Genomic DNA, 229,362 nt, shown 5'->3' with positions numbered 1-229,362 from the left:
CCCTCTACGTTATAGGGGGCAGAGCGGCCGCTGTTTAAATGAGCCCCCGCGTGTAATATCGCAGGGGCTCTTCAGCGGCACCTCCGTGTCAGAAGGCTGCCATGTTCACAGTGTGCCACAGTTCAGTCATAGACTACAAAGTTGAATTTTATTCTGTCACAATGAATCATCTTTGGTTTCTGATACAGCTGCTTAGATATTTTGTAATTTGATAAATTGAGTTTACACATGTAATCTATTGCATTTACCAGTAATTTTAATGTTTGTGTATGATTTATTATTTTTTGTCAGTTTTAATATTTTTATTGTTAGATTTTTAGTATCAGCATTAATTTCCCTTTCTGTTTGTTATCTATGTCTGGAAGTAAACTTTGTTTCTTTAAACATTCATAAAATAAATAAGTTGGTGAAAAATAAGTTTCTGATTGAAGAGACTAGAGAAGCGTCGATTGTTCTCTTTAGAGCAGAGAAGGTTAAGGGGAAATTTAATATATTTCAATTGACAGGAGGATTGGTAACCAGATAATTGACAAACGAAAGAGAAGTTAAGGACATTTTTTTAATTCATTGACTTGTTACATCTGAAATGCAGGGGTAAAAATAGTGGAAGCAGATTCAATCATAATTTTCAAAAGGGAATTGGATATATACTTGAGAAGGAAATGTTTTCAGGCCAGTGAGAAAAGAACAGGGAAGTGGGACAAATTAGATAGTGCTTTCAAAGTGCTGGCATAGGCACAAGGGGCTGAATGGCCTCCATCTGTATCATTTATGATTTACAATGTGGACGGAAGTGTGAAAGTGATAGAATACTGTATTACCTTGGTTTGCATATTTTTGTTGAGGTATGGTTGCTTCCATACTCAGGTGTTGAAACGTTTGTGATATGTGATGGGTGGCGCAGTGGTTAGCACCGCAGCCTCACAGCTCCAGTGACCCGGGTTCAGTTCTGGGTACTGCCTGTGTGGAGTTTGCAAGTTCTCCCTGTGACTGCGTGGGTTTCCACCGGGTGCTCCGGTTTCCTCCCACAGCCAAAGACTTGCAAGTTGAAAGGTAAATTGGCCATTGTAAATTGCCCTAGTGTAGGTAGGTGGTAGGAGGATGGTGGGGATCTAGTAGGGAATATGGGATTACTGTAGGATTAGTATAAATGGGTGGTTGTTGGTCGGCACAGACTCGGTGGGCAGAAGGGCCTATTTCAGTGCTGCATCTCTAAGTAAAAAAAAAATTAGTTGTTACACATGTCGTAAAATCTCATGGATGTTGGTTTTTATGGGTAGTGTTTATTTTGCTGAGGTTGCATATTCTGCAACAAGAACATGATTACATCTTACAGTAGTGAAAGTTCCACTGTTAATTTTTATCATTTGTTCAATTCACTATATCAGATGGAGCTTTAATTCACTGGTGATTTAAGGAATTATGTCATTACATTATTGAACAGCATGTAGATGGAGTTTTTAAATTAGTACAGCTCTTGATTCCCTGTGCACATTGCCACAAAAGATATGCTAGTATTAATTAAAATAAGTGTCTGCAATGGTAGCACTGATGGTCTTTGGGTACCTGATGCTTGTCATTCAGAAATTAAGTTAGGGATTTCTGGGGGTGTTTTAAAATTTATATGGCATCCTTTGGAGTGCATTAATATTTTTAGGAGGTCCTTCACACACAAATGTTAGATCACTGCCCTAAATGCTGAAATTCGGGATTTATATGATGAATGACTACGTGGGCAAATTACTGTACAGTTACAATCTTCAGGACAGGGAAAGTGGTAAATGGCTTACAATCATGAATTCATTCACCTATCATTTAGGAAGTGTGAAAATTTTGAATCACACAAAGCAACTGTTTCTGTTCTTCACCTTTCAAAAGACAAGACTAATAGTGTTGTAAAAATTGCTGCTGTGTCGTAATTTATTAGCTGAATTAATAGCATTGCTGCATAGAAACTTGATCAAAAAATTCACATCTGTGTCCGAATATATTAAAATCTGAGTTCATCACTTTATTCCCCTGTACTGAGGCAGCACAGTAAACCTGAGCATTTGCAACACTAATGCTCAGTGCTGTGGGACAGGAGGTTGCAGGTTTGTGAGCTGAGCTGGAGAGGGGATCTTGAACAAGGTCTGTGGCTTCCTCTGGAGAAAGGAGGGGAAATCATACAAATTAGTAACTGGCTAAAGAAGGCATTAATAGAAGCTCTGGACCCTGTCTATCATCTGTCTATTTTTTCAACTTTACAGAATTTCAAACAAATACTATTGCTGTTACATATATTTTCATCAAAGACATAAGGAGTCACTTCCTGCTTGAAATATTTCTGTGTACCTTTTTAAAATTTTGAATTGTCTTGAGTTTCTATGTTTGCTGAATTTCAAATTAATTGTAATAGTTGCTTCATTTAGGATCACATTCAAATTTTTTTGCACCTTACATTTACATGTGATGGCTGAATAAAACAAATGAGCTACCCACCATGGGTATTGTCTTATTAATTAATTAAGCATCCGCGATGGTGCCAGCCAGTTCAAATAACATCGACATGCCCAGGCAGCGACAGGAGCGTTTGGAGTTTCAAGCATTCCATTCACTCGCCTCACCAAACACCACCTGCCTCACCTGTAGCAGAGTGTGCGGTTCCAGAATTGGACTGTTCAGTCACCTAAGGACCCACAATCCTGGAGTTGAAGAAAGTCATTCTCATTCCCAAGGGACTGCCTAAGAAGAAGGTCGCATTAATTGTTGTTTGGCAAAAAGTTAAAACTCCATTTATAAAACTTCCTCCCAACTTACCTATCATTTCTGCTTCTCTCCCAAAACTCTGTTTCGTTGTAATATGTTTCTTCTTGGTGTTGCTGGAAGCTTTTGTTTCTATCTTCTCGAGACAAAGGGCTCAACCAGAACAAAACTTTAAGGGGTAGATTTTCAATTTGGCCTCTGGGTGTAAAACTGGTGTTGCGTATCAGCCAACCGTTATAGAAACCTCCCCTTTTACAGCTCCACAAGGGGGATTAATTTTAATTTAGCCATTGGAATGTGAAGGTATAACAGCCTTTTTTCTTGTTCTACAGTTTTAACTTTATTTTTTGTTTGACTTCTCTGCATTGCTTGATCATGTATTGCCATCTTGTGGATAAATGGTAGACTGCATTTGATTATTGGTTCTGGCCCGTAAGAAATCATAAACACAAGAGAACTGTAATTGTGCAAAAATAGCTGATGTTATGAAATATAAGCTATACATAAATTATTTGGTTCATATACTAATACTTGAAGTGTGGAAATTGCTTATATAAGCTACTGATGTTTGAGTTTAAAAAAACTGTGGAAGTTGAAGTTCTCACAGGTTGCCCAACAATCATAAAGTACACAACGCACTATAAGATGCAATGCCAACAAGTATGAGCAAAAATCTGTTGCTCAATATTACCATTCCTCTATTTATTATAAATGGACTGTTATTGATAAATTTATGGGATTCAATCACTGTTTTCTGATCAGGAAAATTGGGTAGTTAAAAAGCTTACACAGATAAATGTTCATACAGAAAAACATCTCTCCACTCAGAAACAATAATCTTTGCTCAGTACATTTCAGATTCTCTTTCCAATTCTAGAAAAATAAACAATCACGTTCAACAATTAACAAGATGCTTTGAATAACTATATACTTCCAGTCAGTGCATTGTCAGACCTACAAATTGTTATATGTTCAAGAGGGATCACAGAGATGAGATTATGATCACCACCATTCGACCCAGAGATTGTAAATTTATGCAGATAATTCCCAATATTTTTCTGCCATTTCTTGCTGGAGAGTAAGATAATGCAAAATAATGCTAAGATGCATGGTGTGCATTAAAATAGTGCATTATCACCCATATCCAATTAGACAAGCTTTGAAAAACTGCAAGAGAATAGTTTGATGCAGTACCTATCTTTGTCTCATTTATCCATTACCTTCTGGCTTCTGATATCTCCATATTGGTTACACCATGCAGTTTACAGTCAGACATTTCAGTTACAAACTTGGTGTACTGCATTGATCTAGCATGAAGTTCAAGCCTGCAGCTTTTCAATTATCTTACTTGTTTCTCAGTTGATGTACTGATAGTTCAGATGCAAACTTCAAATTTGTGCAAGTGCATCAGTGAGGTTCATGCTGAAGGTATTGCCACACTGAAGCTAATGTTGACTGTAAGCAGGTTGAAAGCACAGATAGGGAAAACACTTATCCTTTTGCTTACTTACATTTGGCTCTGGTATCATGACTTGCATGAGGATTTGCACCAAAGCCTGTAATTGGATGACAATCAATTTTAAATTGAAGAAAATTATTTACCATTCCAACTATCAGTTGATCTCTTTTTCCCTGACAATATATTGACTCATAAGATCCTATAGCTACCTCATATGGTCATAGTTATTACAGAAAGCTCATTGCTGAATCATTGATTTATGATGATTGAACAAACAAGTCAATTCAGTATTTAATATGCAGGATTCCAGGTTTTTTAAACCAGTCTTGTGCAAAACACATTCTTTGGTAGCATGTATTTAAGATTGGGGCCACTGTTTTGTGTTGACTGAATAAGTCAAATTTTGTGTTTAATTACCTGGGGTTGGATTTTCTGTGTTAAGCATGACCAGCATTTTAGGAATTAAATTCAATAATTCTGTTCATTTTTCAGAGAAAACCACAAGTAACAGCAAGTGATATTAGCTTTGCTGTTATTTTAACAGCAATTTTTTGGCCTATCCATTCATCTCACAAAGTATCAATGATATAAATAAGTAGAAATACACTTAGCTGATTTTAGAACATTGCTGTTATTTTCCTAATAGTTTATCTTGACGAGTGAATATTTAGTGCAGTTGCACAGACAAAAAACAATGCATCAACAGAAAAATCAGTGACTCATATTGTATTTTTATATCTGTAGGCCACATTTGTGTTTGACATTTTGCAATATAAAGTAGCTGGTGTGACTTATGCATCTTCTGCTGATACAGTTTTTCAATTGAACAAATGCCAACGTTATTGACTGAAAATAAAATTCATTGAACATTCATTTCCACGACAGTTGACTGCTTCAATTACCTTATAAATGTATAACAATTTACAGTCTCTAGCCAATGTATGGGATCTACCAAAACCCATGTACAAGAACCCAAGATTAACTATAAAGCTGGGAATAAAATTAAACCTCCAGAAAATGAGATGTGGCCTATGTGGGTGTGTGGCCTATGTGGCTTGTTTCCTAATCAAACACTGTGAATGGATGTGAGCAGTCTGTGGTTGTAAAAATACAGGAACTATTTGTAAACGCACATGTATTTCAGGAATTAACTTTATTAGTCAGTGTAGAAAGATTAATAAAAAATTTGTACTAAATAATGCTGGCCAATTGGAAATACCATGACTTTTTCAAAAGTCAATTACTAGTACAGTTCTGTACATATCCTATTTTTTATTACATAAGTGAAGAAGATTTTCCTTCAATAGTTTTCTCAGCTTCCTTTGGAACAAAATGGAACTAACTTGAGTACAATAAAATTAACATTTTGATTTATTTTTTAATCTGCCAGCAACTCCTGACATTCTTTTTAATTGCCATATTTTTTTAAAGGCCCAGATAGTTTATTTTGAGTGCTTTTTCAGGATTGCACATGCATTTGTACTTATAGGTATTTAAAAAATTTAAGTTGCATAAATAATAGCTCATATTACACTACACATGAACCTTGGAACAACTTGTGAATTTAGCAATAAAATACTGACACTGTACTTAGATAAAGAAAATGACATTTAGTATTCAAATACACATGTAATAATCAAATAAAAAATAAAATTGTACCAAGAGGCAAGTCACAATCACCGGGCCCTGAAACAACTGAAAAGCACAATTGAAATGATAACAGGAACACAAAATATAGTCACAATTTTAGGAAGTGCTGTAGAATTAACATTATAATATCTTAACTGATCATATAAATCAAAAACGAACGTTATAGCTTTAAAATAAATTCTAGGATTAGACATGAGATTTTTTTCCTACAGTTTGATCTGCATGCATATAAAACTTCAGCAATAACAAAATCATAATAGTTAAGAGAGAAAGGTAGCAATACAGTGCCTTATTCTAAATATATAGGGCAGGATTATAGATAATGTTTTTTTGGACTTAAAACTTGGTTATGTTTTTAGAAACAGGTCAAATTCACTTCTAAGTCTACTTTATAGATACACTATCAATGCTTCAGATATTAACACAGCAGCTGGTGACCCTACCTGCTTTTTCTCATTAACCATCATAAGACATATTTAATTATTCAGGTCGTTGGCGATGAACAACTATTTGCTCCACAACTACCACAATGTTGTCAAAACCATTTTGTTATATAGAATAGGAAATAAAGAAGCTTTTGTCTATGCTCTTCAGCTTTTAGAAGTGCCAAACTGAGGTGTTAAATTTTAATCATGAATACTTTTAGAGTTATCAAGGTTGGATGAATTGAAGACTTGTGGGACATATATTCACACAATTTAGTCCTTGGATCCATAATAATTCTTCCCAAGCAGTCCTTGTGGGACATGTGCTATTTGCCCAAGGTCAGAACCTGACCTGAGGCGTCCAAATTTTATTAAAGGTTCAAATCTATTTACTTAGTGCATAGATTTTATTGTTTGATCCAAATAAAGGTGGAAAGATATATTTGCATAAAGAACTAGAGATCTAATATGACTTTAGAAAATATTCATGAAGGCTCACAAAAACTATCGGCATTCTTAACAAAATAGACAATATGGACAGAATAGTGAACTTGACTCATGATCGTTTTGAATGACAGAGCAGGCTTGAAGAGCCAAATAGTCTACTCCTGCTTCTATTTTTTATGTTCTTGTTATCCAAAGTTAAAGAAAGAATTCTGGACATGAGGGTAGAGTCTTGAAGAGGCTACGATTTAGCCTGGTGAAGATGGCTGAGAGTGATAACTTATAAACACTCCACACAACCCATTGAATATCAAGAATATGTAATAAATGATGTTAAGATATTTGCTTTGACAACAGTTCAAGTTTGTTGTATGTTGCCATTATGATGCATGCACAGGTTTGAATCAGTATCTGTTTTGTAGCAGTGCAAGTGCATAGTTTACACATAAAAGACATGCGAGTAATCTGCTAATTTGCATCCTAATGACTGGCACTTTTTTAATTAGTTGGCTCTTTGCTAACATTAAAAACTTAAAGGCAGACCAGCCTGCCATGTTCAAAATGTTTGCTTCTGGTTATATTGCAGTTATAGTATAACTTACTCACAGGGGTGGTCTCCCATTTGATAGCCAAATGCAAATTGAGAATGGTTCAGCAGTTACAATGCACATTTTGTGAACTGTAAAGCCAAAACTGGTTCACAGGAAAACAAACTGTCTTACAAACTGGCTCATTGCTCTACATATATCTTGTCCTGTACATAGTAGTCTTTATCTTTTCCAATAAATTAGAGGATTTATTAAGTTTAAAAAGTTTAAATGTATTAAATGAAAAATATAAAATTGAGTTATGTTGTCTGATGCAGACAAAATCTGAAAATATTAGTTTTTAAATATGCAACTGACTTAAGTTTTCAGAACTTATTAAAATTGTAGATTAGAGGAGTAAAATGAGGTAGATTGGATGATAGTAACGGATACACAACTTTACTGCAAATGATTATGTAAAGATCATTGATTAGCTGATATTGTGGTCAGTGATTTAAAATCTGTTAAATCAGACAATCATATTTTCTTCAATCCACTGGATGTAGTTTGTAACTCTAGTGTAAACGCCTGGTTTATTTTTTCGGGCACACCCTTCTCCCCAGCTGATAATTCCATACAGATGCATTTGTCCATTGTTTTCACACACAAGCGGTCCACCAGAATCTCCCTGTCAATAAAACAAAGAATAAATGTTTCATCTTTAATTGAAGCTGTAATAATTTCATTTAGATTGCTATATTGTTATTGCTTAAATGCATATGAGAAAAGATCCAGAAGATTATTAATTAATTATAATCTGGTTCAGTATCTGAAAAAGAAAAATGCAGTGAATTGGCTTTGCAATATGAAGGAGCACTATTTTAATATGGCTAACACATTTAAATCAAAATCTTCTACAGAAATAACACATGCAGGTGTAGTTTTGACCATGGTTGGTTGTGTTAAATGGGTGGTGAGTCAGCAGCCCATTTTCCATGTTTCCATTTTTTTTTATTTCTATTGAAGTCAAAATGGTTTCATTGTTTACCTATGTAATAGTCACTGCAAAGGGTATGTGAAAGCTATTTCTAAAATGTGATAAAGCACCTAATGGCCCAGATTTTGTGTTATTGATAGCGCTCACCATTATGAAGCAGTAAATTGTATAGGAATCTCTGGAGGTCGTACATGCACAGCTAAACATGGAAATCTAGAGGTACTCTGCTCCTCTACAGGCTGCGTTACTGTTATAGTCATAGAGAGATACAGCACCGAAACAGGCCCTTTGGCCCACCGAGTCCATGCCAACCATCAACCAACCATTTAATCCTACATTAATCCCATTTTCCCTCTCACGTCCCCTCAATTCTCCTACCACCTACCTGCACTAGGGGCAATTTTTTTTTTTTACAATGGCCAATTTACCTATCAACCCGCAAGTCTTTGGCATGTGGGAGGAAACCAGAGCACCCGGAGGAAACCCACGCGGTCACAGGGAGAACTTGCAAACTCCGCACAGGCAGTACCCAGAAACAAACCCGGTGGCTGGAGCTGTGAGGCTGCGGTGCTAACCACTGCACCACTGTGCCGCCCACTCGGTTACATCCAAACCTCGCTGACAGACTCAGTATTAAAATACATGTGACAGTGTGAAGTTGGAGTACTGACCCATACTTACCCACTAAACGTGTGACAGTGTGAAGTTGGAGTATTGACCCATGAATTACCCACTAAACATGTGACAGTGTGAAGTTAGAGTACCGACCCACTAATTACCCACTAAACATGTGACAGTGTGAAGTTGGAGTACCGACCCACTAATTACCCACTAAACATGTGACAGTGTGAAGTTGGAGTATTGACCCATGAATTACCCACTAAACGTGTGACATTGTGAAGTTGGAGTACTGACCCACTAATTACCCACTAAACATGTGACAGTGTGAAGTTGGACTACTGACCCATGAGTTACCCACTAAACATGCCAGGAAAAGTTAGGCCTGGTGCAGTCAGGAGTAAATGCTGATTTAAAAAAAAATTATATTTTGTTTTACTTTTTCTGTCTGTTTTTTTATCACTTGTTCTCTCTCTTAATCCCATCTTTTACGCAATCTTTATTTTTCTCTTTCTGAACAGGATTTAAATCTAATTTATACTTCCTGCTTTAGACTCTGCATGGCTCAGCGAGGATTCTTTAGTCTGATTGGTTGAAGAACCTCTCTGTTTCTTGTCCTGCTGACAGATGCTCAATTAGAGCATGGGTTGAATTTACATGATGGAGACTGGAAATGAAGTTGGGACTGTTTCTGGGTCCCAAGTCCGCCTCCGGGGAGAAGTAGATTAAAGTTACAATTTTCGTGGAGGCAATCCCCGAATTGGATTGGAGTCAGATTTGGCAGCCAATTAGAGGCCGCAGAAGTGGGAACAGAAGCAGGCCAGATAAAGTGCGGGCTCAATTTAAATCCCCACAGCACCCATTACAGTGGATCCATTTAAAAGGAAGATGGTTGTGGTTGTTGAAGGTCAATCATCTCAGCTGCAGGACAACACTACAGGAGTTCCTCAGGGTAGTGTCCTAGGCCCAATCACCTTCAGCTGCTTCATCAATGACCTTCCGTCAATCATAAGGTCAGAAGTGGGGATGTTCGCTGATGATTGCATAATGTTCAGCATCATTTGTAACTCCTCAGATACTGAAGCAGATGTAGAAATGCAGCAAGACCTGGCCAATGTCCAGGCTTGGGCTGATGTGGCAAGTAACATTCATGCCACACAAGTGCCAGGCAATGACCATATCCAACAAGAGAGAATCTAACCATCTCTCCTTGACATTCAACGGCATTACAATCACTGAATCCCCCACTATCGACATCCTGGGGGTTACCATTGACCAGAAACTGAACTGGAGTAGCCCTATAAATACCGTGGCTACAAGAGCAGGTCAGAGACTAGGAATCCTGCAGTGAGTAACTCACCTCCTAACTCCCCAAAGCCTGTCCACATACTACAAGGCACAAGTCAGGAGTGTGATAAAATACACTACTTGCCTGGATGGGTGCAGCTCCAACAACATTCAAGAAGCTCGACACCATCTAGGACAAAACAGCCCACTTGATTGGCACCCCATCTACAAACATTCACTTCCTCCACCACTGATGCACAGTGGCAGCAGTGTGTACCATCTACAAGATGCACTGCAGCAATGCATCAAGACTACTCAGGCAGCACTTTCCAAACCTGTGACCTCTACCACCTTGAAGGACAAGGTCAGCAGATGCATGGGAACACCAAGTTCCCCTCCAAGCCACACACCATCCTGGCTTGGAACTAAATCGCCGTTCCTTCATTGTCGCTGGGTCAAAATCCTGGAACTCCCTTCCTAACAGCACTGTGGGTGTACCTACCCCACGTGGACTGCAGTGGTTCACCACCTTCTCAAGGGCATTTCGGGAAAGACAGTAAACGCTGGCCTGGCCAGCGACACACACATCCCATGAAACAAATAATTTTTTAAAAAATCTGCAGGGAGTAAGGAGAAAACCTGAGAAGATTGGATTGAGTTGAAGTGTGAAAATATGGCAGTAGAAGGCCGGAGCTCTGACACTTGGGGCAGGGCAGACCTCCAAATTTACGGATAGTGGCCTGGAGGTGGTGCTTGAGGCCATGAGGGAGAGGAGGCAGGTCATCTTCCTGGAGGGTGGAAGGAGGAGGCCACCCACCCAAACAAAACAGACTTTGATAGAAGTAACTGCCATCATCAGTGGCAGAAGCATTGATAAAAGAAAGTGGATGCAGCGCTATTGGAGGTTCAATGGCCTGATACGCTCTGGCAAGGTGAGTACAACCTCCATCCCTCAGTTTGGGTCTCAGGGCTTGCACTCTGCAGCAGACAGACCACCTGAGGATCCTGAGGGCATATGCTGCTCCTGAACATGGGAGGGGTGTGTGCCCAGGGCATTTATTCACTCCCTCCGAATGGCTGAGAGCCATAGTTCTGTTGAGGATGAATCACCATTACAATATACAGTTTCTAATGGATAGGGGCAGATGCCATTGGCCAAAGAGGCCACCAGTGCCTTATCTCATTCTTTTCTGTCATTGCAGGAGAAACAGTCTCAGAACGTCCAGGAAAGGGCAATGACGGGCGGTGGTGTTTCCTACTATCAAGTGATTACGCCAGTGGGGGAAAAAGCTATGGTGACTGCCAGGCTTCTGGAAGCCTGACAAAGGTCAGGCCTGGTGAAATGGGAAGCCGTGATGCAGACAGTGATTACAGAAGGCGAAGCGCTCAACAGGGGCTGCAGCGACCACCATCCCATCCGGTAGCATGCCAAGCACTGAGTTTCATTGGGTAGTTTCAGCACTGCAGTGGCTTCTGCACTCTTAGACTGGTTCTTGTGATATTTTCTTGTGTCTCCCACAGGTCCAATATTCACCTGAGGACACCCTCTCCCTCCGCAGCCTCAGAGGAACCTCCTGAAACCGAGGAAGCACCATTACACCGACAAGTGCACCATCGACCAGCGCAGATACTCTCACCTCGGTGGGTCCTGCTGTGCATTTGGATAGGGTTTCACTGGCTGAGGAGCATGGCACAAGTGTTCAGGAGGAGATGCCTGAGGCATAGGCGACTGTGGGCAGTTCCCCTTGGAGGAGGGAGTACAGACACAGCCCTGGGCACAAGGGGAGTATCACTTAGGAGTGGCTGAGCACAGAACAATGTGGATCACTGGAATGTCTTCATCGTATCTAGGTGCACCATTTCCCTTTGTTATCATTTTCTATATGACACTTTGAGACACATGTCTGAGCCTCCTTTTATTGTTGATGTGACAGCAAAAGTAGTAAGAGGTGGTGAAGGAGATCAAGGGTGCAGTCAAGGAGAGGACAAAGGCTCTGGGCATATGTGCATCCTTCATTGGAGGTAAGATTTCAGATGCTCTAGCCTTCAATGGATGCATTAGCACAGTCATCTGAGTCCATTGCATCCCACTCCCCTCATCCTGTGTCAGAGGGACTCAACTGAAATGTTCCTGAATCAAGTGATCCCTGACTTTCATAGAATCCTGAAGAGACCTTCTCACTTGTGCCATGCCCGGCCAACTCCTTGTGCAGCCGAAGCACCTCGGTGTTCTGCATCCTCCCACTCCCCCTCCACTCCCTCTTCCTCTCCTCATCTTCCTCCGATGAGCTATCTTGATCCAGGATCTCAATGTCCTCAAGGCCCACTCCTCTCTAGACAGCCACATTATCAAGTGTGCAACAGATCACCACAAGGGGCTGGATTTTATAGAGTCCTCGACACAGGATCCGTGGCGGGAGTGGCATGAAGATTTCCCTGAATGAAGCCTGCCATGGACCTTGCCCGAGCAGAGCCCGTGGCCCGATATTGCCGGTGGCAGCGAGGCCTCGTGGTGGCCCCCCCCCCACCATGTGGCGACGGGACCGCCATTCAAATATTTAAATAAATTAACACTCCTGAATAACTGAGTCTCCCGTTGCCTCCTGAAGTTGCACCGCGATCTTCACCCTGGCAGGAAGGGTTATAGTTTAAAGTTTGTGCAGTTTGGTGGGGGAAGGTCAGATTGTGAAGCTAAGTGTTTGTGGGGGAAGGGCAAATAATTAATCTAATTGATATTGGGGGGGGGTGGGAGAGGGGCAAAAAAAATGTATTCACTTATTTTAATTCTACATCACTTTAAATATTTAAATGTCCCAGTAGGGCTGACAGCTCTTTAAAAATGGCGTCAGCGCCTGCGCACAGACAGCTGACACCATAGACGGGGGCGGATAGCCCGCTCCCTCCATGTGGTCAGGGTGGGGGACGGGGGTGGGGGCAGCATGCCCAGGCTTTTTAAATGAGCCGCCACGCTTGAAATCACAGCGGCTCTTTGGTGTGCGGCCCGATCGGGCAGGCCGCCATCTTTTTTGCCCTCCGCCGATTTCAACAGCAGGTCTGTAGAATTCAGCCCAATGAGTGGGACCCTAGCAGGAGTGTATTGCAGTGTGTCACCTGACCAGTCCAGGCATCAGAACCTTGATAAGCCTGATGGCCTACTCAATGGTGGTCCTCGTTAGATGACTGAAGTTGTATCACCTCTGTGCCTCTGTCTCGGGCTCTCATAGAAGGGTCAGTTTTTTTTATTTGTTCATGGGTGTGGGCATCGCTGGCTAGGCCAGCATTTATTTCCTCTCCTTAATTGCCCTTGAGAAGGTGGTGGTGAGCACCTTGAGCCACTACAGTCCATTTGGTGTAGGTACACCCACGGTGCTGTTAGGGAGTTCCAGGATTTGACCCAGCGTCAGTGAAGGAAGGGCAATATAGTTCCAAGTCAGGATGGTGAATGACTTGGAGGGGAACTTGCAGGTGGTGATGTTCCCATGCATCTGCTGCCCTTGTCCATCTAGGTGGTGGAGGTCACAGGTTTGGAAGGTGCTGTCAAAGGTGCCTTGGCGAGTTGCTACAGTGCATCTTGTAGATGGTACACACTGCTGCCACTGTATGCCGGTGATGGAGGGAGTGAATGTTTAAGGTGGTGGATGAGATGGCAATCAAGTGGCTGCTTTGTCTTGGATGGTGTTGAGCTTCTTGAGTGTTGTTGAAGCTGTACTCATTCATGCAAATGAACAGTATTCCATCACACTCCTGATTTGTGCCTTGTAGATGGTGGACAGGCTTTGGGGAGTCAGGTGGTGAGTGACTCACTACAGAATTCCCAGTCTCTGACCCAGTCTTGTAGCTACAGTATTTATCTGGCTAGTCCAGTTCAGTTTCTGGTCAATGGTAGCTCCAAGGATGTTGATGGTGGGATTCAGTGATGGTAATGCCATTGAACATCAAGGGGAGATGGTTAGATCCTCTCTTGCTGGAGATGGTAATTGCCTGGCACTTGTGTGGCATGAATGTCACTTGTCACTTATCAGCCAAACTGGAATGTTGTCCATCTTGCTGCATGTGGACACAGACTGCTTCATTATGTGGAGTTGCAAATGATACTGAACACTGTGCAATTAGCGAACATCCCACTTCTGACCTTATGTTGGAGGGAAGGTCATTGATGAAGTGGCTGAAAATGGTGGGAGTTTTCCCTTGATTCCCATTGTCTATTTTGCTAGGGCTCTTTGATGCCACACTTGGTCAAATGCCGCCTTGATGTCAAGGTCAAGTAGCCATCTCTTCAAGGAATATCCCTTGTCCCCTAGAATCCATTCATGCACTTTGAGTGTTGGAGTGAAGATTTGCAGCAGCCTAGATTGGCAGAGGTTGAAGGAGTCATGGCAGCTGCCAGGAAAGTGAGTGCACACATAGGGGAAGCTCTTAGTGATTGCCGACCAGCTGCAAGTTGAGGGAGTGTAAACCCTTCCTGCTGATGAATCTGACTGGCCTGTCAGTAAGTGCTTTGATGGCCACATGGGTGAAAATCGATGATGCCCTGTGCCTGGGGAATTCCAGCAATGGTAATGAAACCCACTGCCCTCTGTCCCTGCAAGGCCTCATCTGTTGTGAAATGAATGCTCTGGCATATAGGGCATCAATGACCGGCAAGATGCAGTGCTCTGTAGCCGTTTGCAAGATGCCATCAGGGTCCGCAGCTGATCCTTGGAAAAAACCAGAGGCGAAGAAGTTCAAGGCCACAGTAACTTTGATGGCTACTGGCAGGGCATGGTGACCAGTGCTGCAAGGTTCGAGATTATCGGCCACAAGGGCACAGATGTCTGTGACCATCGACCTGGACAGTCGCAGTCTCTTGCGGCACTGGGTCTCAGTCATCTCCAGACAGCTTCTTCTTCAGCAGTGGATCCTATGCTGAGGGTACGGCTTCAGTGTCCTTCCTGCTCCTTGTCCCTCTCCTCTGCCCTCCTGATGCTCGGGGTTATATTCCTCCCGAGGAGCATGTTGCTCCTCATTGCCGCTGGGCCCAAAATCCAAGTCGTTCCCCATTGTCAGCTGCTGCCTTCCCTGTGCTCAGCTGATTGCCCAGCTTTCCTTAGCTGCCTTGCCCCCCTGCTCTTCTGCTCCCCCCCCACCTCACTGACAGGATGGAGAGGACCCCCGACATTGTTCAAGTATTGAGTACCCACTCTCCCTGCCACCTGTGCAGTGCTAAGGACATTCCCAATGTCCGAGTCCCCTCTACACCATTGAAACCTTTATGGTTCCAGAGTAATTCCCTGGGGCAGCAATGACTGACTTCTCACTCTGTACCCGTCTCCTTTCACCTGGCCTGCTCCAGACAGCGAATGTATTCCGTGCGCTCCCATGAAACTCTCAACTTCCCCCGTTAACAAGCTCTGAATGAGCTCTCCAAGTACCTTAATTGGCCTCAACATTGAGGAATGGAGGGGATCACAATCTTGCCCTCTCCCCACCCCCAACCCTGCCCTACTGAGCATGGCCAGCACCAGGAACACCGTCACAAAACTGGCATTCTAGCCGGCACCGGTATTTTCGGGCCCCATCCACCTCTGTTCCGACCCAGTGGCACCCGAAAATTCAGCCACAAGTCTCCACTTAAAAGCCCGCAACCATATTGTAGGTAGCTGTCAGCAGAGTATAAAATAACTGCTGTTCCTTCACCTATGACCGCAAAATGTTTTTTTGACAGATTGCTTGAAATTCTCCCAGTCTGAAGGGGTCAATATATGGACATTTACATTTTTAAAGCACAATCCTTTCTAAGTTAAAACTGGCTACAATAGTCAAACTCATTATATGGTACAGTTTGCTTTTAATACTTTGAATTCTATCTCCTCAGATTGAAAGAATTTCATGAGAAAATATCAATGAACTTTGATCTGTTTACATACTTTGCAGGAATCTGCTTTCCAGTCAGGGTGTGCGGCACACAACATGTTGTCTGTTAATTTGTTTCCATAATATTCAGGAGAGCCACATTCTTGCTGTGAAATCAAATGCACTCTTGCCTCCTTAAGGAATTTTGAAAAGAAAGGAGAAACTGAAACAAAACAAAAATACAAAATAAAAAATGTGCACTTTACATTTTTGCATCTGGCAATTTTTGAGCAAGTTATTTGACATAATGTTAGTTTGCAACACTGTTGAGGCAACCTGCTGGAAATATAGATATGTTTTACAAAGTGCAAGAAACTTTTGTAGAACAGCTAATTCAATTTAAATACATGTATTACTTAGCAGTCGTGGAGCAATGGAGAGCATTCAGGGAAGACTGAGTTCAGGTACAAACTAGACACATTCCTTTGAAGGGAAAAGGTAGAGCATCCAAAGCTAATGCACCTTGGATGATAGAGGAAATAAAAAGTAAAATAAAACAGCAAAAAGAGGCTTATGACAAATGTCAGGAGCAAGATACGATTAATAACAAGGAAGATCATGGTAAGTACAGGAGGGAATTGAAAAAAGTTCATATGAAAGGCAAAGAGAGGTTACAAGTAAAGATTAGAAAGCAACATTGAACCCTCAAACATTTTATTAACATATATAGCATAAGCAGTCAGCTAGGGAAAAGAAGAGCAGAACTTCTTCAAGGTAGGCATTGCTGGAAGAGAAGTGGCAGTGAATTAAACACTAAAATAAAAGCGAACTACTGTGGATGCTGGAAATCTGAAATAAAAACAGAAAGTGCTGGAAATACTCAGCAGGTCTGGCAACATCTGTGGAGAGAGAAACAGAGTTAACGTTTCAGGTCGATGACCTAAACCTGAAATGTTAACTCTGTTTCTCTCTCCACAGATGCTGCCAGACCTGCTTTACACAAATTCTTAAAGGTGGCATTACTAATTGATAAGATGGTTAAAAGAACATATGGGTTACTTGGGTTTTTACATAAAGGAATAGAATATAAAAGCAAAGAAATCACACTGGAACTTTACAAATCACTGGTTAGGTCTCAGTTGGAGTATTGTGAACAATTCTGGGCACCATACTTCAGGAAAGATGTAAAGGCCTTGGAAAGGGCGCAGAGGAGCTTTACCAGATGTTACCAGGGATGAAGGACATCAGTTGTGTGAGGTTGGAAAAATTAGGACTGTTGTTCTTGGAACAGCAAAGGTTAAGAGGTGACATAATAGAGCTTTTTAAGATGAATAGAAGTTTTGATAAAATCGATTCCCTTTTACGAGTGGATCAATACCACATGGCATAGATTCAAAATAACTGGCAAAAGATTGAGAGGGGAGATGAGAAGAAATTTTTTCACTGAGTTGTCGCAATCTAGAATGTTCTACTTGTAAATGTGGTGAAAGCTGATGCCATAAATAATTGTAAAAAGGAGTTGAACAGGTACTTGAAGGTGAGGAAGTTTACAGGGTCAGAACAAAAAGCGGGGATGTGGGACTAAGCATAACTATTCTTTCTAAGATTCAGCACAGGCATAATGGGCCAAATGGCCTCCTCCTTTGCTGTAAGTTTCTATGTTTCTACTTGTATTTTGTGATCTACAATGAAGGAAGTAGTAACAAAACTTCAGTTAACATATTACAAATAAATTGCATTAAGCAGTATTATCTCTGATGTACATGCATTATTTCAATCAGTTAACTTCAATGGGCTGTATTTTTTAACAATGGAGAAAACCATGAAAAGGTTTTTTTAAAGCAAGGGAGGATTGTCGTTTGAAGATAAAAATATTATAGCAAGACATATAAACCAGTGTTTCCAACTTACATTCAGCTTCCTTCCCATATCCAGAAACTTCACACTGGGTGTTTTCAGGAAATGTAAGGCGTTTAGAAGGCAGACAGATGGTTTGTACAAGTTTAGACTCTTTTGCACACATCCCTGATTGAGATTTTAACTTTAGCAGAGCTAAATAGAAAAAGAAACCCATTAGTCAAAACTTTTGATGTTTTCTTTGTTGAATTTCAGGAGCTATAATATACATTAAGGATCCAGCATGAGACTTCTGATCTGAATCTTGTCTACAGTTTATAGTAATCGAATACTGACAACGAATGCAATCTTACCTATGTCATTGTCATAGATATCTTCATCGAACTTTTCATGACTAATTATTTTTTCCACTGCAAATATTTGATCATTTTTAGTAGGTTCATTTATTGATCGTCTTCCCAGTAATACATGATACTTTGTGTGAGAAACTCTGAACAGAAAAAAAATATTTTTTTTTGAATATTTTATAGCTTTGCACAAAATTTACAAGCTTTTGGATCATAGTTAAATTATCATTTATTATTCAGTGAATGCTCTCCAATTCCTGGTTACAAAAGAAATCTAGGTTTGCATCAAGTTAACATAGTCACATTATCACTCATACTTGTCTCAATTTCTATTTATAATAAGCTCCTAAAATAAAATCTGCCATCAATAAACACCTTAGTTTATAAAAGTAAGTTTTAAAAAAATACACAGACAACCAAATGAACTTCCTGTGGCATTGTACATAGTGAGTCAACATCAAGTGTAATCATCGGATGAGATAGGTGTTTATAGGATGAAGGGTGATTGGACCAGGATGTGCAGACATGATTCATTCCACATTTTCAAGTCATACATTTTCCTTATTTTTATATTACCATTATAAATACCCACAAACAAATTTATAATGGTAATTGCCTATGCAAATTTTTTGTGTTATAATCACACTTTCATGACAGTGGTGGGCCTAGGAATCTATAATAGAAAAGGTTGAGAAGACTGGCCAACGGACTACCACAGGGCTCAGTGCTAGCTCCAATGCTGTTCAACATATATACAAATGACTTGCCAACAGCCACGTCGCAAGTTCATCTATGCTGATGACATCTGTTGTGCCACCCACACTCCATCCTTCTGCACCCTGGGCCAGATACTTAACCAAGACGTTACAAAGTTGACGGACTATTACAGCACATGGCATCTCACAGTGAATCCCTCTAAAACCATATCCAATGTATTCCACCTCCACAATGCCGGTGCCAAAAAAGAATTGTGTATCTACATGGATGGCCAGAGACTAAAGCATGATCCCAACCCAACATACTTGGGGTAAAAACAAAGTGCTGGAAATACTCAGCAGGTCTGGCAGCATCTGTAGAGACAGAGAGAAGTAGAATTAATGTTTCAGGTCAGTGACCTTTCATCAGAACTCTGCTTCTCTCTCCACAGATGTTGCCAGACCTGCTGAGTATTTCCAGCACTTTTTGTTTTTATTTCAAATTTCCAGCATTTTGCTTTTACCAACATACTTGGGAGTGACTCTGGTTAGGACTCTGTCCTTCCGGGAGCATCGGAAAAAAACAGCAGCAAAGGTCAAAACTAGAAACAACTATTAACCAAACTTGCTGGATCTATGTGGGGCACTGCCGCCACAGCACTGTGGACCTCAGCACTCGCTCTATCATACTTAGCAGCAGAGTACTGGGCACCGATCTGGCATAGATCATCACACACATCTTCTTAATATTTAATTGAATGCAACAATGGGCATCATAACTGAAACCCTCCACTCAACACCCCTCCCCTGGCTTCCTGTCCTCGCAAACATCATTCCCCCACACTTTGGCGACTGACAAAAACCCACAAGCTGGTTGAACTCATCATGCTGCACCTCACCTACCATTCCATAATGACATGTTCAATCCACCTACTGCCCACCTTCCATCTCGGCACCCCATATGGAGCAACCTTCCTGAGCAAGATCTACCAGCAGACATCCTTTAGTTCAAGGACTGGGAAGTTCCTTGTGACAAACCCCAACTGTCGAATGGCAGGCTTTGAACTACCACAGTAACAGTGGTTCTTGCTAAACATGTTAAGGACAAGCCAGCCAACCTCTACCACTGGGGCCTCAGTACAAACCCCTCATGCAATTGTGGAGAGACATACAAACAATGCTGCACATTACTGAGCAGTGTCCCCTCTACAGTCTAAGTGGCAGTCTAACCACGTTAAATTCAACAAATGAGGAGGCTATCACTTGGCTCCAGAGATTTGCATTCACTAAATAATAATAAAATGGAAAAGGTTAAAGAGAAGTGTGCACAGACATAAGATTTTTGATATTTCACTTCAAGCACAGTATTTTCGATCAATCATCTTGCTCAAAAAAGCCAACAGATGCGATTTGAAACTAGACTCCAATCACAAGCGAGGCTGAAAGCATACCACAAATCAGGGATAAAGTATCCCTTTCTAACTGAACCGCAAGTCTAGATAAGATGATAGACCTGCACTTAGGTCTCTCAGGGCTTGTCCAAGTACTTTGCATACAGTGAAGTGCAGTCACTTTGCAGATGAGGTGTAGAAAGGTTCTTTGGTCTCCTTGTCTCGAGAGGCAATGGGTAAGTGCCTGGAGGTGGTCAGTGGTTTGTGAAGCAGTGCCTGGAGTGGCTATAAAGACTAATTCTAGAGTGACATACTCTTCCACAGGTGCTGCAGATAAAATTGGTTGTCGGGGCTGTTACACAGTTGGCTCTCCCCTTGCGCTTCTGTCTTTTTTCCTGCCAACTGCTCAGTCTCTTCAACTCGCCACACTTTAGCCCCGTCTTTATGGCTGCCCGGCAGCTCTGGCGATCACTGGCAGCTGACTCCCATGACTTGTGATCAATGTCACAGGACTTCATGTCGCGTTTGCAGACGTCTTTAAAGCAGAGACATGGACGGCCGGTGGGTCTGATACCAGTGACAAACCCGCTGTACAATGTGTCCTTGGGGACCCTGCCATCTTCCATGTGGCTCACATGGCCAAGCCATCTCAAGTGCCGCTGGCTCAGTAGGGTGTATATGCTGGGGATGTTGGCCGCCTCGAGGACTTCTGTGTTGGAGATACGGTCCTGCCACCTGATGCCAAGGATTCTCCGGAGGCAGCGAAGATGGAATGAATTGAGACGTCACTCTTGGCCGACATACGTTGTCCACGCCTCGCTGCCGTAGAGCAAGGTACGGAGGACACAGGCTTGATACACTCGGACTTTTGTGTTCCGTGTCAGTGTGCCATTTTCCCACACTCTCTTGGCCAGTCTGGACATAGCAGTGGAAGCCTTTCCCATGCGCTTGTTGATTTCTGCATAGAGAGACAGGTTACTGGTGATAGTTGAGCCTACGTAGGTGAACTCTTGAACCACTTCCAGAGCGTGGTCACCGATATTGATGGATGGAGCATTTCTGACGTCCTGTCCCATGATGTTCCTTTTCTTGAGGCTGATGGTTAGGCCAAATTCGATGCAGGCAGCCGCAATCCTGTCGATGAGTCTCTGCAGACACTCTTCAGTGTGAGATGTTAATGCAGCATCGTCAGCAAAGAGGAGTTCCCTGATGTGGACTTTCCGTACTTTGGTCTTCGCTCTTAGACAGGCAAGGTTGAACAACCTGCCACCTGATCTTGTGTGGAGGAAAATTTCTTCTTCTGAAGACTTGAACGCATGTGAGAGCAGCAGGGAGAAGAAGATCCCAAACAGTGTAGGTGCGAGACCACAGCCCTGTTTCACGCCACTCAGGATAGGAAAGGGGGAAATCGGGAAAAGACTGTGGTTGGAGTTTTCACTTCTGTGTTCACCTTCCCACAATTTACACATTCAAATGAATGGGTGAGTTGTGAGGCACCTCACTTTCAGTATTGAAAGAAACCGATCTTTTATGCACTTTCTGAAATATCCACTATGAATTGTCTTAAAGAAAATTTATGAATGATGTATATTTTTGAAAAAATGAATGGGCGAGTATCACAGAAGCAGAAATCCCCTGTCTACAGAAAGATCTATAATGACTACCAAGTGGAAATTAAACACAAAAGCAGAGATTTGTATTTGTATTTTGATGCAGATCATGGCTGAAATTTTACAGTGGATGGATGGGAGCCGGACTCCGACATGAAAGTCGGTGGTGAATCGTCGGTGGTGATCCATCCCGCATTTTACAGGTCCCCAGGCTTTAATTGTCCCGAGGCGGGACTTCCACCTACTTGAGGGAGGAGGTCCCGCTTCAGGGACCTGCCGTCCAATCAGCGGGCCGGCAGCTCTTAGTCCCAGCAGCGCCACTGGCAGCGGTGGCCACTGCTGGGACTGCAACCCAGCCGCACCATGGATCGAGGAGGGAAGGTAAGTAGGGGCATGCCTCACCAGTGGGATTGGTCCTTCCCTGGTGAGGCTGGAATGGTCGTTTGGGGGAGAGGGGGGTTTCTTGGGTCCCAGGGGTGGGTTGGGAGGCGGGGGTGGCTCTCAATCGGGCATCCTGTACCCAACCATTAAGTGGCCACTTAAGGGTCTTGATTGACCTCGGGTGGACGGGCCGTTTCCCACTCCCCGCCCAACGCCGTAAACTTGTCCGGAGGCGGAAGTGGGGCAGGTATGCCTCCTGGAGCCTGCCGCTCAATTTTACGCTGCCCCCACGCCATCATCCGATCAGCTGGGGCCGCATAAAATTCCTCCCCATGTTTCAGATTCTGCTTCTACAGGGAGATCTTGATGTAAAACGCATTTAAATACTACCATTGAGATAAACTTAGTTTTCCCGGGATAATGTTCACAGGATAGGGAAGCCGATCCACTGTATATTAGTTTTCAGTCGAGCATCTGAACCAGTGAAAGAAAATTCCAATGACTGTTCAAATTCATTGCTGCTGTGACAGTCCTATTCATTTTAACCCAGTAGGGTAATATCCAAATCAAACTGGTGGTCTCTGCTATTTGGTGGGGGAGTAGTCACCTTTGACTAAAAGCTGACACTATAGTCAGGCTTAATTAAAAAAAGACACCAAAATTACAGGCAGATAGCAAAGTGCTGTGAGAAGTGTAAAAGACAATAGACTTCAGGGTATGAGATTTTGCCCTGGGTTATAAGACAGAATGTAGAAAAATCATTCTGTTAAAGTCAAGCTTAAAGGAGATAAGTTGTAGCAATTAAATGAACGTTGTTATAACTACAGTTTTGTATGTTCACATTACTGTAGAATAAGGCAATTTAACAATTCAAACCAAATTTCACCTCATCTCATTAAAACGGTATGTTTTTAGAGATTAAAGAAATATATCTGTAATAACACTGATGATCAGGTCACGAGGGGAGGTTCCATTGTTATAACCCTGGGTCTTGCTATTGTAAAGTTGATATGGAACAGTGTCAGTCAACTCCCAGAAGTTAAATTACATAGACGAACAACAGAAGTAACTGATATTGCAGAACCTGATAAATAATCTAATCGAGTAACTGAGCCCCAAATGCAAACTCTGTTATATAATTTTTCAATCAATTTCAAAGTTCAAGCATCTATTATTGTTTAATTAGCAAAGACTTTTAAGTGACAATTTGGAAAGAAATAGGATGTTCACTTCTTGAGTTGTAAAAGACTTAGCAGTTCTGTGTGCAATCTCTCTGTGATAGGCGATGATGACCAACTGAACGGATCAGACCCTCAGGAGAATAAATGGGTAATTTTGTTCACACAGCAGAAATCAGCCTCTGGAAGTATGAGTCAGAGATATGTCTACAGCATTGTATCCCTGATTTTCCAAACCATACTCCCCACTCAGTGTGGGATCACAGAAAGGACACTAATATTTTCATTTGTACATAGCAAAAATATGCTGAGCTGTGGGCATAAATGGGTGTTAATTTAATCTACCTTGTGTCAATACAGTGTGCAGCTGTCAGAACCCAGCAAGGGTGGATCAGACTTCCTCCACATATAAAATATGGATTTGTGGATCGTCTCTCAGTTACGAAAAGTGCTACTTGCCAGGGGTGAAATTCTATGGTGGCTTGATTTCCTCCAGCAATCTTGTTCATTTTATACTGTCTCTGGCCACACTTTGAATCTAGGGAGAGAAAATAATGAGTTAGCCCAATCATATTATTTATTGGAATGTTAAAAACCATATCCAAAGATACCTAAATTACCAAGAAGGGTAGTGCCTACAAACAAAAAGAAGTTCCGATTTGCTCAAATTATTGAAAAAAAATGTGGCTGAATATTTAGGAATATATTAATTATATACAATAGGCCACAAGTTCTGCCAAATTAATAGTGCAGGAAAACAGATGTTGTAGATAATACAGCCCGAGCATTTCACTAAGTATGTTGCTGTGCAGCAGAGGCAATTGGTCATGTTAAAAATTGAAACCTCTGCTAAACTTGTTTATCCTGAATAGCTGAGGAACATCCTAGTTTCAATACTTATTTGTGTCGTGTTAACTCACTTCAATCAAGTGGCAGCAGGTAGGCTACAATTGGTCACAGTATCCCTGAGTTCAGGAGTGGAAAGTTGGCTGGTATTCCCACTCCTCATCACTTTCCAGAGACCTCTATTGGAACTGCATATGCATGACTGTTGGGCAAGAACACATTGAATTTTGTGGTGGAGTAACCAATCAAATCTCAATTTCTGGGCTTATACTTGAAGATTGGACACTTGGGTGCAGTAGTGGAGGAGCTCCGGTGTCTTGGAATCATGTCTTTTAGAGTGGGGGAGGGGAGACAATATGGCAGAAATCAAATGAAATTTAACGTGCATGAACCCAACTAAGCTGTAATATTGTAAACTTTTTCTGAAACCATCGGGCACAAGTTTATACATTTACAGTGGCAGTATCTCGCATGATGGTGTGCTTTGCTGGTGAACAGTAATTTTTGTTCCTTATCACCAAAAACTAATGCTTTTATTTAAGGTTCATTAAAAAATTGTTCAATTAAATTAAAATTACTTTTCACTGTTTCATCAATGAAAGCCAATTAGATGAGGGGGTCAGAGGTGGGAGGATGGAGATGCTCTGGCTACAGTTGGATAGGGAAGATTGGAATTGAGCGTGGGCAGTCCCATTGACCTGAGCAACGGGAGTCAGGCATTGGAGGAAGGTGGTCTGGATAACCATGTCAAAGGCTGTAGTGAGGTTGAGAAAAATGAGGAAGGATAATGTAGTGCTATCACAGTAATAAAGTGTAGCATTTGTGAGTGGGTCCATTTCTATGCTGCAGCAGAGTGGAACCTGATTAGAGAGATTCAAGCATGGAGTTGAAGGAAAGATGAGCATGGATTTGGAAGGCGCCAACATGCTCAAGGACGCTGAAGAGGAAAGGAAGTTTGGAAATGGGCTGGTAGTTTGTCAATACAGAAGGATCAATGATTTTTTTTTTTGAAGAGGTATTGATGATGGCATTTTTGAAAAGTAGGGGGACAGTACCTGAGAAGAGGGGACCATTTACAATGTCAGCTAGCATGGGATTGAGGAAGGAAAGTTGGTTGGACAGCTATGTAGTGCAATGGGGTCAAGAGCGCAGGAAATGAGTCTCATGGACAATTGAGCGTGGAAAGGAAAATGAAGAGAGATAGGAGAGAAACTCATGGGTTCAATGTTACAGTGGGCGAGGGCAAGGGGAATGCTGATGTTTCAGCAGAAGCAGTCGAATGGATAGTCTCTGAATGGAGGGCTAAAGGTTAGACAGTTGGGAGTTTGAAAGTGCAATTATGTGACTTAGTGGAGACTTTATTTAAAATGAGAAGCTAGTGGGGTGGAACAGGTGACGTGCTCGAAGGAGAAGTTCCAGATGAGTAGTTGGAGAGACCAATATGTGATTGTCAAGTAAGGGATACTTGTGTCCATGTCAATATGACAAAAAGTGCAAACAAACATATTCCATCCATCCAAACTCAAATATACAACAGATCTAAGTATTTTGTTGCTCTCTTTTACAATAGCAATTCATGATAAAGATTTTCACTTACTGACTACTGTTTGACATTTTGGGATATCACAGAATTCCCAGTACATTGCACTCTGAACATAACACCAAGGCTTGCCATCACCATCTGGATTCCTTTATAGTAGAAATATTTAAAAAGCCAGAATAGGTTAGTAAACTTTCGGTCAAGCTATATTCGGAATAAAATTTATCAGACATTAAAAAAGCAGAAAGTACCGGAAGTGCTCAACAGATAAAGTCAGTGTCTGAAAGAGAAAATTAGATTAACGTTTCTGATTGCACCCTTCATCAGAAAAAAATGCAAATATATCATTTGTTTTCACATTTTGACTGAATGGTTGAGCATTTCCCGATCTTTCTGGTATTATTCTGGATTTCCAGTTTTCTTTCTATCTGCAAAGACATGATTAAAAATAATCTAGATGAAAAAGTTGTCAGGAATATTTCTGGGGATTACAGCTATCAATTTAACAAACTCTTGGATTTATATGTAAGATGTTGTAAATGTTGTATTTATTTATTTATCGAGGATTACTGACTCACAGGAATTCTCATACTTAAGAATTTTAACAACTTGATTTCTTCTTCCCCTACCTGGTGTCCAATCCCCCACCAAATAAATGGCAGGGGTAAAAACAAGAAGCAAATTAGGGGTCAGCAACATGTCCATACACAGACACCAGTGTCCGTGGTAAAAATTTTGAGGTCCATGACTGGTAATTTCAGGGATGGGAAATTTCCCATTGGCTTCTTCTTTCCAGACAAGTCCGACTTTAAATAAATTCACAGCCCTCAGTTTCAGTTTCACAGCCAACAGGTGCTGGGAGCAGGACCAGCGGTTTCCGAACTCAGGACAAGTTCAGATTTTTCTGGCGAGTTCCGATTTTTTTTCTTAAAGAGCCCACCGAGAAAACCCGAACTTGTCCTGAGTTCGGAAGCCGCTGTTCCTGCTCCCGGCACCTGTCAGCCTAGAAAGTGACGGCTGAATTTAAAATAAATTGACCAATCACAAAGCTGCTCTGGGAGAGTTCCTGCGCTCTGCAGCTGTCAGGGTGAAAGAGAGAGACAGAGAGAGAGAGAGATGGTGTGAGAGAGAGGGGGAGGGGTGTGTGAGAGAGAGGGGAGGTGAGAGAGAGGGGAAAGTGGGGGTGTGAGAGAAAAAGGCAAGAGGGGGTGAGAAAGAAAGGGGGAGAGAGTGGGGATGAGAGAGAAAGAGAGGTAGCGTGAGAGAGAGGTAGGGTGAGAGATGGGGTGGAGGGGGAGAGAGAGAGAGGGGAGGGGGGTGAGAGAGAGGGAGAATGAGTTTAGGGGTAGAGAGGGGGTTTGAGGTAGAGAGCGGGTTGGAGGGGGGGGAGAGAGAGGGTTTAAGGGGGAGAGAGAGAGGGGAGAGAGGGAGAGGGAGAGGAAGGGGAGAGGGAGAGGGAGAGGAAGGGGAGAGGGAGAGGGAGAGGAAGGGGAGAGGGAGAGGGAGAGGAAGGGGAGAGGGAGAGGGAGAGGAAGGGGAGAGGGAGAGGGAGTTGAAATAGTTGGTTGTTTCACGATACTGGACAACCCCAAACACTGCTTCCAGGGATAGGCACCAATATGTTGCACCATGGACATTTGACAAAATTATTGACACAGCCACAGACATGGAGGCAATTAATTTGTATATAAAGTATATAGCCAACCTAATGCCCTCAAAACAGAGTCTGGTTTAAAATGCATTTCTCCCTAGTTAGTGAGTATCTGGCATTGTTTCTGCTTGCACAAGTAGTCAATGCCTGCCCGCACACTTGATGTAGTGATGGGGAGAATCCGGATAGATGTCCATCTGTCAGGTGTGATCTTGATCTCTCTCCCCCTCCCTCCCATTCTGTGTCAATCCCTACCCCCTCTCTGTGTCCATCTCACACTCCTCTCTGTGGTGTCCCTGGTAAAAATTTTGAGAATGGGGGGAGAGAGAGAGAGAGGTGGAAGGTGGGGGGTGGGGGGGGGGGGGGGGGGGGGAGAAAGAGAGGGGGAGGGAGAGACAGGTGAGGTGGGAGAGGGAAGAGATAGGGGATAGAGATGCACACAGAGGGGAGAGAGAGGGGTGAGAGATGAACACAGAGAGGGGTAGGGATTAACACAGGATGGGAGGGAGAGAGAAAAAGAAAGAGATCAAGATCACACCTGACAGATGGACATCTATCTGGATTCTCCCCATCACTACATCTAGTAGCAGATATTGATTACTTGTGCAAGCAAAAACAATGCCAGGTACTCACTAAATAGGGAGAAATGCATTTTAAATCAGGTTGTGTTTTGATGGCATTAGGTTAGCTCACACTTTATATACAAATTCATTGCCCCCATGTCCCACATGAGAGATTAGCATGTAAAATTAAAGCGCATGGGATTGGGAGTAGTGGATAGAAAACTGGTTGGTGGACAGGAAACAAAGAGTAGGGATAAATGGGTCTTTTTCCGAATGGCAGGCTGTGACTAGTGGGGTACCGCAGGGATCGGTGCTAGGACCCCAACTATTCACAATATATATTAATGATTTATTTATTTAGAGATACAGCACTGAAACAGGCCCTTCGGCCCACCAAGTCTGTGCCAACGAACAACCACCCATTTATACTAATCCTACATTAATCTCATATTCCCTACCACATACCTAACTAGGGGCAATTTACAATGGCCAATTTACCTATCAACCTGCAAGTCTTTGGCTGTGGGAGGAAACTGGAGCACCCAGGAGAAACCCACGCGGTCACAGGGAGAACTTGCAAACTCCGCACGGGGAGTACCCAGAACTGAACCTGGGTTGCTGGAGCTGTGAGGCTGCGGTGCTTACCACTGTGCAGCCATTTAGATGAGGGAACTAAATGTAATATCTCCAAATTTGCAGATAACACAAAACTGGGTGGGAGGGTGAGTTGTGAAGAGGATGCAGAGAGGCTTCAGGGTGATTTGGACAAGTTGAGTGAGTGGGCTAATGCATGGCAGATGCAGTATAATGTGGATAAATGTGAGGTTATCCACTTTGGTAGCAAAAACAGGAAGGCAGATTATCTGAACGGCTATAAACTGAGAGAGGGGAATATGCAGCGAAACCTGGGTGTTCTCGTACACCAGTCGCTGAAGGTAAGCATGCAGGTGCAACAGGCGGTAAAAAAGGCAAATGGTATGTTGGTCTTCATAGCGAGAGGATTCGAGTACAGGAGCAGGGATGTCTTGCTGCAATTATACAGGGCCTTAGTGAGGCCACACCTGGAATATTGTGTGCAGTTTTGGTCCCCTTATCTGAGGAAGGATGCTCTTGCTATAGAGGGAGTGAAGCGAAGGTTTACCAGACGGATTCCTGGGATGGTGGGACTGACGTATGAGGAGAGATTGGGTCGGTTAGGATTATATTCGCTGGAGTTCAGAAAACTGAGGGGGGACCTCATAGAAACCTATAAAATTCTAACAGGACTTGACAGGGTAGATGAAGGAAGGATGTTCCCAATGGTGGGGGAGTCCAGAACCAGGGGTCATAGTCTAAGGATAGGGGGTAAACCTTTCAGGACTGAGATGAGGAGAAATTTCTTCACCCAGAGAGTGGTGAGCCTGTGGAATTCGCTAACACAGAAAGCAGTTGAGGCCAAAACATTGTATGTTTTCAAGAAGGAGTTAGATATAGCTCTTGGGTCTAAAGGGATCAAAGGGTATGGGGCGAAAGCGGGAACAAGCTACTGAGTTGGATGATCAGCCATGATCATAATGAATGGCGGAGCAGGCTCGAAGGGCCGAATGGCTTACTCCTGCTCCTATTTTCCATGTTTCTATGTTTCTATGTCTGTGGCTGAGTCAATAATTTTTGTCAAGTGTCCATGGTGGGAAACATATTGGTGCCTATCTCTAGAAGCAGTGCTTGGAGTTGTCCAGTATTGTGAAATAACGAACTATTCCAACGGTTTTAGAAACCTAGATTTAAAATTAACCCAAGGGCATGTTACCCTTTTTACTGTAATCCATTATCTTCCAAACGTGGAAGCTGAATTTTCACAACAACGTACAGAGATTTAATTGTTAGTAGTGACTTTAGGTTGGTTTTTTAAAACTGGGCCAGAAAACCATTGTGGTCCATCTGGCTAGTCCCATTTCCCTTATTTTATCTGCACAGAAATCTGTGATTAAGTCATTTCAGGAAAGAGCATTCATCAAAGCATTACAAACAGTCAAAATCTACCTGCAGTAGTTGTGACTCCCAAGACCCAATTCTGATGCATCATATCTCATTGCATTGTATTTTCTTCCAAGAACAGCAGACGAGTCCCACTTCAAGCATTCTGCACCCGACACTGTGTAGTCCCTTGTGCCTCGGTAATCTTTTCCACTGTCATTAATGCAATGGGATTTACTGTCTTAAAAAAAAACAAAGCTATCAATGTAATTGCATTTGGCAATTAATTTCTGCAATTGGACCCACTAATGGAAAATATCCCAGTGTGCTTTTGATAATTAGGCGCAGCAGCATTTAGAATGGTTTAAATGAAAACAAGAAAAGCTGCTTTAAAAACTTCCAACAGCCTCACATATACTTCTTGCATGTAAAATGATAAATGAAGAACTACAATCTTTTCCCTGATGAGAATCTTGCAACTATCCAGGAAATGGTTATATTCCATTTCAAAAGGGAATTGGATATATATTTGAAAAGGGACCTTTGCGAAGGAAACGAGCAGGGAAGTGGGTCTAATTGGATAGCTCTTTCAGGAGCCGTCACAGGCATGATAGGCTGAATGACCTTCAGTGCTGTAACATTATATGATAAATTCAACTACTTTATTTTCTAACCCATGTGTTGCTTTTTTCCTTTTTAATCTGAATTAAATAATCCCATCCCTGCAACAGCCCCCAAACCCCATATCTCTCTAGTAACCAATAGGGGACCTGCTCTTAGGCCCCACCAGTGCTGCTTTGAACCACTTGAAAGGTGTGCAAGGTTGATCTGGTGATAAACCCACCCTCAGATTTCTCTCTCACCCTACTAAGAAGGGCGTGGCCTCTGTATAGCACATTCCCACAGCAAAGCAGTTGAGATCAGCAACAAGTTAGTGACTGCATAGTGAGATGGCCATGGCATACAGGTTTGCCTTCTTGCAATCCACCATCACTACAATACCCATTTGTTACATAAATTTCCATCAAATACTTCTTAACTTAAAAAGATTGAAAACGATACTAAAATGATTTGGTTTTACATGCTATTTTAAATAAAGTGGTTTTTAATGTCAGCTTCCCTCTTGCCCACTGCAAGATTTGAGGAGATCATGTAGTCTGATATTCCAATGCATTGTCCAAGGTACTCTTTTTTCAGATTAGGTATTGAGGCTCTGTCTGTATGTTCAGGTAGATATAAAAGATCCAACGGCACTATGCAAACTAGAGCATGGAAATTCTCCGGTGTTATGGCCAAAGCTTTTCCCTCAACTGACAGCATTAACAAAGTTTCATAATATCATGAGGGTAAATATCAAGAATGGGTTAGATTTCTGGATGGTAACATACCTATCTCACAGTGTTTACCAAGATATCCCTCTGGGCAATGACAGATATAATCCTCTGAATAAAGAAGCTGTGCACAGCTTCCTCCATTTAGACACTTGTTTGTGGTGCATTCTGTAATTGTAAAAAGTGATAGTTAAAACATATTATCATAAGTTAGTATCAGAAAGAGTACTGCTGACATTCTTAGGTTCTGTGTTTTGGTATTGCATTCAAGTGCTACATAAACTTGTGCTCATCCAAAACTTTGCTGCCCCTACCTTAACTGGCACCAAATCTCATTCACCCCTCACCCCTGTGCTTGTTGTCCTACACTCGCTCCTGGTCTGGTGACACCTCAATTTTAAAATCCTAATATTTGTTTTCAAATCGCTCCATGGCCTTGCCCCTCCCTATCTCTGTACTGTCCTGCAGCCTTACAAACCTTTGAGATCCCTGAGCCCCTCAAATTCTGGCCTCCTGTGCATTCCCAATTTTAATCACTGCATCATTGGAAGCCAGACTTTCAGCTGCCTTGGCCCTTGGCACTGGAATTCCTCCCTAAATCTCTCCACCTCTCTACTCTTCTCTCCTTCTTTAAAATGCTCCTTAAAACCTACCTCTTTGGCTTAGCTTTTGGACATCTGTCCTGATATATTCATCTGTGGCGCAGTGCCAAAATGTTTTTACTGATAAGCATCTTGAGATGGTTTACTACATTAAAGGTACTATATAAATACAAGTTGTTATTGTAGCTAGTAATATGAACCAACAAACTTTGCAAGAGTTATTTTACCTTTTGTGTGTACATCATAACACATTGCACTCCTTCTGCATCTACATTTCTGTATATTGTTTCTGTGAATTCGCAGCCAGGTGTCACCTCTTCTGTAGATTTCAAATGGTGATTCTATGCACATACCTGACAGGGATTTATAGAAACATTTTGTGTTTTTAGTATGTGTTAACCAATTTATAAAATATCTCACTAAAATAAAAGCAAAATACTGCAGATGCTGGAAATCTGAAATAAAACAAAAAGTGCAGGAAATACTCAGCAGCTCTGGCAATGTCAGTGGAGAGAGAAGCAAAGTTAACGTTTCAGGTCTATGACCTTTCATTAGAACTGGCAAAGGTTAGAAAAGAATTAGGTTTTAAGCAAGTGAAGGATAGGGGAGTGGGGGAAGAGAACAAAAGGGAAGGTGTTTGACAGGGCAGAGGGAAATTAAATAACAAAGCTGTCCTGGGACAAAGGCAAAGCGTGTGTTAACGCTTGTGGTGAAAGACAAAGCATTAGTCCAGACAGAGTGTTATCAGTGGAATAATGAGCGACTCTGACTATATGAAAAGCAGGCATATGGTTAAAAAATAAAATATTAAAAAAAGGCCAGTTATGCTCTGAAGTTATTGAACTCAATGTTCAGTCTGCAAGGCTGTAGAGTGCCTAATTGATAGATCAGGTGCTGCTCCTCGAGCTTGCGTTGATGTTCACTGGAGCAGGCCAAAGACAGAAATGTTGGCACGAGAGCGGGGGAAGTGTTGAACTGGCAAGCAATTGGAAGCACGGGGTAATGCTTTCAGACTGAGCGGAGGTGTTCAGCAAAGTAGTCACCCAACCTGCACAGTGAGCAGCAAATACAGTATACCAAATTAAAAGAAGTACAAGTAAATCGCTGCTTCACCTGAAAGGAATGTTTGGGACCTTGGATAGTGAGGAGAGAGGAGGTAAAAGGGCAGGTATTACACCTCCTGTGATTGCATCGGAAGGTGCAGTGGAAAGGGGACGAGGTGGTGGGGGTAATGGAGGAGTGGACCAGGGTGTCACGGAAGGAACGGTCCCTTCGGAATGCTGACAGGGGAGGGAAGGGAGGGGAGGGGAGGGGAGGGGAAGATGCCTTTGGTGGGGGCATCACGCTGGAGGTGGCGGAAATGGCGGAGGATGATCCTCTGGATGTGGAGGCTGGTGGGGTGGAAAGTGAGGACAGCCTCCACATCCAGAGGATCATCCTCCGCCATTTCCGCCACCTCCAGCGTGATGCCACCAACAAAGGCATCTTCCCCTCCCCTCCCCTGTCAGCATTCCAAGGGGATTGTTCCCTCCGACTCACCCTGGTCCACTCCTCCATTACCCCCGACACCTTGTCCCAATTCCACGGCACCTTCCCATGCAATCGCAGGAGGTGTGATACCTGCCCCTTATACCTCCTCTCTCCTCACTATCCAAGGCCCCAAACACTCCTTTCAGGTGAAGCAGCGATTTACTTGTACTTCTTTCAATTTAGCTATTAACACTCTGTCTGGACTAATGCTTTGTCTTTCACCACAAGCGTTAACACACGCTTTGCCTTTGTCCCAGGACAGCTTTGTTATTTAATCTCCCTCTGCCCTGTCAAACACCTTCCCCTTTGTTCTCTCCCCTATCACCCACCCCTCCATCACATGCTTAAAACCTAATTATTTTCTAACCTTTGCTAGTTCTGATGAAAGGTCACAGACCTGAAACGTTAACTTTGCTTCTCCCGCCACAGATGCTGCCAGACTTGCTGAGTATTTCCAGCATTTTTTGTTTTGTTATAAAATATCTCAGTAGTTTAGCTATGACAAAACCACAGTTGAATTGAATATTGCGACCAAGTTATGCAGTACAAACTGAATTAACTTAAAAATATGAAGGTCAGTTTTGGATCCTTAAGCTCCATGAGTTTTGAATCTGACATCCTGGCAGTTTTGTTGGCTTGCAGATTGGAGGTCCTGTGCAATATTTTGAGATATTTAAATATTATATTTTAAGTGATGATGATGGAGGAGAGTGGAAGAGAAAATCTAACTTTGCCATTGAGGACCACATTAAACTGATAACTCTAGAAGATGATTTAATCAATTTATATAGCACCTTTCACGACCTAAGGACATCTCAAACCACTTCACAACCAATTAAGTATTTTGAAGTGCAGTCACTGTTGTAATGTAGGGAAATACAGTGGCCAATTTGCACACAGCTTGGTCCCAGAAACAGCAATGAAAGAAATGACCAGATCTTCTGTTTTACACATTGTTTGAGCCAGTTATGAAAAAGATACTAATCTAGATTTCCTCTCCTTTGCAACGAAAGGAGGTTTTATTTCTGACTACCAATGTTGGGATGGTGAGGAAAATTTAAGAGCAAGTATAAATAAATTGTGCTACCCTGACCTCTGATTCAATTGTCCTCCCCAGCCCTGTTTCAAGCTGAACCAGACCATTAGCGACTTATTCAACTCTGAGCTAACTACTGACCCCATATACTTACCATCACAAAGGTCACCTACTTCCCTTTCCATGACATTGTCCTCCATTTACCCCATTCATTGTGTAAGTATGCACATAATCCAGATGGGGTCACTAGAGAGCAATTAGGAGTGAAATACTGGCTGATCTTTTGTCTTCTTTAGTTCAGGGATTGATGAGGTGAGTTGAGGCAACCCCACCATCCTCTCAGCTGAGACCAATTTTTTTGTTAAATTGAACATGATTGTCTGATGAAACATGTTTCAATCTGCCTCATTTTTAACATTGGGAGGGTGCCAGATGTTTCAATTGTAACTTACCTGTTCTGCTTGAAATATGTTTTCTACTTTTATGCAACAGATTACTCAGCAGAGTCTGAAAGAGAGAGAAAATATGGATAATGAGAAATCTCTAGGACATAAAGTAGTATGTAGCTTTCTCTTTAAATATAGCAAATTCAATCAAACACATATATAAGGAATGGCATGCTTCACAGCATTTTTGCAAAAGAAAATTAATATGAAATTGCTGTCTTTATTTATGATTCTGTAAAAACAAAAAACCTCCTGAAATACAGTTTAAAAGCAACTCCCTGCAATGCCCTGATGACTCAGTCATGAGTAGCTGAGCCACAGAGATCAGTAAATCCCAGGTTTAATTCCCTAGTCTGTGCTGAGTTAGCAGGTTTTAGCTGGGGAGCAGTAGGGGCAATATAATTGGTTTCAGTGCCCCTGCTTTAAGAAGAAGAAAATCAGGTAGTGTGTCAATCAGGCACCTAGTAAGGCGAGATGTAATATTTCTCATAGTTGAATAACCTGCCAACATCCCTATCAAAGTTTACAAGTGAATAATGAATACTTTGGGCAATATATTAGAAGGTAACTGCCACCCTAGAATCATACCCAACAAGGAGTAAATTCCTTTAGGAGAGAAGGGGGAAAAAGAAGAGCCCTGTTAGATCCCAATTGAAAGACTAAAATCACGATAGCTGGAAGACATTTAGAAACTGCTCGAATGTTTCATAGAACAGGATTCAAGGTATCCACAATCAGGGGCATGTGTATATGGGGAAAATAAACTACTTCCCCTTTTAATTCAAAATGGAGATACAAAATGTCAGTTTAAAGGCAAACATTATAAGGGCCTGACCATAACAGAAAATTCGAAACACCAACTATCTGAGGAGCTAGAGCATTGCTCTCAGCTACTTGCCATTCCAAATACTCAATCCTCACCAGGATGCTGGTTAGAGTATTTCAAAATAACATCTTGAAGAACATTAAGGTAGCTGGAACACAGAAAGTTGTCCTGGATAGATCATTCCATGATATTGAAAGCAGCTGTGCATCAAGTAGCTGCTGAGAAAATTTGAGAGATGTGGAATAGCTGCTGCTGGAAGACATTGCTTGAGGGTTGGATATGAGAAGACAGAATGCCTTCTGTGATTGGGTTACAGGGACATAAGCGGCTGCTATTGAAACTCTGCAGCTCCAACTGGTGGAGCACAGCACGCATCCAGGAGGATGGTGGCAAAGGACTCAAACTTTTTATGGTGAGTCAAGCTCCTCAGCCTGCCTCTGATGAGTTCCTGGTCACCCTTTCTACCTAGCAAGGTCTAAACCTGGGGTGCCAGCTATCTAATGACTACCTAGTGACTATCCTACTTTGGAAGGGAGAGCAGGTCTCTGGCCAAGTTAGCTGAAATGAGTCAACTCTTTGTGACAGACTTGGAACTTGAGCTGGGAACATCCATGGCACTCCAGGGTATTCTTCAAGATTAACAAGCCACCCTGGCTCATTAATGAGACCTGAAATGATAGATCTGTTATTAGGGGCTTTGATTGTTCCTACTTAGCTCCAGATAGTCCTGGAATACAATGCCCAAATGGGCAGGGTGGACAAGAGTATAAAAATTAACCCCAATTATTACTTTGGCTGAGAAGTTCTTCAGGCAATGTTACAGTGGTGGGGTAGGAGCTGCTTTAAGAAAATTCTGGGCCTTTAAATTATACTGCAGGAGCAGAACAATGGATCACAGGCTCAGACTTGACAAGGGTAATTTTACAGCAGATATCAGGAAAGTTCTTCTTTTCACAAAGAGTAATCAACATATGAAATAAACTTCCGGATAGAGTAGTGTAAGAGACAGGCTGGATGCTACAATGGCGGTGGGTGGAGGTGAAGGGTTTTATGATCTTTCTAACTGGATGAATTAAATGTGCTGCTTGGCCTTCTACATTTGTTGTTATCTTGTGATCATGGAAAAACTGATTTCTTTTTATAGCTTAAAGCAGACAAAGTATTTGTATATGGTCTCATATGTACATGATTCATATGTACATGAATCAGAGGATGATAACAGGATACAGAAGTCTATATAAGGAGCTTGATTTGAAACTTCCTAATCTGTTATTTCTCAGAGGAAGTGCAAACATTGGTGAGGCTGTGATTGATGTAATCATCTTGTGCTTAATCATAGCTGAAATTCAGGGCTTTTTTAAAGCATGGAAGCAATAGAAATTCAATGGTTTGTTGTTGCATATTTGATGCAATTGACCATTAATGGTCAGTTCTTGACATCTAAACCTTTATGTTCTCAGAATCCTTTCAACAGCTGGAAACAAATGCAGAAGTGGCCGTAATGTTTCTTTCATGGTGAAGGGAACTAATGATACTGATTATTCTGGGAAAAACTATTCAAAAAAGTAAATTCTCTGAAAAGAACATGATTATTTGCAGTTTTTCTTCTCATCAAATCTTTCTGTTTAAACTATTTTGATTACAATCTCTTACCATCTCAATGCAAATGCTGAATGACAACAGTAAAATCAAAAGCAGGATCTTCATTTTCTTCTGTTTTCTGAAAACTTATCTTTTTGGTGTATTTCTGCAAAGAAGAGACAAGTAGACTTACAACGAGCTGCATCTCATGGTGTGGCATGTTAAACATGATTTGTATTATATGTAGCTAATTGCACTTTCAAGCATACCCTGCTGAACAAAGACGAAAACATCATCCGTGTAACAGATGAGATAATAAATATTACACCATAGTTCTCTTTAATTTTCTGGCCAGTTTGGAGCAGCAAGGAAAATTAAAAACAACCTGTATCAATTCAATAACATTTTTAACAGGTTCAAAGGTGCAATCTTTCTGCAGGTTCTTTTTAATAAAGGTTACATTTTCAAAGCTATTGAACAACGGCATTCTTGTACAAACTGCAAACTGAAAATTTCTGACAACAAAGCCGCTTTAAAGGTTGACATGTTTACCATGAAGGATTAGTGTTACGACTCCTTCTGACTGTTAGTAAATGTATAATTAACTATCTGCGGAGTTCATTGTCATCTTCACTTTTGATTAGCATTTTCACTTATGTAAATAAAACATATATTGCAGAATATGTTAATTAACAGGCTGCCAGTTTTTATAGGCAATTGCTGATATAGAAGGGAAAGCAAATGCTATCATTTTACTATTTTTTAAATGTTTTACTTTCGAATACTTTTTGCTCCCAGGACTTGCAAGTGTTTTGCACTTTTGCATAGAACACTACTTTCAAAAAAAAAAATTCTTGGGATGTGGGTGTTGCTGGCAAGGCTGGTATTTATTGTTCATCCCTAGATACATAGTTGCCACCAGTTTACAATAACTTAAGTGAAAATAGACAAGGAAATATTGGTGAAAACAGCAGTGTACACATTCAAGAATTCCCAAAGACTTCTGATAAGAACTTAGCTTTTTGAATAAAAGGGTAGTGTTTTGATTTCTCCTGAAAAACAAGACACTGAGATGATGCAATGACTGTCCACTAATAATAAAAAAATTCAACCAAAATCCTAAACATGAAGCATTATAATTGGTAAACTGTGTTGCATCCAAAGCTGGATTTTTTTTTGTTACCAGGACACCGGGAGAACTACTACGCAAGCCAATATGTTGCAGTAAAAATTTGAAACATAGAAACATAGAAAATAGGAGCAGGAGTAGGCCATTCGGTCCTTCGAGCCTGCTCCACCATTCATTTATGATCATGGCTGATCATTCAACTCAGTAACCTGTTCCTGCTTTCGGCCCATATCCTTTGATCCCTTTAAACCCAAGAGCTATATCTAACTGCTTCTTGAAAACATATAATGTTTTGGCCTCAACTGCTTTAGAAGATTACCATAGAAAATTGTTACCGCCAAATAAAAGTATATCCTGTGGTATCAAATAAATCTTGGTTTAACCCTCAAAATACTCTACTCTGTATGGAGTATTTAAATTAAGAATTCTAATATGGGAGTATAATGGTTTGATGGTCCTTTATAATTAAAAAGCATAAAATCTATAAATGTAACATAATACAAAAACTAAGCACACATAATGGAAGTTATGAAGAAAATTTGATTTTTATTTCAGAATTCATAGGGGTGAATAAGCGTCTTGTTGATAAATTCTTAGCAAATGACGAAAGTCTATGGTCTAATTTTCAGCTCTATTCTCAGAATATCTGTTTGACCTTTGGTGAAAGAAAATAGTGTTCAGTTTTTTTTCCTCTTTGAGGTTAACACAACTTTGTTCTCAACCGTTTTCTGAATTAATGTCCTTTCCTGGTTTAAACGACTTCAGAATACAAATTATTACAGCTTTTTCTCAGCCACAAGTCTTATTATTTTTCAGTATCCATCATGTTGCAGTAGTTCTATTTATAGAAATTCATAATTTCCCATGCATAACCCTGTGGGAGAAAAATCACTTCTCCATATTAAGAGGAATTGAAGAACTGGGTGACGAGTTACCCTAGATCACTCTCACCACTGCTAGAGGGCAACCCACATTGGACAAAACCAAGGAACAAGTTATTTTCTCACTTGAATGGTGATAATAGTTTTAAATACTTCTAAAATGGGGACAGGCAAAGGAAAAGTTTACTCAAAAATTAAATCTTTAGTTCTTTGCAGCTTTCAAGACCAGCCAAACGAATGTTCAAAACAGTAGTTATGAAAATAGTATTCAAGAAATAGAGAGGATAGGATTGTTTCTTAAAAGTACTTGTCATAGACTTAAAAATGTATAGTATATGTAAAACTGAAAGAGTTACCAGCAAAGCTCAGTTTTATTATGTTTTCACCAATAACTAAGTGTGCAGCAAAAGAAACATTGGGACTACTCTCTGCAAGGACATAATTCATAGACAGTGTATTTTTAAATAATAACATTTCATAACAAAGTGATACTGTGAATACAATCATTTTATTGAATCAATGTTTTATCATAGGTTTTTGATTTTCAGCAACAAAGAGCAATTTGGTAAAATCCCAGAGCAAAGTTGTCGGACCAGAATATATGTGGAGAAAGACTGGGCCTAGAAGATCTCTTAAATGCAGCTGCATAAAAAAATAGGTGTCATGTTAATGAAATCTTCTCAGCTGAGATAACATTGGCATCAGCAGTTAAGTTTGGTGATGAAGAAAGAGAATATTTTTTCAGATATTCACCAAAGAATCAAATTCAAACATGTTGTTTAATTGTTAGAGTGCATCAATATGATGATGGCTTTTGAGATCCATTTGCATTGGCTAAAGCAGGGGTAGCAACCTAAATACCAAGAAGACCCATTTTTAAAATTTAATAAAAACACAATATCTTAAGAACTGCAATGCTGTTACTCGAATGTCAATAATAATGAAAAACAAGACAAAGACACATTTCAACAATATTTTAAAGTTTTTTTAATAAAAAATTTGCAGATGATACAAAACTTGAAAGTATTGTGAACTCTGAAGAGGATAGTGATAAACTTCAAGAGGCTGGTGGAATGGGTGGACAAGTGGCAGATGAAATTTAATGCAGAGCAGTGCGAAGTGATTCATTTTGGTAAGAAGGAGTAGGGACAGAGAGTACAAAAACAATAAAGTTTTGATAAACCTATATAAAAAAACTTCGTTCTCCCTCAACTGGAGTATTCTGGGCACCACACTTTAGGAAGGATGTGAAGGCATTAGACAGGGTGCAGAAAAGATTCATGAGAATGGTTCCATGGATGAGGAACTTCAGTTAAGTGGATAGATTGGAGAAGCTGGGCCTGTTCTCCTTGGAGAAGAGAAGATTAAGAGGAGTTTTGATAGAAGTGTTCAGTATCATGAGGGGTCTAGATAGAGTAGATAGGGAGAAACTGTTCCCGTTGGTGGAAGGATTGAGAATCAGAGGACACCAATTTAAGGTGATTGGCAAAGGAAACAATGGCAACATGAGGAAAATTTTATTACAGAGCGAGTGGTTAGGATCTGGAATGCACTGCTTGAGAGGGTGATGGAGACAGATTCAATTGTGGTTTTTAAAAGGGAATTGGATAATTAACTGGAGGGAAAATTTGCAGGGCTACAGGGAAAAGGCAGGGGAGTGGGACTAGGTAAGTTGCTTTTACAGCAAGCGGACATGACGGGCTAAATGGCTTCCTTCTGTGCTGTAACCATTCTGTGATCTGTGATTTAAAAAAATGCAACTGTCATGTGATTCTATTAACTCAAATTTCCCAGTATGAGTCCTTCTAGATCATAAATTCACATTACTTGTGTTGCTGACTGAGGTATGTTCACATTTTAAGTAATATCTTTCTTTTAAGGAAAGAACTTGCATTTATATCACAAACTCAGAATTTTTTTAATCATTTGTGGGATGTGGGTGCATTTGTTGCCCATCCCCAATTGCCTTTGAGATATAACTGAGTGGTTTGCTCGGCCAATTCAGAATCAATCACATTACTGTGGGTCTGAAGTCACATATAGGTCAGACTGGGGCAAGGATGGTGAATTTCCTTCCCAAAAGGACATTGGTGAACCAGATGGTTTCTAACACAATCCATTTGTTTCACAGGGCTGAATTTAGTGGAGCCGGTGGGGGTTCCAATGCCAAGCCGAAAAGGCGAGGGGATCCCCGCCTCAGCCCTTTGGAGCCCCCCGCCCGGTGCAATTCAGTGGTGCACTTAACTGCCAGGGGCTGGGGTCCCCGTTCCTTTAAGGACGGGTATCCCGCCTCCATGAGCTGCCAGCCAATCAGAGAGCCAGCAGCTCTGAAGTATCAGCAGCACGACCGGGAGCAGTGGCCAGATATTAGACCAGGCCCAGCGCTGGAGGCCTGGATCCCAGGTAAGTGTGGCCGGGTCACCAGGGCTAGTCCAGTCGGCCCCAGCAGTGGGGGTGGTGTGGGTAGCATGGTCATTGAGGGCGGTGGGGGTGGCAGTCTTTGCCGCCTGGAGCCACAGAGGAGGCACCTCCCCAATCCCACAGAGACTGCTTTATTTTACTGGACGACCTCCCAAGTGGCAGAGGCTCCTCCACTGTTGTAATTCCAGCTGTGGCAGGAAGCAGCCTTTAAATTGCTTTTAATTGGCAACTCAAGTGCCTCAATTGGTCTCTGGATGGGATGGCCATCTTTCCTGCCCCCGACTTAATTGCCTATGGCGTCAGGAAGGCGACAGGTCCTCTGCTCCTCCCACCTTCCATTGCTATTCTATGAGCCCCGACTCCCAGCCCGTCTCTCGGGGGCTCAATAAATTCCACCCCAGTCACCACGAGTCATACAGTCTTTATGGCACAGAAGGAGGCCATTTGACCCATTGAGTCCATGTCAATTCTCTGTAGAGCAATCCAGTCAGTCCCATTTCCTCACTCTATCCCCATAGCCCTGCAAGTTTATTTCCCTCAAGTACACATCCAATTTCCTTTTGAAATCATTCATCATCTCCACTTCCATCACCCTCATAGACATTGGGTTCCAGGTCATTACCACTTATTGCACAAAAAAGTTCTTCCTCACATCCGCCCAGCATCTCTGGCCCAAAACCTTAAATCTGTGTCCTCTAGTCCTTTTTTTCATTTATTCATTTCATCGGATATGGGTGTCGCTGGCCAGGCCAGCATTTATTGCCCATCCCTAATTGCCCTTGAGAAGATGGTGGTGAGCTGCCTTCTTGAACCGCTGCAGTCCATGTGGGGTAGGTACACACACAGTGCTGTTCGGAGGGGAGTTCCAGGATTTTGACCCAGCGATAGTGAAGGAACAGCGATATAGTTCCAAGTCAGGATGGTGTGTGACTTGGAGGGGAACTTGCAGGTGGTGGTGTTCCCATGCATCAGCTGCCCTTGTCCTTCTAGGTGGGAAAGGTTGTATTCTAGATGTATTCTAGATGTCTCAAAGTACTTCACAAGAAGAAAGTACTTTTGAAATGTAGACAAATTTTGCAGCCAATTGCAAAATAAATTCCCACAAGCAGCAAACTCAATGAAATGACTAGTCATTCTATATTTTGACTTTGTTGGTTAAGCAAGATATTGGTTTCACACCTCACCCAAAAGACAGCATGCTGAGAATGCAGCATTCCCCTCAATACTACTCCAAGGAGTTAGCCTAGATTATGTGCTCAATCTGGTGAAGAAAGTCACAAAGGTTTCTGATTCTAGTGAGAGTGGTAACACTCGACCAAATTGATATTTTGTAATTTAAAATTTGTTTCTAATCTGAAATTATTTCCCCAAAATTATAATTGCTAGCCAGCCAATTAAAATATTTAATTTTGCTCACCCATGACTTGATGTTGGACAGGCTTTCCAACAAAAGGTGGTCATTGGAGGTGGTGAAAAGATATAGTTGGCTGGTGTTTGCGTACAAATGGGACGCCATTCTTATTAAATGCCTCAGAAGCGACGAAGACATCTTTGTTTCTCGAGGCAATATCATCATAAATCCATTATTGAACTAGTCCTTGTGAATTTCTTTCGGATACAGTCTATTCCTCTTAGTTCAAAGTCACTGAATTCAAATTATCTGATAAATCAACTTCTTAGCAATGAATTGAAATTATTGCACCAAATGTAAACAATTAGTCAAGTATACTTTGGAACATGTATTACCCGTTTTAACAACTCAGACTTGAACCTAGAACGAACCTTGTCCTTTACACACACTGCCAGTTCGAACATCGCATCAGCACAAACCCAACCATCAATTTTCCATAAAAGCAAAATACTGCGGATGCTGGAAATCTGAAATAAAAACAAGAAATGTTTTTCGGAACCGAAGAAGGGTCACTGACCCGAAACGTTAACTCTGCTTCTCTTTCCACAGATGCTGCCAGACCTGCTGAGTGGTTCCAACATTTCTTGTTTTTACGTCAATTTTCCATAATCACAACAGCTGCCGGGTCAGCAACTGTTTGTCCTTGGTTATCAAGTGAGGATCACATGGAAACAAACTATCTATTTTCGGATGTAAGGTCTCTGGGCACCGGAATAATGTTATTGCGCTAAAAGATACACATCGCTTAGACATTGTTACGATATATTTTCAAATTTAAAGCGAGACAGTGAAAGATCGAACCTGATAAGAGAACGCTTGCTGCTGTTTGTTGGTTACTGCGATCTGTCGTCCTGACGGCTCTGCTGAGATTTGCCGAGTCTGCCACACGTTATAAAGACTTGATGGCGGAAGTGAGCTACAGCTCATCGCCTTCGCCTACTTTGTGAAAAATTCCAGCCTCCAGGAAATCTGAGTGCTGGTATCGGTATGATTCTTCATTGCCCTTACACCACATCCCGAAACCACTGATCCTGGAAATACGAATCACCAAATATCGGTACCCAGAGAACCAAAAACTGGCGCTGGATTCCATTATTCTTACATCTAACTATCCATCTATCTATTTACTCATTTACTGCTTCTCTCTACACAGGTGCTGCCAGACCTGCTGAGTATTTCTAACACGTTGTATTTTTGTATATATTTACTCATTCTATCTGTCTCTCTAACTGTCTGTGTGTTGATCAATTGGGCAGAATTTTCAAGGTGCAGCGGAGATGGGAACAAACGGGGGCGGGGGCGGGGGCCACAATTTCACGCTGCTCTCCCGACACTGTACCGACATGCAACTATTTTGTTAACGACGTCAGAAGCGGAACCCAATAACCTGCAGGATTATGGTGCATGACTAATTATCAATAACTATTTATCAGCTCGTTAAGGGCCAGTTTGCAATTTTTGAATGGGGTATTTTTCTTTTCTTAGGCAATCCCCCGGGATTGAGGATGACTTGCCTCCACTCCCATTGAATGGGTTCTGAGATGGCTGATAAGTCCAATACGCGATCTGCAGACTCTGCCACATGAGGGGCGGATGGTGCTTGAACGGTCAGGTGGATGAGTAGCTTGGAGGTTTGTGTGCTCCCTCCAATGCCTCAACTTCGCGTCCACATGTTTCTGACCAAGTCCCTCAAGGTGTATAATGCCTTCCCAAATGAGCTTTCTCCATCTAGGACAGTCATGAGTCAGGGATCTCCCATGAATCAACGAGGATGTTTGATCTCTTTAGGGATGTTTTGAGGACATCTCTAGAGCGCAGTCCTCCTGGGAGTCTCCTGCTGCAACCAAATTCTCAGTAGAACAGCTGCTTCGAGAGTCTGGTGTCAGGCTTGCAAACAGTATGTTCTGCCCAACTGGTTCTGGGTGATTAGCGCCCCAATGCTGGCAGGTTGGCTTGGAAGAGGATGCTGCTGTTGAACCGCCTTTCTTCCCACTGGATTTGGAGGACCTTACAGAGGTACCTCTGGTGGTACCCTTCCACTGCTCTTAGGTGCCTGCTGTAGGTTGTCCAAGTCTCCAAAGCCTTTAGGAGCGCAGGGATCACTGCAGCCTGGTAAATCATGATCTTAGTGTTGGGTTTGATATCCTGATCCTCAAATACTCTCTTCCTCAGTTGGCCGAAGGCTGAGCTGGCACATTGGCGGCAATAACGAACCTCGTCTATGTCAGCCTTCACCGAGAGGAAGGGGAACCACGCGAAGGGTCTCAAGCACTTCTATGAGGAGGCGACGACAACACAGCGGGGAGCCAGAGTTGGCTGCGGGAGAGTAACATAAGGAAGAATAAAAAGGGGAAGACTTAGAGACGTGTTCATGCATTGGCACGCAGTTGCCTTCGCCTGAGCAGAATTCCCTCAGCATTTGCACAGCAGGGCCTGTGAATCTGCAGGGATCATGGGGCATAACCAGGCGGGCGGGGGGAATGGGGACTAGGAAGCCTTGACAGTCAAGCTGACAGCCTGACCTGGAGAAGGGAATAAGCTACTCCAAGATTGGGATGAGCAGCGACGAGGAGCAACATCTGCATCAGCAGATGCAGACCACTGGACACAAGGAACACAGAAGTGAGAAATGAGGGGCAGGAAGGCAATGAAAGCGATACCCTCAGCATAGGGTGTACCACTGAAGAATAAGCTACCACGATATATCAGAGTGTCAGTGCTGCAGGAGGCTTTGCCTATCCAGGTAGATGGTTAATGACATATCTGCTCTCATTGAGGATCACCTCAGCCTCACAATTCTCGTGGGATGCCCTGCCAGAGCCATAAAAATCATAGTGGCTTTGACTTTTTCACCTCCGATCAATCCAAGGATTGGCTTGGATTGGCATTTCTGAGACAGCAGCTCATCATTACATAAGGCAAATCACAGATACCCTGTTCGAGAGGGCAAGGAAGTGCATAGAGTTTGAAATGGCTGTGGCGACGCAGGCACAAAGGGCAGTGTGATTTGCCTCCATCACTGATAAGCTCAAAAAATGACACATTAGTGACCCAGATAGTGAAATTAACAATGCCATGGCCAGCGATCGTGGCCACTCCTACGGGGTGCACCTCATGTGGCTGTGGATGCATGCGGCTGAGATGCCCATGGTGGTCATCCTCAGTGTGCAAATGCCAGTGGTGTCAAAGCAGGGGCAGCCTCTGTCACAGAGCCTTGCTCCATAGATGGTCCCCTGTTCGGAAGGGCCAGGGAGATGGATGATGATTATAGCGTCCAGTGAGGGGTGGCCCCCTCATCATCATTTGCAAGTGCCTCAGCTCTGATTGTTAGAGAGAACCACTGGATTGAGGACCCACCGAGGTGAGTGTATCTGCACTGGCAGAGGGTGCGTTTGTATGATGTAACAGTGGAGGCTTTGGTGCTTTCTCCTCTGCAGATGACGTCGACAGTGTCCCTCCGGCAGCTGCAGGCTCCTCCTCCACAACTGGTGCTGTGGGAGACATAAGAAGGTGGTCATGAGAACTTGCTTCTGTTTGCAAATACTTCTACAGAGCTAGATCATAAAATTACAGTTGATGTATTGGCATGTCATCGAATGGGGATGAGGGCACTCCATCCATCACCTGAAAATTTGGAGATCATTTCACCCTGTCATGGACAGTATTCCATCTCTCCAGTGTCCACCCCTTGATAAGATGCCACCCTAGCCATTTTGAGGGCTGCCTCCCATGGAACTTAGAATGGTAAGCTGGGCCACTGCACCTGAGCATGCCCTCCCTCTTGCATTGTGCATTCTTTTCTCCTGCAAGGTCAAGAATCAGAGAGCTAAGACAAGGCTGCCTTCCCTCATCACATTCAGCAGTGCAATCACATAAGATGACACATTCGTCAGTGTTGCCTCCGCCACAATAGTCCTTGGGTTATCAGCTTGGCTTACAACTCTGCAATGCTCCTGGACACACATTTCTCCTATGTTCAGGAGCACTATGTACTCTCAAGGCTGCTCAGCACATGTGTGTTACACAGACCTGGAGACCTCACATCTGGGTGTTGCATTGCACTCACTTTGCCAGACCTAAGAAGGTCATTGAGTTGCTTGTGGCACTGAACTCACATCCTCCTCATAACTCTGTGGTACCTCCAGCCATGCCTGCTTCATCTGACTGGCTGGCCTTCTCCTGCCACTCCTTCCTCCCACCTCCCCCAAAATAACCTCAAGGGAAGCATCCAAGAAACGTGGGACTGCTCTGGCATGGATGCCTGACCTGGTGCTGTCCCTCTGTTCTCCTCTCTCTACCATCTCTGCATGAAACAGCAGCAACAATAATGGCTGCCATTTGCCTTTTAAATTGGGCCTGCTGAGTGGAGTGCCTGCCTTCTCCCCATGCTTGCCATTCCGAATTGGATGGTCACCTCGGCATCGGATCTTTGCTTCCAAAATCGTGTTACACATCTACAGCCGACGTGGTAAGAGGTGCGGTGTGTGTGCGATTCTATTCTATCTGCTGAATGTTCCCAGAGGTTCAGAAGTAATATTTTAATACCCTGCATCATCTGTAAACCATGTTGTATATGTTACTGCAGCCTGGAATCATTAATCCACAAGAGGTGAAAGAAAGTTCATAATTTGACAGAAAAAGCGATCAAATTCAAAGATAAATACATTTTAGAGTTGGCAGCAAATGTAAGCATCAGCTTTAACAACCTTTGAAAGGTGTCCTTTGAACGTGTTTGAAAGGTGACCGAAATAGTGATGGCAACTCAATCATGTGTTATTACATTTGTATTTTTCCCTATCATTTAGAATGTTTGTTATTGATTTTGCTTTCTTACATTTTTGGTGCATAAAGTAAAATCAGAACTGTACTTTCAGTGTAATGTTCATCCCTGAGTTTATTGTAAAACCCTACATCCTCTCCTTCACCAAATCTGTGAACTATCTCCACCCAATCTCTGCTCATTCCTTCTCCCAGTCCTGCGGCTGAAAATTATTCATGCTTCTGTCATCTCGAGTACCCTGTAATGTGTGGTTGTGGAATCTGTCACTTGCAGAGGTTCATACATATATTTGATGCTGATAGTTGGTTGAGAGTAGCATTGCAGTTTTTATTTTAATTATTTCAGTGTTCAAAAATAAGTTATAGTCAATTTACATGAAATATTCAAAAAGTTTGATTTTTGCAAAATATTTTCTCGGAAAAAATTCAAAGAATTATCCTCCAACTACCCTGGTAACATCCAAGCAAGTTCAATCAATTGCAAAGACAGCTTTCATCTTGTCTGCAAAGCCACCATCGTCACTCCTTTTTTTAAATAAACAAACTATTACTTTTTTTTTATTCATTCATGGGATGTGGGCATTGCTGGCCGGGCCAGCATTTATTGCCCATCCCTAATTGCCCTTGAGAAGGTGGTGGTGAGCTGTCTTCTTGAACCGCTGCAGTCCATTTGGGGTAGTTTAGCCCACAGTGCTGTTAGGAAGGGAGTTCCAGGAATTTGACCCAGCGACAGTGAAGGAACACTGATATAGTTCCAAGTCAGGATGGTGTGTGACTTGGAGGGGAACATGCAGGTGATGCTGTTCCCATGCATATGCTGCCCTTGTCCTTCTAGTTGGTAGAGGTTGCGGGTTTGGAAGGTGCTGTCGAAGGAGACTTGGTGCGTTGCTGCAGTGCATCTTGTAGATGGTACACACTGCTGCCACTGTGCATCGGTGGTGGAGGCAGTGAATGTTTGTAGATGGGGTGCCAATCAAGTGGGCTGCTTTGTCCTGGATGGTGTCGAGCTTCTTGAGTGTTGTTGGAGCTGCACCCATCCAGGCAAGTGGAGAGTATTCCGTCACACTCCTGACTTGTGCCTTGTAGATGGTGGACAGGCTTTGGGGAGTCAGGAGGTGAGTTACTCGCCGCAGGATTCCTAGCCTCTGACCTGCTCTTGTAGCCACGGTATTTATATGGCTATTCCAGTTCAGTTTCTGGTCAATGGTAGCCCCTAGGATGTTGATAGTGGGGGATTCAGCGATGGTAATGCCATTGAATGTCAAGGGGAGATGGTTAGATTCTCTCTTGTTGGAGATGGTCATTGCCTGGCACTTGTGTGACGCGAATGTTACTTGCCACTTATCAGCTCAAGCCTGGATATTGTCCAAGTCTTGCTGCATTTCTACACAGACTGCTTCAGTATCTGAGGAGTCACGAATGGTGCTGAACATTGTGCAATCATCAGCGAACATCCCCACTTCTGACCTTATGATTGAAGGAAGGTCATTCATGAAGCAGCTGAAGATGGTTGGGCCCAGGACATTACCCTGAGGAACTCCTGCAGTGATGTCCTGGAGCTCAGATGATTGACCTCCAACAACCACAACCATCTTCCTTTGCGCTAGGTATGACTCCAGCCAGCGGAGGGTTTTCCCCCTGATTCCCATTGACCTCAGTTTTGCTAGGGCTTCTTGATGCCATACTCGGTCAAATGCTGCCTTGATGTCAAGGGCAGTCACTCTCACCTCACCTCTTGAGTTCAGCTCTTTTGTCCATGTTTGAACCAAGGCTGTAATCAGGTCAGGAGCTGAGTAGCCCTGGCAGAACCCAAACTGAGCGTCACTGAGCAGGTTATTGCTAAGCAAGTGCTGCTTGATGGCACTGTTGATGACACCTTTCATCACTTTACTGATGATTGAGAGTAGGCTGATGGCCGGGTTGGACTTGTCCTGCTTTTTGTGTACAGGACATACCTGGGCAATTTTCCACATTGCAGGGTAGATGCCAGTGTTGTAGCTGTACTTGGCTAGGGGCAGGGCAAGTTCTGGAGCACAGATCTTCAGTACTATTGCTGGAATATTGCCAGGGCCCATAGCCTTTGCAGTATCCAGTGCCTTCAGTCGTTTCTTGCTATCACGCGGAGTGAATCGAATTGGCTGAAATCTGGTATCTGTGATGCTGAGGGCATCAGGAGGAAGTTGAGATGGATCATCAACTCGGCACTTCTGGCTGAAGATTGTTGCAAATGCTTCAGCCTTATCTTTCACACAGATGTGCTGGGCTCTCCCATTATTGAGGATGGGGATATTTGTGGAGACACCTCCTCCAGTTAGTTGTTTAATTGTCCACCACCATTCACGGCTGGATGTGGCAGGACTGCAGAGCTTAGATCTGATCCGTTGGTTATGGGATCGCTTAAACCTGTCTATCACATGCTGCTCACGCAGTTTGGCATGCAAGTAGTCCTGGGTTGTAGCTTCACCAGGTTGACACCTCATTTTGAGATATGCCTGGTGCTGCTCCTGGCATGCTCTCCTGCACTCTTCATTGAACCAGGGTTGGTCTCCTGGCTTGATGGTAATGGTAGAGTGGGGGACATGCAGGGCCATGAGGTTACAGATTGTGGTTGAGTACAATTCTGCTGCTGCTGATGCCCCACAGCGCCTCATGGATGCCTAGTTTTGCATTGCTAGATCTGTTCAAAATCTATCCCATTTGGCACGGTGATAGTGCCACACAACATGATGGAGGGTATCCTCAATGTGAAGGCGGGATGTTGTCTCTACAACGACTGTGTGGTGGTCACTCCTACCAATACTGTCATGGACAGATGCATCTGCAGCAGGCAGATTGGTGAGGACGAGGTCATGTATGTTTTCCCCTCCTGTTGGTTCTCTCACCACCTGCCACATACCCAGTCTAGCAGATATGTCCTTTAGGATTCATCTAGCTCAGTCAGTAGTGGTACTACCGTGCCACTCTTGGTGATGGACATTGAAGTCCCCCCCCAGAGTGCATTCCGGGCCCTTGCCAACCTCAGTGCTTCCGCCAAGTGCTGTTCAACATGGAGGATTACTGACTCATCAGCTGAGGGAGGGCGGTAGGTAGTAATCAGCAGGAGGTTTCCTTGTCCATGTTTGACCTGATGCCATGAGACTTCATGGGGCCCAGAGTCAATGTTGAGGACTCCCAGGGCAACTCCCTCCCTACTGTATCCCAATGTGCCGCCACCTCTGCTGGGTCTGTCCTGCCGGTGGGAAAGGACATACCTGGGGATGGTGATGGCAGTGTCTGGGACATTGTCTGTCAGGTATGATTCCGTGACTATGACTATGTCAGGCTGTTGCTTGACTAGTCTGTGGGACAGCTCTCCCAACTTTGGCACAAGCCCCCAGATGTTAGTAAGGAGGACTTTGCAGGATCGCTAGGGCTGGGTTTGCCGTTGTCGTTTCTGGTTCCTAGGTCGATGCCGGGTGATCCGTCCAGTTTCATTCCTTTTTATTGACTTCGTAGCGGTTGGATACAACTGAGTGGCTTGCTAGGGCATTTCAGAGGGCATATAAGAGTCAACCGCATTGCTGTGGGTCTGGAGTCACATGTGGGCCAGACCAGGTAAGGACAGCAGATTTCCTTCCGTAAAGGACATTAGTGAACCAGTTAGCAGTCTATGAACTAACTATCAAAAACCTTTTCTCTTACAAGCTTTATTGTTCGTATCGCAGCTGCCCCCTGGCCATTTAGTAAGTGAAACTATTTTTAGTTTCTCCCTATTTCAAAGTCAGTCTTCCGAAGGCTGCATTCTCCAGGGAGAGGGAGAAGGGCGACAGAGTAGGAAGACAGAGTACCTGACTTCTAGACCCTCCTTCAGCTCTGGGTATTAAGGATTGGCTTGCTGAGCTGCCAATCAAAGTTACAAACTTAAAGGAGACACTTCACAAAGCATGAGCTTATAGCAACTACATTGCCAGTTTAATTACGTCCTCTACCAGGTACATTGAATGAAGTTTTTTCTTATATTCAATATGCAAACTGCTATGAGATGTACTTAATGCCCCTTTGTTGTTTTAAAACTAATATTATATCGATGGTACACAATTTTGATGGCTGTTCAATCTGGTAATGCACGTAATTATAGGAAAACTTCTTTGGCTCCTACAAAAACTCCTGTGCTTGACTCTATACCTCTCCCTAGCTTTTTGATCTGCCTAAACTAGATGGGCACAGTCTATATGTCTTCTTTAATCCTGAGCTGAGCTTCAACCCCAATACTGTATCCAATCTGCAACATTATTTGCCTCCATTCTTTCTCAGCTCTACTAAACCAAAATCCTCATTCATACTTTCATAGCCTCCAGACTCAATTTCTCCAATCCCCTTTTCATTGGTCTCCTGAGCTCCACCCCATCAACCTAATTGTCCAAAACTCATCAGTCACAGTGGCACAGCGGCACAGTGGTTAGCACCGCAGCCTCACAGCTCTAGCGACCCGGGTTCAATTCTGGGTACTGCCTGTGTGGAGTTTGCAAGTTCTCCCTGTGTCTGCGTGGGTTTCCTCCGGGTGCTCCGGTTTCCTCCCACAAGCCAAAGATTTGCAGGTTGATAGGTAAATTGGCCATTAGCAATTGCCCCTAGTATAGGTAGGTGGTAGGGAAATATAGGGACAGGTGGGGATGTGGTAGGAATATGAAATTAGTGTAGGATTAGTATAAATGGGTGGTTGATGGTCGGCACAGACTTGATGGGCCGAAGGGCCTTTTTCAGTGCTGTATCTCTAAACTAAACTAAACATCTTATCCTATACTAATTACTGCTCACCTATCACCCTGTACTCAACATTACCTCTCTTTGTTCCAATGCACTGAATTCAAAATCCTGTCCTTGCCTTTAAATTCCTCCATGACTGAGTTCCAACTTGCTTTGCAACTTTCACCAATCCCAAACATTTCCCTCAGTCCTCAGATTCTGTCCTGCTGTGTATCCCACCCCCAGTGTGCTGCTGCTTCATCGGTGGTAAAGCTTCAACTGGCTCTCTGGAACTGAGCACTTAAATTCCTCTCTGCCTTTAAAGGCTTCTGCAAAACCTATCTTTTGACAAAGTTTTTGACCATCTCCAACCATATTAAGTCTGTTACTACGTGAAGTGCTTTGGAATGTTTTATTACTTCAAAAATGCTACATAACTGCAAATTGTTATTACAAGTTTGTCACTTGAGTAACTTCCATGTAATCTGATATTTTCACCTTGGAACTTCAGAAAAAAGATGAGAATAAATATTTTCTTTTGTTCGGAGAATCACAATGGAAGCTGCCTACAGACTCACAGTCTACTGAGGAAAGTGAGGACCTATTTGGGGATTAGTGAAGCTACAGTAATACATGCAAGAACAGCATCTTAGGGTTGCAGTATGCAGTCAGCAAAACCTGATTATATTGCAACAGAACTCAGTCTAACCAACATCAAGGTGTGGTAAGATTTAATCAAAATGAACATGTGTGTTCAATTATAAAGACAAACTGAAACACCACACCTAGTCGGGTGATGGATGATTTTCTTGTACTTGAGTGGTAGAAAGTTTGTAAATCCATATTTTAAAAATGTGTTTACTTTTCCAGTATGCCTAAAGCACCACGGAAATCTATCCCTTTCGAGTGTTCAATGATTGGGCTGACTGAAGATTATATGCAGACATTGTATCAGCTTAAATAATATAAGAAAGCATGATCAGTGGCAGTAATGTACATAAGGTTTCTCAAACTCAATATCTGAGAGAGTACTAGGTGGGAAAGGGAAACAACCTCGAAATCTTCTTAGCACAAGCCCAGGAAATCTTGCCCTCCACATTACCCTATCCAGTATTTCACTGTAGGAGAAACAGCAATTATGTTTCACTGATCTTGCTTACAGGTAATGAACAGGAAAAATTCCCAACCCAGTGAGTGGGTGTGGGGAAAGCTAAAGATAGAAATAACTTACATGTATATAGTTCTGAATTATGTCCAAAAGCACTTCACAAGTAATAAATTAGTTCTGAAGGGCACTCATTGTTCTTATGTGAATAAATGTAGTTTGTACCTGTGAAAATAGGAAAGAGTGGAGTTTTTGGAGGGTAGCTGAAACTAAAACTAAGTTTCTCGGAGGATGATTGCATTTCCCCTCCCACGTGTACATTAAACTCAGCTGTATGAAAGCAGGCCACACCTAAAGATCCACATAATCTGTAACTTGATATAATAAAAAGGAAAAGAATGTAACAATGTGGTTATAAGAAAAATCCATTAGCCCATCCAATTATGAGACTATAACCTCTGCAAAATGTACCATTTCTTACCCTCACAATAACCTTTGACTTTCAGCTTGAAATCTAAAAACAACTGTGGAGATAGTCAACAAAATTTAAGCAGTTTTTAAGCCACAGACTCAAAGTAGAAATGGAGTATTTTTAGTACAAAATTTCAGCAGTTAAACATAGATTGCCTGAGTTCTAAACTACTTATTCATTACAGTAGTCACAGTCAATGAAAACAATACCTCCTAGAGCATAATGTTTTCCAGATTTTGTATGGTAGAAGTTTTTAGATTTTAAGAAATACCACTTATCATGACTAAAGCAAAATCAACTGTATAAATAGAATATAGCGGTTTGGAGTACTGGTTTATGCTTCCCTTGCTATACCCAACTAATACAACTTGCAGACTTTGATTTGTAGGGCAATACATAATTGGTAGCAATGTACAAGGTTATAAGTAAACCAAAGAGTTCTAATGATGTAAAGAAGTATGATAGCAAAGCTCCTCCCATTTGTAATGTCAGAACACAGTGATTCTGTTAGTGCCTTCCACCTACTTGCCATTATTTACTCCTTTTATTGTACGGTACATATGAATATATAGTATATGTAAGGAGATAGCATTCCTCCCTCAAACAACACCACTAACAGACACAGTAACGGATATCACAGCAGGTTACCAAAAGATTTTTATTTATTTGTTTGTAGGATGTGGGCATCGCTGGCTAGGCCAGCATTTATTGCCCATCCCTAATTGCCCTTTAGAAGGTGGTGGTGAGCCACCTTCTTGAACTGCTGCAGTCCTTGGGGATAAGGTACACCAACAGTGCTGTTAGGAAGGGAGTTCCAGGATTTTGACCCAGCGAAAGTGAAGGAACGGCGATATAGTTTCAAGTCAGGGTGGTGTGTTGCTTGGAGTGGAACTTGCAAGTGGTGGTGTTTCCATGAATCCGCTGCCTTTGTCCTTCTAGTTGGTAGAGGTCACGGGTTTGGAAGGTGCTGTCAAAGGAGCCTTGGTGCATTGCTGCAGTACATCTTGTAGGTGGTACACACTGCTGCCACTGTGCGTCGGTGGTGAAGGGAGTGAATATTGAAGGTGGTGGATGGGATGCCAATCAAGCGGGCTTCTTGAATGTTGTTGGAGCTGCACCCATCCAGACAAGTGGAGAGTATTCCATCACACTCCTGACTTGTGCCTTGTAGATGTGGACAGGCTTTGGGGAGTCAGGAGGTGAGTTACTTGCCACAGAATTCCTAGCCTCTGACCTGCTCTTTTAGTCACAACATTTATGTGGCTGCTCCAGTTCTGTTTCTGATTAATGGTCACCCCCAGGATGTTGATTGTGGGAGATTCAGCAATGGTAGTGCCATTGAATGTCAAGGGGAGATGGTTAGATTCTTTCTTGTTTGAGATGGTCATTGCTTGGCACTTGTGTGGCACAAATGTTACTTGCCACTTATCAGCCGAAGCCTGGATGTTGTCCAGGCCTTTCTGCATGTGGATGTGGGCTGCTTAAGTATCTGAGGAGTCATGAACGCTGCTGAACAATGTGTGTGCAATCGTCAGTGAACATCCCCACTTCTGACCTTATGCTGGAGGGAAGGTCATTGATGAAGCAGCTGAAGATGGTTGGGCCGAGACCACTACCCTGAGGAACTCCTGCAATGATGTCCTGGGACAAAGAGGTATGTTTTAAGTAATGTATTAAAACTTGTGAGAGAGGCAGAGAGGTTTAGGGAGGGAATTCCAGAGCTAAGAGCATAGAGAGCTGAAGGTATGACCACCAATGGCAATGAAAATCAGGGATGAACAGGAAGGCAGAATTATAAGGTTGTAGGGTTGTGGGGCTGGAGGAGATTATAGATATGGGAGGGGTGAGGCCATGGAGGGATTTGAAAACAAGGATGCGAATTTTAAAATCAAGACATTGCTTATCTGGGAGCCAATGTAAGTCAGCGAGCACAGAGGTGATGGGCTAACAATACTTGGTAAGAGTTAGGACATGGGCAGCATCAATACCTGAACCATTTAATAGTTTCACGGGGGTACACCAGTTGCTGAGTAGAATCTTAGAATGGTAACAGTACAGAAGGAGGCCATTCGGCCCTTTGTGTCCGTACCGGCTCTCTGTAAGAGCAACTCAGCTAGTCCCACTCACTCACCCACCCTTTCTCCATGGCCCTGCAAATGTTTCTCTTCAAATAATTATCCAATTCCCTTTTGAAAGCCACAATTGAATTTGCCTCCACCACACTCTCAGGCAGTGCATTCCAGATCCTAACCATTTTCTGTGGAAAGAGGTTTTTCCTCATTTCGTCTTTGCCATTCATCTTAAATAGGTGTCCTCTGGTTCTTGACCCTTCTGCCAGTGTGAGCAGTTTCTGCCTAGCTACTCTGTCCAGACCCCGCATGATTTTGAAAACCTCTATCAACTCTCCTCTCAACTTTCTTGAAGGAGAACAGCCCCAGCTTCTCCAATCTATCCACATATCTGAAGTCCCGCATCCCTGGAACCATTCTCATAAATCTTTTCAGTGCTCTCCCTAATTCCTTCACATCCTTCCTAAAGTGTGGTGCCCAGAATTGGACACAATACTCCAGTTGAGGCCGAACCAGTGTTTTATAAAGGTTCGCCATAACTTACTTGCTTTTGTACTCTATGCATCTCTTTATAAAGCCCAGGATCCCATATGCCTTATTAACCACTTTCTCAACCTGCCTTGCCACCTTTAATGACATGTGCACAGCCATAAAGGAAGGGGCTAAAGTGTGGTGAGTCGAAGAGACTTAGCAGTTGGCAGGAAAAAAGACAGAGGCGCAACTGTGTAACAGCCCCGACAATCAAATTTTTCTGCAGCACCTGTGGAAGAGCCTGTCACTCTAGAATTAGCCTTTATAGCCACTCCAGGCGCTGCTCCACATACCACTGACCACCTCCAGGCGCTTACCCATTGTCTCTCGAGATAAGGAGGCCAAAGAAGACATATACCCCAATGTCCTTCTGCTCCTGCACCCCTTTTAGAATTGTATCCTTTATTTTATGTTGCCTCTCCTCATTCCTCCTACCAAAATGTATCACTTCACACTTCTGTGCATTAAATTTCATCTGCCGAGTGTCCGCCTATTCCATCAGCCTGTCCATGCCCTCTTGAAGTATATTGCTATCTTCTTCACAGTTCATGATACTTTAAAGTTTTGTGTCATACACAAATTTTTAAATTGTGCTCTGCACACCCAAGTCTAGGTCATTAATATAGACTAAGAAAAGCCCTGGTCCAAATACCGACCCCCTGGGGAACCCCAATGTACACCTTCCTCCAGTGGGAAAAACGACTGTTCACCACTACTCTATTTCTTGTCACTCAGCCAACTTAATTTCCATGCTGCCACTGTCCATTTTGTCCCATGGGCTTTAACTTTGCTGATGTAATGAGTTCTTTTAATGTTGTCTGATGCAACGTCAATGAGATGCGTGGAATCCAGTTTGTTGAAGATCTCAAACAGGTTTTGTGCACCTATACTATTATACAGTACAGAGCTATTTACAGAATCTTACTCGGGGTGTTACTGTTGCAGAGTGACTGTGGCTCCCAGTCACATGTCTGTGTCCTGTCACTTGGCTCATTAGCATACTAAGATCTTAAAGGGACATCACTCTTAAAGGCAATCATACTTTATCAAATGCCTTTTGGAAATCCATGTAAACCACATCATCAATCCTTTCTGTTACCTCATCAAAAATTGAGTAGAATAAATAGTTGTTGATTTGAAAATGATTTTAAAACTTGGCCTACCAGTACCTCCTATGCCTATGAAAATGAACTCAATTTGAAGCTTTCCCTAACTGCGCAATTGGCGGAATTTTACAATTTCAACCTTGGGGGGTGACCAGTTTTGTAGATGGTGCCTGATTTGGGTGAATTGATTCTTGAACAGACATAAGATATCGCGGACAGCACGAGCATAAGTGGTTTGAGGTGTAATGCATCTACGTTTTTAATGTCGGACAACAGTGATTATACTAAAAGACTATAAAACATTATGGGATGTCCGGTGATTGTGAAAGGCGCTATACAAATGCTAGTCTTTTTTATTTCTCAGTTTATTTATTTTTATTTGGAGATACAGCACTGAAACAGGCCCTTCGGCCCACCGAGTCTGTGCCGACCATCAACCACCCATTTATACTAATCCTACACTAATCCCATTACTCTCTGCAGAAGCTGCAGATTACGAGTGGGAAAAGATGACTCTTTATCCTCTCCACTGATACTGAACGGCGCACTGCGCGTTTCCGCTTTATTTTCACTTTTCGTTTCACATTTGCTACGCCTTGCATTTCCAACCCGCTCTCTGAGAACACATGGAAGGATGGCCGCTTAACCCCGCCCACCCGTCACAACTCCGACAGGCGCAGCTGTCAATCATTGCGATTGAGGCGGACCCGACTTTCCGGGAGCGGGGCTTCTCCCAACGCGCAGGCGCAGTGCATTCAAACTCTGTTGGGCAGGAAAGAACGACAACTCCCAGCATCCCATCGATGTCGCACAGTGTCGCAGCCGCTGGAAATGTACCTGACCGAGATACGCCGATCAAAAAGAAGTATTTTGTCCTTTAAAGAATGATCATTGCTTTTGTCTTGAAATTTAATCAGTTCTGCCTTTTCGGAAACGTTTTTTATTCTTCCGATTATTTTCGTCTGCAAGGTAGGAGTCCTCGGTGAGCCCTGGGTTTGGCTGTTGAAGTTTATTTTATTAAAGTAAGGCCTAAAGTGTCACTTTGTAGTTCCTACTTGTGTCTCCATCAGCTTAGCATCAAATGGTTGCCTTGGAAAGTATTACCTCTGTGAAAGCAGTTTAGAATAACATTACACTTTGGCAGTTTTTCCGGCATTTCTTGCTTTCGTAATCAGTGTTTGAGGTTTGATCTCGCTGTTGAGGCAGCAGTGTAACACAGTAATACAATCAACCCCCTGACTCAAGGGCCATATCCAGGGCTAGTGATTTATGTTGACTGAATAAACCAAGTTTCGTTTAAATTTCATCAGACACTGGGATATTTTTACCAGTACTTTGAGCATCGTATTGCATGTATTTTTTTCAATTTACAACTTGCCCGTTGGTTTATGAGTGATATGTCGAAATTTTGTTTCTGTTACCATGGCCCAGTTGAGTGGCAAAAGGACGTCACTCCTCTGTTTTGAGTCCAGAAAATGCTTATTTTTAGGTTTTGTGCACAAAAATAGAAATCTATCTGTATGGCCAGAGATCCATCCCATTTATGTTGCCTTGGGATTTTTACAGCTTTCCCTGGTTCTGCAATAGGTACCCCCCCTCACAACCCCTTCCCAGCCCCCCGTCGCACCATCTTCCCCCTGCACCCCCTTCCCCTGAACCTCCCCTACCCCCTTACAGCCCCCTTCCCAGCTCCCCCTCGCACCCCCTTCCCTCCACCCCTCCCCCTCGCACCCCCTTCTCCCACCGGCATTATCCTACACCTGTGTAGGGGCCCTAACAACCCCACTGCCTTGTGGGCGTCTTGGGAGAGACCAAGACTAAGGGAGTAAACCCGAACAGGAAATCCGGAGCGGAACCCCGTAGGCGGTCATGTGTCACCTTTGGCATGTTTCCGGCAGTTCCTGCAGCCATAACATCGTGCTCTGCACTCCTTTGGACCCCACCAGAAAGGCCGAGAGGGGGGTATAGACGATTGGGCAACTCTCAACCTCCATACATTCGCCCAGGGATGCGCCATGGAGAGGTCACTCCATAGTTGCCTCACAGCGATTGAAACAACATGGAAGGCAGCAGTTACGGGCTATAAGTCCAGCTAAATTGACATAGAGATTGGGCGCCACGGGTTGCCTTTGTCGGTGGGAGAGGTCATCGCACCTCACTGGACAGCTACCGCCCGCCTCAAACCGGGCAGCCCCCGGTCAATGAGGTTCTGTCCCGCCACAGTCCACCTGCTTCAATGGGTGCTTGGAGCTCAGGGTCATTGCCCGAAAGGTGGACTGCAACACCGCACCAAACAACATGAAAAAAGGAAAGAAGGTACCAGCCCTTCGCTTTGCAAGCTGGAACGTCAGAACTATGTGTCCTGGCCTGTCGGAAGACCTTACACAAATCAACGATTCTCAGAAGACCGCCATCATTAACAACGAGCTCAGTAGACTCAAGACATTGCAGCACTTCAGGAGACACGGCTCCCCGCGAGTGGATCTCTAGCAGAGCAAGACTACACCTCCTTCTGGCAGGGCAGGGATTCTGAAGAACCAAGACAGCATGGAGTGGGCGTCGCCATCAGAAACTCCTTGCTCAGCATGACAGAGCCTCCCTCAAATGGTTCGGAATGCATACTGTCCATCCGACTGCTCACCACCTCTGGTCCAGTACACCGACTCAGCATCTATGCTCCAACACTCTGCTCCCCACCTGAAGCTAAAGGCCAGTTCTACGAGGAACTCCATAACATCATTAGCAGCATCCCCAACACCGAACACCTATTCCTGCTGGGGGACTTTAATGCCAGGGTTGGGGCCGACCATGACTCATGGCCCTCCTGCCTTGGGCGCTATGGCGTTGGAAGGATGAATGAGAACGGGCAGAGACTGCTTGAGTTGTGTACCTATCATAACCTCTGCATCACCAACTCGTTCTTTCACACTAAACCCTGTCACCAGGTTTCATGGAGGCACCCAAGATCGCGTCGTTGGCACCAGCTAGACCTCATTGTCACAAGGCGAGCCTCCTTAAACAGTGTTCAAATCACACACAGCTTCCACAGTGCGGACTGCGACACCGACCACTCCCTGGTGTGCAGCAAGGTTAGACTCAGACCAAAGAAGTTGCATCATTCCAAGCAGAAGGGCCACCCGCGCATCAACACGAGCAGAATTTCTCATCCACAGCTGTTACAAAAATTTCTAAATTCACTTGTAACAGCCCTTCAAAACACTCCCACAGGGGATGCAGAGACCAAGTGGGCCCACATCAGAGACGCCATCTATGAGTCAGCTTTGACCACCTACGGCAAACATGCGAAGAGAAATGCAGACTGGTTTCAATCTCATAATGAAGAGCTGGAACCTGTCATAGCCGCTAAGCGCATTGCACTGTTGAACTACAAGAAAGCCCCCAGCGAGTTAACATCCGTAGCACTTAAAGCAGCCAGAAGCACTGCACAAAGAACAGCCAGGCGCTGCGCAAATGACTACTGGCAACACCTATGCAGTCATATTCAGCTGGCCTCAGACACCGGAAATATCAGAGGAATGTATGATGGCATTAAGAGAGCTTTTGGGCCAACCATCAAGAAGATCTCCCCCCTCAAATCTAAATCAGGGGACATAATCACTGACCAACGCAAGCAAATGGACCGCTGGGTTGAGCACTACCTAGAACTGTACTCCAGGGAGAATGTTGTCACTGAGACTGCCCTCAATGCAGCCCAGCCTCTACCAGTCATGGATGAGCTGGACATACAGCCAACAAGATCGGAACTCAGTGATGCCATTGATTCTCTAGACAGCGGAAAAGCCCCTGGGAAGGACAGCATTACCCCTGAAATAATCAAGAGTGCCAAGCCTGCTATACTCTCAGCACTACATGAACTGCTATGCCTGTGCTGGGACGAGGGAGCAGTATCTCAGGACATGCGCGATGTCAATATCATCACCCTCTATAAAAACAAAGGTGACCGCGGTGACTGCAACAACTACCGTGGAAAGTCTTTGCTCGAGTCGCTCTAAACAGGCTCCAGAAGCTGGCCGAGCGCGTCTACCCTGAGGCACAGTGTGGCTTTTGTGCAGAGAGATCGACCTTTGGCATGCTGTTCTCCCTTCGTCAGATACAGCAGAAATGCTGTGAACAACAGATGCCCCTCTACATTGCTTTCATTGATCTCACCAAAGCCTTTGACCTCGTCAGCAGACGTGGTCTCTTCAGACTACTAGAAAAGATTTGATGTCCACCAAAGCTACTAAGTATCATCACCTCATTCCATGACAATATGAAAGGCACAATTCAACGTGGTGGCTCCACATCAGACCCCTTTCCTATCCTGAGTGGCGTGAAACAGGGCTGTGTTCTCGCACCCACACTTTTTGGGATTTTTTTCTCCCTGCTGCTTTCACATGCGTTCAAGTCTTCTGAAGAAAGAATTTTCCTCCACACAAGATCAGGGGGCAGGTTGTTCAACCTTGCCCGTCTAAGAGCGAAGTCCAAAGTACGGAAAGTCCGCATCAGGGAACTCTTCTTTGCTGACGATGCTGCTTTAACATCTGACACTGAAGAGTGCCGGCAGAGTCTCATCGACAGGTTTGCGGCTGCCTGCAATGAATTTGGCCTAACCATCAGCCTGAAGAAAACGAACATCATGGGACAGGACGTCAGAAATGCCCCATCCATCAATATTGGCTCTGGAAGTGGTTCAAGAGTTCGCCTACCTAGGCTCAACTATCACCAGTAACCTGTCTAGATGCAGAAATCAACAAGCGCATGGGAAAGGCTTCCACTGCTGTGTCCAGACTGGCCAAGGGAGTGTGGGAAAATGGCACACAGACACTGAACACAAAAGTCTGAGTTTATCAAGCCTGTGTCCTCAGTACCTTGCTCTATGGCAGCGAGGCCTGGACAGCGTACGCCAGCCAAGAGCGACGTCTCAATTCATTCCATCTTCGCTGCCTCCGGAGAATCCTTGGCATCAGGTGGAAGGACCGTATCTCCAACACAGAAGTCCTCGAGGTGGCCAACATCCCCAGCTTATACACCCTACTGAGTTAGCGGTGCTTGAGATGGCTTGGCCATGTAAGCCGCATGGAAGATGGCAGGATCCCCAAAGACACATTGTACAACGAGCTTGTCACTGGTATCAGACCCACCGGCCGTCCATGTCTCCGCTTTAAAGATGTCTGCAAACGCGACATGAAGTCCTGTGACATTGATCACAAATCGTGGGAGTCAGTTGCCAGCGTTCGCCAGAGCTGGCGGGCAGCTATAAAGGCGGGGCTAAAGTGTGGCGAGTCGAAGAGACTTAGCAGTTGGCAGGAAAAAAGACAAAAGCGCAAGGGGAGAGCCAACTGTGTAACAGCCCCGACAGGCAAATTTTTCTGCAGCACCTGTGGAAGAGTCTGTCACTCTAGAATTGGCCTTTATAGCCACTCCAGGCAGGTGCTCCACACACTACTGACCACCTCCAGGCGCTTACCCATTGTCTCGCGAGATAAGGAGGCCAAAGAAGAAGAATAGGTACAGGCACTAAAGATTGCCATGACAATGAGGTGTCAGAGAGTATGCTCAAGAACCTCCTGCCAATTCCTCCCGCAATGTAGGAAGGGTGTATATTTGGAAGATGTTCATAGTGGGTCTTAAGCCTTATGCCCAACCCATTGCCAGTCAGAGAGAGGTAGACAGCAGGGCTCACAGTAAGTCCACTTTTTGTTTCCAGGGAATACAATTGGCACTGGAGGCATTCAAGGGTCTGTAGTAGTAGCTAACTTTCCTCCTTTGCTCCGAGGTGCTAGCTCTGTGTAAATAACCTTAATCTATAATTATAGGTGAGTCCAGGCCATTGAAGGTGGAATGTGTGCCGAGTACAATGCATGTTCTTGGGTGTCATAACAATAGTAACATTATCAGGACATAGGGACATAGGAAAAGGAGCAAGTCATTCAGCCCCTCAAGCCTGTTCCACCATTCAGTGAGATCATGGCTGATCTGTTTATAACCTCCATTCATCTGCCATGGCTCCATATTCTGTTATATCTTTTTCCAGCAAAAAACTATTGATCTCAGATTTAAATGTATTAATTGAACTGGCAAATATTGCTTTTTGTGGGAGCGAGTTCCACACTTAATATTTCTTATTTGATTTGTACATCTGAAGTCTTCTATAGTAGTTGCATTTCAACCATACATTATGTAGAGAGGATGGGCTGGAGTTTAGTAGATTTTTCAAGCCAAAAGATCACAATTGGTTGCACTGTTTTGTTTTGGAGCAATTCAGCAAAACCAGCATAAAATATCACAGAATTTTAAGTGCAAATTGCATTCAGCACAACTCCAATTTCTGTAAGCATTTGCACTGGTTTTAAAAAAAAAAGGCTAGAAACCCACCATGCCCCCAGATCAAATTATTCACAATTGGAAGTTTCAGCTAATTGTGGTCGTTTGCAGGCCTTCAAGAAGGCTGTGAAAATTAAACCATTTTTAGGTGCAAGGACACAGACAAAGCTTTGAAATATTTTTTGTTAATTTACTAAGAAACTTACTACTGTACACCAATATAACATGATTTTGTCTAGTCTTTTAAAGACCTTTCAGTTATTTAAAATCGTGTTATTCACAGGTGGTGGACTAGACATGCTGATTAAAATGCTTGGGTTTTGTGATAAACCCATTTTCAGCTGTTTTAGTCAAACTGTGCCGTTACCACTCTTTTAAAAAAAAAAAATTTCAAGATATATTTAAATGCAGAAACATTTTTTTAAATTACGTATTAAAACACTGTCCAATTGCTCTGGTTCTTGGTAGATTTTGAGTTTGATATGCAATTGAGTTTGAGCAGATACTGCAGGGGTGGGGGGCATACTTCTCAACTAGCGCAATTAGTGCCTCATCATCGTTTTTAAAAAATTCATTCCTGGGATGTGGGTGTCACTGGCTAGGCCGGCATTTATTCCCCTTGAGAAGGTGGTGGTGAGCTGCCTTCTTGAATCACTGCAGTCCTTGTGGGGTATGTACACCTACATGCTGTTAGGAAGGAAGTTCCAGGATTATGATCCAACGAAAGTGAAGGAACGATGATATCGTTCCAAGTCAGGATGGTGTGTGGCTTGGAGGGGAACTTGCAGATGGTGGTGTCCCCATGCATCCGCTGCCCTTGTTCTTCTACGTGGTAGAGGTTGCAGATTTGGAAGGTGTTGTCTCAGGAGCCTTGGTGCGTTGCTGCAGTGTATCTTATAGATGGTACACACTGATGTCACTGTGCATTGGTGGTGGAGGGAGTGAATGTTTGTTGATGGGGTGCCACTCAAGCAGGCTGTTTTGTCCTGGATGGTGTCGAGCTTGTTGAGTGTTGTTGGAGCTGCACCCATCCAGGCAAATGGAGAGTATTCCATCACACTCCTGACGTGCCTTGGGGAGACATTGGGGAGTCAGGAGGTGAGTTACTCGCTGCAGGATTCGTACTCTCTGACCTGCTCTTGTAGCCGCCATATTTATATGGCTGCTCCAGTTCAGTTTCTGGCCAATGGTAACCCTCAGGATGTTGATTGTGGGGGATTCAGCGATCGTAATGCCATTGAATGTCAAGGGGAGATGGTTAGATTCTCTCCTGTTGGAAATGGTCATTGTCTGGCACTTGTGTCAGTCCAGGTCTTGCTGCATCTGGACAGTGGCTGCTTCATTATCTGAGGAGTCGCGAATGGTGCTGAACATTGTGCAATCATCAGCGAACATCCCCACTTCAGACCTTCTGCTGAAGGAAGGTCATTGATGAAGTAGCTGAAGACGGTTGGGCCTAGGACACTACCCTGAGGAACTCCTGCAGTGAAGTCCTGGAGCTCAGATGATTGACCTCCAAAAACCACAACCATCTTCCTTTGCGCCAAGTATGACTCCAACCAGCGAGAGTTTTCTCCCTGATTTCCATTGACTCCAGTCTTGCTAGGACTCCTTAATGCCATACTCAGTCAAATGCTGCCTTGATGTCAAGGGCAGTCACTCTCACCTCACCCCTTGAGTTCAGCTCGTTTGTCCACGTTTGAACCAAGGCTGTACTGAGGTCAGGAGTTGCGTGGCCCTGGAGGAACCCAAATTGAGCATCAGTGAACAAGTTATTGCTAAGCAAGTGCAGCTTGATGGCACTGTTGATGACACCTTCCATAACTTTACTGATTATTGAGAGTAGACTGATGGGGTGGTAATTGGCCGGATTTGTCCTGCTTTTCGTGTACAGGACATACCTGGGCAATTTTCCACATTGCTGGGTAGATGCAAGAGTTGTAGCTGTACTGGAACAGCTTGGCTAGGGGTGCAGCAAGTTCTGGAGCACAGATCTTCAGTATTACTGCCGCAATGTTGTCAGGGCCCATCGCCTTTGCAGTATCCAGTGCCTTCAGTCATTTGTTGCTGTCACACGGAGTGAATCGAATTGGCTGAAGACTGCCGTCTGTGCTGCTGCGGACTTCAGGAGGAGGCCGAGATGGATCATCAACTCAGCATTTCTGTGCCCACAGCAGAAATTCTATCCACTCAATGTTCAAACATTAAAACATTACTGAAATATGCCCGAAATTTTCTGACTGACCATCTCTGCGACTTTTCCAGCTGCTGTTTAATTAGTTTTTTGCTGTTTGTTTAGTTTTTTTAGTTTAATTTAGAGATACAGCACTGAAACAGGCCCTTCGGCCCACCTACTCTGTGCTGACCATCAACCAACCATTTATACTAATCCTACACTAATTCCATGTTCCTACCACATCCCCACCTGTCCCTATATTTCCCTACCACCTACCTATACTAGGGGCAATTTATAATGGCCAATTTACCTATCAACCTTCAAGTCTTTGGCATGTGGGAGGAAACCGGAGCACCTGGAGGAAACCCACGCAGAGACAGGGAGAATTTGCAAACTCCACACAGGCAGTACCCAGAATTGAACCCGGGTCGCTGGAGCTGTGAGGTTGCGGTGCTAACCACTGCACCACTGTGCTGCCCAACAAACAAATTATAAGCAAACCTTAGTCAACAACTCAAACATACACAGAAAGGTTTTGGGTGGGGAAAAGGGGAAATCAGAGTCGTAAAGCTGAGCAATGGTCCTTTTGTGACTTTGAAAACACCTTTTGAAGTATATTTCCCTACTCCAAAAGAGTGCAACTTTCCTCAATAAGCATTGCTGAAATGTCTATCATGTTACAATGCACGTGACCATTGGCCTCCATCCAGAACTAAAATATCAAGCGACCGTGGGCCCATTGTCGGAGTTTCAGTGCAAACCACTTGATCCAAGCACCTCAATATCTATTGCTGAAAATTAAGACCAGCAACATGGACCGGCAAATACCTGAACCAAGCTATTGGCTCCCTGGTTAAACTGAGCCTGAAAATCCAAGAATAACTTATATTGACCCTATGGTCCCAACAATGCAGGCACCACCGGGCCAATAAACCATAATGCACTGCTGTACTCCTTCGACAAACCACGTACAACAGATTCATAAAGTATGCATATTAATGCTTGAAAATTCTATTTTTTAATAACACATTTTCGGCAAGGCACAAAACCAGCTTTCCAGCCCAAGCCAACTAGCTCCACAATGAAGGTGCTAAATATTGCCCATTAGTCCATTACAAGAAAGTCATAGCTTAGTGGTTTCTTTTAAAATTAAATGGACTGAAAAAGCTTTCATTTTAAACAGCTCGGAAATGAATGAAATTTTGAACCTGGGTTTCCAAATTCCCTCACGCTTATCAGGGATAAGACATGGTGCTGATATTAGATGGGCAAAAGAGAATGCAGAATGGTGGCTTTATTAGTATGAGATGAATTTAGAGATATTTAAAGGTGGGAAGTAAAAGAGATGTCAGAAATAATTTTCATCAAAATTAATTTTAATGGCAACAAAACAATAATTACAAACTTCCAGCTCATGTAGGTGAACAGGAAAGAAAGCTATTTAGGCAAATAAGGAAGGCAATTAGGATTAAGTACACAACAATTATGGGAGATATTCTGCAGCAGTGAAGTGGACAGGCAATGTGGAAGGGTAAAGGAAAAACTTGTGTGGTAAAGGACAGTGTAGGTAACAATAGGTAGGTAGATTGCAGGCCATCTGAACAATAAGCTTGGATATAGGTAGAAATTAAAAAATGTGTTAGATGGATTATTCACAAATTAAAATTTCAGACCAAGTAAATTTGGTTTAGTAATCTAAAACGTAGCGGTTGGTAAAGTATCTTTTTGTGAAGAATATCAATAAAATTTGTGCTGGATACCTGAAATGGTTGAGAAACACCAGATCATCAAGGAAATAGGAGTGGGACATCTGGCTCCATAAATACAAGAACTGAAGGATGGTGAAATCCCAGTACTCAAAATAAAACATAATGTCAGGTAGTTGTTTTTTGGGATACTGTCAGTGCTTATCTTGATGGTATACTTGCCTAATGGTTGGAATACAGTACTAGCAATCAAAGATTGAGTTCAAGTTCCATGATGGCAAATTATGAAATTGAATGCAATAGCTGAACACATATTGAATTCATCATGTTAGCCATTGCCCAGTGGTAGCACTCTAGTCTCCCGAGTCAGTAGGTTGCAAGTTCAAGTCCCACGCCAGAGACTTTAGCATAAAATCTGGGCTGACACTCCAGTGCAGTACTGAAGGAGTGCTCCAATGTCGGATGTGCCATCTTACATTAAACCAAATGCTGATCTTTCCCTCAGGTGGATGTAAAAGATCCCATGGCATTATTTCGAAGAGTAGAGGTGTTAACCCTGGCGTCCTAGCCAATGTTTATCCCATAATCAACAACTAAAAGCATATTATCTGGGCATTATCACATTGCTGTTTATTGGACCTTACTGAGTGCAAATTGGCTGCCACATTTCCTACATTACAATGATGACTCTTTGGCCTCCTTGTCTCGAGAGACAATGGGTAAGTGCCTGGAGTTGCCAGTGGTTTGTGAAGCAGCGCCTGGAGTGGCTATAAAGGCCAACTCTAGAGCGACAGACTCTTCCACAGGTGCTGCAGATAAAATTGGTTGTCGGGGCTGTTACACAGTTGGCTCTCTCCTTGCGCTTCTGTCTTTTTTCCTGCCAACTGCTAAGTCTCTTCGACTCGCCACACTTTAGCCCCGCCTTTATGGTTGCCCGCTAGCTCTGGCAATCGTTGGCAACTGACTCCCATGACTTGTGATCAATGTCACAGGACTTCATGTCGCGTTTGCAGACGTCTTTAAAGTGGAGGCATGGACGGCCGGTGGGTCTGATACCAGTGACGAGCTCGCTGTACAATGTGTCCTTGGGGATCCTGCCATCTTGCATGCGGCTCACATGGCCAAGCCATCTCAGGCGCCTCTGGTTTAGTAGGGTGTATAAGCTGGGGATGTTGGCCACCTCGAGGACTTCTGTGTTGGAGATACGGTCCTGCCACCTGATGCCAAGGATTCTCCGGAGGCAGCGAAGATGGAATGACGTCGCTCTTGGCTGACGTACGTTGTCCAGGCCTTGCTGCCGTAGAGCAAGGTACTGAGGACACAGGCTTGATACACTTGTACTTTTGTGTTCTGTGTCAGTGTGCCATTTTCCCACACTCTCTTGGCCAGTCTGGACATAGCAGAGGAAGCCTTTCCCATGCGCTTGTTTAATTCTGCATCGAGAGACAGGTTACTGGTGATAGTTGAGCCTAGGTAGGTGAACTCTTGAACCACTTCCAGAGCGTGGTCGCCGATATTGATGGATGGGGCATTTCTGACGTCCTGTCCCATGATGTTCGTTTTCTTGCGGTTGATGTTTAGGCCAAATTCATTGCAGGCAGCCGCAAACCTGTGGATGAGTCTCTGTAGACACTCCTCAGTGTGAGATGTTAATGCAGCATCATCAGCAAAGAGGAGTTCCCTGATAAGGACTTTCTGTACTTTGGTCTTCGCTTTTAGATGGGCAAGGTTGAACAACCTGCCACCTGATCTTGTGTGGAGGAAATTCCTTCTTCTGAAGACTTGAACGCATGTGGGAGCAGCAGGGAGAAGAAGATCCCAAACAGTGTAGGTGCGAGAAAACAGCCCTGTTTCACGCCACTCAGGATTGGAAAGGGGCCGCTATGCTGAATTGTGCCTTTCATATTGTCATGGAATGAGGTGATGATACTTAGTAGCTTTGGTGGGCATCCAATCTTTTCTAGTAGTCTGAAGAGACCACGTCTGCTGACGAGGTCAAAGGCTTTGGTGAGATCAATGAATGCAACGTAGAGGGGCATCTGTTGTTCAGCGCATTTCTCCTGTATCTGGTGAAGGGAGAACAGCATGTCAATGGTGGATCTCTTTGCTCGAAAGCCACACTGTGCCTCAGGATAGACACACTCAGCCAGCTTCTGGAGCCTGTTTAAGGCGACACGAGCGAAGACTTTCCCCACTATGCTGAGCAGTGAATCTACATTGTTATATAAAGTACTTTGTTGGCTTTAAAATGCTTTGCTGCACCCTGAGATCATGAAAGGCAATAAATAAGTGCAAGTATTCTTCTTTCTTTCAGAAAAATTTGCATTTAATCTTTCCAATAAGACATCTGGTAATATTTCTAAGTGTTGCATAACAATATTGTTAATGAATTATTATTTGATCTATCTGCTTTGATTCCTAATAAAGCAAATGCTTAATAGGTTGGCACTTTTAAGATATTGGGTGGCTGTAAGTTTTTGTGATATATTGTAATGCAAGAAATTTTTATATAATTTTGATATCTGTGTTCAGTTTTGAGGACTTTAATGCCGTGAAGGTCACGAAAGACCATATTGGTTAAATGTGCACTTTTTCAGAATCCTGCATTGCACTCGTCCAGCAAAAGAACAATTCTTACAATTTTCAGTCTGTTGCTTTTTCTCTCCTGTTTGTGGGCAGTTGATTTTAATCAGCAGTATCTTAAATCTAGATGTCCTACATTTCTCTGCCGGAGTGTGGGGGAGTTACCAGCAGAATTATTTAATAAGCGGGTCCTACAGTTACATGTTTCCTCACCAGCTGCTCCTTTTAAACAGGAGAATGCCAGTAAGGAAGGAACAGGAATCAAACTGTGAAACTTAGAAAAAGAGCTTTATTATACTCCAGTAGAAATTAATTCAGAGTTTTTGTTTTTGCACTTTAAAGGTTAATCCTCCTTTGCAGTCAGAAATGATTGTTTTGCTTTGTAATGTAGCCAGTGAACTTTGGATCGTGTTGTTTTTGATGGAAATTTGAGTTTATCTTGCGAGCGAGGTGGACAGGAAATGTGCACAGAACTATTATGCCAAAGAATAAGGAATGCCATCAGCATTAGGGACAGTTTGGGTTCTGCCAGGGCCGCTCAGCTCCTGACCTCATCACAGCCTTGGTCCAAGCATAGACAAAAGTGCTGAACTCAAGAGGTGAGGTGAGAGTGACTGCCCTTGACATCAAGGCAGCATTTGACCAAATATGGCATCAAGGAGCCCTAGCAAAACTGGGGTCAATGGGAATCGTTGTGGGGGGGGAAACTCCGCTGGCTGGAGTCATACCTAGCACAGAGGAAGACGGTTGTGTTGTTGGAGGTCAGTCATCTCAGGCCCAGGACATCACGAGATTTCCCCAGGGTAATGTTGTAGGCCCAATCTTCAGCTGCTTCGTCAATGACCTTCCCTCAATCATAAGGTCGGAAGTGGGGATGTTCGCTGATGATTGCACAATGTTCAGCACCATTCGCAACTCCTCAGATACAGAAGCAGCCCATGTCCATGTGCAGCAAGACCTGGACAACAACCAGGCTTGGGCTGATAAGTGGCAAGTAACATTCGTGCCACACAAGTGCCAGGCAATGACCATCTCAAACAAGTGAGAATCTAACTATGTCTACTTGAAGTTCAATGGCATTACCATCGCTGAATCCCCCACTGTCAACATCCTGGGAGTGCCCATTGACCAGAAACTGAACTGGAGTAGCCATATAAATACTGTGGCTATAAGAGCAGGTCAGAATCTGGGAATTCTGCGGCGAGTAACTCCCTTCCTGTCTCCCCAGTGCTCGTTAATCTTCTATAAGGAGTGTGATGGAACACTCTCCACTTGCCTGGATGAGTGCAGCTCCAACAACACTCAAGAAGCTCGACACCAACCAGGATAAAGCAGCCCACTTGATTGGCACCCCATCCACCACCTTCAACATTCACTTCCTCCACTACCAATGCACAGTGGCAGGAGTGTGTACTATCTACAAGATGCACTGTAGCAACTCACCAAGGCTCCTTTGACAGCACCTTCCAAACCCGCAACCTCTACGACGTAGAAGGATAAGGGCAGCAGATACATGGGAACACAGCCAACTGCAAGTTCTGGTCCAAGCCACACGCCATCCTGACTTGTGAACTGTATTGCCCTTCCTTCACTGTCGCTGGGTCAAAATCCTGGAACTCCCTCCTAACAGCACTATACCTCCAAGGACTGCAGTGGTTCAAGAAGGCAGCTCACCACCACCTTCTCCAGGGCAATTAGGGATGGGCAATAAATGCTGGCCAAGCCAGCGACACTCACATCCCCGAGCGAATAAAGGAAAAAAAAAATGATGCACTGGTAAGTGGTTTGGCAGTATGGGAATGGGGTCTCACAGTCTCTCTGTACTTTGTGGGCAATCTTAAGTCTGAGAGAACTGGGAAGGGCCTTTTGGGAACATTGGCGCGGGGAGCCCTAGATTATTGGGAGATTTGGAGACAGCCGTAGGATCAGCATGTATTAGAGTGAGTGCCTTGCAGGGATTTGTGAGTGCTAAGGGTAAGGTCCCAGGAACTGAGGGAGGATGGAAGGGGGAGGAGTCTTTAAGTATAGCAGGTCTGGGGAAGGGATTTAGGTGAAAAAAGGGTGGTTCTAACTTGTAAGCCTCCTGCCCCAACCAGTGAGTGACCTCTTTTGCACTGTTGGGCATCATTTCTCCCTTCTGTGACCCACTGTTTGTCTCCGCGTCAGCAAGTTCTTGGTGCACAGTTGGTGTGTCTGCAACTTGTACTGTCTTTAATCAACACGTTTTCATAAACAAGCATTTATTGCACAGTTAGTGTGTCTGTAACCTGTACAGTCTTTAATTAAGATTTTCTATAAACACACAAAAAAACCTCAAAAACACTAAGTTTATCTTTTTAACGCTGTCTCCAAGTTATCACATTTCTTTTAAAAATTCATTTTTTAAACTGAATAAGCAGCCTAAATGAAGTCTTCGGTACTGCACCTGGGATGTTGACAGGGCCCATAGTCTTTGCTGTATCCAGTGCCTTCAGCTGTTTCTTGATATCATGTGGAGTGAATCTGATTGATTGGCATCTGTGATGCTGGGGACCTCAGGAGGAGGCTGAGATGGATCATTCACTTGGCACTTCTGGCTGACGATGATTGCAAATGCTTCAGCCTTGTCTTTTGCACTGACATGCTGGGCTCCCCCATCATTGAAGATGGGGATGTTTTTTGAGCCGCTTCCTCCTCCAGTTAGTTATTTAATTGTCCACCCCATTCACAACTGGTTGTGGCAGGACTGCAGAGCTTTGATCTGATCTGTTGATCGCTATACACAGAACGAAGCAATACCACAATGCGTGCTGGGCAATTCTGTAAACTGCACATTGTGTCATGTGGTTGGTTGACCATACCATCCCTGCAGGTTATTGCCCCATCTCAGACCTCCCTTTCCTCCTCCAACGTTTTGTAGTCTTCTACATTTCTGCCCATCTGCTTGAATTTCTGTCTGTGACATACCACTAAAATTTGCCCTAAGTAGGGAAATGGTCAGCCCACAATCTCCTCTAATATCTCTCCATGTACAGCTCAGTGGGACTGCTCTTGGTGGGACCCGCCATCCGTGGTTAACTAAAACAATTATAGATAGTATCAAACTTAAAGAAAAAGCCTATAATTGCACAAAGATGGGAAGCAGGTCAGAAGATTGGACAGAATATTAAAAACGCAAAGAAGGACTAAAAGATTGATAAGGAAGGTAAAATTAGAATACGAGAGAAAGCTAGCTAGAAATATAAAGACAGATAGTAAGAGTTTCTATAGATGTTTAAAAAAGATAAGAGTTAACAAAATGAGTGTTGGTCCTATAAAAAGTAAGTCTGAGGAATTAATAATGGATAATAAGGAGATGGCAGATGATTGAACAGATATTTTGCATCGGTTTTCACTGTTTAGGATACAAGTAACATCCCAGTATTAGCTGTAAGTCAGGAAATGGAAGGGAGGGAGTAACTCAAAATTACAATAACCAGGGAAGTGGTACTGAACAAATTGTTGGAACTGCGGGCTGGCAAGTCCCCCCAAGTCCTGATGGACTTCATCCTGGGGTGTTAAAAGAAGTGGCTCGTGAGATAGTTGATGCATTAGTTTCAGTTTTCCAAAATTCCCTAGATTCGGGGAAGGTTCCTTTAGATTGAAAAATAGTGAATGTAACTCCTTTGTTGAAAAAGGGAGGGAGACAGAAAGCAGGAAACTACAGGCCAGTTAGCTTAACATCATTCTTAGGGAAAATGTTAGAAGCTATTATTAAAGATGGTATATAGCAGGGCAATTAGAAAAATTCAAGGTAATCAGGCAGAGTCAACATGGTTTTGTGAAAGAGAAATCACGTTTAACCAATTTATTGGAGTTCTTTGAGGGAGTTACATGTGCTGTGGCTAAAGGGGAACCGGTGGATGTATTTTTTTTTTAGATTTAGAGATACAGCACTGAAACAGGCCCTTCGGCCCACCGAGTCTGTGCCGACCATTAACCACCTATTTATACTAATCCTACACTAATCCCCTATTCCTACCACATCCTCACCTGTCTCTATACATCCCCACCTGTCCCTATATTTCCCTACCACCTACCTATACTAGGGGCAATTTATAATGGAAATTTACCTATCAACCTGCAAGTCTTTTGGCTGTGGGAGGAAACCGGAGCACCCGGAGGAAACCCACGCAGACACAGGGAGAACTTGCAAACTCCACACAGGCAGTACCCAGAATTGAACCCGGGTCGCTGGAGCTGTGAGGCTGCGGTGCTAACCACTGCGCCACTGTGCCGCCCTAGTATTGTACTTAGATTTCCAGAAGGCATTTGATAAGGTGCCACATCAAAGGTTATTGCAGAAAATAAAAGCTCATGGTGTAGGGGGTAACATATTGGCATGGATAGAAGATTGGTTAGCTAACAGGAAACAAAGAATAGGCATAAATGGGTCATTTTCTGGTAGGCAAGATGTAATGGGTGGTGTGCCACAGGGATCTGTGCTGGGGCCTCAACTTTTTACAATTTATATAAATAACTTGGATGAAGGGACCGAAGGTATGGTTGCTAAATTTGCTGTTGACACCAAGATAGGTAGTAAAGTAACTTGTGAAGAGGATATAAGGAGGCTACAAAGGGATATAGATAGGTTAAGTGAGGGGGCAAACACCTGGCAAATGGAGTATAATGTGGGAAAGTGTGAAATTGTCCACTTTGGCAGGAAGAATAAAAAAGAAGCATATTATCTAAGTGATGAGAGATTGCAGAGCTCTGAGATGCAGAGGGATATGGGTGTCCTAGTGCATGAATCGCAAAAGGTTAGTATGTAGGTACAGCATGTAATTAGGAAAGCTAATAGAATGTTATTGTTTATCGCGAGGGGAATTGGGAATACAAAAGTAGGGAGGTTATGCTTCAGCTATACGGGGCATTGGTGCGACCACATCTGGAGTACTGTGTACACTATTGGTCTCCTTATTTAAGGAAAGATGTAAATGCGTTGGAGGCAGTACAGAGAAGGTTTACTAGACCTGGAATGGGCGGGCTGTCTTACGAGGAAAGATTGGACAGGCTAGGCTTATATCCGCTGGAATGTAGAAGAGGAAGAGACGACTTGATTAAAACATATAAGATTCTGAGGGGTCTTGACAGGGTGGATGTGGAAAAGATGTTTCCCCTTGTGGGAGAATCTCGAACTAGGGGTCACTGTTTAAAAATAAGGAGTCACCCATTTAAGACAGAGATGAGGTGAAATTTTTTCTCTCGGGGTCGTGAGTCTTTGGAATTCTTTTCCTCAAAAGGCAGTGGAAGCAGAGACTTTGAATATTTTTAAGGCAGAGGTAGATAGATTCTTGATAAGCAAGTGGGTGGAAGGTTATCGGGGGTCGGTGGAAATGTGGAGTAATCAGTTCAGCGGATGGCGGAGCTGGTTCGAGTGGCCTACTCCTGCTCCTAATTCGTATGTTCGTATGTTTCACTCCACTTAATTATCCAATTATAGCCATAAATATCAGAAATGGCTTCTCTTTCTGCCCTTGCACCAGAGTCACTCAAGGATCTCTCCACAGTCCCCTTTTTCACATCTATTTGCTGCTGCCCCTTGACGACATCATCTGAAAATGAGATCAGCTGACATGCACACTGATCACACCCGCTTTTCATCTTCGCCAACACTCTCAACCCCTCTATTGTCTCTGTGTTGTCAGTCTGCTTGTCTGACATCCAATTTTGTGCAGATTTTTCCAGAAAAACTAAGACTGAAACCACCATCTTTTGGCTCCCAACACAAACTCTGTACCCTTGCCACCCATTCATTCTCCTCCCCGGTCACAGTCTGAGAATGTTCATGTTCTTAATGTTCTATTCAATCCCGACTTGAGCTCCATATCCCCTCCATCACAAAACCTGCCTACTTCTATCTCCATTAACATTGCCTCCCTCAGTTTTAACACTGCTAAAACACTCATCTGTGCCATTTCCACCTCCAGACTTGACTATTTCATTGCTGTCCTGGCTGGCTTCCGTAAATTTCAGGACATCTAAAACTCTGCTGCCTGTATCCTGTCCTGCACCAAATCTCGCTCATCCATCATCCCTGTCCTTGCTAACCCATGTGGGCTCTGGACCCCAGCACCTCATGTTTTAAACTCTTGCCTTAATTTTGAAATCCCTTGGGCTCCCTGCTTTCTGTCTCTGTAGTCCCCTCCAGCCATACAGTCCTTCCCCGAATGCTCCATTTTTCTGATCCATTCTCTTCTCTTTGGTGGATGTGCCTTAATCCATTTAGGCCCTGTGCTCTGGAATTCATAAAACCCCATGACCTCTCCACCTTGCTCATTGAGTTTGAAACCCTCCTTAAAAGCCTTTGTTCACTCTTCTATCTCCTTTTTGGGTTTGGCCATTTTTTTTCAGCATACTTTTGTGAAACACTGTAGGATGTTTTTCTATGTTGAAGGCACTATATAAATGTGAGTTGTTGCTCTGCAGCTGTTAAGGGAAAGTTTTTCACGTCAATGCCCAGGTTTTTGAAACCGACTTAGGCTTTGAAATGAATAAAAACTTCAAGAAAAGTATTAAAGGACATAAAAGACAATTTGGTTAGTAAATTTAACCATGTTATTGTGAATTGTATTTTTTTTACCATCTTGTGTTTAAAAGATTATTTTGGACATTAGCAAATTCAGTTACTGAGGGACAGTGTGGATGAACATGTTTTCAAAAACATCTGTGAATGATTATTTTTCTTATTGGTTTATTCTCTTGACTGATTATTTGAGATTGGTTGCCTTCAAAATGGCAGTGTTCCAGCTGTTTGCTTTGGATTATTAAGCTGCATACCTCTTCTGTTCTGATTTGCTGCTTCTTTACTTGGAGCCAGTCAGCATTGTATGACTGCAAAGTGGTGAAGCCTTATATAAACGTTGACATCTGAAGTGTGACTAAAAATCCTGATACAGGATGGTCACAGGACTGTACAGCAGATGCAAATCTTTTAGTATATTGCTAGTACATCTCCTGTGGTGTTGCTTATGGTAAGTTAGCATGCCACTGTTTGTTTGCATTATATTTCTGTTGCCTTCCTCATCTACATCCTAATTCGCACAACAGCTCCCTCTGCCTCGAAGATGATGAATTGTTCTCAGTCATATGAAATTTTGTATTCTGGTAACTGATAAAGTTGTGTTGTGAAGTAGAATCATGGAATGGTTACAGCACAGAAGGAGGCCATTTGGCCTGTCTTGTCCTTGCTGGCTCACCTAGTCCCACTTTCCTGCCTTTTCTCTGTGGCCCTGCAAATTTTCCTCTTCAGATAATTATCCGGTTTTCTTTTGAAGGCCTCGATTGAATCTGCCTCCCCCACATTCTCGGACAGTGCATTCCAGATCCTAACCACTTCTGCATTAAACAAAAAGGTTTTCCTCATGTCTGTGTTGTTTCTTTTGCTAATTGCCTTAAATCAGTGTCCTCTCGTTCTGGATCCTTTGGCCAATGGGAACAGTTTCTTACTATCTTCTCTGTCCAGATCCCTCATGATTTTGAACACCTCTATCAAATCTCTTAATCTTCTCCAAGGAGAATAGCTCCAGTTTCTCCAACCTATCCACATAACTAAAGTTCCTCATCCCTGGAACCATTCTCGTGAATCTTTTCTGCACCCTCTCTAATGTCTTTTCATTCTTCCTAAAGTGTGATGCCCAAAACTGGACACAATACTCCAGTTGAGGCCGAATCAGGGTTTTATACAGGATTACTATAACTTCCTTGTTTTTTTACTCTATGCCCCTATTTATAAAGCCCAGGATACTATATGCTTTATTTAACTGCTTTCTCAACCTGTCCTACAACTGTCACTGATTTGTGCACATATACCCCAAGGTAAAGGCCTGCTCGGGTATAAAATTGAAACCGGACCCGAGTCCTTTAATTTTTATCCGCACCCGACCCCATCCGACCAGAGTACCGTAATAAAGTCAATGATATCAAACAGGTTATTATGCTCTGCCTTGTCCAAATGTTGTGATCTGTTCATCCGTTCCTGCAGCAGGCTATTCCTGCAGAATCGTGCAGATGGAGTTGGGAATCTGAGCTTGATCTCGTCACCAGGAACTAACTGTTCCTATTGGCCAAAGGATTCAGAACGAGAGGACACTGATTTAAGGTGATTAGCAAAAGAAACAACACAGACATGAGGAAAACCTTTTTGTTTAATGCAGAAGTGGTTAGGATCTGGAATGCACTGTCCGAGAATGTGGGGGAGGCAGATTCAATCGAGGCCTTCAAAAGAAAACCGGATAATTATCTGAAGAGGAAAATGACGTCAAAGAGACGCTCATTGCAGAGTGTGGAGTCCAGACTGCACGTTTCCTGCCTTGACCTGAATGTTCAATTGAAGATTACTTCCCGCAACAAGGCAGCACTGTCCACATGCAGCCCGACCCGACCCGAATGCTGGACTCGGAAGAGAGACCCAACCCGACCCATGTCGTTGGGTCTAGTCGGATTCGGGTCGGGAAGCCACGCTTTACCCCAAGGTCTCTGCTCCTGCACTCCCTTTAGATTTGAATCCTTTAATTTATATTGCCTTGCCTTGTTCTTCCTACCAAAATGAATCCCTTCACAATAGATTCTCATTTCTAAGTAGTTTATCTTGTGATCTTGAATAGAAATGTGGTTGTCACATGTTTAAGTGGCCACCAGTTATGTGTGAAAGCCTAAGATGTTGCCTCTAAAGCCTACAAAATGTTTTGGAAATGTGAAAGTTGTCACTATTTACCTAGAGGTCTATAATTAAGGAATTTCTCTCCTTGAAGTTCATGAGGCAAAAGTCTTTCTATTGGTTCCTTATAACTCAGTGAATTTTTGATGGCTGTTCAGCCATAAAGAGCACCAGGGCTGTGCAATTTCTTTGTTTTTACATGAAAACCCTTGCCTGTGGGATGTGTCAGAGCGACTTAAGCTTGCAGTTGCTTCTTGCATTGTTTTGCATCACAGATCTATCTGTCAGTTTCTTTCCACAACATTGTCCTTGGTGTATAGGTATCAGAGGGAGGTAATGTGCTTGAGATAATCTTGGTAAGTTTCTGCAATGCACCCTGTGGATTGTAAATATTGCAACTAGGCTGTGCCACTGGTGGAGGAGGTGAATGGAGGCCAGTGACAGGAGTGTGAATCACATAAACTTTACTCTGTCCCAGCATTGCAGCTGTGTGCATCCAGATGAGTATTTCAACACGCTCCTGTCTTGAACCTTTTATTAACTCCGTGAGTAGAGATTCCAGTCAAACTCAAAAATACTTCATGTATGTCCAACGGGAAACAATTGCCACAAAACTTCTTGGCGAATATCCATGCTGTATGGAGGGAGATGTCAGCACTTGCACATCATTGTCATACATGAAACAAACTAGTTCTTTTGATCAAAAGCAGAATGCAGCTATTTAAGAGACATACCATTTTTTATTTGATTAAAGCAACAATCTGATTTTTATGTAAATGAAAGGAATTTAAACTTTACTGCAAGGTGTAATGAATGCATCGCATGTGAATTGCCATCCATGGCTGATTTATGGTAATTTCATACCCTGACCTCACCAGTGGTATATTTCCTTTTGAAATAATATATGTTATGATAAATTAAAGTGGTTTGTATTTGAAACATTTAAGTTGGATTTAAATTTTTGGTTTATCTTCAATGAATAGAGATTGAAATCAATCTACTACAGTTATATTATGTAATCGATACTATATCACACTATCATTTGAGTCATGTGTCAGTAATTAGTATGAGAAATGAACAATATTGTAAGGCGTAAGAGGTTTTTCAAATTTTAGACTGTGACTCATGGAATTTGTGTCTGGCAAAAACCTCATCCGCTGTGATATTAACCATTTAATTATGTTCTACATAATCTCTAATCATGTATGTCCATGTGACTCTATGATAGAACAAGAAAGGGATGGACTGATTAAAGTTTTTCTTTTTAATATTTGTATTTCTACCTGATCTCTGGATTTCCAGAAGGCATTTGACAAGGTGCCACATAAAAGGTTATTGCACAAAGTAGGAGCTCATGGTGTAGGGGATAACATGTATTAGCATGGATGGAAGATTGGCTGGCTGGCAGAAAACCGAGAGTCTGCATAAATGGGTCATTTTCTGATTTGCAGGATGTGACAAGCGGAGTCTCGCAGGGATCTCCACTGGGGCCTCAACTTTTTACAATTTATATCAATGACTTAGATGAGGGGAGCAATGGCATGGTAGCTAAATTTGCAGATGATGCAAAGATAGGTAAGTAAGTATGTTGCGAAGAGGATATCAGGAGGTTGCAGACCCATATAGATAGGTTGAGTGAGTGGGCCTAAATCGGGCAGATGGAGTATAATGTGTGAAAATGTGAAGTTGTTCACTTTGGCAGGAAGAATAAAAAAGCAGAGTATTAAATGGAGAACGACTGCAGAATTCCGAGGTGCAGCGGGATCTAGGTGTTCTAGTGCATGAGTCACAAAACGTTAGTATGCAGCTATAGCAAGTAATAAAGGAGACTAATTGAATGCTATCCTTTATTACACGAGGAATTGAAAATAAAAGTAAGGATGTTATGCTTCAGTTATAGAGGGCATTGGTGAGACCACGTCTCGAATACTGTGCGCAGTTTTGGTCTCCTTATTTAAGGAAGGATGTACATGCGTTGGAGGTGGTTCAGAGGAAGTTTACTAGAGTGATACCTGGAATGAGTAGTTGCCTTATGAGGAAAGGTTGGACAGACTGGGCTTGTTTGCACTGGAGTTTAGAAGAGGGAGGGGAGACTAGATTGAAGTATACAAGATCCTGAACAGTCTTGACAGGGTGTGGAAAGGATATTTCCTCTTGTGGGTGAGTCCAGAACTAGGGGCACTGTTTTAAAATTAGGGATCGCCCTTTAGGACAGAGATGAGGAGAAATTTTTTCTCTCAAAGGGTTGTGCGACTTTGGAACTCTCTGCCTCAGAAGGTGGTGGAGGCGGGGTCATTGAATATTTTTAAGGCGGAGGTAGATAGATTCTTGTTACGCAAGGGAATCAAAGGTTATCAGGGGTAGATGGGAGCGTGGAATTCGAGACACAAACAAATCAGCCATAATCTTATTGAATGGCGGAGCAGGCTCAAGGGGCTGAATGGCCTACTTTTGCTCATGTTCGTATGTTACCTGTCTCATCATTTTCTCTCCTCTTCACGGTTGATTGCAGTTGCTTCTACCTGCCATCAACACTATGCCCTCAGATGGCTGTGTGGAGATAATGTGATGAGAAACATATGGTGAGACATTGACGCCTGACACCGTGAAATGGAGGGATGTTTTTCTTTTCTTCCCTATTTGCTGAGATCTTCCCAACAGCTCCATGAGGGAAAGAATAGGAGCAAGAGCATCTCTCATTTCAATTTGCTGAAGTGTGCCTTTGCTAGATGTCTGTCAAGAGGCTGCTCATCTTTATTGCAGGAGGTCAATAACTTGGATAAACTACTCAAAACAAAATCACTGCAGTATGATCTGGGTTGCAGTTAAGTGCTTTTCCATTATCTGCAAATTGGAGCTACACTCATGTGATGCAGAACTCATCTGTTTGATTACCATTTTTGATGTGAAATATGGAAGTTGTTATTTTGAATCACTATTTTAAAAATACCAATATGACTATTGAGTCATTTACAGTTATTAGATCATATGTGATTTAATTTTCTTACACTTCCCTCCTTGCCCTTCAGTTCCTGTAAATTTTACTCCTAATTTTCTGACTGCTGTAATAAATGAGGTTGTACATAAATACATCTGCTATATTTGGCAGATTGTGGCATAGGTATTGAACTTCGGTTCTGTTGTACAGAAGTGAATTAATAAATTTTGTTTTCTGACAAAATTCTGACTGTAGCTGTTAATTTTGTTGATCAGATAATTGATGAAAACAGGTTATCAATCACATTGCTGTTGCTTCATGGAATTATAGTATTGCTCTTGCATTATTACCAAGTAGTTTTGGGTACACATCAGTGTGGGAGTAGTAGCGTAACTAATAATTAGAATCAGGTTGGTAATCTGAACCCAAGAGGTGAGATACCACCTTTAGTAGGTAGTGTTACACTGCTGAGCTTTGTACTACGTGCTTACCATTTTTGATGTGAAATATGCAAGTTGTTATTTTGAATCGCTATTTTAAAAATACCAATGCAACTACTGAGTACTTGAGGTGCTGTAATCTACAAAGCAATGAACCAAGAGCTTGGAAATGGGATTAGGCTGTATAACTTTTTTTTTGGCCAGTGCAGACATGGTCTAAATGGCCTCTTTCTGTGCCACAAATTTCTATGATTCCATGAAAACCAAGAACATTACAATAATTGGTGAATGGAAATGTGCTTAAAATATCTTTGGTGCACAGACAGTGATTTTCAACATTTGCAATCAGTTACATATTCAATACAAATTTCGTGTACGAGGGCCTCCAAAAGCTGAGGCAGCAGCTGAATTAAAAACCATCAGCAGGCCTATAAGCAAATAAACAGAGACTGGGCCAGTGTTTTGTGGCAGATAGATTCATAATCAGCCTGTATGGCAGAGATGATAGTATTCTGATTTAAGGATTGTTAAATGGTGTTTACAAAAAGTCCTAAAATGTGAATTATTTTAATCCTAGATAAGTCAGTAAATGTAAAGAACAAAGAATTGTCTTTTTTTTACATTATTTCAGCCTAAATACTCCTTTTATGTTTGAACCACAAGTTCTTATAAAATGTTAATAAAAGCCACAAACTAAGTAACTATGCCTTTCTAATATCTAAATTTAACACAGAATTACCCATCACCTACTCCACTTTTTTTTCCAAAAACATACTGTGGGTTTACAGGTGATTTTTTTGTTTTGTTTTTTTGTTTTACATTTGACATGAATTACAAATGAAATTTGGCTGCTGAAAATTTAAACTTATATTGGGTGTCTTTTTTCCCCCTCCTCCTTCCCATCCCAGGACTCGGGGGTTCTACTTCTAGGATTCCAAGCCAGTCGCTAGGAGATGGTGTGCAGTAACACTCTGGGGGTAACTGTCCCTCATAGTTTGGGTACATGCCGCTTCATATAGCAGCAAAACTGAGATTGGCCACGAGGTGTCATGGGGTTTGAAGGTTCTGGCTCCACTGCCATTGCACTGGACATTGGTGCCCCAGTGCATGTGCCATATCACCATCTCAACAGATACTGCAGTTTTAACATCGCAATGAGCATACAACGTAACTCAAAGTTGGTAGGGGTCATCATAGTCTTTGGAATATTCAAATTCCAACAGTTTTTGTTTTCCAGTAGACATGTTTAATGCAGTAAAATTGGCCTTTTCTGGTGAAAATCTGTAGGGAAATCAAGAGATGTGCAAGAACTATAGAGTGGTGATATTGGAGGACTTCAATGACCCAAATATTGATTTGGGATAATGTTAGAGTAAAGGGGTTAGAGTTAGAGTAAAGAGTAAGGAGGGAGAGGAAAACCTGAAATGTGTTCAGGAGAACTTCCTTGACCAGTATGTCCAACTCGGAAGGAGGCATTTCTGGATCTGGTGCTGGGGAATGAGGTGGGCCAATTGACTCTGGAAGAACACTTGGTTAAGTGTGATCATCATATCATAAGGTTTTGATTAGTAATGGAGAAGAACAAGGAACAATCTAAAGTAGAACTTCTAAATTGGAAGAGGGCTAACTTCAATAGGATGGATAAAATGGAACCAAAGATTGACAGGAAAAACTGTAATGCAACAATGGATGTTGTTTAAGGAGCAGATTTTCAAGTACAGGCTAGGTACATTTCAACAAGGGCAAAAGGTAAGGAACCCAAAGCCAGGGCTCCTTGGATGACGAGGGAGATAGAAAATATGATGAAACAAAAAAAAGGGTGTGTGATGCATGTCAGCTGAATTCTTCAAGCAGGAACCAGGCCAAATGCAATAAGTTGAGAGGGGAAGTGAAGAGGAAAATAAGACTAGCAAAGAGGGAATATGAAAATAGAATGGTAGTTAATACAAAAGGGAATACAAAAATCTTCTACCGGCATTGTCACGGACATGTAATTATCTTTCTCCTCGGATTCAAAACCACCTATGCCTTTATGACTGTTAAAAGCAGTGCACCTTTAAGGGAGAGAAGATTCTGGCGACACAGTGTGCCATAGTTGCATTTTTGTTACCCGAGACAACAGCAGGAGAGAGAGAGAGAGGTCACATGGTAATGTTTCCACTTGGCTGTGTGTGGAACTGGCAGAAACTGGCTGAAGCCAGTTAGTTTGGAGAGACTTTCCAGCGAGGTGTACTGAAGAGAAAAGGAGCTGCTTGTACTCTCTTAGCAAAAATTCTACAAGGAGCTACAAGCCAATTTAATTCCCTAAGTAAAGAAGAAAAGCATTCTTTTTCAAGTGACTGTTTGTATTGCTGTGCTCATAGTTCAAAGAACTGTTTGATGCTTGCTGCAGCCGAAGAGTTGCATGCCTATCTACTGAAGGACTATTTTCATCAAATCTACGTGAAGGCTTCGAGTGACTTTTCACATTAGAAGACCTCATCCATTAGGAACATAACTTACTAAACTTTAGTTATTTTATTTATTCTTAAGAGACAGCTAATTTTTAAAAACTCAACTTTTAAAACCAATTAACTTAGTTTTTGAGTGTATGTGTGTGAATGCAGGAGTTAGGTTAAAGTAAGAAGTTATAAGGTCTTTAGACATAGGTTTTAAAAAAAAATAAATAGTTAATTTGTTGTCTAAAGATACCTGATTTGGTCTGTTTCATTCTGGGATTACTAGAGTGTTTAATTTGGCTGTTTTCAGATTGGGTGTGAGAGCTTAATAATATGCTGCGACTTGTGGAGTGACGGGACTGAATTGACAGTGCGTTGCTCCCGCCGCGGTCGTAACAGCGTGTAAATAGTAAGTTGGTTGTAAAAGTTGGGGTGGAGCCTATTAAAGACAAAGAGGCTGATATATTCTTAGAGGGGCAAGGCAAGAATACTTAATGAATACTTTGTATTGGTGTTTATGAAGGAAGGCGATGCTGACAAAACATCGGTAGAAGCGGAGATGGTGGAGATAATGGATGGGGTGAAAATTGATAGGAAGGATGTACTGGAAAGGCTGGCTATGCTTAGAGTGGATAAGTTGACTGGTCCAGATGGCTTGCATCCCAGATTGCTAAAGGAAGTGGGAGTGAAGATAGCAGAAGGACTTGCCTTATACCCTTTCTTGAATAAGATTGGAAGATTAAGGACTTTTGTAATAACTACAGGCCGATCTGTTTAACATCAGTGGTAGGTAAAGTTTTAGAAACAATAATCAGGGAAAAAAATCAATAGGCACTTGGAGAGGATTGAGTTAATTAATGAGAGCCAGCATGGATTTGTAAAAAGATCATGCTTGACTATTCTAATTTAATTTTTTGATGAAGTAATAGAGAAGGTTGATGAAAGGAAAGCAATGGATGTTGTCTATATCAATTTTAAGAAATCGTTTGACAAAGTACCACATAAAAGGCTAGTTAAAAAAATTGAGGCTCATGGAATAAGAAGATCAGGGTCAGTTTGAATTTTTAAAAAATTGGCTTAAGGATAGAAAACAGCGAGTTGTGGTAAATGATTTGGAGTTAATAAGGACTGGAAGATGGTAGACAGTGGTGCGCCCCAAGCTTCAGTGTTAGGACCACTGCTTTTTTGATATATATAAATGACTTGGGTATTGAAATACAGAGTAAAATTTCAAACTTTGCTGATGATACCAAACTTGAAGGTGTGGCAAACTGTGAGGATGATACCAGTCAACTGCAACAAGACTTAGATAGGCTAGTCGAATGGAAAGACAAATGGCTGATGGAATTTAATACAGAGAAGTATGAGGTGATGCATTTTGGCAGAAGGGATAGGGAGAGGCAATATAGACCAATTTGCGCAGCTGTAAAGAGCATACAAGGACAGAGGGACCTGGGGGTTCATGTACATAGATCTTTGAATGTGGCAGGACATACTGAGAGAGTAGTTAACAAAATAAACCTGTAACTAGAGATGGTAGAGGTAATGGATGGGGTGATAATTGATGGGAAGGATGTATTGGAAAGGCTAGCTATGCTTCGAGTGGATAAGTTGCTTGGTCAAGATGGCTTTCATCCCAGGTTGCTAAAGGAAGTGGGGGTGGGGATAGCACACCAACTAGCTAACTGCCGGCATTCCGAAGGGATCGTTCCCTCCGCAACATCCTGGTCCACTCCTCCATTAGCCGCGACACCTCGACCTCGACCCCTTCCTACGTTACCTTCCCATGCAATCACTGGAGGTGTAATACCTGCCCTTTTACCTCCTCTCTCCTCGCTATTGAAGGCCCCAAATACTCCTTCCAGGTGAAGCAGCAATTTGCTTGCACTTTCTTCAATTTAGTATACTGTATTTGCTGCTCACAATGTGGTCGCCTCCACATTGGGGAGACCAGACGCAGAGTGGGTGACCGCTTTGTGGAATACCTGTGCTCAGTCTGAAAGCATGAACCTAAGCTTCCGGTTGCTTGCTATTTCAACACCCCCCTCGCGCCCACCCCCCCCACACACTCTCATGCCCACATTTCTGTCCTTGGCGCAAAAAATAAAATAAAAATGAAAATAGAAAAATATTTTTTAAAAATCCAGTCATGCCATGAAAGTGTTGAACTCAAGGTTGAGTCTGTGAGGCTGTAAAGTACCTAATCGATAGCAAAGTATATGGGATCTTATGCTTCATAAATAGAGGTATTGAGTACAAAAGCAGGGAAGTTATGCTGGACGTTTATAAAGCTGTGGTAGGTCACAACTAGAATATTGTGTCCAGTTCTGGTCACCACACTTCAGGAAAAATGTGAGGATATAGAGGAGATTTATCAGAATCATTCCAGGGAGAGGGATTTTATCTACAAGGTGAGGTTGGAGAAGCTGGGGTTGTTCTCCTTGGGGCAAAGGAGATTGAGGGGAGATTTGATAGCGGTGTATAAGATTATGACAGGTTTAGATGAGGTAGACAAAGAAAAGCTGTTCTTATTAGCTGATGGTATGAGGACTAGAGGACATGGGTTTCAGATTTTCGGCTAGAGATGCAGGGGGGTTGTGAGGAAGAACCTTTTTACGCAATGAGTGGTAATAATCTGGAACTCGCTGCCTATGAGGTGGTGGAAGTGGAGACGATGAATGATTTCAGAAGGAAATTGGGTGGGTACTTGAGGGAAATAAGCTTGCAGGGCTACAGGGATAGAGTGAGGGAATGGGACTGATTGGATTGTTCTACAGAGAGTTGGCTTGGACTTGATGGGCCGAATGGCTTCCTTCTGTGCCGTTATGACTCCGATTCTAGATTGGACCATACCATTAACTCCGATTGAAAGTAATTCAGGGAAATCCTTTACAGACCACAAACTGACCTTTTTAATTAGTTCTAGGTACATGATGTAATCCAAAGAGATTGCTATAGTAATTTTGAAATAAAGAAAATGCTGAAAATTAATAGTTAGGCAGTATCCAATAGAAAAAGTTGAATTGACCTTTTAGGGCAGAACACTTAATCAGAGCCCATGTTTATTTCTTCCCATGCCATTACTCAGTAGCCCAAATGCTTTTCCCACGTCAGAGTGAATTACATAAACCGCCTTTTGTTGCTTAGAATAGAATATCCTCTTTATTGGGGGGTATAGCAACATGTGTGAATGACTGCTTTGCTGAATATCTCTATTCTGTACTTAATCACAATCCAGACTTCCTCATGACTCATCAGTTAAATTTACACTCCCATTTTGTCTTTGACCCATGCTAATCTGGTGTTAAAAGGGAGTTATAATGAAGGGACACAATAGCAACTGTAACTGAACATTCTTTTTCAAATGCTGAACAATTGTGCTTTTCTAGTATTTTTGTTTGCAGTTATGCTTCCCAACATTCATTTTATCTATTATAATTATGCATATTTTTGTAATTACAGTGATTAAGTTCCTGATTGAGAATGGAAAAACCACCTTTTAAGCAGGTTCAGACATGTGGGCCCTGGGATCTAAAAGAGCGTCTTGGAACAGGAGGTTTTGGACATGTCTATATGTATGAACATAAGGTAAATATTACACACTCCTGAGAAATCTGGCTTTTGTGGTATAATCTACAAAGTATTTTTAGATTAAACAAAAAATTACTGGATGACCCTAAATTTCTTTTTGGGGGACCTTATGATCTCCCTGACCCTTCAACTGGTGAATTCAAGATTGCTGATTTCTCCGTAGTTGCTATTGTTATGGCTTATAATTCACAAACACGAGTTTGTCATTGTACAAGTTGAATATTCCTTTATTTTAATTCCCATTTGGTTGGAATGCTTGGCTTCCATGAAATACACAAATCAACTGAGATTGCATCTCCTTCTAACTAGTAATCTCTATGACAGGAAGCTGTGGAATTTGGGTATTCCTGGGAAGCAGTTGCTAGTTAAATCTCCCTGACTCATAAACGGCAACCAAGTGGGCGGTTAGCTTGCTTCCAGCTGCTACCATGCCATTCTGAACAGTTGCTAAGAAAGAGTGACCTGGGGATAATTTTATTTCTGTGGGGAACAGTGAAGTGCTTGAGGTCAGGAACTCATCGAGTCATTGAGCATTGGGGGAAGCAAATTTGGTTCTTATTGCTTCATTTTGCTGAGCTTAATGCTATGATTTTCTAAGCTACCAAACTATCTAACCTACATTTATTTCGATGTATATAGGCATGTATGGGTTCTATGGAAACTGTATTGGAAACTTGGGTTTGATTAGAATTACTTCTAAGAGCCTGATGGAGATCCAGTCAACAATAATGGCTTGCTAGTTTCTTCTCTGTGTTAGTTTAAATATTAAATTACATTTCTGCTTAGGTAATTTGGTTAGGTACAAAAAGGAGGCAAGTTTTATATCTCTCGAATTTCTCTCTTGTCATGCAATCATTCTATTACTCTATTGCTGGAAAATGGGATTAGAATAGATAGGCTTGATGGCTGGCGCTGACACGGTGGTCTGAAGGGCCTGTTTCTGTGCTGCAAAACTGTGACTCTATGTAATGTGCTGTTTTATAGGATCTTTAACATAGAAAATGTCCCAAAGTGAGGGTGAGTGGAGAAACAGGAAGAAAGAAAATAGTTAAAATTAATGGAGAAAAGGACATTGAGCCATCGATGTCAGTAGAGGTGACAAAGTTTGGTCAAAAATCTGGACTTCGATATGCTTTTTAAAAAAAAATGGAGAGGCGGGGGGATTTATGGAGTAAGATGAAGAGAGTAGGGCTGAGATAGCTAAAGCTTCTCTCAAAAATGATTGGGTAAAGTCAGATGGGGAGGGAATGTGCAAAGGACCAAATCCCAAGGATTGAACTTGTTTGCATCCTGAAAGGAATTCTAAATTCTAATATCACCACTTTTCTCCACCTCTGTCACCCTCCCAACAACATACACACCTGTTAGAAGCTCTCCCCAAGACTTGTGAGCATATTCTTTAGATGTTCATTCAAGATTTTCCTCCACATGAAAAATAATTTAAGTATCCTTTTGATTCCTGTAACATTTTTGACCAAGATTGTTTTCAGTAAGCATGATCTCTTTGTAGCTCAGTAAGTTTACCCAATAAGTAGTTCAGCTATGCAGACAAGGGGGAAGGTCAGGTTTGATTTCCTCCCAGCCTATGCTGGATTAGTTGATCTGTCAGAAGGGTGATTAGGATGTTACAGTTGATCTTAATGCACCTCGGCTAGATAGGGAAAAATCAGCCAGAGTTCCTAATCATAGTTTCATAGTCCACTGCTGTAAGCGTTATTATGTGGATGTCAGATGAAAAGATGAATGTGCTTGGCTGCGATGCCTAATATTTTGCTAACATACAGCATTCATGGAACCATACCCGAATAATGAGCCCCTTCTTCAGCTTATCTGCTGCCGAAACCTGCATTCATGCCTTTGTCATCTCCAGACTCGACGGCTGCAAAGCTCTCTTGGCCAGCCTCCAAATCTGCACCCACCATAAACCTCAGCTCATTACAAAACTCTGCTGCCTATATCCTAACCCGCATGAAGTTCCCTTAACCAATACCCATCACCCAGGTGCTTACTGACCTATGTTGGCTTCTAGTCCCTCAGTGCCTACAATTTAAATTTCTTCTGTTCAAATTCCTTCATGGCCTCAGCCATCCCTCCTATCTCTGTGTAATTTGCTGCAGCCCTTCAACCTTCCAAGATCATGGCATTCCTCCAACTCTGGCCTTTTTGTGCATCACCTTTGCCCCACTGTTGGCGATCATGCTTTCACCCGTGTAGGCCTTAAGCTCTGGAATATCCCTCTCTAAACCTCTCTCCCTTTTGATTTTTCTCCTTCTTTAAGATCCTTCTCTAAACCTACCTCCAAACTTTAACTTACCTCTCCTAATATCTCCTATTTTGGTATGATGTCAGTTTTTGTTTATTTGCGCTTCTGTAAAGTGCCTTAGAGCATTTTCCAACATGAAAGGTGCTATACAATTATAGGTTGTTGTCTTTGATTTTGTCTTGCACATCCCAGATTTTAATCCCTCCACCATTGGCAGCCGTGCCTTCAGCTGCCTCGGCCCTAAGTCCTGGAATTCCCATCTTAAAACTCTCTGCCTCTGTCTTCCCCTTAAAACCTACCTCTTTAACCAAGCTTTTGGTACCCTCTTAAGATTATCTCTTTATGTGACTCAGTGTAAAGTTTTGTTGATAAGGCATTATATAAATACAAGTCGTTGTACGCTTCAGAAATGAGATTCCGATTTCACTTCATGTACAGATTTTTTATATAGGTGTTGCCATAAAAGTGTGCACGCATGGACATCTGTAAGATGATCAGATAATTTTAAGTTTGACACTAGTGGTTGTTGGGAGCTAACAAAGATTTTGGAAAAAATGGTGTGTGTGAGATACCAATAGGATGGTCACAGATTTCCTAAAGCCTGATTGTTCGGGTGGTGATTAACTGTATTTGAACTTCTGCATATAGGGAATATAAACCATCTCGAAATATTCTGCATGTAGCAAAAATGGAGGTCGAGTTATGGTGTTAGCATTTGTGTGACCTTTTTTGGATCTGAGTAGCTTCAGCAACTCTTGTGTGTAGTGACATAAGCATAGAGGCGCAAGTGCTACCAACTCTGCTGCAATTGTAATCTTGTAAAGGACTGTCTTACCACAACACTGTGAAGTAAGAGAGGTGCTTTCCCCATTGGGCTGCAGGGTTCATTTAAGGGCCTTGATTGGCCTGGGGCAGGCGGGCCGTTTCTCACCGCTGCACCCCCGCGTAAAATTGCAGCGGGGGCTGGAAGGCGTCGGGAACGGCCCCCCCCCCCCCCGCCACCTCCCGCTCAATGTCTCTCTTCTCACCACCCCACCCCCACCACCAGCCTGCTCGTTAGGGGGCTGTAAAATTCCAGGGGGGATGGTGTGTGTGCGTGTGACACTAAGCATATTTTTAAGATTGTCCCAGTGTAGTTCAGATGTGGTATTGTAATGGATCAAATGATCAATATTCATCAAAGATTGCATCAGAAATGATTTCTTTGAACTAGTGAGTTACTTCTTGGCTGTATTTCAACTTGTAAACTTTCCTTTGAAGTAGTAAAACTATTTTGTTTAGGTGCCTATTTTCCCTCTGTACTATAAAGACTGTCAATCAGATGTTTATCTAAATTCAGAAGGAATGGTTGCAAACCAAGGGTTCAGATAAAGAATAAATCAAAAACTAACTGAAATAAAGACAGAAAATGCTGGAAATACTCAGCAAGTCAAGCAGTATCTGTGAAGAGATTTCAGGAAACAATTATGACTTTTTATGTAAACAGTTTTTTTTACTTCCCAAATAAACCTACAAATCCAAACTTCTGTTCCAGAACACTGGAGAAAGGATTGCAGTTAAGGCCTGTCGTTTAGAGTTGAGCGCAAGAAACAAAGAGAGATGGAGCCATGAGATTCAAATTATGAAAAAGTGAGTGCACTCTTGGAGATCTACAGAAATTTCATTAGCGAAGTGTTCAGATCTTGCCAAACAAATTGAGGTAATTTTGGTCACCATGGATAATAATTTTGATTTCTGGCTGGTTGTGTACGGTGGAAAATACACACATAAACCATTGGTGAAGAACTTTTGGGAAAGATTAATATAGGATTTGTGATTGAACATGTAAATATCATCAATTTGGAAGGGAATATTCCACATATTAAGTAATGTGTCTAATAATGGTCCGCAAGACACCAGGGAAACTTGTAGCCTGGAGATTGCTGCTTCCTGGGGTATGACATCAATGTTGACTGGCCAACTAACTGCTATATTTAATAACTAATAAAGTTTGGTTAGGCTTCCAGTTGTCTGAGTAGTTTCATTTTTTTTGCATTTAGTACCCTTCTTGTAAAATGCCCAAATTGTGAATATGCATGTACTAACATTGAACAACATTCCTCAGTTTTAGGATCTCTTGACATGTCTCCTTGTGTCCTCATATGTGACATTGAGAATCTCTTGGATAGATGCAGTAAATGTTACTTAAGCGGCTTCATGCTCCATGTGAATATACTTTTTTGAGGGAAACTTAAAATAAGATTGCAAAGAGCACGCAACGGGGTTTTGTACTATTTTCCCAAATGTAAAAGAGTGCATGTTTTGGTATTTAAATAATATCTGGATTTGCACTGTTTTGATCATTGAATAATTGGTACAGTTAGAGCTCCCTGACACTCAGTAAGTTGAATGCAATTTCATCTAATTAAGAATTCAAATATTCACTTTTTAAAAAAAAATCTCCAAAATGGCCTAAAGTTAATGAGAATTCCTCAAAGTTTAGATATCTCAAATGGATTTTCGTAACCACATTGAGCTAATGAAAAGTGGAAGATGCACCTTTCACATTTCATGAGGTTGAGAAAGCGAAAAGTTGCATTTATACAATAGCTTTCGCATTAAGAATATCCTCCATCGTGCTGTCTGGCACTACCACTGTGCTAAATGGGATAGATTTCAAACAGATCTAGCAATGGAAAAATGGGTATCCATGAGGCACTGTGGGCCATCAGCAGCAGCAGAATTATTCTCAATCACAATCTGTAACCTCATCGCCCGGCATATCCCCCACCTTACCATTACCATCAAGCCGGGGTACCAACCCTGTTTCAATGAAGAGTGCAGGAGGGCATGCCAGGAGCAGCACCAGATATACCTCAAAATGAGGTATCAACCTGGTGAAGTTACAACCCAGGACTGGCCTGCGTGCAAAACAGCATAAGCAGCATGCGATAGACAGAGCTAAGTGACCCCATAACCAACGGATCAGATCTAAGCTCTGCAGTCCTGCCACATCCAGTCATGAATGCTGGTGGACAATTAAACAACTAACTGGAGGAGGTGGCTCCACAAATCTCCCATCCTCAATGATGGGGGAACCCAGTACATTCGTGCAAAAGATAAGGCTGAAGCATTTGCAACAATCTTCAGCCAGAAGTGCCGAGTTGATGATCCATCTCCGCCTCCTCCTGAAGTCCTCAGCATCACAGATCGCAGTCTTCAGTCAATTTGAATCACTTTGCATGATATGAAGAAATGACTGAAGCACTGGATGCTGCAAAGGCTATGGGCCCTGACAACATTCAAGCAATAATACTGAAGGCCTGTGCTCCATAACTTGCCGCGCCCCTAGCCAAGCTGTTCCAGTTCAGCTACAACACTGGCATCTACCTGGCAATGTAGAAAATTGCCCAGGTATGTCCTGAACACAAAAAGGAGTACAAGTCCAACCTGGCCAATTACTGCCCTATCAATCTATTCTCAATCATTAATAACGTGATGGAAGGTGTCGTCGACAGTACTCTCAAGCAGCACTTGCTTAGCAATAACCTGCTCAGTGATGCTCAGTTTGGGTTCCGCCAAGTCCACTCAGCTCCTGACCTCCTTACAGCCTTGGTTCAAACGTGGACAAAAGAGCTGAACTCAAGGGGTGAGGCAAGAGTGTCTGCCCTTGACATCAAGGCAGCATTTGACCGAGTATGGCATCAAGGAGCCCTCGCAAAACTGGAGTCAATGGGAATTGGGGGAAAACTCTCTGCTGGTTGGAGCCATACGTAGCGCAAAGGAAGATGGTTGTGGTTGTTGGAGGTCAATTATCTGAGCTCCAGAACATCACTATCGGAGTTTCTCTGGGTAGTGTCCTCGGCCCATCTTCAGCAACTTATTCAATGATCTTCCTTCAGTCATAAGGTCAGAAGTGGGGATGTTCGCTGATGATTGCACAATGTTCAGCACCATTCGCGACCCCTCAGATACTGAAGCAGTCCATGTAGAAATGCAGCAAGACCTGGACAATATCCAGGCTTGGGCTGATAAGTGGCAAGTAGCATTTGTGCTATGACCATCTCCAACAAGAGAGAATCTAACCATCTCCCCTTGACATTCAATGACATTACCAGCGCTGAATCCCCCACTATCAACATCCTAGGGGCTACCATTGACCAGAAACTGAACTGGAGTAGCCATATAAATACCGTGGCTACAAGAGCAGGTCAGAGACTAGGAATTCTGTGGCAAGTAACTCACCACCTGACTCCCCAAAGCCTGTCCAGCATCTACAAGGCGCAAGTCAGGAGTGTGATGGAATACACTACATTTGCCTGGATGGATGCAGCTCCAACAACACTCAGGAAGCTCGACACCATCCAGGACAAAGCAGCCCGCTTGATTGGCACCCCATCAACAAACCGCTGCACAGTGGCAGCAGTGTCTACCATCTACAAGATGCACTGCAGCAATGCACCAAGGCTCCTTAGACAGCACCTTCCAAACCTGTGACCTCTACCATCTGGAAGGACAAGCGCAGCAGATGCATGGGAACACCACCACCTCCAATTTCTCTTCCAAGCCACACACCATCCTGACTTCGAACTATTGCGCTGTTCCTTCACTGTCGCTGGGTCAAAATCCTGGAACTCCCTTCCTAACAGCACTGTAGGTGTATCTACCCTACATAGACTGCAGCGGTTCAAGAAGGCAGCTCACCACCACCTTCTCATGGGCAATTAGGGATACGCAATAAATGCTGGCCTGACCAGCGACGACCACATCCCAGGAACGAATTTAAAAAAAATGCTCAGGACGTCCAAATTAAGTACTTTTTTTTAAAGGGAAAAGGTGTAATCACTATTGTAATGTAGGCAAGTGTGACAACTAGTTTGCAAGGTCCCACAAACAGCAATGAAATAATCTGTTTTTTGGTGGCATTGATTGAGGGCTAAATGTTGGCAAAGACGCTGCGAGAATTCCCCTCCTTCTCTTCAAACAGCAATATGCGATCTTTTACATTCATCTGAGAGGGCAGGCTTTTAATTGCTTATTCAAAAGACAGCACCTCCAGCAGTAGCAGTCTCTCAGTTATTGCACTAAAATGTCAGCCTAGCTGGTGTGCTCAAGTTTCTGCAATAGGTTTAAACCCATGATCTTCTGACTCAGGGTGAGTGTTACCATTGAGCCGAGGCTGACACCTGATCTGTTAAATAGCATCAAAAATCCATGAGCCTTTAATCCTAGTTTAACTGCTGGGGTTGGTTCACCAGTGACCTATGGCACTGACTGTTGGAGTGTGCAGGATCAGGCAGGTCACTTTATTATAATGGTGGTAGGTGCCCTTTCCATTGGTGGTGCGTCTTGTGCACCTGCCAGAGAACCTTGGTATGGAGTGCTGACATCAGGATGGAATGGGAGGTAAAAGGAAAGATTAAATGTTTAATATCTTCAGCTGCCCAGGCTGTGATCCCGGCCTATGCCGTTATTCTATCCCTTGTTTTATGCTGTCTGTTGGACTAGTAAATCTGCTTTCACTTAACAAACTGGTCCACTGTGCATTCTCAGGGAAGGAATGTGGAAACCCTTGGCCTAGTATTTCTCCCCGCCTGGCAGTGGGTGCCCTGTTTGGGCAGGGTGACACTCCATCCACACAAGGTCCTCTGGAAAGTGATGGGCAGTGCTGAGCCCTGACATAGCCAGACCATGGCCTAGTTTGCTGCAGTCCACTACACTCCTGATAGCCTTGTGGCAGGAAGGTTCCATAAAAACCATTAACTTTGTGGACGTTTCTAATCAAGGCTGATCTGTATAGTGTCTGTCTATTTTATGGATAAAAGATGGCAGTAATTTACCACTTTTCCTCTTATTGTCAAATCTCAAGTGTAATAAATTCAGACATTGCAGTTTTCAGGACCTTTATAGATTGTAATAATTGTCTTTTTTTTTGTTGCAGGGCATATATGTTGTGACACCTTACCAGTAAGGGCCATTGTAGATTGATACGTGACCAGCTTATTGAATGTATTTTCAAGTTTAAATGTTTATGTTTCCTTTCACTTGTATACAATTGACTGTTTATCAGTTGAGTGTACAATGAGGGTCATCTACATCTCTTTCTCTCTCACACTCCTTTTCAAAACAAGGTTAAACAACCCAAATGTTGTAACAGCATGTGAAGTTCCAGAAGAAATGCAGGATGTTGCATTTAATGATGTCCCTCTCCTTGTGATGGAATACTGTAAAGGAGGTGACTTGCGTAAGGTAACTTAAGTTTGTGCTGAGACCTGAGTGAGTGAAACGTTTAACTAAATGAGAGCTAATGCAGTTACTGCAAATGTTGAATAATATTACATTATGTATTACACACCCTTGCAATGTTACTGGGCAGTGTCTGTGCATACATTGAGAGAAAAGAAAAGTGATCTTGGTAATTATCTTATATCGGCCTGAAAAAGTAACATCATTCTTCAGTTGCTCACAGCACTGCTGTGCTCTAGGAAGAAAGACTGATCTTTTAGAATGAGAATGGTGGGAACTATCCTTGTGTTTGGTTCATGGGATTTTAAATACTGTCACTGTCAAATTCAGCAAAATACAAAGTTCTGTTTGTAAGACAAACTGAGAAGTGCTCTGACAGTGTATGAGGAGGAAAGATGATGCTGTCTGTTGAATTCAGATTCTGGGCTGTGAAAGGATTGATGAATGGGTGTAAAAGCAGTGTGGTCATTAAGTGCAAGTTATCATCTGGAAGACTGGTGGAGTGGGAGCAAGTGCTGGAATGGGGCTTAAACCCACAATCTTCCAAGTCAGGAGTGAGTTTTGTGAAAGGGACACCATGTTTAATCAATTTATTGGAGTTCTTTGAAGAAGTAACATGTGCTTTGGATAGAGGGGAACTGGTGGATGTACTGTACTTAGATTTCCAGAAGGCATTTGATAAGGTACCACATCAAAGGTATTGTGGAAAATAAAAGCTCATGGTGTAGTGGGTAACATATTGGCATGGATAGAAGATTGGCTAGCTAACAGGAAACATAGAGTAGGCATAAATGGGTCATTTTCTGTTGGGCAAGATGTAACTAGTGGTGTGCCACAGGGATCAGTGGTGGGCCCTCAACTTTTTACAATTTATATAAATAACTTGGATGAAGGGGCCGAAGGTATGGTTGCCAAATTTGCTGATGATGCAAAGATAGTAAAGTAACTTGTGAAGAGGACATAAGGAGGCTTCAAAAGGATACAGATAGGCTAAGTGAGTGGGCAAAGGTCTGGCAAATGGAGTATAATGTGGGAAAATGTGAAATTGTCCATTTTGGTAGGAAGAATAAAAAAGAAGCATATTATCTAAGTGATGAGAGATTGCAGAGCTCTGAGATGCAGAGGGATCTGGGTGTATGAATCGCAAAAGGTTAGTATGTAGGTTCAGCAAATAATTAGGAAAGCTAATAGAATGTTATTGTTTATTACGAGGGGAATTGAATACAAAAGTAGGGAGGTTATGCTTCAGTTATACAGGGGATTGGTGAGATCACATCTGGAGTACTGTGTACACTATTGGTCTCCTTATTTAAGGAAAGATGTATATGCATTGGAAGCAGTTCAGAGAAGGTTTACTAGACTAATACTAGAATGGGCGGGTTGTCTTATGAGGAAGGTTGGACAGCCTAGGCTTGTACCGCTGGAGTTTAGATGAGTAATTGGAGACTTTTGATTAAAACATATAAGATCCTGAGGGGTCTTGACAGGGTGGATGTGGAATAGATGTTTCCCCTTGTGGGAGAATCTAGAACTAGAGGTCACTGTTTAAAAATAAGGAGTCGCCTATTTGAGACAAAGATGAGGAGAAATGATTTCTCTGAGGGTTGTGGGCCTCTGCAACTCTTTTTCCCAAATGGCGATGGAAGCAGAGTCTTTGAATTTATTTAAGGCAGAGGTAGATAGATTCTTGATGAGCAAGGGGGTGAAAGGTTATCGGGGGTAGGTGGGAATGTGGAATCGAGGTTACAATCTGATCAGCCATGATCTTATTGAATGAGGGGCCGAGTGACCTACCCCATCTCCTAATTTGTATGTTCGTATACTAAGGGAAGCTGAGACAGTAACGGGAAAATCTTGGGATCCTATTAACAAGTTGCACTGGAATCTGGGAACCCTAATAGATCGTTGCTATTTGATTTTTAACAGTTTCCAGTAACTGAAGGGTTTATAACCAGAGGGCACAGATTTAAGGTGATTGTCAAAAGAACTGGGACGATATGAAGAAAAATGTTTTATGCCGTGAGTGGTTAGTGCCCGATAGGGTGGTGAATATAAATTCAATAGTAGCCTTCGAAAGAGAATTGGATAAATACTATAAGGAGAAAAATATGGGGAAAGAGTGGGGGAGTGGGATTAACTGGATTGCTCTTCGAAAGAACTGGTGCAGACTTGATGGGCTGCATGGTTGTCTTCTGTGCTGTACTATTCTATAATTCTAAAGAATCTTTAAAGAGGGAGGCTTCCCCTGATATTTTCCTATTTGATTGGCTACTTCACCCATGGTATTAAAGTACTTTTTGTATGAAATAATGCTGACTGCTCTTAAGTTTATTGATTTATATTAGAAAAAAATTCAAGGTATTGTTTTCCAGTTTATTTTAACACTGTCACAAATTATTAGGCTTTAATATTTACTCTTGGAAAATTAAATTCTGCTAACAACAGTTTGTATATAACTAAGTTGTATCTAACAGCAGGGTAGATTTAAAACATCATTTGCTGTAAATTTGAACGGATGATATTTGACACTAAAGCTTCAGTTTTTTTCGTATTCTGTTCTGCATTTCAAGTTCTATTTTTTGAGAATTCTGCAGAAAGCTTTTATTTTGCTTTAGAGATTATTTTATTCTCAGCTATATCTGCATGCTTGTATTTTCCATTGTGTCTAAAATCCTTTGTTAGTTTTAATATTTTTATTGGGCAATATATTTTTGAAGTTGGTTTATACTGCATAATTCCAAACTCCTGCAAGATAAATGCCCTACAATATTTGATTTTTAAAAAATTTATTTTCCTGGTGGTTCTTTGCTGATTGTGTGTTTTATGTTTCAAGTTATTAAACAAGCCTGAAAATTGCTGTGGACTTAAAGAAAGCCAAGTGCTTAGCTTATTACAGGATGTTGGTATGTAACTTTTTAAAAATATTTGTTTAGAATTATTATATTAAAATTCTTGTTAATAATGTGCATTTCTGGTGTCATGCTTCCTGGTATGTTTTCTCCATCATTATTTGCTAATAACATTTATTGTTATTAACACCATGGGAGATCTGGTATAAAATTCCTAGCTGCAGTGGCAAATATTCATGCCCATATCCCTCCAAAGATTAAAATTACTTCTTTTTAACTAACTGTACTCCTACATAAGTCCTCATTCTGTGGTGTAGCATTTTGATTAACCAGTGCACTATGCTTTGGAAGTATTCAACTTGTAGTTGTAGATGTAGTATTCAATAACGGAATTCTCTATTGAGTTGGGCTCTAATTTATTTAGGAGAGGCGAGATACTTGTGTTTTCCTGAGTAGAGGATGTAAGGATTTGAAGACAAGTCGATCTGGGCTAGTCTCTGAAAACCTCTTGGTTGATGCCACAAAAGGCAGAATCTAATACCTGTAGTGTTTGATATGCAGCTGGTAGATCCAAATTACCGTGCTGGTTATGCCTTGCTGATAGTTGCACTGAGGTCGGCGGCAGAGCTGTAAGCACGGATGCCTGTGCCTGACTGTGTACTCTGCAGTGTCATGCAGGCCCCCACCTGCCAAGAATAAGGCACATTAATTTTGTTATGAACATTGATTTTAACTTGTAACTGGAGTGAAGAAAGGACTTGTTAAACAGATGAGCCGTGGCTGGAAAAGACATTTGCATATTAACAGACGGTGATTGGAAGGACAAAGGACCATTCCCTGAGGCATTCAACACACAACGGACCTTGATCACCAGGTATTGTATGTAAGAGGAGCATTCCAGAGACTGCTAAGGTGATACAATCCAAGACATGGTCAGACCAGTTAGTCATATGACTAACCTGCTTGGCAACCTCAGTTTTTCAAAATTATTCAAACAGTTTGAACTCAAAGTGTCTGTTTGCTCCTGGACTGAGAAGATCTCTCCTGTCTGCTCCCATCTCTTTCTCACAAACCTTTGAATCCACTGAAGACACATGAACCCCAAGAGACAAAATTCTCCTACAGCGAACAAAGTTTAAGAAGAATACTGGGCCCCAATGAAAAGTAAGATCTACCTACAATCAAGGACTCTACAGTGAGCTGGAAGAACCGTAACAAAAACTCTTCAGATATTGCTTCAAACTTTTCCACTTTATTTTTCTTCTGCTCTTTTCTGTCTCTGTTTGCATGAGTGTATTGCGTATGCATCCTAGCGTGGGCACGTTGTGTATCCATAGGTGTCAACCAAATTGGAGTTTAAGTTTAATAAATTTCAACTTTTCATTTTTAAACCTAAGAAAGCCTGTTTGTGCTGGTTTCTTTGCCTTATAATTGGAAAGCGGTGAACAAGGATTAACCAAGGGGGAGATAAAAACACGGTGTGTTTAAAATTAAACCCTGTTACGGTAAGACCAGGTGAAGGCTGAAAGGGAACCCTAGACCTCTTTCTCACCTGGTCGTAACAGCAACATCAATTTTTAATAATGAAAGTGGGCAGAAATGCCAGGCTGTCTCTTAACTCTAAGAAGATTCAAAAATAAATTCTAGAGAGTGCTAATTAACTTTGTTGAAGTGCAAAGTTGAGGCAATGTGAGATGCCCTACCACTGCTTCACACTACTTGGCTTCAATACACCCGATAGTCAGATCATCAACCAGATGCTGGAGGCAATCACTTTTTCATCAGTCTGCATATGAAACTCCCATGAAAATGTGAACTAGGGGTCTGGCAACACGTTGGCGACCTGTAAAGAGATTGTTTTTTAACAGTTATAAAAACAAAGTAGTTAATTTAAAAACTGTTGTCAGGTTTTGTTTTCCAATTTCTTGCATTTGTAGTTTTTGTCTTTATTTTCCCCATTTCCTTGGCTTTTATTTCTTGTGTGAATCTTTTCAATGGCTTTTTATTCCTTCACAACTCTTCATACACTTTTTGCTCTTTCAGTGTCCAAGATCTTTTCTAGCATTCGTCAGTTTTCTTCTCATTCCAGTGTTTCAAGAACCTATTTGTTGTCCATTCAAACCAATTAACTGACTGTTGAGTTATGTTATTCTCTTTCATCCCCAAATTTTGTTTCATTTTATTCAGTCCCACAAAGGAGCTTGTTTATCTTCCAGTTTCCAGTTCTATTAACTAATAATAGATGCTATCAAACCTCCTGTAAATTTCTAGCATTTTGTGCTTTTATTTGAAAGTGTAACTTATCTGATCAATACTCAAAACAAAACTCTGATTTTATATTTAAAACCAAGCTACTTTTAGCAATCATTTTGCATTTGCTACAAATCAGGTTCTGGCATCCAGTATTTACATGAAAACAGAATTATCCATAGAGATCTCAAACCTGAGAACATTGTGCTGCAAGAAACCAATGGCAAGGTAAGAAAATTCTATCAGAAATTTAAAATGTTGCAGTCTGAGCTTTTCTCACTTCATAGCTTGCCTGTTAAAGTTTAGAAATTAATTATAGGCAGACTTTCTTGTTTTGATTATCTCATACTAGCTGATAATGTAAATGGTTCTCTTCTTCTCAACTACTGTCCTCCAATCCTTCAAATCTGCCATCGTCCCCTCATCCTTTTAAAAAAAACTCCATTGACTCCTCTGTTCTTGCAAACTACAACCCCATTTCCAGCCTCCCCTTCCTGTAAAGTCCTTGAAGATGTTATCACCTCCCAACTCTGTATCCAGCATTCTCACAACTCCATGTTTGAACCTCTCTAATCAAGTTTCCACCCCACCACAGAACTGAAATGCTCCTAATCAAAGTCACAAGTGACTTTGACAAATGCACTGTCCCTTCTGGGGCAGCCATTGACATAGTTAATTAGAGTCAGTCAGTTTTTTAGTTTCAAAATGGTCAGAATGATGTTGAGTATTGAAACACTGTGGATAACTTTGAAATGCAGGACTATCAGAAGCAAGAAATCAGTTAGTGTTGGAACAGTAGCAACAACTGCCAAAATAGAGCATTCGTCTGTAGACATAACAGGAAGCCCTGTGCTTCATGGATTGCACTACACCGCCATAGCAGGTATATTGAAAGTGAATAAAGTGAAACTGAAGTTTTATTGACCATTTTTATGATTAAAAGACTACTTCCCACCAATAAATAACAAATTAATAAAAGGCATGAACAAAATAGCTGACTCATAAATGTGTTTACTTTTGCTGAAAGGACATCTGAATTATTTAATTGCCAAAATATAAGACAAATGGAGTGAAGAATTTTTTTTTGTGTTCACCACAGTTGGTACACAAAATAATTGACTTGGGCTATGCAAAAGACCTGGACCAAGGAAGTCTTTGCACATCTTTTGTCGGGACATTACAGTACCTGGTAAGTTTTAATGCCTTGTATATTAGAAATATGTTTTTTAATTGTTCTAAAGCTGTTCCCATTAGCTGATCATGCAAGGACTAGGGGACACAGTTTTAAGTCTTTGGATGCAGGGAGGATATAAGGAAGAATTTTTTATGCAATGAGTGGTAATGACTTGGAACTTGCTGCCAATGAGCATGGTAAAAGCAGAAACTATCAATGATTTCAAAAGGAAATTGGATGGGCACTAGAAGGAAATAAACTTGCAGGGCTACGGGGATGGAGTGGGGGTATGAGACTGACTGGATTGCTCTATAGAATGCCAGCATGGACTTAATGGGCCAAATGGCCTCCTTCTGTGCTGTAATGACTCTGAGTAGGATATAGTAATTGATGCCCCCTAGTACTTTTTACACACGGCAGCTTTTTTAAACTTTTAAATTGGCTTCTAACATTGATAATTAAAAATGTTTTGTCTGCAAACATTTCCTGTTAATTTTTCACATTTTATAAGTTCTTTTGTTCACATTTGTAACCCAACCTGTCTATGTAAACTTGTCACGTTGTGATTCCATCCTCCAGTGGAGGTGCTGCAGCACCATCACAGGCAGGAGGTGAAATACAGTGTGACAAGTTTACATAGGCACTTTCCATTATTAAAATGAGCATTTTTAATTTAAATGGAAAACAAGTACAAGGACAAAATGTATGACATTAAAATGGTGGCTAAATGGTAGCAGTGCTACGCAAATGAATTTCTTCTCCCCCACCGGCCCCCGCCCCTTCCCACCTCATGTCTAGTTTTACATTTTATCAGGATTAAACTGCAATTGAAAATCTTTAACGTCTCGTAGAAAATTTTTGAGTGGTGTTTGTGTGTTTCTGCTAGTGTCTCTTGTCACTGAGCAATGTAGATTTATTTTTGCATTCTTTAATTTTTGAGAGAAATTATCCTAATAGACTTGGTCGTTAAATAGTAATATGACCTTTTTTCCAGGCTCCAGAGCTATTTGAGTCACAACCTTATACAGTCACTGTAGACTACTGGAGCTTTGGAACATTAGTATTTGAGTGCATCTCAGGATTTCGACCATTTTTGCACAATATGCAGCCTTTCCAATGGTAAGCAGATTGTCTTTATATCCCCATTTGTGCTTAAATAACAGTTATAACTTGCATTTACATAGTAGCCTTAACATAGGAAAATATTCCCAAGGCGTTTCATAGGAGCATATTGTAACAAAAATTGACACCGAGCCAAAGAAGATATTGAGACAGGTGACCAAAGGTTTGGTCAAAGAGGTAGGGCCCAGACGGCTGAAGGGAGTGGGGAATGCACACCAGAGCAGAGTTGGAAGAATGCAGACTTCACGGAGGGCTGGAGGAGAGTACAGAGATAGTGAGGAGTGAGGCCATGGGGGGATTTGAACACATGATGAGTATTTTAAAATTGAGGCATTTGATGGATCTTGAGCCAATGTAGGTCAGAGAGCACAGTGAGCCTACTTAACTGAACTTGGTGTGGGTTAGGATACAAGCATCAGAGTTTGGATGAGCTCAAATTTATAGAAGGTGGAATATAACTGGTGAGAAGAGTTTTGGAATAGTCAAATCTGGAGATAACAAAAGTATGGATGAGTGTTTCAGCAGCAAATAAGCTGAGGCAGGGGTGATGCTATGAAAGCAGATCATTTCAGTGCTGTTAAGGGGATGGAAACCTGATTAGAGAGAGTCAAACGTGGTTTTGGGTGGCGACAAAAAGCTGACAGACTTTGAAGAGGAAAGAGAGATACAAGATGGGATAGTAGTATGCAAAGACAGTGGGATCAAGGGTGTGTTTTTTTTTTTAGGATTGATAATGGTAAATTTAAAAGGAAGGAGGACTGTATTTGAGCAGAAGGAACAATTTACAATGTCAGCTAGCATGGGAGCCAGGAAGGGATGTTGGGTGGTCAGCAGTTTAGTGGGAACAGGGTTGAGGGAGCTGGAGCTGGGTCTCCTGGACAAGATAAACTCAGAGTTTGTCCTGGCATGGAGTTGGTTTGGGTTGCTGTTCTTATGATCTTTTTGGCTAAAGGCTGACTTGGAAACATATTGCTGTTCCTTCGTCATTGCTGGGTCCAAACCCTGGTGCTCCTTGCCTAACAGCGCTGTGTGTGTACCTACACTATACAGACTGCAGCAGTTCAAGAATGAGGCTCACTACCACCTTCTCGTGGACAATTAGGGATGGTCAGTAAATGTTGGCCTTGTCAGCGACGCCTAAATCCCATGAAAAAATAAACCAAAACCTGAAAGTCAAGCACCACCTAAAAAAATAAAATAAATTGGCTTTAAAAAAAAAAGGAAATGTGCAATATTAATCTTTTTGTTTAAAGCCTATGTTAAATCAATAGGAACTGCATAAAATGTGTCACAGGAGTACTGAGCTCATTGCTGCTAAAGCTCTTTAATGATGAAATGGTCACGCCACAATCTACGTATGACTTACACAAGACACTGAGGTTGTTTTCTGGGGGAGAAATTAACAGTATAAATTCAATTTTTGTTTAGGCATGGCAAAGTTAAAATCAAAGGTCAACAAGATATTATGGCTGTTGAAGAGATGAATGGTGAAGTAAAGTACTGCACCAATTTACCACAGCCCAATGGCCTTAGCAGGTGAGTAGTACCTTTTTCATAATTCTTGCATCTTGATTAAGTACTGAATATTTGAGTCTTTCACGTGTTCCTTTTCTGAAAGTTACTGTAGATCTGTCTTGACATTTGTAGTAGACAGTATCAGATCTTTAATTATTCATCTTATTAACTTGCTCATTTCAAGGAAATTGTTTTATTACCATCATTTTATTAAATGCATCTCTTGTCATAGGCTGAGAGATTTAGGATGATGTATTTTTAATTTTCTTCAACCAAATTTTAACTTTTTTGCCCCAGTGGCAACGTTTTGGACTAGAACAATTTTGGTTATTAAAAAGCCCCTAATTTGATTAAATCTTTTGACACGAGAAGCACTAAGACTTCCAATAAGTCCTCAATATTGGACTCTGAGAGGTTCCTTTAGAAAACAAGTTCGGGGGTATCAAAGTGAGGGATGAATGGAAATTAGCAACTTGCTAAAAGAATGTGAAGCAGGCAGTAATGGTAATATAATCTAGGTTGAATTATGGAGAGGTATGAAGTGGTATATCCCGGAGGTCTGTACAGGGACCCTTCTATTTCCAGTGGACATAAATGATCTGGATTTGTAGTCTCAGTGCAAAGTTATGAAATCCACAGGTGATATTGAGCTGTAGAGGGGAGGGGGAATTATGATTTTTGAAGAGGCAGTCATGATCTTGCAAAGAGAGTTGTACCAGTTATGTGCCTGAGCTGATCTGTGGTAAAAGAAGTTGAGTATGGCGAAATACAAAGCACTTTGTATTGAAGTGCGTTTAGTTTATGGGTGGGATAGAATTTGCCAGAGGGAAGTTGAAAGAGTCAAATGATCAAAATAGAAGCAAAATACTGCGGATGCTGGAAATCTGAAATAAAAACAAGAAATGCTGGAATCACTCAGCAGGTCTGGCAGCATCTGTGAAAAGAGCAGAGTTAACGTTTCGGGTCAGTGACCCTTCTTCGGAACTGACAAATAATGGAAAAGTCACAGGTTCTAAGCAAGTGAGGTGGGGGTGGGGCAAGAGATAACAAAGGAGGTGTAGATTGGACCAGGCCACATAGCTGACCAAAAGGTCATGGAGCAAAGGCAAACAATATGTTAATGGTGTGTTGAAAGACAAAGCATTAGTACAGATTAGGTGTTAATGCACTGAATATTGAACAACAGCAAGTGCAAACTTGAAAAAAAACGGTGGGTAAGCAAACTGAACAAACTAAGATGAAATGAAATAAATGCAAAAAAAAATTGTAAAAAATGTAAAAAAGAATGTAAAAAAAGAAGAAAAAACAACTAAAAGTGAAAGTAAAATAGGGGGCTGTCATGCTCTGAAATTATTGAACTCAATGTTCAGTCCGGCAAATGATCAAAAAGTCTTCTTCAAAATTGCACAATAGATGGCTAGGATGAAGAAGTTTCTTTTTTAAAATCCTCGGTTTTCCTCTTATTATTTCCCTTCTTTTGAAAGTGACAACCTATTGCTGAGGCAGAGGTCCTCCAGTAACAGCGGCCTATAGGATTTTGATTAAGTTATCATTCTTCCTCTGTCAGACTAAAGAGTGACCGTGGAATCATTACGGTTGAGTTTAACCCTCTCCTTATCCAACACAAATAGAGATGCACTTCACAAGAATTGCATGATAGTGATGAGGAGTAGAAACCTTTGCAGTTTTTCTGTACAATTCAGGGATATTGAGATCGATTGCAGCACCTCTCTACCACCCTGGCTATCAGCAAAGTCAGCACAAAATAGAAATTGCTACTTTAGGTTTTGAAAATACACATTTGCTGATCTCTGTGTCAACTTGTGGCATATGTTAATTCTCATAAATTGTAGTTTCTCTGTTCCCTTTTGTGAAAATGTGTACAGTAAGATAAAAACTGTAGCATTTATTTGGGACTACCGTGCTTGTATGTCAGATACTATTTACCCTTAATGCACATGTGCTGATGATGAGCAGAGCGATACATTTTGAACTCAGAACATCTCCTATATTGAGTTGTCCCATACCCATTTCCACGCTAATGGAGGTTTTTTGGATTAACTATGCCAACCTACAGGTTGCTTAATTTAATAAATTTTACAAAATATTTTGGTGTGTGTAAATTGCTGAATTCCACCACTTATTAGCAGATAAAGCTCACTTAATGTGGGAATAGACATTAGAGGCCTGCTCAAGTTGGGAAAAAAGAACCTGACCCGAACCACAGCGGGCCTGACCCGAACCCAAACCCACCCCGACTCGACCCAACCTGAGCCCGACCCGACCATCCCTTTACTTACCTTCCGACTGGGAAGCTCCACGAAGCTGCAGCGTATGCGCGATGACGTCATAGTGACGTCACTCGCTCACTGCGCAGACTCCGTTTCGTCCCGGACTCCCAGCTCAGGTAAGTTTTTTTTAAATTTCAATACCTACCAGCAGAGCACTTACCATGTGTGTCCGACCCGACCCGACCTGGACTCGGCCCGACCCAACCTGAGCCCGAAAGCCATAACTTGAAGATGGGCCCAACCCGACCCGAACCTGACACATGTCGTCGGGTCCCTTCGGGTCGGGTGGCAGGCCTCTAATAAAAATGTCCCGGTTGAATATATATATCCATGTGCTCATAATTTCTTTATACAACCTAACTGGTAACTTAAACTTTTGCCTTGTAAGTAGAATGACTTTTTATCACTTTATCGAAGGGAAGTAATGAAACTCATGTCAGTTTTGGATACAAATTTCCAGGAACGGAGATGTGGTACTTGAAGCTATTAGCATCTGGTTTTAAAATCAATGTTGTAACTTACAGGCAGCTTAATCATGAGAATTATTAATTAATGTTTATCTTTTGTCCAGTGTTGCATGACAATGCAACACGTTAAGTGTTGGCAGCGCACTGATTGGGAACTGCAGATTCCAGGAATAACTTGAGTGTGAGTCACAAGAATAATTTACAATTGATGAGAATTCAGTGAAGTGTTGAGAATTAACTAGGATGCATGGCTGCATCGGCTATATCCGCCCCTCTCCACATCTCCATACAGAGTGTATGTTCACTTGTGAACAAAGCCCTTGCCGTCCATGAGCTTATTTTGGATGATCATATCAACATCACGGCCTTGATGGAGACATGGCTGAGCAGTGATTGGTAGCTTTCCCCTAATGAAGCTTCCCTGCACGGCTATATGTTCCACCATGTGCCCTGCTCAAATCACCATGGTGTGGTGTGACCCTTAGCTCTAAATCACACCTTGGTTTGTCTTCCTACTCATCTGGCAGCTTCTCTTATGAGCATCTAACCTTGTTCCATTCCTCTAGCTTCTGTAACACCCACCCAAGTATTGAGCTAAGTTTCTCACTGAGATATCTTCCCTGCTTTCCTCCCTCAGCCTCTGAACCAAGATATTTCTCATCCTTGGTGATTTCAGCCTTCATTTCAGCTCTTGCGCATGTGACTCATGTTTTCTCTCTCTCTCTAACAAACGACTGAATTTTTCGAGGAGGTGACCAGATGTGTAGATGACGGTAAGGCAGTTGATTTAGTCTACATGGACCTCAGTAAGGCTTTTAATAAGGTCCCACATGGGAGATTGGTTAAGAAGGTAAGAGCCCGTCAATCCAGGGCAGTTTGGCAAATTGGATCCAGAATTGGCTCAGTGGCAGGAGGCAGAGGGTGATGGTCGAGAGTTGTTTTTGCGATTGGAAGTCTGTGACCAGTGGTGTACAGCAGGGATTGGTGCTGGGACCCTTACTGTTTGTAGTGTACAGTAATGATTTAGACGTGAATATAGGAGGTATGATCATTAAGTTTGCAGATGACACAAAAATTGGTGCTTTCATAAATAGTGAGGAGGAAAGCCTTAGATTACAGGATGATCTAGATGGGCTGGTAAGATGGGCAGAGCAGTGGCAAATGGAATTTAATCCTGAGAAGTGTGAGGTGATGCATTTTGGGAGGACTAACTAGGCAAGGGAATAGACAATGGATGGTAGGACCCGAGGAAGTACAGAGGGTCAGCGGGACCTTGGTCTACTTGTCCATAGATCACTGAAAGCAGCAGCACAGGTAGATAAGGTGTTTAGGAAGGCATATGGCATACTTGCCTTTATTAGCCGAGGCATAGAATATAAGAGCAGGGAGGTTATGATGGAGCTGTATAAACCGCTAGTTAGGCCACAGCAGCAGTATTGTGTACAGTTCTGATCACCGCACTGTAGGAATGATGTGATTGCACTGGAGAGGATGCAGAGGAGATTCACCAGGATGTTGCCTGGGCTGGAGCATTTCAGCTATGAAGAGAGACTGGATAGGCTAAGGTTGTTTTCCTTAGAGCAGAGAAAGCTGAGGGGAGACCTGATTGAGGTTTGCAAAATTATGAGGGGCAATGATAGGATAGATAGGAAGAAACATTTTCCCTTAGCGGAGGAATCAATAACCAGGGGGCATAGATTTAAGGAAAGGGGCAGGAGGTTTAGAGGGGATTTGAGGAAAAAAATTTTCACCCAGAGGGTGGTTGGAATCTAGAATGGGGTGGTCGAGGCAGGAACCTCACAACATTTAACAAGTATTTAGATGAGCACTTGAAACACCATAGCATAAAAGGCTACGGGCTAAGTGCTGGAAAATGGGATTAGAATAGATAGGTGCTTGATGGCTGGCACAGACACGATGGGCCGAAGGGCCTGTTTCTGTGCTGTATAACTCTCTCTCTCTCTCTCTTTTCCAAACCACACCCCCTCACCCCGGCTGGATTTTTACATTGGGCGGGATGCCCCACCCACCGGCCAAAAAGCTGAGGGCAAGCCTGCCTCCGCCACGCCTGGGGAGCCATGCCAGGATTTTACACTCCCCAGGCCCTTAATTGGCCTCAGGCGGGGCTTCTGCTCCTTTGAGGCAGGAGGTCCAAGCCCCCAGAGCTGTCAGCCAATCAGTGGGCGGGCAGCTGTCCCTGCAGCGCCACCGGGAGCAGTGGCTGCTGCTGGGAGTGCACCCAGCCACAGCAGGAATGCAGACGCCGGCCCAGAATGCCAGGGACAATCGGCGGGGCCCCGGCGAGGCAGGGGAGGTTGGTTGGGAGTGGGGTGGCAGGGAAGTGTTGTGCAGTGGGGACGATTGGGCCGTGGGGGTGCCCGATCAGCAGGGCCCCCCAAGCCTGCAAGGAGGCAGCCAAGTTTTACTTGGCGGCTTCCTAGAGGGTCTGAGATGCCCTCCCGCCACTTGTAAAATACCAGTGGTGGCAGGAGGAGGTCCTTAAGTGGCAGTTAATTGGCCACAAGGGCCTTGATTGGTCTGGGGCGGGCAGGCAGTTTGTCACCGCTGCGTCTCGTAAAATTGCAGCGGGGGTGGGAATGGGTCAGGAACAGCACCGCCCCCCCCCCCCCCCGCCTCCCACTCAAGTTTACGAACCCCTCCCCCCCCCGCCCCCCCCAAACCCCGCCACCAGCCCACTCCTGCGGGTGGGGTGGGGTGTACATTTCCTCTCGGTGCGCTCTCGCTCTCTCTCTGTCCCTCCCTCCCTCTTGCCCTCGCTCTCTCCCTTTCCTCCCTCACTCCCCCCCCCCGACCCCCCCCACTCCCCCCCCCACTCCCCCCCCCCACTCCCCTCCTTTCATCCCGAAGTCTCTCCCTCTATATAAATGCTCCTACCTCTCGATCTTTCCATCTCACATGTCCTTGCTACTCCCACTGTAAATATCATTGGTAAGGCAATCTCTGATCATTTCCTTGTATTAGTTTCCACTGTCTTCCCACTCCCAAACCTACTTCTTTCTGCATCTGCCCTAAGGGGAAAAAAAAACTCTCCCTCAAGTCACCTACGATTGCATTTCAAATTCCCAACTATCTAGCCTTTGGCCTACAAGTCATCATGACCATTTCTGCAACTACCAATCTGCTAAATCACACCCCCTCCTCCACCTTTTGACGCCTTTGTCCCCATTACTCTCTCCCACCCTAGTTTCTCCCCCTGGTTAACCCTCATCTTCGCTAATCCCATAAAGTGATGCAAATTTGAACACCTGTAGTTTAACCATCCATTGACGGATTGTGGTTGGAGCACATAAGCACTATCGGGTCCTGCTCTTCTTTGCTAAAACTGCACACTATTCAAAGATCATCCTGGAATGGAAAGATAACCCTTGGCTTCTCTTCAGCACAGACTGTCTGCCTTCAGAAACCACCCTCGTGAGCCTCCTCCACCCTCACTTCCACCAACAAGCGCGAGGAGCTCATGGACTCTTCTGTCACAAAGATTGATAACATCCATTCAGCTGCCCCTGTCATTTCCCTTCTTGCCCACTGGGCCACACTTCGCTTAATGTACCCCACTGCCCTAACCCTGAACTCACACCTTTCTCTAGATTCTATCCCATTTCCTGCCTTTCGCTCTTCAAGTTCATCTTGCCCATGGAGCCCACCTCCTGCACCCTCAACCCTATTTCAACCAAACTGTTGACACCCGACTTCCCTTCCTTACCTGCAATAGCTAATACTGCTAATGGTTTCTGATCTTCCAGTTACTGTCCTCCTCACCATCAAAACTGCTGTCAACTCCACTCTCCTCAAAAAAACCTATTCTTGACCCCTCTGTCCTTACAGACTACTGCCCCATCTCCAACCTTCCTTTCTTCTCCAAAGTCCCTGATAGCATTATCATCTCCCAAATCATTGCCCATCTTTCTGCAATCCCACGTTTGAATCCCTCCAATCATGTTTCTGCCCGCCACAATACTGAACAGCCGCTATCAAAGTCACAAATGATATTCTATGTGACCATGGTAAACTGTCACTCCTCATCATTGTTGACCTATCTACAGCCTTCAATACAGTTCACCACATCATCCTCCTCTAACGCCTCTCCTCCATCTTCCAGCTGGTGGGAATTGCTCTTGCCTTGTTCCTTTCTTATCTATCAAATCATTGCCAGAGAATCACCCGGAATGGCATCTCTTCCCTGTTCCGCAGTGTTACCTTGAGAGTCCACCAAAGACAGATCCTCCAAGGATCTATCCCTGGCCTGTTCATTTTTCGGATCTGCGTACTGCCCCTTGGCAATATCATCTGAAAACACATCAGGTTCCACATGTACGTTAACAACGCTCAGCTCTATCACTATCTCTCTTGACACTGTCTCTGATTTGTTGCACTTCTTGTCCAACACCTAATATTGGATGAGCACAATTTTCCTCCAACTAAATATTGGGAAGACTGAAATCATTGTCTTTGGTCCCCATCACAAACTCCATAGCTTGACAACCATTTCTATCCTTGGCAACTATCTGAAGCTGAGCGAGACCATTCGCAACCTTTGTATTGTGTTTGACCCCAAGATGAGCTTCTGATCACTGCATCACCAAGTCCTCCCACTTCCACCTCTGTAACATCATCTGATTCCGACCCTTCCTCAGCTCATCTGCTGATCTATGCATTTGTTACCTCAAGACTATTCCAGTGTTCTCCTGGCTAACCTTCCATCTTCCACCCTACTTAAACTTGTGCTCATCCAAATCTCTGCTGACTGTATCTTGACTCGCACCAAGCATTGGTCACCTGTCACCCCTATGCTTGTTGACCTGGTCTTTCAATATCTCAACTTTAAAATCATCATGCTTGTTTTCAAATCCCTTCGTGGCCTCGCCCCTCCTAATTTCTGTAGCTCTTCCAGCACTGCAAGCCTTTGCGATCTCTATGCTCCTCCAGTCTGGCCTCTTGTGTAATCTTGATTTTAATAATTGTATCTTTTGGCAGCTGTGCTTCCAGCTGCCTTGGACCGAAGCTCTAGAATTCCCACCCTAAACCTCTCCACCCCTCTCTTCTCCTTTTATGAAACTCCTTAAAACCTACTTCTTTGACCAAGCTTTTAGTCATCTGACCTGCGATCTCCTTCTGTAGCTCAGTGTCAAAAATGTTTTTATTGGCAACGTTCTTGTTAAGCACCTTGGAACATTTTGCTATGTTAAAGGCACTAAATGAATGCAAGTTGTTGTAGCATGTTAAAGCATAGAAGTCTGTGTTGGCTTTCATCCTTTTGCTGGCATTCCCCTGTCCTTACACCATAACCTTATCTTTTTTTCTTTTTCAAACATTTATCCACATCCCTTTTTTAAAAACTACAATGAATTCTGTTTCCAGTACTGTTTCTAATACTGTATTCCATGTCCTAACAATCCTTGGTGTAAAAATAATCCTTCCAGCCTCTCCTTTTTGTGGTTATCGTAAATATATGACCACTTGTTGCCCCACGCTGACCAGTGGAAATGTTTTTCCTAGTTTACCTTATTGAATGCCCTCATCATTTTGAGTATCTATTAGATCTCCTTTTAATCATATCTTTTTTATCATCTTAGTAAATCTTGATTGCACCCTTTGCGTAGCCTTAACTTCCTTTCTAAAACAAGACTGGACACAATATTCTAATTGTGTCCTAACCAATGGTTTGTGTAAGGTCAGCATTGCCTTGTTTCTTTTGGACTCTATGCCCGATTTATAATTGGTTAAAATAAGTACTACAGCACTAGTTAGCTCACTAATTCTCTTCTGTGGAGGAATATCCTGTTGGCAGGTATGATATGCAGCCAGTTTCAAATAAATTGCCTTTAAATTCCATTAGAGGCTTGGGGAGTGTGAGCACGTGTTACTCTTTTGTTAAAGCAACTGAACCAGGAATCACCTGAATGAATGTAAATGGGCTACGACCTCACCTCATGCCCACCCCCTGCCCCCCCCACCCCACACCACCACCCCGCTCCCAAAATTAATGCAGAGATAGAGGTGCAGGTAAGTCTGTCTATTAAAGCACTGGCATTTGTTAGTTTTATAAGGTGCCCAAGAGATACAATTTCCATGATTATCAACTTGGACTTCTGCAAGAACCCAGTGTTAAATATTAAATGCTAAAGAAATGGGTGGGTGCCTGATGGTACATGTGAAATTATGCTATTACATGTAGGTTTTTTTAAACAAGTGTTGTAGCAGACTGCATGACAGTCACTAGGTGTCATGGAACATGACTTTATATTTTGTAGTATCTGTTGTATAACAGGACGATGATATAATTAGATAATTCCACTGAATTCTAGTCAATGCAATTAAATGTCCTAACTTGTATTTGAAAAAGAACATTAAAGATGTTACTGAATTGTGATAACTGCATGTTCAGCTTGAGGGCAACTTTAGTTTTTGATTTCCAATGTTTTCATTTTCTCTTGTAGCTTAATGGTAAAACCACTGGAGACATGGCTACAAATGATGCTGGGATGGGATCCAAAGCAGCGAGGTGGCAATATAGACCGAAACACAAATCGAGCAGAATGCTTTTTTCTTCTGGAACATATTTTAAGTCAGAAGGTTAGTAGCACATTATAAAATGTTGGTTAAGTATTTGGTGCATAATATTGCTTTTAGTTTTAATTGAATGACTTGAAAACCTCCTCTTTGGGTTTGTGAAAAAATTCAATTCCAATCATGTGAGAAACTGATTATGAATTCAGGATTACAATCAAAAACAGTCTCTATACAGACTTGTTTCAGAAGTGTTACATTTTCATTGAATCTAATATTCCACACTTAAAGTAAAATTGGTCAGTGTAAAAACTGGACAAAACAATATTTTAATTGTCTAGAATACATTCTCTTAAAACATGTTACTTTGTATGTATGAATAGGAAGAGGTTGAGGCAGATTATTTGGGTTAAAAGCATTTATATTGGAACACAGTGGGCTGGATTTTGCTCTGGGAGTGGTGGGGTGGGTGGGGTCCGGTAGCCCATGGAAAATCCAGAAGTTAGTACAGCACGTGTGCTAGTGGTATTTTAACCCAGCCATTGAATTACCATACCATTTCCAGGTCACCTGATCAATTTGCGTCAGCGGGTGTGATGACAACTTGCATGATCCGATTTCAACTCCAATACTTAAAGGAACATTCTAAACATAAAATTTGAGAAGTGTATCATTCTCTTTGCATAAAGTAACATATTCTGTGCTGCTCCAAGAAGTTTCCATGTATCAAAGAACATTCAATTCCCCACAGTTGCTATCAGAAAGTGCCAGCATTTTTCCTGGAGGCTCTACCACAGTCAAAAGTCTTAATGATCTCTACCCCCATTTGAGTGTACCTGGAGAGAGCCTGGCCCCAGAGCTTAATTAATACTTGGTACATCAATATGCTGAAGCTCTGAGCAGTATGGCTGTCTCTGAACTTTTGTGGTTTCATTGCGCTCTCTCTGTGTGCCTATAATTCACTCCAAATTTTAAATTTAATATAAAGCTGTATTGCTTTTATAGACACAAGGTAATGTAATCCATCAAATTAATTCATTATTTGCCTTTGAGTGCCCTCTACTGGTCAAATGTAAATAACCTGAGTGTGGGAGAGCTGTTGGATGGGATTTTCCACTTTTATGTTCACTGGCACACAATTTCCACCCCCCTCCCCCCGATTGATTTTAATAGACAGTTAAAGGTGACAAATGCAGAGACTAAAACCCTGAGCCCTAATGCTAATCGAACTGCCAGAAATTTTTTCACATCTCAGATATAGTTTAGTTTAGAGATACAGCACTGAAACAGGCCCTTCGGCCCACTGAGTCTGTGCCGACCATCAACCACCCATTTATACTAATCCTACACTAATCCCATATTCCTACCACATCCCCACCTGTCCCTATATTTCCCTACCACCTACCTATACTAGGGGCAATTTATAATGGCCAATTTACCTATCAATCTGCAAGTCTTTTTGGCTTGTGGGAGGAAACCGGAGCACCCGGCGAAAACCCACGCAGACACAGGGAGAACTTGCAAACTCCACACAGGCAGGACCCAGAATTGAACCCGGGACGCTGGAGCTGTGAGGCTGCAGTGCTAACCACTGCACCACTGGGCCATTTGGTTTATAACATTTTCAGTATTGGTACACATAGTGGTGCGGTAGACAAACAATGAAGAACTGTATTGCCTTTAACCCAGAATTATTGAAGATACCATTTCATGACAAAGTCCAATCTTGTCCTCCCCTTTCATCCCTACTTTGCATGCAATAGAAGTGGCCTGAGTTGGACTTCTTTGCCATTAAAGAAAGATAAGAAAGGCCTTAAGTACCTATTGCTCATTGCCCTTTAGTTTATTCTTGAAGGTCTGTATCCAGGCTAAATTTGGAAGCTGCCAGGGCTCTTGAGTATCGATATAAATGAACAATTGGGACAAATGCTGCTTGTATCTTCCAGTCAAGATCCCCTCTGGAGTCCTGCAAACCCATCATTCTGTGCTGTAAACTTTTATGATTCTATATACTAATTGTTAGTCCTATTTACATTCTGTAGATGTTGAGGAATGGGGACATCTTAGTTAGTTCTTGCACCTCTACTTTGATTTGAATCCATCCTAGACCAGTGGGTGTAAGTTTTATCCTTCAATTGGCTGAAAGAGTCCTAAATGTTGTTAGCTTAGCCAGTGTCATTCTAGTTCCCAGTGTACGGAAATGCAGTACTATTACAGAGAATTAGCCAAATTGACAGTCTCATTGAGGGGCCACAATATGGCTTTTCTGGTTATCTATTTGGCATTTGGTGGAATAAAAAATCTTGGCAAGTTTTGGAAAAAAAATGAATGGATGACTTCCTATTAAGGCAAGTGATGTAGAGCTATTAGAATCAATTGTTAAGGAATCTAAGATGGGTTAATTGTCTGCTGCACAAAGCAAGACTGTTACAGTTACCTCAATTTTGGTATGTAAAATCATTTCATTTTTGTTTCAGTATGTACACATATTAAATATGACCTCTGCCCGCATCCATTCCTTTCTGATCAAACCTGATGAAAGCCTCCATTCCCTTCAAATGCGTATTGAAACTGAAACAGCAATTGCTGCTGCAAATCAGGAGTTGCTTCTCGAGACTGGAATTTCCTTGGATCCTCGTAAACCTGCCAATCAGTGTGTGCTGGATGTGGTATGTATTGTCCTTTTTTTTATAATTTAAAAAGTAGGATAACATATGTTTGTATTTTTGTATGTTGATGGAATTATATGCTTTTATCTGCCTTTGGTAGTGGTTATCAAAAATCGTCCAAATTTACAGTGTGTGAAAAGACATTTAAAGTATCAAAAGAAATTGACATGAAAAAAACGAAACCATGTTGAAGTTAATCATGTAGTTTTAAAAAGACTCTTAGGGCTGGATTTTATGATCCCACCGCCAGGAACGGCAGCAGGTGTGCAAAATGGCAGCGGTCCCACCTGTGATGTCAGTGGCTGCGCCACCACTATTATACAGCGGGCAGCCACTTTACGTAATGGAGGCAGCTGTTTCTCCCCTCCTCAATCACATGGTGGGGTAGCAAGGGAGACGCGGTCACCTGATGTTGGAGCAAGTGCTGGCACCATCTTTAAAAGGCTGCCAGCCTGCATTTAGTCTCTCCTGTTAGAGAAACCTCCAAGCCTGTTTCTGAAGAAGACACTGAAACTAGGATGCTTTGATGGAGATTGTTTATTGCTTGCCACAGAGCTTACTTCTCCACTCCTAACAACACCCAGCCAGTGTTGGCTGATTCTTTATATATACACATTTGAGTACGATTAACTAATGAACACCCAATACCTGTTCACCCTATTACCTTCAACTACTAGGTATTTAACATCTATCAGCAGAACTTATTAGACACTAACATCTCCGAACATTGAGCAGCAGCTTATTAAATGAACACCCCTATAGCTTGCAGTAAGTTTGTCACACTGTAAGCAGCCCCCCAGGCATCATTCTGACCATGTCAGATGTCACAGCAAGGGTGGCCCCTCCCCACTTCTCAAGCAAGCCCTTGCAGAGTCCCCCCTCCTTTCACAAGCAAAGCCCCTTGCAGAGATCCCCCCCTCATCCACAAGCAAGCCCCTTGCAGAGTTCCCCCTTCATTCACAAGCAAGCCCCTTGCAGAGTTAAACTATCAATTTTTCTATTATAAGGGAATATTCCAAACCAAAAGAGACCACTGAAAGCAAGGTTAAATTTGCTGGTCTTAATTTTAAATGAACACTTCAGTGTAGAAATATTGCATTTTTGATGTGCTTTTTGATCATTGTGTCTTTTATCTAAATCATTGTTGTTAATTTAGAGGTGCACATTATTAGGCATTTTTTGGTATTATTAGAAGTATGATAAATAGATTGATAGTATGATAGAAGCCTTGACATTATTCTGCAATGCTGAAGCTTAAAACATTTGCATGAAATTTCTCTGTCTGTCCCTTTTTTAATAGAGGCATTAACCTATTTAAATCAAATGGGTCACCATCTCAAAGAAAAATGCAGAAAGTAAGTTAGTGGACATAATAAGGCTGAACAATGCCACTGTAATGTATTCTGTTGGAATCTGCAATTTGTTATGACTTATCAATTTGTGCAATAAAATATATTGTTTTGAAATGTTGTTTTCTCATTTTTGCAGAGAGGCTGGGATAGCTATATGGTGTACCTATTTGATAAAAGTAGTACTATCTATGAAGGACCGTTTGTTGCCAGAAAATTACCAGAACATGTGAATTATGTTGGTAAGAATGCAGTTGCAGATGAAGTTTGAATCGAGTAGTTTTAACAGGCTTCATATGTTTTCAGATCCAATGCTCTAATCAAAATAGAATCTATCTTGTACTCTACTTGTGATTGAACTTTAGTGGACAACGTGCATCAGAGCCTCTGATATAAAATGGGTCAGGTTAAAAATTTTCTGATTATCCTTAAATAATTGTTGCATATTCCAGAAATAGTTTTGATAACATTTGCTTTCAAGCTGTTGTAATATTAACTTTCTATCCTTCTCTCTCCGTTTTATGTTCTCCATTAAGATTAACATTCATTCAGCCTGCAAATGTACCAATTACTGCTGTATTCAAGAAAGAATGAATAGCTTTCTTAAAAATTAAAAATTGAAGTAATTTATATTTTGAAGAAAATTAAGTCAGCACAATATTCAGTTATGAAACCTGATAACTGAAGCTGTGTTATCTGGAATAGCCAGAAATTCAAAAACTAAAGTTGAAGCTTTATTTAAAAATCTTCCCGGTAAATCTGTTTTTAATCTTAACACTACAAAGGCAGTCTCAGGTTTTATGAAGAAGGGTCAATTTGAAATTTGTTAACTATTTACATACCAGGTATATGGCTGCAACACTAACATATGTATGAACTCAAAAGTATTGGGAAATTGTAGTTCCTTTTTTGAATTAAATTTTATTAATAGCAAAACAAAAACACAATATGCTGTGGCGACAAAAACTTTTGTTGGGAATGGGGTGCAGGGCGGGGTGAGGGAGAAAAAGGAGGAGTTCCTGAAGGTGGAGAAGGTACCTTAGTGATAGAGGGAGAAGCGAGGGTAAAACTTGGTGTTGAGGGCTGTGCTACCATTGTGACAATTTAGGTTGGAAAAATTATGAAAATAGTAGTCAGGCTAGGAGCATAGGAAGCTTCAATGAAGGAGAAGGAATTGTCTTCTGTAAGCCAGGTTTTTGTCAATGCTGTAATGTTAGTTTCATTTTTAATAAAGTTATAAATGCCAAGCCTTATTAGTGAAGGAGCGAATGTTCTGGAGAACACTGGAAGGGTCAGGCATGTAAGAAAGAAGAGGGGTAGGTGTGGGAGGGACTTGAGCCTTGGTCACATGGCAAGATAGGCTGTGGAATAGTGCTGGAAAGTGAGAATGTGAAAGGCATGGTTGGAAGTGATGAAGAGGAGCGCAGTGGTTAGAAAGGCAGAGTGGAATTAGGGGCCTTGGATCTAAAGCAGCAAGTATTAAGCGCATGCAGATAGTTACAGAGGAAGGCTTGGGTTACGTGGACCAGTGGCAGAGAGCTTGGCATGACAAAGAAGATTAGTAGGATAGAGGCTGATACAAGAAAGATAACAAAGGACTGTCTTGAGGGGGAAGCTTCTGGACAGGAAGCAGAGAAAACAAATGACCACATCTGACTCAATAGAGCTTCATGATTTAATTACTAGTGAACAAGACCTGAGGCCAATTTCAAAATCAGTAGTTCTTTAAAGATATCCCTTTTGACGAAGTCTCCTGTGGAGCACTTCTAATTAAACTAAAACGCATGAGGAATCCAAAATAGAACATGCGACTGGATAAGAAGTCGGTTTTTAAAAAACGGAAACAATGTAATGTCAGACATATGAAAAGAAGCCTGAAAGATGACTCTCCATTCTCAGCCCATCCATCCAGAGACAGTGCAGTCTTACACCATTGATGTATCCTCCAGGCAAGTAAACTCCTGGGGGGAGTTGTTGAGTTGAATTGACAACATTCCAGCAATAGTACTCAAGACCTGTGCTCCAGAACTTGCCACGCCCCTAGCCAAGCTGCTCCAGTAGAACTACAACACTGGCATCTACCCGGCAATGTGGAAAATTGCCCAGTTATGTCCTGTACATAAAAAGCAGGACAAATCCAATGCAGCCAATTACCACCCCATCAGTCTACTCTCAATCATCAGTAAAGTGATGAAAGGTGTTGTCAACAGTGCTATCAAGCGGCACTTGCTTAGCAATAACCTGCTCAGTGATGCTCAGTTTGGGTTCCGCCAGGGCCACTCAGCTCCTGACCTCATTACAGCCTTGGTTCAAACATGGACAAAAGGGCTGAACTCAAGAGGTGAGGTGAGAGTGACTGCCCGTAATATCAAGGCAGCATTTGAGCATGGCATCAAGGAGCCCTAGCAAAACTGGAGTCAATGGGAATCAGGGGGAAAACACACCGCTGGTTGGAGTCATACCTAGTGCAAAGAAAGATGGTTGTGATTATTGAAGGTCAATCATCTGCAGGAGCTCCTCAGGGTAGTGTCCTGGGTCCAACCATCTACAAACATTCACTCCTTCCACACCAACACACAGTGGCAGCACTGTGTACCATCTACAAGATGCACTGCAGCAACGCACCAAGGCTTATTCTACAGCACCTTCCAAATCCGCGACCTCTACCGCCTAGAAGGACAAAGGTAACGGATGCATGGGAACACCACCACCTGCAAATTCCCCTCCAAGCCTGACTTGGAACTATATCACTGTTCCTTCACTGTCGCTGGTGCAAAATCCTGGAACTCCCTTCCTAACAGCACTATTGGTGTACCTACACCACATGGACTGCAGCGGTTCAAGAAGGCATCTCTCCACCGTCTCCTCATGGGCAATTAGGGATGGGCAATAAATGCTGGCCTAGCCAGCGATGCCCACATCCCCATAAACAAATAATAAAAAATTCTACAGGTGCTTGTGCTTGAGCCTCTTGCATCTAACCTACATTAATGATCTGGCTATCAAAAGTAAATACTATGTTATCAGATAATTCTGATGTCGCTGAAATAGAGAGAACACTACAACAACAGCATTTTGAATTTATATAATAACTTTAACATAAAATGTTCCAAGGCACTTCACAGGAGCTTTATCAAACAAAATTTGACACCAAGACACAAAAGGAGATATTCATGCAGGTGAGCAAAAGCTTGGTCAAAGAGCTAAGTTTAAAGGAGGAGATCGAGGCGGAGAGGTTTATGGAGAGAAGTCCAGAACCTACGGGCTGTGCAACTGAAGGCAAAGCCGCCAGTGGTGGAGCGATTAAAAGTGGGGATGTACAAATGGTCCAAATTGGAGGAGTGCAGAGATCTCGGAGTATTGTATGCAATGTTCCCTCTAAGCTGCACAGCTGCAATCCAAAAATTTCCACGCAGATTGCACACAAGTCAGCTCCTTTAAGCTACCGCACATGCGCGGCCACGCAATAAAATTTAGAGGGTCCACACACTTAAACGAATAGGCCGCGCACTACAAGAAAAGAATTAGAGGGTACATTTGTTGTATGACTGGAGGAAGTTTCAGTGATAGAGAGGGGCGAGGCCATAGAGGGTTTTGAAAATAAGGATGATAATTTTAAAATCCAACTGTTACAGGACCAGGAGCCAATATAGGTCAGCAAGCTCATGGGTGACAGCTGAATGGGACTTAGTACAGGCAGCAGAGTTTTGGATTAGCTCAAATTATGTAGAGTGCAAGGTGGGAATCTAGCTAGGAGAGAGAGTAGTCAAGCCTAGCAGTAGCAAAGGTATGGATGAAGGTTTTGGTAGTAGATGAGTTGAGGTGGAGCGAAGATGGGAGATACTAGATTTGGAACTAGGTGTTCTTTGTGATGGAGAGGATATGGTGTCGGAAGCTGAGTTCAGGGTCGCCAAGGTTGTGAACAATCTGGTTCAGCCTCAGACAATAGCCACGGAAAGGGAAAGAGTCAGTGCCTAGGGACTGGAGTTTGTGGCAGGGATCAAAGCCAGTGGCTTCCCACTATTAGAGCATATTTCTGCATATCACAGAAGTATTTAAATCAACAATGGAAAATGAAATTTTACCTTGGATAAACTCAGATGGACTGAAAAATGCTCATTCTAAGAATGTGGTACAGCACAGAAAGAGGCCATACAGCTCATCATGCCTGTGCCAGCTCTTTGAAGGAGCCATCCAATTAGTCTCATTCCCCTGCCCTTTCCCTGTACCCTGCAATTTCTTCCCCTTTAAGTGTTTATCCAATTTCCTTGTGAAATTACTATTGAATCTGCTTCCACCACCCTTTCAGGCAGTGCAGATCATACTAACTTGTTGCATTTAAAAAAAAAAGTCTCATTTTCTTTTGCCAGTTACCTTAAATTTGGTCTCTACAGAAGGGTTATCAGCAACATCCCCTCTAATTTTTATTGTTGCACAGCCTATTTAAGTATGTGGGGCCATTCAATTTTTTTGTGCGGCCATGCATGCGCGGTAGCATAAAGGGGCCGACGTGCTCGGCCTGCGTAGGAACATCCAGTTTACTATGCAGCCCTGTGGCCTGGTAGAAATATTGGTTAATGACTGCTTTGCCGCTGAAAAGTGGCTCTTTATTTACTCCATCGGAACTCTTTATGATTTTGAGCAGTTCTATCAGATCTCCCTTTACCTTCTCTGCTTTAAGAACAATCCCAGCTTTTCTAGTCTTGCCCTGTAACTGAAGTCCCCTGTCCCTGATACTATTCTAATATATTTTCTCTGCACCCTCTCTAATGCCTGAATTCCTTCCTAAAATGGGATGCCCAAAATTGGTCACAGAATTCCAGCTGGGCCCTAACCAGTAATTTATAAAGGTTTAGCATAACCTCCTGGCATTTGTACCTTATTTATAAAGCCAGGGATCCCATATGCTTTTTAACAGCCTTCTTAACTTGAGCTATCCCCTTCAAAGATTTGTGTACACACACAAGTTGATAAGTATACAAGAAATGAAATTGAATTGGTGCGGAGAGGAAGGTTTAGAAAGGAGAGATGGTGGACTCATGACATAAGAATCATAGAGTGGCTGCAGCACAGAAGGAGGCCATTCAGCCCATTGTGCCATGTCAGCTCTCTGCAAGAACAACTCAGCTCGTCCCATTCCCCTGCCTTTTCTTCATAGCCCTGCAATTTTTTCTATTCAGATAATTATGTAATTCCCTTTTGAAAGCCATGATTGAATCTGCCTCCACCACACTGTCAGGCAGTGCATTCCAGATCCTAACCACTTGCTGTGTAAAGTAGTTTTTCCTCATGTTGTTGTCAGTTCTTTTGCCATTCACCTTAAATCGGTCTCCTCTGGTTTTTGACCCTTCCGCCAATGGGAACAATTGCCCCCCACCTACTCTTGTCCAGACCCCTCATGGTTTTGAACACCTCTGTCAAATCTCCTCTCAACCTTCTCTTTAAGAAGAACAGCCCCAGCTTCTCCAGTCTATCCACGTAACTGAAGTCCCTCATCCCTGGACCCATTCTCATCAATCTTTTCTGCACCTCTCTAAAGCCTTCACATCCTTCCTAAAGTGTGATGCCCAGAATTGGACACAATATCCCAGTTGACACGGAACCAGTGATTTATAAAAGTTCACCATAACTTCCTTGCTTTTGTACTATATGTCACTACTTATAAAGCTCAGGATCCCTTATGCCTTATTCATCACTTTCTCAACCTGCCCTGCTGCCTTCAATGACTTCTGCACATATGCCCCATGGTCTATTTGTTCCTGTACCCTTTAATTTATATTGCCTCTCCTCGTTCTTCCTACAAAAATGTATCTCTTCACACTTCTCTGCATTTAATTTCATCTGCCATGTGTCTGGCCATCCACCAGCCTGTCTGTGTACTTCTGAAGGCTATCGCTATCCTCACAGTTCGCAACACTTCCAAGTTATGTGTCATCTGCAAATTTTGAAACTGTTCCATGCATACCTAAGTCAAGGTCATTAATATAGATTAAGAAAAGCAGTGGTTCTAATATTGACCCTGGGGAACCCCACTGTATACCTTCCTCCATTCCAAAAAAAAACGTTCACAACTACTCTTGGTTTCCTGTCATACAGCCAACTTTGTATCCATGCTGCCACTGTCTTTTATTCCATGGGCTTTAACTTTGCTGACAAGTCTGTAATGTGGCACTTTATCAAACGCCTTTTGGAGGTTCATGTACACCACATCAACTGTATTGGCCTCATTATCCTCTCTGTTACCTCATCAAAAAACTTAATCAAGTTAGTTTAAACACTATTTGTCTTTAACAGATCCATGCTGGCTTTCCTGAATTAATCCACACTTGACCAAGTTACTGTTAATTTTGTCCCGGATTATCATTTTAAAAGCTAATTTTGTCCCGGATTATCATTTTAAAAGCTTTCCCCCCCACTGAGGTTAAACTGACTGGTCTGTCATTGATAGGTTTATCCTTGCATCTATTTTGAACAAGGGTGTAACATTTGCAACTCTTCAGTCCTCTGGCACCACCCCTGTATCTAAAGAGGATTGGAAGATGATGGCCACTGCATCCAGAATTTTCATCCTTGCTTCCAGATGCATCTGATCTGGTCCTGGTGACTTATCAACTTTAAGTGCACCCTGTTTATCAATTTTTAGCCCTTCCAGAGTCTCAACTACCTCCTCTTTCACTATGACATTGGCAGCATCTTCTTCCTTGGTAAAGATAGATGCAAAGTCTTCACTTAGTACCCAGCCATGCCTTCTGTCTCCATGTGTTAATCCCCTTTTTGGTCTCACTCTTCCTTTTACTATCTTTTTACTATTTATATGCATATAGAAGTCTCTTCTCATACTGTCTCTTTGCTTCTGTTATTTCTTTTTTCACTTCCCCTCAGAACGTTCTATATTCAGCCTAGTTCTCACTTGTACAATCAACCTGACATCTGTCAATGCACCTTTTTCTGCTTCATCTTACTCTCAATCTCTTTCACATCCAGGGAGCTTTGGCTTTGTTTGTCCTACCTTTCCCTTTTGCAGAGAATAAAGGCAAACAAGTAAGAAAGAAAATAGAATAGGCTCTCCAGAGTTATTCTAAGACTTGGATTATGATGATCAGTCTTGTCACCCATCAGAAAAACTTATTTATGAATGGAGTGGGTATAGAGAGGTGCACCATAGAGAAAGGAGGAGATTAAGGGAGGTTACTCATTGAAGTATGCAGAATATTAAATGCTATGGATAAAATAATTCCAGAATATTAATTCAAGAAGTGGAGAAAGTTTGGACCAGAAAACACTAATTTAAATTGATTTAAAAATGTAAAACAAATATGAGGAAGAATGTCTTTATTCCAAGAGCATCAAATGTTTAGAATGATTGGCCATGCAGACAAAAACATTGACAGTGTTCAAATTACATTTAAATGGTATGATAAGAGAGTTGTACCACTCATGATCTTCTGTGGGCCAATAGTCTTTTTGATCCTCAGCATTTTTAAGTTCTTAAAACTTCAGATATTTTGATAAGTGACCAAAATGGATTGCATTGCGTTAATCCACCTGAAAAAGATAGAATTTTTTGAACTGCTATATTTTAATCCTTTATGACTTATATTATCAAAATTAAAATTCAGAAACATGAAGTATTGACTGCAATTAACATTTAATAATATATTGTTGCAGTGCGAGATGCCAAGATAATGTTGCCTAATGTACAACTGAGGAAGGTATGGGGTGAAGCTGTGAATTATGTCTGTGGATTGAAGGAGGACTACAGCAGACTTTTCCAAGGACAGAGAGCTGCAATGTAAGTCAATGTTGGAGAAGAGACTGAAGATAATACACCAGAAAATCAACTTATAAAGCCCTGCAGACTTTAAATTTAGAATCAGTTCATCATTTGCTCACTTGGAGCCATCAACAACGCTATGATTTTTGCACCGTTCATTGTTTTCCCTTTGTAGCTAGAACTGTCTAACTTTCTGACAGAATGCACTGGATACTGCAAAAGCTATGGGCACTGACAATATTCCGGCAATAGTACTGAAGACCAGTGCTCCAGAACTTGCCGCGCCCCTAGCCAAGCTGTTCCAGTACAGCTACAACACTGGCATCTACCCTGCAATTGGAAAATTGCCCAGGAATGTCCTGTACACAGAAAGCAGGACAACTCCAACCCGGCCAATTACCGACCCATCAGCCTACTCTCAATCATCAGTAAAGTGATGGAAAGTGTCATCAACAGTGCCATCCAGCGGCACTTGCTTAGCAATAACCTGCTCTGTGACGCTCAGTTTGGGTTCTGCCAGGGCCACTCAGCTCCTGACCTCATTACAGCCTTGGTTCAAACGTGGACAAAAGAGCTGAACTCAAGAGGTGAGGTGAGAGTGACTGCCCTTGAAATCAAGGCAGCATTTGACCGAGTATGGCATCAAGGAGCCCTAGCAAAACTGAGGTCAATGGGAATCAGGGGGAAAACACTCCACTGGCTGGAATCATATCTAGCTCAAAGGAAGATGGCTGTGGTTGTTGGAGGTTAATCATCTGAGCTCCAGGACATCACTGCAGGAGTTCCTCAGGGTAGTGTCCCAGGCCCAACCATCTTCAGCTGCTTCCTTCAATCATAAGGTCAGAAGTGGGGATGTTCGCTGATGATTGCACAATGTTCAGCACCATTCATGACTCCTCAGATACTGAAGCAGTCCGTGTCGAAATGCAGCAAGACCTGGACAATATCCAGGCTTGGGCTGATAAGTGGCAAGTAACACTTGCGCCACACAAGTGCCAGGCAATAACCATCTCCAACAAGAGAGAATCTAACCATCTCCCCTTGACATTCAATGACATTACCATCGCTGAATCCCCCACTATCAACATCCTAGGGGCTACCATTGACCAGAAACTGAACTGGAGTAGCCATATAAATACCGTGGCTACAAGAGCAGGTCAGAGGCTAGGAATCCTGAGGCGAGTAACTCACATCCTGACTCCCCAAATCCTGTCCACCATCTACAAGGCACAACTCAGGAGTGTGATGGAATACTCTCTACTTGCCTGGATGGGTGAAGCTCCAACAACACTCAAGAAGCTCGACACCATCCAGGACAAAGCAGCCTGCTTGATTGGCACCCCATCTACAAACATTCACTCCCTCCACCACCGACGCACAGTGGCAGCAGTGTGCACCATCTACAAGATGCACTGCAGCAATGCACCAAGGCTCCTTAGACAGCACCTTCCAAACCCGCGACCCTTAACAACTGGAAGGACGAGCGCAGCAAATACATGGGAACACCACCACCTGCAAGTTCCCCTCCAAGTCACACACCATCCTGACTTGGAACTATATCGCCGTTCCTTCACTGTCACTGGGTCAAAATCCTGGAACTCCCTTCCTAACAGCACTGTGGGTATACCTACCCCAAATGGACTGCAGCGGTTCAAGAAGGCAGCTCACCACCACCTTCCCAAGGGCAATTAGGGATGGCAATAAATGCTGGCCTGGCCAGTGACGCCCACATCCCATGAATGAATTTTAAAAAAAAACTATTGAGAGCTGGGAATCTCTTCCTAAACCCTTTTGCCTTGCATCAGCTATCCCAATCTTTAAAAGCCTCTTCAAAACCTACCTCTTCAATTTCACCTTGAATCACTTTCCTTAACACTTGCAATTCTTGCCCAAGTTCTTAATTTGCTCCCCATTCCTGCCTGTTGGACTCACTGATTGATCCCATTGGGGAAAACTGTACACATCTATCTCAAAGACATGAGGGCTGCAGCTGTGTTTCCTGCCACCTGCACTCTTTGAATGCTGGGTTCAAGGACAGGCATACAGACATTGACCAAGGTCATCCTGGAGCAGAAATTGATGAGTCTGTGCAATCTGTGCAAATGTTCTGAGCATGGCTATGCTCAGGCTCTGTTAGTGAAATTAAAAATTTGTAAACTAGAAATTTCTGTAAAGGTAGCTTGCTCGCCATCTGTTTGTCAAACTGCAACAGACCTTGAGAAGGCAACAACTCTCAGGTGGTGGTCCTGCTTCCAGTCAAGGTAGAGCTTTTTTGGTTCTCCAAATTGAGCTAACATTTTTGCCACTTTTCCCACTGTATTTTTATCTCTTGCCTTGAGGTCATCCAAAACTCTGCTGCCCATGTCTTAGCTCACACCAAGTCCCGTTCACCAATCAGCTCTGTGCTTGCTAACCTACATTGACTCCCGGTCAAGCAGCGCCTTGAATTTAAAATCCTCATCCTTGTTTTCAAATCCCTCCATGGCCTCGTCACTCTCTAACTCCAATCTCCTCCAGCCCCACAATCCTCCAGGATATCTGTGCTCCCCTAATTCTGGTCTCTTGATCATCCACAATTTTAATCACTCCACCATTGGTGGCCGCATCTTTTGTTGTCTAGGCCCTAAGCTCTGGAATGCCTTTCCTACACCCCTCTGCCTCTCTACTTCACTTTCTTCCTTTAAGACACTCTTTAAAACATACCTCTTTGACCAAGCTTTTGGTCATCTGATCTAATGTCTCCTTGTGTGGCTCGGTGTCATATTTTGTTTTATAATACTCCTGTGAAGTGCCTTGGGACATTTTATTATATTAAATGTAAGTTGTTACCTGCACTTACCATTACTATTTCTTGTGAAATATGAACACTGTGCTAATGTACAGCATTTCATGGTGCAGTCCAGAACTTGGCCGATAAGAATGAATGAATTTGTATTTATATAGCACCTTCTATGACCCAAGGACCACCCAAAGCGCTTTATAGCCAATGAAGTACTTGAAGCGTAGTCACTGTTGTGATGTAAGAAAATGTAGAACTAATGGCTAATGTGGAGCTTAAATTTAGATTTGTTTCTGAGTTCCAGTGCTTCGGTAAACTTAATGCCCTTTATAATATGTGATTATAACTTGGATTATAAAATCCCACTGTTTCATCCCCAGTCACTCCAGTGGGACAGATTTTGTAGGAGTGGGGCATCTCATGGTATGCCCTGTTAATTAGACTTGTTCATGCATGTTTAGATTTTAAGTGGTACAACGAGGGCAACAGGGCTTCTGGGGCCTTGGTGAATAACAGGACCAACAGTCTATCTCTTTAACCAATGAGATTAACACATTAAGAAATAAACTGAGGAAGGATTGAGAAGGAGCGTGAATTAGATTGAATGACTACATAATGTCAAATCCAAGTACAGAAAGGGGAAAAAATGGAAAGGAAAATTAAGAAAAATATCAAAAATGCAAAATTTGACATTTATTAAATCTCCTAAAACAAATCACAACCTGAAGGAATGAGACCCCACACTAATTTTCTTACCCAGAAAGTGAACAATAATTTGATTAACTGTCATTAACAATTATCACATTAAAAAGGTACTTACACAGTTAATTACTCGAGTTAACTTTCTGTGAAGAGTTTAATGGGCAATTTAAAGTGAAACGGCAGTAACTTCATGAACATCACGGGGAAGTTAAGAGTGAGGTTCTGTTCATGCGATGTTAACAGTGGATTGTTGCAAATCACCCAACAACTTGTGGCAATTCAGAATTCATGGGCTATCTCTTCACTAAAAGTTGCTGGCCAATTTGCGCATTAATAACAGCATGTATCATTCCAATGCTGTTACTTTTTCAGCAAAATCTGGCTCCCTATCAGCTCCAAACTATGAATTTGGCATAGGTGAGAGACAGCCATCTGGTATTTTACTGAGATACCCACTGGGTGGCATACAAGAGCAATCTAGGGTAATTTCCTTTTCAATGATTTTTTTGCCCTGCCTCATTGTCCCTTTTTGTGGACACTGGTCTCGTGCAGTGGCTTTAGTTGGTGCCTCTTCCTGGATACCATTCCTCAAATCTAATTTTCAGCAAAACTACAGAGAATATTTTGAGAGATGGTGCCATAATGTGTTCATGGGGTAATTTTCACAATTATTGAACTTTTGTAACAAATAACTTTGACAAGTAATATTATTTGCAGTAAATTTATGTTTAATTAGAGATGCCTTTCAACAAAAAAATCAGTTGTTTCCTTAAATACTAGATAACTGAAGGCAGTATTTCAGTTAGTGTGAAGAGCAGTGGGTTGGGGCTACTTGGAAGAAATGAACTGAAATGCACTGCTTCACTGAGCTACTTCAATTAGTCTGAAAGGCTTAAAATTTAGCACAAATCTACAACTGAATGTTTATATTGCATGTGTATTTTGGGAACTTGTGAAGACATGAAAATGTTTCTGTAATGTCTTGTTTTAACCATCTCCTATGAGATGGAGATGGTTTAACTTTCCTCACAAATTCATCTCATAGGAACGAAATAGAGCAGGTAATTCACCCATGATTTAATCAAGTTGATTGGAGGGAGAAAATGTATAATTAAATTTGTTAATTTATTTGAAAAATTGCCTTAATTCATTTGTACAATTGGTTACTCTTTTCTACTCCAATTTCAGGGTTTGTGTTCAATGTACTGCATTAGTTCCAGTCAGCCACTGTAAAATCACATTGTCAGTATATGCAACATCCCAACTTACCTGCAACAAGCAAAGATTATGATTATTTCCTGACAGGCACATTTCCAATTTCTATTAGTGTGTGTTTGAACCTGATAGCTTTAGTATGTAAAGAATGAGTTAGGAAATATCTTTTGGCTGAAAATAGCTTAATGATCACAACATTTGGACATGACTGTCCAACATGGAGAGTATGTTAATACTACAAGTTTAGTAGCAGTGTAAATGGAACCTCAATGTTCTGTTTGGCAGGTGTGTTTTCATTTACACACAAGCAGTATTTGATTTTGTTATTTTTTGCTTTGTGTGGAATTAATTACTTTCATTATTGGGTCTTAAGTCACCAACTCGTGTCGGCTGTATTGTTAAACAACATTGGCTAACAGGAATATTTGATTTTATAATCAAATTTTATTAATTTAGTTTTACAATATTTTAACATTTCCAGTATCACTTTGTGTTTGATTCGTTTTGCAAATTCAATGTATTAGTTTTTAATTGTCTATGTCTGAAGATTAGAATGCAGAGATTGTTTGCCAGTCACTTCACTGTTACTCTAAGGGTTATTTTCTGGTATCCCAATGAAGGGACTTTCAATAGATCATCTTTATTTCATGTATAAAGATTTACATTTTCAAGTATTCCGTGGACCCTCATTGTCATTATGGATTGTAATTTATTTCCAGGCTGAGTCTCCTTCGTTACAACAATAACCTTACAAAAATGAAGACAACAATGTTTTCTAATTCCCAGCAGTTAAAGGCCAAGTTGGACTTTTTTCAATCGAGCATTGGGCTTGATCTGGAAAAATACAGTGAACAAATGGCATATGGAATATGTAAGTGTTCAACTTTTTATTTTTTTTTGAATGTATAGTGATCTTGTGAATGTTGAATCATAATGGCATTTTCAGCAATTACATTGACTAGAAGCGATCAAGTGACCTTTCTTTTCTTGATCCCTAGCAATCCCATTGGCTACAGTTAATTGCATGACTGACCTGACTGTTCCTTGTTCAATTGATGGGACTGTAGGTAGGAACAGGAATTTCCTGAATTTATACAGCCAGTAACCACATGTCTGTTCATCTGCTATTTGGTTGTGAGCATAGTAATTGGCCTATGGGAATAATGTGACTGGCAAAAACTTCATCTGTCATTTATCCCTGGTGACCATGTGATTATAACAAGGAACAATAACAAAATTATATGATGAAGCAACTGATTTTCTTGTTATGTTGTCAGGGTCATGTAGGTAAGTACAATTTAAATTGGGAGAGGAGAGTTCAGTGTTTTCTTCCCATTTACCTTGTCCATAAGACCCCTCCTCATGCTCCCTTGACCCCATTTCCACTAAACTACGAACCATCAAATTTCCTTTCCTGGGCTCACGCTTGCTGATATTGTAAATGGTTTCCTCTCTGCCTTTCAAAACTGCTGTCTTCACCTCCCTCCTTAAAAAACCATCCTTGATCCCTCTGTCCTTGCAAACGGTGGTCTCATCTCTAGCCTCCCTTTCCTCCCCAAAATCCTTGAAAGTGTAGTCACCTGCTAAATCTATACCTATTTTTCCACAACTGCATATTTGAATCTCTCCAATCAGTTATCTGCCTCAGCCACATAACATACAGCTCTAATAAAAACCACAAATGAAACTCTGTGGCAGAGACTGTATTGCATTATCGCTCCTCATCCTTCTCAACATCTGTGCAGCCTTTGACCAGCTCCTGCAATGTCTTTCCTCTGTTGTCCAGAAGCTGAGATAGGAATGGCTTGCGTGGTTCCACTGTTACTTACCCAATTTTAGCTAGAGCATTACCAGCAATGACTTCCCTTCCTGCCTTCACTCCATTTACTCAGGAGACCCCCCCCCAAGGATTTTTCCTTGTCCTTCTCTTCATCCTTATGTAAGCTGTCCTTTGATGACATCATCTGTAGACTTGGGTCAGCCTCCACATGCTAATTGATGACACCTACTTTTAGCTGTCCACCAGGTCTTTTGACCCTTGAGAACTGCCTTGGGAAGTTTTCCTACATTAACACATTATATAAAGTGACCAGGAGAAAGAAAATGTACTGTTCTTGAAGCTTGCATTGAGTTTGGCTGGAATGGTGTAGATGCCATAAACCAAGGCATCAGGTTGTGAATGGGAGGTGATGTTGAAGTGATGAGACACAAAAAGCTCAGGGTCACACTTCTAAACAGAACAGATGTTCAGGCAAGCGATCACTTAATTTGTGTTTCATTCTCCATTGTATAAAGGAAACCATGTTGTAAGTGACAAATACTATTGTAGAATCCTGGAAAATGCATACAAATTGCTGTCTCACACAGCAGGATTGTTTAGGCCATGAATAACGGAGTGAGAGAGAGTTTTTGGGAACTAAATATACCTGGTTATAAAGTTTACAGGAGGGACAGGGAAAATGGCAGAGGGGGTGGAGTAGCCTTACTGATTAGAAATAGTATCACCTCGTTGGTGAGGGAGGATATAATGAGGGGAAAGCATCCAGTGGACACCTTATGGGTGGAATTAGGAACAGAAAAGGATCTAAAACTGTAATAGGTGTGAAAAGACCCCCTGGTAGCAGTTCTGAGGTGTTAGTTTGTTTAAATGCACAAATTAGGCAAGTGTATAACAAAGGCAGAGTAGTATTAATGGGGGATTTTAACTTACACATAGATTGGGAGAGGCAGACTAGCACCTGTCGGAAAGGTAGTGAATTTCTGGAATGTTCCAGGATAGTTTCCTACAGCAATATGTCCTAGATGTAACAAGGGGACAGGTAATATTAGATTTAGTTATGAGTAATGAGCCAAATTTAATTAGTAGCCTAACTGTGCGTGAACATTTATCAAATAATGATCACAAGATGATCGAATTCAAGGTAGCGTTTGAAAGTGAAAAGCATGAATCAAGCTACTAGAATTTTAGACTTGGGTAAGGCTGACTTTACCGGGATGAGACAGAAACTGTCCATGGTAAACTGGGTAGATCTGTTAATGGGTCAAAATACTGAAGAACAGTGGAGAATATTTGAAGAAGCATTTAATGAAATACAGAGCGACTATGTACCCCTGAGAGGAAAAAGCTCCACCACAGAAAAAACAGCCATGGACAACGTAAGAGATTAGGGATAGCATAAAACTAAAAGAAAGGGCTTACAAAAATGCAAAACGCAGCACAGATCCGGCCGAATGGGATCAATACAAAGACCAGCAAAGGGTCACAAAGCAGCTTATAAGAGCTACTAAAAGGGATTATGAAAGGAAACTTGCAAGGGACATCAAAATCAATAAGAAGAAATTTTATTGTTAAATAAAGGGAAAGTGGGGGGTCAAGAGCAATGTAGGCCCACTAAAAGCTGAAAATGGAGATATTGTCATTGATAATGGGGAAATGACAGACATGTTGAACAATTACTTTGCCTCAGTATTTACAGTTGAAAAGGAGGAAAACTTGCCGGAAGTCCCGAAAAAATTAATAGCCGCTAGGACAGGGACTTAATACAATTAACGTAAGTAAAACATCAGTAACGAGGAAATTACTGGAACTAAAGAGTGAGAAATCCCCAGGACCTAATGGTTTCCATCCAAGGGTGTTAAAGGAAGTAGGTGAGCACATTGTAGATGCCCTAACTATAATCATTCAGAGTTCCCTAGATTCAGGAGTGATCCCTCTGGATTGGAAAGTTGCACATGTCACTCTACTTTTTAAGAAGGGGGAACCAAGGAAATTACTGACCAGTTAGCCTGACATCTGTGGTGGGCAAGTTGCTGGAGTCTATAATCAAGGATAGGGTGACTGAACACTGAGAAAATTTTCAGTTAATCAGGGACAGCCAGCATGGATTCATGATGGGAAGCTCATGCCTGACAAATCTCATTGAATTTTTTGAAGAGGTGACTAAGGTAGTGGACAGGGGAATGTCTATGGATGTTATTTATATGGACTTCCAGAAGGCATTTGATAAAGTCCCACATAAGAGACTGTTAACGAAGGCAGAAGTCCATGGAATTGAGGGCAAATTATTGACATGGTTAGGAAGTTTTGAGTGGTAGGGGACAGAGAGTGGGGATAATGGGTAAGTACTTTGATTGGCAGGATGTAACTAGTGGTGTCCCACAGGGATCTGTGTTGGGGCCTCAATTATTCACATTATTCATTAACGACTTGGATGATGACACAGTAAGTCATATTTCCAAATTTGCTGATGATACAAAGTTAGGCGGCATTGTAGACAGTCTAGATGATAGCATAAAATTGCAAGGAGATAGTGACAGACTAGATGAATGGACAAAACTGTAGCAGATGGATTTCAGTGCGGGCAATTGTGAGGTTATCCATTTTGGACCAAAAAAGGATAGAGCAGGGTACTTTCTAAATGGGAAGAGGTTAAGTACAGTGGATGTCCAAAGAGACTTGGGGATTCAGGTGCATAGATCTTTAAAATGCCACGAGCAAGTGCAGAAAATAATCAAAAAGGCTAATGGAATGCTAGCCTTTATATCTAGAGGATTGGAGTATAAAGACACAGAGGTTATGCTGCAGCTGTACAAAACCCTGGTTAGACCCCACTTGGAGTATTGTGAGCAGTTCTGGGCACCACACCTTAGGAAGGATATATTGGCCTTGGAGGGAGTGCAACGTAGGTTTACAAGAATGATACCTGAACTACAGGGATTAAGTTACGAGGAGCGATTGCACAAGTTAGGCCTATTTTCACTAGAATTTAGAAGGTTAAGGGGTGATCTGATCAAAGTCTTCACGATATTTACAGGAAAAGACAGGCTAGATAAAGATAAACTATTTCCACTGGTTGGAGATTCTAAAACTAGGGGGCATAGTCTAAAAATTAGGGCCAGACCGTTCAGGAGAGATGTTAGGAAGCACTTCTTCATGCAAAGGGTGGTAGAGGTTTGGAACTCTCTCCAACAAACAGCAGTTGAAGCTAGAACAGTTGTTAATTTTAATCAGAGATAGATTTTTGTTAAGCAAAGATATTGAGGGATATGGGCCAAAGGCAGGTATACGGAGTTAGGCCGCAGATCAGCCGTGATCTCATTGAATGGCGGGACAGGCTCGAGGGGCGGAATGGCCTACTCCTGTTCCTATCTACCTATGTTCCTATGTAACAGGTGTTGCACTCCTGTACTTACACAGGAAAATGCCAAGGAAAGAAAACTGGAAGATGAGGTGATGGAAAAATCCCTCCAGAATATAAAGAGAGATCAAGATGTGTTTGATGTTGACGACATATTGTAGGTGGCATAAATGTTGGAAAATAGTTTTGCAAAAAGTGAAGGCTAATAGAGTAGAAAATGAGAACAAGTGAACCCTTTTGTTTACAAAAGGAAGAATTAGTGTGAGAGCAGAGGAAATGAGACTACCCTGGTCAGGGGTACTGTCAACCATTGTGGTGGGAGATGCTTTGGTCGAGGAAAAAAGATAGCATTTTAGGATCTCTGTGCAAGAGATAGAATCATCAGAACAGGTGAAATAGGGATAGTGGGAGAAAGGAATAGAATTTTTACAGGAATTGCACTGGGTAAAGCAGACTCCATCCAGGTTGTTGAAGGAGTCAGTGTGATAGATGTCTGTGGCATGCCCATTACCATAAATAGAAAGAGTGAAGTCAGAGGAAGGGAAGAATCAGATGAGGACCACTTGAAGGTGAGCAATGAATCGAAATTGAAAGTGTTTGTACTTGATAAAATGTTCAAGAACAGAGTGAGTGGAAGAATTCACACCACCACTGTCATTAATGTAAAAGAAGATGAGGCCATGGAGCGACTCTGAGTAGGACTGAAAAAATACAAGATATCTAGGACAAGTGCAGGTTCCCATTCATAACATATTTTATCTGAGGACCTGAATGGCGTTAAAAGAAGTTGTTCAAGGTGAGAGCAAATTCATTGAAGGTGGCTGGTGGAGGATAGGTGTGAGTCAGGAAACTGCTGAAAAGACAAATGGAGGACCTGGAAACTGTTCATGTTAGGAACATAGGGGCAGGAGTAGGCCATTCAGCCCATCGAGCCTGCTCTGCCATTCAGTTAGATGATGGCTGATCATCTACCTCAATGCCACTTTTCCGCACTACCCCCATATCCTTTGATGTCATTAGTATCCAGATATCTATCGATTTCTGTCTTGAACATGCTCAGTGATTGAGCTTCTACAGCCCTCTGAGGTAGACAATTCCAAAGATTCACCACCCTCTGAGTGAAGAAATTCCTCTTCATCTCAGTTTTAAATGGCCTACCCCTTATTCTGAGACTCTGTAAAGTGAGGCGGAGGCAGGAGCGGGTCGGGAAGGATTCCCGGTGCCTCCCGCTCCATTTTACATCACCCCCTGCCATCATCTGGCTTGTTGGGGTGGCGTAAAATTCTGGCCACAGTGTTAATGCTTCAGGTTAATAACCTTTTGTCAGAACTAGGAAAAGTTGGAGATGTAACAAGCTTTAAGCAAGTACACAGACAGCGAGAGGAGAGGAGAGAAGGGGAGGGAAGGAAAGACCAAAAGGAAAGGTCGATGAGGGGGTGGAGGGGAGTTTAAATGACAAAAGGGTTGATGTGTAAGGTGAAAGAGATGGTTACGGGATAAGTGAAGAAACAAAAGATGGGTCTGGAGGAGGTGTAAATGAGAATGGCAGAATCATTACCAACATCTGCTGTTTGGAGTGAAAAAATGGGGGAAAATATTATAATCTGAAATAATTGTGTCTGGAAGGCTGTAAAATCTCTAGTCAAAATAGGGGGCTTGCAAAAATTTGAGCAACACGTGAAGCTAGCTGTTTCACACTACTACTATGCAGTAGCAATATGTGTGATGTTCACCACTAACAAGATGCTGCGGTCAAGCCAAAAAGACGTTCTGCCTATCACACAAGTGAGTAATGTGATATATGAATTTCAATGCCAGTGTGATGCTTGGTATATAGGCCATACGTCCCAAAGACTGGCGGATCATATCAAACAACATGTCCCTTCTGCTGTTCGGAACGGGCAAGATACCAGCCTGCGCTTGCAAAACTCAAAACACAGTGTCCAACATTTGATGTGATTCTGCAATTGGACAAAATTTGCTAAATAATCCACAGTGTGCTCAGAATAAGGCTGACAACCAATTTAAGATTGTCAGTAGGGCTCGCAGTGTGGCGCATTTGTGCATACTGGAAGCTACATTTATTAATACACAGGGCCCTCATCTTTGCAGACAGAAAGAATATGGACAAACATTGTACCTGTTTCAGCTGAACAAAATAAGCGACAGCCATTCGCTGGTTCATTCCTCAGGGCAATGCTTTGACCAATCAGAGTTAAGCTGCCTGGTTTAAATTTTAAACAAAGCTTGGCAGTTTACTGTCAGTCAATGTAAACTGGTGCATTCACCATGGTAACGCCTCTACCAATCAGAGTTCACTTGCCAACCAATCTCTTCTCATGCAGTATAAATTGTTGTTTTCCCTTACATTGGTTATTCTTGCGGATTGTCCTGATGAGTGCAAGACGAAAAGCTTCGACAACATGTCTCTATTTTCAGAATGGAAATTATTAAAGTGGCGGAGGACGTCAGAAGAGCCATAGATATAGTTGAGAGGAGACTGGACAAGGGGAAAAGAAATAGAGTTGAGATGGGAAGTAAACAGTTCCATGGAGCAAGAGCAAGTTAAAATGATGGCTCTACCAGGGCTGCCCTGTTTGCGGATCTTGGGAAGGAGGCAGAAGTGGGCTGTGCACACTTGGGAGGGCTATGAGGTTGGAAGCTCTGGAGAGAAGATCTCCAGAATGGATGAGGTCACTGACAATCTTGGAAGCGATGGCTTAATGTTTGGTGGTGGGGTCATGAGGTCCAGGAGCAAGTACCAGGAAGTGACAGAGTTGACATTCAGCCTCTGTAAGGTAAAGGTCGTTTGCAGAACAACAACAATACTACCGCCCTTGTCAGCAGGTTTAATGACAAACTAAATACCAACTTACTAAGAAATACCTCTTGAAGCAACTCATGACATTTATAGTAATATGGGGTGAATCCTTTTCAGCTCCTCCACTTACACTGCTGTGCAGTTCTGTATTTTGGAGCCCCACTGGTAATTGCCAGATTGATTGCTGAAAGCAGGCATTTTTGAATAATTAGAAGTCTAAAGTGCTAATGCTTAAGCACTCCCTTGATAATTTTCTGACCGATATATCGTTTTTTAAAATTATTGTATCGAATTTCTAAAACAAACTATCAGAGACTCAGGCTCAATGAAGAGAAGCAAGACTCCCAACTAGTTGAGATCAGATCACATTACCTCATGATTGAAGCAGGTCATACTGAGTGATACTGTCCTTTATCTCATCATACTTCTCATTACCTTTTATATGCAAAGTTTATACTACCGGTTTTTATGTTATTTAAAGAGAAAGGACTTTAAAGGATGGAAATCTTGGCTATTTGATAAATTACAAGAACTGTTTAAAGTGCCATTTGTGTTTGTGTGCATGCAGATATTTGTGTAAAGCAGCGAGGGAAATTTACGAAGGAGTTGTGAAAGGAGTTAACAAAATTAGTCCAGGCAATTGTTCACTTTGGTGAAAAGCTTACACATGAATAGACGCAAGTTTAAACAACAGTTAAAAATAAGAAGAATCGACAATAGTGTTGTGAAATAGGTTACTAGGCAAGGCCATTGAGGTGGAGAGTATAAATGAGTTCAAAGGAACATTTCCTGGGAATGAACAGATTGAGGGAAATGGTGAGAAAGTGTGTAAATCTGTATTTGATCTCTCAGGGAAAGAAACACTGCCTTATTCAATTTCATGCCTTTTTATTCTATTCCTAAACTTCTTATGTTCTGATGGTTACCTATCATTGCCATACGAATTTTTGGATGAAAACTGATTTTGAAGTTTGAGGTAAAATAAGTTTGTTATGAAGATCTTTGTTAATTTTAAGTGTGAAATGAAAATACTTTTTTTTTGTTAGCTTCTGAGAAGATGTTGAAAGCGTGGAAAGAAATGGAAGAGAAGGCAGAAGCTTGTAAACAAGTGAGTAAATCACAAGTTTTGTTAGTGCTTAAAATTAAAAATTGGAAAGAATCATTCCTAATTTTATACTTCAAAACTTACTGAGTAATGAGCAGCACATTAAAAATACTGATATTGAGTACAGTCTACACTACTGTAGGATGATTTGGCAGTATGAAGTGAAATGTTAGCTTCACCAAATGAATGGTTGAATTTATGTATATTTCTGGTTCGCTTTTATGCAACCATTAAATATTCTTCACTGAACTGGGATGATTAGCATTTTATTGGCCCTGTCAATGAGAAGGATCAAAATACAGTGCTTTGTTCACTTGTTTGTGCAGAGGATCATGACAATAATGCTGTTTACTGCTGTACACCTGGGATAAGGGTATGGAAAGTCTATGACTCAGCCTTGTGACAACCAAATAAAATGCTCCAAATATTTTTGGGTTCTCAATGTACATTAGGTTCAAATTTGTGCAACATTTTCCTCTGGCTACATCTTGTTACAATGCTACTTAATTTGTGAACATAAACTATACCTTACTAAGTACCTTTTCATTTTCCATTGACTTAAAGAAGCAAAATAATAAATAGTTGTTTGTAATTGAGGAAGTAAAGTGCCAGTTAGTAAAACGTGTGCATTTTTTCAAACTTAGTGACATAATGGGGCCAGTTTTAGAGCTGGTACAGTGACTGAATATGTAACTTGGACAAATACCTTTTCTGGCCAGCTACTAGCTCAAGAACGGTAGGCGGTGGCGTAGTGGTATTATCACTGGACTAGTAACCCAGGGTATTTCTCTGGGGACATGGGTTCGAATCCCACCACAGCAGAAGGTGGAATTTGAATTTAATCAATAAATCTGGAATTAAAAGCTAGTCTAATGATAGCCACGAAACCATTGTCGATTGTTGTAAAAACCCATCTGGTTCACTAATGTCCTTCAGGGAAGGAAATCTGCTGTCCTTACCTGGTCTGGCCTACATGTGACTCCAGACCCACAGCAATGTGGTCGCCTCTTACATGCCCTCTGAAATGGCCTAGCAAGCCACTCAGTTGTACCTAACCGCTACGAAGTCAATAAAAAGGAATGAAACCGGACGGACCACCCGGCATCGACCTAGATACTGGAAACGGCAACGGCAAACCCAGCCCTGTCGACCCTGCAAAGTCCTCCTTACTGGGGGCTTGTGCCAAAGTTGGGAGAGCTGTCCCACAGACTAGTCAAGCAACAGCCTGACATAGTTATACTCACGGAATTATACCTGACAGACAATGTCTCAGACACTGCCATCACTATCCCCGGGTATATCCTGTCCCACCGGCAGGACAGACCCACCAGAGGTGGTGGCACAGTGGCATACAGTAGGGAGGGAGTTGCCCTGGGAGTCCTTAACAACGACTCTGGACCCCAGGAAGTCTCATGGCATCTGGTCAAACATGGGCAAGGTAAACTAATGATTATCACCTACCGCCCTCCCTCAGCTGATGACTCAGTACTCCTCCATGTTGAACACCACTTGGAGGAAGCACTGAGGGTGGCAAGGGCACTGAATGTACTCTGGGTGAGGGACTTCAATGTCCATCACCAAGAGTGGGTCGGTAGCACCACTACTGACCGAGCTGGCTGAGTCCTAAAGGACATAGCTGCTAGAGTGGGTCTGCGGCAGGTGGTGGGGGAACCAACATGAGGGAAAAACATACTTGACCTCGTCCTCACCAATCTGCCTGCCGCAGATGCTTCTGTCCGTGACCGCATTGGTAGGAGTGACCACCGCACAGTCCTTGTGGAGACGAAGTCCCGCCTTCATATTGAGGATACCGTCCATCGTGTTGTGTGGCACTATCACCGTGCTAAATGGGATAGATTTCGAACAGATCTAGCAATGCAAAACTGGGCATCCATGAGGCGCTGTGGGCCATCAGCAGCAGCAGAATTGTACTCAACCACAATCTGTAACCTCATGGCCCGGCATATCCCCCACTCTACCAATACCATCAAGCCAGGAGACCAACCCTGGTTCAATGAAGAGTGCAGGAGGGCATGTCAGGAGCAGCACCAGGCATACCTCAAAATAAGGTGTCAACCTGGTGAAGCTACAACCCAGGACTACTTGCATGCCAAACTGCGTAAGCAGCATGCAATAGACAGAGCTAAGCGATCCCATAACCAACGGATCAGATCTAAGCTCTGCAGTCCTGCCACATCCAGCCGTGAATGGTGGCGGACAATTAAACAACTAACTGGAGGAGGTGGCTCCACAAATATCCCCATCCTCAATTATGGGGGAGCCCAGCACAAGAGTGCAAAAGATAAGGCTGAAGCATTTGCAACAATCTTCAGCCAGAAGTGCCAGGTTGATGATCCATCTCGGCCTCCTCCTGAAGTCCCCAGCATCACAGATGCCAGACTTCAGCCAATTCGATTCACTCCGCGTGATATCAAGAAACGACTGAAGGCACTGGATACTGCAAAAGCTATGGGCCCTGACAATATTCTGGCAATAGTACTGAAGACCTGTGGTCCAGAACTAGCTAAGCTGTTCCAATACAGCTACAACACTGGCATCTACCCTGCAATGTAGAAAATTGCCCAGGTATGTCCTGTACACAAAAAGCAGGACAAGTCCAACCCAGCCAATTACTGCCCCATCAGCCTACTCTCAATCATCAGTAAAGGGATGGAAGGTGTCGTCAACAGTACCATCAAGTGGCACTTGCTTAGCGATAATCTGCTCAGTGATGCTCAGTTTGGGTTCCGTCAGGGCCACTCAGCTCCTGACCTCATTACAGCCTTGGTTCAAACATGGACAAAAGAGCTGAACTCAAGAGGTGAGGTGAGAGTGACTGCCCTTGACATCAAGGCAGCATTTGACCGAGTATGGCATCAAGGACCCCTAGCAAAATTGAGGTCAATGGGAATCGGGGGAAACCCTCCGCTGGCTGGAGTCATACCGAGCACAAAGGAAGATGGTTGTGGTTGTTGGAGGTCAATCATCTGAGCTCCATGACATCACTGCAGGAGATCCTCAGGGTAATGTCCTAGGCCCAACCATCTTCAGCTGCTTCCTCAATGACCTTTCTTCAATCATAAGGTCAGAAGTGGGGATGTTCGCTGGCGATTGCACAATGTTCAGCACCATTTGTGACTCCTCAGGTACTGAAGCAGTCCGTGTCCAGATGCAGCAAGACCTGGACAATATCCAGACTTGGGCTGATAAGTGGCAAGTAACATTCGCGCCACACAAGTGCCAGGCAATCACTATCTCCAGCAAGAGAGAATCTAACCATCTCCCCTTGACATTCAACGCATTACCATCGCTGAATCCCCCACTATCAACATCCTAGGGGCTACCATTGACCAGAAACTGAACTGGAGTAGCCATATAAATACCGTGGCTACAAGAGCAGGTCAGAGGCTAGGAATCCTGCAGCGAGTAACTCGCCTCCTGACTCCCCAAAGCCTGTCCACCATCTACAAGGCACAAGTCAGGAGTGTGATGGAATACTCTCCACTTGCCTGGATGGGTGCAGCTCCAACAACACTCAAGAAGCTCGACACCATCCAGGACAAAGCAGCCTGCTTGATTGGCACCCCATCTACAAATATTCACTCCCTCCACCACCGAAGCACAGTGGCAGCAGTGTGTACCATCTACAAGATGCACTGCAGCAATGCACCAAAGTTCCTTAGACAGCACCTTCCAAACCTGCGACCTCTATCAACTAGAAGGACAAGGGCAGCAATTACATGGGAAAACCACCACCTGCAAGTTCCCCTTCAAGTCACACACCATCCTGACTTGGAACTATATCGCCGTTCCTTCACTGTCGGTGGATCAAAATCCTGGAACTCCCTTCCTAACAGCACTGTGGGTTTACCTACCCCACATGGACTGCAGCTGTTCAAGAAGGCAGCTCACCAACACCTTCTCAAGGGCAATTAGGGATGGGCAATAAATACTGGCCTGGCCAGTGACGCCTACATCCCATGAATGAATAAAAAAAAAATATGGTACAGTCTTTCTCCTTTACACAATATGCCAGCTGTTAGCACTGCAGCTATATTGAAGTCAAGGGGGTGCGTGGGGGCGGGGTTGGGGTGGGGGTGTTGCTGACATTTAAAGCTTAGCCTCCAGAAAGCTAATTTCCATGTTTGAGCTAAAGCAGGAAATGAGTGTGTATATATATATATATATATATATATATATAGGGAACCAACAGGCCAGTTTCCAAAGCCTTTATATACAAGAGGAATCCTGAAAATGTTTTTATATATATATATAATATATATAATTTAGGACATGCTGTTTCAGACTCAATATCCTCTTGTTCTGCTCAAAGAAGACTAATATCGCCTTGCTACAGTAAGGATAGTGAGAGATACTAAACAACGGTGCATGTTAAATTGTATGTCAAATTGTGTTTATTTGCAGGTGGAGGGCATTAATTAGGGTTTCACTTGAGCACATATAAAGAGATTTACTGAACCTGTGGGATGGTTGAGTTAGGAGGTGTATGCTTGTAATGTTTCATGCTGTAAATAAATGTTACACTGAGTGAAGATTGCCTCCTGTACTATCCTTCACCAGTTGGCTTTCTGGAATATAACAGTGTGTTGCTTGTGTTGGTAAGTTGATATTGTTTAGTTGTTCACTGGTGCACAAGTATCTTTCAAAACTTGAGCATGTGTACAGTGCTGAGTTTTTATGCAGTTTTTGGGGAAAGGGACATTTAGTTTTGCAGTTCAATTCACATAGTCACATCCTTACATCTACTTAACAACAAGAACAATCACAACTTGTACTTACATAGTGCCTTTAACAGCTCAAATTTGACCAAGCCAAAGCAGGAAGGGGTGATATTTAAGCCGCTCAGTATATAGACTAGTTTCACAATGACCTTCATGACATGCGTTGGTTTCTGGATCTGTGCCAACTACAGTAGCTACTACAGTTGGCATACTGCTAGTATCGGTTTGAGCCACATTTTTCAGTCTTGCTGGAACCAAAGCAGTAAAAGTCAAGTCCAGTTTGGTTATTGGCCACATTCATTCGAGCTACCAGAGCAATTTTGGTACAAAAATGCTCATGTAAGGAGGGCAAAGTTGGAGATTGTTACACATCAACAGCATAGAAATCTGACCAGGTGTGAAAGGTGTGCTGTAACAGCAATAGAGATGGAAGCTCTGAGGACTCAATATGACTCAGTTGCTTTATGGTCAATTAAATGTGGCAATACTTTGCCTGAGTGCTATCCTTGGGGAAATGACACAAGGCAATAGAAGGATGTTACACTGTGATTTTGCCTATTCCAAAACGCTATGGAGGGAAAGATGCAGCCCTTTTTACTGTCCATCACCTATTCTGTATGTATATCTAAGCAACTGAATAACCTAAATATTCTGTATGTAACGACCTTTTTGGGTTTTTTAAGTTTAAGGACAGCAGCAGTAATGAAATCTACAGCTCACTTCATTTACAGAAACCTTTTGTTGGGGATTTTAGGCTGCTGAAATTGGTCATTTGGAAGAACAAATCGTGGGTCTGCACAGTGAAATAGTGGAACTGCAGAGGAGTCCATATGCAAGACGTCAGGGAGATGTCATGGAAAGCTTGTAAGAAAAAATAATTCTACCTAGTATGATGGATGTCAGCATAATCTTCTAAAGTAGCACCTGGTATCTTCCGAAAAGGAAATTGTGGGAATCAGTGGCATCAAACATCACAGTGAATTAATGCAGTAGTCAAAAGTACAATCGTTAATCTCTAGACAGTCTCAATTCAAAGAACTAGATCAGGATTAACTGGCAACAGTCTTGACTTCTTGATGGCTATTAAGCTTCAATACAATCTCATTTCTGCTCTTTTCTGTTTAATCCTTTGCATTATAAATAATACTACTCTTCTCCATTCAAAAGTGACTAGTGATAGGATACACAATAAAAGTGTATTCTGCAGAGAGTCTAAAATATGTTTGTTTCCACTGCCACAACAATATTGGAAATATGCCTACATGCTTTAATTTCCACCTGTGGCAAAGCAAGTAGTTGCAGAGGTGATGGTAGGTACAGATTTTATAAAGCCATTCAGTCCATTTTAGCTCATCCATTCAGAAAAAGCTTAAGTTTCCTTGTTACAGCATCCAAATATTTCTTAAATGATTCCAGAAATTTTGCCTGCACTACCCTGCCCCTTTTAAGCTACTATTTTTCTCTTCTTGAGAAGTTTGCTTTGCAGAACTTGGGGTGCTGAGATCAATTGTTAATCCATCAACAATGATCTAAATCATAATTTCTCCTAATATTTTAAATAAGCATATATATATATATATATATGAGATATAATTGAAAGGGGTGTTTCCTTTTAGAGTGTTATCATATTTCTGCCCCCACTCCCCAAACAGGGCAAACATTGATTCCTAGAATAAAACAGTAATTTTCATATTCAACATCATGGAAAGCTGGATAATAAACTACTGTTCATATCTGACTTCACTCACTTAGCGGTGTGCTTTGCCTGTGACCTTTTTGACATTAAGTTCCAATTCTGGTTTAGGACCAGCGAATCTATCATTGTCCAGTTGTGTTAATAGGTGCACGACTTGAATCTAAGAACACAGATATGGGAGGTACTTTGCTCTTGAACAAGCAGGAGCGTAAATATATTTCTAAACTTGAAGGAAAATGTATTGTGCAGTTGAACATAAAGCAGTAATTTAGTTTTGAGCTTTCACGGGGACAAATGCTTTAACACTGTGCTTAGATTGAATAAAATCCAGAAAAATCTATAAGTATGCTTTCAGCAGAACAGAGCAATCATCCACATGTTTAGATTAATTTATGAAAGGAATTATTTATGGCAAGTAATGGTCCTTCAACAGACGTAACAATTCATTAGATTGATTTACAAGTATGTTAGTCTAATAAATCATTTTGCTTATCATAATTTTCCTTTCTAGAGAACAGAAAGCCATCGATTTATACAGGAAGCTCAAGGGAAAATCAAAAGGTATTGTGCACGTTTTTAACTCTGCAGATAACATTTTAGCTTTATCTTTGTGGACAAAGAAGTGTATTTTATATGTTGTTCTCAGATTTTTAATTAGATATTATCTTGGCAACTCAACAGAACCTCATTGACTTTAAATTGATGGAGGGTCCTTTGCAGAATGACGAATAACCAATTTTAAAGTGTAGTACTCCAGTTTGCCTGAACTCCGTGAACCTTTGTGAGGACCTGAATTAAAATTTGGGAACTAGGTCACAGCGTGGAAGGTGGAGGAGCCATGTTAAGAAAAAATAAATAATAAAAATGAACAGCATAACTCATCATAAAATGTATGGGTGCATTATTATCATCTTTCTGACCAAAGTATGCACTATCCCCTTTCAAGCAATGGTTGCAGCATTTGGCGGTTGGCAGTTTCACCAAAAAATATTCTTGCCTTTTTTCAACCCAGTCATTGGTAGGCATTGAGCTCTAAATATATGACTCGGTGTTCTTGTAACCAGACTTCAGGTAATGCCTCCTAGCAACTGTCATGCAAAATCTCAGCTTCAAAATGGATATCTGTTGTAAGGATGGTAGAAATCTCTGCACAGGCATATGAAATACCTGTGTCATACCTTGAAGCTCTCGGTACCAATTCCACATACTGACTTCGAATCACAAATTGCTTAATCATGGACCTCAGTGAGTGGCTTTGGCAAAGAGGCATGCTAGTTATGCACGCTGAGTGATTGGGATAGCCAAAGCACTCCCTGGGGCCAGTTCCTTTTTGTCACAAATCCACCTCACAGCTTGGCCCTAGATCTCTTTGAAGGTTTGGAGGAGGCCCTTCCCTTGCATGACTAAGAGCTCTGAACCATGAAGGAGGCTGTTTGGACTCCCATCTTATTTGCCATAAGCTTAATCTGCATTGGAACTTCACTGTCATTAAAGAAAAACTACAAAGACCAAATTGCCCTTCATCACTGGCAGAAGTTAGCGTTTACCAGAACCCCAGATACTGATACAAATCAACAGTTGGAATAGATAACTCTTGTATCTTACAATGGATACTTCAGATTCTCTTATGGACAACGCAAAGCCAAAATTCTATATTTGGGCCACCCAGCAGCATATCTCATTGTTCAAGATAGTTGGTATAATACACAAGGATCTTTCAACAACACAAAATCATTTTCAAAAAGGATCCCACCATAATTTCAGCAAAGCTCGGAGCAGACCTTCCAAGTCCATCCATTAAAATACCATCCAACACATCATTGATGAAAACATCAATAATGGGTTATAGCTAACAACATTGCCTAACTCTTTTTAGTGTGTCACAGCTACCCTGGTTGTTGGTGCTGAAATGCAAATCCCAGATAAAATCCAAAATTTGGCCCCACATTCCCATAACTTCCATCTTCTTTATGATGTACTAAATTGTAATCCTTTCGAAAAATTGATGAAAGCCATGATACAGAAAGAAAATGAGTGAGACATGTACCTTTTACAAGGGGATTTTGTGGCGCCAGTGGGGTTCCAGGCACTGGGCCGAAAAGGCACGGCCTTTCCGAGCCACCTTTGCGCGATCTTACATTGATCCGGCACTTAAGTGGCCAGCGCTGGGATCCCCATCCCTTTAAAGATGGGGATCCCACCTGCAAGAGCTGCTGGCCAATCACGGGGCTGGCTGCTCAGCAGTATCAGCAGCACCGGGAGCGGTGGCCACTGCCAGTATTGCAGAGGCCTTGGAGCTGGGCCCAGTGCTGAAGAACTGGACCTCCGGTAAGTGAAGCGGGGTCTCCTGAGGCCAGTCCAGAAGGTCCTGGCGAGGGGGGGTGGGAGTGTGGGCGTTGTGCTGGAGGAGGTGGGGCCAGGGATTTTGCGTTTTTCCCAGCAGAGGTCCTCCGTGGGCCACAGATTGCCCACAGAGGTGAGACCCCCCCCCCCAAGCCCACGGGGAAGGCACCTTGTATTACTGGGCGACCTCCCCATGTGGCGGAGGTACCCCCCGCCTCTTGTTAAATCCCAGCGGCAGGGGGAAGAGGCCCTTGCGTAGCTGTTAATAGGCACTTAAGGGCCTCAATTGCCCTCTGGGCAGAAAAGCCGTCATCAGCCAATCCTGCCCCCAACAAAATTGCTTGGCGATGGGGAGGCAATGGGCCCTCAGCACCCCCATCACAATTCTATGGGCCCCCTGCCTCCAACTCTGTCTCGGAGGAGATCCATAAAATCCAGCCCGAAGAGTGGGAGGAGGAATAAGATTACAAATATTCCAAAGTATTGGCACGTCCCCTCAGTTAGAGAAATCCGTGCATATAAAGAGATTGTTATGACCGCGGCGGAGCAACGCATTATCGATTCAGTCCCGTCACTCCACAGGTCGCAGCATATTATTCAAGTTTTCCCACCCAACTGGAAAACAGTCGAATTAAACACTCTGGTAACCTCCGGAATACAATAAACCAAACCAGGTATCTTTAGACAACAGCAAATTAACTATTTATTAAAACTAAATCTTGAACACTATAAAGATAAACCTACGTCTAAAGACCTTATAACTTTTTATTTTAATCTAACTTCCCATTCACACACACTCACTCAAAAATCACAGTTAACCAGTTTCTTTTTTTTTAAATTATGTTTTTAATGCATTAGCTGTTTCTTAAGAATAAATAAACAACTAAGTCTTTGTGGGTTATGTTCCTGATGGATGAAGTATTTTAATGTGGAAATCATCAAATGCTTCTCGAACTCTCCACGTGGATTTGTTGAAATTGTCTGTTCTTAATAGGCATTCAAAACACTTCGGCTGTAGCAGGCATCAAACACCGGCGAATTCCAGAAAATACAATCAGTCAAGAGAGATTCAATCTTGAAGCAAATACTTCCTGGCTTGGAAGTAAAGAAAAGGAGTTTTACTACCTTCAGCAATACCGAATGGTCTCTTTAAAAGTGTTATTTTCTCTTTAGGCAATTAATTCGGCCTGCAGCTCCTTTGTAGAATTTATGCTGAGAGAAAATAGACAGCTCTCCTTCAATAGCTTGCCTCCCTAGAAAGTCTTTCCAAACAAACTGATTCAGACCGGTTTTTGCCAGTTTTACACACAGTCAAATCGAAACATTACACCATGTGACCTCTCTCTCTTGCTGTTGCCAAGGGCAACAAGTGCAGCTGTGGCACACAGTGCCCCAGAAATCCAATTCTCTCCCTGTCTTAAAGGTACACTTTTTTAACAGAGTCTTAATGGCACACTGTTTTAATCTGAGGAGAAAAATAATACCAATCCATGACAGATATAGATATGTAAGATGAACATGGCTAAATGACAGTTTATTGTTTGGTTTAGCTGAACTGCCACATGGATGCCATTCAACCGATTCCTAATATTTCCAGTTAAGTATGTTAAGTGAGTAGAAAAGCCTAGAGGGAGTAAACATAAAAACATAGCAATATTTACCGCACAGAGGGAGTCCATTCAGCCCATCATGTCAATGCAGGCCATAAAAGTGTCATCCAGTCTAATTCAAACTTCCAGCTCTTGGTCTGCAGCCCTGTGGGTTACGGCATGTTAAGTACATATCCAAGTGTTTTTTTTAAATGTGATGAGGGTATCTGCCTCCACCATTCTTTCAGGCAGAGTAGTAGGAATGCAACGGCATTTGATATCAAAACAAATAAAATAATTTATTAGATCTCTTTCAATTTTCAATTTAATGACTCATTTTTATGTCTTTTGATTGGGTTCAGCGCATCTCCAATTGTTTGGTTTACAGGTGCAGCCCATGTCAAATCCATTCACAACCATAGAATTCAGTGGTTTGGCCTGCTTGATGCGACTCTGGAGGTACTTGAGCAGGAATTTTAGTGCCAGAAACATACACTGTAGCATCTACTCATTACTGGAATGTTCTGGATTGGATATCTCTGGAACAAACCAGTGCCATCTTAATCTTTGGTACTGTACCAATTTGATCCTTATCTATTCATTTAAAAGGCTTGGTGTATCCATTCAATAACATTGGTGGCAGTGGGATTGATGTATCTTTGTCCTGTTAACAGTTTGGTTATGGGGCAATTTATTTTTATTTTAGTCTGCACAAAGCAACTAATATTCAGTAACTGGAGAATGGAAAGCCCATGATTTGTCTGTTAACAGATGGCACCAATCCCACTGCCATCAATATTATTGAATAGATGTGTCTGGTCTTTTGAAATATTTCAGTGCAGACTCCACGTACAAGTGCTGGAAATAGGATTATTTTGTGAAATAATTGATAGGGAAGCTTGCTTCTGTTTATCATTGTAAGTTCTTCAGTGCATTCCAAAAAAATACCTTTTCCAAGTGAAATAGTAATATATTATTTTGTTTTAAGATTCACATCAATATGGAGACAGTACAGAAATGGTTAAGATCATTGTGCAAACAGTTCAGAATCAAGATCGGGTGCTGAAGGAGCTTTATGCCCATCTCAGGTATGAATACCTAAATCTTTTGGAGGAAATTTATAAATAGTTGAAAGATTTGTTCAAATTTAGGTGATACAATGTACAATAAAGCTAACAGTGAAGAAACATGCAAATCCTCAGGAAGGGAACCAGGAGTAAGATTATCAATGAAAGTATAAGAGTGATAAAAAGCAACAGTAAACGCAGGTAAAGTGAGTATGGTACTTGCTATTCATTATGCCTTTGCACTCAATCTCTTGTCTAGTTTAGTTGCGCCAGTGTTAAGGAGGATCCATTTGAGCGCATTGCCATTGTGTTTTTTTATTCATTCATGGGATATGGGCGTCGCTGGCCAGGCCAGCATTTATTGCCATCCCTAATTGCCCTTGAGAAGCTGGTGGTGATCTGCCTTCTTGAACCGCTGTAGTCAATGTGGGGTAGGTATACCCACAGTGCTGTTAGGAAGGGAGTTCCAGGATTTTGACCCAGCGACAGTGAAGGAACGGTGATATAGTTCCAAGTCAGGATGGTGTGTGACTTGGAGGGGAACTTGCAGGTGGTGGTGTTCCCATGTACTTGATGCCCTTGTCCTTCTAGTTGATAGAGGTCGCGGGTTTGGAAGGTGCTGTCAAAGGAGCCTTGGTGCAATGCTGCAGTGCATCTTGTAGATGGTACACACTGCTGCCACTGTGCATCGGTGATGGAGGGAGTGAATGTTTGTAGATGGGGTGCCAATCAAGCAGGCTGCTTTGTCCTGGATGGTGTCGAGCTTCGAGTGTTGTTGGAGCTGCACCCATCCAGGCAAGTGGAGAGTATTCCATCACACTCCTGACTTGTGCCTTGTAGATGGTGGACAGGATCTGGGGAGTCAGGAGGTGAGTTATTCGCCTCAGGATTCCTAGCCTCTGACCTGCTCTTGTAGCCACGGTATTTATATGGCTACTCCAGTTCAGTTTCTGGTCAATGGTAGCCCCTAGGATGTTGATAGTGGGGGATTCAGCGATGGTAATGCCATTGAATGTCAAGGGGAGATGGTTATTGCCTGGCACTTGTGTGGCGCAAATGTTACTTGCCACTTATCAGCCCAAGTCTGGATATTGTCCAGGTCTTGCTGCATTTCTACACAGACTGCTTCAGTATCTGAGGAGTCACGAATGGTGCTGAACATTGTGCAATCATCAGCGAACATCCCCACTTCTGACCTTATGATTGAAGAAAGGTCATTGATGAAGAAGCTGAAGATGGTTGGGCCTAGGACACTACCCTGAGGAATTCCTGTAGTGATGTCCTGGAGCTCAGATGATTGACCTCCAACAACCACAACCATCTTCCTTTGTGCTAGGTATGACTCCAGCCAGTGGAGGGCTTCCTCACTGATTCCCATTGACCTCAGTTTTGCTAGGGCTCCTTGATGCCATACTCGGTCAAATGCTGCCTTGATGTCAAGGGCAGTCACTCTCACCTCACCTCTTGAGTTCAGCTCTTTTGTCCATGTTTGAACCAAGGCTGTAATGAGGTCAGGAGCTGGGTGGCCCAGGCAGAACGGTTAAGTTGTAGAAAAATTAGCCATAGTTCTTGCTCTGATTCCTGACTATTGAACCATGCAGAGTGCTTGCCTGTATCAATGTTGGGCTGGAATAAGGTCAGGCTTGGCTGTAATACCTGTGCCACCTTCCCCATGATCAATGTCAACAGTCTTGCACGTGAATAATGGTCAATTGATGTATACTATTAACAGATTTTTGGTAATAAACCATGCGAATGACCAAGAAATTGAGCATTCATTTATAATAAAAAGAATACCCGCATTTCTAAAATAACTAAAGCAAATCCAAAAGTGTGTGCCCCTTTAGGTTTTAATGGTCCCACACACCACTGGATTCCAAAAATGGATTTGAAAATTATCTTTGTTAATGGTCACAACAAATATTTCAGTGAGCTTTGTGCTGAACAAGGACACAGTAGTAATTAAAAGAATCATAGAAAGTTTAAGGCCCAGAATGAGGCTACTTGGCCCATCGTGTCTGTGCCTCCTGCTTAATCATCTTGTCGTCCAGCATTTATTATATTGAAACTTTTCTTGTATCTGCATCAGCTATAGCACCAACTTGATTTAAGTGTTTTGAACTTGTTTTCCAGTTTTCTTCTCCTGCCAGCAGTGCTTGTACAATAATGTTGTATATTTGTTCAATTTAGCATGTAGATTGTAGTTTTGAAAAAGACTAGAGTGCTATAATTTTAATATTTCTAAGATATGCTTTCAATATAAAGATATGGTTATGATTTATGTTGCTTCAAAAATGAAAATGTGCAAATCTGAATGACTTTTTTTGTAAACCTGTAGACTCACATCATTTCAGAACGCTGAGCTGAGTCTTATGTCCAATTGATCCGAGTTCATTGCTAACAATTCACCTTTGATGCTTCTATGTAAATCTGTATAGGTGTGGCTTATCTGCTATTTATTAGCTCTGCTTCCTACTTGGTCACTTTTTTAACTCTGTTTTAATTCATTCTTGGGATAGAGACATTGGTAGCAAGGTTAGCATTTATTGCTCATCCCTAGTTGCCCCTGAGAAGGTGGTGGTGAGAATACCTTCTTGAACCACTTCAGTTAATGTGGTCAAGGTATTCTCACAGTGCTGTTAATGAGGGAGTTCCAGGATTTTTACCAAGTGACAATAAAGGAACATTAATATATTTCCAAGTCAGGATGGTGTATGACTTGGAGGGAAACTTGGGAGGTGATGGTGTTCCTGTGTATCTGCTGTCCTTATCTTTCTAGGTGGTGGAGGTCACAGGTTTGGGAGGTACTGTGGAAAAAGCCTCGGTGAGTTGCTGCAGTGCATCCTTGTACACACTGTAACCACAGTCCGCCAGTGATCGAGAAAGTGGATGTTTAGGCTAGTGGATAAAGCGCTGATTAAGCAGACTACTTTGTCCTGCAGAGTGTTGAATTTCTTGAGTGCTGCTGCAGCTGCAGAGAAGTGAAGAGTATTCCATCACACTCCTGACTTGTGCCTTGCAGATGGTGGAGAGGCTTTGGGAAGTCAGGGTGTGAGCCACTCTCCAGAGAATACCCAGCCTCTGACCTGTTCTTGTAGCAATGACATTTATTTGGCAGGTCCATTTGAGCTACTGGTCATTGTAATTCAACTATATTGTTAACTGCCTTACATTATTCATGCTACAGTTTGGCAGATCAGCTGTACTGGATTAAAAGTCGAGTTTTAATACAGTTTTTTCTTTAATAAAATAAACAATCCTCCACTCACTGTATAATCTTTCAAAATTACCATTTATGTTATGAGCTGCATCATTAGTTTGACACCAGTAGTAGGGAAAATGTTGGAATCTATTATAAAGGATCAGTTCCGATGAAGGGTCACTGACCCGAAACGTTAACTCTGCTTCTCTTTCCACAGATGCTGCCAGACCTGCTGAGTGGTTCCAGCATTTCTTGTTTTTATTTCAGATTTCCAGCATCCGCAGTATTTTGTTTTTATTATATAAAGGATTAGATAACTGGACAGTTATTAATAATGATGATTGGGCAGAGTCAACATGGATTTGTGAAAGGGAAATCATGTTTGACAAGCCAGTTGGAGTTTTTTGAGGATGTTATTTGTAGCATAGATAAAGGAGAACCATGGATGTGGTATTTTTGGATTTTCAGAAGGCTTTTGATCATGTCCCACACAGGAGGTTAGTAAACAAAATTAGAGCGCGTTGGATTGGGGGTAATGTATTGCAGTGGATTGAGAATTGGTTAACAGACAGAAAGCAGAGAGTAGGATTAAACGGGTCATTCTCAGGATGGCAGGCTGTTACTAGTGGGGTAACTGCAAGGATCAGTGCTTGGGCCACAGCTGTTTACAATCTATTTAAATGACTTGGATATGGGGGACCAATTGTAATATTTCCAAATTTGCAGATGACACAAAACTAGGTGGGACTGTGAGTTGTGAGGAGGATGCAAGGAGGCTTCAAGGGGATTTGGACAGGCTAAGTGAATGGGCAAGAACATGGCAGATGGAATATAATGTGAATAAGTGTGAAGTGATGCACTTTGGTAGAAAAAAAACAGAAAGGCAGAGTATTTCTTAAATGCTGAGAGATTGGGAAGTGTTGCTGTTCAGAGACTTAGGTGTCCTTGTTCATGAGTCACTAAAAGCTAAATTGCAGGTACAGCAGGCAATTAAGAAGGCAAATGGTATGTTGGTCTTCTTTGCAAGGGGATTTGAATGCAGGAATAAAGATGTATTGCTTCAATTGTATAAAGCATTGGTGAGACCAGACCTGGAGTATTGTGTACAGTTTTGGTCTCCTTATCTAAGGAAGGGTATACTTGCCGTTGCTGTTGCTCCGGAGGTCTACCAGACTAATCCCTGGGATGGCAGTATTGGTCGTAGTGTGGTTGCTAAAAGGAATGTTTGTTATGTAGTACAAAATATTCTGCAGCACGTGGCTGAAGGGAACACAGCTTTGTGTTGAAAAAGCAAGCATATTTTATTATCTGCATAAACTGAATGAAAACAGTCCGACAAGACTATTTGATGGAGTGGATCATAGGATCATTGTGAGGAGCGATTACAGAAACTGGGCCTGTATTCTTTAGAGTTTCGAAGAATGACAGGTGATCTCATTGAAACTTAGAAAATTCTTACAGGGCGTGACAGGGTGGATACGGCTAGGATGTTTCCTCTGGCTGGTGAGTTTAGAACAAGGGGACACAGTCTCAGAATAAGGGGTAGGCCATTTAAGACTGAGATGAGGAGGAATTTCTTTACTCAGAGGGTGTTGAATCTGTGGAATTAATTCCCTAGAGGGCTGTAGAATCTCAATCATTGAGCATGTTCAAGACAGAAATCAATAGATTTCTGAATATTAACCACATCAAGGGATATGGGGATTATGGGGAAAAATGGCATAGAGGTAGATGATCAGTCATGATCTTTTTGAATTGCAAAGCAGGCCCGATGGGCCAAATAGTCTACTCCTGCTTCTATTTCCTATGATCCACTGTGTCAAATAGTTTTGTAGGACTGTTTTCATTCAGATTATGCAGAGAACAAAATATGCTTGCTTTTTCAACAGTAAAGCTGTGTTCCCTTCAGCCATGTGCTGCAGAATATTTTGTGCTACATAACAAACATTCCTTTTAGCAACCACAATACGACCAATGAACAGAAGATTATAGACTATCCTACAGCCACCACACTCTGCCATGGAAACCTTCACAGAGCCTGTGATTTGTTTGTTGATTTAGGTTACGTCTTCTGTAACATCATAAGCATTATGTGCTGCATTATCTTTGTCCACAGTAAATTTTCCCTTTGATTCAGTTTCTTGTTTGCATCTTCGAACATTTGACAGTGCTTTTTGTTTATTTTGCTTCATTTTGATAGATGCATTATCTGTGCAGTTCAAAAATGCATGAGTGACAAAGCTCACTCACTGGATAAAAATTAGATTCAATGAGCCTCTAATGTATATGTTCTATATCTCTCTTCTAAACCATTATAACACAATACAATTTCTGATCAAGTGATGTTTCCTACTATTTAGCTTTAAAAGGGAAAGCAAGGGAAGGCAGGTAGAAAGTGTTCTGACGAAGGGTCACTGACCTGAAACATTAACTCTGCTTCTCTCTCTACAGATGCTGCCAGACCTGCTGAGTATTTCCAGCATTTCTTGTTTTTATTTCAGATTTCCAGCATCTGCAGTATTTTGCTTTTATATTAGAAAGTGTGCCCATCTTATACTGCGCACTGCGTTTACTGGTAAGCTGAAAAGGACAACACCCTGTATTTTTATAGCACGTTTAACATAATAAAACATCCCAAGGCATTTCTCAGGAGTATCATAAAGCAAAATTTGACACCAAGCTACACAAGGAAATGTAAGGACAGATGACCAAAACCTTGATCAAAGAAGTGGGTTTTAAGGAGCGTCTTGACGAAAGAGAGGTGGGGAAATTTAGAGAGGGAGCTTAGGGCTTTGACAGTTGAAGGCATGGCCACCAATGGTGGGGTAATTAAAACCAAATTAGGGGAGCGCAGAGATCTTGGAGGGTTGTAGTAGTGGAGAAGATTAGAGATGGGCAGGGGTGAGGCTGTGGAGGGGTTTGAAAACAAGGATGAGAATTTTAATATTGAGGCATTTCTTAATCGAGAGAAATTGTAGGTCAGTGAGCATGGGGTGATGGGTGAATGGGATTTGGGGCGTGTTAAGACATGGGCAGGAGAGTTTTGAATGACCACAAGTTTATGGAGGGTAGAACGTGGTAGGTCAGCCAGGAGTGCATGCAAATACTCAGGTCTAGTGATAGTAAAGGCATGGATGTGGGTTTCAGCAGCAGATGAGGCGGGGCAGAGTCGGGCATTGTTACGAAGGTGGAAATGGGCACATACATGGTTGGAAGCTCGTCTCGGGTCAAGTATCACACCAAGTCTGTGAACAGTCTGGTTCAACCTCAGACAGCTGCCATTCTTTCAAATATTTAACAGTCCCTAAATTTGTACAAGTGCTGAAATAAACCCTGAGTTTGTTTCAACTCCTGAAATGAATATTATTAGCTCTGGCAAACAAAACTTTTACACTCTTGGCAGGCCAGATGCGTTGACTATTTTTTTGATGGATGTATTCTGCTGTTAATCGATGTCTCCTTTGTAAATGATAATATACATTGTCATTAAACTGTCATGAAGACCCCCCACTTGCCAAGAATGAGGCATATTAATGTTGTCATATGAACAGCAATTTGCTGGAGTGAAGAGATGACTTGTTTAAAAAGATCAGCAGTGGCTGGGAGAACATTTGAATACTAAGAGACAGTGCTTGGAGAGTCAAAAGAATTGCTCACTGATTCAATTAACAGAGTTTGGTCTGGGCGATGGTGGTCCACATCTTGTCGGTGTAAGAGACAGCACTACAACCCCCCCCTCCCCCCCACCCCGGCACCACCACTGAGAGCTTTGGAATCACAAACGCAAGAGTTTGTTGAAAAAACTTAGTCACATGACTAACCTGCTGGCCAGCTTGGAGGTTTGAACTGTGCTCACACGACAGTTTGAACACAGACTGCAGAGTGTAACTGAACCTGTAACAAGACAGCCTCTCTCCTGGCTGGCTCTATCTCACTTTCTTACAGGCCTCCGCACCCACGAAAGATACGTAAACCTCAAGACAGAAAAGACTCCTACATCGAAACAAGTTGAAGCGTGTTCTGGGTCCCAAAGAACAGCAAGACTTGCAGGCAACCAAAAACTCCACATTGAAATTAAAGGATCGTAGAAAACTACCAGATATTGCCTCAAACTTTTCCCCTTTATTCCTTCTGCTTTTTCTGTCTCTATCTGCATGTGTGTTTATCGCGTATTAATGCTACTAGCATGGTTGCGTTGCATACCCGTAGTCGTTAACCGAATTAAAGTTTAAGATTAATAAACTTCCACCTTTCTTGTTTAAATCTAAGAAAATCTGTCCGATTTCTTTGCCTTACAATTGGAAAGCAGTGAACAAGGATTCACTGAGGGTAGGAGCTAAAAACATGGTGTTGTTAAAATTAAATCCTGTTGCGGTTGGACCAGGCAAAGGCTGAGAGGGAACCCCTAGACACCTGTCTCACCTGGTCATAACAACTGTCTTGATAGCTCTTTGTTTAATCATTGTCTTTCTTTGTGTCTTACAGTAAACTACTGGCCTGTAAACAGAAGATTATTGATCTTTTTCCAAAGATTGAACAAGCACTTGACAACATTAGGGAAAATGAAAAAATGTTGTTGAGATCGCAAGAGAAGAGACAGAAAGAAATTTGGTATTTGTTAAAAATTGCTTGTGTAAGTACTTTTTTCCCCACATCTAGAGGCATTATGAGGTTGAGTAAAAAATCTCATATCAATACAGTCAATCTTATTATAATACTGTTAGCGGGAATGAATCTAGAAGAATCACTCGACACTCAGGTCTGCTCCAATGTCAAACGGTTTATTGAGTTACGCCAGCGGGGAGCAGGTCACTGGTCTGTCCAGATGCCTCTCCACCGAACAAAGGAAAATCATGCATACTTATACATTTTTCAAACAGTTACTCAGCCCATCCTGGCTGGACATGATCCAATCATAACGGTTATTGATTACATACATTACACATATTACCAATTAGATTACTCATTAGGCATCATGTGGCTACGTAATCAGCTCATGCAAGCCCCCTGATCATCTTGTGATGTTTCTCAGACCCCCTTATCAACTATCCTTGAGTCTTCACAATGAATCCTTCTACCTTTATCAAGCTTGCATTCCTGATTGCTTCGTGCAGTCTGCAGTTACACAAAGCAGCTGTCTTATACACTGATATGATGGGCCCTCCTTGGTCAGGCTAATTGTCTGTGCTAAGCAGTACCATGCTCAAGGCTGCAAGCTAACTAACTTGTCCCACAATGCCTTGGGTAAATACTCCATTTTGTAACAATATGTGGCTATACTTTCATCTTTTTTATATATATATGTGTATTTATTTAGCTGCATCGGCCACAATTTTTCCTTCTACAATACCATCACTATTGTCATCTCAATTACTCTAAATTTAGATGGAATGGGTATGCTTCCTTTTTTTGTTACTTCATACAATCAACACATAGTAAATCTTTTAAGATAATGAATGTTCATATTTTAGTGATGCTTTCCTTTTTATATCACCAGTATTGTGTATTCACTGTTACATTTATTTATTGATTTTTCTCCCTCCAAGTTACCCTTAGCCAACTTCTCTGACTGGGGAGTGAACGGGTGACTTGACTCCTTACATCTGCCAGTAAAGCTTTTGGATAGGATGGTAAATTCACTCCCTAACTTTCTGTATTTTGTGCTGGCATGTGCCTCGTACTCATTTTACCTTCTAATCGAGTTTGGTTATGATTGCTGAGGTCCAGTGCCAAGATCTTGACTCCCCAAGTCCAGTCAAAACAGTTATACATGGGGAGTTCTTTGTTTTGCAAAAAAAACTAGCATTTCATATATGGCATGATAGTAAAAGTACATTTTATATCTTTTAATGTTCATTTACACCTCCTTTTTGCAACCATGTGATGCCATAAACCATAAAAATTGCTGGTACTGCTGATCAATATTATACATCAAAGTAAATTTGTGGACAATTTTCATTCTATGCTATGTAGCAAAAGCATGAATCTGTTCTTGAAAAACTTTTTTTAATTGTGTAGTCTCGAGTGTGCTATTACTCTGAAATGTTAGCAGAGTCTGAGGACAAACAAACTTAGCCTCTGCTTTGATTGTGTTGTGGCACCTATTGGGAAGATAAAGGAGGGAACCTTTTTCTCAAAGGCACAACTGCAAAGACCCTTCATTTATATGTTATGGACAGTAACACTGCTAACACTTGTGTTCTCCCTCTCCCATTTGGTAGTTTTGCTAACAATTGATTAATTAGTCACCTTTTTAAACAACATTTATATTTCTTTCTTTTCCAATGCTCTTGTATCACCTGTTGCAATCAGGTGAGGAGGGGTCACGAGGCTCCCTTTTGTCCTTCTTCTTTGACTGCAACATGGTTTATTCTTTCAGTGAGTGTTTTACCTTTTTACCTTTGTTGCGATCGTAAAAGAACCAATCGGACAGGTTTTTTTGAGTTTGAACAAGAAAAAGGTTAGTTTGTTGTACTTAAAAAAAAAAAATCTAAACCCGATCTAGATAAAGTAATAAAAGTACGCTACACTTTGACTCACACACGCACCGAGAATCACACACACAAATGAAGAACAGAGTGATAAAAAATAGTTTGGTTTGGATTAGAGTCCAGAACATGTAAAAATAATATAAAGTCTGTGGGGTCGGATAATTCGTTGTCCTCCAGCTGAAGTTGTGATCTTGAAGTCTCTGGCTGGTAGGAGTGCACTTTGTGGCTGTCCCACCTGGTTCAAGGTTTTTCTTGGAGACAGGATTGTAGGTGGCTTACCTCCCCAGGGTCCTTGTCTGTAGCAATGATAGATTCACGTGTTCCACAGTCGCAGAGAGGTTTCAAACTTGGGATGGTATCTGGAGAGAGAGACACACACACAGCCCCGCTGGGGTCTTGTCTGTTTTGTGCACAAAGCGTGTCTGCTTCAAAGTCTCAAGAACTTGTCCTTTTGCAAAAGACTGCTCGTTTTTCCACAGGTGGGAAGGTGGTCACATGATTGTTCAGTGTCCTCATTTGCAATTTAATTAGATTTGAGTCCAGGTATTTTCAATCTCTCTCGAGTCTCATTGTTTCAATGTTCACTCCCTGGAGGTATGACTCCACTGTTAATGTTCCAAGATGGCTTTGAATGTTTTGTCATTAGAAGTGAAGCAGTTGGCTGTTTCCAAATTCATGAGGCTTTGTCCTGGTTGGAACCTTGTTAGACATGTGTCTCCAATTCAATGCCCTGGAGTGTGAGCTATTTCAATGCAAATGGTGGTGGCCATCTTGGCTGCCAGCTTTTTTAAAAAGTTAACTGTAGGATCCCAGCTCCTTTTTAAAAGTCCAATGTAAGTTTCCAACCGATGAACTAAAAATTCTCATTTGGTATAGCATGTCTTTTTGACAAACTGCACATCATCCTCTGTCAAGTGAACTGACTGGTGACATGCTGCCAGAGCTCCTTTTGAGCAATTTTGACATGAGCCTGTGGAATATGTGTGTGAGTGATTCGGATGGATTCACCTCCAATATTTACTGCCTGCTTGGTGCTTCTTCATCCTGGTACAGCTGAGATCTGGAATTTATTGTGTAGGAGATTTTTGGTGGAGACTGGCATTCTTTAGTGCAGTACTTCAAACCCAGCTTTAATTAACTCATCCTACTGAGATATGCTGCAGTTTGTGCTTGGGAATTGAGCAGGAAACAGCTTGAACCTGCATCCAGGCCCGCTCTTTGGCAATGGGTGCTGACACTCCACTTCTTTCTTTATTTGAAATGAAAATAATCTATTTAATGAAGTAAGTTGAACTTTAATAGCCCTTTTGGTATTTCATTTCTTTCAGAGCACAGCTCGAGGCCCTGAAAGTGCAAGCCCAATGTCTTCTGGTTCACCCCATGGTTTAGGATGGGCACAGCAGGGGCAGAATTTTATGCCACAAAATACTTTGCCGAACCCTTTGTCCTCTATATCTGTATTGAAAAACAGGTAGGAACTGCCAGAAAATCACCAGTTTTAATGTTGTACGTACTTAAATCTTTACAATTAAGATTTTCAGTGTGAATTCTAACTGGGTTACATTTGATCAATATACATTGAAGAATCAGCTAAAATATATGGAGAAAGTGGTCCAAAATGTGGAAAATGTAATGTGGTTTTGAAATCTGTCAATATAATGACATTTTAATTTATACTATACTTTGTTAGTTTTGTGAATATTTGGAACTTGATTTTTGCTTTAGATGCTGATGGTCATGTCATAAATGCATTGAAAATGTGCAAACACTAATATGTGAGAAGAAAAGCTAATAAATATGACTGTGTTTGTGTGCCTTTCATAAAAAGAAATTTGTTTACCAAAATGTAACATTTATTATATATGTTACCAGCATTGCGTTCAAATCAAGCCTAATTGTTGAACACAAAATAATTGTACATCCTATCCCTTTTTCCTTACAGTGAATCTTCAATGTCTGTAATTGAAGAGAACCAAACTTTCTGCAGCCAGTTGCATAGTTTGATGCAGGAAACTCTATTAGAACAGAATAACAGCATATCGGTAAACAATATTCAGTATCTTAACTAATAGTTAGTTACTTGATATGTTTTATCTTTAGACGATTCTGACCTATTCAGTTTTTAGAATGCTGAGATTCCCTTAAAATACATTTGCTATTGTGAAGTTTTTTTTCTAAGCTACATTATCTGATTTATACACAGGTGGGCTTAATCACAGGATTGGTATGATTTTATTTGTAATACATAATAGCTGGAATTACAAATTTATGTTTAACAACTTGGTTTCCTTTGCACTATTATGGAAGTTACTGCTGCAGGAGGTAACCATGTCTGCTGCAGTGCGATTTTGCTACAAGTTCTGGTAGTACAAAAATCTAACACCATCAAAACTCTTTTTTGCAATTCAATAGTTTTGGAAGAATGCATTTCCACTATTACTGAATATCTTAACATTATAAAATAATATAATAGATTTCAATTTTAAAGGGCTCCTGTGGTAATAAACTCAATGACCATCACAGTCCTTCTTTATGATAAAGTTTACATTTTCAGCAAATCTAAGTGATATACATTGAATTCCATGAGGTTGTTGTGTGTTAACCAGTTCAGCAAAGAACACCTGGGCCTGTAATTTGTTCTGCTCAGCACACAGGAGCAGTCTAGTACCTTGTAACCTCTTGAACTCTGACTTGTATTGCTTAGTTAACCTGAATCTTTATCAGTATCACTGTTATCAAGTATAGACTTTCACAGTGTAAGAAAAAGACAACCATATGGTTTGATGGATGGAATGGATGAAAAATTAATTTTCATTGCAGTGCACAGTAGTCAGCGTCCATCAACTTTTCTTTTTCAGTCTCTTGATTGGAGTTGGCTTGAAGAAATGGTATCAGACAGACTCTGAAATTCATATTTTGGTGTGGCGGTTGATTCTTGAGTGCTGAACACCAGAAGACCTTGAGTCAGTTTCGATTTGCTGTCGTGAACACTATAAAGGAAAATCATATTTCTGGATGCTGGAAATGGAATCCTGTTGCGTGTCAGACCCATGTCTCTTGGACTTTAATCGCATTGTTTCAGTTCAGTCTGGACAGTGCAAGAAAGTACTGACCCTGCATATTGCTTACTGGCTTTGTCACTATCAATCTTAATACCACAGTTATGATGATAAGTAAAATTCTGTTAACCATTTAATATTTAATAAAAACAGAAATTGCTGGAAATACACAAGTTTGTCAATAGTTGGAAAGTAAAATGGTAGAGTTACATTTTGGGTGCAAATTGTTCATTGAAATTGAAGAAATTCTTATGAAAGATCTACACCTCAAATGTCACACTATATTTTTATCAGCTACTGTTGAACCTTTTGTATATGCCGAGCATTTACAGTTTCTTCCTTTCTATTTCACTTGTTTATTTACGTCAGTATTTACTTAAAGGGGAGGAAATCTGGAGGTGTATTTTTTCCCCCAAATTTTCCTCTATATTATATCTAAAAAGGAAAGTAATCTCAGAATTTTGTTGGGCATTTTGATTATTTTATTTATATATATATTGTGTGTGTACCTACTTGGACTCCAAGGAGCTACAAACAAATCGGGTCCAGCTTCCTACAAGGCCACTCAGGGAAGGCCATTGAGGGGTGAGTGTCCTCCTGCATCTCAGAGTAGTCCCATAGGCCATGACTTTAAAGTGGCCAGAGATCCATAGAACCCCACAGAGTTATTCAGCTGGTTTAACAACTACAAAAGTTACCATGGTTTCATGGTGTCCCACAATTCTTAGCATGGTCTGAAGTTGTGTCCTCTGCACAATGGCATTCCCCCACTGGTGACATACACAGAGTAGCCTACCAAGTAGCAAGATCAATTAAAGGCTTTGCATGCAGGTTTCAAAATAAATTTTATATAAACATCAAATTAAATTCTCATGGATGTTACTTTATTCAATAAAATAATAGCCTGCAGGTTTCGTTTTCTGAAAAGCACCCACAAACACTCATGAGAACTTTACTGCCTAGAAGCTGCATTCATTTAAACATCCACTGCAATATTCGTGATGTGATTTATAGCTGCCTGAAGAGTCTGTTATTTTTTTGAAAACTTCCATGATGTTTGTAGAAATAAATTTTAAAAGCTGTGTCTCTCTAACATTACATTGACTGCCATTTGAAATAGGATTGAGTAGCTGTTGTGTCCAATAGTACAATTTGTTTACCATCACAAAATCTGATATTTCCAGCTAAAGCATCATGATTTATAAAACTAATAAAAATATGGTTCCTGCTTCTGGAATGTATTAAGACTATCGTTGTCAGTGAAAATGGCCTTTGTTAGACTGCATTTATAACTTCTATAATGTGGCTTTGTCTGTGATGGATTTAAAGCTTGTTGCTGACCCAGACCAGTTGTCCGAACCCAATTCTCACTTTTAACTTTTAATATTCGGAAGGGTTGGCTATTATGATTTTAAATTGTGTTCAACAACAGATTGGAAAAAAAACTATAATTTCAAAGTTCATCCAACTTTTTGTTTCTTTCACCATTTTAAATAAAAAAGTGGGGAAATACTCAGAAAATACACAGTTTGGAAGGCACTGGAAATGATAACTAAGAAACAGAACTGGAAATAAGGGCAAACCTTGAACTAGGATTATAATGAAAGCTTAAGTAAAATATTTAATATGTAGAGGTAAGAAAGGTCTGCACTGCATAAAATCCCTCTTCTACCTTTTCTTTCTCCTGATGGTACACTCAGATTTGGGAACACATTTGAATAACATTTTGTTCCTTTGTGGTTAAATAACTAATGCAGTGCTTCACTCATGTGACTATTGTTTCCAATATAACCAATCCCTGATGAGACGAAATTTGAAACTACTTGCAGTGAAAACATTTACACACCACTGACACTTTACAATGCTTGAGTGGATTGAGGATACTCCACCATATGATGGATATAAAAGGTTTTAATTCAGGAGTAGCTTCCTTAAAAACATCAGTAAAATGTGTTATCAAATAGAATAACTTGAGTGTTTTATTTCTGCGTGCCCTTTTGCCTGCGTTTTCAAGCTGTAAAAGAATTTAGATTTAAGTGGGGGAGTAGCAATTGGGGGTATTTCACTGAATTGTGTGGATAGGGGATGCCACTTTTAGCAAATTGGAGGTTTATTCTATCATTTTGAACACTAAAATTCACAAATTGTGTTTGAAGCAAAAGCTGTTTGTTTTAAACTCCCCAGACAGCTTCGACTGTTGTTCAGTTCAGTTTGTCTACTGTTGAAATTGTTCAAATGGAGAATCTAGGTATTACAAAATAAATGTTTTCGCATTTCATCTATTAAATGTTTTTATCTCTGTGGCAGAATAGGTGAGACTTCTTCCTGTACCTAAGGGTTTGCTGAATTGTGTCCTGCAGTATAAATACTTTTGGGCAAAATTTAGTGTCCTACTTGGTTATTTCTCGTTGATCCAGAGGATCTATCAGTTGAAAGAAAAGTACTACATTATGTTTGAGTTATATCTGTCCTGTACTTCCTCATTTTTGAGGCTGAAACTCCTTCTTTAAAAATATATTTTTCCCATAGCCCCTTTCCTCATCTCCTTGGACCAAGCACCATTTTTACCTAAGTGTAGATAATTGCTCCAGGGATACTGTCAGTGTTGCTCCAAAGTTGGTTGCTGAGTAGCCAAGGTATTGCTGAACATTTTTTGCCTCATGCAAAGGAATTAGCAGTACAACTGAAATTAGCAACTAGACCAGTGGAAATTTTGATCTTGAGCCTTTATGGAAAGCTGCTTGGCTCAATGTATTGACCCTTCAAGGTTTTGTGCAGTTCCTAACTGACTCAATACCTTATAACCAATTTCCATCTTCATGTGATAGCAACTGATGCAAGAAGACTTAATTTTTTAATGATCTGTTCAGTCAGCTGTTGTGCTAAAACCTTTTACTAATTCTGTGACTAACTGTGAAATTGCATCTGGCACTGTAACAAACAAGTGTAATTTTGTCTTTAATTGACTAATATAAATTGAGACTTAGTGTAAATGACAAACAGCTAGAGATGAAAGTATGCTTGGTCATGAGGTGGTTCAATAGGAGTCATTGACCACTGAAGATTATTTAATTATTATTGTCACACAAAAAAATGTAAGTAGTGAATACATGTCCAATAGTTTATACAAAATAATGGTGCCTACTGTTCAACTGAGTTGTGATGGCCTGACATGGTATAATTACCCGCTCCCAGGGTTTTTGCTGTTGATTCAATGAATGGGAAATTTCTTTTTGTCTAATCTCGTGCATATTTCTGTTAACATGATGTTTGAGGCTGGACTTTGAAGTATGAAATCATATGAAAAGTTTCATAACACTTCCTCACAAATTGATTTGCTTCTCTGATTTCTTGATGTAAATCCAGTGACCATAAATTGTTGCTTGTATCATTTTGTAATGGAGTATCATTCATGCATACATGTTTACGATGATTTCGGGAGAAAACTTTAAGTGAACTGGGATTGCACAGGGATAATGCAACAAATATTTGGATGAGTTGGAAGTACATTTTAATGCTCGTCTAAATTTTATATATGATGTAAAGAATATCAGTGGAGCATCAGTGGAGAAAGTGAATTTACTCTTCAGTTCATTGGTAGCATGCTGACATCCTCTTTTATACAACAAGCAGATTGTTCTTCTGTCTGTCATGTATCTCTTGTACATTTTCCAAATTTATTCCTATGACAGCATTGATTGCACTTTTAAAATGCCACATTGTTTGAATCTTGTTTTGTTTAGGTTATGCAAAATGCTGTCGCATCATTGCACTGTATGGAGCATGTTAGCCAGTCAGGTATTTTATCCACCCGCCTACATACATACTTTACATACGTGATGTCTTTTTCCCTAACGTTAGTGAATAGAGGAATATACATTTTTTTACTCTAATCCTGTAAGTTTATGTGTGATCAGTTTAATTTAGCACAACAAAACCTGAAACATTTATTCACCAGCACAACAAATTGACGAGCAAATGAATTCTTGTGCTGAATGTTTGATTTAAAAAGTAGTCACATATCCAAATTTCTTTAACTGAAGATAAGAAATAGATGTATGTGAGTATTGATTATGATAAATTAAAGTTTTTTATTTAATTTTTTTCTGCCGTTTAATTTCCTATACATTATTGCTCATGGTGCATTTGTTGTCAGTACTTTTATGTTTCTTTTAAACTTTAATTTGTATTTATGTGCCTCTAAAGTAGCAAATATATATATTTTGTTAATTTTTTTTGTCATCTTAGGTTTTTTCTGTGCTTTTAATTGATTTCAAATCAATGTTTTAAACAGTATGAAATGTAAATGGTTCTCATCCACTGCTGTGGAGCTATTTTGTTGCTAGCAAACTGACATTAAAGGACTATAAACGACCAGATTTAAATATTGATGTCTTCATTTGGATCAGTTGTCCCCCGTGCCCCCTTCCATCTTTGGGGAACAATTTACCAACAACAACAACATGTATTTATATAGCACTTTTACCATAATAAAATGCTACAAGGTGCTTCACAGGAACATTATCAAATAACATTTAACACTGAGCCAAATAAGGAGATATTTGGGCAGATTACCAAAAGCTTGTTCAAATAGGTAGATTTTAAGGAGCATCTTAAAGGCATAGAGGTTTGGGGAGGGAATTGCAGAACTTTACGGATTTAGCAGCTGAAGGCACGGTCAACGCTGGTGGAGCGATTAAAATCAGGGAAGCTCAAGAGGCCAGAATTGGAGAAGCGCAGAGATGTCTGAAGGTTGTAAGACTGGAGGAGGTTACAGAGATAGGGAATGGCAAGGCCATGATGGGATTTGAAAACCCAGGATAAGGATCTTAAAATAAAGACGTTGCTTAACCAGGAGCCAATGTCGGTCAGCGAGAACAGGGGTATGGGTGAACTGGACTTGTGAGTTCGGACTTTGGCTGCTGAGTTTTGGATGATCTTATGTTTACGGTTGGTAGAATGTGCGAGGCCAGGCAGGAGTGCATTGGAATAATCACGTCTACAGAAACAATGGTGAGGATTTCAGCAGCAGATCATGCTTCTATTCAGACCATTTCTAATGATGTCTTGTTTGTCTGTAAAACAATTGTCAGTTGACTAATTTTAAGATGTGTATGAAAATACCAGCGAGTCAGCTCCAACCCTCACTGTGAGACTTTTCCCTTTGTTTTCTGTAATAGAAATCCCAATGAGAAAACTTTTAATATTTTTTTAATTTTAAAATTTGTTCTTGAGGTATGGGGGATGCACCTCTTCCACTTCCCTAGTTTTCCTGATAACTGAGTGGTTTGATCAGCCATCTCATGTGGCCATTTTGAATCAACTACATAGTTATAGGACTAGAGTCACACATAGACCTGATCAGGAAGAAGTGACAGATTCCTTTCCTGAAGGACATTAGTGAACCAGTTGTGTATCTTTCATGACAGTTGCGATATGCTTAATAATTTTAACTGCATGAAACATTTCTTCCTTGACTGAGTATTGATGGATTATGAATACTCATCTTCAAATTAAATCTAAAGGAAAAATACTGTGGATGCTGGACATCTGCAGCATAAACAGAAAATGCTGTAAGTACTCAGGTTAGATAGCACCGGTGGAGAGATAAACAGGTTAATATTTCAGGTTGGGAACCTTTCGTTATGCCCCGTTTTCTGTAAGGACTCTATTTCATTCTCCCAGTTTCTCTGTCTCTGTTGCACCTGTTCTGATGGTGCCACCTTCCACACCAATGCTTCTGATCTGTCTTTTTCCTCAAGCAAGGATTCCCCTCCACTATCCTTGACTAAGCCCTTGACCATCTCAGTCTCATTTCCCACACTTCTGCCCTCACTGCTTACCGTCCCTCCCAGAACCGTGATAGGGTTCCCCTTGTCCTCACCTTCCACCCCACTGGCCTCATCCTCGACTATTACTGCCACCTCCAGCACAATGTTGCCACCAAACACATCTTCCCCTCCATTTTCAGTATTCTAAAGGTACCATTCTCTGCACAACAATGTGGTCCATTCCTCCTTCACCCCAAGACCACCTCCCCTCCCCAAGGCACCTTCCCATGTGAATGGAGGTGCAACAACCTGCACTTTCACCTCCTCCCCACAATCCAGGGCCCCAAATACTTTTCAAGTGAAACATTGGTTTAGTTTTACTTCCTTCAATTTAGTGTACTGTGTTTGCTGCTCATGGTGTGGTCTCTTCTACAACGGGGAGACCAAACACCTCCCTTCAGTCTGCAAACGTGACCCTGAACTTCTGGTTGCTTGCCATTTTAATTCTCTGCCCCACTCTGATGTCTCTGTCCTTAGCCTCCTACACTGTTCAGATGCTTTTTCCTTTTCAGCCTCTGCCACAGGAGACCATTTCATTGTCATTTTGTGGGGTTAATCTTTGCAAAATAGTAGACATTTATGCTATTGCTTTTGCTTAATTTGTGCCCGTTTTGCATAATGAAATGTAGTTACCACTCGTCTTTAATGTGTTTCAAAGCTAGTGAACATCTTAAAGATCTTTTGATTTGATGTAGGTATGTTTGTGCAAGTATTTGCGTGCCAACATTCAGCAGAAAGCAGGTAAGCTGGTGTCAGTTATGGGACCATCATCAATTGGTTCAGTTAGAAATTCTACAGATTAATATCCCTTCTGGCTTTTTTGATCAGGTACTGTTGTGTAATTAGCTGGTACAAAATGTTCTCACTTTATATATCTTACAATTAGCATTGAGACCAGGAAACTATGCCAATCTGTGGGGTTTCTAATGTATCTGGTAGGATCAGGATGGACACTGGATCTCCCGTCAAACACAACTCCAGATTTTCAAGAAAAAAAATCAAATGCCAAAACAGTCAGATTTTTTAATTCATTCGTGGGATGTGGGCATTGCTGGCTAGGCCAGCATTTATTGCCCATCCCTAATTTCCTTTGAGAAGGTGGTGGTGAGCTGCCTTCTTGAACCGCTACAGTCCATGTTGGGTAGGTACACCCACAGTGCTGTTACGAAGGGAGTTTCAGGATTTTGAGCCAGCGATAGCGAAGGAATGATACAGTTCCAAGTCAGGATGGTGTGTGGCTAGGAGGGGAACTTGCAGATGGTGGTGTTCCCATGCAGAGATCGCTGGTTTGGAAGGTGCTGTCTAAGGAGCCTTGGTGCATTCCTGCAGTGTATCTTGTAGATGGTACAAACTTCTGCCGCTGTGCATCGGTGGTGGAGGGAGTGAATGTTTGTGCATGGGGTGGCAATCAAGCAGACTGCTTTGTCCTGGATGGTATCGAGCTTCTTGAGTGTTATTGGAGCTGCACCCATCCAGGCAAGTGGAGAGTATTCCATCACACTCCTGACTTGTGCCTTGTAGATGGACAGGCTTTGGGGAATCAGAAGGTGAGTTACTCGCCGCAGGATTCCTAGCCTCTGACCTACTCTTGTAGCCATGTTATTTATGTGGCTACTCCAGTTTCTGGTCATCGGTAACCCCCAGAATGTTGATAGTGGGGGATTCAGCAATGGTAATGCCATTGAATGTCAAGGGGAGATGGTTAGTTTCTCTCTTGTTGGAGATGGTCATTGCCTGGCACTTGTGTGGCGCGTATGTTACTTGCCATTTATCAGCCCTAGCCTGGATATTGTCCAGGTCTTGCTGCATTTCAACACGGACTGCTTCAGTATCCGAGGAGTTGCAAATGGTGCTGGACATTGTGCAATCATCAGCGAACATCCGTACTTCTGACGTTATGACTGAAGCAGCTGAAGATGGTTGTGCCTAAGACACTGCCCTGAAGAACTCCTGCAGTGATGTCCTGAAGCTGAGATGATTGACCTCCAACAACCACAACCATTTTCGTTTGTGCTAGGTATGATTCCAACCAGCGGAGGGTTTTCCCCCTGATTCCCATTGACCTCAGTTTTACTAGGGCTCCTTGATGCCATACTTGGTCAAATGCTGCCTTGTGGTTAAGGACAGTCACTCTCACCTCACCTCTTGAGTTCAGCTCTTTTGTCCATGTTTGAACCAAGGCTGTAATGAGGTCAGGAGCTGACTGGCTCTGGTGGAACCCAAACTGAGCATCACCGTGCAGGTAATTGCTAAGCAAGTGCCGCTTGATAGCACTGTCGATGACACCATCCATCACGTTACTGATGATTGAGAGTAGACTGATGGGGCGGTAATTGGCCAGGTTGGACATGTCCTGCTTTTTATGTACAGGACATACTCAGGCAATTTTCCACATTGCCAGGTAGATGCCAATGTTGTAGCTGTATTGCAACAGCTTGGCTAGGGGCGCGGCAAGTTCTGGAGCACAAGTCTTCAGTACTATTGCTGGAATATTGTCAGGGCCCATAGCCTTTGCAGTATCCAGTGCCTTCAGTTGTTTCTTGATATCATGCGGAGTGAATCAAATTGGCTGAAGACTGGCATCTGTGATGCTGGGGACTTCAGGAGGAGGCCGAGATGGATCATTAACTCGGCACCTCTGGCTGAAGATTGTTGCAAATGCTTCAGCCTTATCTTTTGCACTAATGTGCTGGGCTCCGCCATTATTGTGGATGGGGTATTTGTGGCCACCTCCACCAGCTAGTTGTTTAATTGTCCACCACTATTCATGACTGGATGTGGCAGGACTGCAGAGCCTAGATCTGATCGTTGGTTATGGATCGCTTTGCTCTGTCTATCATATGCTGACGTCTGATGATGTTGGAGATGCTGCCATAATGGTGACTGAAGTGATTTCTTGATATATGATTTCCCTCTGAAATGTGTGTGTAATGGTTGGACGTTTTTAAAGGGAGTTTGACGATTTGGTTGCTGTCCAAGCAACAAGATGTGGCTTTGTACACATGGAAAATCATGGTCATTTTTATGACTAAATCGGTTTGAGGCTGCCATGGAAGATGGTAAAAATAGACACACAATCTTACAATGAAGAAGGTGGAGAAATGTGAGAGAGGCATAGAAGGGGAGAAATAGGAAAAGAAAGTGAAGCAGTGCCAGGCAGAGAAGTCTTGGGGAAAGTCTGAGGGTTGCGTGGCTGACCATGTGAGAAGCATGCACAAAGAGAAAGATAGAAAGTCAGGATAAACAAAGAATGAGAGTAAGAAACAAGAAGAGAAAAGTTACCATAAGGGAAAGATGCACTTGCAACAAATTGTGAACAAAATACTAGTTGTTTGAATTGAAGTCGATTTTGACAGCGTAGTAATTAGGCTATCAGTTCTTTGCAGCTAAAGACCAGAAAAGCACATGGCAGAAAATCTGAACATAATATATTAAAAAGTTATGACAAACCGAAGGAGGTTTGATAGAGGTATTCAAAATCAAGAGGGGTCTGGACAGAGTGGATAGGGGATGTTCCCATTGGCTGAAGGATCCCGAACCAGAGGACAGCGATTTAAGTTGATTGTCAAAAAAATTAACAACGACCTGAGGAAAAACATTTTTACGCAGCAAGTGATTCGGATCTGGAATGCACTGCCTGTGGTGGAGGCAGATTCAATCAAGGCCTTCAAAAGAGAACTGGATAATTATCTGAAGTGAAAAAATTTGCAGGCAATGGGGAAAATGGGGGATTGGGATTAGGTGGGTTGCTCTTGCAGAGAGCTGGCATAAACATGACAGGCTGAATGGACTCCTCCTGTGCTGTAACAATTCTATGATTCCATGGTACATAAAGGTTGAAAGATATTGGTATAGTTGGAGATATTGATGATTTTCTCCCTTCCTCCTTCACAACTTATCCAAAACTTTGCACCTTGTGGTGGTTCTTTGTAGTATTAGTGGAAAAGTGACAAGAAGTAACACTTCTTTTGTGATTTACAATGGAGTGCAATATTGTCAGTTGCTTTCCCTCAACTTTAGAAACCCAAATTATACCTAAAGAACAAAGAGGCAACCCTTTATGATAACTGTTAAGTCCCAATAGAGCTCTAAAGGTCTCAATTTAGTCCACAGTTGGCATTTATCCATAACACAAACCCATCTCAAATTTAGTTCCTAATAGACAGTCTTATCAATGGTAGCTCCACACAGTGTAGCTCACCACCGTACCAAGTGGTATATAGTCTCCCTGTAAATGGGTACTGCCATCGGCCCAACTTTGTTAATAGTCCACAAAACTCTTTTACAGTCATTTGAGTGTGATACAAAAGTGGGACAGTCTTAGCAAACATTTTGACTAAAATAATAAACTGCTGGAAATGCACAGCAGGATCATAAACACGTGAAAGAAAAAACAGATTAATTAATGTCTTGCCTTTGAGTTGACTTCTGAGTCAACTGTTACAAACATCTCGTGGACAGCAAGTATGACAATGCAACAGTCTCTCAATGTCTCAATAAAGTGCAAATCTGTTGTAGATACTGGGATTCTGGGGGGTGGGATTTGTTTAGGAGAGGAAGCTTGAACTCAACCTCTGACTCTCAGCTGAGAGTGCTATAATTTATTGGTCATACAAAGCTGCAAAAGGTGAAATACTGCTGTGTTTAATTGTAATTAACAATGTAAGTGAGTGGAGAGATTGTATATTTGTCTGCACTATATGTGTAACATTGTAAAGATTTTGCAATCTACCACACACTTTTTTGGTACCTTTCAACTCACTACCTTTCTCATAATTTTCTGTCATATGATTTTTACCATTTTTAAAATATTAATTTCCATTGGTCTGTTATGACTAAGTTCCTCCTTGGTCTATCTTCCAATTCTATTCACTAACTGTTAGCCGGTGAACGAGCACTGTAAGCCATTTATTTTTGGGTAACCTATCAAATATAATATAAAAATGCTTTATACTATTCACACTCCACACAGTTTCTTAAAAAATTCAATAACTTCTTTTGGTCCTACTTCATTTCTGGCCTGAAAGTCGGTACCCGGAGACTTCCTGCCAACCCAACCCAACCCCACAACACTCACAGATGCAACACAGATCCAATCCATCATTTTCCACAGTGCTCAGGACAACATTTCATCAGGATCCTTCTCTGATCTACCTTTTTTTTTCAAACTCCTGGCAGTACTGCTATTATCACTAACTTCAGTTGTGCTGCCCATTCCCCATTTTTCATTGTACTGTATGGTTTTCTTTCAAGTTATTTTTTATATGCCCATGTCACTTTTTTTGGGATGGGATAATGTAGAGGGAGCTTTACTCTGTATCTAACCCGTTTTTTATTTTGATAGGGACAGTGTAGAGGGAGCTTTACTCTGTATCTAACCACGTGCTGTACCTGTCCTGGGAGTGTTTGATGGGACAGTGTAGAGGGAGCTTTACTCAGTAGCCCATGTCATATTATGGCATTTTTAACCACTCTTCCACCTTCTGTAAAAAAGGATTTCAGAAAAAGTGGCTTTTAATGGTGTGTTTTTAAAGCAGTGTATTTTCACAAATCTTAAAGCACAGAGATGAATGATGGTTGTTATGTAAAATGTTAGTTTTTCCCAAATTGTAAACAATAAACAATTAATTAGCTTTAATAACTAAAAATACCTCATACCTGTTGCATTAAATCTTTTGTCCCATGCTGGTCTGTGGGAGAATAAAATATAGAGGCACTTTGAAACAAGAAGGTGGGGGAGGGTGCGGGGTGCAGGCAGGATTTAAAAAATTCAGCAGCAAAAGCTTAAGGCTCAGAAAGCCAAAAGTACTGGGGCATTAGTTAGAAGACATCTTGTTTAAGTCAAGTAACACAACCCACTGATGTGGGGAAGCATGTCATGTTCTTCATTTCGTATCATTACCCCTTGTATTGTTTGAGTTACAATCATAACTGTTAGTCTTTGTTTTTATCTTATTTTGAAGTTACACAACTTATTTTTTCAGGCCTCATCTCACCAAATGTATGCTCAATCCTCCTCAAGAAGGAATGAAGAAGAAAACATGCTTGGGGTATACAATTCCAGTTCAGGTTGCAAGTAGTTTAGATTGTTAATTCCCTGGGTTACATTATCATACAAATAGATGTAAGATGGTGTAAGTCAACTCTCATAGAAGGATATAGAGTCAGAATCTCAGCTCGGGTTTGAATAGGTTGTTAAGGTTGCAAACAGCCTAGTTCAACTAAGATTGCGATGGGGAGAGGGATGGAATCAGTGGCAAGAGTATGAAGTCTGTGGTAGATGATGAAGATAATGGCTCAGGGCTTTGGTGGAAATTGCTGTTCATCCATAACTGGGCAAGCAGTCAGACACATAGAGGCAGTGTCGGGGTTGAGACAGATGATGGAGAGTTAATTAATATTTTGAAATACATTTTTACAGCTCATCCATCTTCTTCAGTTTGCATGCTGAGGTTCATTGCTCTTCTCTTTCCAGCTATGTTTGCTGCTGCAATCCAGTAGTGCAAACTGTAACCCAATACCAACGATAGGGAATTAAGTAGCCAAAGTAATTGTATTTTAATAAAGTAGGAACAGCTGAATCTACCCAAAATAGCTGCAGCGTTTAATATAGTATGAACAGTGCCTTTGTCGGTGAGGTATGTAATTGGGACAGAGTAGAGGAAATTTTACTTTGTATCTGGCTGTGTTATATGTGACCCAGGACTGCTTGATGCTGACACTGGGTAGAAGAGTACATTTCCTAGCACTAACATATCTCAGCTGAAGCACATAACGCGCTAAGAAATAAAGACTTAGTTTAGAGATACAGTACTGAAACAGGCCCTCCGGCCCACCGAGTCTGTGCCGACCATCAACCACCCATTTATACTAATCTTACACTAATTCCATATTCCTACCACATCCCCACCTGTCCCTATATTTTCCCTACCACCTACCTATACTAGGGACAATTTATAATGGCCAATTTACCTATCAACCTGCAAGTCTTTGGCATGTGGGAGGAAACCCACGCAGACACAGGGAGAACTTGCAAACTCCGCACAGGCAGTACCCGGAATTGAACCCAGGTCACTGGAGCTGTGAGGCTGCGGTGCTAACCACTGCGTCGCCCCTAGCATCCTTCGTGACCTCAGGACTTCCTAAAGCCCTGTACAACCAATGGAGTACTTTTTAAGTACAGCCACTGCTGGAATGTAGGAAACACCAACGAATTTGTGCAGATCAAGCTCCCACAGACAGCAATATGGTAATGACCAGATAATTTGTTTCAGTGATATTGATTGAGGAATAGTTAAATGCCCTTGTGATACTTCACAATACATGATCATTTCATTCCCAGCCAGGTTACGTTTTTCCTTGTGGATTAACAGCTTCCACTTTCTGTACAACATTCATGTGCAACTTTGAAAGATTATATATTTAAACATTCCTTTGGTTTCTGACAGATGTTGCGTTGGAGTATCGGATTGTTAGAAGTAATGAGCTATTTTTTTTTAATCCCAAAATTATGGGGGCAATTGGTCAGAAATGGTGAGCCCAGAATACTAATCAGTTCCTCTAAAGACTTTCCTGGGAGTGGAGGTCAGAAATATTTATCGGCAGAGCAATTAAAAGAAATTGCTGGGACCTCCCCTTTAAGGAGCGGTGGTGCTTTGACCCGGTAGTGAAGGTGCTGGGGAAGGGAGGGTGTGTGGTGTTTTTTGCAGAAGCTGTTGTTGTGTCGGTGGCAGTAGACCGGATTGGGGCGGGGGTGAGTATCGGTGTTTGAGGCTTGAGCCGGGCGGGAGCTGCCGGTTCTGGTCCCTGGACCCAGTGAGTGAGGCCCCGGCTCCAGACCCGGCCCAGGCCCACCAGGCGCCTCGGGGCCGCTTCACTGCTGAACCCGCCCGTTTCGCTTCGAGTCGGTTTGCAATTTAAAAAAAAACATTTTATTTTAAAACTTTCTTGCCGCAGGAAAAGTATATTTTTATAAATTTAAACTGTTGCAACCGAGTGGGTGCATTTTCCCCCAATACAATGTTGATTTGCCTGTGAAACTATGTTTAAATGTTATTGTTGTTTCTGTTCAAACTGTTTAAATCCCCATAATTGTGTTAATTTCCTGCTCTGTGTCTTTATCTCCAGCCCGAAATCTCTCTCGCCTAAGGCTTTCCTAGCTCCACCCTAAACAAACTCCAACTCCCCCAGAACTCTGGCCCTTATCCTGCAGAGTCAGCACCCTTGTTATCGCTGATCGCCCCATTCCATATTAATTAAGCATATAGACTTCTAAATGACTGTCTCCGCTTTTTAAAACTCCTCCCAGGCTTCACTCCATCCGACTGTTGCAGTTTTATCCGGTCTTGACTTTTGTGTGTCTCCTCCGTTCTAACGTTGGTGTAATAAATTATCTCTTTCCTCCTGAGTTCACTTCCTAAACTTTCCGAAACAATCCTATCAAGCCCCTTTTCAATGCTTCAGTCACCTCCCCTACTTGGTGTCAAGTGCTTAAATTATAAATGCAAGTTTACCAACTGTTAAAAGTTTTCAGTTTTTCTTTGGTGCTTTTGGGGGCACTTTGCAATTAGCAACATATCAAAACATCCACAAAGAGATAAACAGAAAGTAAATATCTGCCACTTGAGGGTTTTGAACAAGTTTTAAAAATCCAGTTGCAAGTACATGGGATATACAGAAATACAACTATAAGTTTGCTAATGAGATTGCTAGAAGAGCTCCAGAGAGATGATGGTAGATACTAGGAGGCAAGTTAATAATCTGCATCGATTTGAGAGTCTGTTCCATATGTTGTTTGCTTTCTGATGTCCTGAAATTGCCTTTTGCTAGTTTAAACCTTGACCCATTGTCCTACTCTTGCAATTTAATTCTCTGCACTGTTGCAAACTTTTATACCTTCTGTAAAATCCCTCTCTCCCTCTACTTTCAAGGCTGAAAAGCTCAAATTTCTTCATAACTGAGAATTCTTAAGACTTGTGCACCGTCTCCAGGGCATGAATGTTTCTGTAACCAGAACTGGGCACAGTTCTTGAGCTGTGCTCTGACCAGAGCACTGTACAGTGTAATCACATTTCCTCACTTGTTTATTATTTTGGCTGAATAATTCAGAGCATATGAAAGATCCCACGGCGCTATTTCTTGCGGCCTATATTTAAGCCTCAACTGACATCGGCAAAACAAGTTTATTTGATCATTTTCGCTTTGGTTTTTTGGGATCTTGCTGTATGCTAATTGGCTGCTGTGTGTCTTATGGCTACACTTTAAATGAAAAATAGACTTGGAGTTAATTAGCACCTTCAGAACTTCATGATATTCCAAAGTACTTTACAAGCAATGGAATACTTTTGAACTATTGGCACTCTGCCATTTTTTGCATAGTGTACAAAGGTCCATTTTAACCAATCCTGGTGTACAAGTGTTTTCCAGTTTTTCTTAAGTGTTGCACTTCACATTTCTATAAAATTTAATCTGTCTTTGTTCTGTCCACCTAGCTATTTTATTTAGTTCTTTCTGTAATTTGAACTGCTATTTCCTAGTTCACTAACACACTTGGCTTAGTATCAACTGCAAATTTGTCTAATTTGCATTGGGTTCCTGATTTCAAGTCATTGATCTACATTAGAAACTCTAGTAGGCTGCATTAAAGACATTCAGAGGCTGGTAATAAGTATAGTTAGTTGATTAGGCTCCAATTAAACTTAAATTTTTGTGGTGGAGGGGATAAGGAAGCCAGGTTTAGTGTCGTATGTACTGATATTTGGCTCATTCAATCTGCTGTATCAGAATCCAAACTGAACCAGTGTCAATATGATAAAACCTTGAGATAATATGAGCAGACAACCAGAGTGAGGTTTATCAACTCTGTGGTACTCCCTCTGTCAGTGAAAGTTTGAAACCAAACACTGCAACTTCTGCAAACAGATGGCACCTAGACCTGGAGGGCAGTTCCTTTGAGTCATGTCAGCTGCTGGCAAGTGGCTTTCCTGCATTCACTGGTCCTTGGAGAAAAATGGTTTTGAACTTTGTTGACCTTTTTTTAATGCGCTAAAGGAAAGAGGAAGCTAAGGATGGTACAAATGTAGGCGAACAGTGTGTGGAAATTGGTTTAGTGTCACTGTCGTAAGAGCGGGATTAAAGACAAACATCTATATATGTATATCTGTCATTCAAGATAATGGTTGAACTAGGTTCATGTGGAAATGCAGAAACATGGCTAGCCCAGGATGATGAAATGGTGGGTGGGTGAGGGGAGGGCACATGGGAGGCATAGAATTTTCAAACATGCCCATAGAGAGAGTGCTGAAGTGGGAATGATTGAGCCTTTTAATGTAGTGCAGTGCAGTTTCCTCCATGGTTAGGGAGCTCACTAGAGGAAGCTGTCTCTTGATATTTGGTTTCTGACACTCAGCGATAGCTTTCTTTGAACTATTTGATGATGCCATAGCATAATTAATCAAAACATCTGCAAGAGGGACAGAGCAAATAAAAATACTCTGGGGAAATGGAAAAGGAAGACTGTTTGTAAAGTATGGAGAGCGATCAATCATTGGATAGAGTACAAGATAACCGAAAGCCAAAAAAAAGCTTCCAATTAGAAATTCTCCATACAATCTCTGACAGTATTTGCATACAACTTTGTTCACAGAAATTCTTGACCAAATTGCTTGCTTCAGATTGGCATTTTTGTGGCTACTCTAACATGTATGATTTTGATTGGTTAGAAAATAGCTGCAAGTACATTTTAGTCCATACTGTATTTGAATGAATGTAGAATGCTATTCCTTGAGCTATTTCTCAACAGCCATTTTGCAAGCCACAACCTCTATTATGCTTGTGACCTTTTAGAGATTGGATAATCTTTTTGGCCTGTAATATTTGGTTTCTTTCTGTGTTTAACTTGCGAATGATGTCCTACTTGTTCCCAACACCAACACTGGACCAGGGTTGTGAAATGCTGCTGGAAGACATAGGACTCTAATTATAAGTTTTAGAACTTTAAATATCAGGGTGCGTGCTATAAGTAAATTTAGTATATTAGGATAGTGAATTAAGGAATGACGATTTAAGAATGCGTGACTCGAGCAATGTGCCAATTGAGTTGGTTGTTTGATTTATTTTCTGGAGCTGCTTCTTGCTTGGGGAAAGCACTATTTTAAAAGTGTATACATAGACATTTGATAATACAAATGATGCTTGGACTAAGATGAGAGTTATTTTATAATGGGCATAAATTCTCAATCTCGTGGTCTTTGGCACTGTCTATTGTTTTTAACTGATGGGAAAAGTAATGTTTTAAATGATTTACTGCTGCATGTATGATTTCTGCACTGTTTCTTCAAATGTAATAGTTTATGGCTAGGTTCAGCATATAAGAAACTAGTAAAACCATCTTGTCCTATATAGTTTTTACTTTGGTGTAAGTAACTTGCGGGTAATTTTTGCTGCGATAGAATCCTTTTTATTATCCTCTTATACCATGCTTAGATTTCATTGTCGAGTGAATTTTTTGTTTATTCGTTCAAGGGATTCGGGCATCGCTGGCTAGGCCAGCATTTATTGGCCATCCCTAATTGCCATTGGGAAGGTGGTGGTGAGCTGCCTTCTTGAACCACTGCAGTCCATTTGGGGTAGGTACACCCACAGTGCTGTTAGGAAGGGAGTTCCATGAATTTGACCCAACGACAGTGAAGGAACAGCGATATAGTTCCAAGTCAGGATGGTGTGTGGCTTGGAGGGGAACTTGCAGATGGTGGTGCTCCCTTGCATTTGCTGCCCTTGTCCTTCTCTGTTGTAGAGGTTGCGGGTTTGGAAGGTGCTGCAGTGCATCTTGCAGATGGTACACACTGCTGCCACTGTGTCTGTGTTGGAGCGAGTGAATGTTTGTGGGTGGGGTGCCAATCAAGCTGGCTGCTTTGTCCTGGATGGTGTCGAGCTTCTTGAGTGTTGTTGGAGCTGCACCCATCCAGGCAAGTGGAGAGTATTCCATCATACTCCTGACTTGTGCCTTGTCGATGGCAGGCAGGCTTTGGGGTGTCAGGTGGTGAGTTACTCGCCGCAGAATTCCTAGCCTCTGACTTGCTCCTGTAGCCATGGTATTTATATGGCTACTCCAGTTCAGTTTCTGGTCAATGGTAGCACCTAGGATGTTGATAATGGGGGATTCAGCGATTGTAATGCCATTGAATGTCAAGGGGAGATGGTTAGATTCTCTCGTTGGCGATAATCATTGCCTGGCACTTGTGTGGTGCGAATGTTACTTGCCACATATCAGCTCAAGCCTGGTTGTTGTCCAGGTCTTGCTGTATTTCTACATGGGCTACTTCAGTATCTGAGGAGTCGTGGATGGTGCTGAACATTGTGCAATCATCAGCGAACATCCCCACTTCTGACCTTATGATGGAGGGAAGGTTATTGATGAAGCAGCTGAGGACACTACCCTGAGGAACTCCTGGAGCTGAGATGATTTACCACCAACGACCACAACCATTTTCCTTTGTGCTAGGTATGACTCCAACCAGTGGAGAGTTCTCCCTCTGATTCCCATTGACCTCAGTTTTTCTAGGGCTCCTTGATGCCATACTTGGTCAAATGCTGCCTCGATGTCAAGGGCAGTCACTCTCACCTCGCCTCTTGAGTTCAGCTCTTTTTTTTGTCTTATGTTTGAACCAAGGCCGCAATGAGGTCAGGAGCTGAGTGACCCTGGCGGAACCCAAACTGATCGTCACTGAGCAGGTTATTGCTTAGCAAGTGCTGCTTGTTAGCACTGTCAATGACACCTTCCATCACTTTACTGATATTTACAAATATTGCACTCTTGTACTTGAAAACTGAGGAACCAGAAAGTTGGGTTTGAAATTGACTCCATGTAATTGGCCTACTCAAAAATAAACCTTGGGTTCCTGAAACTGGAGCTGGTTCAAAAAGGAAAAAGGGTGGAAAAATGTGATGTTGCTGAGAAATTGAAGTTCAAAAATTGGGTAAATGTTTAGTTTTGAGATGGTTAAGCATACGATTCTGCTGCTTAAATTTAAAGATGCTGCATATGTACATGTGTAATTGCCATTTGTAAGTTTCGCTAAACATGTTGCTAATTAATCAGATGTCAGAATCCTGCTTCAGCCGTTCCAATGTTACAAAATTGTGGTATAAAATTACTTTTCCAGTGCATGGTAATTTCTGGATATATTGTGCCTTCATCTTTGGAGGAGTAAATGCTAAGTTGAACTTCAGATTATGATTGTGTAATATTTGTTTCAATGAAGCCCTGCTTCATCATCTGTTCCATCCCCTTTCTTGCAGATAAGGCAGGATGACCATGACTCACGTTAGAGCTGTTGTTGCTGCATTAACTGGAGTGGTAGCTTTCTTCCTTTATTCTTCCATACACAAGATTGAAGAGGGGCATCTCGGCATTTACTACAGGTATTAACATTTTTCTTAGTGGAAGCGCACTTGAGGATTTGCAGCATACAGATTACAAAATAAAAAGTGCAAGGAGACCAACTTATCTAAATTTTACTATGCAAGTCTTGCCAACAATTAGGCAGTCTGAATTTTCTTTGGTAAGTTTTACAGACAAATTTCAGAATGTGTTGTTGAGCCTATTTGTGAATTTCAGTAGTGAGAAGTTTTTGTATAATTGTTGGGGGAGGGGGCGGAGGGGAGAGAGCGAGCGAGAGAGAAACTGCAGGTGCTGGAAATCTGAAACCAAGAGACAATGCAGGAGAAAGACAGTAGTTCAGCCACTGTGGAGAGAATGGACAAGTTCATGTAGAGGTTGTGGACTCTTCAGAATATTTTTTCCCTGCATTTCTCCACAGCTTGTGGTCTACTTCGTTGGGTGATCCTCTGTTAAGGCTGGCTGATAAGTTGAGCACCTAATTTGTTCCTGGAGCACTGTGCCACATGAAGAATGGTTTCCTAATCCACTTCTTGAACAACTGGGATGCTGTCACTGATTCCATAAAGTCACTTAATGATGTGCAGTTGTCAATTACTTTTGTTCATGAAGCGGCGTGATTTATTTGAAGACTTGTCAGACCTGCATTTTAACAATTTGCAGCTATAATACCATATACATTACCAGGAGAGAATCTTGTGGTTGGTTCTACTTAAATGCTGTATGCTTGAAGTTCAAGTGCCAAGTTTCTTCCCAAAATAGTTCTCTTTCACCCTGTAAAGTGTTACAGTTGGCTGTTTAAGGTCCCCCTCCTTTAGGTTACACTCAGTCAATATGAATATATTTGCAAGCACTTTAATCATCAATTATTACTTCTTTGCTTTATTTTTAACATTACAAAGCATCATTCGGATTGCTTAAGTGCATGTGTCTGGAAAATTCCTGGTGACTAACCTGTACCCTGAGGAACACAGCACAGTTCCTTTTTGTTTCAACTACCCTTTCTGACATGTTCTTCCCTCCTTTTCAAAATGAAAAGTTCTTTGCCATTGCATGATATGCCTGGCTTATTAACGGTCGAAAGTTGATTATAATAGTGGCCAGCATGTTCGAGCTTGCAGTTGGTTGTTGATACTAGCAGTGATGTAAGCTGCTGTATAAATACTCATGCCTTGCATGGCTTTTAAGTGCACAGCTTTATTTTTTATTTGCTCTAGAAGTCAATTTATAACATGAGAAAATGTGCCCAGTTGATTGGACAGGGGGGCATAGTTAGTTTTCAGGCATACTTTGAGCTTATGCATTTTATTGTGAAATGATTCATTTATTGATCCATATGCTTATTGCATTTATTGATCTATATCTTTTTAAAATTCTATTGCAAAACTCATTAAGCTTTCATAAAACTCTGCTTCCTTGAAGCAGAAAAATAAAATGGTTACTACAAAGTGATCTTTCAACTTTGTGTTTGAAAAAGTGAATTAGAAAAAAGGAAGCAGAGCAGGAAAAGAGGGAAGATGGAGTTCAAAGGCAAAAGAGGAATGAGAGAAAATTGCAAGGAAGTGAGAGGGGTTGAGGGGAGAAGTGATGCAAAAGAGGAACGGAAGAGAAGGTGAAGGAGTTCAAAGGGGAGAGAAGTAAGAATCCGAGGGAGCAGGAAAATGATTGAGCAAGGTAATGAAAAAGAGATTGGGAGACAGATGGAAAGTGATGTGTGCAAATGCGTACAATCCACATTTCAACAAAAATTTTTGAAACCAAGGATCTCAATTTGTTGCATTGTACAACTGTTGATGGTTGGAATATTGCTAAGCAAGATCATATACACTATATATAAAACTTGTGCCCTTCTGTCAGTTTATAATTTTTTTCTGCCATTTGTGCTTTGGTTGCCCACCCCTGCACTGTAGGGGAAAATTACACAAGCTGACACACCTTAATATTTTATGTACAGTTTGAAATTTATGCCACTTCTACCTTTTAAAGGGTAAATACCCGTAGTTGCAGTTATGTAAAATAGCTCCTGAAAGCTACCCAAGGAGGAAATGTACCAATTTAATACTGCCTTTCTTGCAGTAGTTATTGCATCAAAATATATTGATGGGGTGAAAAGAAAGGCATGCATTTATATAGCACCTTTCACTTCTGTTGGATGTCTCAAAGTGCTTTGCAGCCAATGAAGTACTTTTGTTTGAAGTGTAGTCACAGTGTTAGGAAATGCAACGGCCCATTTAGGCACAGCAAATGCCCACAAACAGCAACATGTTGATAACCAGATGATCTGTTTTTGTGATGTTGATTGGCCAGAACACCAGGGCTAACTACCCTGTTCTTTGAAATAGTGGCATGGGATCTTTTATGTCCACCTAAGAAGGCAGTACTGCACTGGAGTGTCAGCCTTGATTTTTGTGATAAAGTCCTGGAGTGGGACTTGAATCTATAACCGTCTCACTGCTACCAACTGAGTCATGGTTGACACAGTCTGGGTGAGATGAATTAAGGTGGGAAGAAGCTTGTGTGGAGCATAGACCTATTGGGTCAAATGGCATATTTCTAAAATGTAAATATTTGTAACTTTTTTCTAAGTTAAACTTTGTACTGAACTGAAATTCAGGGGTCAACCTGCTGTATGCTGCATATATGGCTCATATCAACATTACTTACATGATCAATTTTTGTGTGCTGTTTGGGTTAAATTTTTGCTGTAAATTATTTCTCTCTTCAGAGGTGGTGCTTTGTTGGCCAGTCCAAGTTTCCCAGGCTACCACATTATGATGCCATTCATTACAACCTTCAGATCTGTTCAGGTTAGCAATCCTTATTCAAATTGCCAACAGATACAAGGTGGGATTCAGTTGTGACTTGCCTGATTCACATTCTACAATAACTACTAGAATTGTACTGCTGTTGTAATTTTCTGGAATTTTTTTTCCTAAGTCCTTTTAGGTATGACAATGAATGAATTGCCCTTCATAGTTATTGTAAATCTGTTGAGAAGACCATTGACATTGTAGCAACTGTAATGATTAGTCAAAATGCACTGTCTCCATTGCTGCATGTTTTCTTGTCCATCCAAAGGCAGTGATGGCAAGTACTTCCATTTCTGCTATGTTATTTGCATTCAAAGGGACATCTAAGAGCACTTCATATGGCTGTGGATAGCAAGTGGGCACTGGGAGAAGTGAGAGGAGGTGTTTGAAGAGTGGGTAAAAATGATGGTCAAGAGGACAGTCTTGTCGAGGTCTTTTGAACGTAGGGAGGAAGATGGAGTTGCTGAAAGGAGGAATTCAGAAGTGAGCTCTGGAGCTGGCTGTTGGTGGAGTTGAGGAAGAGGTTTTTTTTTAAAAATTCATTTTTGGGATATGAGCATTGCTGGCAAGGCCAACATTTGTTGCCCATCCTGCGTTGAGGACCAGTGCTCGGCTGTGATTTTGAGTGTTGGTAGCCCTCTGGTACATCACCTAAGTGCCCATTCCTTCATAAGCCTGTAGATTGAGCTATTTAGTGTGTAGAAGAAAAATGAAATCTGGGCCTATTTGTTCGTGATTTTCAGCATACTTTCCAAATGCACACTTTCTCATATTTAGAGCTTGAAGGAATCTTGAGCCTGTTGAGTGAGGTTTAAAATGTTATAATTGAGGAAAAAGGCATTCAGTTTTGTATGAAATATATCTGATTATGCCATTTTTATTTTATTAAGACTGTACAAGTAAGTTTAGTCTGCTTGCAGTGGTTTAAAACTCTGCCTTCTGAGGTGATCGGAACCCCATATATTGCCCAGAAAGGGGTTAAATTTGGGTTGAGTGGCTGAGCAGTTGGAGAGAAAGGAGATTTAATTTAAACTTGGGTGGTATCCATAAAGACCAAGTTTTCAGGTCATAGAAAACTCCATTGCTTATAGAAACTAGTCTAGCAGTAAGCAGAGGAAAGGTGCTGGAGATCTAAGTTGCATCCATGTGATGAAGTGCAATACAAATCCATGTCTTAAGTCTTTGCCCACTGAACTATGTATTTTCTCCTCCCTCGCACAATATGAATTTTGAAGATTGCATGGAACATTTTAAAAAGTATTTAATTTTTTTTGTTTCAGACAACTTTGCAAACAGATGAGGTGAAAAATGTGCCTTGTGGAACAAGGTATGTTAACATTTTTGGTTTATGGGGAGATTCCTTTTGTGTTTACTTACCTACAGTTATAACATTTACAGGAAAGAGCTAGGAAAAAGTCTTAGATTTAATAAGTCCTTTTAAACAATTGAGTTTTTGGTTATGGTTACATAACTTGGGAATCTTATTCATATTTGCCATTAGTACATTGACTGCAATTGTAAATGTTTTTTATTCATTAGTGGGACGTGGGCATCACTGGCTGGGCCAGCATTTATTGGCCATCCCTAATTGCCCTTGAGTAGGTGATGGTGAGCTGCCTTGAACAACTGACAGGAGGAGGAGGCTCCGCAAATATCTCCATCCTCCACGATGGGGGAGCCCAGCACATCAGTGCAAAAGACCAGGCTGAAGCATTTGCAACCATATTCAGCCAGAAGTGCTGATTGGATGATGCATCTCTAACTCCTCCTGAGGTCTGCAGTATCACAGATTCCAGTCTTTAGCCAATCTGATTCAATCCATGTGATATCAAGAAACAGCTGAAGGCACTGGATACTGCAAAGGCTATGGGCTGTGACAGCATTCCGGCAATAGTACTGAAGACCTGTGCTCTAGAACTAGCCGCGCCCCTAACTAAGCTGTTCCAGTACAGCTACAACGCTGGCATCCACCCGGCAATTTGGAAAATTGCCCAGGTATGTCCAATACATCAAAAGCAGGGCAAATCCAACCTGGCCAATTACCGCCCCCACATCCTCTCAGCATTTACCCTATCGAACCCCCCTCAAATTCTTGTGTTTCAATAAGATCACCTCTTTCTTTTAAAGTCCAATGAGTATAAGCTCAACCTTTCCTTATAAGACAACCCCTTCAACCCAGGAATAAACCTAGTGAACCTTCTCTGAACTGCCTCCAATGCAAGTATATCTCTCCTTTTTTAAATAAGGAGACCAAAACTGTACACCGTCTTCTGGATATGGTTTCACCAATGCCCTGCACAGTTGTAGGGAGACTTCCCTACTTTTATACTCTATCCCCCTTGCAATAAATGCCAACATTCCATTTGCCTTCCTAATTACTTGCTGTACCTGCATGTTAACTTTTTGTGATTCATGTACGAGAACACCCCAATCCCTCTGAACTGCAGCATTCTGCAGTCGCTCTCGCGCTTTCCTATTTCTACCCGCTCATTTGATCTAACTATAACCCCTTTGCGGACTCTATCCCCCTCGCAACTTGCTTTCCTTTGTATCGTCCACACATCTGGCTACAATACACTTGGTCCCTTCATCCAAGTCAACAATAGAGATTATAAATAGTTGAGGTCCCTACACAGTTCCCTTTGGCACCCCACTAGTGAGGTTTGCCAGCCTGGAAATGCCTCATTTATCGCTTTGTTTCCTGTTGGTAAATCCTCTATCCATGCCTCCCCCCACCAGTGCTGTAGTGCTAGTGATTGTTTTAAGTTCCTCCCTCCCTTGATATTCTGCTATTCTTGATTTTTTTTGTGGTACTGAGGTTCACAATATGGGCACATTTAACAGACTGCAGTTGTGCTCCCATCCTAAGCATGTTGCCCAGATAGTGTATGGTACAATTGAGAAATGTGATGTGTTCACCTTGTTTATTGCTGCAGTTGATTAGAGCAGGTAAGGGGAAATGGATTAGGTGTAGCGAACCGTGTCTTTTTCCCTCCTGTGTTGCTTACCTGATGAGTCTTTCATGCAGGTGCTTTTTTTTTTAATATTGTGTTTTCCTTGGTCGACAAAAATTTTTTTTTTTAAATTACATTTTGCAGGCCATAACTTTGAGGTTGTTTGGTTCAGCTGTTTTAAGTCTTCCATGTTATTCAGAAATACTTATCATTTTTGCTTTCTTTTTAGTGGTGGTGTCATGATCTATTTCGACAGAATAGAAGTGGTAAACAGCCTTGCTCCAAGTGCAGGTCAGCATTTGGTGAGCCTTTATAGTTTTTGAGACTTCAGCCACAATGGTTAATTCAGAGTTTGGCTTGCTTCCGTGGAACTTTTTCCTTTTGAAAGCAGTAAATAAGAACATTTAAGGCACATCCTGTCTTCTGGAACAAGTTACTTCAAATGAGCATATGATATCGGAGCAGGAGTAAGCCATTTGGCCCTTCGAGCCTACTCAGCCATTCAACTCCACCTTACCATTCTATCTCCATGTCCCTTGGTATTCTTAGTATTTCTGTCTTGACAAATTTAACTGTTGAACTGGTGGGTGTTTTTTGAGGTAGCGGTTGAAGTGCATGGTGGGAGATTTATCCGGAATCTAATCTGTCAATGCAAGATACTATGACAAATGTGGAACAGTTCCATTCCTGCAATTCTAATGTCATTTTCCTTGGTTAAACTCGATTGTGAAGGAGACAAGGTGTCTCTAAGACCAACAGAGGGGGCCACTGTAATCATCCCCAAGGGGCCTTGGATATTTACATCAGTTTCTTGTTTTTATATTCAGTGCCACAATGTATGAAGCCAGAATCTGATTTGCAGTTTTATGGCATTTTCTATCTTTGCCGCCACCTTTTTTAAAGACTTATTAATCGATACCCCAGATCTCTTCCTGCACTTGTTATTTCCTAAAATGTACTGCAATCTACTCAAATAGAAGTTGCTTTATTCAGATTATCAGATTTTTAAGCACCAAATTCCTATTTGCTGTGTTACTTAATACAAGTTATTAAATAATTCAAAAATGTCCTAGTATAAATAATGACAATTATCAAGCACAAACTTCAGCATTGAACTGCATCTGCCACCAGTGATCTGCTCTGCTAATCTGTCTTATGCCCTCTTGCATTATTTATTTAGTTTTTTTTTTATTTAGATACAGCACTGAAACAGTCCCTTCGGCCCACCGAGTCTGTGCTGACCATCAACCACCCATTTATACTAATCCTACACTAATCCCATACTCTGACCACATCCCCACCTGTCCCTATATTTCCCTACCACCTACCTATACTAGGGGCAATTTATAATGGCCAATTTACCTATTAACCTGCAAGTCTTTAGCTGTGGGAGGAAACCGGAGCACCTGGCGAAAACCCACGCAGACACAGGGAGAACTTGCAAACTCCACACAGGCAATACCCAGAATTGAACCCGGGTCGCTGGAGCTGTGAGGCGGCGGTGCTAACCACTGTGCCTCTCAGTTTGTCGTGTCCCTTATTTTGGCAACAAATCTCTGTATTAATTCTTTTTGTACCTATGTATAAATTATTCCAATATGTGGATGCCATGTTTCTAATCTGCAGAATCAGGAGGTATTGAACAAATTAAACAATTCTCTTGTTTCCTTTAGTGTATGATATTGCTAAGAACTACACAGCTGATTATGACAAGACGTTGATTTTCAACAAAATTCATCACGAGTTGAACCAGTTTTGCAGCGTGCACACCTTACAGGAGGTCTACATTGAATTATTTGGTGAGGGTTGTTTAATCTTAATCTTAGATCTTTAATAGTAGTGGAATATTGTTACTGGAGTATGAAACATTATTTCAGATAATTTGTTCTGTTTACTGACATTGTTGAAATCAGCCAAAAATTGTCAGTATATGCTATAAAACATACTAATATGTAAATCTAGGTGAAAAAGTGTTCACTTGGGTGTAAAACAAAATTGCATGTATTCACTTTAAAAGGCGAAAAACTAGAATTATTCATTTTTCATCTATAATCATTATCATTATCAGTTTCTGTTGGCATGAAGAGGAACATCGATTTGAGGAATTGCTTTTCATTTATATTTTGAGGAAAACTCTTTAGATTTGAAGAATGTGGCAAATATTAAGTTTTACTCTTTTTTTTTTTTTGGTTTTCATCTAACCTACACTGCATTCTTTTGCTGAGAGGGCAGATTGGGGACCTAATCTTGGATCTCTGCTAGTGAGGTGGTCACAAGGGGGTGCGAGAGCAGCTCATGTGACGTGCTGCAGATTTCACTCTGACCTCCTGTGGCATATTGAAACTCTGCTGTTTTGCTGTACATAGAAGCACCATATGGTACATAACTGCATGCAAACCTGTTCCAACCTGGTTTGTATTCATACATTTTGTTTTGTTTACGCTTTAGATCAAATAGATGAAAACCTGAAGTTGGCTTTACAAAAAGACTTGAATGCTATGGCACCTGGCCTTACAGTACAGGTAAATGAAACATTCCTTGACTTTACAATATCTTGTCAGGGTCTACTGGATGTGCATTTTGCCTATACTCACTAACTATAGAGAGTCTATGCAATTTTTGTTTTATTACTTTCCAGGTCTGGTTTTTATCATTTTCAATTCCTCCACTCGAATTGAATTCCAACTGAATTTGATGTGATACTTTCCATCTCCAAAGATTTATGCTGTCAAATGGTTTAATAAAGAAAATTAGTTGGGGGAGGAGCATGTTGAGCAGTGTGGTTTTTTTTAACTGTTAGGTTTTTTTCTGAAAAAACAACCTTTCAAGTATTTTGTCCCTTGCAGTATGAGATTTATGGAACTTCCAATATTTAAGTTCAGGGGGATTGGTGTATTTAACATGCTGAAGTCTTGGGGAATTTTAAGTACCACTGGAACTATGAGAGTCTCTGTTGAAAGATCCATTTCTTAGTAATTGTACTTTTCTTGCGAACCAACAGGCTGTTCGAGTTACAAAACCTAAGATTCCAGAGGCAATTAGAAGAAATTTTGAACTTATGTAAGTTGGTTGTTTCACAAATTATGTGCATTAGTAACTGTATTAAATCTTGGATCAACTGTTCATCGGAATTTATTGTTTCAGAAATGAAAGTTTGAAACATAGGGGTCCAACACTTACAAGTTTGTTAATGGTTAAATGAACATACTCCCTGGAGCATACAGCGATGCTTCGCTATAGAAGACTGAACATTGTAGTTCTTAAGCTCAACTTTATAAATCATCCAACACTCTTTTTAGTGTATCTCTCCTTGTTAAATATTTCCAACTATGTTCCATGATCTTTGCACACACTTGGTTGTACCAGTTTTTATCAAGTTGTTCCATGGCCCAGTTGGAACTGCTGCCGTTTAAATCAAGCAAAAGAACAGAATCCCCTTGTCCTCACTTTCCACCCCATCAGCCTCCATATCCAAAGGATCATCCTCTGCCATTTCCGCCACCTCCAGCGTGATGCCACTACCAAACACATCTTCCCCTCCCTTCCCCTGTCAGCATTCTGAAGGGATCGTTCCCTCCGTGACACCCTGGTCCACTCCTCCATTACCCCCACCACCTCGTCCCCTTCCCATGGCATCTTCCCCTGCAATCGCAGGAGGTGTAATACCTGTCCATTTACCTCCTCTCTCCTCAGTATCCCAGGTCTCAAACGCTCCTTTTCAGATGAAACAGCTATTTACTTGTACTTCTTTCAATGTAGCATACTGTATTCGCTGATCACAATGTGGTGGTCTCTCCATTGGGGAGACGAAACGCAGACTGGGTGACCACTTTGCGGAACACCTCTGTTCTGTCCGAAAGCAGGACCCTGAGCTTCCGGTTGCTTGCCATTTCAACAGACCCCCCTGCTCTCATGCTCACATCTCTGTCCTGGGATTGCTGCAGTGTTCCAGTGAACATCAATGCGAGCTCGAGGAACAGCATCTCATTTACCGATTTAAGCACGCTACAGCTTGCCGGACTGAACATTGAGTTCAATAATTTCAGAGCATGACTTTTATATTTAGTTTTTTCTTTTTTTATATATTTTTTTTGTTTATTTTATTACATCTTCGTTTGTTCAGTTTGCTTACCCACTTTTTATTCCATGTTTGTACTTGCAGCTGTTCAATTTTCAGTCCGTTAACATCCTATCTATACTATTGCTTTGTCTTTCAACACGCCATTAACATATTGTTTGCCTTTGCTCAGCTATTGTGTGACCTTGTCCTATCTACACCTCCTTTTGTTATCTCTTGCCCTACCCCCACTTTACTTGCTTATAACCTTTTTACATTTCTAATATTTGCCAGTTCTGAAAAAAGGGTCACTGACCTGAAACGTTAACTCTGCTTCTCTCTCCACAGATGCTTTCAGACCTGCTGAGTATTTCCAGCATTTCTTATTTTTATTTGATTTCCAGCATCATCAGTATTTTGCTTTTATAAAAGAACAGAATGTACCTTTTATGGCTGGTCTACCGACAAGCTAGTCTGTAAGCATTTATGGGTGTATTCAATGCATTTAACCTCAATCAAGATGTTTATGACCTCTGTAAAGACTTCCACAGTTGGCAAACTTCTGCAGGTTTGTAACTTTGGGACTTAATGCAAAATAGATTGCTAATTTGCACTTGATCCCTTTAAATTATGTCAACACAGAAACATGTGCGCGCAAACACAGATGTACATGTACACATACCACTGGATTTAGATATTGCAGTATGTCATTTTTGACTTCTGGAATTCCTTGCTTGGAGTACAAATATTGACTGCCAAAACTTTTATATTGGGTTTTCACCTGGGAGACCTAGCAGTTATTACAGAGCACTATGTTTGTGACTTGTTGGTAGACCTCTTCGCTTTGTCATTTTCTACATTTTTTTGGACATTGTTTATTTCAGGGAAGCAGAGAAGACAAAGTTGCTTATTTCTACACAGAGGCAAAAGGTTGTAGAACAAGAGGCTGAAACTGAAAGGAAACGAGCTATTATTGGTATGTGTGTCCGTTTAGAGAATCTCTTGAGTTGAAAATTTAACTTGCGCATGTGTGCTGGCATTTCCAGCTGTTGTTGACATTGTGGCATTGCTTTTGCTCTGCACCTGTGGAACTAAAATACCCAGAGTAGACCGGGGAACCCATATCAGAACAATCAGGTAGCGAAGACCAGAGCATTGTAGCCCCTGAGGCGCAACTGTGTGTGTGGTGGTGATTTCTCATGGGAATTGCAGTTTTAACCCTACTTTTGTGTAATTGCAATTTCTAAGGTGTAGTCTGATCCAAGCTGACAATTTAGAAATAAAAGTTGAATGTGGCTGGAAAATAAAATTTTTTCAGTTTGTTTTGTGAAGTTTGGCTCATTAAATATAATCTCTGAGCTTATGGTGGGGTTTTATGTTACCAATGGCAACTGTTGCTGTGATGGGTCAATGGGGGAATCCTTTTGAGGTGCTTTGATGACCTGGGACACTGTCACCAAAGACAGCTGGCCAGGTGGGCCCAGGCCTAGATGAATGACCAACTGGCCAAGGAGGAAATCTCTCCTGCAAATAACTCTGAAGAAGGATTGAGGGTTTAGAGTGGGAAGAATAAACTAGGTAATCCATGTACTGACAAAATAATGTGGACAGAAGAAAAAAAATTTCAAATGGCAATCGGTTCAAGTCATGCTATGAAAAGCCAAACTTCACAAAAAGGTTTATTAATGCACAGCCTCCGACTTGAGATTTTTATGATCTCATAGATTGTTGATGTCAAAGATTTTTTTGAACAGAAATTCAGTGGCTATAGTGTGAAGTTTTGTGTTGGAATTGCTTTCCATGTACAAAGATCACATTGTTTGTAGTTTTCTTTATCCGCTTCTCTTGTTTGGGACTGCGTGAGCTCTGACTGAAAAAGCACCAAGATGGCTTTTACTGTCCTGCTGTAACTCAGTCATAGAATGTTACAGAAGGAGGCCTTTCAGCCCATCATGTCGGTGTCGGCTCTTGAAAGACTGTATCCCGTTAGTCCCAACCTCACCACTCTTTCCCCATGGCCCTGCAATTTTTTCTTTTCAAATATAGTTGTCTCCTTGCCCCTTGGTGCGATCTAAAATCCTTTTTCAGCTCTGCTTTATTTGAAATTGTTCGCTTTATTAAATGCAACTTGTAAGTTTGTAAGGAAGCTGATGCATGAAGGACAGTTTTGGTGATGGCAGCAGCACCCACAAACAACATTTATGAGGTCTGAAAAAGAAGGTATGCAACAAATTTATATTGTAACAATCACAACCATTTATCTCCTGCAACATCAGAGATCTGAAAATAATCCTGTCAGTTTTGTTTTTTGGCAACCTCAATATAGCAAAGTTACTTAACATGGGTCATCTTGTTTTTGTTGTATAGAAAGGGAGCATGCTTCCCATGAGACTGAGTTCCTGAGCCTCACAGGCACAATTGAGTGAAAGAATTACTAAATTATGCCTTTTTTTTTTAGGGCCAATGTTGGTTTGTTTTTGCAAGACCTTAAATGCAGTAGCTAGAGTCCATGTTCACTCCAGTGAATAATATCAGTTTCTTTACAATGATTATTTCAATGCTATAGATTATAATTTAATCATCTGTGACTAGAGAATAAATTTAACTTCAAACCATAATGCTAGTTTAAATTTTAGTGTTGACCCATTGTTTTGCTGCCAAATCCTTCAGGCATCTTAATGTTATTGACCGTTTAATTAACTGCACACAATTTAACATGCAGTTAACTAAGGTGTATGTTTCTTGAACAAAAACAAGAAATGCTGGAATCACTCAGCAGGTCTGGCAGCATCTGTGGAAAGAGAAGCAGAGTTAACGTTTCGGGTCAGTGACCCTTCTTCGGAACTGACAAATATTAGAAAAGTCACAGATTATAAGCAAGTGAGGTGGGGTTGGGGCAAGAGATAACAAAGGAGAAGGTGCAGATTAGACCAGGCCACATAGCTGACCAAAAGGTCACTGAACAAAGGCAAACAATATGTTAATGGTGTGTTGAAAGACAAAGCATTAGTACAGATTAGGTGTGAATACACTGAATATTGAACAGCAGCAAGTGCAAACCTGAAAAAAACAGTGGGTAAGCAAACTGAACAAACTAAGATGAAATGAAATAAATGCAAAAAAAGATTGTAAAAAATGTAAAAAAGAATGTAAAAAAAAAAGGGAAGAAAAAATAACTAAAAATGAAAGTAAAATGGGGGGCTGTCATGCTCTGAAATTATTGAACTCAATGTTCAGTCCGGCAGGCTATAGTGTGCCTAATTGGTAGATGAGATGCTGTTCCTCGAGCTTGCGTTGATGTTCACTGGAACACTGCAGCAATCCCAGGACAGAGATGTGAGCATGAGAGCAGGGGGGAGTGTTGAAATGGCAAGCAACCGGAAGCTCAGGGTCCTGCTTGCGGACTGAGCGGAGATGTTCCGCAAAGCGGTCGCCCAGTCTGCGTTTGGTCTCCCCAATGTAGAGGAGACCACACTGTGAGCAGCGAATACAGTATACCACATTGTAAGAAGTACAAGTAAATCGCTGCACTAATGCTTTGTCTTTCAACACACCATTAACATATTGTTTGCCTTTGCTCCGTGACCTTTTGGTCAGCTATGTGGCCTGGTCCAATCTGCACCTTCTCCTTTGTTATCTCTTGCCCCACCCCCCCACCTCACTTGCTTATAATCTGTGACTTTTCTAATATTTGTCAGTTCCGATGAAGGGTCACTGACCCGAAACGTTAACTCTGCTTCTCTTTCCACAGATGCTGCCAGACCTGCTGAGTGATTCCAGCATTTCTTGTTTTTGTTTCAGATTTCCAGCATCCGCAGTATTTTGCTTTTATTTGTATGTTTCTTGACCTTTTCTCTGAATATTTTGAATTCAATACAAATCATTGCAAAGAACTACTATGAATGTAAGTTTGTTGTATGTTAGAGAGGTATGGAGTTTGTCCTGTAACACTATAGTTTGAAAGTTTGCAAAAGAAAGTGCTACAGGAGATGCTTGGTATTTTTACCACATTGTGTATGTGATGTGTTACGGTCAAGTGCGGTGGGGTTGAAGGGCATCCCTCTTTTCTCTCTCCTTGTTTGACCATAGCAGATTTAATTCTTAAAGTGAATATACTTGCCAATTCAGTAGGTATTTGGTTCTTATGATCATAGCAAGTAAATAATCACAGGTTTTCTTGAATTAACAAAGAGGTTAACTTTATTGTACCTAAACCGAACGAGTAAAAATAACACGCCGACTTTCACACACGCTCATACTAGAGGTTTACAGACACACGTAGGTTAGAGTGGGGGAAAGGTAGAGTTAGAGTCCATTTTAAAAAAAAAGTATACAGTCTGAAGTTTGTTGATTGGAAGTTCGGCTGGCTTCCAGCTGAATTCAGTGGTCCTGAGGCTTTTAGTTTGAAGAGGAGATGACTGGTTTGGTGAGTCTTGTGGAAATAGCGAGGTGGATGTTTTCCTCTGATGGGGTTTCTGATTGTAGCCGGCGACTGCAAAGGTGGTCAGTCAACAAATAGGGTTTGAAAGTTTTCAAGCTAGAATAGAGAGAGACACCAACCCCCACTTAGGGTCTGCTCATGTCAGAGTCCAGTTGTTTCTCCCCGGTTGCAGAGAAAACACCAGCTTAAAACCACAGAACAAAGAACAGTACAGCACAGGAACAGGCCATTCGGCCCTCCAAGCCTTGATCTTGATGCCTGCCTAAACTAACACCTTCTGCACTTCCGGAGCCCATATCCCTCTATTCCCTTCCTATTCATATATTTGTCAAGATGTCTCTTAAAGGTCGCTATCGTATCTGCTTCCACCACTTCCCCTGGCAGCAAGTTCCAGGCACTCTCCACCCTCTGTAAAAATAAAAAAACTTGCCTCGCACAACCGCTCTAAACTTTGCCCCTCGCACCTTAAACCTATGTCCCCTAGTAACTGACTCTTCCACCCTGGGAAAAAGCTTCTGACTATCCACTCTGTCCATGCCGCTTATAACTTTGTAAATCTCTATCATGTCGCCCCTCCACCTCTGTCGTCCCAGTGAAAACAATCCGACTTTTTCCAACCTCTCCTCATAGCTAATGCCCTCCAGACCAGGCAACATCCTGGTAAACCTCCTCTGTACCCTCTCCAAAGCCTCCAAGTCCTTCTGGTAGTGTGGCGACCAGAATTGCACGCAATGTTTTAAGTGTGGCCTAACTAAGGTTCTGTACAGCTGCAACATGACTTGCCAATTTTTATACTCTATGCCCTGACTGATGAAGACAAGCATGCCGTATGCCTTCTTGACTACCTTATCCACCTGCGTTGCCACTTTCAATGACCTGTGGACCTGTACGCCCAGATCTCTCTGCCTGTCAATACTCCTAAGGGTTCTGCCATCTACTGTATACTTCCCACCTGCATTAGACCTTCCAAAATGCATTACCTCACATTTGTCTGGATTAAACTCCATCTGCCATTTCTCCACCCAAGTCTCCAACCAATCAATATCCTGCTGTATCCTCTGACAATCCTCATTACTGTCCGCAACTCCACCAACCTTTTGTGTTGTCCGCCAACTTACTAATCAGACCAACTACATTTTCCTCCAAATCATTTATATATACTACAAACAGCAAAGGTCCCAGCACTGTTCCCTGTGAAACACCACTAGTCACATCCCTCCATTCAGAAAAACACCCATCCACTGCTACCCTCTGTCTTCTATGACTGAGCCACTTCTGTATCCATCTTGCCAGCTCACCTCTGATCCCATGTGACTTCACCTTTTGTACCAGTCTGCCATGCGGGACCTTGTCAAAGGCTTTACTAAAGTCCATACAGATAACATCCACTGCCCTGCCTTCATCAATCATCTTCGTCACTTCCTCAAAAAACTCAATCAAATTAGTAAGACACGACCTCCCCTTCACAAAACCATGCTCTGTCTCGCTAATAAGTTCGTTTGTTTCCAAATGGGAGTAAATCCTGTTCCAAAGAATCCTCTCTAATAATTTCCCTACCACTGACGTAAGGCTCACCGGCCTATAATTTCCTGGATTATCCTTGCCACCCTTCTTAAACAAAGGCACAACATTGGCTATTCTCCAGTCCTCTGGGACCTCCCCTGTAGCCAATGAGGATGCAAAGATTTCTGTCAAGGCCCCAGCAATTTCTTCCCTTGCCTCCCTCAGTATTCTAGGGTAGATCCCATCAGGCCTTGGGGACTTATCTACCTTAATGCTTTGCAAGACACCCAACACCACCTCCTTTTTGATAATGAGATGACTGAGACTATCTACACACCCTTCCCTAGGCTCATCATCCACCAAGTCCTTCCCTTTGGTGAATACTGATGCAAAGTTTCCATTTAGCATCTCACCCATTTCCTCTGGCTCCACACATTGATTCCCATCTCTGTCCTTGAGTGGGCCAACCCTTTCCCTGGTTACCCTCTTGCTCTTTATATATGTATAAAAAGCCTTGGGATTTTCCTTAATCCTGTTTGCCAATGACTTTTCATGACCCCTTTTAGCCCTCCTAACTCTTTGCTTAAGTTCCTTCCTACTGTCTTTATATTCCTCAAGTGCTCCATCTGTTCCTAGCCTTCCAGCCCTTACAAATGCTTCCTTTTTCTTTTTGATTAGGCTGACAATATCCCTTGTTATCCAAGCTTCCTGAAACTTGCCAAACTTGTCTGTCTTCCTCACAGAAACATGCTGGTCCTGGATTCTAAACAGCTGACGTTTGAAAGACTCCCACATGTCAGATGTTAATTTATCCTCAAACAGCTGCCCCCAATCTAAATTCTTTAGTTCCTGCCTAATATTGTTATAATTAGCCTTCCCCCAATTTAGCACCTTCACCTGAGGACTACTCTTATCCTTATCCACAAGTACCTTAAAACTTATGGAATTATGGTCACTGCTCCTAAAATGCTCCCCCACTGAAACTTCGACCACCTGGCCGGGCTCATTCCCCAATACCAGGTCCAGAATGGCCCCATCCCTAGTTGGACTATCCACATACTGTTTCAAGAAGCCCTCCTGGATGCTCCTCACAAATTCTGCCCCATCCAAGCCCCTAGCACTAAGTGAGTCCCAGTCAATATTGGGGAAGTTAAAATCACCCACCACCACAACCCTGTTACCTTTACATCTTTCCAAAATCTGTCTACATATCTGCTCCTCTACCTCCCGCTGGCTGTTGGGAGGCCTGTAGAAAACCCCCAACATCGTGACTGCACGCTTCCTATTCCTGAGCTCCACCCATATTGCCTCGCTGCATGACCCCTCTGAGGTGCCCTCCCGCAGTACAGCTGTGATATTCTCCTTAACCAGTAATGCAACTCCCCCACCCCTTTTACATCCCCCTCTATCCCACCTGAAGCTTCTAAATCCTGGAACATTTAGCTGCCAATCCTGCCCTTCCCTCAACCAAGTCTCTAATAGCAACAACATCATATTTTCCAAGTACTAATCCAAGCTCTAAGTTCATCAGGGGAAGGGCTTGTCACATGACAGTCATTCAAACATAGCAGTTAGCAGTATTTCTTCTTTCTAAAGAAAGAGAACAGACAGTTCCTTTAAACTTCCGGGGTCTTGGTTCTTGCTGGGGAATTAGCAGACATTTTGTGTTTCTCCTCACTGTCCTTTGCAATGTAGGATACAGTGTCGCAAACTAGGTGATCTTAAGCTGAAAGGATGGCTTTGCTGGCAGCTTGTTATTTTAAAAAAAAAAAGTCTGATACAAATTCAGATTTCCAGCCAGTGGACCATAGAAAATTATTGTTCAACAAAACACACAGATGTAACGGATGCTAATGCTGAGTACCTTTAAATATGAATCCTCAAGTATTGTCCATTAAGAATACAGTTAATATCAATGTCACAAAAGGCATAATTATTTTTGGGTTTATCAGACATTTTTTGTACAGTTGTCAGGTCTGATCTTGGGCCATCAGGAAATTGAGAAATACTGACTGCTTAAACATTCTTATTAAAAATCATGCTTGGGTTTTGCGGACTTGTGCATTACAGTACATTTAAATGTGTCTCTGCTTTTTTAATATACAGAGGCAGAAAAAGTTGCACAAGTAGCACAGATTCAATTCCAGCAAAAGATTATGGAAAAGCAAACGCAGAAGAAGATTTCAGAAATTGAAGGTAAGTATTTTGGCAACATCTGGTCATCATTCAAAGTGCACACATTCAAATTAGTTCAGCGTGGGAGATGGCATGCTCTGTATCTTAACCCTGTTCGTTTGAATCTTAACTGTCCAGTCATATATGGCCAGATGCCCATACACATGAAACTAAGCTTCGAAGTATCTTAACTATCCATCTAATTCACTTTTTTTTTTTTTTTCTCCACCCCCCCCCCCCAATTTCTCTCCTCCTCTAAAAGACATGGACTTACTTCTGGGTGCAATTCCATGAGTGTCAGACATTCTCCAGTAACTGACTGAAATGGGCTGTAGTCCTTAGTGAGTGGTAGAGGGCTATTTGACCATCAGGGCCATGATGACAATTGTTTCTCCGTCATTGTTGAATAGTGATCACAAGCTAGAATCCTGCTACATTTTTTTCCCTTCGGGGGCACTTGAACCAGTTTTAGCAGTCTAACGTTAACTTTCATATCGAACCTGAGGCCTTCAGACTGTGTGGTCAACTCTTTACTGAATAAACAGCAAGCATCGTTGAGGAGCTCTGAAAATGGATTCTGAGATAAGTCAGGAATACAGCCCACTCAGAAAATCTTGGTAGAACTGCCTCACATGACGACCATCTTTCTCCCTCAAGGGACAGAGCTCTTGAAGCCACCACTTGGGACAGTATCGATGATTCTTTGAGTTTATGTCCAAAGAGTTTGAATCACAAGTCATCGGGGGCTCATGGCTTAAGATTTTCCTCTATGCTGTCTCAGTATTTCCCTTTAATACACAATTCTTTTTGGAGCTTCTCATCACCCACTCAGAATGTCAATAATCATCGATCATGTAAAAAACTGAAGCTAGTTTGTTTGGAAATCTCAAATCTGCAGACCAGCCAAGACTTTTTCAGTGTAAATGAAACCTTCCCTTTTCCCTGTCCCCCATGATGTAGAATATGAATGCAGTAATATGAAATATAGACTTTAGCCAACAATTTGTTTTAAAAACAATGTATACTGTAAAACATTTTTTTAACAAGATTTCCATTGAATCAGTTAGGAAGGAAGATTATACACATTTAGATTTGAACGAAAGCAATACTCCAAGTATTTAAAGTAATGCAACAGACAGTAGTGGGGGGGAAAAAGGGTGACGTCAGAGATACCGGCTGATATAAGTTGCATGAAGTAGAACTTTTATATGAAAATCTGCCCCAGTAGCCGGAATTCACCCACTCTTATTCTTCCACTTTGCGAGGTTACCTCATTCTGGTATAGCAGTCTAACGTTAACCTTTTTCTTGATATGGCAGTTTCAAAACTGAGCACTGGAAGAAATGTGGGCTACTGTATTAGTTCACTGTACTCTGCATTGGTGAATCAATGGCAGTGTGCAGTCACTACATGGATTAAATGTTAAAATACTTGTTTTCTGCTGTAATTCCCGGATGGCATTCCATGTTTAAATTGAGAAGTAGAGATTTAATCTCTTTGGTTTGCTTGCAGATACTACTTTTTTAGCTAAAGAAAAAGCTAGAGCAGATGCAGACTTCTACACTGCTCAGAAAACTGCACAAGCCAACCAGGTATGAAACCTTTTTTTCTGTGCGCTTGATTTCCCTAGATAATCGCAGAATGCAAACAACAAGGTTATATATGTTCCATTGTAGAATAATTGTAATGAAAGAGAAGATTGGAAATGTTTGGAATCCATTCTGAGACAGGATAAACTGTCACCTAGAAGAGCACAGATTAATCAAGGATAGTCAGCATCGATTTGTTAAGGGAAGATCTTGTCTGACTATATGTTGTTTGAATTTTTTGAAGTAGCAGGGAAGATTGATGAGGGTAGCGCAGTTGATGTGGTCTACATGGGTTTTAGCAAGGCTTTTGACGATGTCCCACATGGCAGACTTTTTTATTTTATAAAAAGCCCAAGGGATCCAGGGAAATGCAGCAAGGTGGATACAAAATTGGCTCAGCGGCAGGAAACAAAGGGTTGACTGTTTTTGTGACTGAGGAAGGCTGTTTACAGTGGCGTTCTGCAGGGCTCAGTCCCCTGCTTTTTGTGGTTATATATTAACGATTTAGCCGTAAATGTAGGGGGCATGATCAAGACGTTTGCAGATGACACAAAGATTAGCCGTGTGGTAGATAGCAAGGAGGATGGCCGTAGGCTGCAGGAAGATATCGATGGTCTGGTCAGGGGGGCAAAAACTGGCAAATGGAATTCAACCAAGAGAAGTGTGAGGTGATGCATTTGGGGCAGTCAAATAAGGCAAAGGGATACGCAATTAATGGGAGAATAGAGTTGTAGAGGAAGTGAGGGTCCTTTGAGTGAATGTCCACAGCTCCCTGAAGGTAGCAGGGCAGGTTGATAAGGTGCTTAAAAAGGTATATGGAATCCTTTCCTTTATTAGCTGAGGTATAGAATATAAGAGCAGGGAGGATTAGACTCGGCTTGTTTTGCGGCCGGCACAGACACAATGGGCCAAGTGGCCTCTTTCTGTGCCGTAAACTTTCTATAATTCTATGTGTAAATACACTGGAACTATGCTGCTCAGCAATGTATAGAAAGAGTCCCTGTTTTACCAATTTTTTTTCAGTCTATAGATCCTGCTTTGATCTGAAACAGTCTCCCATATTCCCCCAACAAGCTTTGATGGGTATGGACATTTCATGTATATGTCTCCATTCCAATCAACTGTTTGGTTAGAGAAGACTCAGGCCATGTCACTCTGGTGTGCAATTGTAATTGATCATCTGAATTTTTTTTCAATGACTTAGTCACTGAATGCTGTTGACACTATGGAAGCTATGTTTAGACGGTGTCATTGTTCACTTTATCACCTACCAAGTTACCTTTCAATTATGACGGCAATCATTTTTGAACCACAATGTAGAAATTGTTCATCTTTCACTTCATTAAAGAAATGTTCCACACTTCCACTCCATTTTACTAACTGCATCATTTAGCGGGCAAATATTTGGAGTCATAATCCACCAGCATATGGCTTGACATGAGAAGTATGTAACTGATTACAATGGAATTTACAAGATAGAATTGTGTGTTAAAATAATGGCATCGGCAATAGACACTTGCCAAATAATTTATAGGATCTTAAATTTACTTTTTAAGATGTGAAATACAGTTGTCTGCAGCATATGCAGTGCACATTTGTTGTGCTCGAATAGTGAAGAGTTTTGATTTTGAGTTGGTGATTCTAAAATATTACCTCTTTCTTTATCAGTAAAATTCTTGGGATAAGTAATAGAAGTAGGTGTAGGCCATTCAGCCTCTTGAGCCTGCAACACCATTCAATAAGATGATGGCCGATCTGATCATGGCTTCCACTCCTTTCCTGCCTGTTTTTCCTTTCTCCCTCCTCCTTTTTCTCCCCCCCCAAAATAACCCTTGACTCCCTTGTAGATCAAAAATCTGCCTAACTCAGATGTTTGAGCTGTGTTTGTTTGAGTAGAAGATACCTGTGGACATGGGCAAATGTTACTCTGTTAAATATGCAAAGTTTACACTTTCTTTAAAATAATACATTGAATAAATTTTACAATTCTTAGAGAACAGAGGAGAGAAAAAAGTGTTCAGTTTTTCATGGAAAGAAAGTGAATCGTGATGAGGACTCGAGTTCTTTGCAGCCATTAGTTATATGCTATTTATTATGATTAGTGGGTATGGGATTATTCATATATCAGAACTGAAGTGAGAATTTCTCTTTTTTTTTTCTAACAATAGATGAAACTGACGAAAGAGTATTTGGAGCTGGCTAAATACCAAGCAATTTCAGCAAATAGCAAGATTTATTTTGGCAGTGACATCCCAGACATGTTTGTGGATACCAACCTCTTTCAGCAAAACACTGAAAGGAGGACTGAGGAAGCTTCCTCCAGTAAGGATAAGGACCAGGTGATGGCTGCACCTAAAGCAACATCAAGCAAGAAACAAAAAAATGCAATAAAGGACTCCACAGAGACTGCAACTTAGTCTGAGCATATGTGAAAGATGACCGTGCTTTGTTAAATATTGCAGAATATGGATAATACAACATTGGATTATGCTCGCATGGATTCTGGTATGACAACCATCAGATTGGGTGCAGCATTATATTAAGGGGTACTCTGTTTTATACAAAAATATTGGAATGACAACAGGATGAAATTTTGACATGTTACCGATGACTAAAACTCTGGCTATGCTCAGTGTTCCTAAACACTTAATCCACGCCAAAAGCTGCTGTATGTCTGATACAAAATGTTGCGCCTAACTGAAAGCTGATTGTGGCATTCTGTGAATTTACGAAAACCTGTAATAAGGATTACTTTGTGTATTTGTAAGGCCATCACAGGGTTATGATTGGAATACCTAAAACGCAATAAATGTGATTTTGGTTATGATCAAATCAAGAGGAAAATGATTGACAACTGTGAAGAAATCTTTTTTAAAAACTTGGACAAACTACAACACTCTTGCAAACAGATCAGTGGAATTGGAAAATACATTTTAGAATGATCAAGATGCTGTTATATTTCAGCAATTCACATGTCCCTATTCACATTTGTTATCCGAAATGATGAAAACCAAGCTCCCCAGTCACCAGTTGGCTAATGCCATAATCTGTATTAAATGTTTTATTTCCAAGAGGGTACTTCACTTTATACTGCCTCCCAAAAATACATTGGCAGTAGTCCTGTATGACTCTATTTTTGGAAGGCAGTAAAAAGATGTTGGCCTCCAGACTGTTAAATCTGCAACAGGAATCTTTAGGTAGTTTTGGTAGGGGGAAGTGTTGACTTTTGATGGTGTATCATTGTTGAAGGTGGGTTTGGATCCTGATGCTTACGGGTTTTTGGAAACTGTTTTGGAGTTGTCATGTTTCCTGCAGTGTGAATTTTGGAAAATAATTTTTTGCGAAGCCATTTTTCAATTTGTAACATTTTTTTACACTGACTAGAACTCGTCCATTTGCAGGGATATAACTGCTATTGAATGCTTTGGTGCACAGGTACTTGTGTCCCTTTAACTCTTAAAATGCAAGTAGCCATTCTGATTGTGGGAACCAGTACAGCCAGGGTCGAAGATTTGCTGTAGCCATCCAAGACTGAGCCATAAGTATAGGCAATGATGCAGAATTTCTTCTATTCCATTAATAGCATTTTTAAATGAGCTCTCACATATGTTGCTTAGTTGTTGGAAAAACTAAAATGAACTTAAAATAAATATTACATTTTGATGTATTGGCTGAATTGCAGGCAAATGTTAAAGGTACTTTTCCTTAAACATAACCCTACTCTGATCTCTGGGTAACTGGTATATGCAGATACTAATGTTTATTTTTGATAATTCATTACACAATAGAAACATTTAACATCATGCTGAGTAGTTGATAGCCTCTTGTAGTGATCTAGCTTTTATATGCAATGTTTGTATTGAACTGATGCTGATTTCCCCCCCAGATTTCTTAAGGTTTTGATGTGAAAATTGAGTATCGGTTCCAGTGGGTCTGACTTATTTCTCTTCTTATAAATCGGTGCCTGTCTCAAATGATGTACCAAAAAATCTCTTTTTTTAAAAAAAAAACTATATAAGCAACTCTTTGAATTGATTTAAATTTTATTTCATTATATTGGGAATTTGTTGGGTTTTTTAATGTTGCTCCTTTTGGCACTGAATATACAATGCAGATTTGTGTATTAGATTGGTATTTTTAATGTGAACTGTATAAAATCATTTGCACTTAATGGATTCCAAAATTCTGATGTCTTACCTCCGTTGATAAGCATCTAAGATTTTTTTTCTGCATCTGGGCAATGATGGGAATCAGTTTTTAAGTTCACATTACTTTTTGAAACCATCTGTTGTAGGATGCTGATTGATATGCAAGGTGCAACTGTTAAATGCTTTGAACAACTGTCTGGAATTTGGTTTTATGTTTTAAGAACAGTCAAGTTGAAATATCTGGTGAATGGGTTTGAAACATATGAAGAACTTGAGTAGCTCTGTCTAAAACAAATTTTGTAAAGTGAATCTAAAAGGCACAAAATAGACTTTTTCCAATATCTCAAAATAAACTTATTTTGATACCAGATTGCCTGACTCTGCATTATTTGAAAGGGATGGTTCTCTTGTGCATATTTTACATTTGGGTTGTTTTAGAGTAAGTACTGCCATCATCTATGGGGCGGCGCAGTGGTTAGCACCGCAGCCTCACAGCTCCAGGGACCCGGGTTCGATTCCGGGTACTGCCTGTGTGGAGTTTGCAAGTTCTCCCTGTGTCTGCGTGGGTTTCCTCCCACAAGCCAAAAGACTTGCAGGTTGGTAGGTAAATTGGCCATTATAAATTGTCACTAGTATAGGTAGGTGGTAGGGAAATATAGGGACAGGTGGGGATGTTTGGTAGGAATATGGGATTAGTGTAGGATTAGTATAAATGGGTGGTTGATGTTCGGCACAGACTCGGTGGGCCGAAGGGCCTGTTTCAGTGCTGTATCTCCAATCTAATCTATAACAAAAATAGAGTAGCAATTTTAGATTTTAATTACCCCAAGATAGATGGGGAAAAAACATAGTGCTATCAGTAGAAAAGAAGAATTTTTGACATGCAAAGGAGAACTTTTTCAATCAATATGTTTCCAGTCTAATAAGGAAGGAATTCGTACTGTATCTGATTTCTGGGAAATAAAGCAAGGCAAGTGGAGTGTTACAGTAAGAGATCATCTAGCTAACAGTGGCCACACAATTTGATTTAAAGTAATAATGGAAAGAGACCAGAAAATATTGAAGGTAAAAATGCTCAACTGGGGAAGAGCCAATTTCAGTGATTTTTTTTTAAAAGGGCATAGCAGAGGTAGATTGGAAAAGGTGATTGCAGGGCAAAGCAATAACTGAGCAATGCAGGGAAGAAAGTGTTCAAAGTAGGCATTTTCCTTTGAAGCGAAAAGGTAGAGCATCCAAAGGTAATGCAGCCTGGATGACAGGAAATATATGTTAAAATAAAACAAAGAGGAGGCTTATGCCATGGTAGGAACAAGATCCAGTTAATAACCAGGAAGATTGTGGGAAATACAGGAGGGAATTGAAAAAGTTAATATTGGAGGCAGAGAGAGGTTATTTGAAAAAAGGGGTAAACCAGGAAACGACAGACTAGAATAAAAACTGCTGAAAATACTCTGGTCTGGCAGCATCTGTGGAGAGTGAAACAGTGTTGACGTTTCAGGTCGATGACCTTTTGTTAGAAATGTAATAGATTTTGAGCAAATGAAAGGGGGAGGGGGTAGAAGAACAAAAGGGAAGGCCTGTGATGGGGCAGAGGGTGGGAGAGACTAAACATGTCATGGAACAAAAGACAAAGGGGTGGTAATAGTTGTAGTAAAAGACAAAGCATTTGTCCAGAGAGAATGTTACTGGCAGAATAATGAACAGCTCTGTCCGAAAGCAAAGACCTGAAAACAAGTTCAAGACTGGCGCATGGTTTTTTAAAAAAAACACCCCATCAAAATGGGGGTCATGGTCTGAAATTGTTGGAACTCCATATTGAGTCCAGAAGGCTGAAAAGTGCCTCATTGGAAGATGAGATACTGCTCCTTGAGCTTGTGTTGCGCTTCACTGGAACACTGCAGCAGGCTGAGGACAGAAATGGGTGTGAGAGCAAGGCGGTGAATTAAAATGACAAGCGACTGGAAGCTTGGGTCATGCTTGTGGACGAGCAGAGGTGTTCCGCAAAGTGGTTATCCAATCTGCATGTGGTGTCCCCAATGTAAAGGAGGCCACATTGCAAATACAGTATACCAAATTGAAAGCAGTACAAGTGAATTGCTGCTTCACCTGGAAGGAGTGTTTGGGGCCTTGGATGGTGAGAGGAGGTAAAAGGACAGATGTTACACCTCTTGCAAGTGCATGGGAAGAGCATGAGGTGTCAGGGCTGATGGAATATGGACCAGGGTTTCACGAAGGGAGCGGTCCCTTCGGAATGCTGATGGGAGAGGAAGTTGTGTTTCGTGGTGGTGGAAATGGCAGAGGATGATCCTTTGAATGTGGGCACTTCAGTAAGGCTTTTGATAAGGTCCCGCATGGGCGATTGGTTAAGAAGGTAAGAGCCCATGGGATCCAGGGCAATTTGGCAAAGTGGATCTAAAATTGGCTTAGTGGCAGGAGGGCAGAGGGTGATGGTCGAGGGTTGTTTTTGTGAGTGGAAGCCTGTGACCAGTGGTGTACCACAGGGATCGGTGCTGGGACCCTTGCTGTTTGTAGTGTACATTAATGATTTAGACTTGAATATAGGAGGTAAAAGTTTGCAGAAGACATGAAAATTGGTGGTGTCGTAAATGTGAGGAGGAAAGCCTTAGGTTACAGGACGATATAGATGGGCAGAGCAGTGGCAAATGGAACTTAATCCTGAGAAGCGTGAGGTGATGCCTTTTGGGAGGATTAACAAGGCAAGGGAATATACAATGGACGGTAGGACCCTAGGAAGTACAGAAGGTCCGAGGGATCTTGGTGTACTTGTCCATAGATCACTGAAGGCAGCAGCACAGTAGATAAGGTGGTTAGGAAGGCATATGGGATACTTGTCTTTATTAGCCGAGGCATAGAATATAAGAGCAGGGAGGTTAAAATGGAGCTGTATAAACTGCTAGTTAGGTCACAGCTGGAGTACTGTGTACAGTTCTGGTCACCACACTATAGGAAGGATATGATTGCACTGGAGAAGGTGCAGAGTAGTTTCACCAGGATGTTGCCGGGGCTGGAGCATTTCAGTTGTGAAGAGAGACTGAAAAGGCTAGGGTTGTTTTCCTTTGAACAGAGAAGGCTGAGGGGGGACATGATTGAGATATACAAAATTATGAGAGGCATTGATAGATTAGATAGGAAGAAACTTTTTCCCTTAGCGGAGGGGTCAATAACCAGGGGGCAACATTTAAGAAGTATTTAGATGAGTACTTGAAACACCATCGCGTACAAGGCTACGGGCCAAGTGCTGGAAAATGGGGTTAGAATAGTTAGGTGCTTGATGGCCAGCATGGATACTATGGGCTGAAGGGCCTGTTTCTGTGCTGTATAACTCTATGACGGGTGGGGTGAAAAGCGAGGACAAGGGAAACCCTATCACAGTTTTGGGAGGGAGGGGAAGGGGTGAGAGCAGAAGTGTGGGAAATGGGTAGGAGACGGTAAAGTGCCCTGTCAAGTACAATGGAGTGGGGTGGGTGGGGGAGTCCTTTGGTTGAGGGGAAAAGGAGAAATGGAGAAACTGGGAGAATGGAATGGATCCTTACATGAGGTAGAGTGTGAGGAAGTGTGTCAAGGTAGCTGTGGGAGTCAGTGGGCCTATTGGGAATATCAGTAGACAGCCTATCCCCCAGAAAGGGACACAGAGGAGGGGAAAGGGTCATAGATAGACCATGTGAAAATTAGAGACAGATGAAAATTGGAAGCAAAGTTGAAGATTTCCCGTTCCGGGCAAGAGCAAGAAACGACACTGATAGTCATCAATGTACTGGAAAAAGTGTTGGGGAAGGGGCCTGAGTAGGACTGGAACAAGGAATGTTTGACATACCTGACAAAAAGACAGGCGTAACTAGGACCCATGCAGGTACTCATAGCAACACTTTTCATTTGAAGGCAGTGAGTGGAGTTGAAGGAGAAGTTGTTCAAAGTGAGAACAAGTTCAGCCAGGCAGAGGAAGATGGTGGCAGATAGGGGTTGGTTGGGCATCTGTTCAAGGAAGAAGCAGAGAGCCCTCAGACCATCTTGGTGGGGGGATGGAGGTGTAGAGAAATTGGACGTGCATGGTGAAGAGGAGGCAGTTGGGCCAGGAAACTGGAAATTGTTGAAATGACGTAGGCTGCGAGAAGTGTCATGGATGTAGATGGGAAGAGACTGGATAAGGGGAGAAAAAATACAGTCGAGTTAGGAAGAAATAAGTTCAGACTAACATTGGTGGTGGGGAAGTGGCTGGAAGCCATTATCAGGAACAAAATAAATTTTCATTTGGAAAGGTGAGCCAGTATAAATTTGTTCCAGGTAAATTGTATCTCACTAATTTTGAATTAAGATTTAACAGAAGATTGATCACGATAATGCAGTAGATGAATATATGGCTTTTTGGAGGCATTTGACAGCGCCACATGGGCTAAGAGGGTGGAAGACCATGGAATTAAAGGACACGTGGATACAACATTGCCTTGGTGCTGGGAAGTCTAGTAATGGATGTTTTTCAAACTGGAAAGTAGTTTGCAGTGGCTTACCCCAATACTCAGTTTTGGTTCCATTACCCTGCAATTTTTATAAATGACCTAGATTTTGGTGTAAGGAGCAGCATTATAAAACTTGCAGATAATGCGAAACTTGACAAAGTGATGGGTCATGATGAAGATAGTTATAGACTTCGGGATGACATAGGATAGTGAAATGATCAGAAGCATGGAAGATGAAGTTCAATGTGGGGAAATGTGAAGTGCTGCACTTTAGGAGGACTGATAGAAATGCAATATACCATTAATGGCACAATTATGAAAAATGTGAATGAGAAGAGAGATGTTGGTGTCCATTACATGAATCTTTAAAGGTAGGTCAGGGCAAGTTGATAGGTGGTTAAAAGAGCATACTTGGGTTTATTAATAAAGTAATAGAATATAAAACCAAAGAGATCATGCTGGAACTTTATATTACTGTTTAGGCCTCAGCTGAAGTAGTCTGGGCACCACACCAGGAAAGATGTAAAGGCATTAGAAAGGATACTGAGGAGGTTTACCAGGATGCTCTTAAGGACAAGGGACTTTGGATATGATGAGAGGTTGGAATAGTTAGGACCATTCTCCTTGGAATAGAGAAAGTCAAGAGGTGACCTAATAAAGATTTTCAAGCTGATAGGTTTTGATGGAATTAATAGGGAAAACATATTCTCTCTGATAACTTGGACAATAACTAGAGGCCATGGACTCAAAATCATTGGAAAAAGAGCTGGGGGGAAGATGAGAAATTTATTCACTGACTTGTCGGGATCTGGAATGTTCTACTTAAAACAGTGGTGGAAGCTGATTTCATAAATAATTTTAAAAGGGAGTTGGACAAGTTGATGAGGAACTTACAGGTTAGAGACAAAAAGCAAAGACATAGAACTCAGCACAACTGCTTTAAGAACCAGCACAGGTATGATGGACTGAATGACCGCCTCCTGTGTTGTAAGTTTCTATGATTCTATTCGTTCACATTTCATGAAAGTTATTTCTGTTGCTTCATTACCTGTTTTAATTCTAAAACGTGAATATCTATTCTATCACATGTTGAAGCTGCACTGATTACATATTTTTTGTAATCACTTTTGTATTAACAAATGATATATCATGACTTTTAACAAGTGGGAGGTATTATAACTTCACGTGCACCTTGATTCATTGTAAGATGAATTTTTGAATATGCAACTTTTATTTTTATATAAGCCTTTTGTATTAATCAAGTAGGTATTCAATAATTAACCTACACTAGGGCATTTGGCACCATATAACCTAAAATCTGTCAAGCTTTACAAAACTGTTAGGTACAAGAAGCAATCTGCCATTAATGCAATTCATAAAGTGTGAAATTGCTAACATAGTAACTACAGTTACAATAACACTTTGTCCGGTTGACTGTCTCTACTGACAATAGGGCTTCAGAACAATTAGCATGGACTCGAGCAGAAAAATGAAATAACAGCCCTGAGAGCAGACCAGGAATGTGAGATAGTGGGTCCAAATTTTCTGACATGAGCTTTGAAAGAAGTATGATGAGAAAAGATGGGAAACTTTTTCGATTGTTACAGGCTGATGTTTGGTCAACCAAAAGGGTATGACATCTTGGGAACCCCTCCATACCCTGAGAGATTGGAGATAAAGGGTGGACTGGCTCCTCTTCCTTTGTTTGGAAGACACTCAACGCTGTATTGGCCATCACGCTGTTTGAAAAGCTCCCAGTAGGGTAAACACCTGTATCAATGTTAACGCCTATACCCTCCATCAATAGTGGCAGAAAAGAGAGACCAGTTGCAAAGTTAGGCTGTAGAGCCACCAAGACAGAAACAAAGGCTGGCCCTGGAAGAGAACCAAGCAACAGTGGCTACACAGGAAGAGGATCAGAATCCAAACAGAGGATACCTCGGGTGAAGTGAAAGCTTCCTCAAGACTCACAAGCGAGCACAAACTCTACCCAGCATGGCTGGGTGATAGAAGTCTCATTCTGCACTGTAAGCTAGAGTTGAGGCACACATGGGTGGTTATCCTTGTGTAAAATGTAAAATACTACCATGATTGGAGTCAAGTGAATCATTGGGAAGAGATAAAAAATACCTAAGAAACGTCCCAGGAAATGTGGCTTGCTTTTTAAATTCTAGTGGTAACATGGTTAGATGTTGGCCTTTAAACCTAAGAACGAGCTTCATATCCTGTCCAGACCGATAGGATCATAGTCTTTTTCTTGGAAGACTACTTGATTACTGACTGGGAATAGACAGCACGGGCCGGGCTTTTAAAGCCCACTGAGTGTGGGTACGGAGGTGAGCGCAATTTAAAGATCATGTTCTTGGAGGGCAGCACTGGGGACCCGCTACCTCCGGAACACAATGCCATTTTTAGAGGGGCGATGGGAGAGAGGGAATGTGTCAGGCACATGCCTCCAATTAATTGCCTGTTGAGTTCATTGAAGAGACCATTGACAGGCTTGTCAACAGCAGCTTTTAATTTTCAAAGGCTAAGAATGTGGAGGACACCATGTGGGGAATACAATAGGGCATTCAAGTCATGAACATAGTTGGGGACCATGAGAGCTAAAGGAAGAGCTGATTAAAATATTGCAGAGGCCAAAAAAAAAGCTCAACTGCTTCAAAATTGCCACAGAGAGGCCATTACTGCAGCTGTAAGACTTGCTTCGCTCAGTGGTCAGTGGCAGGAATGTGGAGAGGGATGTGAGGCTGCTGACGTCACTTGGGCATCTGTGGTTGGCAGCGGAAGGACTGGTGAACAAACACACAAAGCCAAGCTGAGGGTGGTCAGATGGGAACAGGCTGTTCTGACATTGGATCGAGCAGCGAGATGAGATTCAGCAGATGCAACCTTCTGGACAGCCAGGAGGCCAGAGCACCTCAGCAAGCAGCTGCATTGAGGAAAGCACTACCCAACACATCAGATGCACATCCCAAGAGTCAGCTCCCTGCAAATGACAGAGTGCCAGTACGTTGGAGCCTGCGCTCACCCAGGCAGATAGTCTCTGACCTGTGCGCTGTGATCCACAATGACCTGAGGCCTCACAGCTCCCATTGGCAGTCCTTTAACTGCAGTTGTCAAGTTCTCTGTTGCCCTTAAATTCTATGAAACTGGGTCATTACAGAGATCAGCTGTGGACCTAGGTGGCATCTCGGAGTTGGCAGCTCATCACGCCATCAGGCAGGTCATGGATGCTATTTTCAGGAGGGCAAGGATCTACATCCACTTTGACACAGATGGGCCTGCGGAGACACAGAGAGCATTGGGTTCAGCCTCCATCGCTGGATTCACTCTGGTCCGGGGCAATATTGCTTGCACCGATGTGGCCATCAACGCACCCAGCAACCGATCAGTGAGGTCCATCAACAGGAGGGGCAACTCAATGTCCAACTGGTCCGTGAAAACAACAAGAGCTTCCTCTATGTGTGCGCTCGCTTTCCTGGCAGCTGCCATGACCTCTTCATCCTCCACCAGTCCAGCTGCCTCGGTACTTCACTCCATCCCCCAAATGTGTGGATGGAGCCAACGGGAAGGGAAATCCCTTGAATAGATGGCTACTGACCCTTCTACGGCAGCCCCAGACAGAGGCACAGATACGAAAAAAAACAATGCCACCTGCTCGGCAGGCCAACCATTGAGCAGGCCATCCAGCTTCTGAAGAAGCAATTTCGGTGCCTGGATCAGTTGTATAGAGCTGTCAAATACCCTTCTGCAAGCGTCGGTCATTATAGTGGTCTGTTACACTCTCCAGGGAAGTGTGGAGCCTTAAGGACAGCGAGGGCGTGGAAGGAGGCAGCTCATCGGGGTAGGAATAGGAGGTAAGAGACAAGGAGGAAGAGGGGACGGAGGGGGATAGCACTGAACAGAGAGGTGCCCCTGCTGTATGAAAAGGTGGCCTCTTTATTTATTTTATTTTTTATTTTTTTATTTATTTAGAGATACAGCACTGAAACAGGCCCTTCGGCCCACCGAGTCTGTGCTGACCATCAACCACCCATTTATACTAATCCTACACTGATCCCATCTTCCTACCACATCCCCACCTTCCCTCAATTCCCCTACCACCTACCTATACTAGGGGCAATTTATAATGGCCAATTTACCTATCAACCTGCAAGTCTTCGGCTGTGGGAGGAAACCGGAGCACCCAGCGAAAACTCACACGGTCACAGGGAGAACTTGCAAACTCCGCACAGGCAGTACCCAGAATTGAACCCGGGTCGCTGGAGCTGTGAGGCTGCGGTGCTAACCACTGCGCCGCCCCAATCACTGCGCCACTGTGCCGCCCCCCTGCCATCCTGCGGGAATGAGGACCTCCCTCCTTGCCCTCACAGCCTCCAGCATTAGATCCAGATGGGCATCGATGAAGCGAAGTTCTGTCCTGCCCCTCCAGCTCCCCTGTGACATCTCGCTGCCCTCTGGTGCTGTGGAAGGCAGAACTCTCCCTCAGAACAATCAGCAACCTCAGTGATGCCTGCCATAGGAGTCTATTTGAGCCCTACACTTGATCTGACCCACTGCCATTTTCAATCCCACTCGCTCTAAGAGGGCAGGAAATCTGTCTCCATACCAATTAAGGCTTACCCATTTGAAAATTGCAATCTGAATCAATTTCCTACAGGAGGCTGGTTTTCTGACCCCAAAATCAGACCCAGTCCTGTTTTCGACCTCCATAATGAAAATCCAGCCCCATAACTTTGTTCTCAGTCAGCATGGATCCACAGAACAAAATTGACACTAGACTGACAAGCTGACTGACTCTGGTTTGGAAATGGGTTGAAAAAGTTTCACTGCTACAGCAAAGGTGCTGTGGAGGCGCATTGAGGCAGATTAGAGGGTGTGTTACTTATCCGTCTGTTATACATGAACTGGGAGAACATAAGAAATAGGAACTGGAGTAGACTATTTGGTTCTTTGAGCCTGCTCTACCATTCAGCAAGATCATGGCTGATCTTCTACCTCAATTCCACCTTCCCACACTATTGCCATATCCCTTAATTCCCTTAGTACCCAAAAATATATTGACCCCTGTCTTGAATATACCCAATGACTGAATGTCCATAGCTCTCTGGGGTAGAGAATTCCAAAGATTCACAACACTTTGAGGGAAGAGATTTCTCTTCATCTCAGTTCTAAATGGCCGACCCCTTATGCACCCTGTTCAAGATTCCCCAACAAGGGGAAGTATTTTCTCAGCATCTACTCTGTCAAGCCCCTGCTAGCATAGAGTCCCTTTCATTTGTATAATATGATTCCCTAATACTTAACACCCTTTCCCTTTAAGTATATTGACATAGTACTTTTTTTTTTAAAGTGTCTGGTTGCCAAGTTTATTTTCAAAAATTGCATTGTCAAGTTGACAATGGCCATCCCTGCTGAAATATAATCCTAATTAACTACTGGCTTGTTCACATCATTAAAATTCCTCTATTTACTGTCGTCCTAGATGATGCTGCTTATTTGTTGGACCAAAGTCCAGTGGTCTGTCAGCAGTGTGAACAAACATAAATTGGGTCAACTTGTTTCTTAAACTTTGTATCCGTGTAATTTTTACACCTCTGCAGTGGAGAACAGTATTTATCAACACTGATATGAGGTGACTGCTTGGAGAGTGACCATATCCACTGGCTCAGTGACTGAATAGATTGTGAATACATAAGAAATAAAAACAGAAAGTGCTGGAAATACTTAGCATCAGAGTTCTGATGAAAGGTCATAGACCTGAAATGTTAACTCTGCTTCTCTCTCTCCACAGATGCTGCCAGACCTGCTAAGTATTTCCAGCACTTTCTGTTTTTATTTCAGATTTCCAGCACCTGCAGTATTTTGCTTTGATTACGTAAGGTTTTTGCTTGTGATTAGGGATGGCATTGTATGATTCGAACCAGTTTTGTGTGAAAACCACAAACTAGTAGCTTTAAAGATGACTCCCCTCTTAAAGTTGAGCATGTGACCTCCCCTAAGCCCCTACGGGATTATCTGAAGTTAGGGACATTGTGGTAATGAGGCTTGAACCTGTCTCCTCACTGTCCTGCTACTCAATCCTGCAATGAAATATACTCAAAATTCTTTAAACATCATAAGAGTTGTCAAGGTGACTATGGGTTTAGAAATGTATAAAAATGTTATGGTTTTGCTGTCTTATTTGTGCTGGCCCATGGCACGAGGCATGTAGGCAAGATCAATTTTAATGTTTTGGGTCAAGCAGGATAAGAGGCTGGGGATTAATGGAACAAATGTGAGGGAGTGGGTATGGAGGAGGAAGCAGATTAGAGGAAGTGGGGTAGGCAGGAGCAATGGTAAGGGCGTAGAGGGAAGGGGAAAGGGAATTTGGATCAGTGGCGGTTAATGCGATTGAGCCAACCAACTGAGGAGGAGAAATGCAACTAATAGGTTCCTCTGGATTGCAAATGCAATTAAGGAGTTACCGTAGACAAAATAAAGTACATAGGACTACCCTGTGAGGAGCAACTGCAGTCAATGGATTGGGGTGGGGGAATGGGAAATGGAGCCATATGTAGAGCAGGAGCACAGAATACCATTCATTAAGGAGAGGGGTTGGGGTGATTGAGGAGTAGACCAGCGTGTTGCAGAGGGAACGGTCCCTCCCAGACCCACAATAGGGTTGGTTCCCCTTATCATCACCTTCCATCCCACCAAACTCCACATTCACTGCCATTTTCGCCACCTCCAGCATGATGATGATGTCATCAACAAACATATTTTCCCCTCATCTTCCATTTCAGCCTTCCGAAGTGAATGTTCCCTGGCCTCCTACACTATTCCAATGAAGCTCAACATAAGCTCGAGGGACATCATCCTTCAACTAGGCCTTCCCCAATCAACATTGAATTCAACAATTTCAGAGCATAACCTTTGCCCCTTTTTAGTGCAGGGCGGGGGGTGGGGGGGGTTGTGCGGGGGTTGGCAGCTGTTGATGGTGATTCTGCTTTCCCATTTACACCTCATCTAGATATATCTTTTGTTTCTTTACTTGTCCCATTACTATCTCTTTTTTGCCTTTTACTATCCTCTGTTTTGTCATTTAGTCTCTCCTGTCTTCCACCCTATCATCGACCTTCCTGTTTGTTCTTTCCTCCCCTCCCCCATTTCCCTGCCTGGTTTAAAAACTGTTACATCTCTAAGTATTCCGTTCTAATGAAAGGTCCTGACCTGAAATGTTAACTTTGTTTTTCTATTCACAGGTGCTGCCAGACCTGTTGAGTATTTTCAGCATTTTCTGTTTTAGTTTCAGATTTTCAGTATCTGCAGTACTTTGCTCTTGTCTCAAAGATCAGGAATGCTGAACTAACAATCCCAAAGGTTAAGAAACAGCCTTCTTCAATTGTGAAACAGGGGCTGCAACCTCTGACACTATTCATGGCCTGGCTATTGGTGATGTGGCTCTTTCGTGCATTGGAAGCCACTCCAGATCCCCAATAATGCATGAGAAGCTGCTCGAATATGAAGCTTTCCATTGAGGATCCTTGCGTCTGCTGGCTGGTATGACGTCAAGTGTATCTGGACAGAAAACTGAAGGAAGGAGGGTGCGTGCACCAATAACCTATATGGGATATCCCAACCCTCTGCCATGTCCTGGAAGTCCAATTGAATCTACTCCAAGTTTTCAGGAAGAGTCCACACCCGGAACGTCTTCTTTGTTCTCTCTACAGATGCTGCCTGACTTGCTGAGTGCTTCCTGTGTTTTCTGTTTTTTGCTCCTACTATAGGGTGCCTGTGATCCATTATATCTCCTCATTGTATTTATGATTGTTCATTTGATTTTTCTGAATACTCTGCCCCTCTTCTTTTCCTGGGTTTGACTGGACTATTTTGCCCCCAGTTTTTTAAGAGACTGTTCAACTGGAGAACACAGGAACTGTCAACAAAACAGGGATTGTATGGAAACATGCAGAAGAGGGAAGGGAGAAGTGGGTGAAAAATGTCAGCTAGTTTCAGTGATAGGTGTGTCAGTGACTAATAGAGAGCAAGTGAGTTTGGAATGTGTGAATCAAAGGAAGGGAGTGGTAGTAACGAAAGAAATACCTGTGCTGCTTTATTTTAGAACTACTCTTTCCACATTTCAAAGGCCTGGGGGTGTAAAAGAAGCCTCAGTGTCGCAAGTAGGGATGTAGATTAAACTATCTAATGATCAAAATATTAACATGCTGTAGTCTTTGATTTGTTGCTTGGAACTGGTAATTCTGCCAGGAGTTGATTTACTTCTTTATCTTTAAACTAATTGCTTCTTGACTTTGGTTATTGTTTTACTTAGATGAGTGAACTGCAGGTGTGTGTTTCCACCCAATTCGGGGTGATTGCGGTTTCTCGACTGGGTGTGGTAAAGTGACTGATGCTGTTCCCACAATCATACTTGTCATTCGAGATGATGTACAAGGAGTGAGTGGAACCAGTTTCATTTAGGCCTAGACGGGATTGACTCTGTTTAGGGATTGAGGTGAGTTGAGGCAGGGTAGAGTTTGTGGAATAATTTCTTATAACAGCTATGTGCTCAGAAGGATCAAAAGTACATAAAACTGCACTTGAAGAGCTCTGCAAATTCATGTTCCACAATCCTGAAACAAATTTATTCCTATATACCAACTTCAAGCCAGGAAAGCTTAAAGTGGCAGTGTCTCCCAGTTTCATAGAAGAGTAATGTTATAATTTGTCAATCATGGTTTGTGGTCTTCTATCTTGCTGCAGGGTTGAGTGCTAAATTATTGCTGAGGTAGCCACACTGTGGGGAGGTTTTGCACTGAGGGAGAAAATTGGATGGGAAGTAACATAAAATAGGCCAATCAAGATTGTGATCTGCAGTTTCATGGATTTCAGGGCATCAATCTAGTGTATTACTAGATTTTTCCTCGCCTCACTTTCCAAAGTGAAAGCAAAATGGCTCAGTTGATAAAATACATGTGTATTTTACATGTAAAATACATGTAGAGCCTTACAGAACAGAGTGTTACGACCAGGTGAGAAGGGGTCTCGGATGTTCCCTGTCAGCCTTTGCCTGGTTTAACCGTAACAGGGTTTAATTTTAAAACACCGTGTTTTTAGCTCCCCCTTAGTGAATCCTTGTTCACTGCCCCAATTGTAAGGCAAAGATATCAAACAGGTTTCCTTAGATTTAAACAAGAAAGGTAGAAGTTTATTAATCTCAAACTCTAATCTGGTTAATAACTATGAATATGCGATACAACCACGCGAGCAGGCATACATGATAAACACGCAGATAGAGACAGAAAAAGTAGAATGAATAAAGGGGAAAAGTTTGAGGCAGTATCTGGTAGTTACAAGTCCTTTAAGTTCAATGTGGAATCTTTGGTTGACAGTAAGTCTTGCAATTCACAGGGGCCCAGTTCACGCTTCAACTTGTTCCAGTGTAGGAGTCTTTTCTCTCTTGAGATTTATGTGTCTTTCATGGGTCTGGTGGCTTGGGAGAAAGTGAGAGAGAGAGACAGCCAGATGAGAGGCTTCCTTGTTCCAGTTTCAGTTGCACACAGCCTTCTAAATTCAAACTGTCCTGTGGCTAGTTCAAAAAAACCTGGACCAGTGAGTCAGTCATGTGACTAGCTGGTTTAACCAGTCCTGGCTCTGTGGATTGTATCATCTTAGCAGGGCCTGGAATGCGCTTCCTTACACCTTCGATGTCTGGTGATCAAAATCCATTTGGGTCAATTGGAGCAGGGAATAGTCCTTTGTCTCCTCAAGCAGTGTCTCTTAGTATGCATCTGTCCTTCCAACCCAGCGTCTGGTGATTTTCAAATCAGTCATTTCTTCACTCCAGCAACAGTTTAAAATCCAGTTCTGATGAAGGGTCACTGAGCTGAGCTGAAAAGTTAACTCTGCTTCTCTCTCCACAGATGCTGCCAGACCGGCTGAGTATTTCCAGCATTTCTTGTTTTTATTTCAGATTTCCAGCATCTGCAGTATTTTGCTTTTAGTTTAAAATCAATGTTCATATGACAAAATTAATATGCCATCTTGGCAGGTGGGTGTCTGCATGAGGCAAGAGACATTTCAGATCTGATCCCCAGTTTTTGTTGAATTAACCTCAGTTTCCCTGGACTCTGCAGAGAAATTACCTCAGTTGTCACTCTTGATTACTTTCCAGTAACCTGCTGGAAAATGTGTGTGTGCTGGAGACCAGATCCGATGAGAAGAGAGACTTCCCGCTGTAATCTCCTCTGTGAAACACTGAAACATGGAAAATAGGAGCAGGAGTAGGCCATTCGGCCCTTCGAGCCTGCTCTGCCATTCATTATGATCATTGCTGATCATCCAACTCAGCAACCTGTTCCCGCTTTCACCCCATACCCTTTGATCCTTTTAGACCCAAGAGCTATATCTAACTCCTTCAAGAAAACATACAATGTTTTGGCCTCAACTGCTTTCTGTGGTAGCGAATTCCACAGGCTCACCACTCTCTAGGTGAAGAAATTTCTCCTCATCTCAGTCCTGAAAGGTTTACCCTGTATTCTTAGATTATGACCCCTGGTTCTGGACTCCCCCACCATCGGAAACATCCTTCCTGCATCTACCCTGTCAAGTCCTGTTAGAATTTTATAGGTTTCTATGAGATCCCCCCTCACTCTTCTGAACTCCAGCGAATATAATCCTAACCGACTCAATCTCTCCTCATACGTCATTCCCGCCATCCCAGGAATCAGTCTGGTAAACCTTCGCTGCATTCCCTCTATAGCAAGAACATCCTTCCTCAGATAAGGAGACCAGAACTGCACACAATATTCCAGGTGTGGCCTCACCAAGGCCCTGTATAATTGCAGCAAGACATCCCTGCTTCTGTACTCGAATCCTCTCGCTATGAAGGCCAACATACCATTTGCCTTTTTTACCGCCTGTTGCACCTGCTTGCACCTTCAGCGACTGGTGTACGAGAACACCCAGGTCTTGCTACATATTCCCCTCTCTCAGTTTATAGCCGTTCAGATAATAATCTGCCTTCCTGTTTTTGCTACCAAAGTGGATAACCTCACATTTATCCACATTATACTGCATCTGCCATGCATTAGCCCACTCACTCAACTTGTCCAAATCACCCTGAAGCCTCTCTGCATCCTCTTCACAACTCACCCAGTTTTGTGTCATCTGCAAATTTGGAGATATTACATTTAGTTCCCTCAACTAAATCATTAATATATATTGTGAATAGCTGGGGTCCTAGCACCGATCCCTGCGGTACCCCACTAGTCACTGCCTGCCATTCGGAAAAAGACCCATTTATCCCTACACTTGGTTTCCTGTCCGCCAACCAATTTTCTATCCATCGCAATACATTACCCCCAATCCCATGCGCTTTAATTTTACACACTAATCTCTTATGTGGGACTTTGTCGAAAGCCTTCTGAAAGTCCAAATAAACCACATCCACTGGCCCCCCCTCATCAACTCTACTAGTTACATCGTCAAAGAATTCTGGTAGATTTGTCAAGCATGATTTTCCTTTTGTTAATCCATGCTGACTCTGCCCGATTCTACCACTGTTCTCGAAGTGTTCTGCTATAAAATCTTTGATAATGGACTCTAGAATTTTCTCCACTACCGACGTCAGGCTGACTGGTCTATACTTCCCTGCTGTCTCTCTACCTCCCTTTTTAAATAGTGGGGTTACATTAGCTACCCTCCAATCTGTAGGAACTGTTCCAGAGTCTATAGAATTTTGGAAGATGACCACCAATGCATCCACTATTTCTGGGGACACTTCCTTAAGTACTCTGGGATGCATACCATTAGGCCCTGGGGATTTATTGGCCTTCAATCCCATCAATTTCCCCAACACCATTTCTCTACTAATACTGATTTCTTTCAGTTCCTCTCTCTCACTAAGCCCTGTATTCCCCAACATTTCTGGTATGATATTTGTGTCCTCCTTTGTGATGACAGAACCGAAGTATGCATTTAGTTGGTCAGCCATTTCTTTGTTCCCCATAATAAACTCCCATGTTTCTGACTGTAAGGGACCAACATTTGTCTTCACCAATCTTTTTCTCTTCACATACCTATAGAAACTTTTACAGTCAGTTTTTATGTTCCCCGCAAGCTTGCTCTCGTACTCTATTTTCCCCTTCTTAACCAATCCCCTGGTCTTCCTTTGCTGAATTCTAAACTGCTCCCAATCCTCAGGTCTGTCGTTTTTCCTGGCAAATTTAGATGCCTCTTCCTTGGATCTAATTCTATCTCTAATTTCCCTTGTAAGCCATAGTTTGGCTACCTTTCCCCTTTTACTTTTGCGCCAGACAGGGATAAACAATTGTTGCAGTTCATCCATGCGCTCTTTAAATGTTTGCCATTGCCTATCCACCATCATCCCTTTAAGTAACGTTTCCCAATCCATCATGGCCAACTTGCGCCTCATACCTTCGTAGTTTCCTTTACAAAGATTCAGGACCCTAGTCTCAGAATCAACTACATCACTCTCCATCTTGATGAAGAATTCTATCAGATTATGGTTGCTCATTCCCAAGGGGTCTCGCACCACTAGATTGTCAATTATTCCTCTCTCATAACCAATCCTAGACTGGGTATTGTGTAATCTAGTTGGTTCCTCAATGTATTGGTCCAGAAAACCATCCCATATACACTCCAAGAATTCCTCCTCTACAGTATTGTGACTAATTTGATTTGCCCAATCTATATGCAGATGAAAGTCACCCATAATTACAGATGTTCCTTTATTGCATGCATCTCTAATTTCCTGTTTAATGCCATTCCCAACATCACCACTACAGTTTGGGGATCTATATACAACCCCCACTAACATTTTTTGCCCCTTAGTGTTTCTCAGGTCTACCCATACAGATTCCACATAGTCAGAGCTAATATCTTTCGTCACTGTTGTGTCAATTTCCTCTTGAACCAGCAATGCAACTCCACCGCCTTTTGCTTTTTGTCTGTCCTTCCTAAATACTGAATATCCCTGGATGTTCATTTCCCATCCCTGGTCACCTTGCAGCCATGTCTCCGTAATCCCGACTATATCATACCCGTTTACATCTATTTGCGCAATTAATTCATCCACTTTATTGCGAATGCTCTGCGCGTTAAGACACAAAGCCTTAAGGCTTGTCTTTTTAACATTACTTGTCCCCTTCCCACTATTTTTCACTGTGGCCCTGTTTGATTCTGGCCCTTGATTACTCTGCCTATCACTTTTCTTATTCCCCTTACTGTCTTTTGTTCTTGTCTTTGATCCCTCCCTCCTCTGACTCCTTGCAAAGGTTCCCATCCCCCTGCCATTTTAGTTTAAACCCTCCCCAACCTCTCTAGCAAATACTCCCCCTCGGACATCAGTCCCAGTCCTGCCCAGGTGTAACGCGTCCAGTTTGTACTGGTCCCATCTCCCCCAGAACCGGTCCCAATGCCCCAAGAATCAAAAACCCTCCCCCTCACACCATCTCTTCAGCCACGTATTCATCCGATATATCCTGCTATTTCTACTCTGACTAGCACGTGGCACTGGTAGGAAGGAATAGTCTGCTAACATTCACTGTTCACTCTCACATGTAGCAAAACAGCAACTGAGCCTTAAGCACGCAGCTGGCACATGGTTGAAAATTTTGAGCGCAGAATTTTCCTACATTACCAGCTCCTGGAAGAAAGCCACCTTGGAAGTTTAGACTGCTTGTGGGAAGGGCAGTTGGAGGCAGATTTTCCCCCTGAGCCTGCAATGTAGGTTGACATACATATTAAAACATACACACATATTAAAACCTGCCGACTTCTAAAATTACACATTAGTGGCCAGGGAAACATTTTTTTTTAAATTTCCAAAATGTACTTTATTCATAAAATTCTGTAAAATATTACATTACAAAACAGTTCCAAACAGCACCAAGTCAAAAAATACAAACAGTGCAAAGGAGATCAGTTTCCTTCAATACAGGAGTGAGTTGCCTCACAACCCTTCCATTTCATTTTTCATGCCATATACATTTTAGAGCAAACAAAAATTTTCTGGATACAGTTCGAGGGGTTTCCCATGGATCCAGCCCCTCAGTTCAGCTTGGTGGGGGGACCTTACACAATGGTCTTTCCCCATTGAGCCTTTGCTGCAGCTGCCCCAAGCTTTAGTGCGTCCCTCAGCACGTAGTCCTGGACCTTGGAATGTGCCAGTCTGCAACACTCGATCGTGGACAACTCTTTGCGCTGGAAGACCAGCAAGTTTCGGGCAGACCAAAGGGCGTCTTTCACTCAATTGATAGTCCTCCAGCAGCATTTGATGTTTATCTCGGTGTGGGTTCCTTGGAAATAGCCTGTCGAGCACAGACTCCTGTGTTAGAGCTGCTTGGGATGAACCTCGACAAAAACCACTGCATCTCTTTCCACATCTGCTTTGCAAAGACACATTCCAGAAGGAGGTGGGCAATTGTCTCTTCCACAACACAGCCACCTCAAGGACATTGTGGGGAGGGGGTGAGACTTCGGGCGTGCAGGAAGGATCTGACGGGAGGGCTCTTCTCACCACCAGCCAAGCTACATCTTGGTGCTTGTTTGAAAGTTCTGGTGATAAGGTTTCCGCCAAATGACTTTGGCAGTCATCTCGGGGAACCATCCGACAGGATCCACCATCTCCTTTTCCCGTAGGGCCTTGCGGACATTCCGTGCAGACCACTGCCTGATGGATTGGTGGTCAAAGGTGCTTTTCTGCAGAAATTTTTCCATGAAGGATAAGTGGTACGGCACAGTCCAACTGGATGGAGCGTTCCACGGCAATGTGACTAGGCCCATCCTTCGCAACACCGGGGACAGATAGAACCTCAGCACGTAGTGACACTTAGAGTTTGCGTACTGGAGGTCTACACACAGCTTGATGCAGCCGCACACGAAGGTAGTCATCAGGATGAGTGCGACGTTGGGTACATTTTTCCCACCCTTATCCAGAGGTTTGAACATCGTGTCCCTCCGGACCTGGTCCATTTTGGATCCCCAGATGAAGCAGAAAATTGCTCAGGTGACCGCCACGGTTCAGGAGTGGGGTATGGGCCAGACCTGCACCATGTACAGCAACAATGTGAGCGCCTCGCACCTGATGACCAGGTTCTTACCCATCATGGAGAGAGATCTCTGCTCCCACATGCTCAGCTTATGATGTATCCTGGCTACCCGCTCCTTCCAGGTTTTGGTACACGCCCCGGCCCTTCTGAACCATATCCCCAGCACCTTCAGGTAGTCTGACCTAACAGTGAAGGGGACAAAGGATCGGTCAGCCCAGTTCCCAAAGAACATGGCCTCCCTCTTGCCGTGGTTGACTTTGGCTTCCGAGGCCAGTTCGAACTGGTCGCAGATGCTCATCAGTCTGCGCACGGACAGCAGATCTGAGCAGAAGACAGCGACGTCATCCATGTACAGGGAGGTTTTAACCTGAGTGCCTCCACTGCCTGGGATTGTCACCCCTCTTATGCTCGCATCCTTCCGAATAGACTCAGCAAAGGGTTCAATACAGCAAACAAACAAGACCGGGGAGAGAGGACAGCCCTGTCTGACTCCAGATTGGATAGGGAAACTTTCCGATTCCCACCCATTGATTGAGACTGCGCTACTGATGTTTGTGTAGAGCAGTTTGATCCAATTGCAAATTCCCTCCCCCAAACCCCATTTTGGAAAGCACGTCCATCATGTAGGTGTGCGGTATCCTGTCAAAAGCCTTCTCCTGGTCCAGGCTGATGAGGCAGGTGTCCACCTCCCTGTCCCACACATAGGCGATTGTATCCCTGAGTAGCGCGAGACTATCGGAGATCTTCCTGCCGGGTACAGTACAGGTCTGATCAGGGTGGATCACCAACTCCAGAGCAGACTTGACTCGACTGGCTATGACTTTTGACAGAATCTTGCAGTCAACATTAAGCAGTGAGATGGGCCGCCAATTTCTGATTTCTGCCCTCTCCCCTTTCCGCTTGTAGGCGAGGGTGATGATGACTTTCCTTATGGATTTTGACATGCTGTCGGCCAGGAGCATACTCTAGTATACTTCCAGCAGGTCCGGGCCGACCCAGTCCCACAGGGCCGAATACAACTCAACTGGTAAGCCATCGCTTCTGGGAGTTTTACTCGTCTCGAAGGACTTGACGGCCTTTGTCAGCTCGTCCAGAGTTAGTGGTTTGTCCAGTCTCTCTCTCGTGCTGTCATCTAAGACCTCTGTGGGCTTCACGTTATACAGCCCAGCAGAAAAGGATTTGCTGATCCTTAGTATGTCTGACTGCGAAGACGTTACCGAGCCATCCTCTTCCTTCAGGCTGCTGTTAACAGAGCTTTCTCTGTGTACCTTTTGGAAGAAGTAACACGAGCACGTCTCATCCTGCTCAATGGAGCGGACTCTGGACCGGAAGATGATCTTGGAGGCCTCCATGGCAAAGAGCAAGGCCTGCTGGCTCTTCACCTCATGGAGGTCCTCCTTGACCTTGACCCCCATCGTCTGCAGCCGGAGCAGATTTTGCATATTTCTCTTGAGTTGGGACATTTCCCTCTGTCTCTCTCTCGCCCTCTGAACACCTTTGAAGATAAAGAACCTCTTGATGTTCTCCTTGATCACCTCCCACCAGTGAACTGGAGACTCAAAGAGGGGTTTCACTGTCCTCCAACCTTTGTAATCCCTTTTGAGTTCCTCAACATTCTCTGGGGTTAGCAGTGTAGCATT

The 229,362-nt window shown here is 42.0% G+C and overlaps 3 protein-coding genes across 7 annotated transcripts; 2 read left to right on the top strand and 1 right to left on the bottom strand.

Annotated features, from left to right (window-relative positions):
• Positions 1–5,100: 5,100 nt before the first annotated feature.
• LOC137355331 (salivary plasminogen activator beta-like) lies at positions 5,101–44,432 on the bottom strand. Its single transcript, XM_068020321.1, has 12 exons — positions 43,995–44,432; positions 37,424–37,517; positions 34,951–35,005; positions 32,160–32,285; positions 31,388–31,498; positions 30,066–30,240; positions 25,887–25,978; positions 23,789–23,981; positions 18,195–18,331; positions 17,896–18,036; positions 16,059–16,207; positions 5,101–7,938 (listed from the first exon to the last, which is right to left on the bottom strand). Exons 2-12 carry the CDS (start codon positions 37,475–37,477, stop codon positions 7,780–7,782), a joined length of 1,392 nt encoding a protein of 463 aa, XP_067876422.1. The 5' UTR covers positions 37,478–37,517; positions 43,995–44,432; the 3' UTR covers positions 5,101–7,779.
• Positions 44,433–58,777: 14,345 nt separating this feature from the next.
• On the top strand, positions 58,778–169,658 carry chuk (component of inhibitor of nuclear factor kappa B kinase complex). The gene is made up of 22 exons (XM_068020610.1): positions 58,778–58,949; positions 88,728–88,853; positions 92,654–92,748; positions 97,230–97,347; positions 100,178–100,247; positions 102,583–102,671; positions 103,543–103,632; positions 104,612–104,736; positions 106,168–106,275; positions 115,471–115,606; positions 118,018–118,209; positions 119,698–119,800; positions 127,227–127,350; positions 132,748–132,899; positions 141,034–141,095; positions 146,589–146,698; positions 148,042–148,091; positions 152,451–152,550; positions 160,217–160,364; positions 163,551–163,693; positions 164,165–164,264; positions 165,081–169,658. Exons 2-22 carry the CDS (start codon positions 88,749–88,751, stop codon positions 165,126–165,128), a joined length of 2,268 nt encoding a protein of 755 aa, XP_067876711.1. The 5' UTR covers positions 58,778–58,949; positions 88,728–88,748; the 3' UTR covers positions 165,129–169,658.
• A 9,113-nt stretch (positions 169,659–178,771) lies between these two features.
• LOC137355462 (erlin-1-like) lies at positions 178,772–208,556 on the top strand. 5 transcript variants are annotated; one of them, XM_068020604.1, is made up of 12 exons: positions 178,772–178,865; positions 184,412–184,534; positions 187,237–187,318; positions 188,602–188,648; positions 190,505–190,566; positions 191,949–192,074; positions 192,724–192,797; positions 193,277–193,335; positions 195,217–195,308; positions 202,383–202,472; positions 203,964–204,043; positions 206,209–208,556. In XM_068020604.1, the coding sequence occupies exons 2-12, from the start codon at positions 184,422–184,424 to the stop codon at positions 206,455–206,457; spliced, it is 1,074 nt and encodes a 357-aa protein (XP_067876705.1). In that variant the 5' UTR covers positions 178,772–178,865; positions 184,412–184,421; the 3' UTR covers positions 206,458–208,556. The 5 variants fall into 5 exon arrangements, with proteins under 5 accessions (XP_067876705.1, XP_067876707.1, XP_067876706.1 ...); XM_068020606.1 differs by lacking the exon at positions 178,772–178,865 and adding an exon at positions 178,876–179,015; XM_068020605.1 differs by lacking the exon at positions 178,772–178,865 and adding an exon at positions 179,037–179,859.
• The last annotated feature ends 20,806 nt before the right edge of the window (positions 208,557–229,362 follow it).

This window comes from Heterodontus francisci, chromosome 42, assembly GCF_036365525.1.
Source record: "Heterodontus francisci isolate sHetFra1 chromosome 42, sHetFra1.hap1, whole genome shotgun sequence".
Taxonomy (NCBI): Eukaryota; Metazoa; Chordata; class Chondrichthyes; order Heterodontiformes; family Heterodontidae; genus Heterodontus; species Heterodontus francisci.
The sequence above is the reverse complement of the archived record's forward strand: the minus strand, read 5'-3'. Positions and strand labels throughout refer to the sequence as shown.

Bases quoted from the DNA above. Each gene is read 5' to 3' on its own strand.
- LOC137355331 (XM_068020321.1), bottom strand. From the start codon at position 37,477: ATGAAGATCCTGCTTTTGATTTTACTGTTGTCATTCAGCATTTGCATT. The intron at 23,982-25,886 runs GTAAGTGAAAAT...TTCTCTCCCTAG, and splicing joins AAAATGTCAAACAGTAGTCA to ATTCAAAGTGTGGCCAGAGA. The intron at 7,939-16,058 runs GTATGTAAACAG...TTTTATTGACAG, and splicing joins GGAAAGCAGATTCCTGCAAA to GGAGATTCTGGTGGACCGCT.
- chuk (XM_068020610.1), top strand. From the start codon at position 88,749: ATGGAAAAACCACCTTTTAAGCAGGTTCAGACATGTGGGCCCTGGGAT. The intron at 97,348-100,177 runs GTAACTTAAGTT...TTATGTTTCAAG, and splicing joins AAGGAGGTGACTTGCGTAAG to TTATTAAACAAGCCTGAAAA. The intron at 141,096-146,588 runs GTGAGTAAATCA...TGGGGATTTTAG, and splicing joins AGGCAGAAGCTTGTAAACAA to GCTGCTGAAATTGGTCATTT.
- LOC137355462 (XM_068020604.1), top strand. From the start codon at position 184,422: ATGACCATGACTCACGTTAGAGCTGTTGTTGCTGCATTAACTGGAGTG. The intron at 190,567-191,948 runs GTCAGCATTTGG...TGTTTCCTTTAG, and splicing joins CAGCCTTGCTCCAAGTGCAG to TGTATGATATTGCTAAGAAC. The intron at 192,075-192,723 runs GTGAGGGTTGTT...TTTACGCTTTAG, and splicing joins GGTCTACATTGAATTATTTG to ATCAAATAGATGAAAACCTG.